This window comes from Monodelphis domestica, chromosome 4 (assembly GCF_027887165.1).
Source record: "Monodelphis domestica isolate mMonDom1 chromosome 4, mMonDom1.pri, whole genome shotgun sequence".
Taxonomy (NCBI): Eukaryota; Metazoa; Chordata; class Mammalia; order Didelphimorphia; family Didelphidae; genus Monodelphis; species Monodelphis domestica.
Genome location: NC_077230.1, coordinates 297179874 through 297468231, shown reverse-complemented (window position 1 = coordinate 297468231; position 288358 = coordinate 297179874). Strand labels below are relative to the sequence as shown.

Below are 288358 nucleotides of genomic sequence, written 5' to 3'. Positions count from 1 at the left end.
CAAGACAAGAATCCAGGACAACTTCAAGGGGCTCATGATGAAAAATGATATTCACCGCCATAGAAGAAATAGGAGGGTCCAAATACAGACTGAAGCATATCATTGTCACTATTTCCCCCATAAATTTTCCTTTAAGGTAAGCAATCTGTGTCTTGTTTTACAATATAATGAATATGAAAATATGTACTGTATGCTAATATATATATATACACAAGCCTCTCTCATATTATCTGCCTTCTTGGGGAGGGAAGAGGGATGGAAGGGAGGGAGAGAACATGGATTGCAAATTGTCAGAAAACAAATATTAAAAATTGTTATCGACAGAAAAAAAAATTGCAGGCCACAGTTTTGGGGCAAAATGAGCCGTCACTGGTGTGACTTTGCCCAGCTAAGCAGATCTCTAGAAAATGGGAATGGCGGGGCGGGGGAGGGAGAGTAGGCAGCTTCTAAGTCATTGGTGTTTACGGCAGCTCATTATGAAGTCCTTGTCCACACTGGAGCTCAGAACAAGGCTTTGGGGAACAGTCAATCATTATGTAGTATAACAAAAGAATAAAATGTAATTCTGGAGATTGAAGACAAAGCCATTTTAATCTGCCTAGTGTAAGATTTAAAAGAGTGGGAGCCATAAACTGTAAGAGTTAAAATGGTTGTTGGGGATAAACTAAATCCATTCCCATTAAGATCAGGAGTGAAACAAGGATGCCCATTATCACCTCTATTATTTGACATTGTATTAGAAACACTAGCAGTAGCAATTAGAGAAGAAAAAGAAATTGAAGGCATCAAAATAGGCAAGGAGGAGACCAAATTATTGCTCTTTGCAGATGACATGATGGTCTACTTAAAGAATCCTAGAGACTCAACCAAAAAGCTAATCGAAATAATCAACAACTTTAGCAAAGTTGCAGGATACAAAATAAACCCACATAAGTCATCAGCATTTCTATATAATTCCAACACAGCTCAGCAGCAAGAACTAGAAAGAGAAATCCCATTCAAAATTACCCAAGACAAAATAAAATACTTAGGAATCTATCTCCCGAGACAAACACAGGATCTATATGAACACAACTACAAAACACTTTCCACACAACTAAAACTAGACTTGAACAATTGGAAGAACATTAACTGCTCATGGGTAGGACGAGCCAATATAATAAAAATGACCATCCTACCCAAACTCATCTATCTATTTAGTGCCATACCCATGGAACTTCCAAAAACTTTTTTTACTGATTTAGAAAAAACCATAACAAAGTTCATTTGGAAGAACAAAAGATCAAGGATATCCAGGGAAATAATGAAAAAAAATACAAAGGAAGGGGGTCTTGCAGTCCCAGATCTCAGACTATATTACAAAGCAGCGGTCATCAAAACAATTTGGTACTGGCAAAGAGACAGAAAGGAGGATCAGTGGAATAGACTGGGGGCAAGCAACGTCAGCAAGACAGTATATGACAAACCCAAAGATCCCAGCTTTTGGGACAAAAATCCACTATTTCATAAAAACTGCTGGGAAAATTGGAGGACAGTATGGGAAAGATTAGGCTTAGATCAACACCTCACACCCTACACCAAGATAAATTCAAAATGGATGAATGACTTGAACATAAAGAAGGAAACTATAAGAAAATTAGGCGAACACAAAATAGTATACATGTCAGACCTTTGGGAAGGGAAATACTTCAAAACCAAGCAAGAATTAGAAAGAGTTACAAAATGCAAAATAAATAATCTGGATTACATCAAATTAAAAAGTTTTTGTACAAACAAAACCAATGTAACCAAAATCAGAAGGGTAGCAACAAATTGGGAAACAATCTTCATAAAAACCTCTGACAAAGGTTTAATTACTAAAATTTATAAAGAACTAAATCAATTGTACAAAAAATCAAGCCATTCTCCAATTGACAAATGGGCAAGGGACATGAACAGGCAATTCTCAGCCAAAGAAATCAAAACTATTAATAAGCACATGAAAAAGTGCTCTACATCTCTTATAATCAGAGAGATGCAAATCAAAACAACTCTGAGGTATCATCTCACACCTAGCAGATTGGCTAACATGACAGCTATGCAAAGTAATGAATGCTGGAGGGGATGTGGCAAAGTGGGGAAATTAATTCATTGCTGGTGGAGTTGTGAATTGATCCAACCATTCTGGAGGGAAATTTGGAACTATGTCCAAAGGGCGCTAAAAGACTGTCTGCCCTTTGATCCAGCCATAGCACTGCTGGGTTTGTACCCCAAAGAGATAATAAGGAAAAAGACTTGTACAAGAATATTCATAGCTGCGCTCTTTGTGGTGGCCAAAAATTGGAAAATGAGGGGATGCCCTTCAATTGGAGAATGGCTGAACAAATTGTGGTATATGTTGGTGATGGAATACTATTGTGCTAAAAGGAATAATAAAGTGGAAGAATTCCATGGAGACTGGAACAACCTCCAGGAAGTGATGCAGAGTGAAAGGAGCAGAACCAGGAAAACATTATACACAGAGACTGATACATTGTGGTACAATCGAAGGTGATGGACTTCTCCATTAGTATCAATGCAATTTCCCTGAACAACCTGCAGGGATCTAAAAAAAAATACTACCCACAAGCAGAGGATAAACTGTGGGAGTAAAAACACCGATGAAAAGCAACTGCTTGAATACAGGGTTGGAGGAGATAAGACTGAGGAGAGACTCTAAATGAACACTATAATGCAAATTCCAACAACAGGGAAATGGGTTCGAGTCAAGAACACATGTGATAACCAGTGGAATCATGCGTCGGCTATGGGAGAGGGAAAGGCGGGGGTGGGGGGTGGGGGGGAAAGGGGAGGGGTGGAAAAGAAAACGATCTTTGTTTCCAGTGAATAATGTACGAAAACGACCAAATAAAATAATGTTAAAAAAAAAGAGTTAAAATGGTTGGATGTATAAATTGTAGTGACTAAATTAGTGAAGACTTAAATTGTGATAGATATAAGAGTTGATGAGTAAATTGTGACCGCAGAAAATATGCTTTCACTACAGTGTCTTGTTTTTAAATTAAATATATAAGGTGGTCGCCAGGGAAATATTCCCAATTATTAAAATATACCCAAGATATCTGGGTTTTACAGATATTTTAATTAATTAATACAATGAGGAATTAAAGAAAAGGAGAGAAAGAGAGAAAAAGGAAATAATGAGAAAAGGATAAGCTGGCCCTGGCCAGTCCTGGCCAACCCAGGCCTAAGCCCTAAGAGAAAAGATCAGTCAGTCCTTAATCACTCAACACAAGATCTGTCCAAGCAAGGATTCTAGTGACACCAGGCCAGCATCATCTCAGCTGCCTTCACCAGCTCAATCCTCAATCTGAATCCGAATGAATCTGAGCTCCTATTTAAAGGGCATTTTCTCCTATGTCACCTCCCCTAAGTCCTTACATCTACCAATCACAGTAGACATTTTTCAAAGGACAGACCATTCTTAGTCCACACCTAAGAAGGTGTGGATTTTTCAGTAATTCACACCAGGAAACTGAGTAAGTTTCTCAGCTCTTTGTTCCTTGTAAATTCACATGTTGCTTGACCTTTATAGGTACTTATCTTAAGAACTTTTTGCCTTATTATAAGTATGGGTTTAAGTACTTTTCATTGTTCAGCAAAGAGTTTACAACTTTATCTTCCCCTAGGGCAGACTTAAGTAGGTGAAGTAGAGTTCTCACATTCCTGATCTAAGTAGAGTTCACTGACCAAATGGGGAATGGTCTTAATCCAATCTTACGAAGTAGGGTCTGGAAATTTTTAAGGTTCACACTAGAAAGTAGTGGTTATGGATTCCTTGAGTTGTCTCAAGGAACACCAAGCACTCCTGGGGTCCATTGTAAGATTGTTGTTCAGTCATTTCAGTTGTGTCAGGCTCTTTGTGACCTCATTTGGGGTTTTCTTGGCAGAGATACTGGAATGGTTTGCCATTTCCTTCTCCATCTCATTTTACAGATGAGGAAACTGAGACAAACAAGGCTAAGTAACTTGCCAGGGCCACATGGCTAATAAGTATCTGAGGCTAAATTTGAACTCTGGAAGATACATCTTTCTGAGTTCAGGCCTAACAGTATACCAACTGCTCTACCTATCTGCCCAGTGTTCTCTGTATTTATTCCAGAAATAGGACCTCATAGGGCCATAGCTTTAGTTCTGGAAAGGACCTCAGAGATCACTTAATCCACCTTCCTCATTTTAATAGTTCAGGAAACTGAGGCCCAGAAATAGAATGACTTGCTTTAAATTACACAAGTAATAAGAAACAGTGCCAAGATTCAAAATCAGATCTTCTGACCCAGTGTTCATTTTATACTATCCCACTGCCTTACTTTTGTCTATACAAAGAACTCCAATAGATATTATCCCACTTTAATCTCAAATATACTCATCTCAAAAGATCGGAAATAAATTAGAAATCACAGTTTTTACTTTGTTAACTGGGGGAAAAAACCCAGAACTATTAAATAGAAAAACCACTCTTCAGTTAAGGAAAGGGGTACAGTGCTGAAATAGTCCTCCACACAGAGCTGTGACCACATGCCTATGCAGAGTCTGAGGATTGAACTCTGTTTGCTCTGGTCACTGATCCCTGGGAATGTCAACCTTGCTAGATTGGATAATTCCAAGGAGCCATTAAAATTGGGAAGCTTAAATACCTTTCATGGGGAACATGGGAACTAAGAATGAGAGGAATAGTAGATAAAGCCAATCAACAGTGAGGGGTTGATGTTTTACAATGGACCCAAAAGTTCAGCAAAGGCTGGGCTACCTTAGTAAAGGACTTTGGCCAAAGGGGAGAAACCACTGGGACCAAAGAAATACTTAACACCTGATGGGATTAGCCATCCCCACTTTAAAGTCTATTGTCAGTCTGAGACTAAGTGAAGTTGGACTTTCCCTTAGGGAGGAACTCTCATGCGGCAAGGTCAAACCTGGGGCTTTCACCTTTAAGCTAAGTCAATTGGGGGTCATTAAATCTTTCTAGGCTACAAGTTTGGGGGATTCTAGATTCCATATTGACAACTCTAAAGTAGAAAGGGGAAGGAAAAATTCAGCCATAAAAGGTTTATGATTTGTCTAAAGTCATACGTTTAGTTAATTGAAGAGCCAAGACTACAACCCAGATCTCTTGAGAATTTGTCTTACTCTGCCATACTGTCAGAGACCATGTATGGGGCAAAAACTTATGACCAAGAATAAGATAATTGTCAGAGACTATGTGTGAGGACAAACTTATGACCAGGAACGAAATAAGGGTTTCTGAGAACAAATAGGCGTCGTTAAGACCAATGGCCACAAACCATAACAATTCTTCATGTTCCCTCCTGGTACAAACCGTCCTTAATCACCACCATCCCCCTGCTACCTTAAGTGTATATATTCTCACCCTGCGCCTGCAATAAACGAGCCTCGAGCCTTGCTGCAATCAGACAGACTCTCTGTCCTTCTTGCGTGCTCGGTCTCCTCTCTCTCCCCCTATGGTCTTTTAGGTGGCTGCTTCACGGACCCCACAGCTGTATCTGAGCTGGTCTCAGATACCATACTTCTTCTTTGGAGGGAAATGTCTCCCTTCAAACACAGGTGAGAAAGAAGTAGGATTGGCATTCTTTTTTGTGGCAGACCATCTGGGACAGGTAGAAGGGATGGCAGAAAAGGGCATCGAGAAGTAGGATCAATAGCCTTAGTTATTTTTTATACAGACCAAAATCTTGAGAGGCAGTATTTCTTAATGTTCATTTGGTTTATTAATCAAGAAAATGTAAACTTCCTCCATAATCCAAATGGCCACAAAGGAACTGAAGCAGGGCTAAAAAGAGATAGTTCTGGGGGCGGAGTCATGATGGCGGCTTAGGAAGCAGCAAAAGTTCAGACCTCGTGGAAGACCCTTCCTTACCGATACAGACTGAATGCTCCAAGGGCACCAAAATCCAAGCTGAACAACAGGACAGAAGCGGGGAACCCTCCTTCTGGACTCAAATCAAAAGGTACGCCCCCCAAAAGCTGGAATCTGAGAATACTCAGGGCTAAGGGGAAGGCAGAGGGTAGGTCCCAGGACCCCTCCCCCACAACCCAGAGCGCTGAGCCCACGGCAGCAGCGGGAACCTCTGAGCAGGCAAAGGTGCTGGTTTGGAGGGTCTACCTTGTGAGCAGTGGGGCACCGGGCTCGGAGCATCCAGCTTGGACAGTGGGGAGGAAGCCAGGGAGAGACTGGGCAGTGGCTGGGTCCCTCCATTGTACTCCAGCCTCACCTTTGCCTCGGGGCACAACCAGATCAATCCAGTTGAACCTAATTCAATCAGAACTCCCCAGAGTTTAGGGAGGCCGGTAAAGGCACTTGAGGACAGCAGAGAAGCAGCTGGAGAGAACTGGAGAGAGCCTGGGTGGCCCAGCCTTCCAGGAGTCTTCAGAGCCTCAAAGCTTCATACCACATACAGCCCAACCCACTTGAACTCAATCCAATCAAAAGCCTCCAGAGGACAGGGAAGCTAACATTCCTCCCCTAGAGACAGTACCAAGAGATCTGACAAAGCTCCAAGAGGGGAGACTGACAGCCCCAAAACCAAAACAAAATGAGAGGAGCAAGAACACAGCCAAATACGGGGAGCAAAGAAGGGGTAAACTCGAGCAAACAACAGAAAAAGAAGAAAGAAATTACAATAGACAGCTTCTGCACAGTTAATGAGCAAAGAGCAAATGAAACAGAGGGGGAGGGATCAGCAAAGGAAAAATCAGAAATCCCAGTGAATTGGATACAGGCTTTGAAAGAACTCAAAATGCAATTCAAAACACAATTAAGAGAGGCTGAAGACAATTGGGAAAAGAACTTAAAAACTAAGATAAGTCATCTAGAAACAGAAAATAGTGTCTTGAAAGCCAAAATCAACCAGCTGGAAAATGAGGCAAAGGAGATGAAAGATGAGGTGAAGAAGATGAAAGATGACCTCCAAAGAAAATCTGACCAAAAGGAAAAGGACGACCAAAAAACTAAGGATGAAATCCAGTCTTTAAGAACCAGAATACAACAATTAGAATCGAGCGACCTCCCAAGGCAGCAGGACTCTATAAAATAAAACCAAAAGAATGAAAAAATTGAGGAAAATATGAAGCATCTCATTCACAAAACAGAGGATTTAGAAAATCGTTCAAGGAGAGACAGTTTAAGAATTATTGGCCTACCAGAAGACCATGACAAAAGAAAAAGCCTGGACATTATATTACAGGAAATTATTAAAGAAAACTGCCCCGAAATCCTTGAACAAGAGGGAAAAGTGGAGATTGATAGAATCCACAGATCACCTCCTGTACTTAATCCCCAACTGACAACACCCAGGAATGTTATAGCCAAATTCAAGAACTATCAGACCAAAGAAAAGATATTACAAGCTGCCAAGAAGAAGTCATTCAGATACCAAGGAACCACAGTGAGGATAACTCAGGATCTGGCTGCATCCACACTGAAAAAAAGAAAGGCATGGAATACAATATTCCGGAAAGCAAGGGAACTAGGTCTACAACCAAGAATCAACTACCCAGCAAAACTGACTATGTTCTTACAGGGGAAAGTATGGTCATTCAACAAAATAGAAGAATTCCAAGAATTTATAAAGAAAAGACCAGACCTGAACAGAAAATTTGATGTCCAAGCACAGAACTCAAGAGAATCATCAAAAGGTAATTAAAAAAGAGGGGGAAAAAGAAAAACAAAAAAAAATTTTAAGAGACTCAATAAGTTAAAATGATATGTATCCCTATAAGAAAAAAGGTCATTGGTAACTCTTAAAAACTGTTGTTATTACCTGGGCAGCAAAAAGAAGTATACTTAGAGGGAACAGCAACAAACTGTATAGGATGAAAGGACAAGACATAAATAGGTATATAGATATATGCATGCAAAAATATATACTCATAAGTATGCATATATATATAACTAGAGCTTAAAAATAGGTTAATATTAAAAGAAATGGGAAAAGAAACAAATGGGGGTAAATTTATATGTCATAAAGAAGCTCATGGTGGGAGGGGGGAGAACATCAATACACTGGAAGGGTAAAGAGTCGGAGACAGGAAATACTCAAATTTTACGTGCTTTGAAAGTGACTCAAAGAGGGGAAAACAATCCAATACATTGGGGGCAGAGAATAGATTTGCACCCTATAGGGGAGTAGAAGGGTAACAAAAGGTCTGGTGGGGAGGGAAGCAGTACAAAAGAGGGAGGGAGCAGGGGTTTAATTTTAGAAAGACTATAGGGAAAATAAGAAAGGGGATAAATAGGGAGAGGGGTAGAAGGGGAAGTAAAATAAGGGTGGGAACAAGGGGGACTGTTCAAAAGCAAACATTGGTGTAGAAGGAAATAGTGAAAGAAGAAAAGGCAGGAAAAGGAACAGAAATCAAAATGCTGGGAAATACACAGCTAGTAATCATAACTCTGAATGTGAATGGAATGAACTCACCCATTAAACTCAAGTGAATAGCAGAGTGGATTTAGAGTCCAAAACTCTACCATATGCTGTCTACAAGAAACACATATGAGAAAGGTAGACACACATAGGGTGAAAGTAAGAGGGTGGAGCCAAATCTATTGGGTATCAACTGACAAAAAGAAGGCAGGAGTCGCAATCATGATATCCGACAAAGCCAAAGTAAAAATAAAAAAAATAGGGAAGGTAATTACATCCTGATAAAAGGCAGTATAGGCAGTGAGGAAATCTCTGTACTCAACATGTATGCACCAAATGGCATAGCATCCAAATTTCTAAAGGAGAAACTAGAGGAACTCAAGGATGAAATAGATAGAAAAACTATACTAGTGGGAGATCTGAACCTTCCTCTATCCGAACTAGATAAATCAAACCAAAAAATAAATAAGAAAGAGGTAAGAGAAGTGAATGAAATCTTAGAAAAATTAGAGTTAGTAGACATGTGGAGAAAAATAAATAGGGACAAAAAGGAATATACCTCCTTTTCTGCAGCACATGGTACATTCACAAAAATTGACCATGTATTAGGGCATAAAAACATTGCAAACAAGTGCAAAAGAGCAGAAATAATAAATGCAACTTTCTCAGATCACAATGAAATGAAAATAATAATTAGTAAGGGAACATGGAGAGGTAAATAAAAAATTAATTGGAAATTAAACAATATGATTCTCCAAAACCAGTTAGTTAAAGAACAAATCATAGAAACAATTAATAACTTCATTGAAGAAAATGACAATGATGAGACATCCTTTCAAAACCTATGGGATGCAGCCAAAGCAGTACTCAGGGGGAAATTTATATCCTTGAGTTCATATATTAACAAATTAAGAAGGGCAGAGATCAATGAATTGGGCATGCAAATTAAAAAATTAGAAAGTGAACAAATTTAAAATCCTCAGATGAAGACTAAATTAGAGATCCTAAAACTCAAAGGAGAAATTAATAAAATTGAAAGTCAAAGAACTATTGATTTAATAAATAAGACTAGAAGCTGGTACTTTGAAAAAACAAATAAAATAGACAAAGTACTAGTCAGTCTAATTAAAAAAAGGAAAGAAATAAACCAAATTGACAGTATCTAAGATGAAAAAGGAGACCTCACCTCTAATGAAGAGGAAATTAAGGCAATCATTAAAAACTACTATGCCCAATTATATGGCAACAAATATGGCAATATAGGTGATATGGATGAATACTTACAAAAATATAAATTGCCTAGACTAAAAGAGAAAGAAATAAATTACCTTAACAACCCCATTTCAGAAAAAGAAATTGAACAAGCCATCAAAGAACTCCCTAAGAAAAAATCCCCAGGTTCAGATGGATTCACAAATGAATTCTATCAAATATTCAAAGAACAGCTAACCCCAATACTTTACAAATTATTTGACAGAATAAGCAAAGAAGGAGTTCTACCAAATTCATTCTACAACAGAAACATAGTACTGATCCCAAAGCCAGGCAGGTCAAAAACAGAGAAAGAAAACTATAGACCAATCTCCCTAATGAATATAGACGCAAAAATCTTAATAGGATACTAGCAAAAAGACTCCAGCCAGACATCACAAGGGTCATCCACTATGATCAGGCAGGATTCATATCAGGAATACAAGGATAGTTCAATATTAGGAAAACCATCCACATAATTGACCATATTAATAAGCAAACCAACAAAAATCACATGATTATCTCAATAGATGCAGAAAAAGCCTTTGATAAAATACAACACCCATTCCTATTGAAAACACTAGAAAGTATAGGAATAGAAGGGCCTTTCCTAAAAATAATAAACAGTATATATCTAAAACCATCAGCAAACATCATCTGCAATGGGGATAAACTAGAAGCCTTTCCAATAAGATCAGGAGTAAAACCTGTGTGATCCTGGGCAAGTCACTTGACCCCCATTGCCTAGCCCTTACCACTCTTCTGCCTTGGAGCCAATACACAGTATTGATTCCAAGATGGAAGGTAAGGGTTTAAAAAAAAAAAGATCAGTAGTAAAACAAGGATGCTCATTATCACCTCTATTATTTAATATTGTACTAGAAACACTAACAGTAGCAATTAGAGAAGAAAAAGAAATTGAAGGTACTAAAATTGGCAACGAGGAGACCAAGCTATCACTCTTTGCAGACGATATGATGGTCTACTTAAAGAATCCTAGAGAATCAACTAAAAAGGTAGTGGAAATAATCAACAACTTTAGCAAAGTTGAAGGATACAAAATAAACCCTCATAAGTCATCAGCATTTCTATATATTTCCAACACATCTCAGCAGCAAGAAATGGAGAGAGAGATTCCATTTAAAATCACCCTAGACAATATAAAATACTTAGGAATCTATCTGCCGAGACAAACACAGGAACTATATGAACACAACTACAAAACACTTTCCACACAGCTAAAACTAGATCTAAACAATTGGAAAAACATTGATTGCTCATGGGTAGGACGAGCTAACATAATAAAAATGACAATCCTACCCAAATTAATTTACTTATTTAGTGCCATACCCATTGAACTACCAAAAAACTTCTTTACTGAGTTAGAAAAAAACATAACTAAGTTAATTTGGAAGAACAAAAGATCAAGGATATCCAGGGAAATCATGAAAAAAACCGCAAAGGAAGGAGGATTTGCAGTCCCAGATCTCAAACTATACTATAAAGCGGTGGTTATCAAAACAATTTGGTACTGGCTAAGAGACAGAAAGGAGGATCAGTGGAATAGACTTGACGTAAATGATCTCAGCAAGACAGTTTATGACAAACCCAAAGACCCCAGCTTTTGGGACAAAAAATCCAGTATTTGATAAAAACTGCTGGGAAAATTGGAAGACAGTGTGGGAGAGATTAGGTTTGGATCAACACCTCACACCCTACACCAAGATAAATTCTGAATGGGTGAATGACATGAACATAAAGAAGGAAACTATAAGTAAATTAGATGAGCACAGAATAGTATACATGTCAGACCTTTGGGAAGGGAAAGATTTTAAAACCAAGCAAGACTTAGAAAGAGTCACAAAATGAAAAATAAATAATTTTGACTACATCAAATTAAAAAGTTTTTGTACAAACAAAACCAATGTAATTAAAATCAGAAGGGTAGCAACAAATTGGGAAACAATCTTCATAAAAACCTCTGACAAAGGTTTAATTACTCAAATTTACAAAGAACTAAATCAATTGTACAAAAGATCAAGCCATTCTCCAATTGATAAATGGGCAAGGGACATGAACAAGCAGTTCTCAGACAAAGAAATCAAAACTATTAATAAGCACATGAAAAAGTGTTCTATATCTCTTATAACCAGATAGATGCAAATCAAAATAACTCTGAGGTATCACCTCACACCTAGCAGACTGGCTAACATAACAGCTATGGAAAGTAATGAATGCTAGAGGGGATGTGGCAAAGTTGGGACACTAATTCATTGCTGGTGGAGTTGTGAATTGATCCAACCATTCTGGAGGGCAATTTGGAACTATGCCCAAAGGGTGCTAAAAGACTGTCTGCCCTTTGATCCAGCCATAGCACTGCTGAGCGTGTACCTCAAAGAGATAATAAGGAAAAAGACTTGTACAAGAATATTCATAGCTGTGCTATTTGTGGTGGCCAAAAATTGGAAAATGAGGGGATGCCCTTCAATTGAGGAATGGCTGAACAAATTGGGGTATATGTTGGTGATGGAATACTATTGTGCTAAAAGGAATAATAAAGTGGAGGAATTCCATGGAGACTGGAACAACCTCCAGGAAGTGATGCAGAGCAAAAGGAGCAGAACCGGGAAATCATTGTACACAGAGAGTGATACATTGTGGTACAATCGAAGGTAATGGACTTCTCCATTAGTGGCGATGCAATGTCCCTGAACAATCTGCAGTGATCTAGAAAACACTATCCACAAGCAGAGGATAAACTGTGGGAGTAAAAACACCGATGAAAAGCAACTGCTTGAATACAGGGGTGGAGGGGATATGACTGAGGAGAGACTCTAAATGAACACTCTAATGCAAATGCCAACAACATGGAAATGGATTTGAATCAAGAACACATGTGATACCCATGGAATTTCGTGTGGACTATGGGAGAGGTGGTAGGAGGGGGGAGGGAAGAAAAGAAATGATCATTGTTTCCAATGAATAGTGTTTGGAAATGACCAAATAATAATTAAAAAATAAAAAAAAAATTTTTTTAAAGATATAGTTCCTATGGCACAGGCCAAGTCCTTCCCCCGAACAACTGAAGACATTTCTGATTGGTAGTCACTGAGGAGGTAGACTCAGAGACCTCAGAAACCTCAACCCCTCAACCCTGTATCACTTCATTAAAGAAGGGGAATCTCCTTGTTGAGACTCAGAAGACACCAACACATTCTGCCATATGGCCAGGTCATCGTGGTTGCCAAATGCACTTCTGTACCTTCTCTTAGAATCAATACAATTCCAAGGTAGAGAGCAGTAAGAACTAGGCAATGAGGTTTAAATAACTTGCCCAGGGTCAACCAACTAAGAAATGTCTGAGGCCACAAGACTTTCTGCCTCTAAGTCTGGCTTTCAATCCACTGATTCACTCAACTGCTTCCCTATTGCACTCCAGATATGAGTTCCCCAATCGTCCCAACATGGCAGCTAGAACTCTAGATTTAACCTTCCAAGTTGGTGAAGTGGCTGTGGCCCTGTCTCTAATCCTATTATTTTTCCAAGATCCAAACAAAAGAAGGGTGATTAGGATCAGTTTTTCCAGAGGGCTTTAACTCTTCTTGTGTGTGTATTTCACACACACAAATCTCAATTCATTGTTGATTTTCCACATTTTTAAGTGATCATTTCTGAACTTTTCATCCTAACTTCAACCATTATCAAGCTTGGCTGGACATTAAAAAAAATGTCTTGATCATGAGTGTAATCAACATTGTCATGGAATCCTTTGGTAGTCAGAGTAATTCTAGAGATTGCCCAAGAGAAAAAAATAGAATCATACCATTAAAGTTGAAAAGGATCTTGAAATCTATCAAATCTACACACACACACACATTTTACATATACAAATGAAGAAACAGACACAGAGAGATTAAGTGACTTGCCCAGAGTCAAACAGTCACTAAGTGTTTGAGATAGGGTTTGAAGCATCCTGGGGATGGTTCTCCCATCTGGAATTCTGGTGTGGGGCCCAGATATCATTCTTGATCCCACCCAGCTCTAAGATTCTGATTTTTCAAGAATGAATTTTTTGTCCAAAGCAACCACAGAAACCAGTATTGATCCTCTGCCCTCCACAGCAATCTATAGTTGGTTTTATTTCTATGCAAATGGAAGGAAGGTTTCCTATTCCACATATAGATTAGTTGCCATTCAGCTGCTCAGCGGTTATAGAAAGACTGATCAATTGTCCTCCTGGATTTGCTAGAATAAGTCTGATACCAGTAGAGAGGAGAAAAGGTAATAATATTAATAATAATAATAATTGACATTTATTTAGGCCAGTGATGGGCAACCTTTTGAGCCTGGTATGTCAAAATTCGCTAAAAAACCCAAGCATAACTCAGTTGGTGTGTCACTTCAAGAAGAAAAACCTTAATTTTGCAATATTTATAGTTTAAATAACAAAAATATATAAGTGTAATATATAACTATATTTAATAAACAAATTATTTCACTTACCTACTTAGTGACTTCTTTGTTCATCTGTGAGTTGGTTTCTTTTATTGGTCTTGATATTATTTAACTTGTGTGGAGTGCTGTGAACTAAGATAAGTGAGGGGGAGGGGGAATTCTTTAACCTGCCTATTAGAGATTTTTTTATTGCTGAATTTCATTAACTAAATCTTCAATTGAAGGTTGGTATTTTGTATACTTCAAGCCCAAGCAAATGCCACCAACTTCATCTGTCAATTCGTTTCTTTTGTTGGTTTTGATATTATTTAATGCTGAGAATAAGGTCTCACAAAAGTATGGAGAGGGAAAAATTGTGAGTAAAGCCATTGCTATATTTTTCAGGGTGCTAAAAGTGTCTGATAATCTGTTCTACGCACTCCTTTGCAAATAGGCCAGAGACTCTCCTACTCTTCCACAGGCCCAGCCCTGCCCTGCCCTTCCCCAGCTGGCTGACCTGGGGCGCCATGAGAGCAGCAGCTTCTGCCTGCCAGCCTGCCTGCCCACATGCACTCCTTCTGCATGCGTGCTCCTCCTCCCTGCCCCCATGGGACCCCCACACGCCCCATCCGCCTGGTATACACCACCTGTCCCCGCGACCAGTGTGGAGCAGCCCTCCCCACTGGGCTGGGCCGGGGCATGGCCATGGCCACAGCTGTGGGCGCACGGCTCCCCAGCCAGCTCCTGGGCCTGAGGTGCTCTGAGCCCACATGCGGCCACATGTCATCGAAAATGGCTATGAGTGTCAGGGCTGACACGCATGTCTTAGGTTCACCATCACAGATTTAGGCCCATAAGGCTTACAAAGCATTGTCTTCACAACTTGGGATGATAGGTGATAAAAGTCTAACTATTCTCCCCATTTTAAGGATAAGAAGCCCAGTTTCAGAGAAGGTTAAGTAATTTGTCCAAGGCCCCAAAGCTAATAAATGTCAGAGCTGAGATTAAATCTGGTGCTCTTTCTACTGTACTATCCTGCCTTGAGGGTTAGGGATATGGTTATATTAAGTATAATTTCCAAAATAAAATTGGAATACATAACCCAACAAAGATATTCTTTTTTTAGTACCTTTCTAAAAGTAACCAAGTGATTTAGAGGTTAAAAGTGTTGATCTTAGACACTTTACTAGATTTATAGACCTAGGCAAGTTGTTTAGGCTCTCTTGGTCTCAGTTTTCCCATGTGTAAAATGGGGATAATAATGCCACCTACCTCTCCGGAATGTTGTGAGAATAAAATTAGATAATATTTGTAAAGTACTTTGCAAATCTTAAAGTGTTAAATAAATATTAGTCATTATTATTAAATACACCCATTGGTGTACAACCATGGGAAATTAGGATTGCCTCAAAGATGCTTTCTCCTAAAAACATGACAGCATCCAAATGAAGGAAAAGGAATTTGGCACGCATGCATTTTGGGAGCATGGAACAATTTGCAGAAGGATAAAACCCCAAAGAGGTAATGAAGTAGGGGAATTTTGGACAGCCATGAGGGGTGTTCCAAAGTACTTGGGGAGCAACCAGGAAGGGGAGAAGAACATAGAGAAAGAAGTGGGATGGCACTTAAATCAAACTTTACTAACTGTAGTTTTTCTGCAATGGACTGTAAGTTCCAGGAGGGGAAGAACTTTGCCTTAGGTGACACAATAGGTAAGAGTGCTGAACTTGAAGCCAGGAAACCATGAGTCACATAGACAGTTGTGTGGCTCTGAGTAAGTCACTTAACCTCTCTCAGCCTCAGTTTCATCATTTGTAAAATGGAATAATAATAGCATCTTAGGTTGTGAGGATTAAATGAGATAGTATATGTACAGTGCTTTGCAAACCTTAAAGTGCTATGTAAATGCAAATTAGTATAATAATTGTTGTTATAATTACTATTAATTTCCTGGAATCTACCTAAGAATAGCTATGTGGCAGGGTGAATAGAGTCCCAGGCTTGGAATCAGGAAGACTCATCTTCATGAGTTCATATTTGGCCTTAGATACTTACTTGCTATATGACCCTAAGCAAGTCACTTAATCTTGTTTGCCTCAGTTTCCTCATCTGTAAAATGATCTGGAGAAGGAATTGGCAAACCACTGCAATTTCTGTACCAAGAAAACCTCAACTGGAGTCATGAAGAGTCAGATACAACTGAAAAATGATTGAAGGAGAGGAGGTGCAGCCCTGTGGCACAGTGGATAGAACACCAGCTAAATCACTGAAGGTTCTAACATTTAGCAACTTACTCCTTGACACTTCAAAAAATCATTTCATTCTAGATATGGCAGAAACTGATACCTAATCATAAACCTTTGTCTTTCAGAGCAATGATGTTCAGAAAAGAAGAGAGGGTACAGTGGAAAAATCCTTGGATTTGAGAATCAGAAGATTAGGGTTTGAATCCCAGTTCTGGAAGGGTGTATTTACTTCTCTGGCCTTTAGTTGCCTCATATGTAAAATGAGATGGTTGGGACTAAGTGATCTAAGAACTATCCAGCTCCAAATTCTAAGATCTTCCTGTGATTTAGGACTTGAGAATTTTGATACCCAGATTCTATTAGTCAGACCATATAGAATTATCTGGGCTACTCAGAGGTATGTTGCTGCCACCCTGTGGAAGTCTAGAAGTTTCCATTTCAATAACCCTTCAAAAAGCCATCTTAATAACAAAAAAGAACAATAATAATTTGCATCTATATAGATTTAAGATTTGCAAAGCCTTTTACTGATATTTATTCATTTCACACTTACAAAATTGGAAAGTAGGTGCAAATTAATATCTCCATTTTATAGATGAGGAAATAGGATATAAGCATTTATTAAGTACCTACCATGAGCTAAGTATCATGCTAAGCACTTAATGAGTATCACTCAATATCTGTAAGCAACCACCTTAGGAGGTAGATGCTATTATTAATACGATTTTATACTTAAGTAAACTGAGACAAACAGAAGTAACTGAAGCATGGTTATACAGTTAATAAGTGTCTGAGATCAAATTTGAACTCATGTCTTCATGACTTCAGGTCCGTCTCTCTATTTACTACACCAACCAGCTGCCACAATAACATGGAACCCTCTGAATAAAAGTTTGGGGAGGACAGCTAGGTGGCTCAGTGGATAGAGAGTCAGGCTTGGAGATGGGATGTTTTGAGTTCAAATCTGACCTCAGATATTTCCTAGCTGTGTGACCCTGGGCAAGTCATTTAGCTTAGCTCTTATCATTTTTCTGCCTTGGAACCAATACATAGTATTGGGTCTAAGACAGAAGGTAAGGGTTTTTAATATTTTAAAAATTGGGGAGCAGAAATTTCATTTCCTATCCTCACCATGATGGCACTAAGGACCACTGCAAAGAATGCACATTTTGGAGAGTGAGGTGTAAAAGGATTGAAAAGGTAGCAGAGGGTTAGGTGATCAAGGACTTTGAATGCCAATCAAAGCCTTTTTATTTGATCCTATAGGGACCCATTGGAGTTTTTTTGAATGGAGAAGGCGGGGAGGGAAAGTATGAAGTGTTCACACTTGTGTTTTAGGAAAATCACTTTAGTTGTTGAATGGAGACAATTAAATAAAGGCAGTTGAATGGAGGCATTAGTAGGTTATTGCTATAACCCAGGCATGAGGTGATAAAAGCCTGCACCAGAGCGGCAGCAGTGTCAGATGAGAGAAGGTAGGTGGGGATATTTGAGAGGTGCTGCAAAGGTAAAATCTACAGGCCTTAACAACAGCTTGGATATGGAAACAGGGAGAGAGTGAGGGATCCAGGGTGACTCCTAGGTATAGGCTGAAGGACTGGGAGGCTAGTATTTGAAAATGTGTGTGTGTGTGTGTGTGTGTGTCTGTGTCTGTGTCTGTGTGTGTGTGTGTGTGTGTGTGTGTGTGTGTGTGTGTCTGTGTGTGTAGTAGGGGTTGGGGAAAGATAAATTCTGTTTTGGACATATTGAGTTTAAGATGGCTACTGACATCCAATTCGAGATTTCTGTAGGGCAGTTGGAGATGGGAGCTTGAGGGTCGGCAGAAAGACTAGGACAGTAAAGGTAGATTTTGGAATCATTAACATAGAGATGATAATTAAATCCATGAGAGCCAACAAGAGCACTACATGGGAAGTATCACAGAGACAGAAAAGAAGAGGACACAGGTAAGAACTCTGAGGGACACTTAAAGCTATTGGGTCTAATCTGGAGGATCCAATAAATAAGACTGAGAATGAATGTTGAGATAGGTAATAGGAAAACTAGGAGTGAGTGGTATCCTGAAAACCTAAAGAAAAGAGAATATCAGAAAGTAAAGAATGATCAACATTGTCTAAGGTCAAGAAAGGGTCAAGGAAGATGAGGATTGAGAAAATGCCATCGGATTTGAGAACCATAAGATCATTAGTAACTTTGGAGAGAGCAGTTTTGGTGAAACAATAAAATCAGAAGCTAGATTGTAAGGAGTCAAGAAGAGAGTGAGGAGAGAGAAAGTGGAAGAACCTAGCCATTTCTCTTCTAGGTTAATTAGCAACAATGGAAGAATCAAGGGAGGATTTTTTTTTTTTCAAGATGGGAGGTGAGACCTAGATATGTTTGTTGGCAATAGGGAAAGAGCCAATAAAGAGGTAGAGACTGAAAATAAGTGAGACGTGTATAACTAATCTCAAATTTCTTGCCTTTTCTAAGGGCAAAGAAGGTTGGGAGAAAGAATTTAAATGGAATGGATCTCAAATTCTTAAAAAAAATGTTAAATATAAACAAATAATTTTTTAGAAAAGAAAAATTAGTGAGAGAATGGAGGTGACAGAGGGGGAAGTCTGTAGGAAGAGACAAGTTGGAATAGGATCACTTAAAGAGGTAGAAGGGTTAGCCTTGGTAAAGAGTAAACCACTTCATAATATGAAATGGGAGTGACCAAGGAAGAAGTGGGAGTGGGGGAGCATTTAAGAAGAAGGGAAATGGAATTCCTGGCCTCAAGTTTTTCTGTAAAATAGGAGGCAAGATTCTCAACTGAGAGAGAAGGGGTCAAGGAGACATGGAGCTTTGGGGAGGGATGAAAAGATTTGGAATAGCCTTTATAGAAAGTGAGATAGAGAGTGGATAAGGGAGGTATAAGAGGATTGCCTAGCAGCAGTAAGAGCCTAATTGAGGTTATATAACATAAATCTGTAGATCTGTAGTGGATGTAGTCAGAAGAGTCAAGTAACCACCTTCATTCAATACCAGTTGTTTTGTGTCAGTATTACTATATTTATATAGAAATATTTCTCTTAGTTCTGTTCACTTCACTATCAGTTCATACCACCCAAGATTTTCTAAAATAATCTTTTTAGACATTACTTTCTAAGTTTCTTTTGACTCTTGTTTGTATTTAGAACTACTCAGCTCTATTTTTTTTTATCAGAAATGACTAAAAGTCTTATATTTTATTGAACATTCTTTTTTCCTGAAAGATTATATTTAGTTTTATGAGTTAAGTTATTCTTAATTCTAAAGAATATTGTAACTTTGTGAAAAAACAAAGCCAAGATCTCCTCTTGATTTTAGTAGAAGCTACCAGGTTTTGTGTGATTCTCCCTGGGGTCTGTTGGTAGCTAAACTACTTATTTCTATATGCCTGGAATTTTTTTTCTTTGACATGACACCTCTGGATTTTAACTATGATGATTCTTGTGGGGTTTCTTTCATGAGGAGGTGATTCTATCTTCATTTTGCCCTTTTAAACTAATAGATCTGGGAAATTTTCATTTATAACTTCTTGAAATTGAATGTACAAGCTTTTAGAAAATTTTGGATTTGGGGACAGCTAGGTGTCTCAGTGGATAGAAAACCAGAGGATGTAGGATCAAATATGGTCTCAGACACTTCCTAGCTATTGTGAAGATTGGATTTGGCTCTCCCCTAATTGTAACAATGAAGGTACTTAGCTCTTCCCTGAGTGTGAAGATTTAAATTGTAACTCATGTCTGTTTTTAGATTTTAATCCCTATAAGTGTAAACACCCTACTTAAAAGTTAAGTATGGAGACCTGCCTATTTTTATATTCAATCACAAAGAGTGCAAACATAGTACTTAAAAGTTAAGTATGAAGATCTGACCAGTTAGATCTAATCACCAAAGGCGTAAACATGCCACTTAATAATTTAGTGGGAGGTCTGTGATCCATGTGTGAAACAGTGGATAGCTAATCAGAATCGACTAACTGCCTTCTGGGCAGTCCTAGAGCAGAGCGTCAACTGTGATTGGTAGATGTGGAATTAGAGGAAGTAACATAAGAAAAAAATGCCTTTAAAAGAGAGAGTGCTACACAGAGTTGGGGTTTCTTGGAGCAGAGTTCAACTTGGACTTCCACTTCTGCTGGAGTGGAATTCTTCATGCTTTTGAGTTAATGCTGGTGAAGAGGGGCATAAGAATCTGCTGACTGAACTGACACTTGGTGAGTGAAAAAGCTGACTCTAACTGATGGGTTTTCTGAAAAGACTTCCCAGATCCTCGGCTTTGCTGAGGCCAGTTGAAACTAATTCTCCCTGCCCAGAGGGGCTCAGAGTAAATTACTTAGCACTCAGGCTAGATATTTCTTGCTTCACTCTTTCTACATTTTGTAAATAAAATCGCTTTGGAATTAATTAAATTTCTGATGACCACACTTTTAAATAATCAAGTCCAACTCTTTAAAAATTAACCTCTTATCCCCCTTATACCATGTGACCCAAGAGAAGTTACTTAACCCCAATTGCCTCACCCTTACTACTCTTTAGCCTTAGAATGAATACTTTAAGACAGCAGGTAACAGTTTTTTTTTTTAATTATGGATTTCAGAGGGACCAGTGATTCTTAAATTAACTCTCTTCATGACATATTTTCCAGATCAACTTTTTAAAATATCAGTGACTGTAAGAATTTAAAATTTGGTTTTTATGCAAATATGAGAATTCTAAGGTAATATTGTGGTCATTGATTTAAAATATTATGGCTTAAGACAAAATGACTATTAGTAGCACTTATTTATAAAGAGGTGGAAAGAATGAAAGTAGAGAAATGTAAGAAGAGGGTAGAGAAAATGTCTAAATGTTACTCCAGTGTCTAGCTCAACCCTGGCAGGGCTTATTAACCTTCAGCCAGAGGACCTGATGGTGTCTTATGCAAAGGTTCCACCTACAAAGACTTCTCCAGGAAAAGAAGGCCTCTCCGGGAACTCATCTCTCCCAAAGTCAGAAAAGGAAGGCAAGCTACTCACTCGCCCAAGATGAAGTCCAAAGGAGAAGATCCAGGAGCAATCCTCTGTAAAAATTAAATCCCTAATCTCTAATATCAAAAATATTATAGTTTAGGAGGTTTATTAAAGATCATTAGAAATCAAGGAATAAAGAGGATACAAAATAAAACCCATATGCCCATGTCTGGTTAGTCATTTTTAGCCATTCCCACTCACCACGATCACTGTTGATTCTACACCAAAGAGAACAGGAACTGTAAAAAATAGACTCGAATACAGGACTACAATCCCCACAAGCCCTTGCTCCACTTCCCCAAAATGCTTTGTAATCTCACGGGAATTCTGAGGTGAGCCAAGATCGAGGAAGGATTTAAGCTGGTGGCAAAGGTTTTTGGGCCCTTCATTTGGACTTCCGTTTTGGAGCAGATGTGGCTCTTTTCATAATGTAGGTGAGGTCTTATCTAGGCCTCTGGTCTAGGCACCTTTTCCTTATCCTGTATTTTCTTTAATCCTTAATCCTTAATAAACCTCTAAAAAATATAATACTCTTGCAGAGAGAAACTAATTTCAACCTGCCTCAGTCTCCCCATATTCCTAAATTTTAACTGTTATAGAACCTCAACACCCACAATCCTCTGTCTACAGGAAGTACAAAATTACAGGAAGTTAGTGGGTTCTTGGGATATGTAGTTCTTTTTTTAGGCTAACAGATTTTTCAATTATACATTCCCCCTGAGACCTGCAGAAGACTAGTCTCTCTAGGGGGTCTTTTAAACATACCAACTTTGAAATTACAATAATTTGAGGATAAGAAGAAAAGAGAACAAAACCAATAATTGCTAGGCACATTGACAAAAAGCCAGTTAGGAGACAGTTCCCTTCAGCATAAGAGTATACATACAAAACAAATGCATTCAACCCTACACAGTTCACATCACCACATCCCAAAGTTCACTCTGGATCTTCTGGTGCAGCTTGTTTCTGTGGAGGCATCTTCATGGTGCCTTCTAAGAAGAGTTCATTTTCTGGATTTGGAGAAGTAGCATGTTTCTTAACCTAAAATTACTCTCAAAAAGAATTTAAACTTTGCAATTTAGAATAATTATACAGTCCCTCATGAAGAGGGTGTTGAAAAGAACAAGGATCACTTAAGAATGCATGGCTGAGTTATGAGGTATATGAATCAATTGGCAAGAGAAATAAAAAAAATTCAAATAGAAGAGGGTGGCATAGAGGAAGCAAAAGTTCAACCCTCTGAAAACCCTTACTGATTGCAAACTAAATGCTCTTGGGGGACTGAAAATCAAACCTAACAACAAGATAGAGCTAAGAAACCCTCCTGCTAGACTCAACTTAAAAGGTACGCTCCCAAAAGTCAGAATTTGAGAACACTCCAGTTTAAGGGGAAGGAAAAAGGCAGGTCCCGGGACTCCTCCCCTTCCTAGAACACTAAGCCTCCAATGGCAGCTGGAACCTCTGGGTGGACAAAGGTGCTGGTCTGGAGGGAGTACCTTGCGGGCAAAGCTGTGCCAGGCTCAGAATATCCAACACAGGCAGTGGAGAAGCAAATAGAGGAGAAGCGCAGAGTGCAGAGTGGGAGGCATAGTTTCAGCAGTGGAGATACTCCATATTCCACCCCCCTTCCCAAGGTTTTGACCCCAGGTCACATACAGCAACCCAGCCAGACTTAATCCCATCAAAGCAATATGGTACTGTCCAAGAAACAGAAAGGTGGATCAATAGAATAGACTAGGGGTAGATGACCTCAGCAAGCTAGTGTTTGATAAACCCAAAGATCCCAATTTTGCAGACAAGAATTAAGTGTTTGACAAAAACTGCTGGGAAAATTGGAAAACAGTATGGGAAAAATTAGACTTAGATCAATATCTTACACCCTATCTCAAAATAAATTCAAAATGGGTAGATGATTTAAATATAAAGAGTCAAATCATAAATAAGTTAGTTGAACATAGAATAGTATGCCTGTCAGATCTATGGGAAAGGAAAGGATTTAAGAACAAGTAAGAGATAAAAAATTTTACAAAATGTAAAATGAACGACTTTGACCAATTCAAATTAAAAAGGTTTTGTACAAACAAAACCAATGCAACCAAAATTAGAAGGAAAGCAACACACTAGGGGGGAAATATTATAACAAAATTCTCTGACAAAGGTTTAATTTCCTAAATATATAAGAAACTAAGTCAAATTTATAAAAAATCAAGCCATTCCCCAATAGAAAAATTTCAAGGGACATGAATAGGCAGTTTTCAGATGAAGAAATCAAAACTATTAATAAGCACATGAAAAGTATTCTACATCCCTTCTGATTAGAGAAATGCAAATAACACCCACCTCACACCCAGCAGATTGGCCAGTGTGGAAGCAAAAGAAAGTGAGAATGTTGGAGGGGATGTAGTGAAGTGGTACACTTCATAAAGTGAGTCCAGACACCTGGAAGTTCAAATTAATGGAACCAATATTTAGTTTACTGGCCAGGGTAAACCTTCAGAATGAAGCTGCCCCGGACTGAAGTTACAATGCAGTTTTTATAGGTTGCAACATACAAAGCAAACAATTTTTATTATGAGGCATAACCTTAATAGAGCAAGCAACACTTTTCTTCTAGAAGCTATATTGGTCAGTGGCGTGAGGTACAGGACCTTCCATTGTATATCTTATCCTAGCTGAGTGCACTAAAGGAGTTACATTCTCACGGATCCTGACTTTCATGTTGCTTTGGTTCTGAGCTGACTGACCTTCACAGGAAAGCTCAGTTCTACTTTCTCCAGGGAAAAACAGGTTTTCTGGTCAATGACTTAGTTTACCTCACTTCAATTCCTCCTTTTCTTGTGTGTGTGTCAAGCCCTTGACTCAACTTCGGTGGGCATGGGAGGGGAGTAAGAGGCCAAAAGTTTGACTGCCTTTAGGTGCCAGTGGACATGGGACACACAGCAATTTATTAAGCAGGGGCCAATACCAGGCCTCTGGGGGATCAGCGGGAGATTGGGAGCACAGGGTAAGGGGGAGAGGCATGGAGGTGGAGCAGTAGCTGCACTGGAAATGCAGTCCACTTTGGGACCGAGAAGTTCTGTCCTGTAAAACAAGCTTTATCAGGGTGCCCTGGTTCCCCGTATATTATTCCCTGGACCACATGAGCCACTGAAAGGTCTATGAAGGAAGACCCCAGACCCCCCCTTTCTCTGCAGTGTGACTTCAAGGTTTATCTGACTTCACGGGAAAGGGGTCTCCCGCCCCCAGGCTATACAGTGAAATTTACCAGGCACATTGCAGGGAGTCGGCCCTGCTTATAGACAAGCATATAAATGATCTTTAACCAACATCAGTTCCCTGTGTATGCCACCAACCAAAGCCCATAAGAGCCTGCAGGATCCCTCCAGCCCATTCCCAGGAGGTTTCATTGTCTCATCTCAGTAGCAAAATTGGGACACTAATAAACTGCTGGTGAAGTTGTGAATTCATCCAGTCATTCTGGAGGGCAATTTGGAACTATGCCCAAAGGGCACTAAAAGACTGTCTGCCCTTTGATCCAGCCATAGCACTGCTGGGCTTGTACCCCAAAGAGATAATAAGGAAAAAGACTTGCACAAAAATATTCATAGGTGCACTCTTTGTGGTGGCCAAAAATTGGAAAACGAGGGGATGCCCATCAATTGGGGAATGGCTGAACAAATTGTGGTATATGTTGGTGATGGAATACTATTATGCTCAAAGGAATAATAAAGTGGAGGAATTCCATGGGAACTGGAAATACTTCCAGTAATTGATGCAGAGTGAAAGGAGCAGAACCAGGAAAACATTGTACACAGAGACTGATACACTGTGGTACAATCAAATATAATGGATTTTGCTATTAGTAGCAATGCAGTGATCCAGGACAATGCAGAGGAATTTATGAGAAATAATGCTGCCTACATCCAGGGAAAGAACTGTAGGAACAGAAACACAGAAGAAAAACATATGATTGACCACACAGCTCAGTGGGGATATGATTGGAGTTTTGGTGTTAAAAGATTACTCTACTGCATATATGAATAACATGGAAATAGGTTTTGAGCAATGATACATATATATATATATAACCCAAGTGAAATTGCTTGTCACCTCTGGGAGGGGGGGAGAAAGGGGAAGGGCAAATCATGAATCCATGGGACCATGAAAAATATTGCAAATAAATGAATTTTAAAAAAATTTAAATTAATTTTTAAATTAAAAAATAAGGCAAGATCATCCACTTTCTCTTCTAATAAATTCTCTTTCCAATTCTTTCCCCTGGAACTTTTGCTTTATTTAAAAAATTTTTGGTTTCATTTCATTTCAGTATTGATATAGTTCTTGGGGCAATAATTTTTCCCTTAAAGTCACTGCTTTTAGTTATTATAGAATTACTCCTTCCTTTTGGCAGGGATCTCTAGATCTCCAATCATTTTAATACTAGTAGTTGAATTCTTTGAGTCACTCATCTCTACATCTTCTAGTTCTTTTTTGAATTGGGAATTTTCAACAGAGTCAGGATTTGCTTCCTGCTATGTTTTTGGGTTGAGCAGTAGGTCCTGTTTGGTCTCGTCTTGGGTTTCCTGGGTTTCTTTTTTTTTTTCCTTTTAAACATTATTTTATTTGGTCATTTTCAAACATTATTCGTTGGAAACAGAGATCATTTTCTTTTCCTCCCCCTCCCCTCCCACCACCTCTCCCATTGCTGACACGTAATTCCTCTGGGTATCACATCTGTCCTTGATCCGAACCCATTTCCATGTTTTTGGCATTTGCATTAGGGTGCTCATTTAGAGTCTCTCCTCAATCATATCCCCTGAACCCCTGTAGTCAAGCAGTTGCCTTTCCTCTGTGTTTTTACTCCCACAGTTTGTCCTCTGCTTGTGGATAGTGTTTTTTCTCCTAGATATCTGGAGATTGTTCAGGGACATTGCATTGACACCAATGGAGAAGTCCATTACATTCGATTGTACCACAGTGTACAATGTTCTCCTGGTTCTGCTCCTTTCACTCTGCATCACTTCCTGGAGGTTGTTCCAGTCTCCATGGAATTCCTCCACTTTATTATTCCTTTGGGCAGAGTAGTATTCTATCACCAACATATACCTCAATTTGTTCAGTCATTCCCCTGTTGAAGGGCATCCCCTCATTTTCCAATTTTTGGCCACCACAAAGAGTGCAGCTATGAATATTCTTGTACAAATCTTTTTCCTTATTATCTCTTTGGGGTACAAATCCAGCAGTGCTATGGCTGGATCAAAGGGCAGACAGTCTTTTATCACCCTTTGGGCATAGTTCCAAATTGCCCTCCAGAATGGTTAGATCAATTCACAATTCCACCAGCAATGAATTAATGTCCCCACTTTGTCACATCCCCTCCAGCATTCATTACTTTCCTTTGCTGTCATGTTAGCCAATTTGCTAGGTGTGAGGTGATACCTCAGAGTTGTTTTGATTTGCATCTCTCTGATTATCAGAGATTTAGAACGCTTTTTCATGTGCTTATTAATAGTTTTGATTTCTTTAACTGAAAACTGCCTATTCATGTCCCTTGCCCATTTATCAATTGGGGTTTTCTGGGTTTCTACACTGTTCTACATCCATGGGTAAATCCTCCTGGATCTTTAAGGTTCAGAACACTTTGTATTCAAAATACATTTTTTGGCATCTCAGGAAAGTATATTAAATAACTTGAAGCGCCTGGTGCTTTGATTGTCCCATTCTGAGAACTGTCATGCCCCTTTGGTTGCTGCCACTACCCAGGACATCCAAGAAACCCACCCTAGAGCTTTCTGATCTCCTTGGGGATTTCTTGCTGACTCTCATTCCTTGTTGCCTCCTAACACAGAAACTTCATTCATCTCTGGCTAGTTGCTGCTTGCGATAGTAAATGGGGATTGTTTTACTGTACTAGTTCGTATTGGTTTTTCTGACAGTCCCCTCTCCTGTTGCTCAAGAACTTTGATAAAATCATTGTTCAGTTCTGAGGTGGAAAAATTACTTAATATAGTTTATCACAACAATTATTGAATATTATTCTGGTGTGTGTCTTGGAGTACATGAGCACTAACCATCTATTCCATTTAAGCAGTCATCTTGTCCAGAAGTTCTCTCCTTTCTCTTTGAAAGCCTTTTATTGACCTACTTTCCCATTGGTGGAAACTGTTTTGTCTTTCTAGTAGTGGTGATGGGTTTATGCCCTGGCTCCCTCTTCCCCTCAGTGCTCTAGACAACTCTCTAAGCCTTTAGATTTCAGAGCAGGTGCCAACTTCCTATAGAAAAGGGAGTTTCCTGATTTGAGAATTCCTTCTCCCATAGAAGTCATAAGTCCAGTCTCTATGGCCTGTGCAATTGACATTAGAAAGGTTTCATGAGGGTTCTTTATCAGTGTATAAGGGTTTATTTGCAGCCTTTTCACAGTGAAGTGGGAGCTTTCCCCATATTTTCATATCCCCAGTGACTAAATGTAAAACTCAACCCTAAGGACATGCCTAATAAGATCAAAGTAACATAAATTTAGAGTGGGAAAGGACCTTAGAAATGATCAAGACCCACTGAATTCATTTGGTTTTAATATTTATATTGCACTTTAAGATTTGCAAAGCACTTTATATAAATAGTCTCATTCAATCCTCACAAAAGCTTTGTGGGATGTGCTATTATTATCCACATTTTGCAAATAAGGAAACTGAGGCTGAAAGAAGTTAAATGATTTGCCCAAGATCACACAGCTAGTAAGAGTCTGAGGCTGAATTTGAATTTAAGACTTCTTGGGGGGTAGGTTCTGTTCTGAGAGGTAAAGCACTAGCACTTGGTGGAACCAAGAAAGGCTTCATTTAGATGATGATGGTTTAACTGTGAGGCACAGAAGAAAAGAGAGTCCATTAGAGGAACAGGGAACAACAGATTTTGCATAGGCATATGTAAGGGTTAAAATAAAAAGGTTGGACTAAATGTATAAAAATGTGATGGCCAAAATTATATTACTCAAGTCAGGGTGACTTTATGGTAGTTTATTTACAAAAGGAAAAAGAGTGAAAGTAAGGAAATAAGAAAGAGTAGATAATTACTCAGCCTGATCCAAACCAGGCAGGCCTTCAGAGGCTGCAGCAAAGGGGGCCCAGAAGTAAATTAAACAAGGGTTCTAGCCACAAGGCCTCCTCCAAGAAGAAGGGCCTCTCTGGAGTTTAGTGCCTCCAGAAAAAGCCAGGAAAAGGAGTCAGCCTTTTCACTCACTCATGTGGTAGTTCTAAGGGGAAATCCAAGAGCAGTCCAAGGTCTATTCCTACCTAACTATTGTAATTTCCTCTTAGAAATTGAATATCGTATCCATCTGTAGTTGAAAGTGCTTTAGGACTACAAGATGATTATGCTAAATGATTAATGGGGAGACTAGTCTCCCAATGATCATCGGGGGGATTGTGAATTTTTAAAACTACTCCATCCTACTCAGACCGTACTTTAGAAGATTTGATTTAGCTATTTCCTGATTTGTAACAATGGACATACTTGGTCTAACAGAATCAGGTCTTGGGAACTCTACATTGCTCTACTCTACTTAGTTTAACAAGATCAGGAATGTCTGCACCCATACTCAAGGATTAAATATCTAAGGAAATGGCCTTCAACAGACATGTGCAGAAACAGCTGACAGACCCCTGGGCTGTCCTAAGTCAAGTTAAGATATCATTGGTACAGATGAGACGCAGAAAAGTGAAATAATCTATATTTCTATATAAGGCATGTCTATATAAGGCATGTCCCTTCCTCTCTTTGCCCTCTTTCCCCAGAGAGGCAGCTCTGGCTGGTAGCATGCTAAGTGTTCCCACATCTTGGCATGGTGGCAGCTATTTGTTTGGGTTTTGGCAGTGAGTTAGCCCTTGAGCTGATTCAAGTTCAGGCATCTTGGCTGAGCCCTCTTGGAGATCAGGGTGATTTCTTCCTTGTTTACTCTCCAAAACCTTACCTTCCTAGCGACTCTGGTCTTCCTCCTGGCACAAGCCAGGCTGAAGAGATCCTACACCCTTTCCTTCTTCCTTCTTCTTAATTTCTTTCCACTATATTAATTAAATCACCATAAATTTCCAGCTGACTTGAGTATTTTTAATATATATTTGGGATATCCATGGTGACCAAATAATTAATATAGTTTAGGTCACAATGCTAAAATTATCCTTTACACAAGCCAGAGCTCCTTCAAGGTCAAATTTGAAAATGAAGGAACTGGTCACAGAAAGTTTCTCCCACTTTTAAAGACCCTTCCTTTTGTCACTTCCTGTGTCTTCCTTCTACTTTATGTGGACCAATTGCAGTTATAGATTTGCTTAGGACTACCCAGGGGGCAATCAGTCAATTTTGATTTGTCACCTACTATAGCACAGGTGGGTCACAGACCTCCCCATCCTTAAGGATAAGTGGTGTGTATACACTTCTGGTGATTAAAATGGATGAGGGGAGAGTTAATCCCATCTTCACACTTAGTGACACAAGTTGAGGTGCTCTCTGTGAGGAACAGATTTTAGCTGGGCCACTGAGTACAGATAAAACTGTAAGGAAAAATTGGGGTCAAGTTTTAAAGAATTCTAAAAGTTGAACAGAAGAATTTGTAGTTTATTCTCAAGGCAATGAGGAGCTTATTAAGCTTATTGAGTAGAATCTGAACTGAATTTAAGACTGTCACTTTAGCAGCTAAGTAGAGGGTTGATAGAAAGAAGGAGACTTGAAGCAAGGAGACCAGTTAGGTTATTGGAATACTTTAGGTGAGAATTGATGAAGGTCTGAATTAAGGTAGCGGCTATGTGAATAGGGAGAAGGGAGAAGATTTGAGAGCTTTTATAGAGATAGAAATAGTAGATTTGACAGGGATGATGGATAATTCAGGATGATAGCAAGGTTACAAACCTGGGAGTTGGAAAGAATTGAGGTGTACACAATTTTTTTGTAGGATGTTGGTTGCAAAAGGGAAAAGGTATATAGAACCATCATTTTGGGAACATGGTACCATTGAGGATTTTGTGAAGATAGAGGAGATTTGGGCATGTATGAAGGCATGAGGGAAGGAATAAGTCAATATGTAGAAGTTAAAGATTAAAGAGAAAGGAAATAACTAAAAAGAAAATCTGTTATGGAAGACAGGAAGACAGTAGGGTAGGAGGCCAAGGACATATGTCTAAGTGTGAAAATATAGGCAATGATGATAAGTTTTGAGATGAAGAGAAAGGTAGAAGAAGGGAATAAAGGTAAATCATTTCAGTTTTCTCAGTTTCCAATGTTGACTTGTGCTTGAGAAGTCATACAAAAGACATCAAGGACATCTATGATTGGAAAATTATATTGGTTGTGAGAAATCAGAGATGGACAACCCAAGATTCCCATAGGTGTCCATGAGACATTCAAAGAACTATATATGTTGGGTGGGTCTTCCATGGAGAATTTACAGAAAGATGAGTTCCACATCACCTAGGATGAAAGGGCAAAGGTGGGTTGCAATCTTAGAGTACTAGAAGACATTCTATAGCTTTTCAGAATTGGAAAGGTCTTTAGTATCCACTTGGTCCAACTTGTACCTGAACAGGTATTCCATGCATAGTATCCTAGCTAAGTACTTATCAAGATTTTGCCTGTGGAACTCCAGTGACAAGAAACCTACTAACTCCCAAGACAATCTCTTCCACTCTAAGGATTCTCTAATTATTGAGAATTGTTTCCTTATATCAAGTGTAAATCTACTTTTTTTTTGCAAATTCTATCCACTGCTCCTAGTTCCACCTTTTCAGGTCAAACAATAAATCTAATCCCTCTTCCATATGATATCATTGTTATTCAATGTAATTGTTCTTCAGTCCTTTTAGCTGCATCTATCTCTTCGGGACCCCATTTGGGGTTTTATTGGCAAAGATACTGAAGTGGTTTGCCATTTCCTTCTCCAGCTCATTTTACAGATAAGGAAACTGAGACAAACAGGGTTAAGTGACTTGTCCAGGGTCACACAGCTAATAAGCTTCTGAGGCCAGATTCCTGAAACCAGGCCCAGTGTTCTATCAATCATGCTACATAAAAGCCTGTTGAATATTACCCCTTTGAAGGCTGCTATTCCATTCCCTTGGAGTCTTTCTTCTCTAGGCTAAATATATAGGCTCTGATTGCTCTCTTCTGGATGCTCCTTCCCAACTTATCTCTGCCTTTCCTAAAATGCAGTAGTTAGAACTGAACACAATACTCCAGATATACTATCCAGGCCATTCACTAAAGTAGGGCTCAAAGCTATTGTTGAAAACAAAGTACCTCTTGACCTAGTGAAAGCATTAATTGATCTAACCACTAGAGGTCAGGATTTTCCAAGGGAAAAGCCAGCCCTATGTGTTAACATTATTTTTACCTGCATGAAGATCAGGGTCAGATACTCTCCATCCTTTAGGCCTTTCCTAAAAACCATAGGTCTGGAAAGCTTTATAAGACTGAGAGAACATGGAGAGGAGGAAATGGAGTCTTCTGCTTTTCTTCCATTATTTCTTTTACTGTCTTCTCTGTTCCATTTATTTGGTGCATCTGCCTCTATTCTAGCCTCCTCCCTATGTATACATTCACACGCATTCTCCCTCTCCCACTCCTCTCTCTCTCTCTCTCTCTCTCTCTCTCTCTCTCTCTCTCTCTCTCTCTCTCTCTCTCTCTCTCTCTCTCTCTCTCTCTCTCTCTTATCTCTCTCTCTCTCTCTCTCTCTCTCCCTCCCTCTTTCTCTCTTTCTCCCTCTGCCTCCTCTCTCTCTCTCTCTTCCCCCTCTCCTTTCTCTCTCCCCCCTCCCTCCTCTTTCTCTCCCCTTCTCCCTCTCCTTCCTCCCTCTCCCTCTCTTCCCCCTCTCCCTCCTCTCTCTCCCTCTTTCGCCCCACCCCCCTCTCAGCCCATTATTGCCCCCCATAGGATTCTGGGCAGGAGTTTTACTAAGGCAGCTGTCTGAAGTATTTCATTTTTATGTTTACAAATGCTAACCTTGGACAAAGCCCCATCAGAATGCAAGATTTTGCCCTGGGGACAGGTTCTGAGATGAACTTCTCTCAGAGGGGCCTGTTTTCCATGACCTCCTCCTTGGGTATTTCCATTCCAATAACACTGCTCTAATTCCCTCTGCTCAGCCTCCCGGATTTCCCCTTCTTTATTATACTTGGTTCATTTCCTAGGATTAGTTCTAAAGCAGCTTGCCTCCAGATTGCTTTGCTTTACAATTCTCCCAAATGTCCAGTGTACAAACGAGTTCCTTTATTCATCATTAGAGCAATCAGATCAGCCCCCTTAGTAGCATCAGGCCCTGCAGCAACTTCCCAAGAGCCAGCCATTCTCCCTGCTCCTGGGGACTCTACGCTTCCCCTAGACACTGAAAAATTCAAAACAACTTGGACAACTGCAGAAGGGTCAACCATGCCAAATGCCCTGCAGAGCTTTTCCCTTCCTAAACCTTGTCTTTTGTCAGATCATCCCCATCTCCCTTACTCTGCTTGTCCCTTGGGTGAACTTTGCATCTGGAAGTCCCCCATGGGGTGCTCCAAGCTCCATACAAATGGAATTAGTCCCTGTCTCCCAGCAAGTCTTGTACTCTCCCTTCTCTGTATCTTGGCTTCCACTGTTCCTCAATGTCTGGACTATCTTCCCTGCCCTCTCCTTGGCTGGATTCCCACTCATCCTTTAAAGCTCATCTCAAGCGTGGGGGGCCTCTTTCAGGACGCTTTCCCTGATCTTATTGATAATGATCTTATCTCTCTGGATTTGGCAGAGTCCTACAAATGCATTTATATACTAGTGTGCACTGGGGTTACCAGTATAATTTCAGTTAGCCTGCAAGTCGATAAACATTTATTAACAGCCCACTATATACCAAATACTGTATGCAGCCCCAGGGATGCAAAAGAAGACAAAATACAGTCATTGTTCTTGAGGAGCTCCCAGTCTAATGTGTACCAGGCACTGTGCTAAGTACTTTACAGTGTATTTGATCCTTATTTGATCCTCATTTGATCCTTACAATAACACTGGGATTTAGGTGCTATTGTTATCCCCAATTTTATAGTTGAGGCAATAAAGTCACATAGCTAGACCATGTATTTGAGATCCTATTTGAACTCAGGTCTTCCTGATTCCATGCTGAGTCCTCTATTTACTACTTTTGTCATCATTCTGTCATTGCAGTCATGACCTCATTTGGAGTTTTCTTGGCAGATACTGCAGTGGTTTTTCATTTCCTTTTCCAGCTCATTTTACAGATGAAGAAACTGAGGATAGAAAAAGAGGGCAAGGAATAAATAACATTTATATAGTGAGTGCCTACTGTGTGCACTGTATTAGGTGTTTTACAAATATGATCTCATTAGAAAGGCAACGAAAGGCAATACACAATCCCTGCCTTCGAGAAACTCACAGTCTAATAGGGGAAATGAATGAACAACAATGTACAAATAAGATATATACAGGATAAATTGAGGATAATCAACAGGAAGAAGGCCCTAGAGCTGTGTCGGTAAACCTATGGCACATGTGCCAGAGTGTGCCAGAGGGGACTGATCCCTCCCCACTCTCCACATGAGCCTGAGGACATTTCTCACATGACATGCCTCTCTGCTCAGCAGCCCAATGGGAGTACTGCCTCCCTCTTCTGTCTGGCGTATGGTGGGGGGTTCAAGTGCAATATGAGGGTCGCAGTTTAGGCACTTAATTTCTAAAAGGTTTGCTATCACTGCACTAGAGAGAAATAGAAAAAAAGCTTCTCTTATTCTAAGTGACCTGGCCATGGTCACACATTTCTAAAACTGGATTTGAATTCATAAAATGAGCTTTCCTGACTCCAGACCTGGCACTCTAACCAATTTGCAACCCAACTAATCTAAGAGTGTCTTGTTTCCCTTCTAGACTTTAAACTTGCATAAAAGCAGGTATTATGCTTTCTTATCTAAACTGTGTACTTCTTTTAAGTCCTAGCAGAATCCTTTGCACACAGTAGACACTTAATAAGTATTTGTGTCTGGGTTGGACTAGATAACTGGGTTGAGGAGGACCCCTTATAATTGACATTCTGTGATAAATATCTCTTAAATTGATTTAAATTTAGTCCTCAGGATTAGTCTTGGGTCAATAGACTTGGGGAATCTCTACTTAACCCGTGGACAGTCTCCTTGATCATAAAATGTCCTCATTTCTCACCTGGCTGCACTTTCTCTTACTGACTTCACCTTCCTGCCCCAGGCAGCTCATTACTGGAATAACCTCATGATCCAGTAAAATCTCATCAGCATTGGTACTCTGCCTCACTGCTCTCTGCCCTTCTGAATGAAAGATGGGACCATGAATTCCAAACCTCCATTTTTAAAGAAAGAACTCAGCTCAGATGTCTCCTCATTTCTTATTTGGCTACACTACTTTGGGACTTCTGTGAAAGATTTCTCAACCATTCCCTTTTCTCCTCTTTCCTTCCTCTTCTACTTTTCAGCTCCCTTCTGTGTTTTGTCTTTCCCCATTAGATTTTAAACGCTTTAAGGGTAGGGACTGTCTTTTTTTTTTAACATGGTATCCCCAGAGTTTATCAGCATTTAACAAATGTTTGTTGACTTAAAAATAGGGAATTGCTCATTTTTTCAGTAATGTCCAACTATTCATTATCCCATTTGGGGTTTTCTTGGCAAAGGTGCTAGAGTGATTTGTTATTTCCTTTATCAGCTCATTTTACATATGAGGAAACTGAGGTAAATAGGGTGAAGAGACTTTTCCAGCTAGCATTGGAGCTAGTACACACACAACTAGTACCTGAAGCTGAATTTGAACTCAGGTCTTCCTGATTCCAGGCTAGGCAGTCTATTTACTGAACCACCTAGCTGCCCTATTGAAAATATGTACTTCTAGAATTATGAATCAAAAGCACCTAAGTTCAAGAAATCTTCTCTCTTTTCCCTTCTCCTTGGCATCTTTTGTGGAGTTAATGCCTTTGTGGCAAATGGCAATAATACTAGAATCAGGGAGAGGCATTTTTTTCAGTCTTATTGCATCTAGGCAGCAATAGGTCATAGAATTTGGAGCTGAAAGTAGTCTTGGACATGACCTTGTCCTCATTTCACAGATAAGAAAACTGAGACCCAAAGCCACACACAGAGAAGGAAACAAAGCTGAGATCTTGGCTGAATCCAAGAGTCTTTCTTCGCCACCAACCATTCCCCACTTATGGCAAGCCTGCCTTAGTGTGAATGTTTGTCATTCAGCCCATCACTCTCCCTTCTAGTTTCATTTTCAAAGCTTGCAGAGCAGAGCATCAAGTGAATGATAAATGAGCAATGACTGCTCCACCAATTCCTGAGCCCTGTCTAGCACACCTCCAATGTGCATGCACCACACGCCCATACCCACACATCCCTCCTGGCAAAAAGGCTCCAGAGAACAAGAATCAGTCAGTCCAGAGGTTAGATATTCAATCTGGGAAACTCAGACTATCAATCACAGACATGCTTTAATGCAGTCCTTGCCACTCAAGGCACTCAATTAAAACCAATTGTTGTTAACCCTAGCCTCCATAAAGCAGAACCTAGGGAGTATACGGCTGCCCTAAAAGGTCAGCAGAGCCTTGGGCATCAGAAGAATTCTTCTTTATGTAACACTTCTCAATTTACAAGCTCTGGGAAGTAGGTAGGTGATGTTTATTTTCCACCTTCTGCCTAGAGGACAATTTATGCTTCCCTTTATCTATAGATGGTGGTTTGGGGTGTGAAAGAATAGGAGAATTACAGGATCTTAGATACACAGTGGCTCAAAGGGGTCTTAGTGGTTAACTAATCTAACTTCTTTCTTTTGCAGATGAGGAAACTGAGGTCCATCCAGGTTACATGAGGCCATCAAAAACATTTATTCTCAACAGATGCAGAAAAAGCCTTTGACAAAATACAATACTCATTCCTACTGAAAACACTAGAAAGTAGAGGAATAGAAGGGCCTTTCCTCAAAATAATGAACAGTATTTATTTAAAACCATCAGCAAGTATCATCTGCAATGGGGACAAGTTAGAAGTCTTCCCAATAAAGTGAAGCAAGAATTCCCATTATTAACTCTGTTATTTAATATTGTACTAGAAATGCTAGTGGTAGCATTTCTAGTGGTAGCAATTAGAGCAATTAGAGAAGAAAAAGAAATTAAAGGTATCAAAATAGGCAATGAGGAAACCAAGCTATCTCTCTTTGCAGATGATATGATGGTCTACTTAAAGAATCCTAGAGAATCAACTAAAAAGCTAGTGGAAAAATTAACAACTTCAGCAAAGTTGCAGGGTACAAGATAAACACTTTACACATGATTAAAACTAGATCTAAATAATTGGAAAAACATTAATTGTTTATGGGTAGGATGAGCTAATATAATAAAAATGACAACCCTACCAAAATGAGTCTACTTATTCAGTGCCATACCTATCAAACTACCAAAAAACTTTTTTATAGAATTAGAAAAAAGCATAACAAAGTTCATCTGGGAGAACAAAAAATCAAAAATATCAAGGGAAATAATGAAAAAAAAATGTGAAGGACCAGGGTCTAGCAGTACCAGATCTTAAACTGTAGTATAAAGCAGTGGTCATCAAAACAATATGGTACTGGCTAAGAGACAGAAGGTAGGATCAGAGGAATAGACTTGGGGTAAATGGCCTAAGCAAGATAGTGTTGATAAACCCAAAGATCCCAGTTTTGGGGACAAGAATTCACTGTTTGACAGTGAAATAATAAATAAATAAATAAATTAGGTGAACATAGAATAGTATACCTGTCAGAGATAGAGAACATTATAAAATATAAAATGAATGAAAAAATCAAGCAATTTCCCAATAGACAAATTTCAAGGGACATGAATAGGCAGTTTTTAGATGAAGAAATCAAAACTATCAATAATCATATGAAAAAGTGTTTTAAATCTCTCTAGATTAGAGAAATGCAAATCAAAACAACTCTGAGGTACCACCTTAAATCTAGAAAATTGGCCAATATGGCAGTGAAGGAAAGTGATAAGTGTTGGAGCAGATGTGGCAAAGTTGGGACACTAATGCATTGCTGGTGGTGGTGTGAATTAATCCAACCATTCTGAAGGGCAATTTGGAACTATGTCCAAAGGGTGATAAAAGACTGTCTGCCCTTTGATCCAGCTATAGCACTGCTGGGTTTTTACCCCAAAGAGATCATAAGGAAAAAGACTTGTACAAGAATATTCATAGCTGCACTCTTTGTGGTGGCCAAAAATTGGAAAACAAGGGGATGCCCATCAATTGGGGAATGGCTGAACAAATTGTGGTATATGTTGGTGATGGAATACTGTTGTGCTCAAAGGAATAATAAAGAGGAGGAATTCCATGGAGACTGGAACAACCTCCAGGAAGTGATGCAGAGTGAAAGCAGCAGAACCAGGAGAACATTGTACAGAGATCGATACACTGTGGTACAATCAAATGTAATGGACTTCTCTACTAGCAGCAATGCAGTGATCCAAGACAATAACGCTGAGGAACTTGTGAGAAAGAATGCTATCCACACCCAGAGAAAGAACTGTGGGAGCAGAAACACAGAAGAAAAACATATGATTGATCTTATGATTCGGTGGGATATGATTGGGGTTTTCGCATTAAATGATCGCTCTATTACAAATATGAATAACATGGAAATATGCTTTGAACAATGAAACATGTATAACCCAGTGGAATTGTTTGTTAACTCCAGGAGGGAGGAAGGAAGAGGGAGGGAAATACTAAATGAAAATCATGAATCATATAACCATGGAAAAATATTCTAAATAAACAAATAAATAAATGAATAAACATTTATTAAGCACCCACTTAATACGAGGTACTGTACTAAGTGCCGAGGATAGAAAAGGCAGTAGGGAGAATAGAAAGAGAATTGATGTAGTGAGTACCTGCTGTGTGCCAAGCTTTACAAATAGGATCTCATTTGAAAGGCACTACACAATCCCTGTTTTCAAAGACTCAGAGTAATATGGGAAATGAGTGAACAACTATGTACAAATAAGGTATATACTGAATAGATGGAGACTAGTCAACAGGAAGAAGGCATTAGAATTAAGGGAGATAGAAAAAAGTCCTCTTATTCTTTTATGAAATAGATTCTCTTTTATTTTTATGAAGATTTTTTAATTTTACATTTACATTTAATAACTTTCTAAAGTTATAGGATCCAAATTGTCTCCCTCCCTCTCAGAGCTAGCAGCAACTGCAATTCAATCTGGGTCATATATGTATTATCATGCAAAACATATCTCCATATTGTTAATTTTTATGAGAATTATCATATAAAACCCACACCCCAAAATAGAAACCCAAAGAAACTAAAGTGAAAAATCATACGCTTTCATCTACATTCCAACTCCAACAGCTCTTTCTCTGGAGGTGAATGGCATTCTTTGTCATAAGTCCCTCAGAATTATACTAGATCATTGTGTTGCTGAGGGCTTCTCTTATTCCAAGTGACTTGGCCATGGTCATATATTCCTCTGACTTCAAGCACAATGGTCTTTTCAGGGTGGCAAGATGCCTCACAATCATAGCCAATAGGGGCAGCTAGGTGGCACAATGGCACACTCAGCTGCTAGAGTCAAGAAAGTTGTTTTTTAGTTGTTTCAGTTGAGTGACTCTTCACGACCCAATTTAGGGGTTTCTTGGCAGAGATATTGGAGTGGCTTGCCATTTCCTTCTGCATCTCATTTTTTACATATGAGGAAACTGAGGCAAATAGTGTTAAGTCATTTACCCAGGGTCATGTAGCTTGAACTCAAGAAAATTCTTCCTAACTCCCAACCAGGCATTGCATCCACTGTGCCACCCAGCTTCCCTCATGGAAAACCTGAGTTCAAATCTAGCCTTTGATGTTTCCTAGCTGTGTGACCCTGAGCAAGTTATTTAAAACCTCTCCCCAGTTTCCTCAACTATAATATGAGAATGATAATAGCGTCTCCATCCTAGGGTTGTCACGAGGATCAATTGAGACACTTGTAAAAGCACTAATCCTAGGAGCAGGTATATAGTAAGCACTAAATGAACTTAGCTATTAGTATTATTAATTATCATTCTTTCTATAGCAGTACCTAAAGATTGTTCAGGCAGCCCCATGAAGGATGGAAGGAAAGCAGGAAGACTGGTTAGGGGGTCATTATAAATCATCAAACCAGTGGCAGTGACAGTGGAAAAGAGAAAGCTCAGTGATGACAGTAAATAAGACAGAAAAGTCACAACCCGGAAGATTATAATGGTGGCTTCTAAAGTTTGGGGAATTTTCAGGCATTTTCACGTCCCTGAAAGCTCCGGCGCCAATCACTGCACCTGCTGAAATGGCTGGGGGGCTTCTTCACTATACTGTACTTAACATTTACAAAGAGCTTTGAACAAGGAATACTCCACAGATGCTGACTTTATTATAGCGAGAAAGACATTTCAGTTAACCTAATTTCAAAATCTCTTTCTTTCCAGAGCCTGCGAGAACAACCAGCCACTCTCAGCCTCCTTACAAGAAGGCAGCGATGAGCCCATAGAAGCATCTGGCTGGGGGATCAGCAGGGATCACAAAGTCTCCCTGGCTTACTCTGAGCACGCCCTTAACCTCCCTGTGCTTCCAAGTGGAAAATGGAAACTGGGCTCTCTATCGGTCTTAGGGGAGATTCTCAGAATATACAAAGCTCAAAATCAGGGTCTCAGATTCTCCACTTATGAAAAAAGTTGGGAAAAACGTATTTCATCAGCAGAAGGGGGACCCAGCAGGGGCATGGTAAGGGCACGATGCTTTTGTTTAATAGTCTAACCCTAGTAATTATTACAGGAAAACATGCGAGGGCTTAGCGCTCCATGGAAGCCTTTCTCTAGCATGAATGACATGTGCAGAGTTGCCCCCAAAGGGATCATATTTGTAACTTCCCATAGGAAAATCTGTCTTCTTTCTTTAACTCTTCCATTTAGACTTTATTAAGTCTAAAACAATCCTTTTTCTTTTCATACAATCTATTAAGGGTGAGAGTTCAAAGCTGAAAGCACTTTTAAAAATGGATTTAAATTCTGGAACCAGGTAGAAGTATTTTTTTAATGCCACATTTTAAGCTACCTGTATTTGGGAGGAACAAGAGCAGGATTTCTACCATTGTTCTCTTGATACTTTTCAACTGTCTAAGGAAGGACAAGACAGTGTAAACAGGCAGGAAGCTGGATAGGGAGCCCAGGGGAAAAAAAGGCAGGGAAAAAGAAAAGATGAGCTCAAATGTGGAAAATAAAAAGAATTCAGTAAAGGAATCATAGGGAGATTATTAGGAATTTACTCTGTATCTTTTATGTGGAAGGTACTCTGAGGGCACTGGAGATATAAAGAATAAATGGAAAACAGCCCTTCTCAAGGGTTCTGTGTTCTAGTGGAAGATACATGTTTACAGATAACTAATCACATGATAGTTTGAGAAAAGGGAAAGTACTAATACCTCAGAGACACGATGATCCTGATGTTAGAGCTAAGGGGACCTTAGAGATCATCTAGTCTAACTCCTTCATTTTATGAATTGAAACCCAGGAAAGGTTTCCTGGGAGAGGTAGTACTTGACATTAGTTTTGAAAGAACATGAGAAATCTAAGAGACAAAAGCAAAGACTCAATGCACTTCGAATGTGGAAAGAAACCTAGAAGGTTTGAGACTATCAGTTTCAAGAAACAGCAAGTATGCCATTTTGGCTTTAATGTAGAATAAAAGGCAGTATCATGAAACCAATCTGGAAAGTGAGGCTATAGATTGGTCAGGGCTTTAAATAAGAGTAACCTGAATAGTTTGCTTTTTTTTTTTTTTTTGAGAGCTAAAAGGGAGCCACTGAGGATCTCTGAGTAAGGGAGTAGCATAGACCTGTGCTTTCAGAGAATTATTTTGACAGCTGGATAATGTAAACAATGAAATGAAGAAAAAGGAGAATTGCAAGATTACTTCAATAGATTGGTCAATAAATGATGAGGGACTGAAGGAGGATACTGGCTTTGAGTGAATAAAAAGGTAAAGATATGAGGGATGTTGCCAAAACTTGGCAACTGACTACATCTGGACAGGAAATGAAAATGAAAAGTCAAGGAAGTCAAGTCCAGGACCCAGAAGGGACCTCTTTTGTTGTTATTTAGCCATTTCAGTCATGTATGACTCTTTGCAACCCCATTTGGGTATTCTTAGCAAAGATACTAGATGGTTTGCCATTTCCTTCTCCAATTCATTTTATAGATCAGGAACTGGGGCAAACAGGGTTAAGTGACTTTTCCAGGGTCACACAGTAAGTGTCTGAGGCCAGATTTGAACTCAGAAAGATGAGTCTTCCTGATTCCAGGCCAGGTACTCAACGCACTGCAACACCTAGCTAGGAGGGACCTCAGAAGCTATCTAGTCCCTCTCATAGTTTTATAGTTGAAGAAATTTGAGCCCAGGGAGTTTTACTTGTCCCAGATCTTATCAATAGTAAATGTAAGAAGCAGAATTTGAAACCTAATTTGAAACCTGCTTATAAGTGTTATAGTGGTTTCCTGAACATAAATAGAGAAGTTTAGAGGAAGGACAGGTTTAGGGGAGGACATAATGAATTTGATTTGAGATGTGTTGAGTTTGAGATGCCAGTGAGACATCTTGGTGGAGCTGTGCAGAAGAAAGTTGGTGATGTAGCAAGATGGGAGCAAATAAACACTACATATTTAGTTCTGAGATCAATGTTCAAAGAAATCATGACCCGATCCACAGTGCCTGATGAGAGCACTGAGAGGATCTAGAAAGAAAAGGAGGTCAAGGACAAAGCTTTAAGGGATACCACAATCAGGGAACAAAGAAGGATGAATGGTAAGACAGGAGAATCAAGAGAAAACAAAGTCACAAAGGCCAAGGGAGAAGATAGTGCCCAGGAGGAGGAGATGATCAATAGTGTCAAAAGCTGAAGAAGAGAAAAATGACCGTAATTGTTACATTTCATAATTAAAATATTCTTCTTATTAATTGTTTTTTTTTTTTTTTTAATATATTTTATTTGGTCATTTCCAAGCATTATTCGTTAAAGACATAGATCATTTTCTTTTCCTCCCCCCCCCCAACCCCCCATAGCCGACGCGTAAGTCCACTGGGCATTAGATGTTTTCTTGATTTGAACCCATTGCTTTGTTGATAGTATTTGCATTAGAGTGTTCATTTAGAGTCTATCCTCTGTCATGTCCCCTCAATCTTTGTATTCAGGCAGTTGCTTTTTCTCGGTGTTTCCACTCCCATAGTTTATACTTTGCTTATGAATGGTGTTTTTTTCTCCTGGGTCCCTGCAAGTTGTTCAGGGACATTACACCACCACTAATGGAGAAGTCCATTACGTTTGATGATACCACAGTGTGTTTGTCTCTGTGTACAATGTTCTCCTGGTTCTGCTCCTCTCGCTCTGCATCACTTCCTGGAGGTTGTTCCAGTCTCCATGGAACTTCTCCACTTTATTATTCCTTTTAGCGCAATAGTACTCCATCACCAACATATACCACAGTTTGTTCAGCCATTCCCCAATTGATGGGCATCCCCTCATTTTCCAGTTTTGGGCCACCACAAAGAGCGCAGCTATGAATATTTTTGTACAAGTCTTTGTGTCCATTATCTCTTTGGGGTACAGACCCAGCAGTGCTATGGCTGGGTCAAAGGGTAGATATTCTTTTGTCGCCCTTTGGGCATAGTTCCAAATTGCCCTCCAGAATGGTTGGATCAGTTCACAGCTCCACCAGCAATGAATTAATGTCCCTACTTTGCCACATCCCCTCCAGCATTCATTACTTTCCTTTGCTGTTATGTTAGCCAATCTGCTAGGTGTGAGGTGATACCTCAGAGTTGTTTTGATTTGCATCTCTCTGATTATAAGAGATGTAGAACACTTCTTCATGTGCTTGTTAATAGTTTTGATTTCTTTATCTGAGAACTGCCTATCCATTTCCCTTGCCCATTTATCAATTGGAGAATGGCTTGATTTTGTGTACAATTGATTTAGCTCTTTATAAATATGAGTAATTAAACCTTTGTCAGAGGTTTCTATGAAGATTTTTTCCCAATTTGTTGTTTCCCTTCTGATTTTAGTTATATTGGTTTTGTTTGTACAAAAGCTTTTTAGTTTAATGTAGTCAAAATTATTTATTTTACATTTTGTGATTCTTTCTATATCTTGCTTGGTTTTAAAGCCTTTCCCCTCCCAAAGGTCTGACATGTATACTATTCTGTGTTTACCCAATTTACTTATGGTTTCCTTCTTTATGTTTAAGTCACTCACCCATTTTGAATTTATCTTGGTGTAGGGTGTGAGGTGTTGATCTATTCCTAGTCTCTCCCACACTGTCTTCCAATTTTCCCAGCAGTTTTTATGAAATAGTGGATTTTTGTCCCAAAAGCTGGGATCTTTGGGTTTATCGTATACTGTCTTGCTGAGGTCGCTTTCCCCCAGTCTATTCCACTGATCTTCCTTTCTATTTCTTAGCCAGTACCAAATTGTTTTGATGACTGCTGCTTTGTAATATAGTTTTAGGTCAGGGACTGCAAGGCCCCCATCATATGTGTTTTTTTTCATTATTTCCCTGGATATCCTTGATCTTTTGTTCTTCCAAATGAACTTTGTTATGGTTTTTTCTAAATCAGTGAAGAAGTATTTTGGTAGTTCAATGGGTATGGCACTAAATAGATAAATAAGTTTGGGTAGGATGGTCATTTTTATTATATTGGCTCGTCCTATCCATGAGCAGTTAATGTTTTTCCATTTGTTCAAGTCTAGTTTTAGTTGTGTGGCGAGTGTTTTGTAGTTGTGTTCATATAGTTCCTCTGTTTGTCTTGGGAGGTAGATTCCTAGGTATTTTATTTTGTCTAAGGTGATTTTGAATGGGATTTCTCTTTCTAGTTCTTGCTGCTGAGCTGTGTTGGAGATATATAGAAAAGCTGATGATTTATGTGGGTTTATTTTGTATCCTGCAACTTTGCTAAAGTTGTTGATTATTTCAATTAGCTTTTTGGTTGAATCTCTAGGATTCTTTAAGTAGACCATCATGTCATCCGCAAAGAGTGATAACTTGGTCTCCTCCTTGCCTATTTTGATGCCTTCAATTCCTTTATCTTCTCTAATTGCTACTGCTAGTGTTTCTAGTACAATGTCAAATAGTAGAGGTGATAATGGGCATCCTTGTTTCACTCCTGATCTTATTGGGAAAGCATCTAGTTTATCCCCATTGCAGATGATATTAGCTGTTGGTTTTAGATATATACTGTTTATTATTTTTAGGAATGACCCTTCTATTCCTATGCTTTCTAGTGTTTTTAATAGGAATGGGTGTTGTATTTTATCAAAGGCTTTTTCTGCATCTATTGAAATAATCATGTGATTCTTGCTAGTTTGCTTGTTGATGTGGTCAATTATGTGGATGGTTTTCCTAATGTTGAACCAGCCCTGCATCCCTGGTATGAATCCTACTTGATCATGGTGAATGATCCTTCTGATCACTTGCTGGAGTCTTTTTGCTAGTATCCTATTTAAGATTTTTGCATCTATATTCATTAGGGAGATTGGCCTATAGTTTTCTTTCTCTGTTTTTGACCTGCCTGGTTTTGGAATCAGTACCATGTTTGTGTCGTAAAAGGAGTTTGGTAGAACTCCCTCTTTGCTTATTATGTCAAATAGTTTGTATAGTATTGGGATTAACTGTTCTCTGAATGTTTGATAGAATTCACAGGTGAATCCATCAGGCCCTGGGGACTTTTTCTTAGGAAGTTCTTTGATGGCTTGTTGGATTTCAATTTCTGATATGGGATTATTTAGGAATTCTATTTCCTCTTCTGTTAGTCTAGGCAGTTTGTATTTTTGTATATATTCATCCATTTCTCCTAAATTGGTGTATTTATTGCCATATAATTGGGCAAAGTAATTTCTAATGATTGCCTTAATTTCCTCCTCATTGGAGGTGCTGTCCCCCTTTTCATCTTTAATGCTGTGAATTTGCTTTTCTTCCTTCCTTTTTTTAACTAGATTGACCAGTACCTTGTCTATTTTGTTTGTTTTTTCAAAGTACCAGCTTCTTGTCTCATTTATTAAATCAATAGTTCTATCACTTTCGATTTTATTAATTTCTCCCTTAATTTTTAGGATTTCTAATTTGGTTTTCTGCTGGGGGATTTTAATTTGATCGCTTTCCAGTTTTTTCATTTGCATTTCCAATTGATTGATCTCTGCTCTCCCTTGTTTGTTAATATAAGCATTCAGGGATATGAATTTACCTCTGATTACCGCTTTGGCTGCATCCCAAAAGGTTTGGAAGGATGTTTCGCCATTGTCATTTTCCTCGATGAAATTATTAATTGTTTCTATGATTTCTTCTTTAACTAAACGGTTTTGGAGTATCATATTGTTTAATTTCCAATTGGTTTTAGATTTGGTTTTCCATGTACCATTACTAATCATTATTTTTATTGCCTTGTGATCTGAGAAGGCTGCATTCATTATTTCTGCTTTTCTGCATTTGTGTGCTATGTTTCTGTGACCTAATGTATGGTCAATTTTTGTGAATGTGCCATGTGGTGCTGAGAAGAAGGTGTATTCCTTTTTATCCCTATTTATTTTTCTCCATATGTCTATTAATTCTAATTTTTCTAAGATTTCATTCACTTCTTTTACCTCTTTCTTATTTATTTTTTGATTTGATTTATCTAAATTTGATAATGGTTGGTTTAAGTCTCCCACTAGTATGGTTTTATTGTCTATTTCTTCCTTCAATTCTCCTAGTTTCTCCATTAGAAATTTGGGTGCTATATTATTTGGTGCATACATATTGATTAATGATATTTCCTCATTGTCTATAGTCCCTTTTAACAAAATATAATTACCTTCCCTATCCCTTTTGATCAGGTCTATTTTTGCATTGGCTTTATCAGATATCATGATTACCACTCCTGCCTTCTTTCTATCAGTTGAAGCCCAGAAGGTCTTACTCCATCCTTTAATTCTGACCTTGTGGGTGTCAACCCGCCTCATGTGTGTTTCTTGAAGACAACATATGGTAGGGTTTTGGATTCTAATCCATTCTGCTATTCGTCTACGTTTTATGGGTGAGTTCATCCCATTCACGTTCAAAGTTATGATTGTCATTTGTGGATTCCCTGGCATTTTGATTGCCTTCCCTAATTCTAACCTTTTCTTCTTCGGCTCTACCTTTTAGTCCAGTGATTTACTTTGAAACAGTCCCCCTTGTCCCCTCCCTTGATGTTTCCCTTTTTAGTCCCTCCCTTTTTGTTCCCTCCCCCTCCCCCCTCTCTTACCCTCCCTTTTTGTTCTCCCTCTCCCCCTCCCCCCCTTGGTTTTCCCTTCTCCTTACCCTTGTTGGGTAAGATAGAATTCAAGATCCCAATGGATCTGGAGGTTTTTCCCTCTCAGAGCTGATTTCCCTGAGATTGAGGTTTAAGTAACCCCCCCCCTCTCTTCCTCTCCTTCTTATAGGAGTTTTCTTCCCCTCCCCTTCCCATGTGAATCTTTGTGTGAGAATGATTATTCTATTTGGTCTTTCTTTACCCCCTATTTATACATTACATTTTCCCCACATGTTAGTATACATAGGTTGATATAAATGTAGTCCTTATAGAAGAGAGTTTGAGTAAAAGAAGAAGATAACATTTTCCCCTTTCCTTAATATTTACCTTTTCAGGTATTCCTTGCTCTTTGATTTTCGGTATCAAACTTTCCACAGAGCTCTGGTCTTTTCTTTGCAAAAAGTTGGAAGTCTTCTATTTTGTTGAATGCCCATACTTTCCCTTGGAAGTATATAGTCAGTTTTGCTGGGTAGCTGATTCTTGGTTGGAGACCCAGCTCTCTTGCCTTTCTGAAGATCATGTTCCATGCCTTACGATCATTCAGAGTAGAACTTGCAAGGTCTTGGGTGACCCTGATTGGCATTCCTTTATATCTAAATTGTCTTTTTCTGGCTTCCTGTAGGATTTTTTCTTTTGTTTGATAGCTTTGGAATTTGGCAATTACATTCCTGGGAGTTGTCTTTTGGGGGTTTAGTGTAGAAGGTGTTCTGTGAGCTCTGTCAGTGGCTGTATTGCCCCCTTGTTCTAGAATCTCTGGGCAATTTTCTTTGATTATATCTTGTATCACCATGTCCAGTTTGGTGTTTATTTCTGGCTTATCTGGGTGTCCAATTATTCTTAAATTATCCCTTCTCCCCCTATTTTCCAGATCTATCACCTTGTCGGTGAGATATTTTATGTTCTCTTCTAATTTCTTGGTATTTTGGCTTTGCTTTATTGATTCTTGCTCTTTTACATGATCGTTGTCTTCCAGCTGCCTGATTCTGGCCTTTAAAGCCTGGTTTTCTTTTACAGTTTGGTCAAACTGGTTTTGTAGATGCGTGAATTTCTTTTGCATTATTTCCAACTTTTCCTCCCAGAAGGCTTCCATCTTTTTGGTCATTTCTGATTCAAATTCTTCATAGGTTTGTGGAGAGTTTCCATTTCCTTTGGAAGGTTTTGGAGCATTTTCTTTTATATTATCTTCTGTCTGCTCTGTATTTTGTATTTTGGCTCCATAGAATGTGTCCAAAGTCGCCCCTTTCTTCTTATTTTTCTTGGTATTTTGGGGCTTCTGTGGTTCTGTGGAGTTTGTCATCTCTGAATGTGGAGGATTAGTTTTTCTTGTCTCTTTCTGGTGTTCAGAGGCAGTCCTGGGCAGATAGTTCTATGGGCTTTCCCTGGGTTAAACTGAATATGCCTCACTGGAACTGGAATGGAAGGGTCGGACCACGAGGCCACACTCTCCCCCCGGCTCGCTTTCCGGAAGTTGCCTTCAGAATCGCTGGCCGTGAGGCTGTTTCGTCGGCCTGCGGGGGGATGGGCTGCCGCTTCCCCAAGCTCCGAGAGCACAGACTTTCACTGAGACTTGGATAGCAGGATCCAGCCCGTGAGGCTGTCTTGCCCGCCCTGAGGGTTGCTGTTGTTTTGACCAGCTCTCTGCGGCGGAAGCCCCAGGCAGTAACTTTCACCCGGACCGACAGGCTCTCTGCAGCGGAAGCCCCAGGCAGTAACTTTCACCCGGACTGGGACTTGGGTAGAAGACCCTGAGGGTTGTTGTTCCTCAGACCCTGCTCTCTGAGCCCGGCGCGGCTGCCGCTTCCGGGAGCCTTGGACTCTGCGCTCCTACCCCTGAGGTCCGAGTGATCTCGGGTTCTGGCTTTTAAGGGGAGCCGTACCTTTTGAACCGGGTCCAGGTCCAGGAGGAGGGTTCCCAGGGTCTGTGCTGTTGATCGTTTTGAATTTCGGCGCCTTAGGAGCTTATCCTTTGAGATTGGTCGGGAAGGGTTTTCCGGAGATCTGAGCTTTAGCTTTCTCTAAGCCGCCATCTTAACCGGAAGTCCTCTTCTTATTAATTGTTGTAGTAGACCTGGGGCAGTTTGAATTAAGCATCACTTCTTTCTCCATCCTATCATTGAAAGCTGTTGTGAGCTAAAACACTATGTGCAGCCCCTAGACCAGAACAATTTGAGTTAACTTAATCCCTAGGTGGATTGGCAGCTCTAGAGCCTTTGCTCAATGAGTATATAAAAGCCAATATATGTTCCACCAGAAAGCCTCAGAGACTTCTGGTCTATCATTGATTTACATGTAGTAAAAAAGGATCAATGATCTACTGTCCACTGATTGAACAATCTCTGGCCATGGAGCTCATCTCTTTCAAAATGTGACATTGGAAGGTTTCACAGTAAATTTTCTCATGAAATGCATCAACGTATCGCCAAAGTCACCTCTCGATGAGCTCATCCACAACTACAATGCCCAGGAAGGAGGAGGAAGGAGGAGGAGGGGAGGAAAAAAAGTGGGAAAATACACATGCTTTCAGGAATGATTTTGTTCAATTTGTGCAAGTGGAAACGATTTTCCTTAGATGTGACTGGTTAGAGGGTCTGAGTCTCTACTTCAATCTTCTCCTCTGTCTGCAGTGTGTCAGGGTCCATGGGGGCCACAGAGGAGGGGGTCCCAAAATTGCCTCTGGCCCTCTACCATATATGGATTGGAGGAAATGCCATGTTTCTTCAGAAATCTGCCCAAGTCTGCTCCTTGTTTGAGGAAGACATTACTGCCCTTGTTGATAGTGATCTTAGTGTTATCCATGCAGCTGGGGGTGGGGAGGATTAAATGAACTGTAGTCACGTGGCTGAAGTCATAGCAATAAAGACAAATGAACTGATGCCTCAATCCACTGTGTCCTTCTTCCTGAGCTCCCTGGCTGTGTGTGCAGGACAACCGGTGAGATGGGACGAAGACTTCTCATGGAAGCCCTTTCCTTGTGCACTTACATGACCCAACTTTTGGACAGTTTTTACCTAAAGGTCACTCAGTATTTTTTTTTCCTTAAAAACCCTTACCTTTCATCTTGGAATCAATTCTAAGTATTGATTCCAAGGCAGGAGAACAGTGAGAGTTAGATAACAGGAGTTAAGTGACTTACCTACTGTCACACAGCTAGGCAGTGTCTGAGGGAAGATTTGAACCCCAGATCTTCTGTCATCAGATCTGGCTCTCAATCCACTGAGCCACCTAGCTGCCCACCTTGGTATATCTTTATTCAACTAATTGCTTATCTGAATATTCAGGCTCTGAATGATGTGATGCACTGAAGTGGGAGAATAATCTTAGAGACAGCAGTGATGGGATTGGAAACCAGATTACAAGTCACTGAATGGGAAGGTCAGGACCTGGAAGCAATACATCCGGATGGCTTTTTAATAAGAGTTTAACTATAAATGAGAGGAGAGGTATAAAGTGTCAGTGAGAGGAAAGCTATAAGTACTATTCAATGTTTACTATACTATGATACCTATCACATCCACAAAGGAAAAATGTGTTAGCGATCTCAGAGAGTAACAATTAAGGTAAAGTGGAAAACTGTAAAAGATCGTCTAATTAAGCAACTTCAATTTATATCCACTTTCATGCCTCTGTATACTCTGTATAACTATATTCTCTGTATGTAATCCCATTACATAAGCAGTATTTTAGTGATAGTTTGTAAGAAATAATCTCAATTATTAATTTATTGAATAATTATGTATGAGAATCAGTAATCAATAATTATATTGTGACTAAAATAACAAAAAAAATCCTCTGAAATGCCCTGGCAAGATATTCTTGCCAAGGGGAGTTGTGTGCATGCTTCTAGTGTCCTGGAATGTGTCCAGACATTATATCTCAGTTGGCTTTGAAGCTACAAGAGTGACCTTGGCTTTTACCATATATGGAATAGATCATTACTTCATTGTTGTTGTCTCTCGGTAACCGAGGATGCTGATTGTCTTTGTGCGTTTTTGTGCACAAAGACACTTGTGCATGAAGATTTAAGTGGAAAAGTTGATGCACAGAGACAGTCCCACTCTCTCAGCGTTGGAAGCCTGGGTCCAGTGGCACGAAAAGTTGTTACACCTGGAGACTTCCTCAGCTGTATGGGATGGCCGTGTTGTCCTTTGTGCTCCAACATGCCCTAAGCACTCCACAGTGCCTTGCTGCATCGCCCTCTCAGCCGATGAACCTTCTTATTGGTTTCTTCCGTCTGTTCCGCCAAAACAGTCTTCACATGCTGGGTGAGCAAAGCCCTGGTTCACCAGGGGTCGACGACCGGATGGCTACCCTCATAAGGTTTAGCCGGCCTGTGGAAGCCGTTGCCCGGGGTGTGGCCGCTGCCACATGCTAGCAGCTACTGGGAGCCACAAGTGAGAGCTGGGTGTCAGGTGAGGGTCAGAGGCTGGAGAGCTGCCCTAAGAGGGCACGACAAACCTTCCATACCAGAGATACTACCCCTCCCTGAGCACCCCATACAATTATTAAACATAAATAAAAGAAAATCTGGTAGAGTAGCAGGTTCAAGTCCTTAGTTCCACTACTCACTATCAGTTATCTAGGAATAATAATAATTTATAAATAAAAATAGAATTAAATTTATGAATTAGAATAACAACAAAAATAGACATTCTGGGCCTCAGTTTCCTTATGTGTAAAATTAGTCAGTTAGTAGGGATAATTTCTATGATGTTATGATCGATCTGACTGAGAAGAAAATAAAATGCTGACCCAAAATATTGGAATGACTCTTTTGTGTCACAAAGAATTAATCAGAAATGAAGGTAGCTTCATTTAGTATAATCCTGTCTTTTTTATAAATAAGGGAATCAAGACTCAAGGAAGTTAAATGACTTGCCTAAGCTCATACAGATAAAAAGCTTGAAAAGAGCTATATACAGCTTTCTTCTTTCACACAGGACCCATAATTCAAGTCCTAGGAAAAAATATTCCTCAGAGTGTCTAAGATATAATACAACTATATTTCTTTTGGTCTGAAAACATTATTTCACTAGTATGGGAGATATCTAAGAGAAGAACTTAGAAAGGTAGTCAAAGTCAGGGTGGTTTAGGAGGGCAGGTTTGGTGGGAATCAAGAAAGGTTTGCTGATGGTGTTTGAAGAACTCCTCAAAGGAAGAGAGGGAATCCATGAAGTGGGGCTGAGGAGGGAGTGATATGGGCATGAGTGATGGCTAGTCAAAAGATCTGGAGGTCAGAGGTTCTGTTAGAGGTGAGAAACAGAAAGTTTGGTTCAACTGCAGAGTACAGGAAAGGAGGCAATGTAAATAAAGGCTGGAAAGATAGGCTAAAGATACAATGAGTTTTAAAAAATCTCATTACTTCATAGAGATAAGAAAAAGACATGACCTTCTTGAAGGAGACTTTCTAAAAGATGAAAATTCTGCCCCTTCTGAGAAGAAATATTCTGAAGACCATTCCCCTTTTTGAGGGTGGGATCCACGTAATACACAATTGACAGATGAGTTCTGTGTCTTTGGCTGATCTGGGACAGATCTGGATCCTGACATTTTGTAATTTACAACTTTCTACAATAAAGTGTGAGTATGGCTCACATAATTGCTTCCCAGTATTTAATTTTCAGTTTTAGAATACCACAGTAGAAAAAGGCCAGGACAAGATACTAAAAGGCTCTATTCCCTATTCCTTCTATCAACTAGTTCTATTGTCTGACCTTGGGTAAGGCATTTAATTATTCAGAACTTCCTCAGTCTCCTTTCCTGAAAAAGTAAATTGCTGAAATAAACAGTCTTGTGGACAGACAGTTTGGAAGAGACCTAAGTGTATATCTAGAGTAGGCTGCCCTCCTTGTTTTACAGATAAAGAGTCTCAGAGAGAGGAAGTGATTTTGCCCAATGCCACATAACTGGTAGAACACGGATTAGAACTAGGTCCGCTGAGTCTCAAGTCTGGTACTTTTTAAAAAACCTCATCTCTTTCCTGCCCACTCCAAATGAACAAAAACAAGGCATCCTTGGGATGTATGCGAACATCTTTGCATCCATTCCCTAGGTACTTAGTCTGCAGGGTGTCATTTATTTTATTTTATTTTTTATCTCTGAAGTCATAAGATGATACTATGTGAAGGAAATCGTTGAGTGGATTGGGTCACAAGGACAGAATGGCAGCTGGAAAAAGGCAGCAATAGAGTCAAGAGATCACTAGACAGGGGGCAGGTAGAATGTCCCCTGCACTACCCGCTATACTGCACCCTCTGGGCCACCCAGGCAAAATAAAAAGCCATAGTTAGCTCCCAAGACATGATGTGTGAGTTAATGAGTGGGTGGAGGAAAAGTTTGATAAACTGAGGCAAGGGCTGATATCACACTCTTCTCTTCCATACTTGTTGCTGGCTGGACTTCCCTGTGTTAGGACTAGGAGGCCCTAATGGCAGCCACAGAATAATTAAGCTAAATGGAGCAGCAAGGAAAGTAACCTATATATCCTTCCTATTTTTCCATCTTTTTCCCCTACTACTTTTGATTTAATAAAATTATTCATTATGGCCAGTCTCATAATTTTCCCTCTTATAATACTATAAGGGAGGTAGAATATTTCACAAGATTTATCCAGTGAGGCACTCACTCTGGCAAGGTAAATGCCACCTTGTTGGAGGTCATGGAGGGCTGAGTTAGATGTCCAATGGATTCAATCTCAATCAAAGCTCTTCGACCTTTTATTGCTATTCTGGCTTTGTGCCAGAGGGAACCAGTAAATCATCTTAATATGATTTAAACCAAATGCCTTCTCAACATCCACCAGACATAGTTTCCACCCATTTTCTTTTCTTTCCAATTTGGGTGGCTGAGAGCAGAGAAAAAGGTGAATAGTTGGGTTTTGAATAACTGATCTCCTACTTAAAAGATTTAAATCAATATATTATTTCTTACTGCAAAAATCTAGTCTGAGGTTCAAATCATATACTTGAAAAACAGTCAGATTCATTATCAAATCTGAGATATTCAAGCTGGCATTTCAAAAATACTTGAGAATTGATGTAAGAACTTGAAGCTAAAAATCTTAGTCTTGATTTCAGAATAGAGAAAGTATATTTCAATTGAGTGCCACAAAGAAGGCAACATCTTCTAAGCCTAAATGTCAAGCTATACTTAGATTTTTTCAGGAAGTCTAAGGCTATAAAATTCTTTCATTGCTTGAATTCTATCTAAATTACTTTTTAGGACAGAAAAGTCAAATCATAGCCTAAGATATTAAATGTTTTTGATGTAACTTACATGGTAAATACCACCTGGTATGTTTTTAGACTCCTCTCAAAATTCAGATTTTCATAACTTTTTTTTTCATGGTAATTCATTCAGTAATGCACCAACTCTCACTAATCATGATGATGCATTTGGAGCTAATTACCCAGTCACAAGTGCACTGGGTGAAGCAGAGCAGGATTCTTAGATATATCATATATGCAAATGCTCAACACAGACAGCTATTGTGTTTTTTGCAAACAGATGGCCAGGTGACAGCTCTGTGAAGAAGCTGTACTTTGCAGACAAATCTTTTCATAATCTAATTATCCACTGAGATGAGCCACACCGTCAAATATGTTCTCCAAGTCTTTGGATACACTGTAATATTGCAGAGACCAGACATGTCCTGAACCTTCAATAAGTAGTTAGGTTAGGATTGTCTGTTCTTAGAACACCGTGCATGGGGGAAATATCTGAACCTTGGTCTGAAGGTCAGTCTGGAGGTCCAAGTTCTCTGGTTAGCTTCCTCTTCATTCTTGGGCACATGCTTATATAATCAGAAAGATCCAGGAGTGACTGATTGTTCTTTCAAACTGAATACACATGAAGATGGCACAGATGAGGAGTCAGGTCAGTATTCAAACCCAGGTTAAAAGGATTTAAAACCAGAAGGGATTATTGAGGCCATGTAATCCAATTTCCACATTTTACACAAGTGGAAAATGAGGGGCAGGGAAGTAGAGCCACTTTCCTTGGGTTCCATAAATTTGAAGTGGCAGAACCAGGATTTGAACTTGGGTACTTAAGATATTAGATTGAAAGCTAGAAAGGATCTTAGAGGCTATCAGTCCAGTGAAGCCAAACTCAAGTAGAAACAGGGGGTTACTAAATAAAGATCCCTACAAGTTGCATATTGACTTAGAAAATAATATACTAATATTATCTGTGCTATAGTGTATTTTTTGCTTATTTTGTTAAATCTTTAAGTCATATTTTAACCTGGGGCTACAGACTTGGCCCATAGGCTGCATATTTGACATCACTGATTTAATCTAACTCCCTTAAAGATATGGAAAATAAGGCCCAGAAAAGTTAAGGGACCTGCCAGGTATCACATAGGTAGTAAGTGGTAGAGTCACGATTTGAACCAGATCTTCCTATTCCAAATTATTTATTTGTTCCTTTAGGAACAGGAAAAAAAAAAAAAAAACCAAGAATCTACAGTCATTGATAGAATAAAGCAGTTTGCATACCTGAAAGCTTGTAGACTTCCCAAAGTCTTTGTCCAAAAAGATGAACCTCTATTCTAATAGTTGTTCTGGGATCAAATAGAGCAGTCTGCTACCAACATTTCCCAACGAATGATGCATAAGCACCATCATTATACTAGATTAACCACAAAAGTGGTGTTTTTTTTCCTGTCTATGAGCTTGTAGCTATTCCATTTCAAGCTTTAATATTAGCCTCCTCTTGTTTCCTCTTTGAGAAGCTCTTTTTTGCCAACCCAATAAGCCCCTTGATCTTCTCCTACAACAGACAACTATATGCAATACAATATACGACTGAGTATACAATTACAATTCTTATCCCCATTTTACAATATACAATATAATTTTGAGAACTTCCCAAAATTTGTAAAAATGAAGGGCAACTACCCATTTCTCGTGATTCCTGGGGTACAAATAATACTACCAGAAGAATCCTAGGAAGTATTGCTGAAGATTACTAGGTTTTCAGCAGGAAAACCAATCTCCATTCTCACATCAGTAATGGACTTCAGACATCTAGAACTGGATGTCCAGTAAATACCTTAAACTTAGTATATCTAAAATAGAACTCAATATCTTCCCCTCCAAACCCTCACACCATTCCTATTTCCCCCTATTACTGTCAAGGCATCACTATCCTCTCACTCCCACAAGTTCACAACCTATGAATTAGCCTTGACTCCTCACTATCTCTCACCTCCTACATTTAATATGCTGCCAAGGCCTATTGATTTGAAACAAATCTTGACTATGCTCCCTTCTCTTTTCTGATACTTCCACCACCCTGGTAGAGGCTCTGATGGTGCAAGAATTTGCCTCATGTTTCTCCTACTGCAATCTGTCCTCCACAGTGATTTTTCTAAAGTGCACATCCATTCATGTCATCCCCCCTACTCAATAAACTCCACTTATTTCTTATCATCTCTAGGATAAAACGCATACAGTATATCCACCAAACTAGGTATCCTAGAAGAATAGAATGAGATAGCCAGAAGCATATAGGAAATTAAAATCCAAGAAAAAAATAAGTAGCAAATTAGTTAATTCTACACAGTTAAGTGGCACATTGGACAGAACGCTGAGTCTGGATTTAAGAAGACATGAGTTCAAATTAGTCAATAGATAAATGTTTATCAACCATCTGCAACTTGCCAGGCACTGTAGGAAGCACTGGGGATACATCTAAGAAGAGAAAGACAGTCTCTGCCCTCAAGAAGTTTCCATTCGAATGGAAGAAGGCAAGACACAGGAATCTGAAAACCAGATGGTTAAGGGATAGGTTTGATCTTCCATTAAGCAGATACCAACCAGAGTTGCCAATGGAAAACTGGACCCTTTGGGAGGATTTTATTGCAACATTCCATAGCTCTCCTATTAGAGGGGAAAGACAGATGATTCAGTGAAAGTGTATCATTAAAAAGATGGTTAGTGAACATATGGAAAAGGAAGTAATATTTCCTGAGAGCCAGCATAGCTTTCTCAAGAACAGTTCCTCCCTCCCTCCCTCTCTCCCTCCCTTCCTTCCTTTCTCTCTTTTGTCATTAAATTGCTATATGAGATGATTTTTCCCCCAGATTATAGTAAAGCATTCCATAAAATATCATCCTATTTTTTGTGGAAGAGATGGAGATGCATAGGCTAGATAATAATATAATGGAAAATATTCAGAAATGGTCAAATGGTCTGGATGAACTGCCAGGCTCAAAGAGTACTTGTTAACAGTTCAATGTTAACTTGGCAAGAGTCTTGAATAGAATTCCACAGGGAATGGTGCTTGACTGGGTATTGCTTCATATTTTTACAAATGATTTGGATAAAGGCAAAGGAGGAATGTTTATGACACAAAGCTGGTGGGGAAACGCATTGGGTGATGGTCAGGATCCAAATACATCATGGCAGGTGGGAGCAATGGGTTAAATCTAATATGATGAAATTGAAGAGGAAGGAGGAAGGGAATATACATCTATATAGTGTCTACTATGTGCAAGGGACTATACTAAGCATTTTCTACAAAATTATCTCATTTGATCCTCACAACAGCCTTCTAATGTTGGTGCTATTATCTCAATTTTACAGTGGAGGAAATTAAGGCAAACAGAGGTTAAGTAACTTGCCCAAGGTTACACAGTTAGTAAGTACCTGTGGCTGGATTTGAATGCATCCTCCTAAATCCATGCCCAGTTTTCTATCCATTGATACCACCAGCTGCTTCTATTTACTAAGGATAAATATAAAATCTTATACTTTACCTCATAAGTACAAAAGACAGAGGTGCGGTCACATATTTGGTTGATCTGAGAAAAATCTGGCAATTTTTGTGGACTGTAAGTTCAACAGGAATAACTAGATGATACAGTGGATACACTGAGCCTGGAGATAGTAAGTCCTGATTTCATATCTGGCCTTAGACCCTTTGTAAGAAATTACATTGATGGCTGGACTAAACATAAGAGAATGTGGTCGCCAATTTAAAAATGAATACAGCTCAAGTCAAAATGACTTTTTAGCAGCTTTATTTACAAAAATGAGGCAAAGAGTGAAAGTAGAGAAATGTAAAAGAAGGGTAAAGAAGATATCTAACCTAGCACACTAAATATTTGCTCCAGAGAGGACTTGGTGGTCAATTAAGCAAGGGTTTCACCCATGTGGCCTCCTCTGAGAGGGAGGCCTCTCAGGTGCTAATCTCTCCAGAAGCCAGGAAAGGAGGGTCAGCTTTTTTTCACTCACACAATCCGAAATCCAAAGAGAGAAGATTCAAGAGCAGCCTTACCAGAAGCAGTTCAGGCCTCCAGCCCCAGATCCTTCACACTGAAGATTCAGGCTGAAGACCAAAGACCTCTTAAACAGGAAGTTCATCAACTTTTATAGTCCCTTTTTATGTCACTTCCTGTCCCTTCTTCCAATTGGTCCTTATGGGGACCAATTGCAGTCTTTAAATTTGCTTAACACTGCCCCGAGGGCAGTCAAGTAATTTCTGAAAGTGTTACTCACTTTAGTAAGTGGTTTTTGAACCTCCCCAACTTAATGTTAAGTAGGGGTGTCTTTGCTTTTGATTGATTAAATTTAAAAGTAGGCAAGTCAATCCCATCTTCACACCTTACTGTGTGTCTATTTTGCCTCAGTTTCCTCATCTGTAAAATGGGAATAATAATAGCACAAACCTCCAAGGTTATTATGACAATGAAATGAGATATTTGTAAAGTGCTTACCTATAGCACAATGTCTGACACATAGTGCTATATAAATGTTAATTATTATTATTATTATTATTATATAGTGAGAAGTTAATGTGGCAGTCAATTAACTAATGAAACTGTGGAGTGAATAAGCACAGTATTTTCTAAAACTAAGATAAGAGTTCCTTATTCTTGACCCAGTCAAATCTGGGGTATTGTGTGCAGTTCTGGGCATCATAGTTAATAAATTGGAGAATGTCTAGAGGAGAGCAACTAGGATGGAGAAGGACCTCAAGTCCATGTCATTTGTAGATCAGTTGAAGGAACTGAAATAGCCTCTGAATGGCTGTCATATGCAAGGATTCTACTTTACTCTGACTGGCACCATAACTCAAAATCAGAAACAATGTGTGGAAACTACTGAGTGGCAGATTTAGATTTAATGTCAGGGAAAATTTTCTAAGAACTAAACTCTCCAAAGTAGAATAGACTACTTCATAAGTTAATGGCTTTCCCTCTCAATGGAGGTCTTGCAGTAGGCCACTTGTTGGGGAATCCCTTTCAAGTATACATAGGACTAGATGGGGAAGTTCCTTCAAATCACATTGATCTGACATATTTTCTTTCTTATATCATCATGTCCTCAAGTTAGGTAATTGCCTCTTATTCATTTTTCAGTTTCTTTTTTAGGTGCTGTCTTTCTTATTAGACTGTAAGCTCTTTGAGGGCAGAGATTGTCTTACATCTTTCTTGAAATCCTCAGTGCTAAGCCCAGTGCATGTCACATAGTAGGGACTTCATGTTTATTGACTCTGATGCTAATTAATAAATAGAATATAGACCAGACTTGATCAGAAGAGTAAAAATTATCCTGGAATACTTGAAATTCATTGCTCACAACTTTGATGACTTGTTTAAAAATTTTTTCCCATGATTCTTATTTCCTCCCTCCTCCTGGAATTGACAAGCAATCAACTTTGATGACTTCTATTCCAGAATGACAACTCTTGGATGAAGTTTGGGTAGAAGGCTTCTATGAATCAAGACTTTGTGAATATATGATATGTATGTAAATACAAACACATATGTGTGGATTTATGTATAATTGAATCTGAATTTAGTAGAAAAGGTATAGTCACTTGTATGACTCTAATATTCTCTTCCTAATTGGGTTTCCTTAATACCTCTATCTTCTATGGCCACACAATTGCCCAGATAACCAGTTGATTTGCCTGCCATTCTCATTTTGTCTTTGTCTTCATTGCTCTTTTTCCAGTCATGTCTGACTCTTTGTGACCCCATTTAGAGTTTTCTTGGCAGATATTGCAGTGGTTCACTGTTTCCTTCTCCAGATCATTTTGCAGATGAGGAAACTGAGATAAAGAGGGTTAAGTGACTTGCCCAGGGTCTAGGGTAAGATTTGCATTCACAAGAGTCGTCTTCTTGACTTGGGGACCAGCACCCTATTCACTGTGTCCTTAGTTGCCTCATTCTTATCTTGTGTTCTACTTTCTATGTACATTTATGTCATTCCTTTTTCCTGAATTGAACTGCCACAATCTTTAGCTGCTAAAATCTTTCCCTTTGAGGCTTAGTGTTGATGCCATCTCTTTTAAGAAACCATTCCTGGTCTTCTTCACTCCAAGTGATACATCTATGTCCTACTTTCAATTCCTTATAGCACTTTGCCTGGACCTCATACCTTTGTATTTATCTTCTTCCTTATATGGTAGTCATTGGTGCTTGCTCATTATTAGATTATAATCTCCTAGAAGGTATATTGCATGATATTTTTTAATTGTTATATCCTCAATGCCTAATAATGTCCTACACAAAGTAGGTGTTTAATATATTTGTGTTATATTTGAATATTTTTAGTCTTCCTATATCCCATGAGATTAAACTGAAACTCTTGACAGATTTTTAAAGGTTCTCTATAATCTAGCCTACTTTACTTATCTAAATTTATTTCCCTTGATTCCCAAATAAGTAATCTTCTTGGCAGGTTGGTTTTCTCACTGCTTCTGGGAACATGACGTATGCATTTTGACTTCTGTCTTTTCACCCAGGCTTCTTCCCTTGACCAAAATACCCTTTCCTTCCCATTCCTCCTTCACCTATGAAAATATTATTTCTCTTTCTTCAAGGCTAAGCCCAAGTATTATGGTAGAGTGTAAGTGGATTTGGAGTTAGATTCTGAGATTATATCCTGGAGTAAGTGACTTATCCTCTCTGAAGCTAGATCAGTTGACCTTTAAGATCCTTGCCAAATCTAAATCCTGTGACTTTATGATATACCAGTTCCTCCATAAAGATTTCCAAGACTTATTTGGATACTCAAATATTTTACAGAAATTAATTAAAAATTAAATTAAATTATTTTACAGAAATTTAAAATGTGATTCATGTAGAATCTCCTATTATCTAATAAAGCACAAGTTGAGTTACACTTTTATTTTTACCAAACCCAGGAAATAGCACTCTATCATGAAAAAAACAAGAGTCTAAAGGTTCAAAAGTGGAATTTTATTCAGATGTTTTTACTTGTACATAATCTATATTAAGATATACAAACAGATAAAAATGGTCTAATAAGAGTAAGTCTGTTTATACCACTTTAATTCAATTTACAATAACTGTGGCAAAATACTGAAAGGAGGTGACAAAATACTCCAATTTTAGGGAAGAAAAATTCTTGGTTACTCTGGTTTACATCCCACTAGTCATTAACGGGTTACAATATATAACTTATTTTCAGTTTATCATTAACAACGGATGCAAATAAGAACAAAACTTTCACAACACATCAGTGAGATGCTCATAAAAATTTCTGATGTTATAAATTCCACTGAAATAAAAAGTAACTATTAGAATATTTCACTTGAAAGTATGGGATTCTGTAGCACTATCTCTTCTTAAAAAATGATAATAATGTGTCAAGTCTTCCTATTCATGGGTTGCCTTGGGATGATACTGCCAAGTCAGTTGCTTTCTTCTACTTGACTTGTTTCACTAGACATTTGTGGTGACTTTACACACTAAATTACACAATAATTTCATCTCCTTTGTCTAAAACTAAAACTATCCAATATACAATTACAACAGGTTAACAACCTTGTTAACAGCTTAAGGGCAAATTAAAGTAAATGGTTTGAGATCCTGATGACAAACAAATTTTGTCCAGAGAGCCAAGTTACTTATCTATTGCTTTCCTTGAAAAAGTTAAAATGTTAGAAAAGAAAATTGCTTCTCTTGAGCTCCTCTATCCACTTCCTTTTTCTTTCTTTCTTTTTTTTTGATACTTTAATTTGGACAAAGGAAATGAAAAATTTGATCTTCCTTTTTCATGTATTAGCACAAAATCAAGACTGCAATCAGAAATGAGATTTTAGAATAAATCTTATTTGCATAGAAAACAGTCCAACACATCCTAGCCTTTAGAATTAAACCACCTAACAATATCCTTTTAAAGGCAGCACAAAAATATCTGAGCAAAACCTTTTTTTTTTAAAGCTACAGTAACAAATTCAAGAGGATGAAAATAACTTGTGGATTACAATGTAAGTAGACAGCTAATAATTAAGCATGTGGATAATTATGGGGGGACCAATTTTAATTTTTTTCTAGTGATAAGATATAAATAGAACGAGGGGGAAAAAAACCATGAATGGGCATGGAGGAGGGAGAGGTATTTTATTGTGCTCTTTCCCTCCTGAGAACAGAAGGGTTTTAGGAAACAAAGAAGTTTTACCAAATATTAGGCCTATAGTTATGTAAGTTTCTTCTGGTACAAAGATTATAATCCTAATCAGATAAGAAAGACTCCCTCTCCCACCCCATCCCATCCCTCTAAAATGTCCCATGAATTAATACAGCAGAAGAGACTTCAACAAAAAAAGAACTTTAAAGTTCATTAATAAACAACCAACACTATTCAGAAGGAGGGCAGGGGAAAGAAATAATTAAAAAATTCTCACTTTTTAGAATAAACTCTAAGTATAGAAAGCCAAGAAGTTAACATCTAGTCAAGTTTTGTTAAGGAGACCCAAATGGACAGGTGCAAGGGTCTACTACAATCTTACAAAAGGAAGACCCAGGCACCAGATTGCTCAGGGTCTGAATGTTTGTGCTAATCAAGAACCAATGCAATGGCATTATAAGACAATGCCCAAGAGCCCCAAAGTCACTATCTAGCTATCTATCTTCCTATCTATATCTATATGTACATACCTTGAGCCGGAGGGCTGATATCTCAAGTCAGAAAGATGATCAGATTCATTAATTAATGTCCTGATTTCCATTTTGATTGTGAGCTAAGTGTGTGTGTGTGTGTGAGTGTGTGTGTGTATTTTAAAAACTCCTTCCATTCCTTAGAATTATTAGTAGCAGTTCAAAGACTTGAGAGTTCATTTTCCATGTTATAAGTATTTTAGAGGCAGCATGGAATACTAGATAGAAAGATGGTCATGAAGACCTGGGCTCAAGTCCCACCTCAGACACAGACTGGTTTTGCAACCTCAGGGAAATCACTTAACTTCTATGTGTCCAAAACAACTCTCTGAAGTCATAGATTGCTGAATAGTGGGCTGATCTAATTTGGTAGAGGGAATTTCCTTCACAGAAGACCCCTATACTACTAAAAACACAGTTCTTGATCAAACAAAATATATTTAGAATTAGTCTGGTATGACACATTTTATATATACACAAAAATGTATATATATATATATATATATATGTGTATATATACATATATACACACACACATATGTATGTGTGTGTGAGTGTGAGTGTGCATGTATATCTTAAAATCTTCCAGCCTTATTTCTCTTCATATGAGCAGAGGGTGCATCAGTATTCTCACAAACTACAATCGGGGCATGGAGAATTTACTTGGGTTAAGTAAATGGTTATCTTTGACCCCAAATGAAAAAATTGAAGCTCTAATGAATTGATTTCCTAAGGAGCATTCCAAGGCGGAACATTGACCTCCCTGGATCTTAAGCCTAAACAAAATAAAACAATAGCCAGAGTGAGGAAAAAGTAAATGGGGTGATCAGGAGAAAAGGTTAGTGAGATGCTGTATATATGAAGATGATCAAGAAAAAGTAGTGAGATACATTTCTGCCCTATGTGCCCAAAGCTAATAATAGCATTCAAAATTATGTGCTTCCAGGATACCAACAGTGTAGCTTATCCCTGCCTCTCGACAAGACCACTAAAAGTGGGAATATATTCATTGCAATGTTTACAATTGCAATAAATTCTGGTTTCTTAGACCTTTTTTTTTTTTTGTGGTTCACTCACTGAAAACTTAAGACTCTCAAGTAATCTTAGGCAATCTATAAACAGTGACCATTAATTAAAAACTGTCAAAAATCAACAGACATCCCATTGGCAACCCTCCTCCTCCCCCCAACCCTGAGACAGAAATGCCTCCTCTTTCACAGTATGTCCAGTATTGAGCTCCTGGAGCCCTTTATGAAGATCATGAATGATATTTACTGAGTGCCCACAGTATGAGGGAAAATCATTGTAGAATCCCTCCTAATAATGGGCCCTTGAAATTTTATAGTTCCTGGTGATTTCTGAGGATAGCCAGAGAGTGTGCAAAGGAAATCATATTCTATGAGAAAACATTCAAGTTCACACACAGGCTACCAAACCAAGAAATAAAGCACGTGAGAGAAAGAGATTTTGATTCTGTTCTCTTGTTATTTTTCTTCCCCAGTGCCATATTCAGAAGCATATACTAAGAGCAAAGGAGCGAATCATCTAATTCCTCTGAAGACAATCACTCTGACAAGAAGCCATGAATTTGCAATAATCTCACAACCAGGCAGCTTCACAAATAGAATTCAAGTCAGCAGAGTTATATTGAGCAAAGAATGTGAAATAAAACTCCTTCCATGTCCAGAGGCTAACAAAAGCCTTGCTCCATAACAGTGCAATGACAACACAACATTTTCTTGTATGAAGCACATGACTTGCTATGTTGAGTGGCACTTAAGTATTACACAGTAAATACTGGGGGAAACAGAATTTTTGGATGTGCAAAAAATATAATTACATTATTAATACAAAAGTTGCTAAGCTACAGTGTTATAATAGCACTACATGAGCACTGAAGTCACTACACATTTTCAACACACTGCCTTCCTTGTTGCCCAACGGTGTCATCAATTTTTATTAGCTGCCCCATGGGGTATGCGAATGGAGGAAGCCTCAGTCTGACCAGTCGTTGTCATCAAACTCAGAGTCATCATCAGAATCACTGTATTCTACCGCTATACGTCTGGAGAGGATTGTTGCCACATCATTTCCAACAGGCTCTCGTTTTGCTTCTTGTTCTCGTTGTTCTTGAACTTTTTTCAGCTGAATTCCTGTAGGTAAAACAATTTTGAATGAGTTCCCTTATTCTGACCCAAATGAAAAACCAAAATTATTATTAGTGATACCAAAATTGGGAGGGGACAAAGCATCCCAAGAGACTTTCAGAGAACTATAGTGTGGAAAATGTTAAAATTTCCTTAGGGAGAAAAGTGAATGCACATCCATCCATTAAACAATCAGAAATTATCTTTTCCAACAAAAGGAATGAACCAGACTAGGAAGACCATATTTCATGGTCTAGAGTCAGGGAGGCTCATCTTCCTCACATCAAATTTGGCCTTAGACACTTACTACTAGAGAAGTTACTTAATTCTGTTTGCATCAGTTTCTCATCTGTAAAAGGAATTGGAGGAAAAAGTGACAAGTCATTCAAGTATCTTTGCCAAGAAAACCCCAAATAGGATCATGGAGAGTTGGACACATTAAGAACAACCAAAAAATTTGTGTCTTTATGTTCTGTTTTTTTTTTTTTTAAAGAATCACTAAGACCTGTTCTATCTAACTGTATTCTCTGATGAAGTGAAAAGTTGGTCAGAAAGTGCTGCCTGTTTCAGTACTTACTACTAGAAACACTTTTCAAGGGCATTCATCTATTTTTCTGCCTTAGTATGGTGTGGCACATATGAATTCTTCTGGGAGCAAATGGGTATTCCCTCTGGCTGCCAGTCAAAATCATAACTACTCAAAATCAATAAACAAGAGTCTAGTAAGAGCCTGCTCTGTACTAGGGATAGGGATAGGGATAGGTGCTGAGATACAAAGGGATAACAAATTGCACCATCCCTTTCTACAAAAAGCTTATAGTCTATCAGTAAAGACAATATGTATATATACAGCCACACACACCAAGTAAATACAATTACCAAGTAATTCAGGAGAGGAGAGGTCATCAGGAAAAGGTAGTAACTGAGTTGATAAGTGAAGTATTCTAGAAGGTAAGGAAATATTGAGGTGTGGGGGGTGCAGCAGCTATACAAAATCATGGGGCTAGATGCTGGACTGTCACTTACGAGGAGCAGAAAGAAAGACAAATAATTTGGCTGAACTAGAGAAAGCTCAAGGAGAGGAAAATGGTGCGTGCCTGGTAGGAGGGAAAAGATTGTAAAAGGATTTAACTGCCAAAGAGAAGTTGGTAATTGATACTAGAGGCAATTAGGAGCCACTAAAGTTTGCTAAGGAAGGAAGGAAAGAGGGAAAGAAAGAAGGAAGAAAAAAGGAGGGAGAAAAGAAAGGAAAAAGGAGGAAAGGAAGAAAGGAAGAAAAGAAAGGAGGGAAATAAAGGAAAAATGAAGGAGGGAAGGAAAGAAAGAAGTTACATCATGATGGAAAAGAGTGAAAGAAGAGAAGAAAGAAAGGAAGGAAGGAAGGAAACAAACAAGTTATTAAGCAGCAACTATGTGCCAAGTAAGTAAGCTCTTAACAATATTATCTCATTTAATCATTAAAACAGCCTTGAGAGATAAGTGCCATCACTGTTATTTTATAACTGAAAAAAACGGAGGCAGATAGAGGTTAAGTAATTGCCCATGGTCACCAAGCTAGTAAGTATCTTAGGCTGAATTTGAACTGAGGACTTCTGGGCCCCAAGCTCAGTACTCTTAGGCACTGTGTTTCTTATTTAGTTATAAACCTAAAACCAACAGGAAATTCATGTTGAGACCACTGTCCTAGAAATATTTTCTCCTATAGTTAAACCTAAGTTGGTGTTTTCTTATTATTAACATCTTTTTCCTAAAAGCATAATGGGGGTAGGTGGGAAAAGGAAAGAGCACCAGTTAACTAAGTTCTAACCAGAATCTAGTTAAAATATAAACAGGCAATGGTTATTCCAAACAATTATTATGGACTTTTAAAGTTATTCATTAATTATTAAGAGTTATTCTGAGAAGGTAAGAAATATAACTAAAAGAAAGTAATGAAAACTCTCTTTCTAAAAGGAAAATGTTTTGCACTTACCCATCCGAATAGCAGCAAGAAGATCACTCCGAGCATCACTGATTGCTGGTTGAGCTGGTTCTTGTCTCTTTGCTTCAGCCCCTGGTGGACCATGCATGGGAGAAGACGAAAGAGAAGGTCCTGCGACCGGAGGGCCAGGTGGTGGAGGTGGTGGCCCCGGAGGAGGAGGAGCTGTGACAACAAGCCCAGTAGAGGGTGGATGAGGAGTAGCAGTGTATGTGGAACTAGTTGCTAATGTGGGATAAGAAGACGGTGTAGGAATCTGGAGAGGGCTAACAAAAGCAGTTTGTGCTGAAGGAATCATGGGAGGTGGTGGAGGTGGTGGTGGTCCCGATGGGTTGTAATATTCAATGATTTGTGCTGGGAGCATCCTAACAAAAAGATGAAACACACCAAGTCACCAGAATGTCAGCAGAAGAGAAACTCTTCTGAGGCTCTGAAATAGATGTCAGGTTAGACATTCCTGGACACATCATATATTGTGGGTCTAATTAGAAACTCTGAAGTGCAAGCATATACACTTTCTCACAGTCATTTCAAAGGTCCTGCTCAATTCATTGCCATAGGATAGCATATCTTTGCTTAACTCCTCTCAGATATTGGAATGTTTCCAATAGTAAAAGGAATATTCATAGGAGAAAGGAATATCATTTCCCTGCTGATCACAGACTCTAGGAAGGCAGGAAGAACATAATTAATGCATACTCATGGTAGTTAGTAGCATGGAAACTCATAGTTAATCAAGTTGGATGGGAAATTGCTGTGAATAACTTTAAGGACAGAAATGGGAAAATTTAATTAACTAAAAAAGTAAGCGTATTAAAGAAGGCAGGAATTGTTATGTCCATTTCAATATTGGCTATAAGGCAATGTTTTAGAGAATATCTTTATGCCAAGAGAATAATAATAATAATAATGATAATAATGATAATAATAAAAATGGTATATTTGACCAAATAAAGTGGCATTCAAGAACTGTGGAATTCATTATAAGAAGAGGAATAAGGCTATTTATTTTCTCCCTGGATGAGAGAAAATTAGGAGTTCTAGTGAGATGACACCATGATGCTAGATGATGCTGGGCCAAGATATATGAGGTCAAGGAAGGGAGCAGATGATTATGTATAGGAACATCATGAATAAGATGCTGCCACCTCTATTTGTGTTAAATATGTCATTTTGTGCACTTATTTTCCATAAGAAAATTTGTGGATTGCCGTTAAGTTCTCTAGTCATTTCAACAAACATTTGTAAAAGCCTACCATGCATAATAATAATAATGTACGAAGTGCTGAGAGGGCCATAAACATGTGTCATGCCTTCCAGGAGCTTACAATTTATTCTGATTTTTAAAAATTACTTATCACCAGTTAGCTTATAGATTTGCCTCATAATGCGATCCATGCAAATCTGCTATAAAATATATTGTTTTTTAAAAAACCATAACCACAATTGAAGACTAAAAAGAAGGGTAGTCCTACTAGAAAGTTATTCACCCATAATTTATTTACCTGTAATTTAGCATTCATGATAGAAAAGTCAGGTTTTCTTTTGCAGACATTTTTGCCAATGAATTATTAAAAAACAAAATCAAAATAACTATTATATCTACTATACTTTCAAAGTCCAGGCAAGATGAATGTTTACCCATAATCCGATGGAACCAAAGGTGCAGAGGCCTGTGAGCCATCTGAAGTCTGTGGTGGAGGTGGCGGTGGCTGCTGAGGTCTGTTTAGGGTCATATGCCTGACAGTGGCAGAAGGAGGTCTGTTATACTCATGCTCAAGAGCTTGGTTTGAAGTCCCATACTGCTGGGCATCCCCTGCTACATAAGAAGGAGTCACTGGCTGCTGATGAAGGGAATGGTTGGGAGTAGCAGGATAAGAATAATCAGTAACATCAGATGCATGGGACCTACAATTCAAGGAGAAGAAATGGGAAGGGATAAAATGACTTTCAATTGTTTTCTTCTGATGGACATACAACACCTGCTTTTCTGTTATCAGTGCAGAAGTTCTAAATTCCCTTTCTCTCCCCACCCCTTCCCATATCATTACAAAAACTACAGAGCAATAAATGGATTACTATCTCAGTCAGAAAATGAAAGTATTACTTGAAATTAAATTCTCAACTCCAAAAGGAGAATATCAGATGAACTGACACACAGTAAATAACAGTACCTTCTTTTTTCAATATTTTAGGAGTCTTAGCCACAGAACAGTATAGAACAAATCAAATTAATATACAGTATTTAAGACAGATATAGCATTCTAGTGTAATGAAACATCAACAGCATATAATTAGAAATTGCATAACAGTAGGTAAATTGGATAAATATTAACAGTAAAAGAAATAAAGGAAATTAAGAATGCAATGCAGCAAATAATTTTTTTGCTTAAACAGAGGAAATGTATTTAACCAAAGCAGAGTGTAGTGATTTAATAAGTTTAATACTTAAAAGCCTTGTTTTCTTTGCATAAACAGCTGAGTGTAACAAGTTGGAAGAAATGCAAATATTTTATTAGTTGAGCATAGAGTTCACAAAGATGCGGAGATTGTTGTGGTCCAGGGTCAGCTAAGCCCAAGGGAGGGGAATGAGTAAAAGGACCTGTTTGTCCCACAGCTGTGGAGAACCAGGTGGCATTAGTAAGAGATAATCGTGCAGTTCTGGCACTCTGTTAAAGGACACATTGAGTCAGTAAACTGAATGCATATCATCGCATGAAGACTGAAGCAGGGCAGGCAACAAAAAGCCAGGACTCTGAATAAAGCAAAAAAGACCAACCCTCTGGGCATTCTGTCCTCTTTCATGCTCCCTGCCTGTTCCAGTTTCTTGGCGTCACTCATGAACTCAATACCCATTTTCCTTCGTTCCCACTCTTCTTTTCTTGTTCTGACTTTCCTCACATTTACTTGCTGGTTTCTGTTAGGATTCAGCTTGTGTTTCTCTCTCTGAAGCAAAACAGGCAAAGAGACATTGGTGGAGAAGCCACAAACTGGATGTCAAGATCTGGGATATCATGCAGTGTGGTCCTTTGAAGGCAATCAGTAGTTTTTCCAATGCTGAAGAATTGTCCTTATAGCATCCTCCACAGCTGTCCTTGTCCCTAACTGTGGCATAAACTTCAGAAGATGGTGAAGGCACAGATCTATCTTTGCATTGTGTAAGCTGCTAGCAAAGGAGTTAAAGGAAATTTTTAACATAGAAAAATATAGGGAGAATCCAGGCTGTCATGAGAAGTAGTTTATTTTCTAGATGTACCCATGTTCAGAACTAAACACCTCTATGGATGGTACCAATTAATGAAAACACCATGAAGGCAAAGAAGAAGGACCAAGAGAGAAGAGAGATACTAACTGCTACTGCTTTGAAAAGAACCTTAGCTGATGTGTGACCTTGGGCATATCACTTAACCTCAACTGTTTAGCCCTTATCACTCTCCTACCTTGGAACCAATACCTAGTATTGATTCTAATACAGAAGGTAAGGGTTTAAAAAACCTAGCCAAATGGCAAAAAATAAGGAGGTTTTTAAAATAAAATTATCAGCTTAAAAAACCAAGGACACAGGACTGGGCTGCTGTTATACTCATCTAAAATGGTATTATGATATAGAGATGAAAGAAGCTAACAGAGAGAAAATAAACAAGAGTGACTAGGGTAATAATGGTGAATGGAAGAAAGTGGGAAAATGGCATTTCAGAGACAGACATTCTCAAGTGGTAATAAGACAATGTAGAGCGCTGGACCTGAAATCAGAAAGAATGGAGTCCAAATCCATCCTCAAACACTTACTAAATGTATGATCCCGGATAAATCACTTAACCTCTACCAGACTTACTTTCTTCATCTATAAAATAGGGATGGATAATAATAGCACCTACCTCCCATGGCCATTGAGAGGACATAATGAGATATTAGTAAGTGCTTTTCCAACTTTATAACAAGCAAAGATATTTTCATTTTCTTGTTTCTTTTACCCTGACACATACTAATTGATTCATAGATATAGAAGTATAAAAGAATTTGGAGGCCATCAAATCCTATGCTTTAGTTTTCAGATAAAGAAACTAAAATCTCCATTCACTAAAATTTCATTTATATAAATGATAGCAATTATTATCAGTATTATCATTGTGGCTAAAAAGGAGTGGAAATCTAATCAGAATCCTACGAAGGACGGGCAAAAGATTAAAAAGGAGTAATAGGGAAGAGTAAGTTAGTTAAATAGTATATCATTACATTCCTCCACTTTTTCAAGGGAACAAAAGCATAGAGCAGGTAAATTAAGGGTTCCTAGAGAGATAAGAGGCTACTACAGAACAGGAAAAGGTCAGAGAGCAGGTTGGGAACCAATAACAAAAGAGATCATTACAGAGCAATTGTTCGAGGTAGGCAGTTAAGTGGCCTGGAGTCAGAAAGACCCAAGTCCAAATCCAGGCTCAGACACCAGTAGTTGAATGACCCTAGGCAAGTCATTTGATGCTGCTTACCTCAGTTTCCTCATCTGTATAATGAGCTGGAAAAGGAAATGGCAAATCACTCCAATATCTTTAAGGCAACTCCAAACAAGGTCATGAAAAGTCAGACAAGATGGAAAAAACTAAGCAGCATTAACCAGGGCAGGCTTTAGGAAGAGAGACCTATGGATTCAGTTCATCACTGAACTCAGTGGAGATCATACATATTAAAAATGCCTCAGAGTCCAGAATAGATGTAAATATTTATATAGTGGTTTAGACAGACTAACAATCTCCTATACCAGCTAGCAATATGATACAGGGGGAAGTGGATAGGATTTGGGGTCAGAGAACCTTGGTTTATGCCCTAAACCTGACACTTACTACCTGGGTGATCTTGGGGAAATGAGCTCATCTCTCTGGATCTTAGTTTCTTTATCTGAAAATTAAAGCATGGGATTAGATGGCCTCCAAATTCCTTTATACTTCTACATCTATGAATCAATTAAAAAACATTTATTAAGTGCTTACTATGTGTCAGGGTAATAGAAAAAAGAAAATGAAAATATCCTTACTTGTAAGAAGTTTAGATTAGCAAAGGAAATCAAATAAGTAGCAGGCAGCTAGGTGGCTCAATGAATTGAGATCCAGGCCTAGAGATAGTAGTGCTGGGTTCAAATCTATCCTCAGTCCTAATTGCATAATCCAGGGCACATCACTTAACCCCAATTACTTATCCTTTACACAGTATTGATTCTAAGACAGAAGGTAAGAGTTTTTTTTTTTTTAAGGGCACATATATTTATATACCAAAGAATAAATACCAAGGAGTTAAAAAAATGAATTAATTTAGGAGAAAGTATCCTAGAAGTTGGGGAAGGAAGTTGGAAAATCTTCATACTGAAGGAGATGCTTAAACTGCTTCTTGAAAGAAAAGAACAATTCTATGAAGTGATGGTGAGACATGAGCACAATCCAGGAATGAGAGCCTTCCAGCACAAAGGCACAGAGGTGACAGATAAATTGTCAGGGATAACAAATGGAAAGCAAGTTGTCTACATCACAGAGGAGAGGATGGGGAGTAATGTCCACTAAAGTGGGAAATATAGGGAAGAGTAGAGTTGTATGGGGCTTTAAAAGCTAAAAGGAGTAGTTTTTATTTGATTCTAGAGGCAATAGGGAGACGACTAGAGTTTATTGAATAGAGAAGGGATAGGACCAGATCTGTGTCTGAAGAAAACCATTTTGGGAGGAGTATACTGGATAGACTGGATCGAAGAGAGATTTGAAACATGTTAACAAATAATTAGGAGTCCATGCCATAATCTAGATGAAAGGTGATATGGACCTGAGCTAAGGTGTTAGCTGAGTAGAGGTATGAGGTCAGAGAAAGCAGAAATGGCAAGGTCTACAACTATGTAGATAAGTGGGGTAGAGGGAAAATTTAGGCAATGAGTGAAGATAATGCCAATGCTACAAATAAACTAAATTAAACTAGTAGGATGGTGGTGCTTACAATAGAAATAGAGAAGTTTAGAAGAGAGGGTTTAGGGTGAAAGAGGAAAAGTTCTGTTTGGACAAAACATCTAATAGAAAATGATGCTCAGGGGAGAGAGATAGGGCTGTATGAGTGTATATATACTTGGGTACATTTGAAGGCAGTAGAGAAGAAACTAAGAAATCAGAGAAGACTGAAAAATAAGAGGATGAGAAAGATGAATGAAGGAACAATTTTCAAGAGAAAATGGGAGGGGGTGGAATTAAGCAGACAGGTAGAGGGGTTAGTTTTGGCAAGAAGTTTCAGCTTATTATCAGAGAGTGAGACAAGAGTGTAATGAGTGAAGTCAAAGGGGAGATGATGATGAAATGGTGAGAACCAGGAGCTTCCATTGAATGGTCTCCGTTTTTTTTTTTTCAGTAACATAAAAGTTAAGGTCTTCAGCTGAAAAGAGGGAGATGAGGTTGTGTGTAGAAGTCTGAGAAAGGAAGAGGGAGTTTTGAATAGTTTCTGTAGGCAGCAAGAAAGGAAAGAATTAGGGAGAAGGAAAAGAACTGCCTTGCTGCGACAAGAAGTCATAAATCTATGACCCTATGTTTATAAATTTGATGATCCCAATGAATAGGGGTAGCATCACCTACTTATGAGCATTTCAACTTACATGTATACTCAAGATGTGATCATTGGTAAGTGAATTTATTTTCATAGGAAAACCTGATGAAAGGGAATCATCTAAAGACAATAATGAAGTATCATGTTTGATATGGTAGGAAAGGTTAGTTGAAGGACAATGAACAAAGTACCATAGGAATGACTTTTAGAAAATGAAAATAATAATGATGATGACAGTATTTATATAATATGCTCAACACGGCACTCTATATTTACAAGGAACTATAGTAAGTATAATATCTTATTTTACCTCATGATAACTTTATTATACTCATTATATAGTTGAGAAAACTGGGGCTGAGGGTTGAAGTGACTTGTCCAGGATCATATAGCTAATAAGTGTCTGAGGGCAGATTTAAACTAAGGTCTTCCTGGGTGCAGCTGGGTAGCTCAGTGGATTGAGAGCCAGGCCTAGAGATGGGAGGTCCTAGGTTCAAATCTTGCCTCAGATACTTCCTAGCTGTGAACCTGGGCAAGTCACTTAACCCTATTGCCTAGCCCTTACCACTCTTCTGCCTTGGATTCTAAGATGGAAGGGAAGGGTTTTTAAAAATAAACAAATAAACAAATAAACTAAGGTCTTCCTGACTCCAGGTCTAGTGCTCAATCCACTATGTCACCTGGCTGCCTAAGTTGGGTTTAGAAATGCAGAAAAAGTCGAGCTCATTCAACAAAATTAAGAAAGATAAAGAAATATTTAAAACAAAATTATGTAAAAAGGCTGGACAGTCTGAACAAGTATAAATTTTGTGGCTGACTGAGATCAATTTGATATTAAAATCAAGGATATATACAAAGACCTCTCACCATGTAAAAAAGAATATTCACCTCCTTCTGTTAAGCTTTCTGGAGAACATTACCTGGAATAAGAAGTTCTACTTAAAATAAAAAGTTCAGATCTATAACATTCATATCATTTTTGCATGAGTAGATTAATAATGACATTAAATGATTAATTCACCAGTGATAACAATGAGAATGATAAAAGGCTTTCTGAGCAGTCGCCTCCTCATGATGCACTGTTTCCTAATATCTATTTTGCAGAGAACTATGTTGTCATTTAAAAGCTGAAGGTAAAATTAACCAGAATATTTTTGTATTGCACTGATTGCAGATTAACAAGATTTAACTTAAGACTTTCTTCACATAGTGTTAGCAATGATCAAAATTTGAAGCTGGGGACAGAGAAATTAATAAAACTATAAGTAGAAACTCAAGACTATGCAGTGTTTTGTTTTATTTATTTTTAAATATAAAAACCACCACCAAGAGGAAACCTAGAGGAACCACCTTGAAACATAAATAAGCCTTAAGAGCTGTAAGAAAATTTTTTTCTTTTATATGCTAATAAAAGACTTTGTAGACAAAGTTTCATTTTTCCCACAGAAGACTTTAAGTTAAAAGGTAAAAAACAAACAAACAAACAAACAAAATGAAAAAGTTAAAAAGTTAATTCCATTGCAGTCATCCCATTCAATGAACTGCAACTGCCACTCAATGGCCATGACATTCAGACCTGCATGAAGAAACACTGTTATTGACCAAGTAACACTCTTTTAGAGAGCTGGGTGATCTTTTCCTGCAAATTAGAGTACATGAGATAAGTTATCTGAAGGGCAGAAACAGGCACATTTTTTGCTTCCATCACTCTTAGAGAGATTTTAAAACAGAAAAATGGAGTTATTCTATTAATTGTTCTATTAATAGTAGCTACCAATCATTCTCAGACACTGTATATCAAAGGCAATTCAACATGCCACACTTAAAATTAAAGTATCACTATAGCTAATTAAATTGAAATTTAAATATCTTCTAAATTAACAGAGCTAAATCTAACATCTGCATTTGAACACAGTATCTAGTTCAACTAAATAACAAATGCAAGTCAGAAGGGTTTTCAATCCTACAAAGAAAAACAACATACAAAAAAGCTTGTGACATCAACAAAACACTTTCAATGCATGTCTTAAAGTTCTAAGATACATTCCAGATCTTTTTGACAACTAAAGCTATTGCTGCATTACCAAATTGTAAAAAAACAAAACAACAACAACAACAAACAAGAAATACCTACTATATTATCTAGATTATTAAAAAAAAAACAAGAAATGCCTCATGCAGAACCATCCCATGGGGATAAGGGAGCTTTAGTGCACACAGACCTAGTATCTGGGGACAGGGATCCCTCGGAAGATGCTCCATGGTACACACTCTGAGACAACCTGTTGTCAGGTCTAAGCTCTTTGTCATATGCCATCATATTCCACTCCTGGCGCCTGTTTCTGGCTTTTCTAACCTTTTTCACCTCACGAGTTGTGCCATCTATACGCTTTTGCTCCTGATGTCCAGGAAAAGAAAGGAAGCATGCCAAGACAGAAGGGAGAGGAAAAACAGCAGGTTAAATGAATGCAGTTCAAATGAACAGAAATATAAACCTGATTTGCAAATGGAAGCTATACCTAATTGTAAATGAAAATTCTGCAGAAGTCTAATAATCATATTCTATGGACCCAAGAGAAAGTAGTCTGTATTTTTTAACTTACACAGCATATCTAGATAAGGAAAGTGCTCTGGCGCTGCTCTCTAATGCCTAGATAAAAACATCGGACAAGACATGTATGATAGAGAATTAGTTCTCCACCACTGCTCATTTTTTTAAAATGACTTGATATAGAATATCTGTATCACAAAATATTATTCTTCCAGAATTAAAAAAAAATTATCCTCTTTTTCCAAAAGGCATTCCAAATGGTATTTAAGCAAATTTTGCAAACAGTTAAATGGAAAAACAGAAAACTTACCTGTTGCCCCATCAGTGAAACATTTTTTGCTCTGGCCCTTTGGCCTCTCCACAAAAATTGAGAGAATGCCTCCACCACTGGCAAGTACAATCTAGTCAGTAAATACCCAGGACTTAAATGGCTCTCTCTTACTTACATATTTACATGGCTAAAGAATAGCAGTAATTTATTTTTGTTATATTCATTTGTCTTACATATTCCATAAAATGCTACGTCCCTTATAGGCAAACCCTGAATTTCTACTTCCTATGAAGTATCATTCTGCAAGTGAGCCACTCAACTCTTATTCAGCTCATTTAGATTAAACAACTCTAGGGACAACACGTGATAAGTACCTCAAGTAAGACCAAGCAATAATAATAACTCTCCATTTGCAAATTAAAGTTAAGATTTATAAAAAGCATTTCTCATAGCCCTATCAGAAAGGCACATGTATTCTATTGACATTCTTATCTCCATTTTGCAGATGAGGAAAGTTAGGTTTCAAGATATGAAGTGACAAAGCCAGTAGCAGAGACTGGATTTGATCTCAGATCTTCTGAGACCAATGATCTTTCCATTGTCATCATACCATCTCTCTCCACAAAATTACTGTGAGGATACAGGAAAACAGCTCCCCAAATCTATGGTTCCTAATCTTGGTTTTGAAATAGTTCTGAATGTCTCTAATTATCTCCCATAATATTTTAACTTCTAAAAAAAATCTACAATGCAGAATTAACTTTTATTTTCTTTATTTTGGAGCTAGATTTTTCCAAATGGCTGATGGATGATTATATATGATTGCATTAGATCATCATGAAATTACCAAACTATAGTATTACTGCCTGAAGCCTATTTCATTGGTGCATCTAATTTTTTTCATTTTCTGTTTCTTAAAGAATCTAAGTTTTTGAGTCATAGGCACTTCCTCCAAAATAAACTATGTCAGTGATGGAGAATCTTTTAGAGACTGAGTGCTCAAATTGCAACCCGCACACTGTAGGTGAGCCCCCTGCCTTATCCCAGATGGGGGGAGGGGAGGAAGGGAGGAAGCACTCCCACTGGTCTGTTGGACAGAGGGGCAAGTGATGGGAGAAAAGTCCTCAGGCACAGCTGGGGGAGGGGGGAGGGAGAGCAACTACCCACTCTCCCCACCATGGCACACATCAGTTTGTCAACATAGGAGTAAGGAATCTCTACAACTTGTTGATTGTCTTTGAAGGCCATTATGAGCCTCCATCAACTAAAGCTAGGCTGGAGAGATGCAAAGCCCACAATCAACACCTACCTAGCTAAGTGGATCTGCCCAAATGTAAACCATGCTATCTTTTGGGAGGCAGGTAGGTGACTCGATGGAGAGAATTCTAGGTCTGGAGTCAGGAAGACCTGAGTTCAAATCTGCCCTCAGACACTCACTAATTATGTGTCCCTAGACAAATCACTTAACCTCTGTTTGCCTTAATCCAGTGGAGAAGGAAATAGCAAACCACTCCAGTATCTTTGCCAAGAAAATATCCAATAAGGCCACAAAGAATCAGACTTGACTGAGCAACAACAACTTTGAGGAAAATGAAGAACATTCCCATGCCATAGAGAAGCCACTGGAGGAAGACTTCAATGGAGGCACTTTTGTTTCACAATGGAATGAAAGAATTTTATACATTAATATGTTATTCAGGATGAAAAGCCATGGATGGATAGAAATATATACAGATATACTTTTTACAAAGGAGAAAAAGAGATGGAAACAAAGTTACTATGTGTGTGGTTACCAGACACATTCAAATCCTAATTGACAATTGTAATCTATGTGACCTTAGGTAAATCCCTTTATTGCTTAGGTCTCAAGTTCCTCACCCAAAAACAAAGCAATTAGACTAAATAGACTCTAAAATTTCTTTCAGTTCTAAAGTCTAAGCTTTCTAAAAATAGGACAATCTTTATATTATTCTTACTCTCAGAAACAAACAATAATTGTGACTTTTAAAAAGCCTCTTTATTTGACCTAAAGACAATGTGATACCAGAATAAGGCAATCACCACTGTTACAAGCATTTGGGGAATTCAGGATGAATCTAAAGATCTAGAAGTAGCTACTAGTTTTGTAGACATGATAATTACAGATTTATAAATTTTCTGTGAAGGCACAGAAAAATAATTATGCCAAAAGCATCATGTTTGGATCATCCATAAGAGGCATCTGTAAGGTCATTGAAAGGTAAATTATATATTTAATGAAAAGCTCTCTTATAAATCTCAATGAGCTTTTACATTTCATAGGAATTGCATAGGGAGGTATCACTGGCATGTCAATCAAATTATTTCCTTGTCTTCCTTTCATATCAAGAGCATAATATTCATCTTTCCCTCATATAGACAATACCTACAGAGTCCTATAACTCTCCCATGATGTTCTTGATTTTAACAAATTCAATCAACACAATGGAGATAATTAAAACAACCTTTTCCTTTTGAACCTCTCTTTCCAGGGCCTTTGTAGCTTATGATATTTATGATTCAAATGACTGAAAAAATCCTGTTATCTTACCAAATGTCAAACATTTCTCTAAGTCAGAGACTCAATCTTTTTTGTTTCAAAATGTTTTTAAATGCATAAAATAAAAGACATATAAACACAAAGGAAATTGAGTGTTAGTGAAAAGAAAGAATTATTTTTTCCCATCCAAGTTCATCCTCCCCATCTCCTCCCTCCCACACCCCTGCCCTCTGTACCCCATGAAATCCACTCACAGATAGGTTAAGAGCTTCTTCTCTAAGCCAAAGCTTTCAGCTATTTGCCAAAAAGGGGTTGTCTTTCCTAGGACATCTGTACAACAAACTGTCTTCCAAAGGACAAATTAAACTTCTGGGAAGACTTTCAGGAAGTGTTCTGTAACTTTTCTTAATCACAAGTGAAACTTATCTCCAGCAGAGAAGGCAAGTCTTTGCAGAGACTGTTTAGGCAGTATTTGTATCAATTACAATCTCTCCTCCCTTCCCTTACACCAATCCTCCTAGGAAAGCGTCATTTCTGGCACAAAATATAAATATCAAGCTGACTTTTCATTATAAGGCATGCAATTTATCATTTTTAAAAGTAGGGCTTGAGGGCAAGAGTCTAACCATGAAAAACATTTAAAAAAAAATTAAAGTTGATCACCTTCCTCTGTAATGGGGTAATAGGATTCTTTCTGGAATATGAGTGAGACCAAAGGCAATTCCAAACTTGTGAACAAAAATCAAATTAAAAGTGTCTTCTCTTGCTAAAATGAAGCAGATTGGTTGAATGTGAGAAGAGGGAACAAAAAGGTTGAAAACGTTTTTGAAAATTATGCTCACAGGTGATTCTCAATTAGCTTCATATTAAAAAGTGTAATCTATGAAAAAATTTCAGCACCCTGTCTGACACACCCAGCATTTCAATGGAGTGGAATTCAGCAATTTGGTTTGGATATCACACCTAAATTAGCTCATGAATATACATGTTTTCTATCCTGGAATTATTTACCTTTTGTCTTCTTTTTTCTTTTCTTTTGTCTTCTGTATCCTGTAGCATTTTCTCTTTCCAAAGATCAAAGAAATAGGATGGATCAGTATAGAATTTCAATCCATCTTTCTTATCATCTCTAGAAAAATATGGAAGTAAAGAAAAGGGAGCTTATGTACATTTTTAAGCTTATGGGTTTCAACTCTGATTTTAATTCACTAAACCATAATATATAACAAATAGACAATTATACACATTGTTAAATGCCTTATACTTCAAGAAATCTGTGAAATTGTGACTTTTTATGTTGATTTTAGCAACATATGCTGAATTTATTTGGTAACAAAAGCATTTTAAATTCTCTTGGCTCCATAGTTCTATGCATAAAATTGTTGAAAAGAAGAGAAAAAAATTTCTCAAAACCCAGAAATGAAAAAAATTCAAATATTATTTGGGATGTTTGTGTTGGTATGTCTCATACTCTGTTTCTCTCTTCTAAACCTTACTCCCTACTCCCCAAACCTAGAATAGGGATAGTTAGGTAGAATGGAAACATATGCCTACTTTTATTTTTTGATTTCCAATTCATCTGAAATGAGATACCTCCTAGTGGTGTAAATTCAATTTAACAAGCATTTATTTAAAATCTGATATGTACTAGAATTTATGAAGACAAAAGAAGATAGTTCTTTCCCTTAAGAATTTTATATTCTAGTGGAGAAAGCAGAAAGGAAAATAACATGAACACAAATAAATATAGACAAAATTTATTCTAAGTAAACAGAAAGTGATTATGGCAAGAAAGGGAGAGGTGAGCAACTAATAACTGGGGATATTAGGAAAAACTTCTTTTAGGAAGTAGCATCTAAACTATATTCCAAAGGCAGAGATTATACAAAGAGAAAAAGGGAGAATATTCCAGGCTTGGAGGGTAGGCTATGAAAAGGTAAAGAGAAAAAAGGATGAAATATTTATGCAAAGGGAACAGCAAGTAGTCCAGTTTGTCTGGAATGCAGAATGCACAAGGATAGGTCCATGTGTGGTTTGTGATTAGTCTAGAAAAACAGATTGGACCTATATTGAAAGGTTTTAAAGACCAACTAGAGAAGTTAGTATTTCATCCTAATGACAAGAGGAAGACATCTTAAGGTTCTTGGGAAGGAAGTAACACAATCAGGTGTGAGTTTTAGGAACATCTATTTGTCAGCTATGTAGAAAATGCATAGGAAAAAGGAAAAACTAAAGTTAAGGAGACCAATTAACAAATGTTTGCAATAGCTGGGCAAAAAGCGAAGAAGAATGTAAGTGGAGAAAAGGGAAGGAGAAATATGACAGTAAAACCAACAGGATTTAGTAACTAATTAGAGATGAGCAATTAAGGAAAGTAAAAAATGGAGAATGGCTTTAAGATTATGAAATAAGGAAGGTTAAGAAGAGGGGAAAGTTTTACATGAAAGATGAGCTATGTTATAGAAACAGAGTTTGAATTTCTATTAGACATTATATATATTTTCATAAAATCCACAATTTAAAATTTTATTTGAGAAAAAATTTCAGGTAAAGAAGCTTGCTAACTCCTTGAATCCAGAAAACAAACTATTTGGAGAAAGATGTCTGCAAAAACCTACACTGCATAAGAAGATCCAGAATGAACTTTGGGGTTCAGTTGTTTGAACTGAAGGGGGTTGAACACAGTTATTTTGAATGTACATTCTTATGCCAAAGAGGACTGCCCCCCCTAATTGGCTTCTTGTCAATGTGCCTAGCAAACAATGGTTTTGCTTTCTCTCTGTTGTATTTCCCTCTTATCTCTAACTACTGTAGTTTCCTCTTAGAAGGTGCAATATTGTATGCACCAGTAGTTAGAAGATTTTTAGGGGTATAAGATGCCAGATGATCCATTGGGCAGACTAGTCTTCCAAAGGATCACAGAAGGAATTGTGAAGATGGAATTAAGTCCCCCCTCGCCCACTTTTAGATTTAATCACCAGAAGCAGATACACCTCACTTATCCCTAAGTATGGGGAGGTCTGTGACCCACATGTGCTATAGCAAATGACGAATCAGAAACAACTGATTGCCCTCTGGGCAGTCCTAAGCAAAGCTAAAGCTACAATTGGTACACATGAAGTGGAATAAATGCACAGGAAGTGATGCAATGATGCAAAGAAGTGTCTTTAAAAGCAGCAGCAACTTCCTGTGAAGTCAATTCTTCAAAGTACGGAGTTGGAGTCGGAGTTGGAGGTTGATGAAGAATCTGCCCTCTTGGAAAATAGAACACACGCTCCCACACATCCTTGGAGAGCTTACTGATGTTTTATTGTCACCTCTGCTACTATAAATAGTTCTCTTCCTTCAAAGCTCAAGATGTTACCTCCTCCATGAAGTCACCCTTCCCTAACCTTCCATTTCCTGCCTCCTTGATTTTCCTAGAGCACTTTGCCTAAATCTCTCCTCTGTCCCATAATATTTTCAATCTGTGTGCATGTCATCTTCAATCTGTATTTATTCCCTCTCTATAAAGCATAAGCTTCTTTTGAGACATGGACAGCATCCCTATTTACTTTTGTGTACCCACTGATTACAATAGATTTTGCACCCAGCAGGCATGTAATAGATGCTTGTAGCACAGAACTGGTAGTATCTTATTTGAACTTTGTAGCTCTCCTGGTGCCTAACTTCTCTGTACATGGTAGGAGCACAGAGCGTTATGCAGTAAAAGTCTAGCTCAGTAAACATGTAGTGTCCTTCTAAACAAAGGGTAAGCCTTATAGTAATTTAGTTGAGCAAATTGGAATAGATGGGTTAGACTAGATGGCTGTATTGTACATGGGAAAATAAGAAGAAAAAGAAAGAATGCAGTTGCTGTGGGTTGTTAGAGAATATTAACTCCCTCGGGGTTCATTTTGCATTTGGTCTAAATTGTATGCTGCACTGCTCTGTAATAACAGTGGGCTAACTTGTTGATCAAACTGTCTTTCTATAACCTGTAACAGTGCACAATATACTCTGCTGCATAAATGCCTCTGCACTGAAATGTGGAGACAGATCAATCTGTTTGCTGCATGTTGACTGAATCATGGAATTACTTTTACATGGTCTTGAAAAATAATGAGCACAAAGCCCCCACATCATCACTGACAAATGAACCATTTCTATTAAAGAAACCCAGGGCTCACTCTTTTGATAACATGCATAGTGATAACTACAAATAATGTGACAATAAGAATTCAAGGCTTTCCAATTTCATCATGTTTTTGTCCCTTTGCAACAATACATGAATTTAGAAGGATGTCAGATTGACAACTAAAAGAATTTATCCTCAAAGGAGAGTTTCTATATATAGTTAAATAAGTCTTCTTATAATATTGCCCATAACCTAAAATTAGATCTACAATGAAGAAGTAAAATTAAATCTTACCATTAAATTAGTCCATACCTGTAAGGTGTAAGTATATTCAGAGGAGGTGGCTTATCACTCTGATTGTAAATATCAGACACTGGATTGGGAATACTGTTCTTGGAAACCACCTGCTGGTCTTGTATTGTAGAACTTTTGAATGCTTTCTTCATATTGATATCCTGTAGCGATACTGTTGAAAGACCCAAGAAAGTTTGGTTATAAGAAAAGACATTTATTTTTACTGTTAAGAATCATTTAATTCTTACACATTTATTCCAGTCACAATGCTTTCCAGGATAACTTAACAGTCTTTGTCGGCATGCAAACAGAACCACGTGTAGTTATATCTTCTTTCCTCCTCTAGATAAGCAGAGCTGACTCCAAAGCACTTCTTTTTTATTTGACTGACACACTTCAGGTATGCTAAGTACCTTCTTCAAAGAAATGCTATTTCTCTTACAAATTAAATAAACTCTGAGGTACCACTCCACACCTATCAGATTGGCTACTATGACAGAAAAGGAAAACGTCAAAAACTTGGAGATTCTATGGAAAACTGAAACACAAATGTACTGTTGGGGGAGTTGTGATGAATCAGTCATTCTGGAGAGCAATTTGGACCTATGCCCAAAGGGATATAAAACAGTACATACCCTCTGACTCAGCAATACTAGGTTTTTATCCCAAAGAGATTTTTTAAAAAGAACTATGTGTACAAAAACATTGAAGGCTTCTCTTTTAGTGGAGGCAAAAAATTGGAAAGATCAAACATCATTTAGGAAATGGATGAGTATGTTATAGTATATGATTGTAATGGAATACTATCATACTATAAGGAATGGTGAGCAGGAGGACCTCAGAAAAACCTGGTGTTTTCCTAAACTGAACTAAAGCTTGAGTGATATAAGCAGAACCAGGAGAACACCAGAGTGACAAGAATATTGTACAATGAACAACTGTAAATAACTTAGCTATTCTTAGCAAAATGATGATCAAAAGCTGTTCCAAAGGACTCAATAAAAAATACCATCTGATTTGAGAGAAAAAGAAAGGAGTCTGATTCCAAGCCAAAGCAAACTTTTTTTTTTCATTTTCTCAATTTCCTTTGTTTCCTTCCACAAAAGTATTAATATGTAAAAATGTTTTACATGATAGCACATGTAAAATCTATATGAGATTGCTTACCATCTCAACATGGGTGGGGGGAGTGAAAGCAGGAAGTGAAGGAGAGAATTCCAGACTCAATATTCTTTGGAAAATGCTAGAAACTATTTTATATGTAATTGGGGGAAAATTAAATTTTAAAAAAATGCTATTTCTCAAAAACGACATATGGGCTGACCTGACCCTATAATTAATATATACATATGAAAGTTTGTGTTTTTTAAAATAGCAATATGTTTTTTAAAAATTAAGCATACATTTCTTATTAATGCCAATGAAGAGATATAAAATGTCTGTTCTATATATCATATAGAAATATAGAAATAACCAGAGATTCTATCCAGCAACACAGAAAGAAAAACCAATGTGAAGCTTTTAGTCCCAAGAACATTAGATGTACATGAACCAATGCAATATCCCACAAATAAGTCTATTCAGATAACTAATGCTAATCAACATATATACTTAAATAATTGGGTTATGGCTTTATTAGCACAGTACACAGGATTCTTAACTATAAGCACCAAGAATAGGAAAGATTGAAAGATGGTAGGAGGCTACATGAACCAATTCTGTTAAAAAGCTAACAGAGCAACTAGTTGGCTCAGTGAACAGAGAACCAGGGCTGGAAACAGGAAGACCTGGGTCCGAATATGGCCTCAGATACTTTCTAGCTATGTGACCTTAGGCAAATCACTTAACAACAATTGTCTAACCCTTCCCACACTTCTGCCTTGGAACTGAGACTTAGTATCTATTTCAAGACGGAAGGGAAGAGCTTAAACAAAAAAGAAAAGGCTACAAGAAATTATCAGAATCACAAAATGAGAGGGCAACCTAGTAGCTCAGTGGGTTGAGAACCAGGCCTATAGATGGGAGGTGCTGGATTAAAATCTAGTCTCTGATACTTCCTCGTTATGTGCCCTGGGCAAGTCACTTAACCCTCATTGCCTTGTCCTTACCTCTCTTCTGCCTTGGAACCAATACAAAGTATTGATTTTAAGATTAAAGGTAAGGATTTTAAAAAATCACAAAATGATAAATGAAAGGAATATGATAACAATTCATCCAGAAACTGATATAAAATAGAAATTGAGAGTTATTAAAATAAGGTTCAACTTCATATTTAATAAACTTAAATCTATACATTAATCTGTGTGTGGTTTCAAATCTACTCATCAAAAACATTTTAATTATAACAGCAACGGTCTTGAGACAAAAAAAAATGTGAAAATAGTTTGATTACCAACAATTTCAAATCAGTGATAAGATAATTTAAGATGAAATTTCTTAACTCACTGATATCTGAAGTTCATAAATTATTCTCCATATTTTATCTTCTAGAAGAAAATTTTGCCATTTTTAAATGCAGACAAAAGAATTCTATAACTTTCTAATACTGAAAAAAAGGCTGTATTTTTCTTATGGAGAAAAAATTACAACTTCAAGGTACTGATTGCTTTATATTTCTATTTCATTAACTTTATTTTGACTTCTAAAAACAAATTGAAAAATTGAGAGGAAATTTGTTTTTAGCATGTACCCGTAGTAACTTTGCCCCTCTTTTGAATTCTTTGTATTAGAGGACAATGCTTTGAGAAAAAGGGTCAAGAGGCATATGTTCGGAAATGAAGGTAACATAAAAGGAATATTAAAAAAAAGTAAAGTGCAAAAGCTGGAATTTCACAAAAAATATTTCTTTTAAATTAAGCCCTACTACTCTCCAGATAAAAATTCCTTTTTTTGTCTACCACTCTCCTATATGTCCAATCCCAATAGATTTTAAAATCCTGTAGAATATTGTCTGTTATACCTTTATGTTTATATTCCCAATGACTAATTCAATTTTGGGGATATAGCAGATGCTTTATAAATGCTGGTTAATTAAACAAATAGGTTTTTTAAATTAAAAAAAATTAAGCATTACTCTATGTTTCTTGATAAAAGGGTTAAAAACAAATCCAATAACAGGTAGAAGTTCTAGAATCTTTTATAAAGCAATGTGAATGGGGTAGCTAGGTATACACAGTGAATAGAGAGCCAGGCTTGGTTTTGAGTGGCTCAGGGTTCAAATCTGGCCCTAGACACTTCCTAGCTCTGTGATCCTGAAAAAGCCACTTAACTTCCTTTGCCTAGTCCTTAACATTCTATCTTAGAGCTGTTACCAGAACAGAAGGTTAGGGTTTAAAAAAATTTTTAAATAGTAATAATAAAACAATGTGAGCAAGTATTCCATCAAGTATATAGCCAGGATATGCCCAAGCACATCTAATGTCTTAAAAAAAAAACCTGTGCCCCATTTAAAAAATATTTCTTAAGTAAAGTTTAGTTATTTCTTTAAAATTAGCTATATAAGTTTCTTTCATGAATAAAATGTGCAGTACACACTATTGGTTAAGCAACATGAAAGTAAAAACAATTTAAGATAAACTTTTTTTTCATTATAAGTTATTTATTTAGTCAATTTAGAACATTATTCCTTGGTTGCAAGAATCATATTCTTTACCTTCCCTTCCCTCCCCCCCACCCTTCCCATAGCTGACGCGCAGTTTCACTGGGTATTACATGTGTCCTTGATCAAAATCTATTTCCATGCTGTTAGTGTTTGCATTAGGATGTTCATTTAGAGTCTTCATCCCCAATCATACCCCCCTGTCCCATGTAATCAAGCAGTTGTTTTTCTTCTGTGTTTTTATTCCCACAGTTTTTCCTCTGATTGTGGATAGTGTTCTTTCCCATAGATCCCTCCAAGTTGGTCAGGATCACTGCATTGCCACTAATGGAGAAGTCCATTACATTCAATTATACCACAGTGCATCAGTCTCTGTGTACAATGTTCTCCTGGTTCTGCTCCTTTCACTGTGCATCAATTCCTGGAGGTCATTCCAATTCCCATGGAATTCCTTCAGTTTATTATTCCTTTGAGCACAATAGTATTCCATCACCAACATATACCACAATTTGTTCAGCCATTCCCCAATTGGAGGGCAACCTCTCATTTTCCAATTTTTTGCCACCATAAAGAACATAGCTATGAATATTCTTGTACAAGTCTTTTTCCTTATTATCTCTTTGGGGTATAAACCCAGCAGTGCTATGGCTGGATCAAAGGGCAGACAGCCTTTTAGAGCCCTTTGGGCATAGTTCCAAATTGTCCTCCAAAATAGTTGAATCAATTCCCAACCCCACCTGCAATGAATTAATGTCCTGACTTTGCCACACCCCCTCCAGCATTCATTACTTTCCATTGCTGTCATTTTAGCCAATCTACTAGATGTGAAGTGATACCTCAGAGTTGTTTTGATTTGCATCTCTCTGATTATAAGAGATCTAGAAGACTTTTTCATGTGCTTATTAATAGTTTTGATTTCTTTGGCTGAAAACTGCCTGTTCATGTCCCTTGCCCATTTATCAATCAGAGAATGGCTTGATTTTTTTTGCCTAATTGATTTAGCTCTTTATAAATTTGAGTAATTAGACCTTTGTCAGAGGTTTTTGTTATGAAAATTGTTTTCCAATTTGTTGCTTCCCTTCTAATTTTGATCCCATTGGTTTTGTTTGTGCGAAACTTTTTAATTTGATGTAATCAAAATTATTTATTTTACATTCTGTGTTTTTTTTTTCTAGCTCTTACTTGGTTTTAAAATATTTCCTTTCCCAAAGATCTGACATGTATACTATTCTGTCTTCACCTAATTTGCTTATAGTTTCCTTCTTTATGTTCAATCATTCACCCATTCTGAGATTATCTTGATGTAGGGTGTGAGATGTTGATCCAAACTAATCTCTCCCATACTGTCTTCCAATTTTCCCAGCAGCTTTTATCAAATAGTGGATTTTGGTCCCAAAAGCTGGGATCTTTGGGCTTATCATAGACTGTCTTACTGAAGTCACTTACCCCTAGTCTATTCCACTGATCCTTCTTTCTGTCTCTTAGAAAGATAAACTTTTTAAAATTTAAGTTAAATTTAACGCAAGATAAACTTCTTTAACAAAAATAAATTCAATGAAATAATATGATTCTTTTCCTGATTTTTTTTCCAGCAAGGTCTCTTATAAAAAAAGATTCTGATGATGTAGCTTTGTTTTTAAAAACATAAAGGAATGCTGGTTGCTTTAAATTTTATGTCACTGTCCTATTTTGAATTTTGGAGTCACTGGGGCCAAACATAAAAATATCAGAAACAGCACAGGCCTTGCAAGAACTAACATTATTTAAAAACATGCAATCTAAAAGCTTCTAATATATGTCACTTTAAGAAGTTTGAAGGACCCTAAATGACCAAAACACTTACCTGAAAACACTTACAAGAATTAATGGCAAAAGAGGAACCAGTGGGAAGCCTTCAGTTTGCTGTACTATAAATGCACATAATTTCCTCTCTCAATCTGCTGTCATTCTTCTCAAAAGGACACCTACTTTCCCTACTGTTGAAATGACTAGATAATTTGGACAAGTTTTCAGGTACAATAGTGTTTGAGGCTATATTACTTATAGCCTAAAGAAGAAATCCTAGAAATGGACTAGGTGGTATGTATAAGCTCTCCCATTAAAAATCCTTTTAAAAAGTTTTTCTTTTAGGGAGAATTTTTTTTTTAATTGGGCTGGAGAATGAGGCAAAGGGAAGATATATATTTTCTAACTCCTTTCCTAATTAACCCAATGTTGTACATTTCTTTTCTAATCAGAATGTCCTAGGCAAAGACAAAATGAACGATCAACTTACTAACCCGAGGAAAAGCTGTAATTGTGCTGTAATTAATTACTACCGTCTTGTCAGCATCACTTCTGGCTCATTGCTTTCATGCAATTACCTACCCTCTTCCACTGTTGAATCCAGCTGGGTAACTTTGACAGCAAGGCGATCAATTCTGTCTTGAAGAGAATTTGCTCTGATGTAAAAGTTGTTGGCCTCATTAAACAACTCACCAAATATGTCTTCTGCATGTTTGCCTATAAGAAGAAAATGGATAGAGAAAGCCATCTGTTGAAGAGATCTTCACATGTTTTTAATATTGTTATATTACTGTCAATACACACACATATATGTATATACATTTTTTTTTGCAAAGAACTTCAAACATGTTCTATTCAAGAGCTTCCAAAACTCTAAAAATGTATCTATGTGAAGAGGATATAGAGTTCTAATGTTTTAAAAATACTTTAGGGATACCTTAGGACTTGCATTTCATTGCCTTTTGAAATATAATTGAAGTTTAATTTTCCTAAAATTTCAATCCTTCTTCCACTTTACTCTCATCAAATATATTTTACATTAAAGTCCATAAGAGAATGTCTGGTAATTGAAATGATGTAGAAAGATCCAATATCAGTATATTTCCACACATTACCTATATGAAAACCTGTGCCTATCTGACAAGATAAACCTTAAATATATTTACTACTATAATAAGTCCTCTACTCATAAAAATCATAACACTATAGCTTTCTCTAATATTGATCCTAAATGTAAATACTTTGTTAGGTCACTCATGTTATTTTTTAAACCTTTATCTTGTGTCCTAGAATTGATACTAAATGCCAATTCTTGGGCAGTAGGAAGCCATAAGGGCTAGGAAATTGGTGTTAGTGTCACACAAAAAGTGTCTGAAGTCAAATTTGAACTCAGCACCTGTCATCTATAGGCCTGGCACTCTATCCACTGAGCCATTTGGCTGCCCCAATCATGCTATTTCACAGTAACTTAAATATTGATGTTTTCTCCACAGACACTTTTACCTTTTAAACATTTAAAATATCTCCGAAAATAATTTTCCAAACTTGATCTTCAACATTTCTTTATAATCATTCTTTTTGTATTTTGTAATACTAACTCAGAATTCAAACCCAATATTCATGTTAAACAAGGAAAGACCTCCTGTTTTATGGTGTGAGTAATAATTCAGATAGCAATAAAACTGTAGTTTTGAATAGAGCTTTGTTTTTTAAAAAATTATATACATCCTCTCACTTGAGACTCACAGCTGCCCTGTGGAGTAAAAGCTTTCACAGTCCAAGGGAGTAAAAATTATGGGGATAAAGACTGGATCTATGATTCACTGAAGTGAAAGGCAGGAGAGATATTAATTCTCATTTTTTAAGATAAAGAAACTGAGGGAACCTGTAACCCAAGGTCATATGAGTAGTAAGAGGCAGACACAGAACTTGAACAAAGTCATCTGGTTTCTAATCCAAGCACTCTTTCAAAGGTTTAGTGCCATTCATATTTTCCATTGGATTATCATTTTAAAAATTGAGGTCTAACATACTGAATTCTAATGACTTCCAGCTTTGCTCAAGATTCCCATTTTGAATTCTCGTTTGAGCACAACTGTTTTCTACAGTTCTCATTCTCTCTCTCTCTCTCTCTCTCTCTCTCTCTCTCTCTCTCTCTCTCTCTCTCTCTCACACACACACACACACACACACACACACACACACAGACATACCACCTCCATATTCATCTGAGTACTAGGAACAACTCCAACTTAAAAATTAATTAATAATGTGTTAAATAAGGCAGGATAGGAAAATTACCCTCCTTTCTACAATTTCCCACCACTCCCCAAAGATAAATATCCTCATATCTGTTATGTGTGTGAATTTTCACTCATTTTATCAATCTGAGACAATCAAGAGTCAAAATCTTATAAAAGAGAAAGCTGTTGCCCTACTGGAAGTCAGGGACACACAAAGGTAGGTAATTAATTATCACAGAACAGTAGGCAGTTAGTAAATTACTATTACATTAACTAAATGGCCTGAAAATTCTTAAATATGAGGACCAGAACTATGATTTATTGATAAAAGAAATTCTTGGGTAAGGAAATTCTTTTTACCAATGAGAGTCAGCACCATCTCTACTTCTATTAAAGGCAGGAAGATGGTCTACTGGGTAGTGTTGGAACTAGAGTCAGAAAGACATGAATTCAAAACCCATTTCAAGCACTTACTAGCTGTGTTAACCTGGGCAAGTAATTTTAATTCTGCCTGACTCCATTTCCTATTTTGTAAATTGGAGATAATAAAAGTACCTATGTCCCAGGTTTGTTGTGAAGCTACAATGAGATAATATTTGCAAAGCAGTTAGCACAGTGCCTGGCACATAGTACATACTTAGTTAATGCTTGTTACCTTTCTATCCACCTATAATCAAGCAAAGGGTTTTTAATATTGGTATGTCATGAACTGCTTTGATAGACTGGTGAAACCCAGGTACTCCTTTTCAGAATGTTTTCAAATGCATGACATAAAATATGTAAGAGTACAAAATATTGAAATATAACACATGCACATATATAATATATAATATTGTATACATGACACATATACTAAAATACACACATCAAAGTTCTTAAGTCCTATGCAAAGAGAGGGAAGGAAAGAGAATAAGCATTTGTATAGCACCTACTATATGCCAAGCATGATGCTAAGTACTTTACAAATATCTCTCAAATGATCCTCACAAGTCAAGGAAATGGGCAGTATTATTACTCTCATTTTATAATTAAGAAATGGAGGCAAATAGAAGTTAAGTGACATGCCCAGATTTGGACAGGAAGTAAGTGTTCAAAGCTGGATTTGAATTCAAATCTTCCTGCCTCCAGGCCCCTTTAACCACTGCACCATTAGCTATTTTCTAAGAACATTTGTAGAATTTTGAAAGGATGACTAACTCGTTCAGCCAATGTGTCTGTAAAAATTATAGTTACTATACAATAACTTCAATATTATATTTTATAAGATTTATTAATAATCACTAGAAGTAACAAAATGAAAAGGTAACAAAATAAAACCACGTGCCCATGGCTAATCTACCTGTTCAAACAGCCTGCTCCACCAATGTCCCAACCCAGGAAGGAAAAAGCTAGCCATGGAAGATCAACCAATTTATCTCCTGTCGACATCAGCATGTAATGACAGGATGTCAGTGGGCTCCTGGGAAATGTAGTTCCAATTATTTCCAATTATACATGTTAGAAGCTGGACTTAAACTCAAGTCTTTCTGGCTCTGAGGACAGAACACAGCTTTCTTATGATATTGCTCATTATATAATTTGCTGTTTTTCAGTTGTATCCAACTCTCTGTGATCTCATTTTGGAGTTTTCTTGGCAAAGATACTAGAGTGGTTTGACATCCCTTCTCCAGTTCACTTTACAGATGAGGAAACTGTGGTAAACAGGGTTAAGTGTGACTTGCCCAGGGTCACATAGCTGGTAAGTGTCTGAGGCCAGATTTGAACTCAAGAAGATGAATTTTCCTGACTCCAGACTCAGCACTCAAACTATAGCACCACCTCACCATCTACTTTATAAACTTTACTTAAATTTTGCTCCCCTAAGGATCTGAGCTGGACAAATATGGCTCACTAATATCCTTAGAAGGGAATGTCTACTTGAGAGAAGGTTTTCCCAAGTAGGATCCTTTCCTGAAATTTATGAAAATTAGTCCAGGAACCATGACAACACCCAACAAAACAAAACAGCTAAAACCATTAAGATATTACTGTTTCATTGAAGAGATTTTTTTCTTTAAATATATATATATATATGTATATATATATATATATATATATTAGCAAAATTTTACATATTCCAGTATGATTTATTTTCTATGTTCTACATTCTATGTTCACAAATTTCTTGTTTTCTACATGAATTTGCTGAGGAAAATTCATGCACAGAGTCTATACAAATTACATGAAGACTAGCATGTGCACATTTTAAATACAAGTAAATTGTGGCTCAAGGCAGGTAATAAGTGGCAAAGATAAGATTCAAACATCTCTTAATTCCCAAAACACTATCTCCCAAACCACCACTTTGCCAATATCAATGAAGAGGGCATTTTAAAAATTTACCTGTAGATTGATTACTTGTTATAATACCTTCCCTCCATAGCCCACAAAGTATGAAAAAAGACAACTCCAAGACATTTTGAAGGAAGGTTGGAGAGTGGGAATGGTTTGTAAGAAATTGTCATCATTTTAGTTATTCACCATTGAACTTGAAAAACCACAAAATTTGAGCAGTTTAAAAGAATGATCTTTCCTCCAAGTTGGTCTCTGCCCAGAAAGGATAATTAAAACAATGCACCTAACGCTCCAAGTGGAAAGTAATTTGAAGACTATTAGATTGAGTCTCCAAGAACTTGTGTCTGATACTGTTTCTTTCTAGGAATATGTAGTCAAGAATTCCGGGAAACATGGGAAGACCATGTTCTGATGTGAAGTGAAATTAGCAGAACCAGGAAACAATCTATGATGTCTACAAAAACATACACTGAAAGAACAATAAAACAAAGTTGTACACTATGTAACAAGAATGATTCAGTTTGGTCTATGAAAAGAATTGGAAAAAAATGTGCCTCCTTGCTTTCACTGGAGAGCTCGGGTGAGTATGAGTATAGGATGTGACATATGCTGTCAGACATAATATATTGGCTGGTTTTACTGAACTGTTTTTCTTTTTAAAATAACAAGAGTTTCACTGAATAGGGGATAAATATATCAATATAATTTTTAAAACAAAAGGCAACAAGAAAGAAAACAAAAATAGAACATCAAGGGAAATTTTCTTAGAAAGAAAAAAAGAAAGGCAATTTGTACTCCTAGATTTCAAATTATTCAAGGTCAGTTCTGTACTTTAGGAAGATCATTTTGGCAGCAGAATGGAGAATGGATTGGGGTAGGGGAGAGATTCTTGGCAGGGAAACCAGTCAGCAAAGTTTGAGGTGAAGAGGGTCTGCACCAGAAAAGTGGTGGGAGAAATGGGGGAATATTCAAGAGATATTATGAAGGTAAAATTGACAGACCTTAGTATCAGATTGGACATGAGGATGAAATAGGGTGAAGAGACAAAGCTGACACTTAGATCTTAAGGCTGGATAACTGGGAAGATTACCTTTGATCTTAAGGCTGGATAACTGGGAAGATTACCTTTGATAGTAATAGGGAAGTCAGGAAGAGGTACTGATTTGAGAGAAAGGTAAAGATTTCAGTTTTCAAAATGGTGAGTTGAAGATATCTAAAAGATATACAGTTCCAGATGTCCTAAATATTTCAAGCATATTGTTGTACAGATTAGTGAATAGAGTTGGCACCTAAGCTTGGAAGACTTGGTTCAAATCTTCCCAGCAACACATTTTGCCCAAGGCTATGTTACTTTGTGATAGTATTTCAGTGCTCTGGGCCAGTAGGGTCAAATTCCAATAGAGGAGCAGGGTAAGTGGCTCAGTAGATTGAGAGCCAGTCCTAGAGTGGGGAGGTCCTGGGTTCAAATCTGACATCAGATACTTCCTAGCTGTATGACCCTGGACAAGTCACTTAACCCCAGTTACCTAGCTCGTACTGATCTTCTGCCTGGGAACCAATAGTTAGTATTGATTCTAAGATGAAAGATAAGGGTTTTTTTAATTAATTATTTTTAAAAGAATATTTTTTCATAGTTATATGATTCATGTTCTCTCCCGCACCCTTTCTCCCTCCCCACTCCTGGAGCAAACAAACAGTTCCACTGGTTTATACATGTCTTATAAGATAAGAGTTGTTTGTTGTTTGTTTGTTTGTTTGTTTTTTCATTCAAATAGAAGTGGGACAAAGATTTCCATATTCAGCCACATACTGTTGTTCAGTCAATTCCAGTCTTCTTGAAGACTCTTCATGACCCCACTTGAGGTTTTCTTGGAAACAAGATGAATGATTTGTCATTTCCTATTCAGCTCATTTTATAATGAGGAAATTAAGACAAACAGGGTTAAGTGACTTGCCCAGGGTCACATAGCTGCTAAGTGTCTGAGGCTAGATTTGAACTCAGGAAAATGAGTCCTTCTGTCTCTAGGTCCAGCACTCTTCCCATTGTACCACCAAGCTGCCCCTAAACACATTTTGACGTGGTTTTAAACTGTAATGTTATTTATATTTTATTATATTTCCTTCATTTTATAATGTATTTCCCAGTTACATCCTATATTCTATTCTATATTGAATCATACCTTACTTGAGAGGTATGTTTTTGGTACCTCTGCTCTAGGCAACTCTTTAAAACTAAAAATTGCTAAGTTTCCTCACCCGAAAATTCCCTATGCCACTGAAATCCCAGGGCCTGTCATTAACCTAATAGTCAAGTAGAACATGGACCAGAAGGCAGTTCTGTGTTTTCTGTGGAGGAGAGAGAGCCAGGGCCATATTGGTGACAAAGAGAAAACCCAAGGCTTCCTTCCTCCAGTCAGGTCCCATTTCAGAGCCAATCATCTGCTAAATCATAATACTAATTTTTTAATTCTACCCATAAATGATAAAAAGGTTTTTGAGGTTTTTTCCTGGTAAATTTCCATCTTTTCTGATATATAGGTAAGGAAGATGAAATGAAGTGGATTCAAAGGAACTGATCTTTGGTGATCAGGCTCAGGACTAGAAGGGGGCTGTTCTGGGTGGGAATAAAGGGCCTGTTTCAGGACAGATGGTTAAACAGCTAGATGTCCAGGAAGGCTCTGTTTTTCTGGCAATAGCTGCCCTTCATTTGTTTCACTGTTCTCTGAGAAGGAAGAGAGGGGAGAGAGATACTCGGAGCAAGGTTACTGATCTGAAGGAGTTCCTTAAATCCCTAAATCCCCTGGTAATAGCAGATTTTGGATCCTATTGTAGTTCCTCCTGGGCCTGACATTGATTCCTTTTTTTTTGGGGGGGGGGGGTGAAATTCTGAGGCAAGGGGGAGAGAAAAGACCAGATACAATAAGGAGTTTGTGGAGTTCTTGCCATGGGAACTGGAAAGAGAGGGTAGAATGCTGAGAGGGAAACAACTGCCTGTCAGCTTGCCTGCCCTTCAATAAGGGTACTGGTAGCTGACCTTCCAAGTCACAGTAGCCCATGCTTGATGCATTTGGGGAAGGGGAGAAGCAAAGGTAAGTGATAGCTGCAAATAGGCAGTAATGTAGTACTACTCTCCTAGTTCTAGAATTGTCTTCCTCCACACTAATGAATCATCTTGTGGAGCCCACGTTGGAGAACTCTGCTCTAAGAGGCAAATGGAGCTCATCAGTAATGTCCTCCTTTGTTGTATCACAATGTTTGAAGCAACCCAGTCTCTCTATAAGCAATCCAAGTCAAGTGCGCCTCAAAATTTAGTTTTATAGTACCTACAGTTGTTAATGATTAAGATACACTGTTTGCTTACTGAGTAAGTTTTGTTTATTTGGTGTGGAGTTGTTATTGTTCATCCTTTGTTTTTGAAGTGGACCAATGACATCATAGAGGGATATATTGACTTGCCCATGGATGGTCAACCAGAGTGACCAGGAGTCATCAAGTTCCTGGTATCACCACCAAAGCACATCAACTATGAATTATCATATGTCTGGTCCCATAACCTAGTGACCCTGCAGGCTGAGTAATTTGGTTCATTTGACTCCCACAATCATCAACGAGAGCATGAGAATCCTTCTTTTAGCTCCTCATAGCTAACTAGGGATCAACAAAGATCATCTGACATAGAGACAGCGAATGTCACTCAGCAGAAACATAATTAGGGTAGAGTAATCAGGATTCTTCTGTCTTGAAGTATTCAAATTCAAAGGGTAAAAAACAGTATACTTTTCCGTATTATACTACTACTATGAGCTATACCTCAAGTGAATCCCTCCCCACCTGGCCCAAGTAAAAAAGGCAGCCTTAATTAAGAATGCATCTTTTCCTCACACCAGAGCTAAGAGAATTCAAGTGTCATAAAATGTCTGAGGTCAGATTCCAAGTATTGTCTTCCTGGCTCTAAATCCAAAGATCTTATCTGCTGTTCCAACTAACTACTCAGCTATTAATAGATTATATTTAAATAAACTTGAATTCACTTTAAGGTATGTCTAGTATAAAAACAAAACAAAAAACCCTAAAACATCAAGAGATAAAATGCTACAAAAAGTAAGAGCAATTTGTTCATGTTCTAATGTCTTAGTCTTACTTTACTGACACCTTATTATAGTTTACCATCTATATGGACATTATGGTTATAAAAATGCCATTAAATATCCCCAGAAGTAAGGACTCTGTGCTTTTGACTATGGCAAGAGAAGATTTGTAGTTAACAAAATATCATTACTCTAGAACTTCACAATATAATGCTTTTCTGGGATACCATCCTGTGGAACCATGTCACAGAAAAATAGGTGATAACATGACATGGTTCTTCAAGTACTTCAATGATATCTCACCTTGGGTATTTTTTTTCAGGCTCACCTACACTGAATCAGCACCAGAATTGGTCACAATACTAGAGTATTTTCAGTGTTCCCCCATCTCCTTCACACTGTCAAACTTAGCATCAATTTATCAATGACCATCTTAGGGCCTTTTGTGATGTCTTATAACTAGTAAATGGGCAAGTATTAGCCAAGGAGTAGAACTATATCTTCATATATATCATATGGATCAAACATCTACATAAAATGGATCAAAAAGAAGTGGACTAAGTGGGTCATTTATTCAAATGGCCACAGGGTCTTGTTACAAAAGAAATCAGGCCTTAAAGAAGATAGGCTCAAAAAAAAAAAGAGAACTGAAATTGAAATTAAGACAAAGAATTCCTAATACACAACTGGCCATTAATGCTTGCTATTGCCTTCACATTGCCTTCAGCATTAGGGAAGAGAGAGCGAAAATTTAAGAAACTTTTAATATTTTAAAAGCTAGAAGGTTTTAAAAAAATTATTGAAACTACATTTTTTACTCCTGGCTCCCTTTCATAACATAAAAATAGATGAAAGAAAAGCCATAACTAATTCAACCATTCTGCCATGAGCTTATGAATTCCTCTAAGAAATGGACTTTGGAAAGAAGACAGCATTTAGCATTATAGTAGAAACCCAAAAGATAACCAATACATAGCTGATGGCAATGTTGAATAAATAATTTCCATATGTTGTTATACTGATATGCTTTCCAAGGCAGCATAAGTTATATGGAATCTCTTACCATCCAGATCTACTGATGATACTTAATATTTGCATAGATTTGATAAAGGCAGATGTCAGTCTCTATTTCTACTGTCTTAGAAATACAGGCAAATATAGTTAGCATCTATTACTTATTGTACTTGTTACTACAAAAATCCACATAGGAAAAGGAAAGGAAGGCACAAAACTTCCAACATTACTTGGGTTCTGCACAGGTTTCTTGGTGTTATGCTTTGATTCCCTATCAAATGAACAAATGGGAAAGAGCCAGAGTTGGTAAACAACACCTTTTGGTAACATTTACCCTCTCACACTCATCTCCAAAGTATTTCATTCCAAATCCCACTGCTTACTAGATTTCCATCTTCCATTACTCTAATTAAAAAGTTCTGCTCCAATGTCACATTAAGGTATGGAGGTGACCTGGGTTTGCAAAGGCTATAGCAACGGTATTAATGTTCTAGTAGATCCAACATCAAGCCTGAGTGGTTTCAAGTATAGCTCAACAACAAACTGTCTTTTTTCCCTGAGAAATAGCCTACTTAGTATACAAAAGACTTACACCATGGAAATAGTGGGGTTTTTCTGTCACAAGAACTCATGTAGACTGTCAAATCTATGCAAATACTCAGTATTATCAAAATAGATCTGGACTGAAAGAACATCCATGTAAATTATACTGCCTTGAAAAGTGTATCAGTTTAACAGCATTGGAGATTATTTCTTTATCACCATCATTCTTATCAGATATTTCTTATCTTTTGGGTTCCTAGTATGATACTAAATGTCATCATCTTTTTAAGGTCCAAGGGTGGAGAGGTAAAAAATCAGCAATAGTAAAAGCAGTACCCACACTAATGAACTGTCATAAATTCTTGAAGAATTGTTCTAATTATCCTTGTTGATTTCCCTCCTTAGGACTCTTTATCACATAAACAAAGTTGAAAGAAAAAAAACTTGAAGGGGTATTGTAACATTTCCATCAACTCTTCACTTCTGCATAATTTCCATCAACTCTTGTTCATTTACATAGCTATAGTTCATCTACTTGCTGCTCCCGGTAACATCCTTCACCCTCACAAAAATAATCTGGTTAAGTTTTCTTTGTATCATTTTTTTCAAAATGTTTCTTCACTACCTTCTCCTTTCTACACAAAAGCAACTTTCATTGTATCCTTTCAAAATAACCTTTAAAACTCCATATGAGACAATATATTTCCATAACCAACAAAAATACTCAGAATTCTAGCATTACCAAAAAAATAACAAAATTCATTTGAAAGAACAAAAGGTCAAGAATGTCAAGGGAATCATTAAATAAAATGTGAAGTAAGGTAGCCTAGATACACCAGATTTCAAAATGTATTATAAAGCAATAATCATCAAAATACTCTATCTAAGATTTAGAGTTGTGGATCAGTGGTATTGGGTACACAACACATTCTAATAAATGTCTATAGTAATTTAATATTTAAAAAAATCCAAAGATCTAAGCTTTTGGGAAAAGAACTCACTATCTGACAAAAATTGTGGAGGAAAGTGGAAAATGGTATAGCAAAGATTGAGTATAGATCACTATGCCTGATACCATCCATATACCAATATAAGATCAACATGGGTACATGATTAGATATAAGGTTTGATACTAAAAACAAATTGGGGAGCATGGAAGTTTACATGTCAGATCTATGGAAAAGGAAAGAATTTTTCACATAAATGCTATTGGTGTCTAATGTCTGAAAATGTCAGAGTACTCTAGTTTTATTGGCCAACATTTAGGAGATCCAGAATCTACTGACTCTACTAGTAACTAGGTTACTGAGCTCTCTAAACTTCAAGCTATTAATCTATAAAAGGAGAGAATTAAATCAAATGTTACCATAACTCCATCTGAATGATGATAAAGAAAATAAAGAAAAAATAAGAATCATGGTATAATTTGCCATTTTATATTCCATTATTTGAAATTGCATGCTATTTGTCATAACAAAGAATTGTAAATTGTGAAGATGTCCATCAATTGAGGAATGGCTGAACAAGGTGGGGTATATTACTGTAATGGGATACTACTGTGCCATAAGAAATGATGAGGAGAATGATTTCAAGAAAAGCCTGAGAAAACTTAAATGAATTGATGCAAAATAAAGTGAGAATAACCAGGAAAACACAGTACCCAGTTGCAGCAATATATATTATGAACAACTGTGAATGATTTAGGTATTTTTAGCAATATAGTAATCCAAAATAATCTGAAAGGATATATGATGAAAATAAAGAATGCAGACCAAAACATACTTACTCTTTATTCATGGGGGAAGGTGGCATGTTGAATTCTTTTTCACAAAATGACTAATATGGAAAACTATTTTATATGAATGCACATGTAAAATCTGAATCAGATTGCTTACTGTTGGGGTGGGGCAAGGAAGGAAAGGAAAGAGTCTGGGCCTCAAATTTGTTTTTAAATGCTTAAAAATGGTTTTTACATGTAATTGGGGAAATTTTTTAAAAAGAAAGAAATTACATGTTAGGAAGTATTGGCCAAAACAAAACAAAAAGTTAACTTTAGTCCCTCGAAAATCTAGAAGCTAATTGCTAGAAAGTATATAAGAATAGAGAAATGGAACACAATAAATATAATAGTTCTAATGTACGGTAATGCTTTATTTTACAATAAGATTTCATTTCAGTGAAATAATCTTCTAAATAAAACTTTTCTGTAGCTACATAACCATTCATGATTCAAATTAATTCCTTAACCTGTGAAACTCTCTCTATATGCCTATAATTTAAAATTGTTAGGCTACTTCTATTACTAGATTCTAAGTTATTTAATTAGGTTTAGAAGCTTATAAAAGCAATAGCCTAACAACTAATAATCTAATACCAAATGCTAAAGGTGTTTCTTGTGGAAAAATTGTGATTCCAGAGCAGGATATAAATTTTTATGAAAAAGAAAGCAAATCCATTGGTATTTCATTTAATCTCCAATATTCAACCCCACCAGTTTCCTTAGCTTTTCCTGTTCTAAAAGGTTAAAGAGAGGAATATAGAACTTTATATTTTTATACAGAAATATAACAAGTATACAAGGTAAGTTTGATATAAAGAACCAGATAATTTGTCTTTTATATGATTTCTATTTCCTCCTATTCCTACTAAGAATGATCTGGTAAAGTTAGGGCACATTTATAATCTAGAAATCAGACCCTTGGTTTCCAATCATTCTTTTGATGGCTTTGTTAAACAACCTACTCTAGTTCTTTGTCTCTCTTCCCTAAGAATTTCTTATCAAGAAGTTTAAAAAAAAAAAAAACCCTCCTACTTCCTGGACAGGTCTTCACTATTCAGTGCCTTAGAAAAAGTAAGAACTCTCATAAGGCTGGAATGTAGCAAATCTGCCCAACTCCTGATGGATTTATGATGCAGATTGGCCAATATGGGAATTTGTTTTCCATAACCTGGAAGAATTGTTATAAGGATTTTGTTTTTCTGTGGGAGGATTAGGAAAGGAACGAAGAGGGAGAGGAAATAAATGATTGCTCACTGAAAAAAAGTTAAATTTTAAAATATTAAATATTATATAGTCAATCTAATAGGTATTTCATCTGCTATGACCTCAAGGATAAGATATTCTCATCAAACGCTTCTGTCAGTACTCATTGGTAAAAGATATGTTACCTTATCCTGTAAAAACTCAAGGAAAAACAATCAGTTGTAAGCACCTCTTCTTTAATCTCAGGGGGAAAATGAGGTCATAGCCCAGATGTTTGTAGTTCCTGCTCCTGGAGGAGGCAGAGGCAGGTGCTGATAAATCTTAGCATTTGGGTTCATAATTCTATGCTGAAGGAAGACAGAAGCCAATCAAATGTTTGCACTAAAACTAACTTCAATATGGCAAGCCCCCCGGAGCAGAAGGTCCCCAGGTTGCCTAAGAGGGCACAAACCAGGCCAGGGCAAAAACAGTAGGGTAATGTTCCTGTGCTTATCAATATTGCAATCTAGGCCATACGTGGCCACTGTACTTCCAGCCTACACGAGACCAGAGAGGACTAGTCTCAAAATTAACAAACAAATAAGCAAGCAAGCAAGCAAACAAACAAACATGATGAGCAAGAGTGAGGCTGTGGTACTTAAATTCAGTGGGGCTGGGGGTGTTGTTTTGGCTTGAGATAAATCCAATCTACTAAATAATCATCCCAAATAATAGTCCACTCACTATTCCCCAAACTCAGCATCCTCCTTTATTTCCATTCTTCATTTCTGCACACTAAAGACCTTAGTTTCAAGTAGAAGGCCACCACCTATGGCAAATCTTTCTTGACCTCACTACTTATTGGTACTCTTTCCTTCCTCAAATTATTTTGTATTTATTGACTGTAAGCCCCTTGAGGTCAGGGGCATTTGCCCTTCCTTTTATCCACAAGCTGTTCCTGCTGCTGTTACTAATGGACTACACTATAAATTCATGCTTTTCAGTTATCACAGAGCCTTCACTACAGGAAAAAAATGCCTTCATTTCACTTTAATTAACTATCTCAATACCCACAAAAGTTATTCCAAACCTCTTATCTCCTCAAATCTAACACTTCCCTCTCTCCTATTTGGTCAGCTGTGGACCTCACCTATTGAGAAAATTGAAACTACTCAATTCTCCCTAGTCTGCATCACAAAACCCTTTGACTTCATCCTCCATATTCCCTCAAATCTTCCTCCCTCTTTCTTGAATCTTCAGCCTTTCCCTTTCTACAGGCTCCTTCCTTACTCCTTTCAATTATATCCAAGTCTCCCCATGCTTAAAGTAAATATCCTATACCTCTCCCCTTTTTTGTCAAATTCCTAGAGGGGTGGAGGAATTTATATTTTTCCCTCTCTCCATTCTCCTCTAGCTTTGGACCACATTACTTAAATGAAACTGTTTTCTCCTGTAAGATTAAATTAACTCTCCCCTGATTGTGAAAGTGAAATTAACTCTCCCCTGATTGTGAAAATTAAATAACCTCTCCCTTGATTGTGAAAATGAAATTTACTCTCCTCTGACTGTGAAGATTTAATTAACTCTCCTCTGATTGTGAAGATTAAATGAACTCCCCTGCCTTTTTTTAGATTTAATCACCAAAAGTGTAAATACCCCACTCACAACTGAGTGGGGGGAGGTCTGTGACCCATGTGTGCAATAGTGGGTGATGAATCAGAATCAACTGACTTACCCAGGCAGTCCTAAGCAAAGCTTTAGCTGTAATTGGTAGACGTAAAAGTGGAAGAAGGCACAGGAAGTGATGCAAAGAAGCGTCTTTAAAAGGAATTACAACTTCCTGTGAAGAAGGTTCTCTTATTCTTTGGAGTTCTGAGTTCGAGTTGGAGGCTGATGAAGAATCTGATTACTAGACCCAAAACCTTGGACTTGGTGAGACTGTTCTTAAATCTTTCCCTTTGGACTGACACATGGTGAGTAGAAGGCCTGATTCCTTTCCTGGATTTTCTGAAGGGACTAGCCTCAGAAGAGACTTACCCTCTTGAGAGAGGCTTCCTGAATCCCCAGGTCCTCAGCTAAAAGCTGAGGACCCTCCAGCTAAAGGTTAATTATCCCTGCCTGGATTGAGCCAGGGGTCGGAGCAAAATGCTTAGTACTTGGGCTAAATATCCTACCCTATGATCTCTCTGATTTTCTTACTTACACTCCTATATTTTATAAATAAATTATTAAATAAATCTCTTTGGAATTAATTAAATTTCTTGGTGACCCTACTCTTGAATAATTCAGCCCAACTTTTATAAAAACCCTTCACATTTCTACCACTTACAAATTACCAACAATCTCTTAACTACTAAATCTGATAATCTTTTCTCAATCTTCATCCCAAGTGAAACCTATCTGCTGCATTTGACACTGGTACTAACCTCTCTTCTTGGATACTTTCTTTTCTAGGTTTTCAAGACATTGTTAAAAAAAAGAAAAAAAAAGACACTGCTCCTTCCTATCTCTCTCAGGCAGGCATCTTTCCACTCCATCTTAGTCTTCTTTAGTCCATCATCCATCTTGAATTCCCTAATAATGAGTGTTTCCCAAAGCTCTTTCTTAATCTCTTGTCTATTCTTTCTACATTTTCCTGTTAGGCAATGTCAAGAGCTCCCAGAAAGTTTTCATTTCTATACAGATGATTCTCACATTTAACTATCCATTCTCAGTCACCCAATTCTCCCCCAACCCCAACTTTAGTCTCATTTAACCTACTGCTTAATGAATATTTTAAACTGGATGTCCTAGAGACATCTCAAACTGAGCAAGTCCAAAACACCTTATTATCTCTCCCCACCAAAAAAAAACAAAACAAAAAACCAGTCTCTTCCAAACTTCCTTATTATATCACTCTTCCAAGTCTCTTGAATTCTTAATCTTGAGAGTTAAGCTCAACTCTTCACTTTATCCCCCAACACATAATTAAACTATTGTTCCATGTTGCCATTTTTCCATAGTATCTCCCACCAACTCATATGTTAGTTTGTGCCCCCATCACCTTTTAACCAGATAATGAAATGGCCTCTTTAAGTTTTCATGACTCAAGTCTCTCCTAAGTCAAATATATTCTCCACATAGCTGTCAAAATTGTTTTCTTTTAGCATAGATCACCCCGCCCCCAAGAAATTCAAGAAACTTTAGTAGGCTATTGCCTCTAGGCTCAAATAAAAATTCTTATATTTGTTTTTTTTTTTTAATCCTTACAATTTGCCCCCAATCTATTTCTCTAGCTTCATTAAATATTACTACTCCACTTCCTGCACTGAGATCCAGTCAAGATAGATTTCTTCTGTTCTTCATATGCAATAATCTGTCTCCATTTCTGGGCAGTGACCATTTCCCATGCCTGGAATGTACTCTCTCCTCAATTCAATTCTATAGATCTTTGCTCAAGACTATAAATCTTGAAATTTCTCAGACTTGTGAATGTTAAAAATTTCCACATTGAGGAATCCTCCATTGGAACAAATTCCCTACTGGGAAACATTCCCCATTTTGATGTGAGAACTCGCCAGGATCAGAAATGGGAGGACCTCTACTCCACCGGTACTTAAGACTGCTTTAGGGGAGAAAACTCCTTGCTAAACAATGAAAGTACTTGGACCCATGCTTATAATAAGGCAAGGAGTTCTTTGAGCCATGCCTGTTTTTTAGAATTGATACAATGAGATGCTAGGTACCTAAAATGGTCGGGCAAGTTTTCTCTTAATGAGATTAGTTGACTCAGCTGTGTTTTCACTGGTTCAGACTTACTGAGGAGATTAATTGACAGCAGCATTTTTTCTGGTTCAGACTTACTGAGATTAGTCGACTTAGCAGGAATTCAGATGGGCAGTCCTTTGGAAAGCATCTACAGTGATTGGTAGATGTAAGGACTTAGGGGAGGTGACATAGGAGAAAAACCCCTATATAAGAAAAAGCAGAATCTCTTGAGATAAAAATCCTTTTGGAGAAATCTCTGATGAGGATCGCTTGGGAAGAATCTCTTGAGAAAGGCTCTGGAGAAGGGAAGCTCTTGGAGGACAATCTCTAAGGAGGTCTCGCTGGAGCTCCTCTGAGGGGACTCTGTCCCTCTGGAGGCTCTGGAGAGAGGCCCTTTGGAACAGTCTCTGGCTTGGAAGGATCTTTAAGGAGGACTCTGACTGGAACTCTCTCTGGTGAAGTCAGCTGAGATGGAGCTGGCCTGGTGTCACTAGAATCCTTGCTTAGACAGACCTTGTGGTGAGTATTAAAAGACTGAGTGACTGATCTCTCTCTTAAGACTCAGGTCTAGGCCATGTTGGCTTAAGGCCCTTCATACTTATTTCCTTTTTCTCTCTCTCTTTTCTTTAATTCCACATTTGTAGTAATTAAAATCTCTATAAAACCCAGTTGACTTGGGTATATTGAATAATTGGGAATATTTCCCTGGCGATCACCTTATATTTGATTTAAAAACCAAGACACTGTAGTGAAGCATATTTTCTGTGGTCAAATTTACTCACCCTCTCTTATATCTATCACAATTTATATCTTCCACCATTTTTAACTCGCTACAGTTTACAACAACACTCTTTTAACTGTTACAGTTTAAGGCCTTCAACCATTTTAAATCTAACAAGACCCAGTTCAAGTAACAATTTCTTGAAGCCTTTCCTGATGCTCCTCCCTATCTTGTACCTACATACTTTGTATTTATTTTTATTTATTCTCTTTATACTTAATCAGCACATATGTGTCGATATATTTGTACACATGCATACTTTTCATTTTTCCTATGCAAATAAAGTTCTTTGACATAGGTACCATTTCATTCCTTTTATCTGTATGACTAGAACCGAGAACAATACCATAAGCATCGCAGATACTTAATTAATCAATCATTACCACAACTTTTACTGCAAAGATCTCTAATTGTAACTATTCCAGAGAATGAACCCAGATTCCAGGAGCAGTTTGTATACTATATATAAAAAATATTTAAAATAAATCCTGTCTAAGTTTGCTTTTTAAAAACAAATGATTAGGGACAGTTATTGAGAAAACAAAATCAATGGCTCAAACATGATGACTTGGTGCATTTTTTTTAAACCACCCACTAGATAAATAAAAGCACTTGAAAGTTCAAAGAGGGGAAGATTTCTTCATGCTTGAGGCTACCAGTATGTGAAATCCCATGGAGAATTTTCAAGTTATTAAACAGTTTCTGAAAACTTAACTGTGAAAACCTGTCACCCAAGATGCAATGTAAAACCATTTAAACTGAAAAGGAGTGGGTTGAAGTGAGAATGCAAAAACAGAGTACAAATGTAAAAGTTAGAAAAATAAATCAACTTGAAAATCTTTTAAGAAAAAGACAGCAGAATTTGCATTTTTGCCTTACACTTCAAAAAAGCAATGTTCTTTTGGTCTTAAATTTAAAGTTGAGAATTTAAACAACAGAAGGGACTTCTCTCCTTCCTTATGTTTGGCTGTTAGACAAATCTCTGTGTACATATGTATATATAAGCAGAGTGCATATAGAGTACACACACACATAAATGACAATCTGTTTTCCTCAAATCTCTGAAGCTACCTATAAATGGCCAGATGGGCCTTATTCAAGTTTAGAGACCTATTTAGAGATATTTAAAACTAAACACATTCTCTACCTGTAAAATCACTGTGAAGGAGTATTACATAAAAGTATTCAAAATGAAGGAAGAGATAAATATCTACTCTTCCCTGGCCAGATGACATCCAGAATTTTATGTTTCTCTCTGAACCCCATTTTTGAAGAAAGGTAATGACAAACAGATATATGTTGAGAAGAGAACATGAAAGAATTCTGAGGATAGAAAACGATGCCCCAAGAGGAGACTGAATGAACTGAAAGGAAAGGAGATAAAGTAAAATTCATGAAATAATGATAATAAATTATTATTAGAGTAACTAGTATTCATATAGCACTTTTAAGATTTGCAAAGCACTTTACTGATATTTCATTTTATACTGAAAACAACCTGAGAGGCAGTTGCTAACATTATTCCCATCAGTGACTTGCCCAAAGTTACACACCAATTAAATGCCTAAGGCTGGAATTAGGTAGGTTCTCTTGATTGGAGGGCTCTTGTGCCATCCAGCTGCCTGATGCCTTCAAAGGGCTCCTGGTCTATCATTTGGAAAAGGGATTAATGGTATCCTACTTAGTCCCAAAAAAGCAGAATTGTCCACTAGCATGTGAGCTCCTTGAGGGCAGGGTCTGTGTTTTTTTATTTTCTTTGTATTCTCAAAGATTAGCACAGAGCCTGGTATGTAGAAAACAATAAATGCTTTGTGACTGGCAAAATGACTGACTAAGAACTGGGACTAAAAAGTAGAAATTGCAAAGAAGGCATAGCATCAAAAAGAACTTCCTGATTATTACTGCTGCCTAAAATTGCAATGGGCTGTCTCTGAAGGTGTTGAGTTCCCTATTACAAGATGTCTTAAAGGGAAGGTTAGATGATACCTATAAAGATATTGTATGGCAGGGGTGGGTGGGTCCATGATTCAAGCAGGGGTTGGACTAGGTGACCTTTAAAGGCTCACTCAATCCCAAGAATCAATCAGTCTAATAAAGACATCAAGTTATCTCTGGATGAGATAAACAGAAATAGGCATTTTTGCACCTTTGAGAGCCAGTCTTTTTTTTTTTTATTAAGTCAATCTCTCAAGGATGCAAACTTTGATAAGAGTTCTTTTTTTGCCCCGCCCCCCTTTTGGCTTACCTCCAATTAAAAGTTTGATATGTTTATTTTAACTTTTTATATCTTTACCGAATTGAAACAGTCTTAAAAAAAGAAAAACCTAAAAAGGATTATTTAATTTTCTTCAAATTAAAAGACTTTGAACCTACTGTTTTTCACAGCAATAAGTGTTTTCAAGTTAAAATTTCATTGTTTTAAAATCTTGTATAAACAGATAGAACCAGTCAATGCTGAAAATAGGTCAATTTTTTGCAAATAAACTTAACATAGTTACTTACAAAAAGTCAGTGAATAATGAGTAGATTTCACACTTTATGCAACAGATTAGTCCTATGGCTTACAGATAAAATTGCTTCTTATACAATTATAGCATCACTAGCATGTTAAAGATAGAAAAGATTCTAGAGATTACCTATTCCTAATTTTATATGTAAAAAATTAATATTACAAATTCAATCAGTGAGTCATGAATAAAATCATCCTTGTTGCAAAACTAATATTATTTCCAGAAAAATATATCCTTTCCTCCTACCACAGATATAAAAATATCTTTTCTCAAAGTAAATGAACATTATGATAATAAAAATTAATATTTATATAGCACTTTACATTTCTGCAAAGCTCTTTTATAGAGGACATCTTTTTTGATCCTCAAAACAATCTTGTGAGAAAGGTGCCATCTTTAACCCCATTTTATAGAAGAAACTGAAGCTAATATTAAATGACTTTCCTAGGTCACACAGCTAGTAAGTGGCTGGGGCAGGATTGGAATTCAGGCCTTCCTGATTCTAATTCCAGAGTTTAATCTCCTCTACCCTCTCTAGATTTCTCAATATTAAAGATATTAAGGCCTTCTTTCGACTTCTGGTCAAGATGGAAGCTGAGAAGCTGTGAAAGTTCAGACCTCAGAAACCCTTCCTTACCGATCTCAAACTGAGAGCTCCTAGGACACCGAAATTCAAGCTGAACAACAGGACAGACCCAGGAAACCCTCCTCCCAGGCCTGGATCAAAAGGCATGCCCCCCCCCCAAAAGCCAAAACCCTAGATCACTCGAATCTAAGGGGCAGGCAGAAGGAAGGTCCCAGGACCCATCCCCCCAACCCAGAGTGCTGAGATCACAGCAGCAGCGGGAATTTCACGGTCAGCAAAAGGGCCCCAGGGTTGGCTATTTTGAAGGACTCACCTTGAAAGCAACCTGAGCCAGTTTCCGGGACACCCAACACAGATGGCAGGGAAGCATAGAGAGAAGGGGGAAGCCTGTAGCCCCCTGGCTGGGTCCTTCCAACTGAGTCTCAAGGGAGGTTCCAGCTTTAGGGCACCAGTTGAACCCAATCCCATTAGGAGCCCTCAGAGCTACTGAAAGGAGAGAAACCATAGGGCCGGCAAAGGGGTTGCTCCGAAGACCTTACCTTGAAAGTAACCTGGGCCAGTCTCCAGGCATTCAACACAGATTGTGAAGGAGGAGGTTGGTTTTTTTTTCTTTTTCTTTTGGCTCGGGGATCATTTGGCCCACACCAGCTGAACCTAATCCTATCAAGAGCCCTCAAAGCTTCTGAAAGAACAGAAACAGGGCCGGTGAAGGGCTTACCTTGAAAGCAACCTGGGCCAATCTCCAGGCATTCAACACAGATTGTGGAGGAGGAGGTTTTTTGCTTTACGGCTCATTCAGTACAAACAAGCCGAACCTAATCCCATCAGGAGCCCTCAGAAACCATGGAGGCCATGACCCCTCCCCCCTTAGAGAGCAGAGTCTTCTGAAAGAACCAGCTGAATCCAATCCCATCAAAAGTCTCCAGAAAGCAGGGAAGCCCAGGTTCCCCACCCATCCTCATTGACTGCTGGACTTTAAGTCAATCAAAAGCCTCCAGAGGACAGGGAAGTTAAAACCCCCAACAACCCTCCCCCAGAGACTACACCAAGAGAACTTCTGTTAAAGCTCCAAGAGGGGAGACTGATAGAAGTCCTCAAAAAACAAAGAAAATGAGAGGAACAAGAGCACAGACAAATACGGGGAGTAAAGAAGGGGTAAATTTGAGCAAACAACAGAAAAAGAAGAAAGAAACTACAATACACAGCTACTACTCAGCAAATGGAACAGAGGGGGAGAGATCAGCAAACGATAAACCAGAAATCCCAGCGAATTGGATACAGGCTATGGAAGAACTCAAAACACAACTAAGAGAGGCTGAAGACAATTGGGAAAAGAACTTAAAAATTAAGATAAGTCATCTGGAAACAGAGGCACTTGAACTAAAACAAGAAAATAGTGTCTTGAAAACCAAAATCAACAAGCTGGAAAATGAGGCAAAGGAGAAGAAAGATGAGGCAAAGGAGATGAAAGATGAGGTAAAGAGGATGAAAGACGATCTTCAAAGAAAATCAGACCAGATGGAAAAAGACGACCAAAAAGCCAGAGATGAAATCCAATCTTTAAGAACCAGAATACAACAACTAGAATCAAGTGACCTCAGGACACTATAAAACAAAACAAAAAGAATGAAAAAATTGAGGAAAATGTGAAGCATCTCATTCACAAAACAGACGATTTAGAAAATCGTTCAAGAAGAGACAATTTAAGAATAATTGGACTACCAGAAGACCACAAAAAAAAAAAAAAGCCTGGACATAACACTAGAGGAAATTATCCAGGAAAACTGTCCCAAAATCCTAGAACAAGAGGGGAAAGTGGAGATTGAAAGAATCCACAGATCACCCCCTGTATTTAATCCCCAACTGACAACACCAAGAAATGTTATAGCCAAATTCAAAAACAATCAGATGAAAGAACAGGTATTACAAGCTGCCAAGAAGAAACCATTCCGATACCATGGAAACATGGTGAGGATAACACAGGATCTGTTTGCATCCACACTGAAGGACCGAAAGGCATGGAATATGATATTCCGGAAAGCAAGGGAACTAGGCCTACAGCCAAGAATAAAATACCCATCAAAACTGACTATATTCTTACAGGGGAAAGTATGGTCATTTAACACAACAGAAGAGTTCCAAGCATTCATAAATAAAAGACCAGACCTGAACAGAAAATTTGAAGTCCAACCACAGAACTCAAGAGAATCATCAAAAGGTAATTAAAAAAGAGGGGAAAAAAACAACAACAACAAAAAAAGGTTTTTTTTTTAAGAGACTCAATAAGTTAAAATGATATGTATCCCTATAAGAAAAGAGGTCATTGGTAACTCTTAAAAACTGTTGCTATCACCTGAGCAGCTAGAAGAATTACACTCAGAGGGAAAAGTGACAAACTGTATAGGATGAAAGGACAAGACATAAATAGGTATATAGATATATGCATGCATAAATACATATACATGTGTATATATATATATATATATAGATAGATATATATAGATAGATAGATAGATAGATATACATGACTAGAGCTAAAAAAGAAAAGAGGTTATGACTAAAAGAAATGGGAAAAGAAACAAATGGGGGTAAATTTATATGTCACAAAGAAGCTCATGGCGGGAGGGGGGAAAACATTGATACACTGGAAGGGTAAAGAGGTTGGAGATAAGAAATACTCAACTCTTATATACTTTGAAACTGACCCAAAAAGGGAAGAACAATCCAATCCATTGGGGAAGAGAATAGATTTGTGCCCTATAGGGGAGCAGAAGGGTAAAAAATGGACTGGTGAAGAGGGAAGCAGTACAAGGGAGGGAGAGGGAGGGGGGAATTTTAAAAAGACTACAGGGGAAAATAAGGGAGGGAATAAGAAGGGAGGGGGGTAGAAAGGGAAGTAAAATAAGGGGGTACGGGGGGACTGACTATAAACAAACATTGGTATAGAAGGAAATAGTGAAAGAAGAAAAGACAGGACCAGGAGTAGAAATCAAAACGCTGGGAAATACACAGCTAGTAATCATAACTCTGAATGTGAATGGAATGAACTTACCCATAAAATGCAAGCGAATAGCAGAGTGGATTAAAATCAAAAACCCTACCATATGCTGTCTGCAAGAAACACACATGAGGAAAGTAGATATGCATAGGGTGAAAGTAAGAGGATGGAGCCAAATCTATTGGGCATCAAATGATAAAAAGAAGGCAGGAGTAGCAATCATGATATCGGAGAAAGCCAAAGTAAAAATAAATCTAGTTAAAAGAGATAGGGAAGGTAATTACATCCTGATAAAAGGCAGTATAGACAATGAGGAAATATCAGTACTCAATATGTATGCACCAAATGGCAGAGCATCCAAATTTTTAAAGGAGAAACTAGAGGAACTCAAGGACGAAATAGATAGAAAAACTATACTAGTGGGAGATCTGAACCTTCCCCTATCTGAACTAGATAAATCAAATAAAAAAAAATAAGAAAGAGGTGAGAGAAGCAAATGAAATCTTAGAAAAATTAGAGTTAGTAGACATATGGAGAAAAATAAATAGGGACAAAAAGGAATACACCTTCTTTTCAGCAGTACATGGTACATTCACAAAAATTGGCCATGTACTAGGGCACAAAATCATTGCAAACAAGTGCAAAAGGGCAGAAATAATAAATGCAACCTTCTCAGACCACAATGCAATAAAAATAATAATTAGTAAGGGTACATGGATAGATAAGTAAAGATTCTCCAAAACCAGCTAGTTAAAGAACAAATCGTAGAAACAATAACTTCATTGAAGAAAATGACAATATTGAGACATCCTTTCAAAACCTATGGGATGCAGCCAAAGCAGTACTCAGGGGGGGGGGGGGGGGGAATTTATATGCTCGAGTTCATATATAAACAAATTAAGAAGGGCAGAGGTCAATGAATTGGGCATGCAAATTAAAAAACTAGAAAGTGAACAAATTAAAAACCCTAAGATGAAGACTAAATTAGAGATCCTAAAAATCAAAGGAGAAATTAATAAAATTGAAAGTCAAAGAACTATTGATTTAATAAGACTAGAAGCTGGTACTTTGAAAAAACAAATAAAATTGACAAAGTACTAGTCAGTCTAATTAAAAAAAGGGAAGAAATAAACCAAATTGACAGTATCCAAGATGAAAAGGGAGACCTCACCTCTAATGAAGAGGAAATCAAGGCAATCATTAAAAACTACTATGCCCAATTATATGGCAAAAAATATGGTAATCTAAGTGATATGGATGAATACTTACAAAAATATAAATTGCCTAGACTAAAAGAAGAAGAAATGAATTACCTAAACAACCCCATATCAGAAAAAGAAATTGAACAAGCCATCAAAGAACTCCCTAAGAAAAAATCCCCAGATCCAGAAGGATTCACAAATGAATTATATCAAACATTCAAAGAATACCTAACCCCAATACTATACAAACTATTTGACAGAATAAGCCAAGAAGGGGTTCTTACCAAATTCTTTTTACAACACAAACATGGTACTGATCCCAAAGCCAGGTAGGTTAAAAACAGAGAAAGAAAACTATAGGCCAATCTCCCTAATGAATATAGATGCAAAAATCTTAAACAGGATACTAGCAAAAAGACTCCAGCAAGTCATCACAAGGGTTATCCACTACGATCAGATAGGATTCATTCCAGGAATACAAGGATGGTTCAATATTAGGAAAACCATCCACATAATTGACCATATAAACAAGCAAACCGACAAAAATTACATGATTGTTTCAATAGATGCAGAAAAAGCCTTTGACAAAATACAACACCCATACCTATTGAAAACACTGGAAAGTATAGGAATAGAAGGGCCTTTCCTAAAAATAATAAACAGTATATACCTAAAACCATCAGCAAACATCATCTGCAATGGGGAAAAACTCAAAGCCTTCCCAATAAGATCAGGAGTCAAATAAGGATGCCCATTATCACCTTTATTATTTAATATTGCACTAAAAACACTAGCAGTAGCAATTAGAGAAGAAAAAGAAATTGAAGGTATTAAAATTGGCAATGAGGAGACCAAGCTGTCACTCTTTGCGGATGATATGATGATTTACTTAAAGAATCCCAGGGAATCAACCAAAAAGCTAATCGAAATAATCAACAACTTTAGCAAAGTTGTAGGATACAAAATAAACCCACATAAGTCATCAGCATTTCCATATATCTCCAACCCAGTTCAGCAGCAAGAATTAGAAAGAGAAATTCCATTTAAAGTCACCCGAGACAATATAAAATAGTTAGGAATCTATCTGCCCAGACAAAGACAGGAACTATATGAACACAACTACAAAACACTCTCCACACAATTAAAACTAGATCTAAACAATTGGAAAAACATTGATTGCTCATGGGTGGGACGAGCTAACATAATAAAAATGACCATCCTACCCAAACTTATCTATCTATTTAGTGCCATACCCATTGAACTAACAAAAAACTATTTTACTGAATTAGAGAAAACCATAACAAAGTTCATCAGGAAGAACAAAAGATCAAGGATATCCAGGGAAATAATGAAAAAAAAATACAAAGGAAGATGGCCTTGCAGGCCCAGATCTCAAACTATATTACAAAGCAGTGGTCATCAAAACAATTTGGTACTGGCTAAGAGACAGAAAGGAGGATCAGTGGAATAGACTTGGGGTAAATGACCTCAGTAAGACAGTCTTTGACAAACCCAAAGACCCCAGCTTTTGGGACAAAAATCCAGTATTTGATAAAAACTGCTGGGAAAATTGGAAGACAGTGTGGGAGAGATTAGGTTTAGATCAACACCTCACATCCTACACCAAGATAAACTCAGAATGGACCAATGACTTGAATATAAAGAAGGAAACTATAAGTAAATTAGGTGAACACAGAATAGTATACATGTCAGAACTTTGGGAAGGGAAAGATTTTAAAACCAAGCAAGACTTAGAAAGAGACACAAAATGCAAAATAAATAATTTTGACTACATCAAATTAAAAAGCTTTTGTACAAACAAAACCAATGTAACTAAAATTAGAAGGAAAGCAACAAATTGGGAAACAATCTTCATAACAAAAACCTCTGACAAAGGTCTAATTACTCAAATCTATAAAGAGCTAAATCAATTATGCAAAAAAAATCAAGCCATTCTCCAATTGATAAATGGGCAAGGGACATGAACAGGCAATTTTCAGTTAAAGAAATCAAGACTATTAATAAGCACATGAAAAAGTCTTCTAGATCTCTTATAATCAGAGAGATGCAGATCAAAACAACTTTGAGGTATCACCTCACACCTAGCAGATTGTTCAACATGACAGCAAAGGAAAGTAATGAATGCTGGAGAGGATGTGGCAAAGTAGGGACATTAATGCATTGCTGGTGGAGTTTTGAATTGATCCAACCATTCTGGAGGGCAATTTGGAACTATGCCCAAAGGGCGATAAAAGACTGTTTGCCCTTTGATCCAGCCATAGCACTGCTGGGTTTGTACCCCAAAGAGATAATAAGGAAAAAGATTTGTGCAAGAATATTCATAGCTGCATTCTTTGTGGTAGCCAAAAATTGGAAAATGAGGGGATGCCTTTCAATTGGAGAATGGCTGAACAAATTATGGTATATGTTGGTGATGGAATACTATTGTGCTAAAAGGAATAATAAAGTGGAGGAATTCCATGGAGACTGGAACAACCTCCAGGAAGTGATGCAGAGTAAGAGGAGCAGAACCAGGAGAACATTGTACACAGAGACTGACACATTGTGGTACAAGAGAACTTAATGGACTTCTCCAGTAATGGCTTTACAATGTCTCTGAACAACCTGCAGTGATCTACGAGAAAGAAAAAAAAAACTATCCTCAAGCAGAGGACAAACTGAGGGAGTAAAAACACCGAGGAAAAGCAACTGCTTGACTACAGAGGTTGAGGGGACATGATCGAGGAGAGATGCTAAATGAGCACCCTAATGCAAATACCAACAACAAGGAAATGGGTTCAGAGCAAGGACATATGTGATACCCAGACGAATCATGCATTGGCTAGGGAAGGGGTGGAGGTGGGGGGTTGGAGGGGAGGAAAAGAAAAGGATCTGTTTCCAATGAACAATGTTTGAAAATGACCAAATAAAATAATGTTTAAAAAAATATTAAAGATATTAACTAGGCAAATTCCCTGAGTTCATATATTAAAGGATTGTGAGATTAGAAGGAACTTCTAAATTCATCTTATACCTATACAAGAATTCCTTCCTCAATGAAGTCACAATTGGTCAGCCAACCTTGGAGTTCACACCTAAAGTGGTTCATTCTACTTTTGGATATCTCTAATTATTAAGATATTTTTACCACATGAAGCCTAACTTTGTTCCTCTGCATCTTCCACTCATTGATCTAGTATCAAAAAGAATGTAATCCCTATGTTAAGAGAGTTTTTATTAATTTCTCCTTTTCCTCTTAAATATATTATATTAGACCTATTATATATGATAGCCCTTCAAATACTTGAAAACTATCATGACCCCTACAGTCTCCTTTTCTCTAGTCTAAACACTTGAGATTAACCTCCTCTGGATATTCATTGGCTTATTATTTTTGCATAAATTTTTAATTGTTTTAACATTTTTCCCAATTACATGTAAAAACAATTTTTTTAACTTTTTAAAAATTTTGAGTTCCAATTTCTCTTCCTTCCTCCCTCTCTCCTTCCTACTTCCCTCGGGCGGCACAATATATGTTACACATGTGTGGCCATACAAAACATACTTCCATATTTATTATGGTGTGAAAGAAAACACAGAACAAACAAACAAGAAAAAAATTTTAAAGTATGCTCTGATATGCATTCAGACTCCTTCAGTCCTTTCTCTGGAAGCAGATAGTATTTTTCATCATGAGTCTTCTGGAGTCGACTTGAAACATTGTATTGCTGAGAAAAACTAAGTCATTTATAAATTGATCATTGTTCAGGATGGCTGTTACTATGTACAGTGTTCTTGTGGTTCTGCTCGTTTCATTTTGCATCAATTCATGTAAGTATTCCCAGATTTTTCTGAGAGCAAAATAGTATCCCATCACCAGAATATACCATAATTTGTTCAGTCATTCTCCAATTGATGGGTGTCCCCTCCATTTCCAATTCTTTACCATCACAAAAAGAAGTATATTAAATATTTTTATACAAATAGGTCCTCTTCCCTTTTGGTTTTTATTTCTTTGGGACACAGACCTAATAATAGTATTATCAGTGTATTATTATTACTATTATCAATTTCATATGTCATGATGCCCAGAACTGGATACTTCTCCAGATATCCAACCAAAGAAAAATAGATTGCTCTATTCTTTTGGAATAGCCTAAGAGACTATTAGCCTTCTTCAGCTACCATGTCACTTGGTGCTGTCATTAGCTCCCATAGATTCACATATCATCTGTATCTTGATGATTAGCAGATCTACTTATCCAGCCCTAATCTCTTTGCTGATCTCCAAACTCACACATACAACTTCCTATTGGAAGTCTCAAATTGGGTATCCTATAAACTTTTAAATTCAGTATATCTAAAAATAAATTCATTATCTTTCTCAAAAAAGCCTCCCCTCTTCCTAATTTCCTTATAACTGTAGAGATATCACCATCCTCCCAGTCATGCAGGCTAATAACTGAAATGTTGCCTTCAACTGACTCCTGACACTCTCTTACACCTTATTTTGAAGCTTTTGACAAGGTCTGTCAATTTTACCTTCCTAATATTTTTCATATATGCCCCTTTCTCTCTTCTGACACTGTTGCCATCCTAGAGCTTGTCCCTCTCCCTTCACATCTGGACAACTGCAATAGCCTGCTGGCTGGTCAGCCTGCCACAAGTCTTCACTTAGCTGTCAAGGTGATCTTATTAAAGTACAGTCCTACCCATGTTATCACCACTCCCTTCTCCCACAATAAAGTTCATTATTTCCATAGTATCTTCAGGATCAAATATAAAATCCTCTGTTTGGCATTCAAAGTTCATTATAAGTTGGCAAGCCCCAGAAACATATCTTTCTAGTTTTCTTCACTGTAAACCTTTTCCCAATTTCCTTCCTTCAAATACTTCTGATCTAATGAAACTACTGTCTTTGCTCTTCCTCAAACAAGACACTTCATCTACTGACTTCAGGGATTTGTACTAGCTGTCCTTTGTATCTCCATCTCATGGTTTCCTTCAAATTCCAGATAAAACTCAACATTCAAATGGAAGCCTTGCCCAATCCCCCTTAATTTTAGTGTCTTTAATGCTTATCTCCACTTTATCATGTTTATAGCTGGTGTGGAGAAGGCATGGAGAGAGAGAGGACTTGAAAGCCAGGTCATGCAAAAAACAAAGCTGGGGACCTGATCTGCAAAATCAAGGTGAAGATTCCAAACAGAATGTTCCCAGGAGTAGGAGGAAGTTGGAGCTGACCAGGGGGAGAGGAATTGATTCTGTCTCTCTCTCTGGGGGGTGACTGACCAAGAGAGTAACCTCTTCTCTGTTTTTCTGACCAAAGGAGGCAAGCCTGGCTGAAGGGGGAAGAAGCTGAGAACTAATATTATTAGTTTCTGCCCCAGGCTGAAGGATCCTTGAGGGAGGCTTCTGGAGTTAAGCTGAGAGACCTTGGTGATTTTGTGAATTGAAAGAAGAAAAGAAGATTTTAAACAGTTGTCCTCCATCTCTCTGGCTGTCTTGGAGTCACAGCTGTTTAATATATATTTGTTCTCATTGCCACCTTCAGTGTCCTGAGGTACATTCTCTGTTTGCTCATTGTCCTTGCCCATAACCAGATCTAGTCCTTTTTTCTTAATCAATTGTTCAAACACAGGCTTAATCATGCCTTCGCCTTCCAAGTTAGTATCAAAAGCCATAATCTTCTCTGCCTTAAGGGGAACCATAAATCTAAATACTTTCTTTTTCTTTTTTTTTTTAAACTTTCTTCACTTGGGTTAGAGTCTGCAACACAGCCATAAAGAGTACATACACTTGTGCCAGGATTTGCCAGAGAACCAGTTCATTTTGAAATGGCAACTGTAAAACAGACATTGTTATGTTGCCAACATAATCCAAAGTTTCCACTACCATATGGGTAAGTTTGCTATATAGTAAGTGGTATACCCCAAACAGGCAATGGTTGCAATGACCACCACACCAAAAACCACTTGTTTGAACATTTTGTCTGCCTTCAATAGGGATCTGTAGGGTACAGTCACACTTGAGGTGCCAAATGTAATAGAATAATGGTAAGCTGTGTAAACTATTTCTTGTTGTTGTAACTGGGTACTCTGGCTTACTAGATAGCTGCTGCTAGTATGGGGACACTTGAGGGCTGCTTAGTTACAATGGGGATAGATGTACTTTGAGAGACACTGAGAGGTACTGCTACAGGGGAATGCTCTGGGGTTTGCCTATTGATCCCTATTTGATGGCTAATGGATCAATCTATTTCCTACCCTCTTCCTCCCTCCCTCCCTTAACCACCCACTTCTTGAAGCCTTTTGGCTTCCTCCCCCACACTCCCAGTGGACTATAAAATACTCTTGTTTTCTTTTATTGGGAAACAACAGGATAGAGAACTGAGGTGAAAGGGATGAGGGTTTCCCTAATCTATAAAGAGAATTTGAGGGTTTGGGAAGTCAGTGCAGTCACAGCTGTGACTCTAAGACAGCCAGAGAGATGGAGGACAACTGTTTAAAATCTTTTCTTCTTTCAATTCACAAAACCACTAAGGTCTCTCAGCTTGACTCCAGAAGCCCCCCCTTCAAAGGTCCTTCAGCCTGGGATGAAAGCTAACAAGATGAGTTTCAGCTTCTTCCCTCTACAGCCAGGCTTGCCTCCCTTGGATAGAAAAATGCAAAGAGCCAAAGTCTTCTCTCTTGGTCAGTCACCCCCCAGAGAGAGAGAAAGAATCAGTTCCTCTCCCCCTGTCAGCTTCAACTGCCTCTTCCTCTTGGGAACATTCCGTTTGGAATCTTTACCTTGATTTTGCAGATCAGGTCCCCAGCTTTGTTTCTTGCATGACCTGGCTTGCAAGTCCTCTCTCTCTCTATGCCTTTTCCACACTGGTTTGTAAAAGGTTTTTTGCATGTTGTCTCTCCCATTAGACCGTGGGCTCCTTAGGAGCAGGAACTGGTTTTTGGTTGTCTTTCTATTTTCAGCTTTTAACCCAGTGCCCATCATATAGTAGGCACCTCATAAATATTTTTTAAATAATTGGTTTGTTACATTAAAAAACCTGTTAACTCCCTCCCTTCTTGCCCCATTATACCAATTACCTAATAAATGTTTAATGTCTAGACATATCTGTCCTACCATATCTGTGAAGTTGATTTTTTAATCTAAATGTAGGACTTTATACCTCTACTAAATTGCATCCTAATCAATTTACTATATCAGTCTTATTTGCTAAGATTTTTATTAATCTGAATTCTGGAATACTAAGTGTTGGCTATCCCTCCCATTATTCTGTCATCTATAGATCTGACAAATATATCAAGTATGTCTTCATATCATACTTCTACAAAGGTTAATCAATAGAGGGTCAGAGACAGGTGAATACCACATAGCACCGGAGAGCTGACTCCAAATCATCTGCTACATTCCATGTCTTTTAGTCCTACTAATGATAATGAGAGAACATTGATATTGAAAAGATTGGCCTTTGCATCTGACAATAGTTAAGAACCAGTAAAGGAGTTATGTAATTTTCTGAAGGCAACCCAGTCCTCTCTTCTCCTCCTGTTTATTTATGAGTCCAAGCTGCAGTCTATTTGTACTATGTATCCAGATAAATATACTAATGGACCATTTGGAGAGGTGGCCCATCCAATATTCTCTAGGAAATACACATTCTTCACCTTCTTGATTTTTCCTATGTGAGTGGTTTAGTTGGATTCTTTTAAGTGGTTACACATCTCTTCTAGGGGACTTGCAATGTTTCAGGGCTTGATGCAACCAGGAGTCGTATAGCAACAAGGAGGTCTGGAGAACCTCAGTGTTCTTCTAAGGAATTCCTCTTCCAAGTGGATTCTGCCCAGGACTTCCTTCACCACAGTAGCACCTAGGCAAGCATGTCTTCCTGTTTTATGCTTCACCTGGTATTTATGATTCAAGTTTGTTATACAAAGTTGTATTAGGATATATTTCAAAGACTTTGAATGATTTTGATGTATGGGTAAGAAAGTGTTTTACTCTACTGAATCTCATATTTTTATAATCCACAAACAACAAGCAGAGTAGGATTCTGTATTTTTTCCACTTTTCAGATAACTGTGCAATGGTAAAAATGTGATCTATTATGGAATCTCACTTGGGAATGCTTGCCCATTATCTACTGCTATCCTCATCAAGGATCCACTTAAAATCTGTATAGATGATTCTCATGAAATCTTTAAAGATTGGATCTGTTACCTTTTGCCTTTTTTTCCCTAAGAGAAAATCCTTTCTCAGACTTTCAGATCAGAATTCAGCTAGAGGTCAGGGAAGAGGAAAAGTTATTTCTCCTGCCTCCCAGGAGCAGGAGATAGTAATTTAGAGGGGAAATACATGATGAGGGCTATGATGAACCTAAGAGGGGAGTATCCAGATATATAGTTCTTGGATTCCTTCTTTTTCTTTTCTGAATAAGTAGTAGAGACTACTGATCCTGAAAATAGATGTTTCCATTTTTCAGGGATTACTTCATGTATAATCCTGAATAACTGAGTACCAGCCTCCCCAAGGGAGAAGATTTTCTTAACAGCGAACTTCTCAGAGGAAAAGAGTATCACCCCCAGGAAGTGCCTAGCAGTTGAAGGACTAAACTTCCTATTAAGACATGTGAACCTTTCTAACCTTCTAAGATGTTGAAGCCTAGAACTGGTATCTTAAAGTTGCAGGGGAGATCAAGTGATTATGTTTCTTTAAAGCCTTTTGGTTCCTTTGAGATTTATGCATTTTCTGTGACGGATATGATAAAAGATGTCCCATATCTGATATCTATATTGCATACTGAGTGCCTTTGTAGGAAGAGGAGATCCTATTATCCATATTTGGGGGGGGGGATCTAAGCCTAGGCCAAACTTAAGGAATATTCATACTACTCCAGAGTTTTATATTTAATGACAGAAAAAAAAAACAAAAGCAGAACCCCCCAAATCAAACGTGGTCCACATGATCTCTCAAACTCTTAGGATGGGTAGGCCACAGGTACTACTCAAATCAATGAGGGTTGGTTTCTTTTGAAAAATCAATCTCCATTTATTTCTATTTCTTTTTACAAGTTTTTTAAAAATCAATTTTTCCTATTTGCCACCTACATAAATCAGGGTGTAACTACTTAGAAAAAAGAGCCACATTTAATGGTATCTTGTTTCTCCTCACATTACCTAGCCAAATGTTTTCTTTTGTAGTTAAACACTTCATTCAAAATTTAATATAGAGCACTGATACAAAATTATATTACTTGTTAGCTATAATTAAATGAAATCATTTTAATGCTTAAAGAATTATAACTTTTCATTCTCTTTTTCTAAATCCTTATCAATATTACTGTTTGTCCATTGATTCTCATTCACATTTCTCCTTATACAGTTTTAATTAGTTTGCTTTCTTCCCTTCTGGTTTTTTCCCCTCTTCTGAATAGACATCTCAAAACTAAATATGCCTAAAAAAGAATTTGTCTCCTTTCCCCTAAAACCTGTAATATCTATTGGGAAAGGAAATGGAGAATTAGAAAACAGGGGGATAATGGGAGGTTTGTATGGGGTAAAAGAGGAGTTGAGGGGAGAGAGGGAATATTGCTTGGTGAGGCAAAGGAAAGAGATTCCCCCTGCTGAGAGGAAGCAGCAAGGGTCCTATGAGGACTCTTTGTCCTGAAATGACTGAAGTTCTGCTCCCTCTATGACCAGAAAAGATAGCCCACTTATCTGACTGCAAATTCAAATAATATAAAGTTTAATAAATAGTTGGGATTGGAGTTTTTTTTCTCAGCTTCAGAGTTGAGGCCAGGCTCCAGAGGCTGGCAGAGGGTTTCTCCCACTCCCGTCTACTCTCTATCAGTTCTGCTTAGTGTAATTCAGAATCTTAGCAGTAGACAGAAAGCAAACAAGAACAGTTCTGACCTTCAGAAATAAGTGGACCTGAATCTTCCGGTTGAACCAAGAAGAGGCACACCACACCAGACTGGGCTGAACAAGCTCCTCTCTCCTCCAACACCAGGAAGGAAGTCAAACCCCAGCAGGAAAGAAGTGCTAGTCACAAGACCCAACTGCTACTCCCAGCAGGAAGGAAGTGCTAGTCACAAGACCCAACTGCCACTCCCAGTTGCCCCTTCCCCCACCAACTGTTAGTCTAGTTTCCTTTGCACAAACCCAACTCTCTACCAAATTGTCCTTTTTCTTTTGAGTTTACCACCATCATTCCAGTGTCCTAAGTTTGGAACTTAAACCTTGCCCTCCCTCACCCTGATCCCATATATCTATTGGATCATAGCTGCCAAATCCCATAATTTCTACCTTCACATTTATCGCTTTCTATTCGCTGTCACAAAGCCCACACCTAAGTTTATACCTTTATCACTTTTACCCTGGACTTCTACAATCATCTCTTATTTGTTCTTGCTGCCTCCAGGCTCTCCCCTTTCCAATCCAATTATCCACAGAGCTGTCAAAAACTATTTTCCTTAATAAACATCAATAAATTTCAATGGTTACATATATATTGCCTCTAAAATAAACTACAAAGCCCTGTTTTGGTTTTTACTGTCCTTTATAATTTGACCGCCAAATATCCAAAAATGTAAGTTGCAAACTAGATTCAGATACTTACTAAGTATGTGTCCCTTCACTTATGTTTGCCTCAGTTTCCTCATCAGTACAATGAGGAGGTAGGACTCAAGGTTCTTACTAGTTCTAGATCTGTGATTCTGTAATAGGGGCAGTTAAGTGAGTAGAGAATACAAACTCCATGTGGAAGAGACTAGGGAATTTGCTTCTTCAAAGACACAATAATGTACAATGGAAACATTCTGCGTTACAATTTGGAGCATCCCCAGATATTCTAAAACTGTTCTTAGTTTGCTAACCATGAATGAGAAGAACTACTGTTTGGTTATATAGGTGGAACAGGGACTTTCAAATAGCAGTAGTCAACCATGGCCAGTCACTTTTTTCTGGCTCTTTCCAGACAAGTCAGCATTCTAGTAGGCAAAGGCTAAGCCCTTGGTGGGGAGAAAGGTCCAGGGCAATCCCTGCTGTTGTATCTACTTTGCTGTTTTAGATAAAAGAGATTCGAAATTGTTACAATATTGGGAACTCCAAAAGACCGGGGGAGAGAGCCATGAGAAGTCTTAAAACAGAGTATATGCCCAGATTCATCAGGAGTGAGTCAACAAATTACTGAGTGATTTGCCCTAAACAAGCCCTGCACCATTAGATATGAAGACCTCTGCCAATGTGGCTGTGCTATGTTTGTAAATGAACTTGGCGGGATGTACACTATGTATAGACTTCTTTAAGTTTGATCCCAGACTCCCTCGGGACCAAAGTGGTAGTGTAGGTCAGAATGTAATGCCAAGTCAGAGGAGAGTACCTAACTGTATTTCTGTTCTTGCTTTATCTTCAAAGTAAATGTTCCTTTATAAAAGCTAATTGATGTTAACTGGTTAAATAGGACTGGGATGTCAATCCTTGACAACTAAGCAATTAGGCTCTCACCAAAATGGGGGATTAAGTCAATAGTATTAGAGAATAATCAACCCAAATCTATACTCTCACTACAATCCTACCTTTCTAGTCTCATTATACATTATTGTTCTTTTCTAGTTCAGCCAAGTTGGATTTCTCTTTGAATTTCACACAGAGAACTCCATCTCCCATCACTTCATCTCTGCCTATGCCTGGAATGTGTCTTGTCACAGAATTCCTCCTAACCTTCAAGACTCAATTTAAGATCTATCTTCTACACACAGTTTTTGCTGATTCCCTCAACTCTTAATGCCTTCTCTCCTTAAATATCCTGTGACCCAAAAGCTCAGTGTACTTAAAAAAGAATGCTTACCTTTTGTCTTTGAATTGATACTAATTAAGTATTGGTTCTATGGCTTCAGAAGAGCAATAAGGGCTAGGTAATTGAGGTTAAGTGCCTTGCCCAGGGTCACACAGTTAGGAAGTATCTGAAGCCAGATTTTAACTCAGGTCTCCTGAGTCCAGGCCTGGTCTTCTCTCCACTGAGTCACCTAGCTGCCCCTCTCACTTTTAAATTTTAATAACTTCAGAGCTATAAATGCTACAACCTTAGCAAGAAAATCATTTGAAAGTTTATTACATTGCTTTTATACTTATTAAGTGTTGTGAATTTTTAAGAAAAAATGTTTAATTTTAATTTTAACTAGATGGGACATGTTGTCATTACAACAGTTTGAGAATGATACTTTCTTACAGAGGTGGCTCCGTTCAGAGAATCATCTTGCTTGGCCACTTCAGTCACCTTATTTAGTTCTACTACCCTTTTTCTTGTAGGGTAATATCAAAACTGTCATGTATGCATCAAAATCTCACTCTGGAAATGATCCTAAGGTTAAGATTGCAAATTTAATCCTTTCAGTCACTGAGTTGCAGCCAACAAAAGTTTTATAAAGTTGGAAAATTGATGAGTTTTGAACACAAGAAGACAGTGATGTGGAATTTTCATATTAGTATTAGAAAAATTTTAATTCTTTCAAATGATGTCTTTGTGAGACTATAGCATTTATATTTCTCAGGTATTCGGGCTTATAATTACACTAAGACTTTTGAGACACTTCATATTAAATACCTTTTACTTATTCTGTATAAAATTATATTTGCACACAGTGCCTTCCCCCAACTAAATGTAATTTCTTGGTGGAAGTGGGGTCTATTAGGACTTCTTTTTGTGTCCTTGTATCCCCAGTCTATAGTATAGTGCCTGTCATATGATAAGTGCTTAATGATCCATTATCATTCCATGATTATTTAACCATCCCACTACTGTTAAATATTTAGATTGCTTCCCTTTTAGTTTGTTTTTAGTTTGTTTTTGTTCTGGAGGTAAATTTTTGCAATTATATATAATGGCATTATGAAAACTTTAAACACAAATCATTTTCTTGTGGAGCCATGTCAAAATTCTCATATGTGCCTAAAAACTTTGTTCTTTGAATTGTCTTAAGGAAAAGCTTACAAATAAAATCCTTTATGTTTCCAGTAATGGAATTGATGATTGAAAAAGTATAATTATCTTAGTAACTTTTATTGCATATGGCATTGCTTCATGCTAAATAAATATTGATAATAAATTATATTAAACCATTATTTAAATAAATTATAGAATTAATAAAAATATTTAAATTATTAATAAAAATTAAATAAATATCTTTCTAACAAATCTGGGGAAAAGTTATATAAATGGAAAGTATACCTTTGAAAAATAGACTAACAACTGATGTTCTCTAAGTCTAAGATATTTTTCCAAGTCTCCTTTATATATCTTGTAAATCAATTCTCAACAATCCCACAACAAATGCAACATATATTAATAATATGAGATTTGGTATGATGACTATAGGAAGAATATGGAATCTGTATGTGAAATAAACTGGTATGAATGGGGTGGCAAAAGCCAAATATTCATAAAATGTACAGTTGGCTTAATCAAGTTGTTTTCCCCATCTTTCTACTTTTTAGTGCTATTTCTATCTAAGTTTGTATAACCCCTCTAGGAATATGATGTTACTGAGTCTAAGGGTGGTTGCTTTCCTATCTTTGATGGTGAAAAATTATTTATAAAAATATTTACAAATATTTTCCATTTTTGTTCTGTTTGTTGTCCTGTTTTCACTCTTGTATGCTTTCTGAATGCCTGTTCAATTGAGCCTCTCACCAAGTTTTCTTTACATTGCTTTTACCTCTCCTATTTTTCACTGTTTGATAGGGTTTTAAAAGGAAGTCCATACACTGATCTTATTCTTAAATAAACAATGGTTTGGGCACAATAGTGATTATGTGATATCCTAACCTACCTTTCAGTTTCTAGGACCCTCAAAAAAAAAAAAAGCACTAGGTCACCAAAGAAAAATTTTAAAGAGTAAGAGAATGTCTAATTTGTAACTACAAAACCATTTAGTTATAATAGAAATACACTGAGCTGAGTTAAGGAAGTTAGTGAATATTGTACCACTTCTCAATTACAGCATTGTTAAAACTCTCTGCTTCTCACAGGGGTTTAAATTACATTATGGGGTTTGTTTACTTGTTTGAAAGGAACTGAAACCTTAAAAACAAAACCTCAAAGAAACACAAGATTATAAACCTTGTGCTTTTCTGACTACCATAAATATGATCTCAAATTGACTCAGAGACTACATCTAAGTACTTGGCATCTAAAGCATTCCCAAACTATTAAAAGCACCTAAAAGACTGAATTCAAATTGTTTGACAATTCTGAAAGGAATTAAGAGCATATGTATGTGTGTGTGTGTGTGTGTGTGTTTATATATGTTTATATATATATATATATATATATATATATATATATATATATAACCCTTTGAAAAGTCAGTTTAAAGTGGCTCAGCCAACATAGCTGGAAGCTCATTAAAATACTGTCAACCATAAAGAATTCATATTTAAATTATATTCACAAGTATTAGTGCTGGAGGCATAAGAAGTGAAGTCCAAGTCAAGTAAAAACATCCCCAAGAGAACTTAAGAGGAGTTTTAAATACAAAGAATATTTTATGAAGTGCTTTGAAAAATCCTTGATTTAAATTTAAGTTGCATTATTAATCCTTATATGTGAAATGGGATATTCATCATCTATTGGCTAAAGAACTTATCACAGCTCCTGTCTCTTTTTAACAATTTGCTGCAGAAGCCATCTGTTATCTACTTTAAAATAACTAATAAAATTCTAAACATATCTTTTCAAACACTCAGAATTATATACTGCTAAATACAAAGTGGATCTCAAGTGATTATGTGACTCAACTAATTCATTTTACAGATGTTGAAAAAGAGAACTGGAAAAAAGAAATAATTTGTTCAAGTTCACCCAGCAAATTATGGCAAGATCACGATTTGGCTTATTTCACTTGAATATAGTTGGGAAATGCCAACAAAAGGTAATATCCCTTGATGAAGATATTAATATTGATAGAAATTCTTGAATGCCTCCATCCAAAGTACTGGTTCCACTTCAACAATTTGATAGTACGCCATGTCTGGAATGATTTACTGATCCTCCTACCTGATGCTAGGAAGATGGGATTTTGAAAAAGGAAGTGAGTCATGTCTGTATCTGAGGTAAGTAAATTCCTACAGTCTCAGAGATTTCTAGCAGTCTCACTAATAGCAGAGGACACTCCTCTTCAAAATATGTCATCCCAGTTTCAAAATAGCTTATTAATATTAAAATGAATAGATTGTTATTGGCCATCAGAAAACCCATTTTCAGAAGGGAAACTTACTTAGACTGCTTAACTGTCGTATAATAGCTGCCAGAGTGCTATTGGTCACACATTCCAGTTCACTGGAAATCCCTTCTGGTAGTGCTCCTCGGCAGAGATGCCTTGGTTCAATGTTCCGCTTGACTAAAGGCATGGCTTACGATCTGTAATTTTAAAAGACATTTATGAAAAACACATACATTCACATCTTAACAATCTAGAAATTCTGATATACAGGAAGATGATTAACTTCCTAGAGATAAATGTTACTGTATCTAGCCCATAGTGCTAGCCCAGGTCTACATCAACAATCTGATGGCATTTAGATTAAAAAAAAAAAATGCTTACATAGTGAATTACATTCAACAAGTGCCATAAATTAGCAAAAGCTGATACTCACAAAAATTTTGTGAGGAAATAAGTTGATTGATATATGTGGAGAAAGATGAGAAAGGGGAGAAAAAAAGGAAAGGAAAAAAGAGGGGCAAACAAAAAAAGGAGAGATGGAAAGACAGAGAGATAGAAAGACAAAGAAAAAAAAGAAAGAGACAAAAAGAGAACAACAGACAGAGAAAGAAAGATCTATAGTGGGTGAGTCAGAATACAAAATTAAGATTTCTCATTTAAAATCCAATGCTCTTTGTCCAAGATCATATTGGTGATGACTATATTGTCATTGGCATTCCTAGGAAGAAGGCAAAGATCAAAGTGCACAAACAGAAGTGGTCAAGTAATTTTAAGATGTAAAAGAATGAGGTAAATAATTTATCTTCAGTGAATGAACTTCAACAGTATAAGTTTACCTAGCCACATCCTAAAAGGGACTAGAAGGGTAGAAGAGAACAAGCATTTATTAAGTGATTACTATGCACTATGCTAAGCAGGAAACAAATATTACCTCATTTGATCCTCACAACAACTTTATGCTTCCATTGCTTTCATTATTATTCACATTTTAAAGTTAAGGAAAATGGGGTAGATAAAAGATAAATGGCTTACCAAAGGTCATACAATTAGGAAGAATCTGAGGTCATATATGCACTCAGGTCTACCTGACTCCAGGGCCATGCTCTCTACCCATTGCACCACCTACTTGACTATCTCAAAAACTATTTGCAGTTTTGTGTCTCATTTGTTAAGGCTGAATTTTGTTCATTTTTTTTACATTAAATTTAGTTGAATCTTATTTTGATAAATAAAAATGTTATTTATGATTAAGTGATAAATGTTTACCTTAAAAAAACAATAAGTAGTCTTTGGGCACCTACTCTGATGAAGTATTCTTAACTTTTCTTGGGTTAAGGACCTCTTGGACAATCTGGTGAAATCTATGGATGCCGTCTTAGAGCAATATTTTAAAATCAAGGAAAAAAATAAAATACATGGTTTTACAAAGAAAATCCAAGATTAGTGAAAATAAAGATGTAATTTTTTTCTCATCCAAGTTTATAAACTCCCTGAAATCTTTCCATCCATCTGAAATCTAACTGTCCCTAGCCTAAGAAATGTGCTGCCCACACAGAGATGTCTTGCAGATGCTGAATTTCTAGTCCTAGAGCCACAGTTAACAGTTTTTGTGACCTTCAGCTACTTCCAAGATCCAAAATAGTTACAGCATTAGCCCATATCCAACAAATATTTTGGCTATGAGGATGAAAGAACAGGAACAAAAAGCTGGTTTGAAAAAATATTACATTTATTGTTAAAAATGTGGCTAATTCAAAATTATTTGTACAAGTGGAAGGGCAAACAGTCAGGTAGATAATCTATTACAGAGCTTCATGAGTTAAAAGTGCTACAGGATAATCTAAAACTTACATACACATGTGTAAACACTTATATGTAGTATTTTTTTCAGCAGCCTTACCTTTCTAAATTATATTGAATTTAATCAATTAATAAATCAATAAACATCTAATAAGAACCTACACTCTCTGGCAGGCCCTATGCTCTGTACTGGGCATGAAAATAATGGGAAGGGAAGAAGTTTTTATTAAATATTTCTCATGTGCCAGGCACGTGCTAATTGGTTTACAAACATTATCTCATTTTTTCAGATACAACAAATGAAGCCATCCCTTCAGTAAGGAAATGGACCTAGTAACAAGATTGTACCCTTCCTTAGGTTAGCTTCTTGAATATTAGCCCTGCTAAGTTTGAAGTTTCTCATCAGTAAGGAACACAGTGGTTACTGGATTCTCTAGCTATGGCAATTCATGTAAAAAAATACCAAATGACCCTGAGCCTAGAGTTATTCCCATTTTCTTTTGCAGTTCCAATGACAGAGTAGCATAAAAAAAATCAGAGATGTCCAAGAAACACAAAATTCAGTCAGTCTATAAACATTAACTATTGGTTCTCTGAATATTAATTCCTTGACCAATGCTTACATCTTACCAGAGGAGCTAAATGCTATTAATCTTCACAGTTTCACTGTAAATGAAAACAGAACACAAAAGGTAATTATTACTAAATGCAAGGATTCACATACAGCTTTATCATGGGGAGTAAATAAATAAAGGAGATGGCAGAGAGTATTTTAGCTTTCATCCAAATGTAATAAAAACCACCATTTGATGGGACATACATTTGTGTGATATTATAGCACTCAGGACAGGCATTTTCAAAAACATCATCATGAAGATAATTACAGGCCATACCTATATCTGTTGTAGAGGGTGAGGAGGCAGAGAAATTCTGTAAAAAATCTGATATTCCTCAAATGTTCCTGTGATCTCATCAATTTGAATATTTCTTTCAATGATGCAGATTGCAAACTTATTTGTGCTTGCCCATATCTTGGTTATTGTCCATTAGTTCACTTCCTAGAGGTCACTCAACATACCAGTAAAACTTCCCTTCTTTCTCTGATTCTCTGTCTTATCACTCTTTATCCTTGCCATCTCCCACTAACATATATTTTCCTAATGACATCATTTATTCCTTTTCTTCTTTGAAGGTCATATATGGTAGTATGCATACTAGATGACCTCTGAGGTTCCCTCTAGCTCTGAATCTATGATATTGTTATCCTATTGCACCACCATCTTTACACTCAACCAAATTTATAACCTTGGAGTCAGCCCTCACTCTTCATAATCCCCCATTCTCCTTGTCCAAGCCATTGCCCTTATTCAATTCTGTCATTTCCATCTCCACACAATCCCTTTCTCTCTACACATAAAGCCAACTCTCTTAGTACCCATCATCTTTTCCTGGAACCATTACATGAGCTCCCTAATTGCTCTCCTGGTTTCTAATCTCTCTATTTTCCAAAAGATCTTTCACTTAGCTGTCAAAATAATTTTTTAAACCATGGCTGAACATGGTATTCAAATGTCCAATAATCTATAATGGTTCATTGTTGTATCAAAGATAAATTTCACACTTCCCAGCTTTTCATTTAAAAGTTTTCTCAATTTGTCTCTACTTTACCATTACAGAATTATTTCACACAATTTCTCTTCATATACTCTATATTACTGACAAACTGACCTATTTGCTATTCTAAAGTTGGCATTTCTTTGTATAATCTGTCTTCCATGCCTGAAATATATTCTCTTCTCTACTCAGCTTCTTAAAGTTTTGTTTTGTTTTGGTTTGGTTTTTTCCCAAAACTTAGGTCTGGTGTCATCTCCCAAGTAAGGTTCTTCTAATATGTTCTGTATTTAGTTATCTGTAGGAATAAAAATTGTTCCTCTGCTCTCAGTAGAATTCAAGTTTATTTTTTGCTTGTTTTTTTTTAATGTAATTAATTTAGAATATTTTCCTACGGTTACATGATTCATGTTCTTTCCCTCCCCTCTTCCTTCCCCCCGCCCTCAGAATTCAAGTTTACTGAAGGGAAGAACTTTTTAAAAAATCTATAACCCTATGTTTTTTAATAAATGTTCCTTAATTTTTTAATAACTTAATTAATGCTCATTGTAATAAACTAAATAATAACATGGTTAAAGTCAATTAAGTATCTATTTTATAAGAGCATTGTTTTTCCTTTTAGAATTTGTAGAGGTTTTGTTTTTTTATGATTCATAAGATCAAGTATGAAAAGCTGTCTTCTCTTTTTCTCAATAAATTACTCTAGTAGGCACAGAATTTTAGACTGTGAACCCTTGTGGGTATGTTTTTTGTTAATAATTATGCCACTTTCTCAAAGAAAAGCATTTTTCAAAAGGAAAAGCTGATCCAACATATCTCTGCTTTAGTTTTTTCCCTGAGTTTATTCAAAATTCTATACAATATCAGAAAAAAAATCAATCTACTGGGAAACAATAAGTAACAGCTCTCAAAGCATTTGACACTTAATTGGGAAGCTGAGAAAGCAATTAACAGGTTAACTAGGGACCTTTAAGAAGGAACTAGGATAGCTCTTTCACAAAACTAAGAAAGGCAGGCATAAAAATATGCCCTGACCGAACACTTATTTTTATCTTCCCTGTGCTTGGACATTGTTAGGAACCTTTCAAGGTATAGAGAAGATGGCAAGATTCTGGGAATTAGGTCCTGGGGTAAAGGAGGGGAAGAGAGATAGCCAAGGTGGCAAGAGAGTGGATATATATTTACATATTCTTGAAACATTTAATTTTAGTTCTTCAAGGACTTTCTCATTATGAATACACCCCTCTCCCTTTCAATGCAGCTTACAAACAACTACTTTATTAAGTCTTTTATAAATTATCTTCATGAGTTGTGCTCTTAAAAAAAAAAAGTTTTAAAAAAAACACCTTGTAACTAACCTCCTGGAAAGGAGCCTTTAATACTAACCTTTACTTTCTAGCATAACCTGCACTATCAGTAGCCTCTATTCAGAGCCTTTCCTAATTGGTAGAGACTGGTGAACTTTTGCTGTACTCACATAGCTTTGATTACATCCAGAGTCACTTCTGTGCCAGGTGAAGGCATTTTAGTGAGACTCTAAGATAACCATTATGTCCCTATCCCAGTAACCTGGATGAAATCTAGGAGCTCATTGATATACACACTAGCCTCATTAATGCAGATTACAACCCAACCATGTCTTAATTTCCTTTGTCTCTTAGCTATGTCCATAGGCAACCTGCCATAGGCTGGGTAGCTTTCTCTACTAAGGGGGCATTTGGGCCATTCATTAGTTATCTCTTGCTCTTACTGCATGACAAACCATCTCATTTTTAAGTCATTCCTTTCTCCGATTAGATATCTATTACTTTTCTGGCTGAAGTCTATAGACAAACACATGCAAACATGTATACACGTACACACACACACGCACACACACACACTCTAAAAGCTCATCTTCTTAGCCTCAGATTTCTTCCAGTAATGTTGTATGGCTGTGAAAAAATACAATATCATAGTCTATGAAGAATTGCAAATTTATTAAAAGTGTAATGGAGAAGTTCATAGTGGATGAGAATGGGCAGCTACATATTACCGAGGAACAAATGATCAAAAAATGACTTGATACTTAATATAGTTATAGACACAAATATGAGCAGGTAAATGGACAGGTAGGCTGTGGAGTGGGATGAGGAGGGTGGATTCTAGTAAGTTTACAGACAAATGTTTTGGGACACTAAATGCAGAAAACTGTAGTTATGATCATAGAGGAAAAGACTGTACTAAATAATCCATATCCAGCTTTCCTTTCTCTCTAAAAACTTTTATTTCAGTGCCATAATATCAAGAGCCCTGTTGATGATGATGATGATGATGATGATGGCAAAGTGGTGTAGTAGATGGAAAGCTGGCTTGTGAAGTATGAAGATCTGAATTCAGTCTTGTCTCTAGAACATACTAAGCACATTGGTCACCCTCCCAGAGTTCTGGGCAACTCTCTCAAACTATAAAATTCAGAGAAGATTCTGCTTCCCTGTTAGTTAGTAGATTGATTAGTTAGTTAGTTAGTTAGTTAGTTAGTAGAAGTTTTCTCATCTAGGAGTTTCCTTATTCCAGTGGTATCATGAGTCTGGTCTCTGTCTCAAATGATAACATTTAGCATTTATATCATAACATGTTTACAAATTTGCAAAGTACATTGGCTCATTTGAAGAACTCTAAAAGACATTTCATAGGAAACCCATCTTGAGAGACTTCTATGAGATATTGATTGCTGATGAATTCAGCCATTTGTTCTTTGTAATAATTGCTAGTATTTCTATAGAGCCTACTAGGCATCAGGCACTATGGTAAGCACTTTATAATTATTCTCATTTGATCCTTACAACAACCCTGCAAAGGAGATAATGTTATCCCCACTTTACAGATGAGGGAACGGAGGTTGATATGCTCAGTATCACAAAGCTAGTGTCTGAGGTTAGATTTGAACACAGGTGTTCTTGATTCCTGGCTCAGAGCTCTATCCAATGAGACTCTCTTCTTTAACCATAGAAATTTTTTGCTCTGCTTTTCTACTCTGCTCATAAACCTTTAGCATTTACTTTATGCCCTTTTCTACAATTATTCTCATTTGCTGTCCTCAGGTTTTTAAAATCCCACTTAACACTTTTTCTGGTTGTCATAGAGTTGATCCTTGTGGGTTTTCAATATTTTTCTCACCTGTATTTCCCAGTTTGTCACATATTTTAACAGTGGCTTGTTTTCTCCATTTTCAAATATGGAATTCTTACTGTTTTGTTAGCACACCATTCTACCCTACATCATCTCATCAAGAAAAAAAAATATGAGGTTGCAATTCTGTAAGTCTTTCCAGTGATCTTTATAAATTATATATTTTACTGCTTCCTTAGTTTTTTGTCTGCTTTTGCTCCCTTCTTTTCATATACATTAATTAAGAAATGTCTTCACCATTTCTTGGTATTGGATGAGGCATTTCCTTTTACCATTTTAAAGATTCATCTGAGGTTAGAAGAGTGGTCAGAAGTATTCCGCTTCTTTAATTATTCTCACATGCCTATGGTTGGGTTTTAAGTGCATTAGGAAGAGAGCAAGGCAACATGAGGTAAAGTTTGTTTTAGAAACACAAGACAAAATGGAACTGAATATTTGTACATATACAGATACTAGTTATTATGACTTTAGGTCTTATAAACATTTAATCCTATGGAAACTATATTTTAAGAACAGGATACCAAAAAAATTATTTAAAAGACAAGAATGTAGTACTAATTAAAGATTTGGGGCTGATAATCTTGGAATTGTTTAATTCTTTGCAGAATAAAATTTTGGTACACCAATATATGCTCCATGCTTGCCCTTTCACCAATATGTTTCCTCAAAGAGCAATGTTGCAAAATATCTACCTTACTGTTCCCTTCCACTTGTACAAATAATTTGGAATTAACCATACTTTTGACAATAAATACGATTTTGTGAATCCATGGGGCTGTTTCAAACCACCTTTATACACCTTTACAGTCACAATATTTAAGGGATATGGGCTGATGATATAGCTGTTTTAGATCTGAGGAAATTTAGGTAAAAAGGAGGGAAAGAAGTAGCTGAAGGTCCTGAAAATTGTTACTTGTGACTTCAGGACTAGAAACTTAATATCCTAAAGATACCTCTAGCCAATATTTCAGTATCTTGAATTCATTTAGTATGCAGTTTCTGTCTACTTTGTATTTTCCCTAGATATAAAGAGACCCAAAAATGATCTTGATGATAAGCCATTTGATAAGTTTTCCCAGAGGATAGCACTTTATCCTCAAAACCCCATTACAGTATAGCCTTCCAGATAATTGCACAATATGTATAAACTATCTTTCCCTAAATTATTGGTGAGAATGTCATATGAAGAAAAAAAATCAAAAATGTAATGAAATCCAGATAGATTATGGCTACTGTGAGCGATTTATTTACATGGTCTGTCTATTCTGATAAAGGTACTAATTTGCTCCATTTGTTCTTCAAAAAGGTAGTACTTTTCACTTTAACACTGTTTAATCACAGTCCCATGATTTGTTTTACTATAATATCCAAGTAAGCTAACTAGCCTACAGTTTCAAAAGTGATCATGTTAATTACTTTTCTCTACTGAAGAAAAACTAAGATAGAGGCAGATTATCTTCTTTTAAAAAATCTTCTATATACTTCTTGAAGTTCTAAAAAAAAACACAATTCTATTCAACAAGTATTTTCAGAGTGCTCTTTGAGTCATCAACAAATATTTATTATGTACTTAATATGTGCCAAGCAGTATGTGAGGTGCTAAAATAATAGTAATTATGATAACTAGGATTTATAGAGTGCTTTAAGGTTTGCAAAGAACTTTACAAATATTATGATCATTTGATCATCCAATAACCCTAGGAGGTAGGTATTATCATTATTATTATCTCCATTTCACAGATGAGGAAACTAAGACATAGAGAAGTGACTTGCGCAGGGTTCCACAACTAATAAATGTCTGAAATGGATTTGAACTTGTCTTCCTGATGCCAGACTCATTGTTTATTCACTTTCCCATCCATCTAGCTGATTCTGAAGTAATGGAGATAAAATGAAAACCAATAACCAATAACTATTCTCAAGGAAATTATATTCTAATGGCGAGAGAAACATGAAAATAATTAGGCATTTACAAGATACATACAAAGTTAATGGAAGCTCATCTCAAAGGGGAAGGCACTAGTCGCTGATGGGGAAAGGGAAGATAGGAAATAATTCCGGTACAAGATGGGATTTTAGCTAAGTCTTAAAAGAAGTTAGGAACCAACAATTCCCAATAGGTCAAAGGCTATGAACCAGCAGCTTTCAAAGAAAGAAATCCATACTATCAATAATCTTATGAGAAAAATGCTCAAAATGACTAGTAATTAGTGAATATTTTAAAGCCATTTTGAAGATCCACCTTGGACTATAAGCCTGGGCAAGAAGACAAATGTTAGGATTGTGGGAAAATAGATACACCACAACACTGTTGAAGGACCTGTGAATATTTAGTGGATATGGGCTGTTATAATTATTTTAGATCTGGGGAAATTTAGGAAAGCAATTTGGAATTATACCTAAAACGTTAGAACATTATACCTATCTTTTAACCTGTCTAGACTATTAATAAGCCTGTACTCCACTATTGTGCTCAAAAGAATAATAAACTGGAGGAATTCCATGCAAACTGGAATGACCTCCAGGAATTGATGCAGAATGAAAGAATCAGAACCAGGAGAACATTGTACAGAGAGACTGATATATTATGTCACAATCTAATGTAATGGACTTCTCTACTAGCAGTAATGCAATGATCCAGAACAATTCTGAGGGGCTGACAAGAAAGAAGGTTATCCTCATCCAAAGGAAGAACTATGGGAGTAGAAACACAGAAGAAAAACAACTGCTAGATCACATGGGAGGATGGGGATATGATTGGGGATGTAGACTAAATGATCACCCTAATGCAAATATTAATAATATGGAAATTGTTCTTGATCAATAACACATGTAAAACCCAGTGGAATTGTGTGTCAGCTATGGGGGGGGGGGGAGAAAAGGGAAAGAACAGGAATCTTGTAACCATGGAAAAATATTCTAAATTAATTAAGTAAAATTTTTCAAAAATTAGCCTGTACTCCAAAGAAATAAAAGAAATAGGATAAGGAACTATACTAACAAAATTTATTTATAGCAGCTTTTTCTGTGGTGACCAAAAATTGGAAAATAAAGGAATCTCCTATTGAGGAAGGGTTAAACAAAGTTGGCATACATGTGTTATCATAATACATGATAAAAGGAAACTGAGAAGACCTTTATGAACTGATGCAGAATGAAGTGAGGAGAACTAGAACAATTTATACACAAAGGAAAAACCTTTAGAGGTTTTTAGTAATTTGTTCAATTCAGTGGGTCCAAAAGAATGAAGATGAAATATGGCACTCACTTGGCAGATAAAAATAATAAACTAAGAATACAAAAAGAGACATACATTTCAGATGAGGCTAATGTGGGGATTTTTGTTGAACCATGCAACTATGTATGAAAGGATTTTGTGTGTATGTGTGTGTGTGTTTAATGTTTTCTGGTGATGAGGGAAGTGGCAGAGACTAATAAAAATGTTATTAATTAAAAAAAGAAAGGAATGTACATGAGAGATATTGTAAAGATAGATACAAGATTTGGCAACAGATTGGAAATGTAGGGTGAATGGAAAGAATTAAGGGTGACACCAAAGTTGCAAACCTAGATTCCTAGGATGATAATGACCCATCAATAACTGATTGACTAAATAAGAGATTTGTTTCAGAAGACTAAAGGGTTTAGGAAGAAGTCTGTAAATCTTGAAATTTCTCAGACTTATGAATGTTAAAAATTTCCCCATCGGGGAATTCTCAATTGGAACAATTCCCTACTAGGAACATTCCCCATTTTGACTGTAAGAACTCGCCAGGATCAGAAATGGGAGGACCTCTACTCCACCCGTACTTAAGACTGCTTTAGGGGAGAAAACTCCTTGCTAAACAATGAAAATACTTGGACCCATGCTTATGATGAGGCAGGGAGTTCTTTGAGCCATGCCTGTTTTTAAAATTGATACAATGGGATGCTAGGTACCTATAAAGGTCACGCAACTTGTAAACTTGCCAGGAGCAATGAGGTGAAAACTTACTTAGAGGTTTTCTCTTGAGGGGATTAGTCGACTCAGCTGTGTTTTCTCTGGTTCAGACTTACTGGGGGGATTAGTCGACCCAGCAGTGTTTTTGCTGATTCAAACTTACTAAAGGGATTAAGTCGACCCAGCAGTGTTTTTAGAATGGGTTGTCCTTTGGAAAACGTCTACAGTGATTGGTAGATGTAAGGACTTAGGGAAAGTGACATAGGAGAAAAACCCCTATATAAGAAAAAGCAGAATCTCTTGAGATAAAAATCCTTTTGGAGAAATCTCTGATGAGGATCGCTTGAGAAGAATCTCTTGAGAGAGGCTCTGGAGAAGGGAAGCTCTTGGAGGACAATCTCTAAGGAGGTCTTGCTGGAGATCCTCTGAGGGGACTCTGTCCCTCTGGAGGCTCTGGAGAGAGGCCCTTTGAAACAGTCTCTGGCTGGATCTCTCTTTGAGGAGGACTCTGGCTGGAACTCTCTCTGGTGAAGTCAGCTGAGATGGAGCTGGCCTGGTATCACTAGAATCCTTGCTTAGACAGACCTTGTGGTGAGTGATAAAAGACTGACTAACTGATCTCTCTCTCTTAAGACTCAGGTCTAGGCCATGTTGGCTTAAGGCCCTTCATACTTATTCCTTTCTTACTCTTTCTCTCTTTTCTTTAATTCCTCATTGTATTTTTAATTAAATTCTCTTTAAAACCCAGTTGACTTGGGCATATTCATAATTGGGAATATATTCCCTGGTGACCACCTTATATTTAATTTAAAACCAAGACACTATAGTGAAACATATTTTCTGCAATTAAATTTACTCAACCACTCTTATATCTACTATAATTTACAACTTCCACTCTTTTACTCACTACAGTTTATAGACCCTAACCATTTTAACTGCCACAGTTTATGGCAGACAACAATTTTAACTCTTACAGTTTAAGGGCTTCAACTATTTTAAATGTTACAAGTCCCAATTTGGACATGTCAAGTTTTAGATACTTCTCCCAGTAAAATGTAAACTCTTTGAAGGCAGGGACTACATTTCCATCTTGCATTCACAGTTCTGGAAAACTCCTACAAGATACTTGTTGTTGTCATTCTCATTCCCTGTCTGTAAAGTCTTACAAGAGGAAGTCTAGAAATTGTCTACTACAAGTGTATGCATCAACTCAATTTCCAAGGCTGTGGAGCAATCTCTTTATTAATCTACTAATTCAAACTTTTCTTAAAAGCTATTCAAAACCTCCTTTCAAGCTTCATCTCATCAATCCCTCAACAAATGACCATGCTTCCTATTTGGCTGAAGAAACAGCTTAGCCAGAGGGGAATTCACAATTCTTCTACTCCATATTTTCAAGTGTGTCATTAACCACATTTTGTCCTTTTCTTTGGTGTCAGATGAGGCAGTGTAATTCTTTGCTGACACTACCAGTCAACCTATGCCCTGAAGTCCATCACTTCAGAAACTTTATAAAATAATAACAATAGCATTTATATAATGCATTAAGGTTTGCCAAATTCTTTATATAAATTATTTTGTTCTATCCTCACAACAACCCTGGGAAGAAGGTGCTATTATTATTCCCATTTTATAGATAATGAGGTAGACAAGAGGTTAAGTGACTTGCCCAGGGTCTCTAAGCTAATAATTACCTAAGGCTGAATTCTGACTTCAAATAAAGCACCTTTTATCATTTAACTTCTCCCTCTCTACAGATTTCTTTTTTTTCCTGTCTAAAAACATATTCCTATTTCCCCTATGTTAAAGATTTTTTCCTTGAACCTGCTGCTGTTCAAATCTTCTTTCTCTTCCCCTTTACTGCTAATCCACAAGAAAGAACAGTCTACAAAATATGCCTCTATTCCATTATTACCTATTCACTCTCAAATCTGGTTTCTGTTCCTACCATTTTACTCAAATTGTTTTCTCCATAGTTACCAGTGACCTCCTAATTGACAAATTTAATGGCTTTTTTCTTAGTCCCTATTTTCCTGGATCTTTTTAAAACATTTGGTATTAACCTCTCTGCATTTCCTGAGTATTCTCTCTCCCCTTAGCTTTTGTGACACTGTTCTTTCCTGTTCCTCCCACCTCTCTGACCATTCTTTGTCAGTTTCCTTGTCTGGCTTCCTTAAGTGTGGTCATTAGCCAAACCTCTTTCCCTGACCTTCTTCTTTCCTCTATATTTTCTCTTTGGCAATCTCATCTACACCCACACTTTCAATTATCAGCTAAGCAGATGACTCACAGATCTGTTTCTGCAGCTCTGACCTCTTGTTCCACATTTCCAACTGCCTACCTGATATGTCTACTGGGATATCACACAGGACACCTCAAACCCAATTTTCAAAACAGAATCCATCATTATTGTGCCTCCATTATCTTCCCCTCTTCCTAACTTCTTTTCTGCTGAATATCACTATTCTACAGGTTCTTCAAGTTCAAAATGACAGTGATTTTTGTCATTATTCTTCATTGTTCCCCCTTGCCAATATCTCATCAATTATCAAGTCCCATTCATTCTCCAAAATATCTCTCATTATCATCAGTTTCCTCGTTATCTCTTTCCTGGAATTTATAATAGTTTGATAACAGGTTTACCTGTCTATAGTGTCTCTTTGCCAAAGACAATGCCTCCTACCTTTAACTATTGAAATTTCTAATAATAACAATAATTTATATAGTGCTTTAATTTTTGTGAAGTACTAAACATGTTCTACATCCTTTAAGATTTCTTTATAAAGAAAATATAGACTCTTTCAGCTTGGTCTTCAATAACTTGTCCATAGTGGCTTCAATTTACCTTTGAAACAGCATATTTCACAGTGATCCCTTTTTGTATACTCTACACTCTGGCCAAAGTTATTCTAATCATTGTTCCCCAAACTCATGCCATATTCCAACCTACCTTCATGCCTTTACATAATCTAGCCTTCAACCTGGAACAGATTTCCCCATTCTTCTATTCCCACTCCCCAGCATCCTTCTCTTGCTTCCAGAACTAGCTCAGATATTGCTGACTCCTCCAAGAAGCCTTCCCTGAACACTATAGCTAGCAATGATTCTCTCTTGCTCCTTGAATCTTTCAGATTACTTGGTTTGGCCTCTATTACACACATCTCTTTCTGAACTGTATGATAGTTATTTCTGCATTTGTCTCTCCTCTGTTGAAAGAAGGGGCTGCTTTTTTTTTTCATTTTTGTATTCCCAGCATTTAGCACATAGCAGGTGCTTAACAAACATTCCATCTCATTAGTTGTTCAGTTGTAAACATTTGTGCCAGTGTCTTTTTAGAACTCTGCCCATTTGGTATTGCAGTTATTCCATTTCAGCTCATCATACAGCAGCTGCTTGCACAGATTGCTTTTAGTCATTCAGTGTTATTCTCTTCTAGTCAAAAAGACTGGAATTTCAATGATAACAGACATGATACATTCCTGGAAATGTTTAAGAAGACTTTTCTAGATCCCTCCTTATGTAGAGTTGGTAATATAGTCCCAAACTTCTGTTAAACGTGTATAGATAAAATATAATGTGGAATAACCACAGCATTTAACATTGTAATAATATACATTAAACTTGTCAGAAATCCCTGCTAAGTCAAGCCACAGAGGCTACCACAATTTTCATTCCAGAACTCCTGGAAACCAAGATGAGATTAGTTGAACAGACAAAGCCTAACCAGATATTCTAATGAAGCAACCCTAAGGATGTCCTCCCTAGGAGCATTTGGTGCTGAAATGTAAACAAAGTCCTTAATTCCCTATCCAGTTAGGATATCCTGCCCTCCACAGGAACATAATTAGTTTCTTCTTATTCTCTTGCTTGTACATTCTGCCCTCTAGTTCATTTCCTGTTCAAGAGTCCATCCTCCTCTTTTCCAGCTTGGACATCCCCTGTTCCTAAGCTGATCATGAGCCACATCCCCTTTTCTCTCTTAGAATCAATATGAAGTATCTGTTCCAAGGCAGAAGAGTGGTAAGGGCTAGACAACTGGAGATAAGTGACTTGACCAGGGTCAGGGTCACAAAAATAAGAACTATCTGAAGCCATATTTGAACCCAGGCCATACTACCTCTATCTTTTCAGACATCTAGCTAACATAAGTGGGAAAAGGGGGTTAATTTATATAAAGGTTGGACTGGATTTTTAAGACTGTGATCGCCAGGAATTTAATTTATTCCAAAGCGGTTTATTTATAATTTATTCACAAATATATAGAAAGAGTGAAGTAAGAAAATCAGAGAGAGGATAAGGTAAGATATCTAAGACTCTCTCAAAAGGTAAATCTCTCCTGAGGTTAGTTTGTTTTTGTTTTTTCCAGGAAATCCAGCAGTTAAGAGTCAGCTGTTCATGCACCAGTTGTCATTTCAAAGGAAGAGATTTTAAAACAGTCTCACCAGGAACAGGGTCGCAGGTCCAATCTCCACTCCAAAGAATGAAGAACTATATGCTCATAGGAAATGACAGCTCCTTTTAAAGATGCTTCTTTTGCATCACTTCCTGTGTCTTCCCCAAATTTTAAGTCTACCAATCACAGTTGAAGTTTTGCTTTAAGAATGCCCAGGGGCAATTAGTTTAATTCTGATTCATCAACCACTATTAAGTGGGATGTTTACACTTTTGGTGATTAGAGATAAAAATGGGAAGATCTCCTTACTCAACTTTTAAGCAGGGTATTTACACTTTTGGTGATTAGAATCTTAAAAAAAAAAGGCAGGAGTTATAATTTTAATCTTCATAATCAGGGGAGAGTTCATTTTAATCTTCACACTACCCAGTGCTAAATTTTAAAAGCCCTGGTCACAACCTCATTAGCCTGCAGTCTTCTCTGATGATAGGTCCTACAAGCATGCTTAATATTTCTTTTTCAATAAACCCCTCTTATTTTAAGACAGATTTATCTCCAAAAATTATCTCCCAAGTTAATATTTCAGATATGAAGATGTTAACTGAGATGAAACAGCCACTGAGTGTCAGATTCCTAATTTAAAGCCAAGGCTCCTATCCTAAATCTAGAACTTTTTTCACTCATTTTGGTGTCTCTCAAATACAAATATTCTATACAATGATAAAATAAATTTTAAAGTTTGGGTTTTTTCCCCGTAGGAAAAAAAATGTTACCCCAATCTATCTATCATTAAGATCTCTATGACCTACACACATTACGGAATGACTTATTGGGTAGTAGTATATAGACAGAGGTCGTAGAAATCTCTCCTCAATAGCAATAGCTATGTACTTTTTTGATTCCTATAACACTGCTGAAGGATATCATCCAATTTAGAGTATATAGCTTACAGTATTAGGTCATGGACATTGCCAGTGCCCTGGATATTAGAAGTGATTGAATTTGAGAAAGGTTATAACTATAAGGTCCAACTTCACCAAATATGGTGGTGGTTGTTTTCTCACAATTTAATCTAATTTAATTTCAGTATATAATCTACTAATTCCATTTTAAGTATTGGTTTTTATTTATTTTGTTTTCAGTTCCAAATTCTCTCCTTCCCTTCACTCCCTCCCTTACCCATTGAGATGGTAAGAAATATAATATTCATTACATATATGAAGTTATGTAAAACATATGGCCATGTCCTGAGGGGAAAGAAAGAAAAGAAAAATATGCTTCAATCTGAACTCTAAGCTCTCCAGTTCTGTATCTGGAGATGGATTACATTTTTTATCACAAGTCTTCTGGAATTGTCATGAATCACTGTACTGATCAGTTACTAAGCCTAAGTCTTTCATGGCTTATTATTTTTTACAATATTGTTATTGCTGTGCAAATTGTTCTCTTGGTTCTGCTCATATTTTTGTTATTTGTGTTCAATCATTTCAGTCCTGTGCTAATCTTCATGACCCCATTTGGGGTTTTCTTGGCAAATATAGTGAACTGGTTTGTCATTTTTTTTCCCTCCAGATCACATGCCAGATGAAGAAACTGAGGCAAAAAATTAAGTGATTTGTCCAGGGTCAGTCACACAGCTAGTAAGAGATATGAATTTAGGAAAATGAGTCTTCATGATGCCAGGCCTGGCATTCTTTCCACTATACCACCTTTACTTTGCATCAGTTCATGTAAGTGTTTCAGGTTTTTCTGAAACCATTTTCTTTATCATTTCTTACAGTATGTGAATCTTGAAATTTCTCAGACTTGTGAATGTTAAAAAATTCCCCATTGGGGAATTCTCCATTGGGACAATTCCCCATTGGGACCATTCCCCATTTGGACAGTGAGAACTCCACTTAGATCAAAAATGTGAAGACCTCTACTCCACCCATACTTAATCCTGCTTTAGGGGAGAAAACTCCTTGCTGAACAATGAAAAATACTTAAACCCATACTTAAGCCATGCCAATTTTTAGAACTAATACAAAGGGGTGCTAAGTACCTATAAAGATCAGGCAACTTGTGAACTTACAAGGAGCAAAGAGAAAAAAAATTACACAAAGATTCTAGCCTACTCAAGTGTGGATTAATAAAAGGATTAGTCTACTCAGGTGTGAATTCAGAATGGGCTGTCCTTTGGAAAACGTCTACTGTGATTGGTAGATGGAAGAACTTTGGGGAGGTGACATAGGAGAAAACCCCCTATATAAGAAAAGGATAGTCTGTTGAAACAAACAGTCTCTTAGGAGGCTGTTAGAAGGAGAGTGCTCTAAGGAGGAGGCTCTGAAAGAACAGTCTCTAAGGAGTCTCTTGGGAGAGACTCTTGAGGACAGTCAGAAGAATCTCTCTCTAGAGAAGGATGGCTGGCTGAACTGGTGTCTATATTCTTGCTTGTACAGGTCTTGTGGTGAATGATTAAGGACTGACTGATCTCTCTCTAAAGACTCAGGTCTAGGCCATGTTGGCTTAAGGCCCTTCAAACTTATTCCTTTCTTATTCTTTCTCTCTCTCTCTTAATTCCTCATTGTATTATTAATTAAAATCTCTATAAAACCCAGCTGACTTGGGTATATTTGAATAATTGGGACTATTTCCCTGGTAACCACCTTATATATTGATTTAAAAACAAAACACTGTAGTGAAAACACATTTCCTGCGGTCACAACTTACTCATCCACACTTTATATCTATTACAATTTATATCTTCCACCATTTTAATCACTACAGTTTATTACTCCAACAATTTTAACTGCCACAAGTACAACAGTATATCCTCACATTTATATACCATAATTTGCTTAGCCATTCCCTAATTGATAGGTGGGATCCTCAGCTTACAATTCTTTGCTACCAAAAAAAAAAAAACTGCTAGAAATACTTTTGTATATATGTTCCTTTTCCATTTTTTTGATGTATAGATCAAGTAGTGGTATTACTAGGCCAAAGGACACACACAGTTTTATAGCTTTAGGGGAACAGTTCCAAACTGCTCTCCAGAATAACTGGATTATCTCACAGTTCTACCAATAGTGCATCATTACCATTTCCCCACATCTCCAGCATTTGTCATTTTTCTTTTTTGTCCTCTTCATCAATCTGTTACATATAAGATGGTACCTCCTAGTTGTTATAATTTGCATTTTTTCATATTGAAATGTTGATTTCTTCCTCTGAAAAGCTGTCATATCCCCTTCACATTTTATCAATTGAATAATGGCTCTTTTTCTCATAAATTTGGTTCAACTCCCCTTATGTTTGGGAAATAAGACTTTTATCAGAGAAAATTGTTACAAAGATCACCCCACCCCACCCCAGCTTTCTCTTTCTTCTAATTAGGCTGTTTTACATGTACAAATTTTTTAATTTTATTTATCAAATTTATGTTACCTCCCATGAATCTCTCTATCTCTCATTTAGTCATTAACTCTTCTCCTATCTGTAAGTCTGACAGTAATTTTTTCCACATTTCATTAATTTGCTCATGTTACCACCTTTTAAGTCTTAATCAAGTGCTCATTTGATCTTGCTTTGGTATATGATGTGAGATGTTGGTCTATGCCTAATTTCAGCCAGAATGTTTCCAGTTTCCCAGCAGTTTTTGTCATTAGGTTTTCTATAAGAGAGGATACCAAAGATGAAATATATTCTCCAGTCCTAAAGACTGAGTACTAGTTTGGAGTAGGGAGACATATTCAGAATCTATCTTTGATTCTTAGTAGTTATATGACCATGTTAAATACTTAACATCTTGGTCAATCAATTCCTTCATCTGTAAAATAGGAATAATACCTATAGTACCTACTTTAACCAGGCTGTTTTGAGGTTAAAATACAAAAATGTATATAATGTACTTTAAAACTTTGAAATAATCATTGCTGTTGTTATACCCATGATTATTATACTTTTGGGAAAGACATTCTAATAAAATCTTCTAATAGTAGAAAAGGTTTGCAAATTCATTGGGGAATGAGCCTATTCCATTAGTTTCTAAAGGGTATTAGACAGAAAAAGAATTAGCAATGGACGACATGATCAGGGCTTTGTCTTAAACAACATCTGGATTGAGGGAAGACATACTTCCTCTCCTCCTTCACCCATAAGCGAAGCCATAATGGCAAGTTGTAGATCTGTTCTTGGCCCCCACTTGATTGCTTGACCCTCAAAATATCTGCTTAAGTCAAGCAGGTCTTATGGTCAGACCTCTCTCCTCTGATCTGTCTTTCCATAAGGGGACATACATCCCCATAATGAATGAGGAGAAATGTAGCTCTGAGGTTGACCATTTTCATGAATGGTTGAAATAAACAAGAGACAAGTCACAGAAATTAAGTGTCATAAGGACTTCAAAGACCAAATTATTTGGGGTGTGGGAGAGTAATGTTTGGGATGGAGAAGAATATGAACCAGGTCTCATACTTACTGAGAAGGCAGGAGGTCCCAGAGGTCTAGAAATGTCAGCAATAAGAATTTGTAAAAGATGGAGAGATGATTGGAGAATGATGATGGCAGCAATGAAAAATCTGAAAGTGGCAATAGGGTGCAGGGAGTAGACCAACATGTATGCCAACTCTACATGGTCCTACATGACAATGGTATATAGAATGTTAGTTGGCCTTGGAATGGGGGTCAACTGAGAGTGGATGTAAAGGTTAAAATTATGGTTGAGACTGAAAATCTAAATTTAAGTGGTCGCCAGGGGAAAATCCCAAATAAAATACCCAAGTCAACTGGAATTTTTTATGGTGATTTACTTGATAGTGGAGATTAAGGAGAAGAAGTAGGGTTTTTCTCTCCCTCTCCCCCCACCTGGCTAGTATCAGGAGATAAGGAATATCAGGAGATAAGGAAGTAAAGGTTTGGAGTATGAAGGAGGAAGGAGTCAGCTGGAACTCCAGAAAAAGAAGGGCTAAACCCAGATGCCTGAACCTGAATCAGCTCAAGGCAAACTTAACACCACCACTCCAAGATGTCGAAATGCCTAGCACACTGCTAGCTAGAGTCGCCTCTCCAGGGAAAGAGGAAGAGAGAGGAAGCGACGTGCCTTATATGGTCGGTTTTATGTCACTTTTCTGCATCTCATCTATACCAATCATAGCTTAGCTTGACTTAGGACAGCCCAAGGGTCTTTCTGTTTTTCTGCACATATCTGTTGAAGGCCATTTCCGCAGATAATTAAATCGTGAGTTTGATGCAGACCTTCCTAATATTGTTAAACTAAGAAGGGTGGAGAAATGTAGGGTTTCCAAGACCTGATTCTGTTATTCCAAGTATCTCCCCAATGTTACTGATCAGGAAATGGCTAAATCAGATCTTCTAAAGTACAGTCTGATTAAGATGGAATAGTTTTAAAATTCACATGGATTCATAGGATCACAGATCACAAGAGTCACAGGATTATAGATGCAGGGCCACCTAGTCCAATGATCTCATTATCCCAATGAAGGAACTGAAGTCCACCTTGGAGGATGAAGTGTTTTGTTCAAGTTCACACAAGTAGTAAGTGGCTGGACAAGGATCCAAAGTTAAGTCCCATGACAATACATTTATCAATTTTTCTCTTTGCCATGCTTACTCTGAGAAATAAGATGAATTTCAGTGAGCACCAGGAGATGCAAGGAATGTGAAAGGAAAAATGAAGAGGAGCCAAGCAAGAAAGAATGATTCCAGATGACAAAGTTAAAAAGGAAAGGCTGAGGAAAACTAGGCTAATTTTGAAGCCTGGGTAGAGACAGCAAGCAGTCAGTATGTTCTACCTTTACCTTTGTTCTTAGACATAGGTCGTTTTATGAGAAATCAAGTCACAGGGAAAAGCTAGTCAATATGTAGGCAAGCAATTGCTAAGAGAGCAGTGGAGAAGCATATTTTCCATCACTACATATGTTGGTGCCAAGGACAAAGTCCCAGTCATATTGCCCACTGCTAATTCTAACTTTAACTCTATTGTCCTTCAGATACTAATGGAATAAGCCTATTCATCCCTGTGCTTGTAATCTTTTTACCATTGGATGATTTCATTTAAATTCATTAGTCCTTTCCTATATTCCAAGAAGTTATAGTGTTCATTGGTATAACAATAATAATTAATAATAAAATGAATTTACTACACATTCTGGAATTCCTAGTTATTTGCCTATTTGCATTAATGAATTGAACTTTTGAAGTTAAATTCTCATAATTCAAAATTCTTAATGCAGAACACAATTCAGGCACCATCCTCTCTGTGAAGCTGTCTCTGAAACTCCAAACTTTTTGTTTTTAAACAATCCGAATATTTCAGTCATTTGATCATGGGAAATTTCCAATGTGAAATTAAAAGCATTTTCCATTTTTGCTTAATGATTTAGCCAAGTGCAAAATGTTTATTACACTGTAATATTCGTGTCTGAAGGTCCTACTTGAATAAAGTGATGGCAAAGGAGCTTAATGGCAGATTTTTTTCTATTCCACAACTTTCCAACTGAATATTGTTTGTGTGAAGAGTTTAACAGTTTCATTAGTTACTCCAACCACACCCCACAGGCAAAACAAACCCAACTAAATGCTAATCAAGGGAGGGAGTCTAAGCCAAATTCATTAGACTTTCCATTCCTAAGGGTATCAGGAATCAATTTGGTTTGTGAGAGCCTGAACAAAAACAATGGCATCTGAATTAAATGAATATTAACATTTTCCATGCACAAATTACAAAGAAGGAAGAACTGTTGAAGATGGTGTTTTAATGATTTTGGTTAAGGAAAGTATGCCTCTTTAGAAAATTTATCCAAAGGATAAATTCAAATGCAATACATTAGATTCTAGTTGGCAGGAAATGTGGTACAATGGAAAGACTGCTGAATCTGGAGTCAGAGGATCAGGGTTCAAATCCTGACCACCAGTTTACCAGCTGTATGATGCTGGCAAATTACTTATTATCTCTCAGCTTCAGTTTCTTTAACTGTAAAAAGAGGGAGCTGGTTTAGGATTCTGATTCTTAGCTGCCAATCTAATCCAAAGTATTCTATATTCTAAACAGTATGAATATTAGAGCACCCATTGCTATATTGACTTAATTTTCACATTTTGCAGGTCAGAGAAATTAATTGACTAGTTAGTACTGGATCCCATAATACCAGAGCTGGGAAATGATTCTTGGATTTCTGGCTGAGAATCCAGGGCCACTAGATCATAATGTCTTTCAGGATATTGGCATTTATATGGCCCTTTAAGGTTTGCCAGTCACTGCACATATGTCATCTCATTTGGAACTCCCAACCAACCTGGGAGGTAGGTGTTATTATTACCCCCATTTTACAGATGAGGAAAAGAAATACAGAGATTAAAGGTCTAAACCAAGATCAGCAATTTAGTAAATGTATGAGATAGGATTTGAACTGAAGTCTTCCTGGTTTCAAATCCAGTAATCTATTCATTGTGCCAGTCCCAACTTCCTTTTACTGAGATTCTTTATTACCAGAATAATTGTTAACATTTTAAAGAAAAAAACAACAAAAATGGCCAGCTAAAGAAAATTCAAAGTTCACAAGAAAAAATATTTTAAAACTTGGGATGGGGGCCAGTAGCTAAGTGACTCAGTGGAATGAGAACCAGGCATAGAGATGGGGAGTCATGGGTTCAAATCAGCCTCAGATACTTCCTCACTGGAAGTGACCTTGGACAGATCATTTAACCCCCATTGCCTAGCCCTTTCTGCTCTTCTGCCTTGGAATCAACACATAGTATTGATTCTAAAACAGAAGGTAAGAATTAAAAAAAAAAAAAAAACCTTTGGGATTGTATTTGGTGTTTCCAATCTATGATGATCTTATCTATATAGGGACTTCCCAAATTACAGCTTCCAGGGACACCAAGAAGTTTACAAGTTTTCCATGGTCACAAAGCTGGGTCAGAAATGGAGCTTGAATCCAGTCTTTCCTGTCTCCAAGGCTGGACCTCTACGGATTAGGCCATGATGCTCCACTGCCTAATGCTATCACAAGGAAATGCCTCTATAAAATTCAACAACACAGCTTCATAGGCTCTGAGATTTAGAGCTGAAGGACCCTTAGAAGCCACCTGATAAAATTTCCCCATTTTACAGATGAGAAAACTAAGGCCACAGAGGTCAAGTGACTTGTCCAAGGTCACACAAATCATAAGGACAGGGTTAGGATGTAAATCCAGGTCCCTCTGACTCCAAATCCATAGTTCTTTCCATTCTACATTGCTCCAACACAGGTGATACCTCTGGGGGGCATTCAGATTCAAGCCCTTTCCTCAGGCTACATTTCCATCTGGCCATTCTCATTATTTATATTCCTCTCATTTAGTAAACAATCCCATAAGCACTTATCAACACCTATTTTGCTAAGTGCTGGAAAATCAAAGAAAGGAAAAAACAGTTCCTACTCTCTAGCATCTCCTTCTACTAAGAGGTACAACATGCCAATGACTAGGTATATACAGGATATATGGAGGATAAACTGGAGACAATAAAAGTAAATTTTGTGACTCTTTCTTACTTCTACATCAATTTTTTAAAGTACAGAATGAACAAACAATTAAATCTGTATTTTATTTATGTAAGGAATAAATAGGTTTAAAAATCTGTAGATTTCTGGTTTTGAACTTTAAAAAAGAATAGGAAGATGTCATTGCACTCTATAAAACCATTAAAGAACTCATTCTTTAAAGGTAACCCTCTCTATCAAAATACTTTAGTGTGAAGAGTAATTCTCTCACACAGACAGCATTTTAATACATCACTTTATCATCAAATAACATGAATGCCCATGGTATCAAGCAATTGTGAGAATTTTTAAGACACTATATAATTTAATATGGATTTTGTAGACAACATAGAGCTTGAGTATTTCATCAAAATGATAATGAGGTGGTAGCTTTAAACATGGCAGCCATTAGACATTCTACAACTATGTGGGTTTAGTTTTTTTTAGTCTTCATACTGTGATGTGATTATCTAGAAAAAGGTCCTTGTTAACTTAAAAACTCCAGTGAGACAAAAAATGTCAACTTAATTAATATTAAGAATTATCAAGCACCAGAATGCGCTAAGTATAGAACAGAATAATCAATGAGACCAAAAGGCCAAATCAAAAAGACCATATTTTTGCTTTTGTTCATTTCTCTACACATACAGAAGAGCATTTTGCTATTCATTCTGCAATATATCTTTTTCTTTTGTACACTTCCAATGTTAGTTATCTTAGAAAATATCAAGTTGAACAGCAACACCTAGGTCATAATTAGCAGTGGGTCATTTAGAATTAGGATTTCTGGGAACACAAAAAAATGTCAGTATTAAAGCAGAGGCTGAGTTGCTAGTAAAAACTGAAATTATGCAAATACCCAAATCAGGGTTTTAAGACAGGAGCTAAGATGATTTCAGAGTCATAAAGTAATAACTAGATGGAAACATAAAGTTAATCTAATCTAAAACTCTCATTTTACACAAGGGGAAGCTGAAACCCAGAAGTGCAAGTAATTTGCCCAAAAGCACACAGGTAGTAAGTGGCATTGTGCAAAGATTTAGAAAATCCAAGCTCAATTTTTAAAATTTCTTCCAACTCCAAGATTTTATAATTCAATTGGAAATACTCTTCTATCAGATATTTCAATATAAATATATCAATGGCGAGGTTGCAATCTTCAATTTTCACTTAACAAACTGCTCATTTTAAAATAAAGCTGCACATAAAAACTGTTCTATATGCCAGTATTGCATTTTTATCCTTTAGAAAAACAGCCTCCTTGATCCAGGTCCTGCAAACACAACACTAATAATTGTAGTGCACAAAAACATTCACACCCAGGGGATTTCAGTTTACTTTGTCTTCTCTAGGGCAAATAGTTACCAGATTACAGTATTAACAAAAGAAGATGCTGACATATTATTCCTGCTCTTATGGTGATGGTTGCTCATCCCAGAGTACCTTCTAGATGGCTCCATGTAAATGAGAATGGCAATGGAAAAATGAGGCTCTGCATTTTTCATACAATTTTAAAATCTGTACAAAGGTCCTTGTGTACATTTTTAAAAATAAAATTCAATTTTTTAAATTATCTTTCCATCTCTCTCTATGCCTCATCACTCCTACATTTATTCTTCTTCCTCACCAGTATTTATAATTCCTGTATCCCTGAGTACTTTCCCAGGATATCATCTCTGCTCTTACTTCATTTCCTTCATTTCCCAACCTCACTTATTACATTGTCCTTTAATTTCAAATCTGTTGTCTCAGTTTCTCATTGCTACTCATGATTTACCAAACTCCAAACCTAGGTTACTGCCATTACATGCTTCCTCCACTCTATCTCACGTATAACTGAATAAAGCTAGGAATAATATAACACAACTGAGTTCTAAATTTATGTCATGGAATCTAAATTATACAATAGGTAAAGGTTAAAGTTCTGGTTGAAACTAAATGTAATAATTATTTTGGAAAGGGCTAAGCCAAGATGCCTGAACCTGAAATAAGCTCCAGGGCAAACTCACTGACAAACCCAGACAAAATAACTGCCACCACCCCAAGATTGTCAGAACGCCTAGTATGCTGCCAGCCAGAATCGCCTCTCCAGGGAAAGCGGAAGAAAGAGGAAGTGGCACGCCTTATATGGACGGTTTTATGTCACTTTTCTGCATCTTATTTGCACCAATAATTCCTTATCTTGACTTAGGACAGCCCAGAAGTCTGTCCATTTTTCTGCACAAGGCTGTTGAAGGCCATTTCCTCAGATAATTGAATCTTGAGTTTGGTGCAGACCTTCTTAATCTTGTTAAACTAAGGAGTTCCCAAGACCTGATTCTGTTAGTCCAAGTGTCTCTATTGTTATTGATTAGGAAATAGCTAAATCAGATCTTCTAAAGAATGGTCTGATTAGGGTGGAGTAGTTTTAAAATACACACATCAAAATAGCAAGTTAGTCTTTTCACATCTCCTTAATTGAATCTATTTCATTTACCAGTCTGTTTCAAACTTCTCTTATTAAACCTCTCTAACTTATTCCATCCCCCAATCCTCTTAGATAAGGCTGTTATCTTATATTTTACTGAGAAATTACAGGCTATTTACCTGTATTATTTACCTGTATTATGTAAAAATAATATTTTTAACATGCTTAGTAAAGCATATAAAGTAGGTCCTAAATAAAAGTTTATTCCCTTCCCTTCCATTTTATTCCCTTCCCTTCCCTCTCAAAATGCTTCATCAAAAGTCTTCTATTCATTCCACCTTTATCCTACTCTCTAAAAAAGAAGTGTTCTTTCTCACCAAGGTTAAGAATTTATTCTCTTAAAAAAGAAAGAGGAAAAAACTCTCACCTTCCATCTTAGAATCAATACTGACTACGACTAGTTCCAAGGCAGAAGAGTAATAAAAGCAGTGGTAAAAGCAGAATGGGGGTTAAATGACTTACCCAGCATCACACAGCTAGCAAGTGTTTGAGGCTATACTCTTTTAGTATATTCTAAATCCTATCTCTACCCTGTCTTCTTTAGCTGATTGCCCCCTCTAATTTCTAATCTCTTCCTATCTAGTGGTCCTTTTCCTTGCTTCATACACACATTGCATCCTTAGACTCTCCCATGTCCTCAAGCTATCTGATCACCTTCCATTCACAGCCAAACCCTAAAAAGTTCTCTGCTCTTGTGGCTTCCATTTTCTCTATATTCACTCACTTCTTAACACTTTGCAATCTGATGTCTGACTCCAACACAACTGAAATTGCTCTCTCCAATGCTATTTGCTGCTAAATCTGATGACCTTTTTTTGGTTCTTGTCTCTCTTGATTTCTCTATAGTGTGTGAAACTATTGAACTCTTTTTCCTCCTAGATACTCCATCTCCTCTCCTATCTTCATGACAATGTTTCTTTTTTGGTTTTCTTCCTCTCTAGCAGCCCCTTTGCTGATTCATCATCCATCTCACACCCCATACCCATTAGTGTACTCTAAGGGTCTCTCCACTCCATTCTCTTCTCCCACTTGGTGACCTTCGTTGTTAGTCTGGATTCAATGATCATTTCTATAGAGATGACTCACAGGGCTATATATCCAGCCCTAGTCTTATCCCTGAGCTCAGTAGCACACCAATTATATATTTGTCATTTCAAACTGTATGTCCCCTAGCCATCTCAAATTCAACAAATCCAAAACAAGATTCTTTATCTTTTCCCAAAAGTGCATCCCTCTTCTGAATTTTCCTCCTACCATCTTCCTCTGAGGTTCATAATCTCAGCCTTATCAATTAATACTCAGCTCTCTCTAGCCCTACATATCTATTTATTTGGAAAATCTTTTTTTCTACTTTGGAAATAGCTGATCCTTTCTCTCCATTAATTCTAGTTCAGGCAAGTCCCTTGCCTAAAACATTAGTCACTTTATTATCTGACTCTCTTTCTCTAGTTTTTCCTTACTTCAATTCATTCTCCACTCAGCTGCTAAAGTGATTTCTGGGAAGGACAGGCAATAATCAATAAACATTTATTAAAGGCCTATGATGTGTCAGGAATTATGCTATGTGACAGGGACACAAAAAGAGGCAAAAGACAGTCCCTGCCCTCAAAGATCTCACAATATAATCATGGAGACAACAAGCAAACAAATATGCAAAAATAAACTTTATGTAGAAAAAAAGAAATAATTAATAGAGGGAAGGCACTAGAATTAAGAGGAACTATGAAAGGCTTCTTGTAGAAAATGGTGTTTTAATTGGAACACAAAGAAAGCCAGGAAATACAGCAGACAAGAATGAGAAGGGAAAGCATTCCAGGAATGAGAGACAACCATGTCCTGAATGCTAATGCAGGTTTAACCATGTCACTCCTCTAATTAGTTAACTACTGTATTTGTCCTCAAGTATCAAATGTAAGCTCTTCTTCTTGATGTATAAAGCCCTTTAGAAGCTGGCTTCAACCTGTTTCAACCTGGCATAATATACATTGTCCCCCTCCCTATACTCTAAGTTCCAGCCAAATTGGCCACCTTGCTGCTCCCTATCCAGCACAGTTCATATGCCATCTTGGTGTTTTACCACTAGCTGTGCCCCCATGAATAGAAAGTATTCCTTCTCTCTTTATCTCTTCTTTTAGAATCCTTTATTTTTTTCAGCACTCAAACTCAGCTCAGGCACTACCTTTAAAACCAAGTCTTTCCAAACTGTCCCACTATCCAGCTTTTAGTTTCACTCCAACAAAATTACCTTATACTTATTTTGCATATATTCTGTAGATAATTAGATAGATATATAGATATATACATACACAGAATGTGTGTGGATATTGTCATTTAACAAAGAGAAAAATGGAAATTCCTCAAGGGATGGGATTATTGGTTTTTATCTTTGAGTCCTTTATGTATTCCCCAATATTTGGCACAAGGACAGCAATCAGTATATGATGATTAAATGATGGGAGTTTATGTAGCATTTCTCAATCTGTGCATGTAAAGATCACTGAACCAATAGTCAGAAACTATACTAAGTCTTGTATAATTTCCATTTCACCTCCCCAGACCCTACTTTTTGGACATGAAGACTCATGAAAGCCTTTATAGCATAGGTCCCTACATCTGTAGTTTGAAAAACCCTCAGAGAGCACCTAGTCCAAATCTCTCAAGAAAAGCAGGATATAGGACAGCAGGTGATCACCGAACAGTGTTCCCTACTTAATAATATCTCTGCCATTGTCTTTAACAATACATGAAGTTCCCCCAGTACTGATTCATTCCCTCTTATAATGAAAACTTTGAACTCTTTAAGAATGTCCTAAAAATGAAAATACCCCTACAACTATTATGCCTGATTGGTCATCATGCTAGAATATACAGAGAGAAGCAGTGAGGCACATGAGAGGCCAGGTTGCTATAAGATTATTTCAATTATGTAAAATCTTAAATCTTGCATAAATAAAATCAATGCAAAAAGTAAAAAAATGTGGATGAAGGAAAAATCTTTTCATAATAAATCATTAATAAAAATCTAAGATACAAATCCTATGGTGAACTGTCATAAATCTAAAGAGCTTTCATCAGAGATTCAAGTAATCTAAAGATATGAAGTTTTCATAAAAATATAAAGTGTCAACGACTATCTAAAAATTGTTCAAAATCGGTAATAATTAGAAAGAACAATTAAGACATTCCTAAAGTTTTATCTCACATCCATCAAATTAGCTAAGGTAATAAAAGACAGGAAAATTCAGTGTTGGAAAGGGTCTGGGAGGACAAACTAATCTAATAGAAACATGAATTGGTTCAGCCATGCCAGAAATTAATTTTGAATTCTGAAAGAAAATTTACTGTTGTTCATTTCTCCTAATCCAGTGATTTTAATGACAGAAATAATGGCTCCATGTGCAGCAGAATATACATAGTAGCACTATTTGCTATAGTTAGAAGCCAGAAACAAGCCATTTGCACAACCACAGGGGAAAGGCTGCACAAACTGTGTTTGGAATGGAATATTATTGTACCACAAAGAATAATAAACTCAAGAATTCAAAGATACTATGGGAAATTGTAAGAAAGGATACATCCTGAAAAATGTAGAATCACAAATACATACAATGGCTATAAATATAAATGGAAAAAAAAACACAAAAAACTCAAATAAAATACAACAGTTGATGTTGGTTCCATAGCAGTAAAGTTAATATATATTTTTGTGTTAACCAACTGTAAACTATACAGTTGATCATACTTACTATTAAGTTATTAACTATTTTTATAGGAAGCTCTTATTTGGTGAGGGAAGGATAAAGAGTCACTGGAGACTGAATAATGAGTCAAAACAAAATGAACACATTTTTTAAAATTAACAAAATTCAAAATTGGGTCTTCCTAGATTATTTTTTAGGTAGCCTTTTGTTTTAAAGGTCTATGAATCTCAGTCGTAATAAATCTTGTTTCAGTTAAACATAAGAAATAACATTCTAACAATTAGAGCTATCCAAAAATGGAATTGTCTGACCCAAAAGGAGCTCATTAAGAGTTCCTTGTCAAAGAAATTGTTCAAGCAGAGCTACATCACTTGTCTAAGATATTGAATTCATGCTTTAGGTTAGAATTGGATTAAACAGATTCTATTTTTTTCAGATTCTATGATTCTAATAAATATGCAACCAAAGATTAGCATATAGGTAGTTGAAAATGAGGCTTCTTAAGAAAAGGGCCTTGGGAGTGATGATGGGATGCCAAAAAAGAAGATAACAGAGGTCACCAGAGATTCAGAATTTTGTTTATTAGAAGTAGGCCTAATGATAAAGCCCAAGTTGATTTCAATATAATTTTAAAAGTTTCTTATCAAAATGTGGAAAATAAAACAAGAAAGGATAAGGGGGGGGGGCATGAATGAGTGACTTAAAAGGTAAAACAAGAAGGTAACTTAAGTTATGCTAAATAGTAAATGCTTCCTTCATACTCCCTGGCAATTCAGCAATACAAGATTAAAACAGAAAATACTTAACTGAAAAAATGTTAGAATATTGATTTTCTTTTTCACTTTAATTGGATCGAAGGGGGAGGGAACAAGCCTGAGCTACAAGAATACTGAAAACATATTATGTGATGAACATATATTAAGTCCATAAGCTGTTTACCACAAGTTTATTACTATTTATAATTGACACTAAAACATTTTTTATATTGATGTCTTTGTAAATCATGATTTTTCTTTAAAAACTTCTTATTTATAATGCAATAAAGACAAAGATATACACCAATTTTTCAAACATCTTTAAATTCCTTTAAAGCTGAATTATTTCTCAGCATAAAGATCAGCAATAAATACTTCAGAATCTAAAACTACCAGTTTCTTTTAATAGATGAATTCTGCAGAGATACATGCCTTGCTGGCTAATATTGATTCCACTTAACAAGCACTTATTGGATTATAAGATACTCAAAGTATCTGTCTAGGTCACAGAATAACTATAAAACCCTCATGCTCTGACTTGCTGTAAAAATACGCTATGTAAATTCTCAGACATTTTAAATCAAATCTTCAGGATATAAGACTTGTGATTCTCATTATCAAATTGACATTTGATTAAAAGTCTGAAGGAAAAATAAATTTTATGCCTCTACAATAACCTTATATTTTTCCTTCCATACAATTTTATTTTATTCTTTATTCTAAATTTTTCCCTCCCTATATTCTGAAGCCAAGAGAAACAAAACCAGATAACTTTAAATAAATAATTTAAGCTCCAAAATAAAAGAATTTTAGAACTAAAAGATTTAAAAGATTTTCTTTGTAATCATCATTTTACCAATGAGGTAAGGAAGGCCCAAAATGACCATTTGTCCAAAGACACATCCAGGAGGAGGCAGAGTCAGAACTCTCAGACTATATACTATCCATAAATATAATATATGCATTACTTAAAGAACCCTAATATATGACTATTTATTTTGAAAAGCAGCTAGATGGCACAGTGGCTTGAATGCAAGCCTGGAGTCATGAAGTCTCATTTTCCTGAGTTAAAATCTAGCCTCAGACCCTTATTAGCTGTGTCACCCTGGGCAAATCCCTTAACTGTTAGCCTCAGTTTCCTTATTTTTAAAATTACTTTAAGAAGGAAATAGCAAATTACTACATATTTCTGTCAAGAGAACCCAAAACAAGTCATGAAAAGTCAGACATGAGTAAAACAATGGAATAATAATAATATATTTTCAATCATTTTAAACTAGATCTGGGATTCCATAGGGAACTCCCCAATGAAGAAATATCCTTTACCAGTTTTAGTTCTATATATATACCCTGCAACTTACAGAAGGTGAAATATAAGACTTGGTCTTCTTGACTCCAAGGCCAGCTTAAAAAATTAAAAAAGAAAAGAAAAGAAAAGAAAAAAATACCTAACCTTTTATCTTAGAATCAATACTAGTTCAAGTCAGAAGAGCATTAAGGGCTAGGCAATGGGGGTTAAATGACTTGCTCGGGATCCCACTGTTAAGATGTCCCCAAGCCCAGATATAAACTCAGGTCCTCTCATCTCCAGACCTGGCTCCTATCCACTAAGCCACCTTCATTCCCCCTCCAAGGCCAATTTTAATCAGTATGCCACATTGTTTCTCATAAAGTATATATAGTATATAAAAATGTAACTCAAATATGTTACAATTATAATTTTGCCCCACTGATAACTATTTTGCTTGATCTAATTAATAATCAATAATTGGACATTTAAGTAATAATCTGTTTGGTGCTTTAGAATTTAGAACAACTTGGGAGGAAGGGAATTTAGAAAGTTCAAATTCCTTTTAAAAATTGTCTGAAAATGTTGGAACTTAAATGTATTTTTCCTCTTCATTCAAATTTTCCCACAGCAAAGGAGGGCAATACAAATCATTTGACAATCAATTTTTTCCCCAAAAACTGCTGCTGAAGTCAACAAAAACTATGTCAGGCATTGTGTTAACTATGCCCTGAAGATATTGATACAAAAATGAAATGGTACTTATTTACCTTTGAGGGGCTCACATTTAAATAAAAGCATGTATGTACACAATACAAGGTGACTTAGGAAAGGGAGTCATCAGCAAATGGAATGCACTTCCTCCTCACCTCTGACTCATAGAAAGTCTAGTATCCTTAAAGACTGGGCTCAAGAATGCCATTGTTTCTAAGAATATTCCAGGATATCCAAGGCAAAGGCAGTTCAATATGGCTGCAACTCAGAAAGTAAAAAATGGAATATAGGCTGGAAAGGTAATAAGAGATAAGGTTTCAAAGAGAATTAAATGTGAAATGGAAAAGGTTATATTTGATTCTAAAGATAAAAAGGAGAGTGTAGAGTTTGATTATCTGGCAGGGGGATGGAGAGGATGGGAAGAGGTGACAAGATCACACTTAGATTTAAGGAAAAGCCCTTTAGAATCTGTATGGAAGATGGATTGGAGTAGGGAAAGGTTTTTGGCAGGCAGATCAACAAGGAGGCTATCTTAGGAGAAAGATGATGAAGGACAGAACTAGTGGCTGTGTGAGTGAAGACAAGAGGTCCATGGTGTCAAAAGCAGCAGTGAGGTCAAGGAGGATAAGAAATGAGAAAAAATCATTAGATTTGGGGGTCAGATCTTTGGTAACTTTAGAGAAAGCAGTTTTAATTGAGGGATGAAGTCAGAAACTAGGTTGCAAGAAATAAAGAGAAAAAGTGTAAAGTCATCATGGATGGCTTTTTAAAGTTTGGACATGTAGAGAAGGAGAGCTGGAGAACAATAGTTATCAGTTAAGTGGATAAACTTGAATTTTTTCAGTAAAGTCTGAATTGAGGACCTCAAAGAGGAGAGGTTCAGTAGAAGTAATGTTGTTGGAGGCTTAAAAAGAGAATAAAAAAAGATTAGAAAAACTATTGTGGATAGGAGGATAGAGAACATCTAAAAATCAGAAGACATTATTAAAGACTTTAGTTATAAATGTTTCAAAAGCAGAAATGTTGTCCTGAATCTGTTTCTCTTGTGAAATTCATCTTTGTTTTTCTGTTCCTGTTCCACCCACAGGAACTGTAAAGGTTAAAAAGAAGTTGGGGGCAAAAGAAAGCCATAAAACATGCCCTTTCCTTCATAAAGGTAGAGGCATTTGTGGACTAAATGGATGTGACTCCCACACAGACACATTTGCCTTGGTTTGTTCTGTTTTTTTCTTTTTAAAACACATAAATTTAGCACAGTGCCCAGCACTTAACATTGTCATTGGCATGTAGGTGCTTAATAAATGGTGGACAAAAGCCAGGTTCTTCTACTCCTTCCTTGCATGCTGAATAGTGACCACAACTCTATCTTCCAAAATCCTGCTTTTAGTTATCCAAGCTCTTTAGCACATGGCAAATTAATGAGGATGTAATCAGCTATTCAGTCTTAATGATGAGTTTTCTACAAAACTGTGGGCTGCAAAATAATCTATAAAACTGAAAAAAAAAATTTTTGGAAGTTCTCATCAACTGTACTTAATGTAGTTTTAAAAGTTCTTCTTCACATTCAATTCATTACAATTTAGAATCATGGACTTTTAGAGATGTTATATATGGTTTGTATAGGAGATTGGACTAAATAAGAATGATTTGGTAGGAAAGAAAAAAAGAGAAAAATCTAGACATAGTAATTGTCAGAATAGCAATAATAAAACATTGACATTAAAATCATCAGAAAACAGATGGTGCAATCTATATTAATATATGTAAAAACAAAGTCATCTCCTAGTTCATATAACTGTAACCACTTTTTTTTCCCACATAACTGGATGTCATTCTTGGAAAAATCTAATGCAATTCAAAGCAATAAAAAACATTCTTCTAAAAATCTTATTACCAACCCAGTGGAATTGCTCATTGGCCATGGGAGAGTGTAGGGAAGAGGGGAGGGAAAGAACATGAATCACGTATCCATGGAAAAATATTTGAAATTAATTAATTAAATAAATAGATTTTACAATAAAAAAATCTCATTACTTTAACTCTCATAAAAGAATCATCTATCATTACCACATTCTCAGTATTTTCTTTAATAAAAAAGATAACCATATTATATACAGCTGTCCTGACCTTAGTTGAAGTATGAATAAGTGCCAACAAGTAAGGCAACAGAGAAGAGATTGTATTACAGGAAAAGTAGAGGGAGAGAGGAAAGAATGGAAGGGGATGGGAATAAAAAAGGTCAGTTATCTACTAATAGAAAATTCTCATTTCTTGTATAGGATCATAAGCACTAGTAAGTATAAAGACATCTTCCTATGGAGTCACTGAGTATAATTTCCCTTTTTAAACTAAGCCAATAAGAAAATAATATTTGATTTAAAAAATTACAATAAAATTCAATAAAATTTCCAAGAATCAATCAACACACATTTATTAAGAGACTATTATGTGGAAGGGAGTAACATGCACAAAATTATAAAGATAAAATGAGCTTGACTTGTGAAGAATTTTAAATGTGAAACAGAAAAGTTTGCATTTGATCCAGAAGGTAGTAGGGAGTCACTGGAGTTTATTAGGTATAAAAGAATCTAACAAGTCAGATTTGCACTATAGGAAAATCAGTTTGTTAGCTGCTCGAAGAATAGATTGGAAGGGGAAGGTTTGAGACAGAGAGGCTACTGCTCTAGCCTTAGATACTTACAAGGTGTATGACCCTGGGCAAGTCATTTACCTGTTTGCAACTCTTCTGTCTTAGAAATGCTACTAAGGCAAAAAGTAATGGTTTTCAAAGAAGAAAAAATAGTTAAGGAAAGAAATGATGAGGGTCTGTGGATGTGGATATATGAATAGATAAGGCAATTATGGATATGAAATATATTACAAAGCAATGGTTTTAATAGTAAATAGAAATGGATTTCTATTGGTTGCATACTGACTTCAAAAACCACAAATTAACAATATCTATGTGGTATTATATTTTTATTTATTTTGTTAAAAACTTAACAGGTTGTATTTTAATCTAGTTCTAGATGACTGTTTTTTTTTCCCCAGAGGAAAAAAATGACAATATTGGCAACTGATTTGATGTGTGAGGTGAAGGAGAATGTGGAGTCAAGAGTGACATGTTGGTTGGGAACCTGCATAGAAGATTATAAATTCATTCTTATTATATACCATTATTTTATATTTGTCCAGGACTCAAATGTTTTCAAGTAGCACTTACATAAATTATCACATTTTATTTTTACAACAACATTAAAATAGTCAAGAAAGATATTACTATTTCTTTTTATACCTGAGAAAATGAGATTAAGAAGTTAAGTGATTTGTCCAAGGTCAATGTCAGTGCTAAAACTAAGATCTTCTGCCTCTCGATTTAGTGTTCTTCTGCAGCTCTATATCATACAATGCTTCCAGATCTTAGGCTTAATGTGGATAATTTAAATCAAAATGTAATCCAAATCTTCATTGTAGTTACTCATCTTCAGTTGAGTTAATAATTTTGAAGCTTTCAATCAAAATAACAGTAGAATTGACTGGTTAGTTTTTCATATGTTGTTGGGGGATTTTTTCCCTACCCAGACATAAAATAGAGATATGGATGAAAAGTAAAAAAAAATGGTCAAAAATCTAGGCTAACCAAAATTTAAGGGGGTGAAAACACTCCTTAATAGGATGAGAAAAAAAAAGAAGTCACAAACTCAGGACTTAAAAGTCTGATAATTATCTCTTGAATATGAAGTGCTAATAACATTTAGTCCTCAAAAAAGGATTTGGCTAAAATGAAAATGTTAAGGTAAATACTTATTACTTAAATTCTTATTTGGTAATGAAGATCTATGTTCTAAGGTATCAACTCTTCTGTCAGTGTGGGCCTTTGTAGAAAAAAAATGATTTATAGGGCAAAATTTTAAAAAGACAAAGAAACTTACCTTACAAGGAAGTTATATGTGGGCCGTAGAAATATTCTTCAGCTAACATCAACACCGCCTTTTCTCAGGTCTTAGCAGTGACAGCAATTACTGTAAAAACTACAAAAAAAAAGACAAAATTAAACATTGGTAAGGAAAAATCCAATTAAAACATTTTAAGAAACCAAGTTTTAGATTATACACTTGAACAACTCAGCAGGGGCAGTTCTAATCCCAAAACTAGTTCACTTTCATGTTAATGAGTGCTTGAGGTATGCAGAAGGTTATTAGAGACCTGGAAAATAGTATAATTCTCATTCACTGTCTCAGAAGAGCTATAATACTCTCTTTAAATGCCTATAGTGAATGTGAAGAGAATAAGTAAGCAGAAGAAAAGAAATCTAAGGGAAATTATAGGTAAGTGGCTAAAATTCTTAAAATACTGACCCAGTATATTTTTTGTTAAACATTCATTTATGAATTCAATATGCAAATCAGAGTATATGTTAAGAAAGAGGCAGTGAAGTACATGTGTTTTGGTTACCATTTCTGGACAGACAACTGAATGAGCAGATAATAGACCCCAAAAAGTAAAACTCTGGAGATTCATTTTAGCCATATCCATACAGTGTTGACTTAAAAAAAATTCTTATCTTCCATCTTGGAATCATTACTGTGTATTGGTTCCAAGGTAGAAAAATGTAAGGGCTAGGCAATGGAGGTTAAGTGACTGGCCCAGGGTCACACAGCTGGGAAGTGTCTGAGGCCAGATTTGAACCCAGGACCTTCTGTCTCTAGGTCTGGCTCTCAATCCACTGAGCCACCTAGTAGCCTCTATTAAGGACTTTTAAGGACAGGTCAATGGCATATATATAACACCAATGGCCTGTAACAGTCTATGCTGTTAATCTGATACTGTACTCAAAAAGGCACTAAACTCTGATTATCCTTTGACTCAGCAATATCACTTCTAATGGGCTTATATCCCCCAAAGAGATCAAATAAAGGGGGAAAGGATGTATATGTGCAAAAAATAGTTATAGCTTCTCTTTTTTGCAGCAGCAAAGAACTAGAAACTATGGTGAGCATCCATTGATTGGTGGTATGATTGAATGGATTATGGAATATTAATGGAATGGAATACTTCTGCATATTAAGAAACCACAAAAGGGCAAGATTCAGAGAAACCTAGAAAGATTCACATTAACTGATGCAAAGTGAAGGGAGTAGAACCAGAAGAAAAATGCACTAAAACACATTTAAAAGACTTAAGAATTCTGATCAAGATAATGACCAAATGATTTCAAAGTACCTATGTTGAAACAAATATTGACTTATACTCAGAGATACAATAGACTCATGATAGAGAATGAGACTTTTTTTTTGGGGTCACAGACAACTGTTTTGTTTGACTCTGCAATTTTGTTACAAGAGTTCAATTTGCTTCCTTTTCCCTTCAACAGAGGTCATACATAGTGGAAAGAGGGATAGTTTCCCTCCCTCCAAAAGAGAAAAGAATAGAAGGAAGGTCAGAAGGAATCCTAGAAAAACAAGACATTTTTAAATTACAAATTGAATTAATATACAATTAAAGTAGAAAAGTGAACTCTATGTAGAATAAATCTGTGGTTTCAGAAATAATCCTCTCTTATTCTATAATGTATATGGAAACGTTTGGTTAATCTGATGTTTCTCAAGTTCCAAATAAAATAAATAAAATGAAATACACACACAAACAATTGAGGAATGGTCCACAACAAAACAAATAACTAGTGGTCATTCAACAATGACAGACAATAATGGGAAGTTAGTAGCTGGTCACTTTGCATACAAGATGAACAATAAATGAACCCCCTTAACAACAAAACAAATCATTACAGTCCTCTGTGAAATAATCAAGAAGCTGAGAATGCAAATGGTATGAGCCAATAATTTTACTCTTTGGACAAAGATGAAAAGAGTTAAGTGTAGAATCACTGGTTCTAGAGTGGCTAATTCAGTATAGACTCTGCCCCTAACTATTTATTTGCTTGAGGTAGTCCTGCCTTGTCTTTAAGATCCATTGAGCTCCTTTGCTACACAGCTACCTCTGCTCTGGACACATTATCACATCATCTTTCATAGCACATCTTTCCTTTCCTGGAATTTTCCATGCTCGATATTTCTGAAGTAGAATCACTTAATATTTCCCCACCTATGAAATCAGAGGTATGAAACCAGTTATGTCTGAGTAAGTAGTCCCCACTTTCAATAAAATCCATGGCCCTTCTCTATCGCCCTGCTCCAATGTGTGGGCTGTGCCCTCTTGTGCAGTGGGATGGGTCTAGGGCAGTGATGGCAAACCCTTTAGAGACCAAATGCCCAAACTGCAACCCTCACACAGCATGTGAACCAACACTCATCCCGCTTTACCCCAGACAGGGGAGGGAGGAAGTACTCCCATTGGGCTGCTGGGCAGAGGGGCAGCTGATGTGAAAAATGTCCTCAAGTGCCATGGGGAAAGGGAGGTAAGCAGCCTTCTCTAGCATGCATGTCATAGGTTTGCCAACAAGGGTCTAGGGTGTCCCACTCATAGAAAATAGGAATCACTAGAGAAAACAACATCTAGATGTTCCAGGTCTGGAGGGCAGACTCACACAGGACCACTGCTGATCCTTTTTTTTCCTACTGTGATCTTATAATCATCCTTGCCAAAGATTTTAATGATCTCTCTGGTTGTATCCTTGATGACCCTTCCTCTTCCTCAGCCCCATCCTTTATTGCCTTTACCCTTTATTGTTCCTTCCAACCCTAGTGTCTCATTTTGGAATTGATGTCTTCCTTTGTGTGAATTAAAATATATTTATAATAAAGGCTTCCTACTCTTAGCAACGCTGTCTGATATGACTTTTGTGAAAGTCTCTAAGTCCCAAAGCAGTTTTAATAGACTGGGATGGTGACCTTAAACAATTTCTTAATCTTTCAAGTCTCCATTCGCTCATATGTAAAATGAGGGGACTAAATGAGAAGGTCTATAAGAGTTCAACCATATACGCAGTAATAGGCACTAACATATTTGTTGAATTGAACTCAACCTATTAAACTGTGATACTGAGTAGTTGGCCTGAGAAAGCAAAAGAAGGAAATGTTGGGTCAGCTTTTACTTTTTAAAAAATGCTTTGCAGTAGGAAAAAAAAAACTCCTAGCATTAATATCTACAAATTGAACACCTAAAATTTTAAGCAAAGTTCTGAGGTTAATGAGTGTTTCTGAAAGCTTTTGCTTCCTAAAGGGAAATTGAGCAAGAGAAAAAGAAAGCATCAGCTTGAACTTCTACAGTTTGACCTTTAAAAAAAGAGAGACAGAGAACTGAATCATCTCTGAAAAATCTTTCTAAATTCTAGGGAAGGCAATATTTAAGTATTTCATGTTTATTAATAAGAAAGTATACCTAAGAATAGCTAGGTAGTATAGTGGAAAGAGCACCAGGTCTGGAGTCAGCAAGTCCTGAGTTCAAATCCTGTCTCAGACACTTATTAGATGTGTGAGTATGGGCAAGCACTTGACCTTGTTTACTTTGGGAACACCTTCTATAAAATGAGATGGAGAAGGAAATAATAAACTAGTATCTTTACCAAGAAAAACCCAAAAGGAGCCTCAAAGAATGAAACTGCTAAAAAAGGACTGAAAACAACAAAGTATATATAAATACATGAACATATTATCTACTGTATAATATATGTGTTTGTATGACTGTGTGTATATATATGCATATGTGTGTATATATAGCTATGTGTCCTATTTCTATATTTGGGGAATAGGCTAGGAACTGTAATTTCACTGGGGTAATGAGCTCCCAGTGAAGACCTTTCTCAAAGCTGCCTATAAGAACCTATAAGGAAAAATGGATAGAAAATTAACCATAGAGTCAGAAAGACCAAGGTTCAGGTCTTGTTTTTGTCACATACATCCTGGCTGTGTGACCTTGGGCAAGTCACTTCACAGTGCCCAAGTCAACTCTCTAAGACTCCAAGTAGCAGAGAAGATGCCAGTCTGCATTAGTAAAGAAAACTCTAGTCCCCAATCATTCCTTAAAATATATAGGTGATAGAGAGATGGACAGATAGGTAGATAGATTAGACAGACTATCAACAGACAATAGACAGAAAGACAGATAATTAGATAGAATGTTAGTTGGATGCCATAAAAGTTATATTTTTACATTCTTTTTATATACTTTATAGTAAGTTAGAACCTTTCCCAAAAGCAATGTATACAGCATATCTATGTCCATTATAGAGGACTGAAAATAATTTTGAATGACTAGTATTATTTAAAATTTTAACTTTGGCTTTGTGACAATAATACCTATGATTTGAGAATCCATTCCTCAATAATGACATTGTTAGATTAAAATGTGATCATTACACAATAGTACCTTATGATATTCATATTCCAAAACAAAATTTAATGGCTGCTTGCACTCTGTTGGCATTGCCAATATCTCCTCAGTTTCCAAGTGCCAGGAAAAATCCCCAAGTCGAGTACCTCAAAGATACTTGTGACCAGATAACCTTTAATGTTGTCTTCTAATTCTAAGTTTTTGTGATTTCGTGAAGATTTAAAAAAAAAACATACTTTCAATCAATAATGGTTAGGCAGGAAAGCATAACACCATTATACTTGTTTGTAGAATTCTAGAAGTCTGCTATTTGCTGCAAAGGTTTCCGTTCCTTTTATGTGGGAATTCTATTATTTAAAAGTTAGGCTCACATTGGTCTTTTCATCAGTTTTAGATTGTGTAATCTTCCATGACATTCCAACTGTTTGATTTTGATTTACTTGATTTACATAGAATAAAAGCATGTTAAGATGAATAAGTAACAATAGCAACAAAAGTCTGACTCGATAGACAGACAAGTCAATCACAGTGAAAGGGGTCCTGAGTGAAACACATGGAGGATGGAGTGCTCAGTACAAGAAACTCTATACTAGCAGTACTGCAATCTGGTCATCTATTGTCTTTGTGCAAGTATAACAGAAATCCTCAAACTCTTGATGATGAGCAGTCTCATCTGTTTCTCACCTGAAACTACGCCATCAATCCAGAGGATACAGATGAACAACTATTAGAGGAATTAGTCAAGAGAGGAAGGAGGAAAGGGAAGCCATCCCTGACATACCCCTTATCTAACCAAACTTGCACAATTGCTGTTCTTGCATTTGGATGCTTTAGGTACTAGCCAATGAGATCATCTTTGCAAAATGTCTTGAAATCATCAAAATGCTAAAAAGAAAAAAAAAGGCATCATCTTCATCATCATCATCATCAAATGTTGAAGAAGTGAATTGGATTTGGTATCAGTTATAGGTCTTGATTGTATGGGCAGTGACCCCTTAAGTTGAATTATAACATTCTAGTTATCTTTGACAGAAAGCCCCCCATGGAGTAATGCTGTAATGCTATAGAGCCATGAATTCAAAATTCAACTCTAACTTACTATCTTTGTAACCTTAGATAAGTAAGTCATTTCATTTCTTGAGGTCTCAGTTTGCCTATCTTTAAAATGAGATGATTGAACTAGATGATCTCTAAGGCTTTTTTCATCTAAATTTATGATCCTTTGATCTATTCCAGCAACATGACTAAGGTGGCCCCTCATCCAAATCATGTAAGACAGAGAAGCTCCCTCTTTTAAAAAACATTGACTCAGGCAATGAAAGGAATTTACTCTAATAAATGTTTATTGATACCTTTTGTTTTACATTGCCTAAATACTGTTCCCCTTATCCTTCCTTCTATAACCTTCCAAAAATTAATTCCATATAATAAAGAATATTTGAGAGAAAAAATGGGAGAAGAAAAAAGCAATTCATAAAATGGATTAACACCTCAAAAAATTTAGATGTTTTCCTCTATAGCCTCCGTCTCTGCAAAGGAAGAGAGGAGATGTCTTCTCATATTCTTTCTTTGGAGCCATTCTTGCTCTTAGTAATTTTGTCAAATTGATTTTTTTTAATTGTGTAGTTATTTCATTTACATTATATGGTTGTCATTGTGAATACTGTTTTCTTGGTTCTGCTTACTCCATTCTGCATCAATTTAAATAAATCTTTCCATGGTTCTTTATATTCATCATATTCATTTTTCTTATAGCACAGTAGAATTTCATTACAATCAGGTACCAAAAATTTGTTTAGCCATTCCATTCCCCAAATAATGAGAATCTACTTTGTTTCTAATTCCTTGATGCCACAAAACTATCACTATAAATATTTTTATGTTTATAGTTCTTTTTTTTTACATTGAAATTCTTGAGGTGTAAACCTAGCAGTGGAATATCAAGGGCCAAAGGGTATGGACATTAGTCACTTTGTTTCACTAATTCCAAATAGCTTTCCAAAATAATGTACAAATTCACAACTTCACCTGTATCAGTATGTCTACTTTTTTACAATCTTTCTGATAAAGGTGATATACAAAAGAGACAGGTCATAAACCCTCTATAGATAAAGAAAGAAGATATATTCTTAACTAAAGGATATATACAATTACAAATTATACAAATCATTTTATTAGATGAAATTGAAAATCTTCTGCCTAAACAAAATTCATGCATCTAGGTTAAGAAGGAAAGCAATCAAATGGGAAAATTATGTATCAAATTTCTTGTATAATAGTTTGGAATCCAAGATATAGTGACATATATGTGTATATATATATATATATATATCCATATGTATTATATATAATATGTATATGTGCATATAAAAAATATATGAAGGGCAACTTAATACACATTGTGGATATTCAACCCACCATCTTACTAGGTCTGATAGGGTTTAATGAGCTCACATAGTCAAGAAAAAAATTCATAATGTAGTAAGCAGCCCTTTTGTTATAAGCCTCTTGGAATTTAGATTAATCTTTGAAAAACAGCTCATCATCTTCTCTATACTTATAATCTTTCCAGTTTGGTAGGACCTGTAGGGAATCATGTTTCTTTAAAGAATCTCTGAGAACCCAGCATCACCTACTTCAATAGGAAATTTAGAGTACTTTTATTCTGACACATGTAATTATAAAATTAGCCTGAAACCAGTGAATTTATCACTTCAGTCATTTGTATACCCCAGCAACTAAGAATGTACCTATGACACAGCAGACAATAAATGCTTTTGATCAACTGATAAAATAAACTGTACTAAATTCCTTCATATTAAGTAACTACCCAATATTAATATTAATATTAATAAATTCTTATCTTCCATACAGAAACAACCCTGGAGAGAAATAGAACTATAATATGTGGCATTCTGGTATTCTCTGTCTTCTGGAAACTATTCCAGTATGATTGAATCCATGACCTGTAAAGATTGCACGAAAGACCTAGCAGTGTTTAAGACTCCAGGGACCATATAGTACTTTATCTTCAGGTTTTTAAAGAACTATCATGTACAAGAAGGTCTAGGATCATTCTATTTGGACTCAGACAAGAGTACCAGTAGCAAAAAGACACCAATTTGGGCTTAGTGTCAGGGAAAATTTTCTAATATTTAAAATTGTTAAAAGTAAAATAGAGGAGGCAGCTTGGTGGTTCAGTGGATTGAGAGCCAGACCTAGAGACGGCCCTAGATTCCAATCTAGTCTCAGACACTTCCCAGCTGTGTGATCCTGAGCAAGTCACTTAATCACCACCACCACATCCCCCATTGCCTAGCCTTTACTGCTCTCTACTGCCTTGGAATCAATACACAGTACTGATTCTAAGACAGAAGGTAAAGGTTTTTTAAAAAATGGTGAGTTCCCTTTCAAAATCTTTCTTGCAGGAAATAAGATGACCACTGGTTAGGTATGTAACAATGAAGATTCCAGTTGAGTCTGGGTTGGACTAAATGATCCCTTCCAACTTTGAAATTCTCAGGTTCAGTGATTCTGAACTGTTACCTATGAAAAGTGAGAATCTGCAGCACCTGCAATATTTTCCAGAAGACAGAGAATACCAGGATACCACATATTATAGTTCTATTTCTCTCCAGGGACACCTGGAGCTGTATCCCATTTATTGCTTCTGTTCAGAGTTCCCCTGGCCACATCCAAGAAATAATCATCACTGATTCTTGTCTATCATTCTTATCCAATCACTCAACACTATGGTTATATCAGCATGGATAAAGCAGGAGGGGAATAGAAAGGAAGGGGTATAAGAGCACAGAAACTAACGTAGACAATAGTTCATCTGTATATAGACCTTTGAGGTTTTCATTGTATTATCCTCATAAGAACTTTGTGAGGTGAGTGAAATAAATATTATCTTCATATTACAAATGAGGAAACTGACAATCCCAGAAGATAAATGACTCACTAATGATCACACAGTTAATTTCCAGGGTCAGAACTAGCACCCCCATTTACTGGTTGCAGAGTCCAGTACCCTTCCCCTAAACTTTCAACTACACATCCCTCAACATTTCCCTCCATGAGTCTCCCTCACTTTAAAGTGATTCTATGCCATAAAAATATTTTTAATACATAAGCTATTTACAGAATCTAACCTTATTAAAAAAAACTGAAGATGAATTCTGGCACTGCACATATGTGTTTAGTTATGCTTGCCAAGATGTCATCTATTAATAGTGTTTCATGTCCTTAACCTTTAGATTAAAATTCTATGGAGGTTTTTATACTCATGTGTATTAGGCTATAAAACAACATTTTTTATAACCTAAAGACTTTATTATTCATTTAAATTTCTACAGTGTAGAAACTACAAGTATGTTTAAAATGCTATTTTAAAGCATTATATAAAAAGGGCAAAATTATAAATGACATTCCACAAACAAGTTTCTGAAACAAAATGACTATAAAAAAGCATGATTGATAATGAGTATTGGACTAAGCTTTATTAGTAGCATGAAATCACTGCTGAGGAGAACTGTGGTAATACAAATATCGACTTGTCAGCTACTTCATGCACTATTGAGTGCTGCCTCTCTATTAATAATGCTTTAGGAGAAATGGGTTCAAAACTCTGCTTTGGATACTTACTAGCTGTATAATTACAATATGATTAATCTCTAAGAACCTCAATTTCCTGTATATCAAATGAGGATGTATATAAAAGCACTTTGCAAATCTTGAAGCATCACGAATATTATGCTGTTATAGAGAAAAGAAGCAGCACTGGCATAGCTGGGAGGAAGGGAGGGAGGGAGGGAGGGAGGAAGGAAGGAAGGAAGGAAGGAAGGAAGGAAGGAAGGAAGGAAGGAAGGAAGGAAGGAAGGAACGAAGGAAGGAAGGAAGGAAGGAAGGAAGGAAGGAAGGAAGGAAGGAAGGAAGGAAAAAGAGAAGGGAGGGAGGAAGGATCAACAGCAGAGGAGGCAGGAAAAGGAAGAGGAAAGGAGACAGACAGACCTGGGTTCAAATCTCCCCTCTGATACACATTGGCTATGTGACACTGGTCAAGTCACTGAACCTATGAATAACTTTTCTGAAGATTTAATTCCTCCTTCCATTGCTTCACACTTTACAAAATCATACTAGTCCCAATCTTCCATCATCCTCTTCCATAAGGTTTTACAAATGAGTTTATATGCAAAATTCACATTCTTGGTTGCCATGTTTCTTCATGTATCAGGGAGATAAAGTGTTTGTTGGCTAAAGCAAATGAAATGCCCATTTGGCTTCCACACCTTTAAACACTGAATTAAACTTCCATCATCTGAGACAATCAATGCCTTTTCCTTATACTAGTTGTCACTTTTGAGTATCACCAGTTTTTCTGAACTGGTCAGATTTGCACCTCTTATAATGGCATGGTATATGTTGTCATATTTATCCATTTTTCTATTTTGGTTTTGATTTTTATCTTTTCTCTAATGACTCAAAGGTCTGCCCATTTAAATAACTGATTCTCATATGACTCCCACAACAGCTGTTTCATGTACAGAAAGGCTTAGTTCCTCTTGTAATATGCTGCCTCACTGGATAATGAACTCATGCCTAGAGTATCAACAGTTAAAATAATGATTGTAGCTAGTTTCCTGCCATCCTCATCTTCCAGCATTCCATAAATATGGGTGCAAAAGTGGGTTGAATAGATCTAAGGACTATTCTTAATTTTATTTGTTTGCTTCATGGTCTACCATGGCTGAAAACTTCTTCAGGCTGTAACCATCTTACTAACTTGTAATAGGCCTCTCACTACTTAGTAGGGGCTAATCCTCTAGCATATTTAATATGAAAATACATTAGTATCAAAACTACTTATTACCTCTGGCAATTTTTAGTATAAAAATAGGCCCAATTTTGCTCCAAAATTCTACCCACACATAATTTATTCTAGGAGTTTTTCAGTACTTAACATCCCCCCAGATTAGCACTGGATTATATCAATAGATTTAAAACCTAAAATTATCCTATGGGCCAATTAATTTTGGGAATATTAATAAGGTCCAATGTCTTAATTTCAAAGGAGAGATAGAAAATAAATGAAAAAGCCTAATAAAAAAGGTCAAATTATTATTGGTGAATTCAAAAATAAACCAAGACTGAACATTTTATCAGACCACTACCATACATCAGGATAGAAGATTTCATAAGAAACTCACAAATCCTATTCTGGGTTTTATACAGTTACTCAAAATCTGTAGGCAACAAAATCCACTTAAAGATTAGGCTGGAAAACCTTGGGCTAGCTTAGCAGTTCAAAAGAACAGCTTGCTAAATTAAATCCTTTACCTCCACAGATTCTCCTGCCTTTCAGTAAAAAGGAGAAATAATCACATCATGAAAACATAACAATCTACAACTTGGGGGAATCATCATAAAACTGAGCTGACCAAGAAAGCTGCCTTCATAAAAAAAAAAAAGAAATGATTGCTTAGTAAAATATGCCCACTATAAAAGAAAGACCCAGAGAGCTTTACTACACAAGAGCCCAGCTGTGCTCATCAAGAGAGGTTTGCTTTTAAAATATAGCCCTAGATACACAATCACTCCCCAGACTTTCAAGTTTGGATTAATTTGTATTCTGAAAAAGATTTCTCAGCTTGTTTGATATATCATTTTTGTCCCATATTTGTGCTAGAGATAGCAAAGTTTGTGTTCCAGTAAGGCACATTTTTTTCTAGTCAAAACCAAGGCCAGGCTATTGACTTCCACCAATTTCATGATATGTTTATATTTTTTCCACAATAATAAACTTTCCATAATGTAAGTTTATCAAAACATCATGAAAGGCCCTCATTTGTTATTACAACATTTAATTATGATTGACATTCAATTATAATTTCTAATTTAATCATACATTGTGTCCCTTAGCTTTCAAGAAAAAAAATCTATCTTGGGCATTTTATTGTTGTTGAATCATTTTAGTGATGTTTGACTTTTTGTAACCCCATTTAGAGTTTTCTTGGCCAAGATATTTGGCAAAGGAGTAGTTTGCCATTTCCTTCTCCAGCTCATTTTACAGATAAGGAAACTGAGGCCGAAACAAAATGACTTGCCCAGACAGTTAATAAGTGTCTAAAGCCAGATTTGAACTTAGGGAAATGAGTCTTTCTGACCCCAAGCACAGATATAACTATCCAATGGGTCACCTAGCTGCTCCCAAATTCTTAATATGACATTTATAAATACTTAATGTAAAGCTCTCAAATACAGTAAGGTCCCTTAGTCACAAGGAATACTTTCCAAGCTCTACTATAGATAGCTGGAACCACAGATATAAGCAAATACCTGCTGATTGTATATATACATATATATATATATACATACATAACATGATTTCCCTTATTATATATATATAATTAAGTTTAACTGAAAAAATTAACATTACCAAAACTAAATACATTAATAATAAAGCACCCTGTACATTATTATACAGTCCTTGTACTCTCTCCCTCAGGGTATATGGGGAATTCAAGGACAACTAGTACTTCTGGGGTGAGGGTCCCCCTTAAGTTTTTTTAGGGCTACTCATCCACCTTTAATGTCCACTTGGTACTCAACTCTCACCGGTAACTCCAAGAAGCCATAGTGTGCACAGTGGCCACATCCTGATACTGTGATAGAGGTTTCAAACCCTAGAACTGGAGTTACAGTCTGGGAAATGGACGGAGTCTCAGCCACAGTGGGGGAGGGGCCCCAGGAGATGTTCTGGAAGCTTGGGAGAGTAAGAGTTTCTATAAGAGAGAGGCAGTTGTCTCTCAATCCGGAGACAGCCTATGGAGAGGTCAGGTCAAGACTTTGCTCCTGAGGAAAGATTTACCTCTTCTCCTGGTGATTGGACACCCTTCCCTCCCCCCCCTCCCCAGTTCCCAACTGAAGGGTCAGTTGGAGAAGAAAGTCAAGCAGCTGACAAGATCACCTCACAGCTCCTGGTGCCCTGGGTCTGAACTGTGGCTGTGGACCAAGACCAGGGCTATCCAAGCCTGAATCTCTCAGGGGCCCAAGGCTGCCAAAGCCTGGATTCCCCAACTTGAGGAAGGAGGTAAGGGTAGCTAGAATAGAGATGCCTTTTTCCCTCTTTCCTCACAAAAACCCTTCCCACAGCCATTACCCTGTGTTATTCCCAAATTGATTCAGTTAGAATAAAGTTTGTGGTTTTCCCCAACTGATGAGTGTGAGTGGGAAACACTTCCAACTTGAGGAGGGAGGGTAACTCTATCATAGAGGAAGGAACCTCTATACATTAGTAGTAGAGGGAAGTCAAGAGGCAATTTGGGGTGGAGCAGCCATAGCTGAGGGGAGGCTGAAGGAGGGAACTTCTCACTCCCCCTCTCCTCTCCCTTGGCCAAGCTAAACAGAAGCTGTCTCCCCCTGAACCCCAATTTGAGAGGGGAGGTCTCCACTCTTTCTCCCTCTCTCTATACTGACAGACTAACCCTCTATTACACCATCTCAGCAGAAGATACCTCATCAGCCACAAATCAGTCAGTGAGATGGGGGGATGTCTATCCCAAGCATGTGAAGACTTCCCTCAGTGGAAAGAATAGATGAGAATAATTTGTTTCAATAGCCATGAAGGCAGCTAAAGCAAGTGCTATGGAAAGCTTAGAGCCTGGTCAAACACCACCAGTCATCTTGTTTTGACTTTTGTCTTGCCACTGGATTTCAGAGACTGGAAGAAAGTGGGGCTGATGACTTTGTACAACACTGCCTCACTTAAATCCAATGCAGGCACATGTCTAGGTATCGTGATGTCACTGATTCTCTTCAAAAACAAAGGACAAATAACAATATTATCAGTAATATAATGGTGTTTTAAAATCTCTTACTAGCCTCCTAAAAAAAGCAAAGATATGGATAAAGTACAAACCAAATGCATAATATAATAAAGTTCAATTCAGTCAGGGATAAACCAATAAAGAAAATCTCCCAGAGCATGTAAAAATTTAGGTGCTACAAAGGTTTTTGCTTTTTATATTCAGATTTTAATGGTCTTTTCCCCATTTGGAAAGTTTGGTGACCTTTATCACTCTAATTACACCTTCAGGATCTTGTATTCACAATAATGAATAAATTAGAAGCACAGTTATGTAACAGATTCACTGTTCCCTATACATGACAAATTGTCCAATGATATCCCTCCCTGTTCTACTTTATCTCATTATAATTGTCATAAAATCATATTATATATATGTATATATATGAAAAAACAGCATAATGAGTAGTGTATGCAAAATAGCAGCTGTAGGGTAGATAATCAATGCTATAGCCTTCAAAGGAAGGAGCAATCACTGATCAATAGAGGACTCCAGGTAAGGTTTTGAGGAAAAGGGTTAATGCTTAATCTGAACCTTAAGGGAAGGTTAGGATTAGACAGATGTTATAATAATGACTATTAGGGTAAATAGCAGCCTGACCACCACAGATATTATTTAATATCAATCTCAGAGCATTAGACTTTCCTTATGAATATTTTGAACTTTATATTCCCTATCATCTAGAAATAGCCTTTTATTTCACAGAAATATTCTGCATTTGCTGAATATCTCAGACAAAATTCAACCAACTGCTTTATCTCCCACTTCACACAGAAAAAGGATCTCCTTTTTCAGATTATAAATCTAAGCAGTTGTCTTCATTTCTATCTAGAAACTCATGACATTTATTTTCTTAAGTATCTTATTGGCAATGTCTAATTATAGGAATTTTACATGCCTTAGCATCTTTTGGAGCAATGACCTTTTAAAAAATTATAAAATTTGTAAAGTTGGATGTAAGGCACATCGTATATCTCAATAAATTAGATATTATATTTCTCTCTCCTTGCTTTCTTAACATCTGGGATTAATTTTACATTTCCAAGCAATTTAATTTTATTTCTTTCTATTTCAGCTTTTAGCTTCTATGAATTCTTTTCCAAAATATGTAATTTTTCAATAATTCTCAAAATCACAATGCCAAAGTTCTCTTACAAAAATATCTTTTCTTTGTACCTATATTTGAAGAAGCCTCAATCTGAAGACAAAGGACCTGGGCTTGAATTTTATTTCAACTATTTAACTACTTGTGTGGCCCTGGGCAAGATAAATGACCTCTTTTCACCTTTTTTGTTTTTTAAATCTTTATTGTCAGTCTTAGTGGATCCTAAGAATCCATACCAGCAAGAGACTAAGTATCCATTCTAAAACAGAAGAGTGGTAAAGGGCAGGCAACTGGGATTAAGTGACTTGTCCAGGGTCATACAGCTAGGACCTTTCTAAGGCAACACTTGAACCCAGATCCTTGGAACTCTAGAACTGACTGGTGGTCTATACACTGTGCTACCTGGCTGCCCCTCTGGGGTTTAATCAAAAAGCAAAGGAGGCAGAACAAATGACTTGAAGACCCATTCCAATTCTTAATCCTTCAAAGATCCTCTCTTCTGCAATTCAAACATAGAATCAAGGAATCTCAAGTTACTATATGGTTGAGCATAAAGCATGTGGATCATTCAAGGCTGACTAAAGAATACAAACTACATCTCAGCCAGAATATTCTAATATAAAAACTAAGCCAGATGCTTCCCAGTCCAAACATCTGGTTTTTAATGAAGACATTCAACTCTTTTCAATATGGAAGAAAAATAGGAAATATCAGATTAGTAAAATGGGATAGGGAAGAGGAAGCTAAAATATCAGATATGTGTAAAAGTGCAAATTCATTATCATAATTACAGAAGAGCTGGAAAGAACTTTAAATATCATCAGGTTCAAATGTTCATGTTATTAATAAACCTCCAACAATCAATAACATTTCTATGTTTTCTGATATTTCTTCATGCCCCTCTATCTTTGCAGCCCCTTCCACTACCTGACTAGTTTTTCCCAGATCTTCCATTATAAGGAGGATGCCCAAGGTCACTTTTTCTCTTCCTTCTTCTCCTACTACTTTTTGTACTAATGACTCTTCTCCTGAACTTTCTCTACAACATCCCCAACTAGGTTCCTTGTCCCCTAAATGCTCTCCAACTTCCTTTATGTGTAGTCTACCCTCATTACAAAGTAATGAGCATTAGGCTTTATGCATGGGGACTATCATTCTTTCTTTTCCTTTGTATTCCAGAGCTTAGCATATAGTATTTAAGAGATGCTTTCTGACTTGACTTGCTGACTAATAATGATAACTGATATATTACTGGCAAGGCTGTGAATTAGTACAATCATTGTGGAAAGCAATTTGGAATCATGTAAATAAAGTGATTAAAAATGTCCATATCCACTTACTCAGAGATTCTGTTTCTATGTCCAAACCTCAGAGGCATAATAAAAAAAAAATAAAGTCCTCAGATACCAAAATATTTATGGCAAAATGTTTCATGTTTCATGAATGCATTTGTAATGGCAAAGAGCTGGAAATTACTAAGTAGATAACTAAGAATTTGGAAATGGCTTAACAAATTGTGGTATATGAATATAATGAAATTATATATATATATATATATATATATATGCATTTATATATATAGTATTACTAAACTATAAAAATTAACAAAAAAGGCTATCCCCTACCATGGAAGGAATAGATGGAGTATGAATGAAGATTAAAATAGAACATTCTTCATTTTATTTCCTTCATGAATTTTTGTTTAGTATAAGCAATATGTGTCTTGTTTCATAACATGAGGAACAGAGAAATATGTATTATATAATATAGGTACAACCTATATCATATTACCTGCCTTCTTAGGAAGGGGGGAGGAGAGAGGGTGGGAAAGAACAAGAGATTATTGGACATAGCTAACAAGAGAATTTGTTTCTCTTGGATTAGCATATTCACTATAATTTATTAAATATTCATAACAAGTCATATGAATTATATTGTTACATATTACATTATGTTATATATAAAATAAGCAAACATTAATGGTAACAAAAAGAAAAAGAACAAAGATCATGGATACCAAAGAACCATATTAAGATCTCCATGGTGTAAAAATGGAGACTTGAATCCAGGACTTCAATCCCCAGAAGTCCTTGCTCAACTTCCCCAGAATGCTTTGTAATCTCACTGAATTCTCACCTGGACCGAGAGCAAATTATGATTTAAAGGGTCTTCACCATAGGCGGGGTCTCTTCTCTTCCTGTCTCCACTGGCAAGCAGACCTGTCTCATGATGTGAGTGAAATTGAATTGGGCCTCTTGGCCCACCAGGCACGTGCCTTTCTTACTTGTATTTTTCTTAAATTCTCAACCTTTAATAAACCTCTAAAAATATCATACTCCTTGCATAGAGAAACTAATTTCTACCCTGCCTCAGTTTCCCTAAATTTTAACTCTAACAATGTATTGATGAAAAGTGAAGCAAATATAGCCAAGGATATTATATACACAGGGACTTCACCAATGTAAATAAACAACCACTAAAAATGATTTTTAAAATGAATGTTGCAAAGTGACAAAGAACAAACATGGCTCAAAAAAAGAAGAAAAAAGTATAAGAAGACACTTCCAAAGCCACCTTGTATTGATCAGTTATGCTAATTTTCCCCTCTTTCTTTAAAAATACTATTTGTTATATGGGATGATATTCTGAAAAGAGAGCTGAGATGCAAGGGAAAATTACAGTGATGTTAAAAAAATACCATCAATAAAAATTTATTTTTAAAATAAAAATCAAAACAAAGGTTCTACTTTGAATGTCATATAGAAGAAATGAGACCGTTCCGCATATTTTCTGCTACTTAGCCTGTCTTTCTCTATTTATGCACATCATCTTTCACCTTATACATTAAAGTTGTCCTTGCAATCATGGCTAGTAAATATACTCATAATTCTAAATGCACCATTAATTGCAGAAAACAACATGTTCCTGAAAAGAAAAATCAAGATTATACTTATATTAAAGAGGTCAATTGCTAACTTTCTTATTATCTTCAGTTTAGGGAGATACTTTGGAGGAAAAAGATGATTCTAGTCCTAACCCAAGGATAGTGTCAAAGACTTGTTCTCTCCAGGGGATAAATGGAATTCTATTATAGGTTATAGTGAAGATTCCTTTGTTGCACGAGACAGACTATATTGTCACATTCTGGGATTCTATAAAGTGCATTTGAGAATGCAAAACATCCTGTCAATGTTTTTGCAGAAAATAAACAGCAAATACAGCCACCTTGGGACTGCTTAAAGACTGGACCTTATGGTGATAATGAAAAGATTCTATGACTTAAAAAAAATGAAATTCAGTTATTTGAGCTGCTTTTTCACTCCCAACATCATCTGCCTCTGATCCCTTTAAGAAATAAGGAATATGGTAATAAAACCTTTGGCATGATCAGGGTTACTAATATAAATGTTGTGTTGAGCTGGGATTAAGATATAAGGGAGGATTGCTATATGGTTCTTTCAAGATCTTAAAAAAATCCAGATGAAGGCATTCCCTGTTTTACATATTTGTCTTTTCTCCATGTTTTACAGCATATTAAAAATGTTATATCATATTACTAATCTGCCTTTAAAATATTTTAAAATTCAGTACATATGTAGCATTGAATTCAAAAATTGATATTGAATTTATCCTTGCCACTTACATGTCATCCCAAAAATGATTAGCATCCTAGTGATCAGTCAGCAGCAAATAGTCACTACCTACCCTGCACAGCATTCTCATATAACAGATGTAATTTCCAAATTAGGCAAATGTCATCTTTAAGAGTCTTCAAAATTGAATCTTAAGTCTGTGACAAGGAAATCACTTTAAAAGACTGATATATATTAATTTAAGGTTGCCAAGGAATTCAGCTATGTAATTTCTAAATGAAAACTCAAGTCAGCAGTCAACCTTTTATGGAGTTTTTAATTACAAACAGGAGGAAGAAAGGTATTAGAGAGAGAGAGAGAGAGAGAGAGAGAGAGAGAGAGAGAGAGAAAGAGAGAGAGAGAGAGAGAGAAAGAGAGAAAGGGAAGAGAAGGGAATAGGGCTTAAATACCCCCTCTGCTTAGGCTGGGCCAAAGGCCCAAGCCCTTAGATAGCTGAGGCAAAAAAAAAGAGATCAGTCCCTATCACTCATGTGACCAAAATGGAGAAACAGTCTCAGGGGCCTCCACCTCCAGCTTCCTTCAGAGCAAGCCTTCTCAGAGCACAACCTGTCAGAGCAAAACCTCTCCACTTCCAGTCCTCAGACCCCGCTATCTTTAAGGAAACCATCTAAGTTCCCTCCCCTCAGTTCTCACATCTACCAATCACTGTCCATGTCTTCCCTGTGCCAATGGTGGCTCTAGCTTAACCCAGGACCGCCCAGAAGTCTGCCCCTTTGCACATGTCTGTTGAAGGTCATATTCTCAAATAATTAAATCTTGATCCTTGCTGCAGCCCTTCCTAAATCCTTTTACTCTGAGTAGGGTGGAGATTGTAGTTTCAAGACCTGATTCTGTCATTCCAAGTATCTCTATTGTATCAATTCTAAAATCAATCATGACTCAAAGAACTTCCTGTTCTATTCTTAAGCATAGGTCAAAGCCCTCTCCATTGTTCAGCAAAAGGTTTCTGTCCTAAAGCAGTCCCAAGTAGGGAGGAGAAGGATCCTCCCATGCCAAGGGGGTTCACATTCCAATAGAGTTCTTACTATCAGTAGGAAATTTTTTCCAAGTATGAAACTTTCCAATGGTGAAATTTCCAACATTCACAAGTCTAAGAAATTTCAAGGTTTACAAGTCAGAGAGCATCTCTACCAAAATCTTATTATTCTTTATCATTTGGGATATAAAGTGATCATTAATTTTTTTCAGAAATGCATTTCAAGGCAACAGAATGTACAACTACATCTGGAAATATTCAAAAGAATCATAGATTTTAGAGCCAAGTGAATCTTAAGAGATAAGCCTCCTTTTGGAGACAAGAAAGCAGAATTTTATAATTGAACTCATTTTGAATTAGGAGACAATTATATTATCACTTAAAAATTAAAAGATGGTTATACATCCAAAACAACAACAACAACAAAGCTTAACCTATGTTAGAATTAAAATTGTCTGCAGATTATATGTTAACTTATAATTACTAGATAGTAAAAGTTGTAGTGGAAAAGAGATAGTCTCATAATCATCTGGCTGTGCATAGCTAATCTGAGTTTGCCACACTGAGATTGTGTTACCTAGCTAAGGTAACAGGGTAGCACACTACTTTCTAGCCCTACCAAGCAGGTCTCCAGGTCAAGAGAGCCAAGAGATGAAAAGCCAAAAAGAGAGCCTATAACTTCCTCAATTATCTCTTATAAAATGTCAGAAATGTAACTCCTTCATGATTCCCCTGGCTAGACAGATTTGACCTCAGTCCAGGTCAGAGGCAGTCTTCCCAATTCCAGGATTCACAGGGCAGAAGAAGCAATCATCTTCCTCTTCAGCCCAGGGAGCCATAAGGCCTCCAGCATCCTCCCATAGTATGCAAGCACACCTAATCAACAAGTGGGGCCATTTCAAAACATTCCTAAATATGAAAAAGGGATATAATTTATGTTAATTTCATATCATTCCCCCTCTGATTCTTTAGGAGACTAATCAATGAATCATCACATAAATAATATCTATACATTTCAGGGCTGTCTCACCAGGATGCACAAAGGAACAAAGATACACATTTCATGGAGGGTTCAAGTACATTTGAGTGTTTTTTAACATATTAAAAAATGACTGAAAAGGGCACTGACGAGGAGACACTAAGGAGCATTCCCCTTTTTTGGCACAAGGGTTTTACAATAAAGACAAAATAAATGTAAACAGGAAGGACTAAAGTAGATGGAGGGGTCAATCCCCCACAGTTTAATTCATTATATCCAAAGGCTCACTCAGAGCCTCATGATATAGTGTTTTGTTTCTTAAGGCATTTTGCTGTTGTCTTTTTAGTCCATCTGGAATCAAAATGGTCCTTACAGCACCTTCTCCAGGAGATCTACTTTCCTAGCCCAGTTATTTGTAATATCTTTCTCCAAAATTGCTTTAAAAATATCTTAACCTATGAAATTTTAGGATAAGTTCACAACCCCCTCTCAGGAGAATGAGATACTGCACAGGATCTAATCCCAACATAGTTTGAGAGTAACACAAAATAATGTTCCAATATGATGAATATTCATTTACTACAACAACAAAAGAAATAGTAAGGGATGTATGGCCAGGTTACTAACTTCAGAATGACTTAAATAACATAAGAATCATCAGAGTTATAGATATCATTTTTCATTTAGGAATATAAATAATTAGATCTTAAATTTCTTTCTTTCTCATTTACCTTTTTATGCTTTTCTTTAATTTTGTATTTGTATTTGAACATCATATTTTCTGTTTAATTCTAATCTTTTCTTCAGTAAAATATGGAAATCTTCTATTTTATTAAAAGACCATACATTCCCCTGATAGAATATAGGCAGTTTTGATGGATAGGTGATTCTTGGTGGTAAGCCCATTTCCCTTGACTTCCAGAATATCATATTCTTAGCCTTCTGATCCTTCAATATGGAAATTGCCATATTGGTATAATCTTACATGGGGCTCTATGATATTTGAATTGTTTCTTTTCGGGTATTTGCAATATTTTCTCCCCAGCCTGGAGCTCTCGAACCTGACTCTTAATATTCCTGGTAGTTGTCATTTGGAGATTTATTGCAGGAGGTGATATGTGGATTCTTTCAATTTCTGTTTTACTCTATTGTTCAAATATCCAGATCAGTTTTCTTGGACAATTTATTTTAATATGATATGTAGTTTTTTATTTCTTTGTATTTTTTGGTCATGATTTTCAGGTAGTCCAATAATTCTTTTTTTTAAAACATTATTTTATTTGGTCATTTCCAAACATTATTCATTGGAAACAAAGATCATTTTCTTTTCCTTCCCCCGCCCTCCCACCACCTCTCCCATAGCCAACTCATGATTCCAGTGAGTATCACATGTGTTCTTGATTCAAACCCATTTCCTTGTTGTTGGTATTTGCATGAGTGTTTATTTAGAGTCTCTCCTCAGTCATATCCCCTCCATCCCTATAGTCAAGCAGTGGCTTTTCCTTGGTGTTTTTACTCCCACAGTTTATCCTCTGCTTGTGGATAGTGTTTGTAGATCCCTGCAGATTGTTCAGGGATATCGCATTGACCTGTCCATTACCTTCAATTGTACCACAGTGTACCACTGTGTATAATGATTTCCTGGTTCTGCTCCTTTCGCTCTACATCACTTCCTGGAGGTTGTTCCAGACTCCATGGAATTCCTCCACTTTATTATTCCTTTGAGCACAATAGTATTCCATCACCAACATATACCACAATTTGTTCATCCATCCTCCAATTGAAGGGCATCCCCTCATTTTCCAATTTTTGGTCACCACAAAGAGTGCAGCTATGAATATTCTTGTACAAGTTTTTTTTCCTTATTATCTCTTTGGGTTACAAACCCAGTAGTGCTATGGCTGGATCAAAGGGCAGACAGTCTTTTATCACCCTTTGGGTATAGTTCCAAATTGCCCTCCAGAATGACTGAATCAATTCACAACTCCACCAGCAATGAATTGGTGTCCCTACTTTGCCACATTCCCCTCCAGTATTCATTACTTTTCATAGCTGTCATGTTAGCCAATCTGCTAGGTGTGAGGTGATACCTCAGAGTTGTTTTGATTTGCATCGCTCTGATTATAAGAGATGTAGAGCACTTTTTCATGTGCTTATTAATAGTAGTCCAATAATTCTTAAATTGTCTGCCCTGGATCTCTTTTTCAGGTCAATTGTTTTTTATTGAGATATTTCATATTTTCTTCTTTTTTTTCTTTTGATTTTGTTTTGTTGTTTCTTGATGTCTACTGAAGTCATTAGCTTTTATTTTCTCAGTTTTAATTTTTAAAGATTAAATTTCTTCCATGATCTTCTGATCCTTCTTTTCCATTTGGTCCATTCTACTTTTCATGACAGTCTTTTCTTCATTGGATTTCCTCCACATCTTTTTCCAGTATTTCCATTCTGTTTTTTTTTTTTTAAGAAAAATTTCTTCATTGGATTTTTGTGCCTGGGGGGTGGGGGGGGAGGAAGCACTGTCACTGGATTGCTGGGCAGGAGGGCAGGTGATGCAGTTAGCCTTGGGGAGAAGGAGAGGCAAGGGGTTCAAACAGTGTACTCTACTGTACTCTAGTTATGTGAGCTATAATCCCCTCAAACCTAGCTCCTCTCCAAAGTGGAATTAAGGGGACCTTAAAAATTTCAAAGTATGCACTCTTTAGCCACTATTCAAAGAAACAGAAGCCATTTCAAATGCAACACTTAATTGAGAGAGAAAGAGAGATGTCTAGGGAAAAAAAAAAGCAAAAAGGCCCCAGGTTACAGGAAAACCCCTTACTTATAGGAAAATATAACACTCAAGTCAAATTACATCATCTAGACACATTCAACCCAAGTTAGATCATAATGCAATAAAAATGTAATCAATAAGGGTGCACAGAAAGGCAAATTAAAATTTATTCGGAAACCAAATAATCTAATTCTTTAAAATAGGTAAGTCAAGGAATAAATCATAGAAACAATCACTGATTTCACTGAAGAGAATGACAATGAAGAGACAAAATATCAAAATTTATGGAATACAGCCAAAGCAGTAGTCAGGGGAAAATTAATTTCTCCCCCGAGTGCTTATATCAATAAAAGAGAGAAAAAGTAGATCAATGTATTGGGCCTGCAACTAAAAAACTAGAAAAAGAACAAATTACAAATCCCCATAAAAAGATTAAATTGGAAATTTTAAAAATCAAAAAATAGAAAGGAAAAGAATTATTCAACTAATAAATAAATCTAGGGGCTGATTCTATTAAAAAAACAAAGTGTTGGTTAATTTGATTTTTAAAAATAAAAAGAGAATCAAATTACCAATATCAAAAATGAAAAAGGTGATTTCAGCTCTAATGAAGAGAAAATTAAAGCAATAATTAGGAGTTATTTTGCCCTATAATGTGACAATAAATCTGATAACCTAGGTGAAATGGATGAATATTTACAAAAATATAAATTGTCTACACTAACAAAAGAAGAAAAAGAATACTTAAATAATCCCATCTCAAAAAGAGAAATTGAAGAAGCCATCAATAAACTCTCCAAGAAAACCCCCCCAAGGCTAGATGCATTCATAACTGAATTCTATCAAACATTTAAAGACCAATTAATCCTAGTACTATATAAACTATTTGGCAAAATAAGCAATGGAATCCTACCAAATTCTTTTTATGACACAAATATGGTGCAAATACCTAACCCAAGAAGACCAAAAACAGAGGAAAAAAATTACAGACCAATTTCCTTAATGAACATTGATGCAAAAATGTTAAATAAAATACCAGCAAAGAAACTACAACAAGTTATCAAAAAGAATTATTCACTTGGACAAGGTGGAATTTATACCAAGAACACAAGGCTGGATAAATATTAGAAAAACTATCTACATATTTGACCATATCCATAATAAAACTAACAGAAATCACATGATTACCTCAATAGATGCTGAAAAAATCTTTGACAATATACAACATCCATTCCTATTAAAAACAAAACCCACAGGAATAAAAGAGCCTTTCCTTAAAATAATAAGTAGTATTAAAACATCAGCAAGTATCATCTACAATGAGGCTGTTAGAATCCTTACCAGTATGATCCAGAGTGAAGCATGGATGCTCAATATTACCACTATTATTTAATATTGTGCTAGAAATGCTAGCTTTAGCAATTAGAGAAGAAAAAGAAATTAAAGGAATTAAAGTAAGCAGTGAGGAAACTAAATTATCACTCTGCAGATGACATAATGGTATACTTAGAGAATTCTAGAAAATCAACTAAAATTTGTTGAAATAATAACATTAGTAAAAATTGCAGGATACAAAATAAATCCACATAAATCATGTGCATTTCTATATATTTCTGATAAAGCCGAGGAGCAAGAATTAGAAAGAGAAACTCCATTTCAAATCAGTGGATAACATAAAATACTTGGGAGCTAAACAACTAGCAAAAATTAATTGCTCATGGGTAGGACAAACTAATATAATAAAAATGACATTCTACCTGCATTATTTTACTTATTCAGTGCCATACCAATCAAACCACCAAAAAACTATTTATTAGAACTAGAAAAAAAAAAACACTATAAAAATTCATCTGGAAGAATAAAAGATAAAGAATTTCAAAGGAACTAATGAAAAAAAATGTAAAGAATGATGGTCTAGTGGTACCAGATCTTAAACTGTACTATAAAGCAGGAGTCATGAAGACAATCTGGTACTGGCTAAGAGATAAAATGGTAGATCATTGGAATAGATACAGAGTAAACAACCTTACCAATTTAGTGTTTGATAAGTCCAAAGATCCCAGCTTTGGGGATAAGAACTCTCTATTAGACAAAAACTGCTGGGAAAATTGGAAAACAGTATGGCAAAAATTAGATTTAAATCAATACCTCGCAACCAATACGAAGATACGGTCAAAATGGATATATGATTTAAACATAAAGAGTGATATTACAGTTAATTAGGGGAACCTAAAATAATTTACCTGTCAGATCAATGGAGTAGGGAAGAATTTATGTCCAAATAAGATAGAGGACATTATAATATGTAAGACGAATAATTTTTATTATATTAGATTAAAAATTTTATACAAACAAAACAATGCAACCAAGATTAGAAGAGAAACAATGAACTGGGGTAAAAATTATGACAAATTTCTCTGATAAAGGACTCATTTATCAAATATATAAAGAACTAAGTCAAAGTCATTCCCCAATTGATAAATGGTCAAAGAATATGAATAAGCAAATTTCAGATGAAGAAATAAAACTATCAATAATCACATAAAAAATGTTCTAAATCCCTCTTGAATAGAGAAATGCAAATTAAAACAATTCCCAACCCCAAAGCTATCAAATTAGTCAATATGACAGTAATGGAAAAGGATAAATGTTGGAGGGGATGTGGCAAAATTGGGACACTAATGCATTGCTGGTGGAGTTGTGAACTGATCTAACCATTCTGGAGGACAATTTGAAATTATGCCCAAAGGGCTATAAAACAATGTAATATTGGAATTGTATCCCAAGGAGATTTATAAAAAACTGTAAAAGACCTGTTTGTACAAAAATATTTATAGCTACTCATTTTGTGGTGGCAAAGAATTAGAAACTAAAGGAATGTCCTTCAATGGGGAATGGCTGAACAAATTGTGATATATGATGGTAATGGAATACTATTGTGCTTAGGAATGATGGACAGGATGATTTCAGAAAGAGCTGAAAAGCCTTAAATGAACTGATGCATAGTGAAATAAACAGAACCAGGAGAACATTGTACATAGTAACAGCAATTTTGTGGAATGATCAAATATGAGAGACTTTGCTACTAACAGCAATGCAATGATCCAGAACAATTTTGAGGGACTTATGACAAAGAATGTTGTCCACCTCCAGAGAAAGAACTGTTGGAATCAGAATGTAGATGAAGGTATATGATTTATCACTTGTTTATTTGAGTATATACTTTGGGGTTTTCATTTTATGATTAATCACTTACAAAAATGAATAATATGGAAATACATTTTAATGTGATAATTCATGTATAACCCAGAAAAAAACCTAAAAGGGTGATCCCACAAATTAGAGAATGGTTAAACAAATTATATTGTATGTATATATAATTGAGTATTATTAAGCCATAAAAAATAACAAGTGAACAGTTTCAGAAGACACTAGGTAGGTCCTTAGGAAGTTATGCAGTAAAGTGAGCAGAACTAGGAAAACAGTTTATGCAACAAAACCATTATCATTATTATTATTTTAAACACTTACTAATGTTCTTTGGGCTCCTTCACACCTTTCACATTCAAGGATCAAAGTTTGAGTTATCCAGTAATATATGTACTTCCTTGGAAACATGCCTTTGTCTCAGCACCTTCCTTTGCACCCAGGACAACTAATCCTCAATTATATTAAGGAGACACAATATTGACATAGAAGAATAAAGGAAAAATACACACCAAAATCAGAACAACATGTTTTTTTAAATAATATCCAAATAGGGAGGTGAAGATCCCCAGAAACAAGCACATTTAAAACAAAAAACAACTCTTACCTTCCATTTTAGAATCAATATTTTATATTGGTTCCAAGGCAGAAGAGTGGTAAGGGATAGGCAATGTGGGTTAAATGACTTGCCCAGGGTCACATAGGTAGGAAGTATCTGAGGTCAAATTGAACCCAGGACCTCCTATCCCTGGGTCTGGCTTTCAATCTACTGAGCCACCTACCTTCCCCAACAAGTACATTTTTTTAAGATGCTATTTCATGTTCACACTCAAGTTCATGAGCTTGACACAACTCCACTCCTCTGAAGGAGCTTAGTGTAGCTCACAGCTAAAATGCTCTAAGTTTTCTTCTTAAGTCTTCAGTACCAAAAATCCTTAGAAGGATTGAAATGAAGAAAAAATGATATCTTGGGAATACGGATGTCTGTGGAAAGGGCTTTGTGGAAAAATTACTTCATTTCAAGAACAGATTTCAAAAATATTTCTTGATGATTTAGTCCCTAATCTAATATGTAGAGATACTTATCTAAAGAAGGATCAGTCCTAGAATCCTGGTTCCCAGAATGCTATTTTGATACCTGCACTTACAAAAGACATTAATTTGGGATTAAATTGCAAACATGTTATAGAATCAACTTGTTCCCTTTTTAATGCAACAACCTTCCTATCATTTTATGCAGTCTAGAAGTGCACCTTTCCATTCTCAGAGCCAATCAGAGCAAACAGAGAATCTAGAGTAAAAGAAGCTACCAATAGATGAATACTGCCATCACTCTAACCTTCAAATACATGGATAATTTGTATAACATTGATTAAGTGCAAGTAGTTAATACCAGGATTCAAACCTAGATTGACTCCAAAAGAATGTTCTTTTCACCATTATACTCCAGACAACACTATTTGTTTTGTTTTCTCTGCAAGGGTATCATAAAATTTAAATGGGGTAATATTAAGGTAAGTATTTGGTAAACTGTAGAGCATGAAATAAAGTCAAGTCCTCTTAATAAAGGAACAGGAATTGTAGAAGTGAACCATGGCAAAAGATGTTGGGGGAGGAAAAAAAGGAAAATTGAAATAGAAGATTTACTTCAAAATGGACTGAAGCACAATCAAAACAATCAAAGGAAAAGCCACAGAGCTGACCTAAATCACAATTCACTCCTTCACTTAATAACAGACAAGATTTTATCTCTGATGAACCACAAATGCTTCTTGCTAAGACCACACCTGGATTAGCTTCCAGTCTTCAGCTCAACGATAACAAACAGCTCCAAAACTCTGTCTCTGCATGAGATTGCACTTGAGTTCATTTTCATCTTTTCGAGTCTATTGCATGCATATGTAAGATTAGCACTGATGGAGTTCGTTCTGACAGTGTGATTTAATAAGGTCTCTAATATGTTTTAAAAGTAAGTCCTTAAAAGCAAATTAGGGTTTTATTGTAATTTCTATAATTCCTGCTGCCAGGAATCAAGAAGACCTCAGTCCAAATCTTGCCTCAGACACTTACTAACTCTGTGATCTTTTATAAGTTATTTGCGGTTGCTTCCTTGGGTTTCTGAGTGTGTAAAATGAGTCTAATGATAGCACTACCCCTCCAGGGTAGAGGCAGCTAGGTGGCTAGTGGACAGAGCTCTGGGCTTGGAGTGAGGAAGCCCTGAATTAAAGTCTGGCATCAGAAACTTACTAGTTGTATGACCTTGATCATGTTAGTTAACTTCCTTTTGCCTTCATCCAATGGAGAAGGAACTGGACAACCACCCCACTACTTTTGCTAACAAAAATCCATGGACATCATTGGCATACAGAATCCTGAAGGCTCAGATATGACTGAACAACAACCACCACCACCTTTCAGGGTTATTGTGAGGATCAAAGAAGTTAATAAATGTAAAGCACTTTGAAAACTTTAAAGGGCTATATAAATAGTAGCCTTTAGGGGACAGATAAGGAATATATAAAGAAATGAATGTGTTATGAAAACAAAAGGCATCCATAAAAAATAAAGTTAATTTTTAAAAAACCAATCACATGTTCTTACAAATTTTTTAAAACCCTTTTACATAATCTCCTCCTCTAAATTTTGTTGTGTGCTAAGTTTTGGCAGTTCTCCAGGGGAAGGACATAGCCAGCTGAGGAAGAACCTGGGAAATGAAGTGACCTCCAGGGAGGGTTCTGTGAATGGGAATAGCTTTCTGACAGAATCAGCTGATGCTATTCACTTTATTTGAAGTTGAAGGGACTCCAGAGACTGCTGAGTTGGAGTCCCTCATTTTATAGGCACAGAGAAGACTAGGGCCACACAGCTCATAGGAGATGGCAGTGATGGGATTTGAACCTGAGGCTTTCCTGATGCCCTGGTGAGTGTCCTGTTCACTGTCTCTCACATGTCTCCCAATGAGGGGATGTGTAAGCTGATTCCTGGGAAAAGAAAAGGAGGAGACCATGTTTGACAGGTTGTTTTTGTTGATGATTAATCCTTCTCCCAATCTCCCCCTTCCCTACTCCCTTTTCCCTCCTATTTTCTGTTGAGTTGAATATATTTCCTCACTAAACTTTCTGATTATGTGTGTGGGTCTTCTTTCCTTCTTTGACCAGTTTGGATTAAAGTGAGGTGTTAGGAATGCTTACTCCTGGTTCTTTTAGAAATTCTAATTGATTTTGTGGCCAAGATATATTTTAATTTGAGACTTTGCTTATAAATATTTTGGAGTTATTCTCTTCTTCTGGTTTATATCTTGGGCATCTCTGGCATAATAATAGCTCTTCATAAATAAATATATATGTACACATATATGACTCAAACTACATTATTATATTGCATAATATATTATAAACTATATTGTTATATAGAATATAACTTTTGCAGGTACTACTCACTCTTCCAGTCTTATTTCACCAACATGGACTCTTTCTTAGAATCAGGCTCTGCACACTTCTGTTGGAATTGTTGTCATGGAACTATTGTGGTTCTGGTCTCTCTTGTCTGAGTCCTGTCCCTATATTCCTTGGGTATGAGTGTTGGTTGTTCCAAAATCACATAAACTCATATTTGGTGACTAAAGCCTGGGAGCTGCAAACTTTCAGTAGTCTCTGTATGGTCAGATTAAAGGTAAGGTCCAATAACTACCTTCCTCCACTTTCCATGCTCAAGGTGCTAATTTGAATGTAGACAATACCATTAATGATATGGAAATAGGTTTTGAACAATGATACATGTAAAACCCAGTGGAATTGCTTGTTGGCTCCTGGGGGGGGGGGACATAAATCACATAACCATGGAAAAATATTCTAAATTAATTAATCAAAACTATTTAAAAATTGAATGTAGGCAATACAGCTACAATCTTGTCCTTGGGTGGCAGCAGTTTTGCTCTAATTCCTGTGAGCAAGAGTAGCCTCAACAGGTTCAGAGTTACTGTGTTGTTGTTACCTAGCCCTGGTCTGGACCTGGAGTTAAACCTCCTCTCTACTGAGAGCCTTGGGGGATGAGTTCTAACCCACTCCTATTCTATGGTTACAGCGCTGATAATTATCCTCTGGGTTAATCTTGGGATAATAACGTGTTATACTATGTTTTCAATCTGGTGCTCTTCTTGGATCTTTGTTGGGTCATTGCTAACTATGTGACTATCCTATGTTCCTCCCCATTTTGTTTTGACAATATAGTGTAATGAAAAGAATAGAGGCTTGGAATCCAGTGACTTGGATTTGAGTTGGCTAGTGCCCTCTGCCTGGGCATATCATTTTATAATCTCTGAATTTCAGCTTTGTCCTCTATAAATTAAATATAATACTTATGCTATCTACTTCACAGGTTTGTAGGGAGGAAGATGCTTTACACATTATAAAATACTCTGTAAATAAAATCTATAATCATGTCAGTTTTGGACAGTGTTGATTGGTGGTGGTAATTATAAAGAACTCCCCCCCCCCACACACACACACACACACACGATATAGAGCTCAGGTTTGAGTTTGGCTGGTTGTAGGGTTTACTAGTAGGAGCATGACTTGTAATGGGCAGCAGATCAACTAAATGCTGAAAAGCTTCTCTCAGCCCATCTTCATTTCTCAGTGCCCTCCAACCTCAACAAATGCCAGATAGTCACAGTTCTCGAGAAAGATCAATACTAGAAATAATACCAGTATCATGAGGATAAGATAAATTTTAATAGGATAATTGCTTTTAATCTATTTCTTAGGTTGGTTTAAGTCAATGGGATTTTGAGAGCTTGAAAAGCAATATTTTTTCTTATTAAAGCAAAAGAAAATTATTCTTATGGGTGAGTCTTCTTCATAGTTTGGTGAAAGATGTTGACTATAAGACTGTGTGTACAGTGTTAAATTCTTATCAAATGGTTAGACCTTTAGTCTTCGTGAGTACTTATAAAAGAGGCCAGTTTTTATCAACTGTTGGGGAGATATAAGCTAAACCCAGCATTTAAAATTATAGGGTCTTAATGGAGATTTTTAAAGTGTTTTAAAATCTTATCCAGCCTAGGTTGCTAAGATAATAAAGAAATATAAGAAATGCTTGCCAAATATCCTCTAAACAACAAAAAAAGCAAAAACATTTCAAAATTAATCTGGGAGTGGCAGAATCAACATATGACAAGGTAAAGCAGTGCTCTGTCCCAGAATAGCATGTAGAGACAGCAAGGAGGGCCAATATCACTTGGGCAGAAGGGGAGAAGAGGACAACTAGGCTCATCCAGCCTCAGCAAGGGAAGAGCAGAAACCTAAATTAAACAGTACAAGCAACAGTGAGGGAAATGTGGTTCAATATGACTTAGCCTTTGCAGTTACTCGGTACAACCCAGGGTGGGCAGCAGTGGTTCGAACTCAGCCCAACAAGGTCCACCTTTGGTGAGAGTGGGCAGAATCCAACATGACCCAGCATAAATGGCATCTATGAATGGAACAATAGTAAATCTCTCCATAGGAGGCCAACCACACTGTATCTGTGGAGTACTCAATATGAGATTGGAGACAACTAAGATGACTGCATGAAGTAGACTCATAGGACAAACTCAAAACAGTATTCTTTCCACCACAGGAAAGGAGCTAAACTTCAGCATATAGGCAAGTTAGGAAAAAAGCCCCTTCAAATGAACAAGAGAGAGAGAGAGAGAGAGCCTACCCTGGAAAATTATTTCAGGGGGCAGCTGGGTAACTCAGTAGATTGAGTCAGGCCTAAAGATTGGAGGTCCTAAGTTCAAATCTGGCCTCAGACAGTTCCTAGCTGTGTGTCCCTGGGTAAGTCACTTAACCCCTGTTGCCTAGCCCTTATCACTCTTCTGCCTTAGAACCAATACCCAGTATTGATTCTACGATGAAAGGAGAAGGGTTTAAAAAAAAAGACATCAGGAAACAAAACAATTTTAAAAGCATGGAGAAAAAAAGAAAATCAGAAATATCACACTGGAAAAATAAGTGATCTTGAAAATAGATCCATGAGGGATAACCTAATAATCCTTGAACTATTTAAAGTCATTATCAAAAAAAAGAACTTGGACTATGGCAAGAATTTATCAAGGAGATAGCCTTCCAACAAAAAAGGAAATAGAAATGGAAAGAATCCATTGGTCAACTGAAAGAGAACCCAAATTTAACAATCCCAGGACTATCATAGCCAAATGCCAGAACTCAAGAGGCCAAGGAAAAATACTGAAAGCAGTCAGGGAAAAAAATTAATATCATGGAGCCACAGTCATTATTACACAGTACCTAACAGCTTCTACATTAAAGATCCAGAAAGCATGAAATACGAAATTCTGTAAAGAAAGGATCTAGGACTACAATCAAGAATCACCTACCCAGCAAAACTGAGGACAATGGGGGGGGAAGGGGGGAGATGCCTATTTAATGAAATGGAAGGCTTCCAGTCATTCCTGCTGAAACAACCAGAGCTGAAAAGAAAATGGTATAATCAAATTTTACACTAAAAAGAAATGAAAAAAGATAAAAATGAAAGAAAAATCTCAGGGGGTACAATGGGGTTAAATAATCACATTCCTACACTGGAGAGTGACAAGTAGGATACTTAAGATATCTGTGGCATAGATCCCTAAGGGACTTAAGATAATCAAGGGAAACAATGGGGCTAAACTGATTAAGTTACTACAATAGAAGGTAATAACTAAGATGCTTAAAATATCTGTGAGACCTGAAGTACCTAAGGTCCCTAAAGAACTTAGGATACTTAAGGTACTGAAGATACTTAAGAACCATATCACTATTAGAGCAGTGAACTGAAGCACATATAGACAGAGAGCACTTGAATATGATGGGATGATATAAAAAAAATCAAGGAATAAGAAAGAGGAACACACTTGGAAAAGAAAAAAGGAGAGCAGTTTGGGGGTAAAGTATCTCACATGAAGATGCCCATGAGAATTAAAACAGTGGGGGGGCAGGGGGGGAATAAGGAAGGTGAGTAGGCAATGTTTGACCTCTACTCTCCTCAGAATTGGCACAAAGCAGGAATAGCATTCACACTCAATTAGCTATAGAAACCCATCTTACCATATAAGGAAGTAAGAAGGGGAGAAGAAATCCAAAAAAGGGGTTGAAAAAAAAGAGAAGGTAAATTTAGGGAAGTGGTAATCAGAAGCAAAAACATTTGGGAAAAAGGAAAGGCTGAAAGGAATGGAAGAGAAGGATAAACAGGTGTTGCAGTTAAAAGAGTGGTTGCCTTAAACTGTGACAGCGAAAATATGGTTTCAAGACTTTGAATAGCCAAAAGCATAAAGATAATTTTTAGTGTCTTGATTTTATATCAAAATAAAGTGGTCACCATGGGAAAAATTCCCAAATATGAAATACCCAAGTCAGCTGGGTTTTATGGAGATTTAACTAATACAAATAAAGGAATTTTAAAAAAGGAGAGAGAGAGAGAGAGAGAGAGAGAGAGAGAGAGAGAGAGAGAGAGTGAGTGAGAGAGAGAGACCCAGCAGCATCCTCTGACTCCTGACCTCCAATTCAGCTTTGGCAAGCTGAACTTTTTTCAGAGGCCTTTCTGACCTCCTTTTAAAGAGAATTTTCTCCTATGTCTCCTCCTCTAAGTTCTCACATCTACCAATCACAGTAGACATTTTCACAGGACTGACCATTCTTAATTCACATCTTCTTTAGTTCTCAACTTCTCTGGGTAGACTAAAACTTCTGAGTAAGTTCACACCTCTTTGCCCCTTGCAAGTTTGCAAGTTGCCTGACCTTTGAGTGATGAATTTGACCTTCATAGGTACTTAGCACCCTTTTGTATTAGATCTAAAAATAGACCTAGCTTAAGGGCTTTTGCCTCACTATAAGTATGGGTTAAGTACTTTTTCATTGTTCAGTAAGGAGTTTACAACTTTATCTTCCCCTAAAGTATGCCTAAGTATGGGTGGATTAATGTAAAGTTCTCAATACATTCCTGATCAAGAATCTCCATTGTTTAAATGGGGAATAGCCTTAACCATAACCTTAAGATAATGTTCCAAAGTAGAGTTGAGAATTTTTTAAGATTCACAAGTCTGAGAAATTTTAAGATTCACACAGGGTGGGGGGAGGAATAAGATGGGAAGAAATACACAGTTCATAATAACTGTAAATATAAATAGAATAAACTCAGCCATAAAATAGAAGAGGATAGCAAAGTGGATTAAAAGACAGAATGTCACGATACGTAGTCTATAAGAAACCCACTTAAAGCAGGAAGACATATACTGAGTAAAGCTAAAAGGTTAGAACAGAATCCATTATGCTTTAGCTAAAGTTAAAAAAATAGGGGTAACAATTTAAATCTTAGACAAAAACAAAAGTAAAAACTGATATAATTAAAAGAGATGAGGAAGAAAATGATATCTTGATAAAAGGAACTATAGACAATAAAGTATTATCAATATTAAACATATATACACCAAATGGCAAAATATCCATATTCCTAAAGGAGAAATTACTTGAGTTACAAGAGGAAATAGACAATAAAACTATATTAGATGGAGACATTAACTTTCCTCTCTCAGAATTAGATAAATGAAACCCCCCAAAAAATAAGAAAGAAATTGAGAAGATAAATAGAATTTATAAAAGTTAAGAGTTGCTAGACCTCTAGGGAAAATTTAAACATGGGAATAAACCTTTTTTTCTCAATAATATATGACACCTTCACAAAAACTGATCATATAATAGGCCATAAATACCTCACAACTAATTGCAGAAAAGCATAAATATTAAACACTTCCTTTTTGGACTATAATGTTATAAAAATTGTACTAAGGGCTGGAGAAAAATTAATACTAACTGCAAATTAAATAACCTTAAGGACACAAAGAAAGAATGAATCATAGAAACAATCAACAATTTCATTAAAAAAATGGCAGCAAGGAGACAACATACCAAAATTTTAGAGATATTGCCAAGGCAGTACTTTGAGGAACATTTCTATCTCTAAATGTAATCAGTAAAATGGATAAAGAACAGATCAATGAATTCTACTTGCTATTAAAAAAAAACTAGAAAAACAACAAATGAAAAATCCCCACCAGGACTTTTGCTGGTAAAGAATCAGGCTGCCCTGCTGGCAATATTTCACGACACCCAGGGTGACTCCCTCTGGGATTGGACTGGGTGGGAAGTACCTCAGATATTTATTTCACACACACATTCACAAGGTAAAGAAAGAAGAAACTTTTAACTCAGAAAACTGTCTATCCTATAAATAGTGGAAATACTTGGGTTTTCTGGAAATATCTCCTGGTTGTATGTATATATATGTATGGTGGGGTACTTTAATCTCATTTCATATCTAGTAAGGACAACAGAAAGATAGAAATTTTTGGAAGAAAAATGCTAAAAGAAAATCAATAAGGTTTCAACTTTTTATCCCTTTTCTTGGATCTTGTTCTCAAGAAAAAAAGAAGTGTCAAAATAAAAAATATTACTCAAATAAATGCAAATAATTACTGCTAGCTGCAGATAATGAACTGGTTAGAAGTGTTTAGTATTAAAAAAGTGGTGGCATAAGAAAGTACCATTTTCCTTCAGGCAGTGAATAAGCAAGAATTAACAAACTTCCCTTCAGATGCCCCAGAGAGGAAATTTAAGACAATCAAAGAAGATAGGCCTAAAACCAAGAGATTCTTGACAATGCCTGACAAACCACAAGGATCAAAAAGGATGAGGGAAATAGTTAGGTAAGATATTTATATGTGCATTTTCAGAGACAGCTTTGCCTTCAAAAACAAAGGGAAAAGGCCACTATGCAGGAAAAAGAACATTTAGACTTTACATTCATTACAGATAAAAGCCAAAAAGACTTCTCTATGGTTATAGAAGGAGTTTTCACCTGAAAGTCTAGACCCAAAGAATAAAGGATGTCCATATAAACTAATACAAATATTGAATTCCTTTAGGAAAATTATAGTATCACCATCACCTCAAGTTCAGTGTAAACCTCAGTACTATGAAATCTACTTGTTCTACATTCTCTAGTGACATCTATCTAAACTAAATATATCTAGCAATAATGATGATTACAATCAACTGGCACTTATTCAATAGTTATTAAATTGTGCCAGGCACATTCCTAGTTGCTAGGGATGCAAATCAAAAGAATGAATCATTACTCTCAAGAATCTTTCTTACATTCTATTAAGACAAGTAGCTATGTGAGAATATGGATAAAATAAATGCAAGGTGGAAGGGTGGGGTGGATCAGAAAAGGCTTCATGCATGAAGGCAGAGAAGGATCATATGAGTTAGGTAAGAAAAGAGCTCAGTCCAAGAATGGGGGTTAGTGAGTGTAAAGTGACAGAGACAGTTCATGGGACATCCAGAGGCCAGACTCTCTCAGACATAGAGAATATGAAGGGAAATAAGATACAATAAAGGTGATAAGAGAGGTTGAAGCCAGCAGTATATATTTGATCCTGGAACTACTGGAGTTTAATGAGTGTCATGGCCAGATCTAAGTTTAGGGGAAATCACTATGGCAGGCATATGGAAGAAGTACCATAATTCAGTTAGACTTAAAGCACCTGGAATAACCAATTAAGAAGCCATTACATGAAGCCAGGTGAACAATGACAACAGCTTAAACTAAAATGGTGGAACAGAGAGAAGGACTGGGCTGCTAGAAATTGCAGAAGTAGAAATAGTAAGATTTGGCAATGATTGAATTGGCTAAGTAGAATGAGAAAAAAATGCAGAATCACAAGTAATGTCAAAATCCTAAACCTAGGAGACTGGAAGAATGGTGATGACCTCAATAGAAATAAGAAAGTGTTATAGAGGAAGGATGTTTAGAGGAGGAGGAGAAGGAGGAGGAAGAGGAAGAAGAGAAAAAAGAAGAGGAAGAAGAATGTATATAGCAACTATATATTTTGTATATATGTGAGTATACATATTATTTATTAATGTATACACACACACATAAATATGAGGTACATAGGTGATAAAATTGTCTGGATCTCAGAAAGACCCAAGTTCGAATCTTGTCTGAGAATTTGCTAGCTGTATTAACTTGGGTAAGCCAATTAACTTTTTCTAACTTCTCTGTCCTCATCTTCAAAACCGTGGTAATAATAGCACTTATCTCACGGGGTTGTTAATTAGGATAAAATGAGATATTTATAAGACCCTTCTCAAACCTCAAACTACTTTATAAAATGTTAGTTGTGTGTGTGTGTGTGTGATTAATTAGGGGAGAAAATAATGCTTGTGTGTGTGTGTGTGTGTGTGTGTGTGTGTGTGTGTGTGTATGAGAGAGAGAAAGAAGGGGGAGAGAGACAGAGAGAGATTAACTAACAGAATATAATGCATACAATTTTTAAAAACTAAAAATATCAATACCACAGTGTCTAAAGTGTCCTTAATGTTCAACAAATGTTAAAACAGCATGCCTACTCCTGTAAATGTGTTTGCTGGCTATGCCACGCCAGGTTAAAAATCTCCTTGCTTTAGCAGAATTTAACAGCTTGCTGATATAAGTAACCTTTCTGAACCCTAGTCATTCAGTTCCTGCTGAGTTAAGTTTATAGTAATGGTTTGTAGTCCACTCATCACAAGTCCCCACCATGACATCTAGTACAGAGATAATCTCAAAGTGAGCTTTTTATTCCTTCTTTGATGCTTTTTAGATACTCTTCTACTCTACCTAACTCAGGTCCTAAGATAAATCATTTTTTAGTGCAAAATTTGATAGAAAATAAGAGGAAAAGTCAGACTTTATCCAAAGTAATACTCTCATAAAATGGGAAACTCACTATAGCCAACTGGTATGCCTGAATAAAAAACAGCAGGGAACCAAGTGTTCCCACCTAGTGATTATTAGCAAAGTGGGCAATGTTACAGATTTGTTGGACTTTTAAAAGAACTACTTGTACCATGCATTGGCTATTTCTTTACCACTACATGACAAGAATGCTAAAAAAATTTTTTTCACAAAATACTGCTCTGATGGAAAATGACAAAAAACATGCCAGGTAATCTTTTTATGACCTATTATATAACCAAACATGACTAAAGTTTGAGAACTGAGATGAAATGAACATACTTATTTTATACTTTGTTTTCTTAATTTCTTTTAAGTCAAATTAGTATCCAAAAGCAAAGCTCTATTTTAGCATTCATGTTAGCCACAGGCAACACACTTAGCATACTTTTTGTCAATTTTTGCTTATTTGCTTATTGAATTATAGACCAGATTAGGGGTAATCCCATATTGACCTATTTCCTTTGTATACCATTAGGCATACTAGAATAGCAACCAAAGTTGGATAATCAAATGTCCACAAGAATTCCCCTACCCTCTCCCCTCTGGAACTTTTACTACTGACTTCTTTTTCTTTACCACCCCATTCATGCCAGGATATTATGCCCCAAGGCCACTCCATGGGATAGAGAATTGAAGGGAATAGAAGAATCCTTAAAGATTCTATTCTAGCGTTATTCTCCCCAATTTTTTCCCCCAGGTTCCAAGATACAAGTGATGGGGAGAGATGTGGATTTTCCTCCCAAGTAATTGTAATAACACTATAACTAAAGGCAGTATATTGGAGGGCAGATCTTGATTCAGAGCCTCAAAAACACAGGTTCAACTCTAGCCTCTGACACATGATTTTGTGAGTTTGGGCAAATCACTGAACTTAAATGCCCCAGGAAATTTTCTAAGACTATAAGTTGTGGAAAAGACACTGGACTTCCTCACCAAGAGCTCTCTATCCTAAAGAAAAATAAGTGTAGTTTTTAAAATAGTACAAGTAACTCAATTATTTATAGTAACAAGTATGCTGATGATTACCTGCATTTATATTTATATAGCTCTCCCAATTTGCCATTTGCCCTCTTCAATCTGGCTTTGTCCCTTAGGGTTGTAGGGTAACCCTGAGCAACTGGGTTTCTAATATAATCATTCAAGAATCCTTAATGATGTGCTCCTCAGCATCATTCAACCAGTTAATTTTCTCCACAATATCAAATAACCAATTAGCATAGATTAGCTTTTCAAAAAGAAACTTGCAGCACAGAAAGAGACTGAAATACAACATTTCATCAAACAGGGAGTCTGGTCTCCCTTCTACACTCCCACGAAGTCTTTGGGGAGAGTGGGCTCAAACCTAAAGTCAATGCTTCAAAATATTTGTCCCACACTTGAAGAGATTTCATTGCCATGGAAGTCCTTTTCTCCTTTTCGGGGGTCCCCACTGTGAATATTAAAAACTACTCAGACTCTACTTTAGAAGATTTGATTAAGCTATTCCCTTATTGTAACAATGGAGATACTTGGTCTAACAAGAATCAAGAATGTATTGGGAACTTTTAAAATTACTCCATTCTACTCAGACAGTGCCTTAGGGGAAGATAAAGTTGTAAACTCCTTATTGAACAATGAAAGTCCCTAACTCATACCTTATAGTAAAGCCAGAACCTTAAGCTAGGTCTATTTTTAGATTTAATACAAAAAAAGGTGTTAAGTACCTGTAAAGGTTAAATTAATCACAAAAAGGTCACAAAACTTACAAAAGGCAAGCTTAACAAAGAGGTGTGAAATACTCAAAAGATATCATCTAATCAGAGAAGGTGAGAACCAAAGAAGATGAGAACTAAGAATGGGCAGTCCTGGAAAAAAGCATCTACTGTGATTGGTAGACATGAAAATATAGGGGAGGTGACATAAGAGAAAATTTCTTTAAAGGGAAGGGGTAAAAAGTCAGTTGAGGTAATTCAGTTTGAAGAGCAATTCAGTTCAGAGTGGAGGGAGATTCATAATTGGAGTTCAGGAGATTCAGTTGAGGACTGGAGCTTGCTTGGAGAGGGTCTTGTGGTGAGTAATAAGACTGATTAGCTCTCCCTTAGGCTCAGGGAGGTGATTTTGCCCAAGGCCTTTAACTACTGCTTGGCTTAGCCTGAGCCAGAGCAGTTTAAATTAATTCTCTCTCTCTCTCTCTCTCTCTCTCTCTCTCTCTCTCTCTCTCTCTCTCTCTCTCTCTCTCTCTCTCTCTCTCCTTCCCTTAATTCCTTCTTTCTTTATTAATTAAAATCCCCATAAATCCCAGCTGACTTGGGCTTTTTCATATTTGGGAATTTCCCATGGCGACCACTTATTTTAGATTTTAAGTCAAAACACTAAAAAAATTATCCTTACAATTTTGGCATTTACACCACTAACTTGTTTATTTGTATATGTACCATAGCCAAGGGACAAGCTGTTCTGTGGATCAGATGGACTGGATCCTTGCAACATATTTTGATATGCAACACTTATCAGAAGTACTCAATATGAGATTATCAAAAATCCCTAGAAATGATACCATTTGTTACCTGCTGACATGATAAAGCTAAGACCAGCTCCTTTATTTGCTTCTCCTAGGAGAACATAGGAGCCATCATTCTATTTGGTTTCAATTTCTTTCTGTCTTCTGGTTTCATTTAGAGAGAGAATGTCAGGACTGATATGATTCAGCTACTCCAGAAGAACTGATTTTTTTAAATCAAATAATATGCCACAAATAAAACCACAAACAAAGCAAGCTCATTAGAGTGGTTTGAAGCTGGGGGACTCTTTTCAATGGACAGCCCTACCTTGTCTTTAGGCTATGAAAAAGGAAGGAAGGAAAATAAACCAGCTAAGGTCTCTGATGCCTCTGCTTTGAAGCTGACTAAAGACTACTTTGGGTTTATACATAATATGAAGAATAAGAAGAATCTCTTCAGCTCTACCTCTGGATTTTCAAAAGCTTCCCTAGAAATCAGAGATTGAAGATCTTCAACTGCTCATCAAGGTACATCCCCAAAATGCTATCCTCCCCATCAATATTTGGGGCAGTCATCTAAGATCACCTTCACCACTTCACTTGTTCTTGGTAGGAGTGATGGGCTCAAGGTGTTCACCATGGATGCCAATTACCTTTTCATTGCCTTTTGGATATAGAGAGCACAAACCTTCCAGGACCTTTTAGATGATTCCTGTCTGACCAACCACCTGTCTATGCAGGTGTCTTTCATCTTCTCCTGGATGTCTGTGATCACCCGGTCACTGGAGTTCTGGTAAATACCAGAGCCTAGTGTATGAGGGTTTGTAGCCTATAGCTTGTTGTCTTCTCTCACTTTTTCTACATATTCCCTGTCTGAATAGATCAGAACAAAGTTCACCAGCCCTGGGTTTCAGAGGTAGTGTTATGACTGCTCAGGAATCATTAATAGCAATCTTGAGGCAGAAGCACACATTAGTTACCAGTTATCACCTACAGTTTTCTGGACATGAATCAGAGACCAGAGGCTTAAGAGGACTTTCCTAGCCCAAGCCATGGTAATTTCTGGGTCAGTGGTAACATTAAAGAAGATTTCCTGCTTAAGACCATAACAACTGTAGATATTTTTCTCATGGTAGAGGAAAGGGATGGAAGGCAAGGGGCAGAAATCTAAATCTAGGCAGTCAGTATTCCAGAATCTGCAAAGCCTGATACTACTGTTACCTTATCAGAAGGCTGATTAAGCAAGCAGGGTCAAGGGCATGGAAGGCAACAGAAACTGAAGGAAGAGTTGAGTTCCCAAGCCAAAAAACAAAAACAACAAAAACCTAACAGGGAATCATTCATTAAGACTTGGGCTCTTCAGAAAAAGGTCATGCAATTAAAAATAAAAACCTTCAACTAAACTAAAAAAAAAACAGAGAGGGGAAGGAAGTAGTGTGCATAATTTATGACTGAACTAACAAATAAATAGAGCAGAAGAGAGAACAAGGTTTTCTTTCAAGAAGCTATACCTTCAATAAACCACAAAGAAAAAAATCTACATGTATATATAACATGTGAATGGAAAATTAGATTTTAGAATAGTCTATAGGAGAAAGAAATGAGATGGAGAAAAAGTAAATTAACATCATATTCTAAAAGAATGATAAAAATGAATATTAATCAAATTAAGTGAAGGGGAAGAGCAGAATTCTGTAGGGAAGGACTAGGAGAGGGCAGGATAAAAAAAGTCTTCATTTAAAAAGAAGAGAAATAACAATTTGAGTAAAATTTTAAAACTTGAAATGAGATTTGGAAAAGGTAGAATCAAAGAGAGTAGATTAGGATCAAATTAATATAAGGAAAGCTAAGTGGAGAAACAAAGACTGATTTTTAAAAAGAGAAAGGGAACAACAATTAAAAAGATATCAAGAGAATAAAACCCCAACCTAAGAATGATAGTGTTAAATGTGATTGATTAGATCCTCAATGAAAGGAAAGAGAATGGTGGATTGTATAAGAAAATAAAATCCAACAGCTTCTATATGTCAGAAATGCATTTTAAAAACAAACACCCAGAATGAAAATCAATGGATAGATACTTTTTATAGTAATAAAGAAATGAGAAAAAAAAGATACCCATCAAATGGGAAATGTATAAACAAATTGTGGTATATGCATATAGTAAAATACTGCTAAGTAATGAAAAATTATGAATATGATACAAGAAAAGATTTATATAAATATAGGGTGAAGTAAACAGAGATAAGGGAGCATTATATATAAGCACTACAACAAAATGAAAAAAAAAATATCACCAGAGGTAAACTTTGCAAAATTAAAAAAAGATTGTACCTCCAAAAAAGTGACATGAAAAGATGCTTCCTTCTCCATGCTGTCCCAGGTCCATTGTTATAAAACACTGAATACTCTGTATTTTCATATATTTTTGATGTATTAGTTTGTGGATTGTTTTTCCTGTTCTTCCTCTTTTTGTTTACTTTCTTTTTTAAAATTTTTGTTATAAGGGCTATATCTCTTAAATTTGTTTCTCAGTGTGATTTATTCAAAGCATAGCTTCTTAAAGGACAGAAATTATTCCCTCCTCTGCTTAATTTATCTGTTACCTCAGTCACAGATTATACTCCCTACTTTCCATAAAATGTTTTCTGAGAGCAGAAAAAGTAGGAAATGTTTAAAAAAAGGATTACAAAAACTTACTTGAAAAGAAAATGAAAAAAGTTTTTAAAAATGACTACATCAGGTCATGGACAGCACATCTGAATCTCAACTTTGTGTCTGTGTGTGCACATATGTACATGTGTATATGTACGTGTAAGGAAAGAAGGTGAGGACTAGGAATCAAAATTTCCTAAGCAATGAGAATGGCATGAGCAATGAGTGAAAATACATTATAAAAGGCACAACTGACAATGAAACAGCATAATTATTAAATATATATGAACTAAATCTCATAGCATTTAAATTCACAAAAGAAAAGCTAATCAAAATGAAAAAATACATACAAGTAAAATCAGCAAGAAATTCTTAAGCACCTACTATGTTTCAGTACTTGAGAGTTCTAGAAATGCTGTTTTAATAAAGTAAATAATTATTACAAATAACCATGAATCTAAATGAATGAACTAACCTATAAAACATAAAACAATTTCATAATGGATTAGGAAGAAGAATCCAACAATATGTTATTTATAAGGAACCTATTTGAAACATAAAGGCAATGAAAATAAGGGAATAAATCAGAAGTGATTATATGTCATGAGATCTCAAAAATCAGGAATAATAATCACGACCATAGATAAAGTAAAGCTAAAACCAGACATGATTAAAAAAGAGGAACTATAATTTGCTGAAAGGCACAATACCCAACAACAAATCTGTACTTAATATATCTTAATATATGCAAAGGACATAGTCTTTAAATACTTAAGGGAAACTTTAAACAATTTATAAGAACAAATAAGTTGTAAAATCATGATTGAGGGACTTCAAAGCATCTCTTTCAGACAGATTCAACAACAATAAAAAAGTTTAGGACAGGAACAGATTTTAGGAATAAGATATTTTAGATTGCTAGCAATTACTATATGAGAATATCAAGACATGTACATATTTATAAAATATGTACTGCATCATTACAAAAAGGATAATTTATTAGGGCAAAATAATCTCAAAAACAAATGCAAAATAATAGAAATATTAAACACATAATTTATTGATCACTGTTTAATAAAAATTACTTTTAGTAAATATCCTTTGAGGAAAGGATTAAAATGAGTTAATGATAATTTAGTATGAAAAAAACTGGTGGGTCAAAGATCAAATCATAGAAGACATAGAAAATTTCACTAAAGAAAATAGCCAATAATAAGACAATATACCAAAACTTTAGGGCCATGGCCAAAGCACTAATAAGATGAAAATTTATATAGCTAAAAACTTTATCAACAAACCGAGAAAAAAGAGCATATCAGTGAAATGGTTAGACAACCAATCCAACTAAAATAGCTCCAACTAAACACTAAAACAAAATTTGAAAATCTTTTAAGAGGTTAACAAAATTGAAAGCAAAACCAAAAGTGATTTCATAAATAAAACTAGGAGTTAAAAAACAAAACAAAACAAAACAAAACAAAAGTCAATCAGCAAATCTTTAATATATATGTTTTAAACCCTTACCTTCTGGTTGGTTCTAAGTCAAAAGAGCAGTAAGGGCTAGGTAACTGGAGTTAAGTGACTTATCCGGGATCACCCATTTAGGGAGTTGTCTGAGAACTGAACCCAAGACCTGAAGTACCTACACTTGGCTCTCAATCCCCTGAATCACCTAACTGCCCACTAATCTTTTATTTTTAATGATAATAAATTTTCAATTTTCAATAAAATATACTTTATATTTTTAGTGGAAAGAAAATCAAATCACCATGATCAAAAATGAAAAGAATGTACAACAAATGAAGATGACATAAAATTATTTTGCATCATTATATCTACAAACTCAGAGTAACACAACAGAGAATTTCAATAACCCAATTATCAGAAAAAGAAATTGAATACACCATTAATGAAATTTTAAAGAAAAAATCCCAGGGATAATATTGTTACAAATTAATTGAAATTAGGTAACAAAAATCACTAGCTTTAAAACAGCAATCTCATTCCTTGACATATATCCCAAGGAGGTCAGTAACAGAAAATCCTCTAAGTTGCCTATGCAATATAATATTATTGTTCCATAGGGAAAAATCAATAAGGAGAGCTTGAAAAAGTATAGGAAACATATAATGTAAAATGAAGAAAGCAGAACCCAATATATTCAACTACAAAGGAGAATAATAATGACATAAAGGAGTTCAAATCTATTAAATTATATTAAACTATTTCAGTGTTGGAGAATTGTTACAATCCTTAGAAAAGCACAAATTGTCCATGTAAAAAATATATCATATACAATCAAATACAAACATGGCTGCTATGGTTGATTGGCTTTGCTTAGCTACTTACCTTGTTACAAAGGATTCAGTATTGGATCTAGACAGGAGGAGTTGGCTACACTGGGGAGGCAAAGTAGTACAGTGGATAGTTTTGGACTTAGACATCAGACAGACCTTGGTTCAAATGTGCTGCGGACAATTTCTACCTGTGTGATCCTGAACAAGTCACTTAACCTTGTTGCCTCAGTTTCCTCAGTTGTAAAATGAGCTGGAGAAGGAAATGGTAACACAGTATCTTTGCCAAGAAAACCCCAAATGGAGACAGTCAGATACAGCTGAACAACAACAATTACGATATGGAATCAAAAGGCAAGAATACAATTTCAATTGGTTTTTAGTATCATCTACAACTGAACATAATACTGCAGAAATAGTACTAGGGGCTTAGCTGACACCTCAACAACAAATATTTATCATCTTTTATGTGCCAAATACTAGGGATATAGGGGCAATGCTCTCAAAAGGCTCATAGTCTAATGAGGAAGACAAGATGCAAACATCTATTTGCAAAGATATATAAAGAACAAACTGGAGCCAAATTCAGAAGAGAGATATTAACATTAAGGAAGATTAGGAAATGCTTCTTGCAGATGGTATTTTACCTGGAACTTCAAGGAAGACAAGGATGACAGGAAGCAGAGCTCAGGAGGAGGGAAGAGTATTCCAAGCATGAGGGACAGCCAGAAAAAAATGCCTGAAAGTACAAATTGTCTTGTTGCAAGGAACAGCAAAGTGGTTGGTGTTATTGAATCACAAAATATGTGAGAGGGAACAAATTCCCAAAGGCAACTGACCAGGTTTTGAACGGTTTGAAAAGCCAAATAGAAAATTTTATATTTTATTCTAGAGGTGATTCTGACTCCAGGGAAGTTTATTCAGTAGGAATGTGACAAGGTCGGACCTGTACTTTAGAAAGATTAACTTGATAGTCGAGTGGAAAAAGGACTGGCTTGGAGAAAGACTAACCAGCAGGCTACTTCAATAGTCCAGGCATGAGGTAATGAGAGCCTGTATCAGGTAGCATCAGCATCAAAGGAGAGAAGGTGGTGTATGTTATACCTTACCTGTTACAAAAGTAAATAAAAAGGACTTGGTAGGGGGCAGCTGGGTAGCTCAGTGGATTGAGAGCCAGACCTAGAGATGGGAGGTCCTGGGTTCACATCTGGCCTCAGGTACTTCCCAGCTGTGTGACCCTGGGCAAGTCACTTCACCTTCATTGCCTAGCCCTTATTGCTTTTCTGCCTTGGAACCAATACATAGTATTGATTCTAAGACTGAAGGTAAGGGTTTAAAAAAAAAGGACTTGGTAACAGATTGAATATGGAAGGGTATGAGAAAATGAAGAGTCAAGGATGACCCTAAGGTTTAGAAACAGTGAACCAACACAGGTTGCTTCTAAGAGTTCCTTTTTAAATGATCATGGACCATTAGTATAGAAAATTGTCCTGTGTTTCTAACTGTGATGGATATCAGAGTTGATGAAGAAGTTTCCCAAAAATCACCTTCTTCCATTTGAAAATTATAACAACCTGCTCTCCAGTATTCTAATATCATTTCTATTTTCCATGGCTTCTCAAATAGGGAATCAAGAATCAATTCTACAAATGCTTTCACTACTTCTAAGTATCACTTGACCATACTAAGAAGTACAAAGCTTGCTGTTTCACATAATCTCCCTACTGATTTGAGGTCTCAGTTTCCTCTTGGTCACACTGGTTCTATATTTTCAAGTCTAAAGACAATTTTCTCAGGAAAGACAAAATGGAACCTTAAGAGTTCTAACTTCTCTTTGTCATTTCTAACATGATGCCATGTGGCCTAAGCAGCTGGTCCTGACACTTCTTTCTTCTTTCTTTAATAGTCCTTTTGTTGTCCACAGCATTTATTTCAGTCCTTACTTCATTCTGAGCATTGGCCCTCCTGACACTATTCTTCCAGATATATACCCCATCTTTTGTATTCTTTCTGAGCTCTAAAAACCAAAAAGAAAGAAAAAAATATCCCACTTGGCAAATATTTTGTATCCTCTTCATCAGTGGGAACCATCAAGTATCTCTTCTCAACCATGATAGTGGAGTTCTTTAGTGTATTGTTTCCTTGTCTGTCAACATTCCCCATGTGGCCAGGTTTCCCAAATAAATAACCTATGGATTTTGCTCTACCCTTGAGCTGTGAGGCAAGAATCTTGACACTGCTTTCAGACTTATTCCATGATACCCCAGAACTCTCTCCTCTTAGGAAGCTTCCTCTGGCCCTGAACTTTACACATTGAAAGTAGGAGATCTGCCACTACAGCTGCTCTCTCTGATTGACTAGTTCCTCGACAAAACTATTTTAAGCAGGATGCCCAAGGTTCTTATGACTATGAATTCTTCTCTACATTGCACTCGACTCTTTCTCAGGACTTGCAGGGTACTTTCAATCATAACCCCCATCCCTCTCTAGTTTCCTTTTATGAGTTGTCTTCCCCCATTAAAATGTAAGCTCCTAGCTGGTGAGGACAGTCTTTTTTTTCCAGGCACAGTACCTGCCATACCATAAAAAATAAATGCTCATTTATTTGCCTTGACCAGATTGACTAAGGAGGGACAAAATGGCCCAGATTGGAAATAGAACAAGTCAGGGAAAGAAAGGTAGCAAGAAAGTCAAGGGTTACTGTTACATTGATAAAAATTTTCCTTCAACAGGATTATTAAGCAGCAATCCAGAAAAAAGAGAATCAGAAACAAAATTAATTTCACATATTTACATCTGTTTCATGAAATTAAGATCAATTTGTTTTCCTTTTATCATACAATATTAGTGTAATGGGGGGTCTGGCACATACATAGATCCAACAGCTCATTTGGCTAATACAACCATTCTGGATGGAGAAGCTGAGGAGCTTGCTTCTGGGAGAGACATAATGATATGTAAGAGAAGTGCTTTGGAGACTGTGAAGCATCCCTAGACATTCTGTAACTGGCTGCAGAGGCTAAGCTGCAATGGGGACCCATTTGGACAGGCAGCCTAGCTTTTCATATTGTCCCCTTGCCTCGGTTCTTTTTATTGTTCTGCTCTTTGTAGAATGAATCTCCTATACCATCTGTTGAGATCTGACCATTCTCTAAGAAGAGAGGCTTTAGGGTGTTATTCCCCTGAAGTTATATATATATATATATATATATATATATATATATATATATATATATATATATATATATATATATCCAAGAAACAGATCCTGGCCCTTTGCCTCTATATTTATTCTTTTCCCTTCTGGGCGAAGAGTGTGAAGCCTTTGCAACCTTCTCAGCATCCCAAAGCAGGTTTTACAGCCAAGTCCAGAACTGATGCCCCAAGAAGCAAGGAATGAACTCTGGGATGCCAGGAGAGTAAGATGCTAAGACTGGTTTGTATAAATGGAGATTTAGAACCTTTGACTTCATTACCCAGAAGTCCTTAGTATTTCCCAAAATTCCCTATAATCTCTCTTGCATCTCCATGTTGACAAGATCAAGTTAGTGGTATTTAACTGGCAGTAACGCCTCTCGGACTTTTTTGGGGGGCATGATCAGCAATCAGCAGTGATGGTGGTGAGTGGGGATGGCTGAAAATGGCTAACTAGCCATAGGCATGTGTTTTTTATTTTGTATCCTCTTTATTGCTTGATTTCTAATGATCTTTAATAAACCTCATAAAATATAATATTTTTATTATTAGAGAGATATAATTTTAGATTTTACAGGTGTATAAATTATTATTATTTTAAATTGCAAAGTTTAAATTCCTTTCGAGAATAATTTTAGGTTAAGAAACATGCTACCTCTGAATCCAGAAAGTGAACTGTTTGGAGAAGACACCATGAAGATGGCTCCACACACAACACACTGCACCAGAAGATCCAGAGTAAACTTTGGGATGTGGTGATTTGAACTGTGTGGGGTTGAATGCATTTGTTTTGTATGCATACTCTTATGCCAAAGGGGGCTGCCCCCTAATTGGCTTTTTGTCAATATGCCTAGTAATTATTGGTTTTGTTCTTTTTTCCTCTTATCCTCAAATTATTGTAATTTCAAAGTTGGTATATTTACAAGACCCATCAGAGAGACTAGTCTTCCTCAGTCCTCAGGGGAAAGAATGTAAAAATGGAGATTTTGAACCCTAGACTTCAATCCCCAGAAGTCTTTGGTATTTAACTGGCAGTAATGCCTCCCACGCTCTCTTCTCTGCCATTGCAATGATGTAGCAAGTGTTGCAAGTAAGCTAAGTGCAGGGATTTTGAATGGGCTAATCAGTCATGGGCACATGGTTATTATTTTGTATCTTCTTTATTCCTTGATATCTAATAATCCTTAATAAATCTCATAAAATATAATATTTTTATTACTAGATACTAATTTAATTTTTACACAGGTGACTTATCTAGCAGTCATGCAATATCTGAACATGAATTTGGCAGTACCAGTGCCATGTAGAAACTGAACTAAGTGTTGAGTCTACTCTGCAGAGACTAACATGATGTAGGAGAGAGAGAATGCTTCAGAGATGTTGGAGGAGAAGGGGAGGGCTGAGAAAAAATATTTGTAAGTTTGCTCTTGCTACTACTTCAAAGTAAATATCCCTTTGTGAAAGCTATCATATTAAGTGGTTAAATGCAAGTGAGATCTCTAATAAGGGGAAAATACAACCAATGGGGGCTCAAGTCAGTGGAATTGGAGAGCAAATACCCCAATTTCTCAAGGTGTCCCTTGAACCCTGAGGATCAATGTAGCAGACCTGGTTCTGGGAGAGTCAAAATTCTAGCAATAACTTCTCCCCATCCAAAAGATAAAAGGCATATTTTCATTTCTCCCAGGTCCTATAGAATGATTATTGATAATATATATATTTCTTTAGTCAAATAACATTGATAGTTTTAGTTTGACCCTAGGATTTACCCTTCCCATCCTTTCTGGCCAGGCCCATCCTTTATTCTCTCCTCCTAGTAGGGCTCTGTGCCAATTTTGAGGGGGGAAAAATCGTGTAAAACTGAATCCTCAAAACCAGAAAAACAATACAAAAGGGAGAAAACAGATTTTTAAAGCTTTCTCTTATCATATTTTTCCTCTTATTTTAGAGCAGGGTCAGTTGGCAGAGTAGCCGAGTTATAGAGTATTACTTAGCAAGAGGTCTATAGCTTCATAAATGTATCAAAAAACCAGAGCAGAGAATTAAGTTCTACATTTTTAGAATATAATTACTTGAACATTTCTGATGTTTATACATTATTTAAATTGATAGGATTATTATAGGTTAAAATGATTTCTAATTCAATCTTCAAGTGGTTTGTACTTAAGTAATTGAAAGGATTGACTTTCTATTTGGCATTTCATCCATTAAGCACCTCATCAGGAAAGATTCTTCTTTGAGAGATGGATCTTCAGACATTATATTATATTATATTTACAAGAGTCAATGTGATAAAATGAAAAGAGAAATTGGCTGAGTAAGGAAAAAAAACTGGGCTTGAATACCACTACTTGGCTGTGAGTCCACAACCAAGGCATATTATTTCTACAAACTCAGCTAGGTGGCACAGTGAACAGTGTCAGGACTAGAGTCAGGAAGACTTCTCTTTCTGAATTCAAATCTTGCCCTAGACACTTACTAGCTATGTGATCCTGGACAAGTCACTTAACCTTGAATGTCTGTTTCCTCATCTATAAAATGGGCAGGAAAAGGAAATGACAAACTATTCCATTATCTTTGGGGTCAAAAAGACTGTGACATCAATAAAACAACTGAACAATGGCAAATGCCTCAGCTTCTTCCTCTACAAAATGGGGGAAATAATGTAAAGAACCATCATCATAGTGTTGTTATGTGAAAGGTACTTTGCAAAATTTAAAGCACTATAGAAATGTAAGATACTATTGTACCTTCTTGGGATTTTAAAGCTAAAAGGAGCCTTGAAACTTCTAACCAAAATCCTTTTTACAGATGAAGAAATTAAAACAAATCACTCAAGATAGCATGTATCCCTAGTAAATTTTATTTTTCTCCATTAAAAACCTACTCTGATACTTCATAGTGATGTAGAAAGGATCATGATCTTCAAAAAATTTGCTGATACTGTATAGACTCTAGCACATATTATCACTAAGTTGGAAAGCCTCCAAATATAGACCAAAGATGTTTGTCCTCCAATGAGAGTTTGAAAAGGCTCACCAGCAGAAGGTTGGCCATTGAATCACAAATTGTTTGGCCCCTATCAAATCAAAATTATTTACTAAGACATGTGAGGAGGAGGAGTGGTGGTGGTGATGGTAGTAGTAATAATAGTAGAAGTAATCGTATATATTAGTAAGAGTATAGAGGAGGTGGATGCTATTATTATCTCCATTTCACAAATGAGGAAACTAATGCAGACTCTCGGAGTCACACAACTAACTGAGGTTGGATTTGAACTCAGTTTTTTTTGACTCTAGGTCCTACACTATGGATATATAGATATTAGGCCATGAAGCTACAGAACTAAAATCTGCCAGGAATGAAGGGCATATCCAAATGAATAAAATCATGGCTCTTTGAATGTAATCAAACTAGAAAGTGCATCTTATTGGTTTCAGCCCTTTAATACTGCTTTTGGAGATAATTCTGAATTTATTCACTCATTTATCATATAAGTTATTCCTCCCAACTGTGTGTCATCTGCACATTTGAAATAATATGCCTTTTACATCTTTATCTGAGGCACTGATTTTTTTAAGTATTTTTCTATTTTGCATATTTAAAACAGAAATGAAAGTTTTAAATGGGACTGCAATTTAATTCCTGTATTAAATTGCTACCAAGATCAAGTTTAAAAGAATATTACTCTTCACATCCAAATGTCATAAAAAAAATCAAAATTTTGCAAAACTATTTCAAATAACTTCAAGAAATAACAAATAGAAATTGTAGCAGAAAATCCATAAACTTCTGAAATGCTTATAACAAATATACAAATATTCTTTTCCTAACTGAATATGATTTCTTCCGCAAATAGACACCAAAACACATTGTAAATTGGGTGAGCAGAAAATCTTCTCATATGAAGGCCAAATTACACCTGGTTTTTAGCCACTGAAAATAATTTTGCAATCAGCATAAGGAAACTAAAAAGTTATTTTGTTTTGCTTTTTAAGTAAATAAGGTCCTTAGTGACACCTGACAAGGTCTTACCAGGTTCTAATAGAAATATATATTTCCTAGAGTTCCAACTTCTAACTATTAATAATTGAAAACTTAAAGCATAATACTAAATGACTCATTAATGCAATTTAGAGGAAGAAACAAATATCCATAGTGAATTGATGGGGATACACGTAAACAACAAGTCAAAAGGAACATGACTTAGAATACAATCAAGTATCTATTACATACCTACTGTGTGCTAAATCCTCTCCTAAGTTTTGGGAATACAAACATTTTAAAAACCAAGTGAGAGCCCTCAGAAGATGCATACTACCAGGGGAAATATCACAGAGTAGTGTAGCCAATGAAACTTATGAGAATGCTTACCCCAAATTTCAGTCTCATGGCTTAATCTCCAGTATAACCAAAGGTTAATCAAGAAAAAAAAAATGATGAGATATAAACTATGCAAAAACTATTTCTAACTATAAAAACCAGAGACCAATTTGAAAAGTCATTAATTTAAGTCAGAAAATTCCTACTCAGCTTAAGCATGATAATAGTTCTTCAAAAGAAACTAGATATCTTAAAGTCTATTCTTACACAAGCCAAAGAAACTCAGAAGAAACCCCCAGACAATTTCTCATCTATGCTCCTTCTTTAAATAACAAAATGTTGCCAATCTAAATTTTATCATTCTCTAACTAAATGGAATATTATGTTTCAAAGCTCAGCAGGCAGCCCCAGGACCTTACCTGCTGAACAAATGAGTAAGCCCTCAATAAACAATAGTAACTCATATTTCTGCTGCATTTTAAAGCTTACAAAGGGCTTTCCTCCCAGCAGTCATGTGAGGGAGATGATGTAAGTACTGTTATCCCCATTTTAAAGACAAGTAAACCTAAGATAAGAAAATTTCCAGGGGGGAACAAGGGAGTTAACACAGCAAAAGGGAAAGGGCACTAGTTTCCTTAATTGTAAAATATGGAGATTGGACCAGATGGTTTCAACAGTCCCTTCCAGCTCTAAACTTAAATCAAAATCTCATTACCAAATATAAGAGATTTCTAGGCAAGATGGCTAACCTCCTATCAGACTGAATAGAAATCCAATGAGAACAACAAGGGACTAGTTATTCCAAGAGGCTCCCCCCAGAAGCACCTTAGTGAAGGAAGGCAGTAATTCTGACCACACTTCTGGCTCCTTATTGGTACCTATCTGGAAGGTATAAGGCGAAAGTATACAACCCCTGGGTATTTCCAGGTGAAATCGATGCTGAACACGTGACTAGATATCTTAGTCCTTCTCCAGCCACTCTGATGTCCTGATGCGACCTGGGTAGGTGTCTGGTCACTGATGTGGCACTGCTGTCCCTGGAGATGGGGTATTCCTGGAAGCCAAGTCAGGGGAAACAGCTTGGGACCTGGAAGATCTCCAACTCCTCTGCCTTTCTCATCTTTCCCCACTGAGACACAACTAACTAACTAACAACTCTCCCCTACCTAACCTGAGCAAAACACACATCTGGCCTCTATTAATACATTTCTGTTTCTCTAGATCAGGAAATCTGTTGCATTTTGTCCTCCACTTCTATAATGACCATATTTTCTAAACCAAAAAATTAGGATATAGAGTCTGAAAATGGCCTTTTACAAAGAAAAAGTGTACCCTCTTTTCCTAAAATCGGGTCTTTCTAGGAAAATTCAATATACATACATACATATATGTATATATACATATGTATATATGTATACACACACACACACACACACACATATATATATACTCAATATGCCCATTTTAATGCAATGTCACCTCCTCTCCTCTCCCCATCCCCACCCCATGTTGTGGACACACAATTCCATAGAAACAAGTAGAAAATGACAAAGGAACTGAGCTACTAAAACTTAGAAAAAGAAGGAAACACAAAATTACAAGTAAGAAAGTGTTGTGGGGGAACACACCCAGGTTTGTGGCAGGGTCGTGCCCCCTCTCCCATGGGAGATTCAAACTCCATTCAATCCAGAAGTAAGGAAAGAATTGTATTTGAAAAAGAGGTTTCAGATGATATAAATAGCCTAATAGCTGGTGGAATAGTCTAGGGGCTGATTGGACAGTCTTGGGGCTGATGGATTAGCCCAACTGGTAATGGAGTAGTAGCCCCAGGTGTGGAGTAGCAGCTCCAGTAGAGTAGCAGCTGCTGCGCCCTATAGATCAGTCTCTCCTGATATATCATGTCCACTACTTTTTTCACCATGCCACACTTTACTCCTGGCATTTATGTAGAGGTTTACAAAATTCTTTACAAACATTATCTCAATTAATACTGATAACCTCATGATACAGGTAATGCAAGTACTATTATTCTAGTATCAAAGAGGAAGAAACCAAGGGAGAGAGGGGTGATAGAATTGGCCCATGGCCACACAAGCTAGGCAAGTGGTACAGCCACAATATGAACAAAGCCAGTGTCTATGCTACTACAACCTGGAGTGACCTTGCCAGAATTACAATAAAATTGTAGCAAAAATTTTTACATAAAGCAAGCAGGCAAAAAAATACCAGGAAAGCTAGAGGGAAGGATGGGTCAGGGGAGGTAATGGAAAAGAATTTGCTCTATTTCAAAATATAAATTTACCAAATTCAATGTAATACAAATTTAGGCAAAAAATATGTGCAAAGTACTGTGCTAAATGAAAGATAAGTATTTGAGTTTTTTTAATGGCAGTATCCCTACCCTTAAAAAACTTACATTTTACTAGGGCAGATATGACAAGAATAAACAAGTTACCAGATAGAATATGATGGAACAAAGAGAAGGTCCAGTCAAAATGTCCTAGATTTTAAAAAAAAAAAAAACCTTACATTCCATCTAAGAACCTATACTATGTATTGGTTCTAAGGTAGAAGAGTGATAAGAGCTGGGCAATGGGGGTAAAGTGACTTGCCCAGGGTCACACAACTAGAAAATGTCTGAGGCCTGATTTGAACCTAGGACCTCCAGTCTCTAAACCCAGCTCTCAATTCACTGAGCTACCCAACTCCCCTCCTCTCCACCCCCCCACTCCCCGAGCCAGCCACTTTTGAGGACAATTTGGAACTATACCCAAGGGGCTATAAAACTGCATACACTTTGACCCAGTGATATTGCTACTAAATCTGTATCTCACACAGAGATTTTTTTAAAAGTAAAAAAGATTTATCTTTACAAAAATATTTACAGCATCTCTCTTTGTGGTGATAATGGCATTTTGAGAAAGAAGAGCACATTTTCAGGTGTAAGGGAAAAAGTGGGAAAGAATGAGAAAGTAACACTTGAGCAATGCCTTGAAGAAAAAAAAGGACTGAAATTCAAAAGTGACATGTTAAAGTATATTCAAAGTATAAAACCTAGCCTAACACAAATGCAAAGAGGCAGGAGATATGTCCAATTGGGAAAACAGATAATCATGCATTTTGACTATGATATAATGTGCATAAAGAAACTCAATGTGATATTAGCCTGGAAAGGTAGAATGAAACAAGACCATGGAGGGTCTTAAATGCCAGGCTAAGAAATTGTATTTTATCCTCTGCAACAGAGCCACTCAAGATTTTGAAGCAGAAGAAAGACTTTGCCAATGCCTCTGAATTAGAATTACTTTGTCAGCTGTGATAAGGATGAATTGGAAAGGAAATAAAATGGATGTCAGTAAACCATTTAGGGATTCTAATTAGTTATCCAGGCAAGAGATGACAAAGGTCTGAAGTAGGACTGTAGGAATTTAAGAACCAATTGGTACTAAAAACTTCTAAGCATTTATGATCTCCTCTGTGTGAGTGCTCCTTCCTCACACTGATACAAAACATGACCTCTTGGCATCTTCTCATCCCTGGGCAAGTTTTATTCATGTCTTTATGAAAAACTCCAAAGAAGGTCCAACCAATAAAGGAGAAGGCATTCTTCTTTTTCATTTCACATCGCAGAAGTACCATAGGACTTCAGCTATCTGTCTGTTACTATCTGTTATTTTTCTTTCTTTCCATAAAACCTCCCACCTCATTCTCTATTTCTCCTACATGTCCTCTTCTCCTGTATGCACAAGTTATAATTGGTAAATATGCTACAGCCAGTTTTCAACTGTCGTTCATCTCTCTTGTGTTCTTTGGGCTACTCTGAATTTCTTTTGCTCTGAGATCATGTTATCCAGGATATACAAGTACAAGGAATCACTGAGAAAAATGTTGGTGTTAAAGAAATAGGGCTTTGTAGTAGCAAGCAGCTTGAAATTATTCAAATCATCAAATGTGATACAAACACAATGGGCTCCTATTCAACTCTGAGAAATATGAGAATTGTCTGCTTATAGTATGAGTTTTCTATGTGTTTGCACACATTTGTGTAATATGAACATTATGGGTTCATTTATGTATGTGCACATGTGTATGCTTTGTGCTACAGACAATAAATTCACATTTCTCAGTTGAATAAGAGATCATATTTGAAACGTATTTAAGAATTTGCATAGTGCTTTAAATAATTCTCAAATGTGATATAGACCAACCTTTTCCTCCTATTCATCCAAGGCAACAGCTGTCCATTCAGCTGCATGTGATAGTATCATAGGACCTAGAAGGCAGAAGAGTTCTTAGTTCAACTTATTCACTTTCCAGACCAGAAACAATTGAGCCAATGTATGATTTTTTTTCCTGTCTGCAACAGGTTTTTTTCAAGCAAGTATTGATAGAGTGGTCTCTACGATGATGGATTGTTTTACAGTGTTTTGGAGCTCCATGAAGTGAGTACATCTTCACCTTCAACTAGGAGCATTTAGAAAAATTTATTACCAATAGAGAATTCCATTTGAACTCTGTATAGGACATCAATTAGACAAGTGAGCCTTTTAGTTAAAATGTGTAGCCCTGTCCTGTGTCCTGTTTGATATGACTATTCAACAAACTATCAAAGAAGCTACTCCCACAGTTCCATCTGTTATAAATGCTAACCATGTAATGTAGATAATTTTAAAAGTCTTTAAAGGTGAAATTTGTTCTATGGAATAAAATGTCTTTTTTTTTAACCCAGCAATAATAAAGAAATGGAATTGTATATTCCCTGTGATTTTCAGTCAGCTGCATGACCATAAAAATAGTGAGTTACAGAAAAACATCTGATAAAACCTGCCTGTTCACTCATCCTGTTTCCATTGAGGATATCCTCAGCATGAGCATGTACCATTCAAATGTCAGTCAACAGCTTATTTAGACAGATCACACAATGGTTTCTTCTCATTTTGACCAGTATTAGTAACTAGTCATTCCAAAATGTTAATATCTAGTCAATTAAGTTTTTTCAGTACAGTTTGGTACTCACCAAATCTAATGACTTCCAAGTCTCACCTCCATAAAAGTATTAATGGTCAACAGGTGTGAAGCTTTTGAATCATACTGAAAACCTTTGGTCTTCCATGTATTGATTCAGAACTGTATTTTCCAACACTTTTTCTCTGCCTACCTTCATAATGAAGTCCTATCAAGCATCAAAGAATATGTTGATTTAACTTGGAGGTCTCCTTGTTGACTTCTTAATAGAATGTCTCTTCTTCTTCACCCTCTTCAATAGATCAGAGATCTAGTGTTAGGCGGGACCCTACAAGTCAGCATTCCAACCCTTTATTTTTACAGATAAGGAAATCGATGCCCAAAGAGATTAAGCAAGTTGCCCAAGGTTCCAAAAGTTCTAAGTGTCAAAGCTAGGATTTGAACTCTCATAACTGATGCCAAGTTCAGCATTCCAAATTGAGCACTCTTTCCACTACATCTTGATTATGTTGGCAAGAAGCAACAATTAATTTTATTGGAGTCTTTTAGTTTATATTCATCATGAGCACTACAAGGTAAGATAGCTAAATGTCCCTCTATATGTTTCTTGCTATCTCTTAATTAAATGACCTCCAATCTACTCCTTTTTCCTTTACTCTGAGGAAAGTTTTGAGTTTCAGTATATTAAGAGTTGTTAGTCAAATTTAGGTAAACTGAGGCACAAATTTCTAAGTATGATCAATTTATTAGTAAAGCATGAATTTGCCAACAAATAGGATCTCAGCTTCCCCAGATAAGCTAAGACTCTGAATTAGAGGGGCATCTTTCTTTTATAGTTTTGGGGGAGTATAGAACAAAGATCAGGACTTTAAAGGCAAGGAACAAGTTATAAACCGTGACTAAGAGACATTCATTGAATCTACTTACAAAAGAGATAATGACCACACTGCAGCAAACTAGGCATCCTTGAAGAATAGCTTGGTGGTATACAAATACTAAAAAATGCTCCCTGGTGTCCATCCACATCCCTCAAGCATAACAGGTTTTTTTAAGACAAGAATATACTATTCATTATCAAGAGAAATGGATTTCTAAACTTAACTCATTGCAATCAGGCTAACTTTCTAAACTAAGTTCAAAGACTAAGAAGCATTCAAAGAGGCAGTAACAGGACAAAAATTTATTAAAATCAATCAAAATCAATTAACTATAAAAATATAACTATAAATAACTATAAATTAACTATAACTATAAATAAATAATTTTAAAAGGCACAGAATCTGATCAATTCACAGTTCAGTATAATAGGAATGACATGTATGACTTGGTTTTTCTAGAAACATGTCAAATAGTCATTGAACAATGACTATATAATAAAAGTACCTTTCTTGTTCATAGGCAATAGCGGGCCCCACTCCCCTATCCTCAAGAAACTATGTCCAAATGCATCCAAGAGTAGTCATCTTCCGAAGATTAGGGGAGACCTGAGGATGGAGGAGAAAGCCCTTCTTAGGAAGAACTTACTCCTAACCTTCTTCCTTGATGTCATTAGATTCTTTAGCTTTACTACTCCATATCTGCAAATGCCTTCATTCTCCATTCAGCTGTTGTTTCTTCTCTCTTCTGATTCCCTGCCCCTATCTCAAACTGCTACACAAATAAAATAAAATCTCATAGTTATGGGGGGAAACACTCAGTTTAGGTAGACCACATTTGAACAGGAATACCCTGTGCAACATCCCCAATTTGTCATCTAGCTTCTTCTTGAAGATATCCATTGAAAAGGAATCCAGAACCTTCTGCATTCAACCCCACTTCCCCACCACAAGGCAGCTCTCCCATTTTAGAAGACTATAGATTTTTCTTCAAAATAAACCAAAAGATGCCTCCCTGCATCTTCTATTTCTCATTCTTTGTTCTACTCTGTAAGGCCCAGAAGAAAAAGTCTAATTTCTGTTTCATAAAATAGCCCTTCCAAATCTTAGAAACATCTATCATTGTCTCTCAAGTCTCCTGTAAGCTAAATAAGTATCCACAATTCCTTTCTTACAACATTCTGAATGGAATTTTCCAGATATAGTCCAATCTGATTAAAGTACAAGAGAACTGCCACCTCTCTGGTTCTGGACATTAGGCTTCAGTTAACACAGCCTGAGATCATATACCTCAAGATGAGACAATGGTGTAACCTGATATGTTTCTTCAATCTCTTGATTTTATTCACAAAAAATATAAAACTGATTATGCTTTCCCAACATCCTGTATTTATGCAGTTGATTTTTTCAAATATAAGTTTACAGCTCTACATTTATTCCTCCTCAATTTTATCTTATTTGATTCAGTCCATCTGCCTGGTGCTTCAAGATAGTCTTGGATGTTGTATCCTCCAGAATATTAGCTATTCTTAGATTTGTGCCAACCACAAATCTGAGAAGCATATCACCTGTGCCTTCATCCAAATCATAAATAAAAACTACTGCATAGTATAAAGCTGTGCAAAACTATATCCCCCTGCAAGGTAATTGCATCTACAAGGGACATTGATGAAAACTTATACTTGAGTTCAAATGCAGTAAACTCTATCATCGCGTAATCAATTCAACAAACATTCATTAGGCACCTACTATTTGCTAAGCATCCTGCTATGCTATGGGGATGCAAAAACTAAACTTGACAATATCTGCCCTAAAATTCTGTTGAAACAACTAATTCATATCTCTCTTCCTTTCCGGTAAGGATAGCAGGAGGAGGTCCCACATACTTTCTTCTAGCTGCAAATCTTAGTGCTCCCTCTGATGACTTTGGATTTTAGGTTTCCATACCTTGAATCTGTCCACCTATTTAAGTAGTCCTATAAAGCCTGGGCATCTACAAGAATCAACTTTGAGATTTTAGACTATCTTTTGGCTGCCCAGAAATGTATTTTTCATATATAATGTTGTTGCTAGGGAAATAAATGCCTCCTATAATATGCCATTTCACCTCAAGTTGTGTTTTCATAGAAACTGTATTTCTATTTTCTTGGTTAATAATGATGTCTTTGAACCTGGAACCTCTCTATAGATGGCTATTTTATTTTATAAGAACCTATGCAACTCCATTTGGAATCTAAGGGAATACTATTATCAGGTTCAATTGTTTTTCTTATGAACCCCAGTGGTCTAAGTGCCTTCTATTTCTGATTAGTTCAGTATCAAGCACTCTTCAAGTGGCTGATAAATGCTAATTAAGTTGTGTGAATCTCTCTGATTACATTCTAAGGTTATTTTTTGCTTATGCTCCAATCTCTGGCAAATTCCCTTCTATGATCTTTCCCTTTTCAATAATGTTCACAACATAGCAACCACTATTTATATCAGCTAATTCAACTATACCACTGTTTGCTCCCTCTTCAGAGCATTAATCAAAGTTTAAAATTAGACAGAGACTGATACCATTCCCTAGTTTAATTAGACCCACCTACTCAAATATGGCACAATATCTCATTATCTTTTAGGCTTTTTAAAAGTCTTATCAAAAGCTTGAACATAATATCTTTACGCTATTACCAGATTAATCTTATTAGCAGGGGCCAAAACAATCCTTTTTGATTCAGCCCTCTCCCTTCCTTGATATATGTAATCAATTACCAAATACTGTCAATTCCACCTCCACAACCTCTTTCAGATAGATATGTTCCCTTTTCTCTATTCCCACTACCAATACTCAATTCTGGGTACACATTTCCACCCACTTGGTCTGCTGCAATAGCCTTCTATAAAAGGTCTTCTTCAGTCCAATCTTCTCCCCTATTTATCCCAGCTACCACAATTCTATCTTACCTAATATTGTCAGAATAATCCTCCTATATATAAACTTACATAAGCAAAAATCTGGTCCCATTATTTCTGTATTAATTTTTAATATTTCCACTTCTCTACTCAAAATCTCCTAATCTGCCAAATTAAGGTTCAAACCCCTCTACTTGTCATTCAAGCCCCTCCAGAATCAGGAACTAGTCAACCTATCTATTATTCCCCTCTACACTATACAGTGTAGGAACAAGTAGGTGACACAGTGGATAGATAGAGTGCTGAGCCTGGAATCAGGAAGATTCCTTTTCATGACTTCAAACATGGTCTCAGATACTTAACCTGGACAAGTCACTTAACTCTGTTTGCCTCAGTTTCCTCATCCATTAAATGAGCTGAAGAAAGAAGCCAAGAAAACTCCAAATGAGGTCACAAAACATTGAACACAATTGAAACTGGACAACATACTCTAGAGTCCAGCTAAACTGGACTACTTTCTTTTCCCAAAAATATTCACTCTGCTCTTTCTTACTACCGCGTCTTTGCTCATGCTGTTCCCTATTTCTGGAATGCTTTCACCTAATGAATTCCTATCTGTCCTTCAAAGTCAGCAGACCATGTTCTCCAAAAAAACTTTTCCCAATTCTCTGGGGAAGTAATAATCATTTTCCTCTCGATACACATGTCTCTGAAATTCTAAGATGTACTTACACTGTAATGTTTTGTACTAGAGGTAAGTGTACTTGTGTCTTATAGTCCTACTCTACTAAAAACACTTCATGGGAGCAGAGACAGAATCTCCCCACACCCTGTGTGCTTTACACATAGCAGACCCTTAATACTGAATGAATGAAAGAATGTGTGAATGAACAGAAAGAGATTAAAAACTAGGATTGGCATTTTTGAAAACTTAGTCTTTACTCTTACGATGCTACTCACCTACAGATGATTAGCAATCTTTCCTATCATTTGCTTCATTATTTTAAAGGTTAGTATCTTTATATAATGTGTTTTCCAATCAGTAACATACTTCCAATTATATTATGCAAATTCAAGCTTAATTTAGATTGACCTTCAAAATTTATACTTCATCTTTGAAATTACTACAAAGTGATTACGCCTTACTCCACGAGCCAATAATGTTCAAGTAACTGTAACTACATAAAAGTGAAGACTTAGAAAGTATAAAAGATACATATGTACATATATACGCATAAAATATATGTAATATCTCATAACAATTAACTGATAGCAAATAGCGGTTTTCTAAACAATGAATTCTGCTGAAGGCATATGCTTCAAAAATAAAGCACTCTGCCATCTCATTTTTTTGGCAGTACTTTGAAAATCTGGACAATATGTTTCCTTTCAAAACACCAAATGTTTATAAGGGAAAAGAAAAAACACACAGATGATGTTGCCAAGAATCATTTTCTGCAGTTTTTTTACAGAGATGACCTTTGAATGACTGACATCAGCAAGAAGTTATGTTTAGTGCAATCCTGAGTAGATGCTACTTCCAAGTTACTTAAATACAATAGAATCAATTACCCCCTCCCCAAAAAAAGAATGCCACTCAATGGATTCAATTTTAAAAGAATCCCCAAAATTACCCCCTAAAAAAGGAGAAATCAAGGGACTATAATATATTCAGATTTCATCAAAATTTTTGGATTATAGGTAGGATTATTTAATCCAACTCCCTTATTCTGTAGATGAGATCCAGGATAGTTAAGTGACTTTCCTACAGTCCCAAAAATAAATGGACTACAAACTCAAGGATTCACCAGAGTGATGGTTGAACAATGAAAAACTAATACAATTTTTATCTGAATTAACAGAAGCAGATCATACAGAGATGAGGCAGGTGATAGTGGAACTATACTCTGCTTTTATATAACCACATTTGAAATATGCATTCTGTTAATTCTGAGCAAATAATTTTGGAAAAGCAATGATAAGCAGAGTACATCTGTCTTGGCTGTCTTTGTCATGATCTCAACAGTATGGATCAACTGAGGAAACTAGATACATTTGGGCTAGAAAGGAGAGGACTTAAGAAAGCTATCATCAGAACTAGGAATCATGGCCAAAATCTACTACACAGCAGTAGATTATGTCTTAAGACAAGGCAAATTCTTTTAGTAACTAAAGCCAAAGCAAAGTAGAATTAGTCCATTCCTTGGAGTTGTCTCAGATTGCCTCCTCTATCACTGGAAGTCAAGTTAGAGGACTACTTTCAGAAACTGGTAAAATGGTTTTCTGTTCAAGGATGAGGTGACTATGTAATCTCTGAAGTTCCCTTCTGTCTCCCAGAGTTTGTAGTTCCAAGTCTCTCTATATGTCCTTAGATAAATATGTACAAATGTGAGTTGGATGATAATGCAGTTAAAAACATTAATCTCTATGTAGACTGCTTTCACCCAAGAGTATTGAGCAGGCAAGTAAGGGAATGGAAGGAGAGAAGAAAAAAGAATTGATACGTATTGATAGTGAAGTAGAAAAAGAAGAAAATTAATAAAAGAGCATCAATGAATTGTTTAAAGAGATAAATAGAAGAAAGGAGAAGGAAGCTCAGAATAGGACATAGACCCACAGGATAATTTTTTACTATTACATTAAATTTAACATATATCTTAAAAATAAACATTATGTAACAAAAGATCTAAGTTTCAAAGACAATCTTAGTTCTTTATAAAATTAAATATTCCTGCCTGCTAATGATTAAGATCAAAAGGAAGAAAAAAATTAATTTGTTGATCAACCACTAATGGTCATTGTTCTTAGTTCTGTCCTGTTTACCATTTTTACAAGGTTTCAAGAAAAAAGAAAACTTATCACATTTATAAGTAGGACAAAGCTAGAGGAAGTGGGGGGTGGGGGTGGGGAGATAATACACTGAATGCCACAATCAGGATTCAAAAAGATCTTAATAAGCTAGAAGACAGGCTGAAATTAACAAGAGATGTTTATATGGGAGGCATATAAATTCCTTCACTTAGGTTCAAAAAAAATTAACTACACAATTACAAGCCAGGGGAGATGTGGCTTAATATTACTTCATATGAAAAAGACCTAAGGGATTTAGTTGATTACAAGCTCAATAAAAACCAGCAGTATGTGTTTGCCACAAAAGCTTATTCAATTTTAGGTCTGCACTAAAAAAAGTATATTGTATAAGAAAAGAGACACAATAGCCTCATTATACTCTCTGCTGGTCATACAACTTCTGGAGTGTTCAGTTCTAGGTGTCACATTTTTTTTAAACCCTTACCTTCTATCTTGGAATCAATACTGTGTTTTGATTCCAAGGCAGAAGAGCAGTAAGGATTAGGCAATTGGGGTCAAGTGACTTGCCCAGGGTCACACAGCTGGAAATGTCTGAGGCCACATTTGAACCTAAGACCTCCCATCTCTAGGCCTGGTTCTCAATCCACTGAGCTACCCAGCTGCCCCCTTAGATGTCACATTTTAAAAGAGGCATTGGCCCTCATATGATGAAGGATGAAAGGTACTACTAAAGTAATATAGCCTATGGGGAAGGGGGATAAGTGCAATCTTCAAATATTTGACAGGGTATCATATGACAGAATAAACTAATTTGTGTAGTTTCAGAAGCCAAATCCAGGGCCAATGAGAACAAGGTTCTCTTGAGACAGATTGTGTCATAATATAAAGAAGATAGCTGCACCCTCAAGGTTCAATGATTGGTAAACAAACCCAGTAGAATTTGTCAGCTCTGGGAGGGGGGAGCAAAGAAGGGTCGAAAAAATCATGTATCATGTGATCATGGAAAAATATTCTAAATAAATAAAAAAATTTTTAAAAAACACAATCTTCCCACTTCCCCAGAATTCTCACTCCCATCAAATTGGGGGGAAAAGGATAAAAACTCGTGTCAAAATATGCATAGTCTAATAAAACAAATTATCAAAATATCGCTGTTTCCAAAAATTTATGCCACTTTCTACAACTTGAGCTCATGAAAATTCTAACAGGAGTCAGGCAGATTACTTCATTATTATTACTGGAATTATAGCTTATAATTATATTAAAATAAGTTTTTAAGAATTACAAAGTTGTTTTTCGGTACTATGTTATTGTTTTGATATTAATTGTTCTGGTTATACTCACTTAACTTAACTCAGTTCTTATAATCTTCCTAGCTTTCTCTGAAACTACTTCATCATTTTCTACAATGGAATACTGTTCTCTGATATTATCGTGCCATAATTTGTTTAGTCCAAGACCAATTCTCTGTCCATTATGCCACACTGCAAGATAAGGATATACAAATGTTTGTGTATGTGACTGTATATTGCAAAACTAAAGCTTAGTAATTAAATAATTTTTTAAAAGATTGGTAAACAGGACTATGATTAATGTTGCTGGGTTGTGAGATTTGAGACTAAAGGATGTATATCTCATAAAAGATATAATATGTGTACATATTCATATATACCTATATCTGCAAATACATATATATGTATGCTCATATACATATATATATATATACATACATATATATATGTATGTATATATATATATATATATATATATATATATACACACACACAAAGAGAGAAGGAACATAGACCTAGGCAAGAAGAAACCTTAGAGGTCATCTTAGTCCAACCCACTTTACAGGTGAAAAAACTAAGGCAAAAGAGAGGTGAAATGATTACTTTGGTCCTGTGACATCAAGTTCAGCATTCTTGTTACTGTTACACAGTCAAGAGAAAAATTCCTAGGGTTTAGCTTCAGCTTTGTCACAGTCCACTTTAAGCAAGTCACTTCTATGTCTTACTTTCCTCCATCATAAAAGGCACGATGCTTTTATGACATTTTCTCATTCACATGGTTTGAGAAAGAAACACTGTGGCAGAGTGCTTTCTGAATTGGATTGTTCCACAAGGAAAGGCAGCAAATACCAGCCCCACAAAGCGATGCTGTAAAAGAAGGGAAAGGACTTTAGGAATGCAAGGTGGGAAAGGTACTATGATTAAGATCAAAAGGGCTCTGGCAGTCAAACAAAAGTGATTTCCTGTAAATGACCAAAATCACAAAGATTATAGTGTATATTGATACTTGAAGGTGCTGAGCCGAATTGCAAATCTAAGAGGATGTTGATCATTAATAAATTTATTCATTTTGAACTTAAAAGGAGGCAAAAAAAGAAATGAAGAAATTCTGTTCTGAGTCATTTTTGTTGTAGTTACGACATTAATATGTTGACAACTATGATATTTACATTTCTGGGTGTCAAATTTGTTGTTTGGCAAAAGAAAAAGGTCAAGTAATCCAAGTTATACCAAATGAAGCCTTTCTCACATAGGATTCTGAAACCATCACTTGAAGTTGACTGAGTATACAACTTTGATGAGCTACGAAATCAGATTTCATGTGGTTCATACAGATGTGTTCCAATGAATCTTCATCCAAAATATTTTTGTCATTCATTGGGATTTGGGGGGGCTCTTGGCTACTAGTACTATTATTCAAATCAACTATCTACTTACTGATTACCTATACAAAGTAATAAAGATAGATGATTTATCTTCTAGTTTTAATGCATAATATCATTCAGAAAAATCTCAAATTCATCACTTCCAGAGGTTGTCTACTTCAAAAAATTATTTTGATGAAGGTACTTGGGTCAAGTAAGCCTCAGTGGAGAACTACTTATTAGTGACTGAAATGCCTTGTAGTGGGTCATTGAAGAGATAGCCTGTTAATTAAAAGAATTGCTAATGGCGTTGATTATGTGATAAAAGGCTGTGGGAATGACAACTGTTTTAATAACTGCAACAGAGAAGACATGTTTGTGAGGTCACTGAACCTATAATATCACCATATTTTTATATAGTATCTTTTATAGTATTTATATAGTATATTTGTACTGTACTGCTCATACTAGGTTATAAGCTTCATGAGAACAGGATAATCTCTCTTAAGTTTTGTATCTTTCCCCAAGAGCCTGGCACAGTACTGTTCAGAGAGAAAGTATTTATTAAAAGATTGAATTCAGGAAAACATTGTACATACTAACAGCAATAGAACGATCAAATGTGATAGATAGGTTTAGCTACTATCTGCAATACGATGATCCAGGACAATTCTGAGGGACTTAAGAAAAAGAATGCTCTTTATCTCCAGAGAAAGAACTACTGGAGCAAGAATACAGAAGAAAGCATACAATTTTCAGTTGGTTTTTTTTTTTTTTGGATTTCTGTTTGGGGGTTTTGAGTTTTATAAGATTATGCATTTACAAAAATGAAAAACATGGAAATAGGTTTTGTGTGATAATACATAATTAATACCCAGACTGAATTGCTTACCAGTTCCAGGAGGGGGAAGGAAAGAAGAAGGGAGACAATTTGGAACATTATAACTTTGGAAATCTTATGTGGAAATTTATTACATGCAAATTTTTGGTAAAATGAAGTAAGATAAGTTTTTAAAATAAATGCTTGAATTGAACTTTTAAGTAAGTATACTAAGATTCAGAAAGCCTGGTTTCTACCTCCCATTCTACTCTCCTACAGATGTTATAAAATAGAATCAAGGAGAGTTGGCAACTGTTTGGATATGAAGAGTCAAGTAGAGAAAAGAATTGAAGATAACCCTAAGGTCATCAACTTGGGTGACAAGGAAATATTGATATTATAAGGGGGTCTGAATGAGAAGCAAGTTCAAGGGAAAAGACAATCAACTCTGTTTTAGACATGTTTCACATCCTAACTGGACATCTATGTAGAGATAAACAGTAGAAAACTAAAGATGCAGGAATGAAGTTCAAGACAAAAATTAAGCCTTGTTATATAGTTACATAGCTCTGGAAGTCATCTGTAAAGAGATGCGTGTGAACTAATGAAATCACCAAGGAAGAAAGTATAGACAGAGAAGGGAAAGAGGCCCAGGATAAAACCTTGAAAGGCACTGATAGTGTAGAAAGCTACAAGTGGAATCAAAAAGGACAAACACTCAGAATAGACCACTGGATTTAAAGGTTAGAAGATCACTGATAAACTTGGACACAGCAGTTTCTGGAAAACAGTAGACAGAATATAAAGGGCTGAGAAGTGAGAGACAATGGAAACAGAGACTACCAGGGGAAAGGACACTTGAAACAGAAGAGACAAAAATTATAGCTTAAAAAGATTATGATGTCTGTGGATCATTTTTACAGTAGGGGAATGAGGAAGATGTTAAATTTCAAGGCTAGAATATTTAAAGGGATGAATACTGAAGTTCCCAGCTGGGTAAATACCAACTCATCAGTATCCTGTCTTGCAGAAGCATATTCAAGTCTCCTTTTGAATTCAACCAAAAATTTTTTTAAAAAATATTTTGTTGGTCTAAAAACCTCTTTCCAGATTTTTTCCTTCTTTGAAAATTTGTAAAAGAAAAAGGAAAAAAGCCAAGGTCCCACAAAATGGATTAGAAGTAGAAATTAAACTAAACTTAAAATCATTGCCACCCAAATAATTGGCATTTTAACCCATCTAAGACCAGGGTCCTTGAACTTTCTTTTCATGGAGTAAGATGTTCATGACAAAAAGGAAGCTATTTCAGTCCAAAAGATGAACAATCAAGGTAAGAATCCAGTAGATCAATTAGTCTTAGTAGATTTTATATTTAGTAGATTAATTAGTGATTAAGTGAATATAGTTTTGGAACATAAACCCAAAATTGTATTTCAGCATATTATGACTATTTTCTTGTTCAAGATTCTGATAAATATTACCTCAAACTGTCTTGAACAGAACTAAGTCTGAAGGCTTAAGGGAGATTGGGTAGACAGATAACTATGCCAATTTATATATGGCTTGGATCTTAACTACTAAATTAAATAAAATTGTTTCTGGCAGATCTATGCTTAAAGCACAAAGTACAACATTAATATTTTTCCTCACTACTCTAAAATACAGCCTGTGGAATCATACACAATCCTCTTGAAGTAGTCTGATCAGAGCAAAGCAGGGGGATGAATGAACATCTCTCTTATTCTGGTTATTCTTTCTTATTGGGGTATAAGAATATATTAATTCCTTTGGGTTCCACATCACACTGCTTATTCACTGATCATATTTTCAACCAGAATTTTTCAGTTCTTTTTACATGACTCCTTTCTAGCTATATATATATATATTTTAACTTTACCTTATTGAGATTAAGTAATTTGGCCATGGTCACATAGCTAGGAAGTGTCTGAAGCCAAATTTGAATCCAGTACCTACCATCTATAGGCTTGACTAGGTATACACTGAGCCACCTAGCAGCCCCTAGTTATTTCTTTAACAAATGACTTTTGGAACCCAAATGCTGGACTTTTACATTTATCCTTTTATCCAGTTTAGTAACTGGTTTAAGAAACTAAATGAGTGAAATGATTAGTTAATTTGAATATTTTCTAATATGGTTTTAATATGTTTTTCTGACATGTATCTAATATGTTTTTAAAGGATTTTAATCATTGTACTTCTGCTTTGGTAAGAATATCTGACTAGTGGCCTGGAATTTGTGCTTTGCTATATAGTGACTTCTTATGGTGTCTCTTGAGATTTATCTGAAAACTTACACTTGCTTCTTTTTTTTTCCCTTTTGAATAAGTTTATTTAGTCAATTTAGAACATTATTCCTTGGTTACAATAATCACATTATTTCCCTCCCTCCCCTCCACCCACTCTTCCCCCACAGCCAACCCACAATTTCATGGGGTATTACTTGTGTCCTTGATCAGGACCTATTTCCATGTTGTTGTTTACGCTAGGATGTTCATTTAGAGTCTACATCTCCAGCCATATCCCCTCAACCCATGTAGCCAAGCAGTTGTTTTTCTTCTGTGTTTTTACTCCCACAGTTTTTCCTCTGAATATGGATAGTGTTTTTTCTCACAGATCCCTACAAGTCATTCTGGATCACTGCATTGCCACTAATGGAGAAGTCCATTACATTCGATCATACCACAGTGTATCAGTCTCTGTGTACAATGTTCTCCTGGTTCTGCTCCTCTCGCTCTGCATCACTTCCTGGAGATTGTTCCAGTCTCCATGGAACTCCTCCACTTTATTATTCCTTTTAGCACAATAGTATTCCATCACCAACATATATCACAGTTTGTTCAGTCAATCCCAAATCGAAGGGCATCCCCTCATTTTCCAATTTTTGGCCACCACAAAGAGTGCAGCTGTGAATATTCTTGTACAAGTCTTTTTCCTTATTATCTCTTTGGGGTACAAACCAAGCAGGGCTATGACTGGATCAAAGGGCAGACAGTCTTTTAGCACCCTTTGGGCATAGTTCCAAATTGCCCTCCAGAATGGTTGGATCAATTCACAACTCCACCAGCAATGAATTAATGTCCCTACTTTGCTGCATCCCCTCCGGCATTCGTTACTTTCTGTTGCTGTCATGTTAGCCAATCTGCTAGGTGTGAGGTGATACCTCAGAGTTGTTTTGATTTGCATTTCTCTGATTATAAAAGATTTAGAACACTACACTTGTGTCTTTTTTTTTTAACCCTTACCTTCTGTCTTGGAGTCAATACTGTGTATTGGTTCCAAGGCAGAAGAGTGGTAAGGGTTAGGCAATGGGGGTCAAGTGACTTGCCCAGGGTCACACAGCTGGGAAGTGTCTGAGTTCATATTTGAACCCAGGACCTCCCGTCTCTAGACCTGGTTCTCAATACACCGAGCCACCCAGCTGCCCCCTACACTTACTTCTTGATAAGTTAAAACCTAAAATTATGTGTAACTGGCATCTTGAAAATTAGAATTTGTAGACTCTTGTCTTCTTTACTCAGTGATAGTGGACCCAGGTATATCTCCATAATGATAAGGTTTAAATCTTAATTTAAAAAAATGTCTTTTTTAACAGTATGAATTTTCAGAGACGAAATCCCCTCTAAATTATTACTTTGCTAGCATAAGCTAAATTTGGACCGTGTGATGTATGTTATTTCCAATCCAAACTTGGCCACAATCTGATAAAATATTTAAATTCTTCCCCCTTATCACTAATTAAGCAATTAGAACCTAGTTAAATGCCTACAACTTATAAGGCACTTGGGATAACAACAGGAAAGTGAGATAATTCCTGCCCTCCTAGAGATTACATTCTACTGTTCAATTCCATTTAAACTAAACCAACTCAGCAAAACTAAATGATATATTAACCAGACACAACACTATTCCCATCATATTGCATCTCAACCCCACCAGAACTTTGGACTCAGTCCTTGAAAACTTGGGCTCTGAGTTTTCATCTTATCTTTCCCAGAAGCAAATCTCCATTCTACCTCTTGCCCATCTCCACACCATGCTACCTACCCTTCAACCACCATCTCCTTCTATACCAGAGGCTGAAAGTCAGCCCCTGGGACACCAGGTTCCTAGAGTTGCGCTTTCTTTATCCTCTTCATCCTCCACCTCATTATTATCATATTTATACAGTGTTTTAAGGTTTATAAAGAATGTCATAAATATTATCTCATTTTATCCTCACAACTGTTGGAGGTAAATGCCATTGTTGCCATTTTATAGATGAGAAAACTGAGATGGCAGTGGTTAAATGAGTTGTCTAGGGACACAGAGCTGGTAAAGCTGAGGCAAAAATTGAACTCAAGTCTTCTTGATTTCAGGTACAGGTTTTCTTGCCTAGAACAAAGTTTCCCCGGCCATGTCCATATCATACCATTTCTCGCCACTCCTCAACCTCCCCATACTTTTCTTACTCCCCTTTATATATTATCTTCTCCCATTATAATGTAACAGAATAAAGTAACGTGGGCTGGGAAGGCACTTGCAGCTGGTGGGATTAGGACATATCTCCTGTAGAAGGCAGCCCTTAAACAGAGTCTTCAAGGAGACTAGGGATTCTAAGAGAAGGTCTGGCATGGGGGATGGCCGATACAAAGGCAAGAGAGAGCAAATGCCATGGAATGTATATGATACAATAGAAGACTAGTCTGGCTGATCTAGAAGGAGGCTGGAAGTGTAGGAAGGGGTCAGATTGTGAAAGATTTTAAATGCCAAACACAGGCCATTTATAAGTGATCCTAGAAGTAACAGGAAGCTTTGATAGTCAGGCATGATCAGATAAAACTAGCCTTTAAGAGATTCAGAGTGAATTCATTCCATTTCACAATTCTAATACTTCTAATATAGTTTCTCCAAGACCCCCAGGCTTCAAATTCTGTTAGATTCCAGGTTTTCCTTCTGGTTCAATGTTAGTATCCACTGCAGTTCCTTACCACAATCTTTCCTATTTCCTTAATATTTACTAGTTGGCCAATGTCGCTATCTCTTTGTCAATATTCTAAGGTTTAATTTTTAAAAAGCAAACCATAGCTCTACAAATTGCTTAATATTATAGTTTACAGATTCAAAACTAGGACAGTACCAACCAGGGTAAGCCTAGACATCTTCTCTAAGAACTTCTCCAATTCACTTTACAGATGAGGAATTGAGGCAAATGGGGTTAAGTAGTTTGCCCAAGGTCCCATAGCTAGTAAATATCTGAGGCTGGATTTTAATTCAAGTCCTCCTTAGTCCAAGGCTGGTACTCTATCCACTACACCACCTAGCTGTCCCATAAAACTTCTACCCACTGCCTAATTTTCTCTCCAGGTTTCCTATTTTTCAGCACTCTCAAAAGAGTAGAGTTTATAATTAGAGTTTATAAATTATTAATTAATTAAATTATATATAATATAATTTATATTTATAATGTAGAGTTTATAATTTTACCATGACCAAGTTTATATGAAATAGCTCTCAAGGAGAAGGCTTCTGGTATGCAATTAAAATTCATACACGAAAACCTCTGCCTTCTGATCACCTCCAATCAAGAATAATCTGCCTCTACAAACAACTGAGGCTATTTTGGGCCCTCTTCTCCCCTCCCTCTATAATCTTCTTATGGAAGATCTCATCTGCTTTTATAGCTTTGACATAAACTTTAAGCAGGTGATTTCCAATTGTATCTTTATATTAATCTCTCTCTTTCTATTGCCATATTTTGGTTTTTATAAGTCTAATAAACAGGTAGCTACTCACTTTTGCCCAATGTCTCTGGAAAGTATAAAGCTTTAGGATGCTCTCTAATTATTTATTCTCCTTGTATTCCCAAAATCATCACTTTCGCTATAACGTGTACTTCTAAAAGTCACCCTTTGGGGGAATGGATGGTATAATCAAAAGGGCCCTGGAGTTATGATTGGAAGGGTTCAGTTCTATTCACCTGTACCACTATCTGTAAGATTTTGACAAGTTACTTATTTTCCCTGTGTCTCTGTTTCCTTGCCTGCATTATTTTAAAGTAAAATTTCCCCCAACTGCATGTAAAAACAATTTTTTAACATTTTTTTTAAATTTTGAGTTTCTCTCTCACTCTTTTCCCTTCTCCCTGAAACAGTAAGCTATTTGATAAAGATTTATACATGAGCAGTCATGTAAAACACATTTCCATATTGGTCATTTTGTCCTCACCTTTTTAAAAAATGTATTTAAAAGTAGGTTTTCTTGAGAGTCTTTTCTAATTCTAAATTTTTGACTCATATTCTTCATTCATAGGAGAGAAAGTAGAAACTTTAGTTAAGGTAGAAAGGCTAATAAATACAAGAGGGGGAAAAATCATTCAAATAGGAAGCCACTGGGAAAGAGGTAATGACAAATTAAAATAAATGAATTTAAACAGAAATTAATTTATATTACAAAGCTGGAAAAATATTAGTGTTTAGAGGAAAAACAATTCAATCATGCTGAAATTGATTTCAATAATATGAATTGCCTATACTAGCAAGAAAGCAAATTAAAACTCAGTTGTCAAATAATCAAATTTAATATCTATATATCTTTGGGATGGGGCTTAAAGGGCTTGTGATTTTATTGGCATAACAAATCTCTAGGCAAGCAAACTCTCTATCAATGAGAGTTCCCACCTACTCTGTAATTTATAGTCTCATAGAGGTGCTTAGAGCCCTGAATGGTTGAGACTTGCCCAGAGTCAAACAATTAGAATATATCTGAGAGACAGGACTTGACCACAGTTCCTCCTGGCTTCAAGGCCAGCTCTAAGCATTATGTAAAACTTCCTCTCTAAATACTAAGGTATATAATTAATCATAATTAATAATCATTTGGAAACTTCAATGAGATCACAAGCCAATCTAGGTATTCCCCTTGCATCAGAAAAGTTCACAGATTTGAGTTCTTAGATCATTTTCTCCTCCCATGCAATTCTTGAGTTTGTAACCCTAGTCCCAAAGCCCATTGGTATGGGATTCTCTCTCCTTATTGGTGAAGATCCATTTTCTGTGCCTTCAGGAGGGGTAAGGTTAGAAGAAAGAAGAACTCTTCAGTTTCTCTCCAACTCTTTGGACATGTTTTGAGTTTCTTTTAATGGCTTTCAGGTATTTCTGGCTTCTGGTTTCCAGGTTCAAGAGAAGAGATGGAAGATGGCAATTCCAACTTAAGATTGTGAAAATAACTTCAGAGAAGTTGGCAGTTTCTATCATGTCTCTATGACAAGTAGGAAGCAAATAGATAAAGTATCAGGCCTTAAATCAAGAAGACTTATCTTCCTGAATTCGAATTTGATTTCAGACACTTATTATCTGTGTGACACCAGGCAAATCACTTAATTCTGTTTGCCTCATTTTCTCATCTGTAAAATGAGCTGGAGAAGAAAATGGCAAACCACTCCAGTATCTTTACCAAGAAAAACTGAATGACTAAATGACAAATCTCCCTATCACACTTGTTATGCAAATAAGTCAGTGAATTCCCCTTTGGGTAAGATCTAGGATACTCTCAGGGTTGAGAGTTACCTCATTCCCAATGGGAGAGCTCCTTCTCTCTGTGTGATCTGGGGAACACACCTGTCCTCAGCATACCACCAAATATCCAGTAGAGCTTCGCCTCTTTTTTTTTAATTCCAAATTTTACAAAACAAAACAAGCATTTTGATATGAAAAGAAAAAGATAGTACACAAATGAAATCACAAATCTCCTATATATTTAGTTTACTTTTCTTCATATCTACATAATAAATCTTATCTACTAATGTGCCACCACCTTCCCATCCTCCCTGCATTATAAAAGATATCATCAAAGTGGCCAATATGTTAATATAAATTAAGTCTTATATTTCACCTTTCTGTCCAATTTCTGGAGGCAACATTCACAGTGTATTCTAGCTTTAATTCTGTGGCTGTGTATAATGTTCTGGTTTTACTCATTTCACTGTTCATTATATTGTGTAGTTTGTTCCAAGTTTGTTTTTTAAAATTAGTCTGTTCATCATTTCTTATGGCATAGTAGTATTCCATCACAATCATATGCCACAATTTGTTTAGCTATTCCCAAATTGATGGTCATTCCCTCAGTTTTCAATTCTTTTTCATCACAAAGAGAGCTGTTGCATTTTGGAATATAATGGGTTTTTTTCCTCTTTCCCCATTAATATATAATAATAATATATACATATAATATATAATAATAATATATACATATAATATATAATAATAATATATACATATGATATATAACATAATATATATAAATATATAAATTAAGAAACCTCTAAGAGAGTATCTATAAAATGTTTCCCCAATTTTCAGCTTTCTTTCTAATACTGACAGCATTAATTTGCATTAAAACTTTGCAATTTAATGTACTCAAAATTATCCATTTTACATTTCACAATGTTCACCATCTCTTGTGGATTCAAATTCCTCTTCTATCCATAAATCTGATAGGTAGTATGTTCCCTATTCTAATTTACTTATCTTATCTCCTTTTATGCCTAGATTATACATACATTTTGATCTTATCTTAATGATTGGTGTAAGATATTGGTGTATGCCTAGTTTCTGCCAAACTAGTTTCCTATTATCCAAGCAATTTTTACAAAATAGTAACTTCTTATCCCCTGTGCACAAAAGCCTGTGATTTTGTCAAATACAAGATTATCATTGTCTTTTGCTCCTATCTATCTCTATCTGCTCTGTTTCACTGATGTACCTTTCTATTTCTTAGCCATTACTAGATAGTTTTGATAATTGTAAAGATTAAAAATTAGGGGAGACTGAGGCAGGTAGAAATTCGTTTCTCTCTGCAAGGAGTATTATATTTTTATGAGGTTTATTAAAGGTTAAGGATTAAAGAAAATACAGAATAAAAAGCACATGCCTAGGCCAGAGAGGCCTAGACAAGATAACCTCACATCATGAAAGAGACGTGTCTGCTCCAAAATGGAAGTCCAAAAGAGAGCACACAAGCCTTTGCAATCAGGTTAAATACCTTCTCCATCTCCGCCCACATGAAAATTCAAAGCATTCTGGGGAAGTGGAGCAAGGGCTTCTGGGGATTGAAGTCCAGAGTTCGAGTCTATTTTTACATAATTATACTCCTTTATAATACATTTTAAAATCTAGTACTGCTACACCTTCCTTTATGGGTTTTTTTCTTGATAATTCCTTTGATAGTCTTGATCTTTTATTCTTCCAAATGAATTTTGATAATATTTCTTTCTAACTTTATAAAATAATCTTTTGGTAATTTTATTGGGATGTCAATAAATAGGTAGATTAGGTAGGGTTGTTATTTTCATTATATTGTCTCTGTTTATCCATAAACAACTAATATTTCTCCAATCATTTAAAACTAACTTTATTTGTGTATTCCTCTCTTCCTCTTCATACCTAATAAGTACCAAGACAGTAAAATGGTTCATCTATCAGCCTCACTATCTTCCCTGATCATTTTCTCAATGGTTCTCTCAATATATGGCAAAAATACTAAATTTTTCTTCTATGTAAACTCATGAAGTTTTGTCCAAAGCAATGCTTAGAAAACTGAACTGAGAGAATCCAGGAAAAGAAATAATGTTTTAACATGACATTAGCCATTTGACCCTTCAGGTATCAATCAATATTAAGAGTATTTACAAGAGCATCTAAACAACCATGTAAATAACACTTACCATCTAAAGTTTCCATAAAACTATACTGATTCTTTGAGTCTTATTTATTTAGCATGTTATAAATTAGGAGAAAAATCAAACAGAAATTTATTCTTAAGTTTGGCAAAAATTAAATTCTAAGTATGAGAATATAGGCTTCACATACTATTAAAAAGAAACATCACAAAATTCAAAAAATTCCTTCATATGATTGTCTGCATGCTTTCCCTTTCAATAATTAGCAACTAGTTTAGACAGTATCATGAATCACAGAATAAAAAATCTATAAAACTAAACCCAATACCTTTAAAAAGACTATGTGGTAATTGAGTCTAAAAGAGAACATGGAGCAAATGCATGGGCAATTTAGCGCAAAATATATACACTGAAAGTAGGACCTAATTTATTTTAGTTCTTTCAGATGATTCTGAAGAGGAACTGAACATTTTGGATGAACAAAAATCTGGATCTATTTATAAGCAAAGTTATTCTGCACACAATCATTAAATCTAAAAAGATTTTTAAAAAACAGACCATGAAATCCATCATTTGGGGAATAGTTATATGATTGAAAAGGAAGAAAAAAGTTTTATGCCAAAATTCTTGAACCAGTTACGTTATTGAATGCTATTTTGTTAGTGCATTATCTCTTGCTTTCTTTTATATTTGCCCTTTATTTGTGTGTGTAGGAATACATGATCTGTCCCTTATCTGATTCATATTGTAAACAGTGAGAACCTTCTAATTTGGGGTAATTAAAGTGGTCCCCTGAGAATCTGTCTTAATGATCCAAGAAGTATGAGAACAAGGTACCCAAAGGCTCTGATTGGAAGAAGACTCCCAAAAGACTGAATCCCAGCCAAAACTACATGCCTAGGTACAAAATAAGTAGTGGTATAATACCCCAAATCCCCATGGGCCCAACAGCAGATCCTTGAGACTATATTGGAAGCACACAAGAGACCTGATTTTAACAAAAGGGAAAAGAATGGAATTTTCTAATGGGCTGAGAAATTTAAATTCAGTTTCTGGAAAATTTTTAGAACAAATACTCACTAAAACTTGTCTTCTCAATGCTTAAAATAGGGAGTTGGACTACAAGATCTCAAAGGTTCCTTCCTACACTAAAATTATGTGGAATGTCTTTCTTCTTTCTTATATAGCCAGTTTATTTGCTAAAAAGGGAAGAAAAAAATGAGTATGAGAAACAAACATTGATAATTCTGAAGACCTTAGAGAAAGCAAAACCCTTCAGATAAAAGCAGTGAGGAGGCATGTACTCTTTGAGGCACAAATACCAGCTTATGACTGAATGAATTATTTCCTCAGAAACTAATTTACATACTACATTTATATGGTTTTTAGTACTTAGTATTTTATTACTAGGAAATTTTGAATCAAGGAACAATGATAAAAGTATCATACATGGTTATGTGTATTATATGTGACATCTAAACTTTTTTTGTTTTTCAACCTAAGTTAGAGATGGGCCATAACACATAAGGAGGCCAATTTAAGACATTAGAAGTCACATCAGAAGATTAAGAAGTCATCTTGAGAAGACAAAGAAAAATCAATTTAAAAAACTGTCCAAAAGGCAAGATACATAAGTCAATGTATCTGAAAAGCTGCACACAGCTATCAGGCAAGTTCTGAAGCTGATGAAGGGAGTAGATTTAATTATAGGAGAGTTGTGATGCTGAGAGCTGATTGGGAAAAGAAGTATCCTGTGCTTTATTCAGCACTGGCTGGTAAAGGCTGCCTTGATCCAGGGATTATTAACCTAGATGGACTTTATAAAATATTTTTATAACTATATTTCAATATAATTGATTTCCTTCACAATCTTTTATATTTTGTTTGATGCATTTCAAAACATTATTCTGAAAAGGGGTTAATAAGCTTCACTAGATTTCCAAAGTGGTATATGATGCACAAAAAAAAGATTAAAAACTCCTGCTAAATAGCCCTCTAGAGCTCAAGAAAAGAGTAACCTCTCAAAGACTATAAAGGATCTACATGCATGGCTTTAAAGGTCTCAGGACTAAAAGGAACTGCTTTTCACTAAAAGAGTTGTCAAGCTGCCTCACTTCTTAGACAAGGAATCAAGGCTGAGAAGTTCTGAAGAAGACTATTTTTACCTAAAAAAAAAAAAGCTTAACACCATCCCAATTATCCAAGGATTGCAAATTAGTGACTTTTTTTTTCCTAAAAGGAATGGAGAGGCTCACATGAATAGCAAATGACATTTGGTATAAATCATTCTTTAGAAATCACAGACCTTCAGTACAGAAGATTAAGGAACCTAAGGCGCATGGGTTTCTTAATTCCTATGCTTCACTGTTGGGTTGCTCCAAATTTGTGCCTATTTGCAATCCTTCCCCCAATGTATGCATTGGTGGGATAACATGACCCAGATTTATGAGCAGATAATTATGTTTTGATTATTCTTGCTTTTGCATTCTGGTTAGTAAATGTTTCACAATTGAGAGTTAATGATATCATTGTGACTGATTTGTATAAATGAAAAGCAGAATAGTTGGAGCTCAGAAGCTACAATCATTAATACAAATGTATATTTAAATAAACAAGGAAAACTCACTAAGAGCATAGTTCATGAAGAACAGGTAGCACCAGATTAGTCTTTCTATTTTTTTTTTAATTCTTACCTTCTGTCTTGGAATCAATACTTTGTGTTGTTTCCGAGTCAAAGATCAATAAGGGCTACACAATGGGGTTAAATGACTTTCCCAGGGTCATTAGAGGTAGGAAGTTTCTGAGGTCACATTTGAGTCCAGGACCTCCTATTTCTTGATCTGTCTCTCAATCTACTGAACCATCTAGCTGCCCCCCTCCACTCCCTAATCCCCTAACCTGACTAGTCTTTCATAAATCTAGGAAATGAAATACACATGGTATATCTAAATTTATAGCAAAGCATTTGACAAATTATCTGCTCTCCTTGCAGACTTTATGTGAGCTATATGATAGTAGAGTTAGGTGATGCATGACTAGTCCTAAAGAGCAATCATTAGTGGATCAAAGTTCAACTGGTACCTAGTAGTACCTATTCAAGGATCTATCTTTGGACCTGTGTTGAACATTTTAACACTAACACAGATTAAGGTATAGATAGCACATTTGTCAAAACTGAAGATGACATAAAGCTGAGAGGAATAGCTATCATTTTGAATGACAAGTCAAGAGATCAATAGATCTCAACAGTTTATAACAATGAGCCAAATCTAGCCGTATTACATTTTGAACTTTATATTTGGATTCAAAACAAGCAATGCCCAAGAACAAGATCGAAAAGATATGGCTAAGTAACAGTTCAAGTAGGAAAAAGTGGATTATCTGGGGGACTATAAGTCAGTAGTTTGACAAAGGTACCCCCCCCAAGCTAACATTATCTTAGGCTATATTCATAGAAGTAGAGGGTTCAGAAGGAGAGGTTATGCTACACTCTGCCCTAGTCACACTACATCTAGATAATTATGCTCCAGCCTAGACATATTCTAAGAATAATATTTTAAAAGTGGAACATGTCCAGAAGAGGAAAAAGAAGAGTCAAAGGAAGGAGATTGGAGTCTTGGGCCACAGGAGAACTGACTGAAGAAATTAAAGATAAGAAAAGAGAAAACTTGGGGATAAGAGAAAAGCTGTTTTTACTCTCTGAAAGGTTGTTCTGAAGAAAGAATATTCTACTACCAGGAAGACAAGATTGTCACAGAGGGCAGAGTTAGAAGCAATATGTGGAAGTAGCAAAAAATGGCTCAATGTTAGGAAGAACTTTATAATCACTAGAGCTGTCCAAAAGTAAAATGAACATCCTTTCTAAGAACAAGGTTCTCTACTAGTAGAAATCTTCACACGCTGCTTGGAAATATTATAGATCAGATTCTTGGTTAGGCTCAAGTACAGAGGACCAAAGGTTTAACACTAGAATCTATCTAGTCCAAGAAGTGCTCTCCAGATAAAGAATACAATGTCCTTGAGATTTAACCAAGGTCATACATGTAATATATGGTAAAGATGTATATTTAGTCTCAGGTCCTCTAGCTCCAAATCATTCTCTCCACTGCTGCATGTAGCCAACCAATGGGTTCAGGCTTTACCGGTCTGTTCATTCCATACTTTGCCTTAAAGCAATCTATATTTTCAAAGATTTGTTCTACTTGTTTGGTCCACTTCAACTGAAAATTTGGACTTATCTGTTCCAGTCCCTCATAAACTTTATCAGCATTTCTTTTTACCAATGTAGGGTACCATACTATGACTGCAATGGCAATAATGTACATAAGGAAAAGTACATAAGAGATACAAGGTATGTAAGAGAAGAATTTTTCTTTACCACTTTCCATCTGCAGCTCGACTTGGTTTAAATTCCAAGGAACATAATGCCTCTACACTAGATATCCTCTGGTAAAGCTTCAGCAAAAGCTTCCATTTGTGTGTCATCTTCCCCCATCAGATTATAAACTCCTTTAGGACAGGGATTATCTTGCTTTTTCTTATTTGTACATAAGGCTAAGTTTATAGCAGGCAGTCATAAATGTTTATTGTGTTGTACCTTTCTGAGACAACTTTGAAGGACTGTTCAGTTGTATCCAAGTCTTCATGACCCCATTTGGGTTTTTTGTTTTTGTTTTTTGGCAAAGATACTGGAATAGTTTGCCATTGCCTTCTCCAGCTCACTTACAGATGAGGAAACTGAAGCAAACAGTGTTAAGTGACTTCCCCATGGTCAAAGAGCTAGTAAGTAGCTGAGGTCAGGATTGAACTCAGAACTTCCTTCACTCCAGACCTGGCACAATATTAACTGTGATGCCTAGCTGGATAGATTACAACAAAAAACAAAACCATAAATCTGAAAAGATGTCATGTTGCACTTCAAGTCAACTACATGTGCACAGAACAACCCTAAATATCAAAAGTACTAGAGGTAATATCTATATCTTCAACTTTATTCCCTTCAAGAGGGGTGGCCAAACCAGAGCCTAACCAGGAAGTTTTTGGTTACCTTTGACCTTAATGTACACTTTCTAAACAAATATTAATTGAGATGCATTTTAAAAATATGGTGATCAGAGCCATACCAATGATCAAAAAGTTCTTTCTTGCTTAGGACCATATCTGGAGTTATGATGCATTTACACAAAGTTTAAAACACTGCACCATTCTTTTAAAGCCCATCTTTGTGGGAAATAAAGCCATGAAAATCGGCATTTTCACCAGCTACTTGACTGAAAACCTTCCCTAATGACAGCTGCTCACTTGGAAGGCCAAATGAAACAGAACACAATGGTGTCAGAGCAAAACATCAAATGTTTACTTCAAAAAGAGTAAATGTCAATAAGTCATTAAAACAGTATTTTCTTTTGTGCATTTAAGGGTTGTTGTTTTTTTTTTGAGATGTGTGAAGGAATGCATTGTGCTCTTTACTTTAGCTTTGATACATTGTTATGAAAAAATCTAGTCTTATTCTTTTAAATGAATATAACATCCTCTCCTTACCTGAGATCTAATGGGGATGAGGACAGAATGGGAAATTTCTTAGAATTGCTTTTGGCCTAATGAGAAGAGGTTCTTCACTTCAGTTTTTTGGAGTACTATTTTAGTATTTTCTATATTTGCCTGGGACAGGTTTTCCCATAAATGCTTAATGGCATAATTTTTCATGCAAATTTAGGTAACAATCTAACTTTTATGGTTAATTAGCAACTATCCCAAAGAGCCATAAATATAATCATTGCCTAAAATTAAATAATGTTTGAATACTCCCTAACCATTTTCTCTTGTTTCTTTTTAAAACCAAAAAAAGAGGAAAATGCAGTTGAAAAAGAAATCATTAACAGAACAAGAATGTAAAATGTAATCTAGTGTTTTTTTCTGATTCATCATTGTTATTACAAAATAGCAACACATTTGTGTGATGTTTTAAGGTTTACCAGGCACTCTTCCTCACAAGAAACTGTGAGGTAGAAGTTTAAGGAGTAGTATTCACATTTTACAGGTATGGAAAATTGAGATTCAAAAGGGGACAAAGCTAAGATTAAAATTGTAGTCTCCTGACTACAGAAGAGCAAAAAAAGAGCAAGGGCTCTTTCCACTCCATCAAGCTATCAGTATTTCTTCAGGGAATTAACAAGGCAGTCAATTTCACAGTCTGCATTTTCAGGCTCTTCTAGTACAGCAAACAGTTATCCAAAAACAATTATCAGTATTTAATACCCTTGAAGTTAAGTACCTAGAACTCAAAAATGGGGAATGTAGTGATCCAAGAAAGTTGAGAGAATGATGAGATTCAACTAAGGAGTGTCTGCCCCACAAGAATGGCAATCCCACCACCACCACCCTTCCAATTCTCATTAGGAGAAGCTTTACATTACAATTCAAACACAAGCAAAGGGTTGACAACCATTAGTGAGAAATAACAATGTACAACACTTTACAGTTACACAGACAGCACTTCCTATTATAAAGCTCATTTATATAATCACCAATTATATTTTACATACTTTTTTGTTAGGTACCTACTTATTCTCAACCTCATGTTAAGACAAGAGGGAAATATAAAGTTTAACCTTCATGGAATTTATAATCTAAGTAGGGCAGTACACAAATACAGATAATCACAAAATGCATTGAAATTTAAGTGCCTTAGAGAGTTGTAAATTAAGTGCTATGTGACTTCCAAGAAGAAAGGATTTTATCAGTGGGGATGAGAAAAGGTTTCATGATAGAGATGGCATCTGAGTTGAGCTTTGAGGAAAGAATAGGAACTCAATAACCCAAGAAGTCTTAAAGGGAGGGTACTATAAACATAGGAAACAGTTTGTGAGCAATTAGTGTATCAAAGAGAGAAAGAAGAACATTCATAGAGTACAAACATGAGATTAATGCTGAAAAGGGAGACTGTGAATAGATTGAAGAGAGCCTCAAATTCCAGGCAAAGAAATCTAAACTTTGCAAAAAGGGACTTTTTTTTAACCCTCATCTTTTGTCTTAAAAATGACACAAGTATCAATTGATAGTAATTGATCACAAATAATTAATTAATAATAAATTTGATATGTGGTAAGAGCTAGGTCATTGGGTTTAAGTGACTTCCCCAGGGACACATACCTAGGAAGTGTCTGAAGTCAGGTTTGAACCCAGGAACTCCTAACCCCAGAACTGGTGCTCTCTCCTGTATGCTAACTAGCTGCCCCACAAATGGGGAGTCATTTTTCAGTTATGTCCAATTCTTTGTTACCCCATTTTAGGGTTTTCTTGGCAGAGAAACTAGAGTGGTTTGCCATTTCCTTCTCCAGCTCATTTTACAGATGAGGAAACAGGATTAAGTGACTTGCCCAGAGTGTATAAATGGAGATTTTGAACCTTTGACTTCATTCCCCAGAAGTCCTTACTACTTCCCAAAATTCCCTATAATCTCTCCTGTATTTCCATGTTGGCAGCATCATGTAATTGGTATTTAACTGGTGGTAACTCCACCCATGTGCTCTTTTTTGGGCTGATGCAGCAAGTATGGTGGTAAGTTAAGTGTGGGGATTTTAAATGGGCTAATCAGGCATGGACATGTGGTTTTTATTTTGTATATTCTTTATTCCTTGATTTCTAATGATCCTTAATAAACCTCATAAAATATAATATTTTATTATTAAAGATTATAATTTAATTTTTATGAGTCACACAGCTGGTAATTGCTAGAAGTCAGATTTGAACACAGGGAGATTAGGCTCAGTACTCTATCTCCTGAACTACCTAGCTGGAGGAGTTACTTAAGATTTCTGAGCAGAAATGATATGACAAGCTACATGTGGAAGAAAGATTATTTCAGATATAGGGAGAAAGGTGAAATGGAGAGAGCTTTTATGAAGTTAAATTTATACAGGCAAGTGTTAAGAATGGTCAGTATTAGGATGTGAAATTGAAAACAGAGAAGAGAGATATGTGAAGTGGATCTGATTACCAACAGAAATAAGAAGATTTAAACTGCACTTTAAACATAGCACAGTGGATACAGCTTCAGAACTAAATTCGAAAGACCTGAGTTCAAATCCGACCTCAGATACCTGTGTGACTGTAGACAAATTACAACCCTGTTTGTCTCAGTTTCCTCATCTGTAAAATGAGATGGAGGAGACATAAAGCAAACCATTTTAGTATCTTTGCCTAGAAAACCCCAAATGGGGTCAGGAAGTGTTGGACATGGCTGAACAACAACATAAAAGGAAGAATTGAATTGCTAAGACAGAGAATACTTGAAGTCAACCAATGATACACTAAGAAACAACCATCTAGAAAAGTCAGGAAGAGGGCACAAAGCCAGCAAAGGAGAGATTATCAAATTACAGAGAGGAAGAAGGAAGTGTTCTATCTCTTAAGCTTTGGGAATAGATAGTATTGAGGAGACTGTGTCAACACAGTCAAAAGTAAAAGAAAGATCAAGGGGGTCAAAATAGAGGCAGGAAGAGAGGAGAGCCAGTGGATCTGGAAATTAGAAGATGATCCATGATTTTTGAGTAAACAGTTTCAGTAAAGAGGTAAGGGTAAAAGTCAGATTACAAGACTTCCAGAAGGCTATATATAATATGGAAGAAACAGAGATATACATAACCAAGGTCACAAAGTCACCCACATAGATAACATATCAGCTTTATTTTATTACTTGACTATTATCTTAGGAAAAGAAACTTGGCAATAACAATAGACAATCTTCAACAGGAATAGCTTATAAATTTAGATACTCTATCTCTAATATCAGTCATATGGACCAAATTTAAAATCTGGTATTTATTCTTGCTCAGGAGATATTGAATGATTGGCAGTGCTATTAAACAAAATAGCAGGTAGTTGGTGAGAATTCTTAGCATGTTTGGCTGGTACAAAGCCCTGTTATAGAGGATGACAAGACTGATTCTGGAAAGGCACTAACACGTGCTGATATTCTGTAACCAGAATTCTGATTTGCTGACCATGTTGAAAAAAAGGACCCTTTTTAACTCCAGCTGCTGAGCTGGAGATGAACATGCTTTCACAAAGCACTAACCTGTTAAAGCAGAATCACATTCTCTTTTCTCTTTCCTTCTAGAAAGTAATAATCAAAACCTCTAAAGGTGCCTTTATGTCCCCAACCAAGAGCAGGATGAAGCCACGGGAATATGGCCCTGCTATTGCTTCTGGCTCTGTTAGGTCCACCCTTTCCTGCTTTTTAGGTAAAGGAATACTGGACATGGCTATGATCTTGTGCGTTTAAAAAGGTCATTAGAACAAGCCACTAGGGTCTAGGAGCCAAACTCCAATGCCAAGATTTACCAGGTGCCAGATGGTAAAGAGTAAAGTTCCAGCTTAACACAGCAGAAATCAAAGGTAGCCAAGAGAAAGTTATAGTCATTCATCATCCATTGGCTATGATGGTTTGGATGTGAACTTGATGGAATAAATGTTATGTGTAAATTGCTTTTAAGCTTGAGCCCACTCTCACCAAGAACCAAAGTAGTAGTATAAAGGGAGGAGTATTTGGGAGAAACATTTGTATTTCTGCTCTTGCTATAACTTCACACTAAATGATCCTTTGTAAAAACTAATGGAGGTTAGAGAGTATATGGAAACTGGAGTGCTAATCATTGGTGGTTACCAGTGGAGAAAATATACTGAAATGGGAACTCAAGTGGATAGAATTTGAAAAGGCTCCACTGTATCTCCAGGACAACCTGACCTGCTAGGATGCATATGGGTTGAGATAATAAGTCCAATGTCACTACAATAATTAACAAGACCAAGGCAGCATGTTAGATGATTTACAAAAACAAAAGAAAAAAAGTCTTCACTATCAGTGGAAAGATGAGATTGCTATAAATTTTAGTGACCCAGGGCAAGTTACTTAATCTCTCTCAGCCTTTTTTTCCTTACCTATAAAATAAGAACAATATAATAGCACCTACATTCTTATAAGCATCTTATAAGTTCTTATAAGCATCAAATGAGATATTGTATTCAAAGTGTTTTGTAAAACTTAAAGGGCTATAGAAATGCTAATTGATGTTATTGTTATTGTTATGAAATGACAGCCAAATGCAGCCTGGTTATATCCCTCATATTGTCATATTCATGCCACTGTTTTATCTCCCTGCCTTCTGTCCCCCACTCCAATCTATCCCCCACTTAGCTGCCAAAGTGATTTTCCCAAAGTGCAAGCCTGATCAAGTCACCTCACTACATCAATTCCCCCAACTCAACAAACTCCAGTGGCTCCCTAGTACCACTAGAATCAAATATAAATCTCTTTGTTTGGTATTTAAGTCTTCTTATTCTTTATGCCCCTCTACATATTCTATGATCCAATTCCTTTGACTTATTTGCTGTACTTCTTCTCTTGCTGTGTCTTGCTGTCCCCAAATTATCATCAACTCTGCCTTCTGGTTTACCTAATGTCCTTCAAAATTCATTTCAAATCCCACCTAAATGCCACTTTCCAGCCTTACATTACTATTTATGGTCTTTTTTTTCTTTCCCTAATACACTAACTGCTCACAAACTATTTCCCATAATTATTATTTTTTTAAACCATTCTCTTCTGTCTTAGAACCAAGGCAGAAGGGCAGAGGAGGGTGGTAAGTGATTTGCCCAGAGTTAGCCAGCTAAGAAGTGTCTGAGATCAAATTTGAACCCAGGACTTCCTGACTCCAGGCTTGGCTCTCTATCCACTATGCTATTTGGCTGCCCTTTATCTCCTGTGATTATTGCTGAGTTCCTACTCATTCCTTCAAGGCTCAACTCAGACTCTGCCTCAGTATGCAGCAGCCACTCTCTTCCCTCCAAATATTACTGCTTATCTACTATGTACTTGGGAATCTTCACGTTGTTTTCTCCTTTAGATTGTGAATGCCTTGAAGACAGGAAGGAAATAAGTTTTTACTAAGTACTACTATGTATCAGGCACTTTAATAAATATTGTTTCATTTTATCCTCACAACAGCTCTGAGAGGTAGATGTTATTTTTTATCTTCGTTTTATGATGAGGAAATTGGGGGAGATAGAGGTTAAAAAGACTTCCCAGGGTCACACCATTATTAAGTGTCCAAGGTAAAATTTGAACTCAGGTCTTCCTAACTCTAAGCCCTAACAGCCTCTTGGGTTGAGACTAAAAGGTTTTGCATTTTGTATCCCTAGCACACAGTATAGTGCTTGATACATAGCAAGCACTTAATAAATTTATAAATTATATATAGTATATAAAATAAATTAATAAACTTAATAAAGTTTTTTTTTTCCTGATAAGACATGATATGTTTAAGTACAACACAAAATTGTTTAATATAGTCTATGAGAGCTATGGGAATTCTCAGTGGATAGAGAGCCAAACCTGGAGACAAGAGGGTCCTAGGTTCAAATCTAGCCTCAGCCACTTCCTAGCTATGTGACCTTGAGCAAGGTCCTTGTAGGCCTTACCCCTGTTCTGCATTGGAACCAATACTTAGCACTGATTCTAAGATAGAAAATAAGGGTTTGAAAAGAAAAAAAAAGCTATAGGAGATTAAAGAAAGTTAAGGAAAAGTAGTAAGGAAAAAGTTCATGAAATAGGAAGGACTTTATCTAGGCCTTGGAACAGTTAATATCTCCCCCCCAAAAAAAAATTTTTTTAATTTAGCAAACTGATGAATAAGAGTTGCAGATATTTCGATCTATCTTACTAGTAAAAGTAACTCAACAAACTTATTTATACATAGCTTGAAAGAGATTCTACTCTAAACCTTAACCCCTACACAGCTTTTCCAAAAGTCACAATGAAATTTCTCAGATGCAAAAATATAATTTTTCCCCTGAGAACAAAATATAGGGATATAAATGAAAGAACATTCTTTAGGAGCAACACTATATGATTCAATAGAACAATAGTCCAAAAACTCAACGACAATTTTGATCTTGGTTCTGCAACCAACTTCATTATCAATGAAAAGTCACTTATTCTCTGAGTACTGACATTCTCTTAAAAAGCAGAAATAATTATTTAAAGCAATCTTATACACAAGGTCATTAAAAAGAATGATTAAATAATGCAAAATTGTTTCTTAAAGATTTCTAATTAGAATTCTCCAGTGAATTAAGCTGTAGGTTTTTTATTTATTGAGGGGAGGTATTTTTTTTTCCAATCAAATAAAGTAGAGTCTTGGTAAATGCCAAAAGGAACAATAAGTATTATGGATTATCCAAAACAGTGTTTATTTTTAAGTTACTTGTTATTGGTTTTTGAAATGTGCATTTATGCATATCTGTTATAAGATATACATGAAGTTTATAATACTTCAACAAAAGAGAGAGGTCCTGATTAGCAGTTATGTGTCTCAGAATAACTCATAGCATTAGCATAAGCAAAACTGTCCTTTCTCTGTATGCTCTCTTTGTGGATTATCTCTTCCTCTGTGTAGAAGAGGCTTTGTCATAAGAATAAACTAAAATGGTAATGATGTCAAATGAATTAACTATGTAGAGGAAGTGATTATCTCTCTAAGCATTTTCTCTGGCTGCCCCCCATGCCTGGAATACTCTCCTTCCTCTGGCTCCTGCCTTCCCTATCTTTCTTCAAATCCCAACTAAAATTTTTGCCTTCTAGAGGAAGTCTGCAAGAATCCTCTCTATTCAATATTAGGCATAGCAAATGACTAGTACATTGGTCAGCACCATGCAGTTACTCAAACACTTGTTAAATGTCTAATACACTTTTCAAAAACCCTCCTATTCAAGGCTCAAGTGGTCTACTCTAGAGCTCAAAGACATCATGTGCCTGCCATGAGTAATTGAATGCTTTACAGAAAACAAATCTGGCACAGTGAGCCTCTGGATGAATATTAAACCCAAATTTATTTGAAAAGAAAAAAGCATTGCCAAGATTTACAGCTCCAGTACAGCTCAAGTCTGCTACCTAAGCATCTTCTTCCATGCTGCACTAATTGAGAAAAAAGAAAAAGAAAAACAAAGCAAATGCATATTTTGTTTAAAAATATGTGCTTCATCAACCAATGGACCAAATTAAAGGGTGGCAGTAGCATCCAATTTCATAGAAGGGTACAAGGTAAATTAATCAGTATACAAGTACTTATTGAGCATCTACTATGTGTCTAGAACAAAGTTCCATTGCTATTAACTGAAGCTGATACATATGTGATATAGCAAGATAGTTTTTCCATCCCAGTCAATCAATCTGAACAGAAATCTATTCCTTGTGACACAATTCCACATGGCTCTGTTTGAGCTGTAAAGAGGTGCTCTAGGATGAACTGAAACAGAATAAATACAAGATGGAAAAAAGGCAATAACTTCCAGGAAGCAATACTTTAAACACAGTAAAGCATAATTTTCTTAAAATGCAACAGAGCCAGGAAATAACAGAATCAGGAAAGCTTGTGTAGTTCTCAATAATGTTCCTAAAAACTCAAGTTCATGAAGCACTGGATAAGCCTCAAAAGTACTTTCCTCCTAAAAACCCTAGAAAGAAAGTACCAAAGCTAATTATCAAAGTAATAGCTTAATTACCTAACCAGGACATTAACCCAAGTCATCTGACTCTAAGTGGAGTATTTTTTCCACCAAACTGTGCTAAGACTACCAAAATCTTTGGAGGAAATAGTGAGTCTGACAAAGGTGTACATGGCACTGGAAGGCCAATAGTGCCTCCAAGCACAATCTAGATCCTTTTGTATCTAAATAAATGGGGGGAGGGGGGGTTAAAGACAATTCCCTTAGAGAGACAGCATTTGCTTTAGGATAGGGCAGAAGTTCAGAGAAATAGAGACAGAAAGGTAGAGAGATCAGAGACATGTGGGGTGGAGAGAAGGAAAGACAGAGAGAGAGAGAGACAGACAGACACACACACACACACAGAGAGAGAGAGAGAGAGAGAGAGAGAGAGAGAGAGAGAGAGAGAGAGAGAGAATGAAAAAAAATTAGGGTATGACTCTTGATTCTGCCACTTTTTAGCCTTGACCTTGAATAAGCTATTTAACTTAATTGAGCCTCTGTTTCTTTGTCTGTAAAAAAAGGGGGTGATACCTTAAAGAACCATATAGGGAAAGAACTTAACAGTGAGAATCCCACCTTCCACAGGAACTTTTCCTTATCATTAATTCTAGTGCCTTCTCTGTTCCTTATCTACAATTTAACCTGTATAAAGCTTATTTGTACATAGTCATTTGCATGTTGTCTTTCCCACTAGGATAGAGACTATTGCCTCTCTTTGTATCCCCAGTATTTGACACATAGGAATCTAGCACATAGCAGATCCTTAAAAAATGTTTATTAACTTAGTTACTATTATGTGACAAAATTAAACATATTTAAGGGCTTACTATATGCACAGCACTGTGCTAAATGATTTGGGAAATAGGACATGAAATATAACATAAGACTGCTTCCCTCAAAGAATTTACAATCTGGTTAAGGTTCTGAGACATACACATGCAAAAAACAATAAGATTTAAAGATCTGTTGAAGACAAAGAAAGACTACACAAGGCAGAGCATGATTAATTGCCAGATGAATCTTTCAGACATTAATTGCCACAGAAGCTCATATGAAGAAAGTGGAGGCTCTAAAAGAGATGAACAAGAACCTAAGAGCAGAACAACAGGATCTGAGAAGAACATGAAGTAAGGCCTTGGGAAAGAAATCTAAGATAGAAACCCTTAAGAGGAAAAAAAACAAGGAAGAAAGAAAAGACACTAAGAAAAAAAGAACTGGAACATGAGAAAGGAGTCCAAACCCAAGATAGAGAGAGGAGTCCCAAGAGAGAAAAACAGGTTATAGAAGAATAAAAGTACAAATTCTAAAGAAGAAAAGATACTAAGAAAAGAGACCTGGCTATGAATAAGGGAAAACTGCTCTTCTATGAAGACATTTTTTCTTGACAGAGAATAAGGCCCCTGAGACCAAATCCTGAGAAAAGGACTAGGTCATGAGGCATCAGAGGCAGGCATTAAGAGAATACAACACACTGGGGGAAAGAGAACTGGACCTAAGAGACAAGAACACACTGAGAATAAAATTACCATTCTCCCAGGGAGAGCCTACCCTGGGAAAGAATAGGTTCTGGGACAAAGGTCAAACTCTGAAGGAGAGTCAGCTTTAAAGGATATGAACAGGACCTTGGAGAAGAGAGCATTTCCAGGAGAGGAAAACAAGACCTGGAAAAGAAGAGATTTGGCACTGAATTAAGTGTAGGCCAGGAGAAAAGAAAAATAGAATTTCTAGGAGATTAGGTCTTCAAAAACAAAGGCAGGCCTTGGTAGAAGACAATGATCCTAAGGAAAGCCCTTGAAGAAGGGAGCAAGGCATTTTTAAAAGGGGGGAAGTGCTAACAAGACAATATAAGTATTTTTGAGCCTCATCTACACAGCAATCATCTGTGAAAATGAAGGACAATGACTAAAAGAAGAAAGCTTTTGAATTGTTGCCCTATTTTGTTAGAGTACTTCAAACAAAAATAAAACCCTCTTAGACCTGGAAACTGGGGCAAATCTGAAAAAAAAAAGGACCACCATAATTACCATATCACTTTTTCTGAAATTCTTTTCATGCTCATTATGAAATCATTTTAACTAAAATGTCCCTATGACTTCTAATAGGGCTTATTTGCAACAGACAGCATCACTTAAATGCTGCAGGAGCACTATAAACATGTAAATACAAAAATGTCACCAACAATGGATTTTGATATTGACAATGATTTTCTTTTAAAGTTGTGTTTTTTTCATTACTTAAAAATGTCTGTACTATATAACAAATTGTTTAATGCTAAAAATTCACTTCAAGAAAATAAGTGGAAGGATACTATAACTTTCAAATTATCAATGGAAAACTCTCTAAGGAGTTTTTTATATCTCTATAGCATCTCTTTTCTATGGTCACCAATGTTTTAAATCAATATGAAATTTCTGAATATAAGTACACTAAGTTGGAAATAAACTTTCAACTTACTCTTATTTGAGTACATGTAAACACAAAGCTTTAAGCATATAAATGCTACATGACAAGTCTCAAGAGCATCATTACTTGCTTAAAAAGGAAGTCTTTAAAAGTAGAGGAAAATACTATCCTGATGCTGAAACTATTAACATCCTAGTAGGGAGAGGGAGGGGTTACATTGGGGAGACAGAATGCAGCCAACTGAAAGGTCTATGGGAAAGGCCAGGGAAAGCTTTCTTTTGCCTAACCTCTCAAGAAGATAAAAGAATTGGTTTGCAAGAATTGCTGCATTGTTATACTGTGAAAGAGGCAAAGATAATAACTTGTGTGTACAGAAACAGAAACTAATATTCAATAACAACTGCTTCAGAGGCATACTGAAAAATAATCTCTATCACACTTAAAAGCTGTATGTTATGAAGATCATAAAATAACATTTTTAAAATGCACATTTTAGCTCATGAAACCACAGCACCTCAAGATAAGTAATTTTAAATGCTCCACCTCATAACAAATATGAATTCTGTATGAGTTAAGCATCAATGCCCTTTTAAATATATTTTGCTCATCTCTTGACGAACTTCTATATAGATCAAATAAAATGATTCTTTAATTTTCAGCACTAAAAAATGTTAAGGATAAGGCAACTTTAACATAAAGCCTAAATAGAACAACTTCCCCCACTCCATAACAGCTAACACAATGAGTTGTTCAAAAAGGAAAAAATCCAAACCTAAACGATCTACTACTCCTTGGTGATAATGAATAACTTTGTTCTTTTGACAGCTTTGCAACTAACCCTAGCAGTTTCTGAACCCAAGGAAAAATCGTCATAGCCGGTAGTTTAGTACGCGAGGTAGGGAGGGAAAGTCAGTCCTCCAGGAGGAAAAAGATTTTTCCACTCTCGGAAGCCTCAATGCGGTGGCGGAAGATTCAGGATCCCCACCCCCACCCCGAGCCCCCGCAGAGAAAGTCTCCTGGGGATTATCAATCAAGGCAACACAGCTCTCGGGCTAGCCAGGCTCTCTTTCGCTCCTTCATTTGGAAGCTTGCAGGCTTCCCCCAAAAGCCTTCCCACCGTGACCGAGAACTGAGCATTGTTACTGCTAAGAGTTCCTTGGCGACCCAGACCAGGGCTCTCTCTGAGGCCGGGGATGGGGGCGGGGTGGCTGTGGGGGAGCCACAGGAGAGCTGGCACCCGGGCTAAAGCCTCAGCAGTCCGCACAGTAGGTTGGAGGGAGCAAAGTACCCGGGCTCATGAACCGAGGAGTGAAGCCAGGACAGAGGGCAGCGACCTGAAAAGGACAAGAACGGGACAAGGGAGCAGGGAGAGGAGGAAGACCGCGGAGGGCTGGGGATGAGGAGATACCCCTTAGACAAACGCCGGGTGCGATGGAGGACGCAGGGATTTGCCCTGCAGACACTAAGGGGAGGGAAGCAGATGGTGGGCAGGCTAGAGGATGAAGATAAACACCTGGAGGGAGGTGTGGAGAGAGCCAAACAGTAGGACTAGAAAGGAAGGGAAAGATGGGGAGGATGGGGGAAGTGCCCTGGAGACGCTCCGGAGGTGGGAGAAAAAGCAGAACACTGGCGAAGTCCTAGAAAAGGGAAACTGGAAGGGGAAAAAGCTTATAGACACCACGGAGTAAAACAGGTTCAAGTGGAAGAGAGCAGACGCCTATCTTCTGAGGATGTGACTCGAAGAGAGGAACGGATTGAGGTGGACGACCCCTTCACAGACAAGAGATGTAGAGGATGGGGTCCCATTGGAAGGGAGCAGAAAGAGCCTGACTATAGGAAAGGTGGGCGGAGGAGAGGAACGGGTCCAATGTTAAAGATCAAGAACTTAGAGGCAGAAGATGGAGAGAAGCGGGTCCCAGTGAAAGAGAATAAGAGTCTGGCTATAAGTAGCAAGAGTAGAGGAATGGGTCCAGGGGAAGAGTGCGGGAGCCCGGCTGCAGGGAGGATAGGAAAGGGATCTTAGACAAGAAAAGTGAATCCAATGGAAGGAGAAGAAACCTGAAGCAAAGAATAGAGAGAACGAGTCCAGGGGAAGAGAGCAAGAACCTGGGGACGGAGGGGGAGAAGTCGGAAGGAATAGATCTAGGAAGAGAGGAGCCTGAGAGCAGGGTTAGAAAGCAGTGGGTCCAACCGAAAAGAGAAGAACCTGAGGACAGGGGATGAGGGGGAGAAGTCGGAGGGAAGGTTAGAGGGGAGGAATGGATCTAGGAAGAGGAGACTGGGGGAAGGGGATGGAAGCAGAGGGTCCGGCAGAACAGAGCAAGAAGCTGTGGACAGGGGTCGAGGGAGGAGAAGTTAAGAGGTGGAGTAGGTACAGGAAAAAGGGAGAAAGGGCCTGGCTGCAGGGTAAGGCGAAAGAGGGTGTTGCGTCTGGGGGCGTTGATTAGAAGAGTATTGAGTCCCGTGTAAAGGGCCCAAGACAAGGAATGGAAAAGAGTAGGTCCAGGGGAAGAGAACAGGAAGGTGTCGAGGGGGAGGGGAGGTTGGAAGAGAAAAGTGGGCCGAGGAGAAGAGAGCTGGAGCCTTTGAGGCAGGAGATGGAGAGCAGTCGGTCCAGGGTAAGGGAGCAGGAACCTGACTGCAAAAGGGGCGGCGAGAGGAAAGGACCTGGTCGAGGAGCTGGGCTGCAGGCAGGGGTGTGGGCTCCCCTCCAGGTAGGCGGTCAGAGGAGCGGGCAGCCCAGGGCCCTGGCCCGTGCACAGCATACGGAGGCGCCCCAGGATAGTCAGGGCAAAGGATAGGGCTGCAGCGGCTTCGGGCAGCGGGGAGCACCGAGGTCCCTAGGGGGACTGCAGACAGACCGTAGGCGCCGAGGCCCGAGCTAGGTTCCCCCGCCAGCCAGCCCGGGCCCCGGAGCATGGCCGACCCAAGCAACCAAAGCCGGCCTCGAGGAGGAGGAGGAGGAGGAAGGAAGAGGAGGAAGGCGCATGGGTTCAAGGGCCCAGCTCCAGCTCCCATTCCAGCCCCTGTCCCCATCCCGGAGGAGCCGCACAGCTCGGGAAGGAAGGGAAGGGGAGAAAGGACTCCAGCCCGCACTCACCGGCCCCACCACGGCTTTTTCATCCCCTTCTATCGTCGCCGCCAAACCCGCGGCCGCTGGGAGCCCCCCGCATCCACACGGCACACAGCAGCAACAGCAGCAGCGGCAGCCACCAACACCGCCACCAGCCCGGCCACGGCCACGCCCCCTTCTGTCCCTCCCCGTGAGGAGGGGGATCTGGCCCGAGGAGGAGGAGGCGGGGAAAGTAGGGGGTGAAGGGGACAGCGACGCCCCTCTGCCAACCAAAGACCACTTGCTGGCCTGCCCCACTCTGATTGGCGATGCCCTTGGCCAATCGTCGACTGAGGAGAAGCACAGAGGGTCGACTAGAGGGAGCTGCTGCGGGGGTGTAGGTCACAGAACCCCTTCCACCCCCATATGTGGGTATAGCTAAAGCTGTATCTGCCCTTGGCAGGAGGGAAGGCGAGGGTCAGTTTGGGAGAGGGAGGGAGAGAAAGACGGTGGAGAGAGAGAGAGTGCTCATGTCTTGGTAAATATGTACCTACTGCAATCGCTTGAATGTCTACCTAATCACTTCCACTTATTGTGGGGAGGGGCGTTCTAAGAATTTACACCCACCTGTAGTTTGAGATTGAAGGTATCTAGAGGCAGATTTGGCATTCTGGGTGTCCTTTTAGTTTCATGTTATTTTTAAATCATTTTAAATTCTGCCTACAAAAATCTTTTCAACTTCAACCCATTCAGATTATTGCCTTTTTAAAATTAACACTTTTCTACTTTTATTTCACATTCACTACTTCAGATATGGTCAAGCCATACAATACCATTTTAAATCTGAGATAGCTCCTAAATTATCCAAACCAAGTTCTATTGCAATCAGACTCACTGAATGTTTGATTACCCCAGTTTCAACAAACAACTGAAAAAGGCCATAAAAACCCTACAGATCCTGTGTTTATATAAAATTCAAACCTGCCCATTTGTACTCCTTTAAGTTCTACATTTTTATTGTTCTTTTTCTGATTATATAAAGCCAATCACTTGGTTATTGTTTGTCCATTTAAAGAACTTCTGAAAAAAATTCTGAATAAAATGCCTGGAGGTATTGAACTTTAAGCCCTTTTGCAAAACTTTAAGCCCTTTTGTAAATAGTCACTGAGAAAAGTAAATTATTACTGAAAATTAGCACAAACCTGTGTTTCCTTAGTCATATACTTGGAGATAATCTAGATTGAATGAGTTAAATTATCAAGGCAGCTCAGTATCAGGAACCTGAACTATCTTCAGTGTTTTGTTAAATCTGGGCAGGATTTTTTCTCCTCTGTAAAATTAATTACAATCATTCAATGGAATGCTCTGTCTGCCATTTCTTGTTTTCAATTCAACAAACATTCAATAAATGACACAGTGTTGGGCACTCATTGTACAAAGAAGAAAAATAATAGATGCCTAACCTTCAAGGAATTTACAATACAAATTAAAATATGCTATGTTAGTGTTTTGGAGATGTCAAAGTGGTATAAAAGATTTAACCTTGAAGAAAAAGAATCATGGTGGGGTAGTCAGGTGAGGAAATCCAAAAATCCATTCAAGGCACAGCAAACAGCTTGGGAAAATACAAGGAATTTGGCTTATCTTCATTTTTTAAAAATATTTTATTTGATCTTTCCAAGCATTATTCATTAAAGACATAGATCATTTTCTTTTCCTCCCTCCCACCCCCCATAGCCGACCAGTAAATCCACTGGGCATTACTTGTTTTCTTGATTTGAACCCATTGCTATGTTGATAATATTTGCATTAGAGTGTTCATTTAGAGTCTCTCCTCTGTTGTATCCCCTCAACCGCTGTATTCAGGCAGTTGCTTTTCCTCCGTGTTTCTACTCCCACAGTTTATCCTCTGCTTATGAATGGTGTTTTTTTCTCCTGGATCCCTGCAAATTGTTCAGGGACATTACACCACCACTAATGGAGAAGTCCATTACGTTCCATTATACCACAGTGTATTAGTCTCTGTGTACAATGTTCTCCTGGTTCTGCTCCTTTCGCTCTGCATCACTTCCTGGAGGTTGTTCCAGTCTCCATGGAACTCCTCCACTTTATTATTCCTTTTAGCACAATAGTATTCCATCACCAACATATACCACAATTTGCTCAGCCATTCCCCAATTGATGGGCATCCCCTCATTTTTCAGTTTTTGGCCACCACAAAGAGCGCAGCTATGAATATTTTTGTACAAGTCTTTTTGTCCATTATCTCTTTGGGGTACAGACCCAGCAGTGCTATGGCTGGATCAAAGGGTAGATATTCTTTTGTTGCCCTTTGGGCATAGTTCCAAATTGCCCTCCAGAATGGTTGGATCAGTTCACAACTCCACCAGCAATGAATTAATGTCCCTACTTTACCACATCCCCTCCAGCATTCATTCCTTTCCTTTGCTGTTATGTTAGCCAATCTGCTAGGTGTGAGGTGATACCTCAGAGTTGTTTTGATTTGCATCTCTCTGATTATAAGAGATTTAGAACACTTCTTCATGTGCTTATTAATAGTTTTGATTTCTTTATCTGAGAACTGCCTATCCATGTCCCTTGCCCATTTATCAATTGGAGAATGGCTTGATTTTTTGTACAGTTGATTTAGCTCTTTATAAATTTGAGTAATTAAACCTTTGTCAGAGGTTTCTATGAAAATTTTTTCCCAGTTTGTTGTTTCCTTTCTGATTTTAGTTACATTGGTTTTGTTTGTACAAAAGCTTTTTAATTTGATGTAGTCAAAATTATTTATTTTACATTTTGTGATTCTTTCTATGTCTTGCTTGGTTTTAAAGTCTTTCCCCTCCCAAAGGTCTGACATGTATACTATTCTGTGTTTACCCAATTTACTTATGGTTTCCTTCTTTATGTTTAAGTCATTCACCCATTTTGAATTTATCTTGGTGTAGGGTGTGAAGTGTTGATCTAATCCTAATCTCTCCCACACTGTCTTCCAATTTTCCCAGCAGTTTTTATTGAATAGTGGATTTTTGTCCCCAAAGCTGGGATCTTTGGGTTTATCGTATACTGTCTTGCTGAGGTCCCTTTCCCCCAGTCTATTCCACTGATCTTTCTTTCTATTTCTTAGCCAGTACCAAATTGTTTTAATGACTGCTGCTTTGTAATATAGTTTAAGATCAGGGACTGCAAGGCCCCCATCATATGTTTTTTTTTCATTATTTCCCTGGATATCCTTGATCTTTTGTTGTTCCAAATGAATTTTGTTATGTTTTTTTCTAAATCAGTGCAGAAGTATTTTGGTAGTTCAATGGGTATGGCACTAAATAGATAAATAAGTTTGGGTAGGATGGTCATTTTTATTATATTGGCTCGTCCTATCCATGAGCAGTTAATGTTTTTCCAATTGCTCAAGTCTAGTTTTAGTTGTGTGGAGAGTGTTTTGTAGTTGTGTTCATATAGTTCCTGTGTTTGTCTCGGGAGGTAGATTCCTAGGTATTTTATTTTGTCTAAGGTGATTTTGAATGGGATTTCTCTTTCTAGTTTTTGCTGCTGAGCTGTGTTGGAGATATATAGAAAAGCTGATGATTTATGTGGGTTTATTTTGTATCCTGCAACTTTGCTAAAGTTGTTGATTATGGCTTATCTTCATTTTTGTTTTGTTTTGTTTTGAGGGAGGGTTGGAGGCAAGGGAGGAAAAAATATTTTATTTTGGACATGTTGACTTTGAGCTGTCTGAAGGACACCCAAATATCATTCACACCTGACTATATCTCAACTCTAATAAAGGAGTCTACCAATATGTTGTTAATCCTCATTTATCTAGGCTAATACTGTCATATTACAAGTACCTTAATCCAGTTTGGTAGGATAGAGACTCCTAAAAGTTAATGAAATTTTTAGAAAACAAACCCTTCCAAAAGCGTAGTCAAATTTTTTATCTCACCCATGTACCCGTTACAAGACTTACAGGTAATTTTGAAAAATGCAGTGTTTTAACCCAAGCTTTTTTTTTCTTTTTTATTTAACTTTTTCTTCAGGTACTTTCATTAGGATTCTTCAGATCTGTTTGGGGTAAGTTTTTTTATTCTTTAAAACTTAAATCTATAACAAGGATATTTTTTATTAAGAAATTTTAGTTCACAAGTTACATATTAGATAAGTTTTGTGATGCAGCAGGACACTGTGGATAGACTCCTGGGTTTGGAATCTAGAAGAGTTCAGAAGGAAGAGTCTCTAAAACTAATTGCATGATTTCCAGGCACATAACTCTTAGGCAGCTCCCTAGGACCTACTTCACTAGTCATGGATGGGTTTTAATCTACAAAGATTGAGGGAGTTTCTTTAAAAAGTTCCCTACCTTGGGGGCAGCTGGGTGGCTTAGTGGATTGAGAGCCAGGCCTAGAGACAGGAGATCCTAGGTTCAAATCTGGCCTCAGACACTTCCCAGCTGTGTGATCCTGGGTGAGTCACTTGACCCCCATTGCCTAGCCCTTACCACTCTTCTGCCTTGGAGCCAATACACAGTATTGACTCCAAGACGGAAGGTAAGGGTTTTTAAAAAAAAAAAGTTCCTTACCTTGATAAAATTACAAATGCTTCAAGTATTCTTTTTTTAAACAAATTTTATTGATATCTTTAGTTTTAATGATACTTTCCCAACGTACCTCTTCCTTCACCTCCTCTACAAGATCATCTCTTATAATAAAGAATTAAGAAAGTTCAGAATACTAACAAGGCATAGAAAAAGTTTGACATATATAGAATTCCATACTCATAGTTCCCTATCTCTGCAAAGAATGAGAGAGGTAATGTCTCATATTTCTTACTGGGTACAAACTTTACCAATAGAATTCAGCAGTATTCAGTTTTGGTACAGTAATGGAGTTACTTTTTCTATTTATAGTCTTACTTTCATTCTATATATTGTTTTCCAGCTTCTACATACCTCATTCATTTTGTATCAGCTCCTATAAGATTTCCTAAGTCTGTTTTCGTCATCTTAATTATTTCTTACAGCATAGTACTCTTTCATTATATTTATATATCATAACCTATTTAGCCATTCCCCAAATGATGGCCATGTTCTTTGCTTTCCTATTCATTACTATAAAAAAGTACCATTATAATTGTGGGTGGGGGTGGGGGTTAAATTCTTTTTTTAAAGCCCTTACCTTCCACATTAGAATCAATACTATGTATTGGTTCTAAGGCAGAAGAGCAGTAACAGCTAGGCAATGAGAATTAAATGAGTCGTCCAGGTTCACCCAGCTAGGAAGTATAAAAGGTCATATTTGAACCCATGACTTTCCATCCCTGGGCCTGACTTTCAATACACTGAACCACCTAGCTTCCTCCTTTTTAAAATTCTCAATCTCTTTGGGGTTTATGCCTATCAGTGAATAAAAAGATATAGGCATTTTTGTCACTTTCTTCACAGAATTCTTTTATAATATGTTTTAACAATAAGGGAGACAGTATTCTGGGTGATTAGTAGCAGAGGTAGTAAGTATATGGTAGCAGTGGAAATGGAAAGAGAGAGAACTGATATAAATATATAAGAACAATAACTATTCCCCAATAGATAAAGGGTAAAAGTTATCTAAAACAAGTTCTTTAAAGAATCAACACAAGCTATCAACAATCATTGAGAAAAAATTATCCAAATCACCAACAATAAAAGAAATAAAAAACATTTGTAATTCCTTATCCAAGTACTTTTATTTCTTAACATTAGAAAAATCTAAAAATATATACAATGTTCGACACTTGTAGAGCTCCCATGCAAATGAGGAAAGGAGGTATCTTCTCATAACTTTTTATTACAGTCATAATTGGTTGAAATTTTGCCATATTCATTTTTTATTGTTTTGCTGTGATTTTTCCATTTATATTGTAAATGTAGTCATGTATTTTTTCATCTTTTCTTGTGTCATAAATAAAATTAATTGGGAGGCATCAGATTTATAAGCATTTATTAGTAAAGAGAGAAAAACAGATAGAAGTAGAGAGATAGGTCTCAGCCTTTCTAACTTTAGGGATAGACCTGATTATTCATTTAGCTGGTTCAGGATAAAACTTTCCAGAGATTACTAGATAATATAAGGAGCAGAAACAGAGCAAAACTACAGAGACCATTTGTTCAAAATCAGAATAAAAAACCTACTCTCTTTCCCTCACTTGCTTTTTAAACTCTAATCACTCCTCCCTCTGTGATAACATTGTGTTGGCTCTGGCACATTGATGCTCAGGACACCCATGCTGATAGGGAACACAGGCATCCAGCCATCAAACACTCTATTTGACTCTGTGACTCCTATATCTCCACACCTTCCAAAGTTGTTTTGAGCATCAGATGATATTTGTATATCACTGTGCAAACCTCAAGGCATTATGCATATATATATACATATATATATATATTTATTTGGGGGGAAATATAAAAATATAATGAAGTTAGGTAGGTAATAATATTGAAACAAAAAAGGAAAAGAAAATCGTTGAAACATTTTTTAATGCACAGAAGAGAGCAGAAAAAAGTTGAAATAGGGACTCAGGTAATTTTGTTACTATCATGTTGAATATAATATACACTTTTTAAAACTGTTATATAGTTTTCAGTTTTATCTATAATTCTCTTTATACATTATTTATATAGTGAAATGTTCATGTTTGTCAAGTATATAAAGTAAAAAAAATGGATAATGTGAAAAATATTGAGGCAATAGAATCAATCAGCTGTATGAACTATATAATATATGTATGTACAGCAAAAAGCACAGAGTGATTCTCTAAACTTTCATTCGGGGAAATAATTTACAAATTTACAAAACAGTAAAAGTGAACATTAACCAAGAAAGGATAGTTGTCTTTGTTTTTATAGTGTGGCAGGTGAAATCTGAAATAACTGAAGAAATAAAGTTTAAGCTTCTAAGCATATCAATTTATTAAGCAATGCATGCCAATTGCATAATCAATCAGGACCAGGCTTCTTCAGTTTGTCATTGGACTCCAAATATAGTGAGAAACAGATTTGTATACATTAAAAGAAAACAATTAACAGATTATAAACCAGGGCACAAATTTAGGTAATTTGATTTCTAATTAGAAAAAAAATGATTAATTTTCCAAGTTGGAAGGGGTGCAGAATGCATTTCAATTGAGTTGGGAGGGGGGCAAGTGGATTTTGAGATCTTTCCTTTTCCAGAATTGAGAGATACTGATTAAATTAAATCACATGCATTTTACTAAACAATAGATGGCTTCTACCATCAATTTAGTATAACATATGCGGCCATACTAGATAGAGTCAATGTTCATTAGCTACAATCTGATTGGTTCTTTTGATTCCTACACCAAATCAACCCCATTTTGTAATTGGCCTTCACTCCATCTAATCATTAGGCACCTCACAAATACTAGCTCATATGGCAATTTTGTAGCCACCACTGGAAAAAATAGATGTGATAATGCAAAAGCAAAAAAAAAAAGTAGGTAAAACAGTATGATTTTGGGCAAGACTATTTAAACACACACACATACACATACACACACATACACACACAGAGAGAAAAGATGTCCAGAAGGAGCAAACATGCTATGTAGCTCTAAGTATATAATTTGCAGCCACATAATTTGGGAAAGACAATATTTCAAATGCCTTACTTTATAATTTCAAATATTCATTTTCTATATTTGTCAACATAAACCATTCTGAAGACTGATAGATAAGTGAACTCAAAATTTTAATGAATGATTTATAATGTCCTAGTCTCTAGACTATTGATGGCAAAATGATTTCTGCTATTTTCAAGGTTGAAACAGTTTTCAGAATAAAATTACTTTCCCTTCATCCCGACTTCACTTACACTGGAGAATAACTTCCACTTCTATATATAGGACATTGATTTAGGAGAACTTGAGCATATATAAGTAGAGGATACCTGAAGTATATTTCCAAAAGAAGTTTAACTTCCAAAGTTACTAATCACATTTTCTCCAGATAAATTGGTACTGGGCATCCCACTGAGGAAATTTGTCTTTATTTTAACAACATAGAAATTCAGCCCCATAACCAGGATGGAAAAGGGAATGGTTTATCCCTTCTTTTTATCCTCCAGTTCTTAGTGTGGTCCCTGGCATATAAGTGTGTAATAAATATATGTTGCACTGACTTAATAGAGAGCAACAGAATGATATGGGAGTAAGAGGATCAGATGGGGAGCCAAATGCTCTGGGCTCAAATATCTACTCTACTTTTTACTACCTTTGTGAATTGAGTACACATCTTTTATCCTTTTGGGCCTCAAATATTAATCAGCAAAATGAGGGGTCAGTACCAAGATGATTACTAGAGTCCTTCCAGTTCTAAATCTATGATCTAGTTTTTATTGATTTGTCCCATCTCTGAACTTTTCCATCATCCTTTCTACCACTCAATTAAATTCTTAAATATTGTTTTATATTGTCTGCTATGGTTTTCTGCATGTTAGCCTTATCTTAAAGGATAACTAAGGGGTTTCCTGTGCACAAAAAGCAATGTCACCCCCCCCATAATTCCCATAGTATCTAACACAAGACAGAACTATAGAAATTGATTGATAAACACACGTTAAGTAAATACAACACTGTCATTATAGTCATATCTGTGCTACAATTTGTTTCCTCTCAGTAGTTTTCAGTAGGGTCCAAGATAGCCTCTCATTAGACTTAACACCAGTCCCGTTGAAGCTAGAGCCATGAATAGTTTTATCTCACAGGTATGATTATCTAGGTAACCAAGAACAAATATTTCCTGAGGCTTCTGATATTATTGCTGCTCACTTTTCTTTTATTTAAGATTACTATATGCAAATACATTTATAAGGGGATATAGAGACTTCTGAAAATGACTGAGGATGATGTCATGTCCCTAAATTCTCAAGCCTTCCTGCCCTCCTATGTATGTGGGATGTATCTTTTAAAAAATATGTACTTGAAAAGATTGACATTCTAATTTTTAAGTTGTACAAATGGTTTACCAAACCACATATTCCTTTCTTCCCTGGAACTAGGTTGATATGGCAACATGCAAAGAGAAAGCTAGAGCTAGTGACTTTTAGTAACTGCCTCATTTGTAGTTTTATGAAGACAGCTGAGCAGTCTCTCACATGAAAAGAAACTATACTTTTCCAAATGCAAACATCCTTGAATATGTAATCTATTAAAAAGTTTTCAAAAATAATTTTAGTACCAACATTTCTTCCTTTTCCCTCTAATTGGTCACATTTAAGTTGGTTTCCAAAAGATTTCCCAAGTATAAAATGAGGAAATTTTATTCTCTTTTCTCCACATTGAGTCCTCAAAGGGAGATGGTCTTAACATAAAGACTTTTTTCTAAGAGAGTTAAAAAAGTTTGGATATTTACTTTTGACTTTGTTTATAGAATAACAGGATGTTATATCTAGAGAGAAAAAGAATGTTAGAGGTTACCTAGTCCAATCTCCCTATTTTCTAGAGAAGGTCACATAGTTCAAGTGACTTGCCCAGGATCATATAGGTATCAAATGAGAAAGCAAGAATTCAAACTCAGGTCTTCTGGTTCCAAATCCAGGATCCTTTCAGTCCAAAAAATGCTATATCTTTCATATTCTCCTTTGACATTGCAAAGTCTTGAATGCAAAGCCAAGTGACATCTTTTCCAGTTTAATATCATGTCATCATAAAAATTATGAAGTGTTTTACATTATGAATCAAATTTTGCTTCATTTGGGGAAAACTAAGGAACAAAGAGTGATTACTAATTAAAAGAATATAATTAGAGTATATAAGAAATCAAATTATAAGAGTACAATAATTGTCATTATTCTTGACATGTTCATTTGTACTTGTTTTCAATATGAAGTGAAACAATAACTATAAATTTCTCAGTACCCATGAACTAATTTAGCTCCAGAGATAAATCTTCATAAACACACTTCATTTACTCCTGTATTATTTTGAAGGAAAGGCTCTATTTTTATCTCAGAGAAAAATTTTCCTTGGCGTTCAAGAGTGATAGGTACATGCAAATACATACATATCCAAAGGCATGAGGAAGGAATCAATATAGCCATGAGAAGTACTAAATATGCTAAGTGAGCTTCAGAATACATAGCCAGGAGGGAATAGTTACATACAGGATAAACCCAAGACAGATAAAGAAATCCTTGCCCGATCACAACAAATTTACTCTATTCAAGGTCTTTGAGCCATGTATGCAAATAGTCCTGCCAAGAGGATGTAATACTATTACTTCTATTACATTCAGAAAACCATAGTCATGAATGATAATTGTACAGGATCAAATTTAAGAGTATGAAGCAAGGGTTTGGAACTTAATAGAATAGAGTGAATTTAATATATAAGGAAACCAAGACATCCAGAAGTTGGATTACTGGCCTACTACATAAGAAACAAAGTAAGTAGTTCCCAGGTCAGAAAGTCAATTAACAAATATTTTAAGCACTTATTATGTGCCAGGACCTGTGCAATGCACTGGAAATACAATTTACTTTTGTAAGTAAAAAAGAAAAATTGTCACAGCAATCAAGAAGCTTATGTTCTAATAGAGGAATATCAAAGGAAGGAATCTGAAAGGGGGAAAGAAGGTAGATTGTACACTGGTAAAGAATGAAGGCATGGCTGGCTTGGGTGACCTGCTTAAATGGAAATTCTTAGAGGAGCTATCCAAAGTATATATGTTGGAGGTGGGGGGGGGACTATTATTATCTGAATTTTTAGGAATGAAATTATCTTACAGAATGGTGAATTTGGGAAGTAGAGCATGATAGAAAAGTCCAGGTATAAGTCTAATGAGAAATCATGAAATGTATTGATTCCTTGCTATCCTTGAATGTACTACCTATAAAATATATTAAGGAGTATTCAGAAAAATTGGAGCACCTACAGTCCACAATACATAAATGGGGAAAGAATAGGAATAATTTTCAAATAAGGTAATATGAGATGCTAATAATATTCAAAAGATGTTCCACTTTATTAATAAAGAAGTAAGTTGTAAGAAATGATGAACTAGAGGATTTCTATATGAAGTGGAAGAACTTCCAGGAACTAATGCAGAGTGAAATGAGCAGAACCAAGAGAACATTATGCACAGAAAGTGAAACATTGTGGAACCATCCAATGTAATAGACTTTGCTACTATAAGGCAATCCCAAAGGACTTATGAGAAAGAATGCTATCCACATTGAGAAAAAGAACTGAGGGAGTAAAACACAAAAGAAAAACAAATGACTTATCATTTGTTTACATGGATATACGATTGGGTGTTTGGGCTTTAAAAGATTGTTTTATTGCAAAAAGGAATAATATGGAAATAGGTATGTCATAACATTTGTATAACCCAGTGGAAGTGCTTATTGTATCTGGGAGGGGGAAGGGAAGAGGTGAGGGAAATAAAATGAATTATGTATACATGGGAAAATATTTTTAAAATAAAATAAAATAAAAAATAAAGAAGCAAGTTAAAAGCTATGGTAATTAAAGCAACATTCATTGAACTGGCAAAAATAATTGAAAGCTTAGAAAACTCAGTCTTGGCAGAGTTTCAGAACAATAGGGGCACTCATTCATTGATGGTGGAATTGCAAACTCCCATAATATTTTTGGAAATCAGTAAGACATTACTTAGAAATGTAAATGTCATACCTTTTGACTGAATGGTTCCATTTTGGGGAATTTACCTTGGTACTTTTATCAAAAATAATTTTAAGAGATATCCAAAGATTGTTTTAGCAGTTTTATTTGTAATAAAAAAAACAATAGGGGGAAAACCATAAATGTCCTAGCAATAAGAGAATGGCTAAAAAAATTATAATACATGAATGCAATGGAATTCAATTTAGGTCAGTATAAGGGATATAAAGAAATCCCAAAAGACTTTTATGAAATGACAGACACCAAAAATAAAAGTAGAAAATTGAAGAAAAGAGCACCAACAGATTATGGTCCTATAAGTGGAAAGGTGAATGAGAATGAACGAACAAATAAAAATACCAATAGAGAAAATTTAGAGATTAAAAAATTGCATAGATATTTATGTATTGAAACTTATGTGATCAGATTATAAATCTAGGGCTAAGAGGGATCCCAGTCTAGCCCCCTCAATTTATAAATAAGTAAAATGAGAGCCAGAAAGGTTAAGCAACTTACCTAATCATGATACAGGCAATAGATGGTAGAGGCAGGATTTGAACTCAATCTAGAGCTAGTGATTATCTTCATTGTGTGATATGGCCTCATTTCAGTTGTAAAATAAGTTTAATTGGTTGTGTTTATATTTGATGTTAAGTTTACAATAAATTATTAAAATAGAGAGACAAAACAAATAATAATAATTTTGCATATCTTTTTTCTAGTTTGCAAAATGCTTTTTATATGACATTTCCTAGATTATGAATACATGCAAGGATTCTGTCCCTTGTGATCCTTTGTCCCCAGAGTCCAAAAATCTTGCATATTACAGGAGTTTAATGTTTGTGGACTTGAATACATTATATCATTTGCCCTACTCCATTGAGTTGTATGTAAATACACAACTAGATATGCCAATTGTCAAATAATAATTACACTGAAAGGTAGATTCATGGGAGTAGGAAAAAACCCAAACAACATTTTCCCCAATTCATATATGTCCCATATTGTCTGCACTATAGAAACAATTAGTAAACTTTTATCAAATATCTTATATATGTCAGGTCCTTTGCTAAGTGCTGGGGATACAAACATAAAAGTGAGCCAGTTTCTGCTTTCATAAAGCTTTCATTTGATTGGTGGTAGGAAAAGAAAGAGGAGAGGAAACATCCTTAGATCTAAACTTGAGAAGCTATTTCCAGGCTTACGGGAGCTGGGGTACTACACTATTCCTTATTCTATTTAATTCTGAAGATATGTTAAGTTATATAAAAGTTATATCTATATATATAAGTTATATAAAAGATAAGTTATTTGTTTTCACATTCATGATTTTATTAAAATCTCCACTCTGGAACCCTGAGGATAGCTTAAAGCACATGTGAAGGTTTCCACAAAAAAGGGGGAGAAGCCAAAGGTACTTATGTACCCTTTTCTCAAAAGTACTCAATGTACCTAATATGAATCAGGCATGAGACATATATAGATAGACAGATATCATGAGATGGATATCTACATATACACAGAAACATATAAAACATAAAAGTTTCACAGATGGGCATTAAAAGAACCAGATTTGGTAACTTAATGACAGTTACAAACTCTTGGGTAGTTGATGAAATGAATGAGAACTTGAAGCAGTTTACAGGACTGCTAAGTAGGCATTTATATTTCACCTCAGCTCAGCACTATCCAAACAACTCTGGTATAAGTCCAGTGGTAAAATGGCCATGTTTGGGCCAACATTCTTGTAAGTGGCTCTTCTCTCTGAGTCAGAAGCTTGTTCCTATAATCGCCACAACCAATCGTTCTTCTCCCAGAGCCCAGGACCTCTCAGATTCCTGAGGTTGCCTTTAAGCCAAGATACTTGTTCACCCAAGATCAGGAAAAAAGGCAGCCCAAACCCAGGCTCAGGATTGCCCAGGTGGGACATGTGCTTTAGATGCCACTGTGCTCATAGATTCATAGAAGTCCCCGTGGGAAAATTTAACTTGAAAGCATCCTCCACAATTTTATGTCAAAAAAGGCAGAGAAGAATACTAAGCCATGAGTGATGCAGCCAATAAGAGGATCCTTCAGCCTCTTGAAGTTCCTGTTCCTCAAGAATAATGTCACATTTCACAGAAAACTGGACCTCCCCCCACCAGAGTCTGCATGTGATTAGCCATATTAAGAATGGAAACTAATCATACTTGTTGGAGTGGGATGGAGGGAAACAGAGGGAATTCTCTATATACAAAATAAAACCAGTAATTGAAAGGGGCTCTAATAATAGAAAAATTGGGAAATACCCCTATAGAAGCTAGCCTGATAGTTAAATTCTGAAGGAAGTCAGGATTTCCAAGAGGTAGAGTTGAAGAGGGAGAACATTCAAACATGAGGAATAATAATAAATTGCATGTGTATTAGGGAAGAGTTAGAATGTGATGAATAGACAATAGCAAACAGATCAGTTTAGCATGAGCATAGAACATAATACAAGGACTAATATGTAATCAGCCTGGATATGCTGTTTATATATTTCTTTTTGGAGGCAAGAGACAGCTATCAAAGCTCTATGAGTGAGAGCATTTTAGGGATTTAATTTGGCAACTGTATGGATGATAGATTAGAAAAGATAGAGACTGGATGCAAAGAGAACAATGGAAAGACTTGTAATCATTCAAATGAGAGCTGATAGCTTGAAGCAGGATGCTTGTGCTATTGAGTAAAAAGAAGGGAACAAATTCAAAAGATGTTAAAGAGGTGGAATCAACAAGACTTGGCCACTGAATGTATATGGGGAGGTGGAGAGTTAAAGTGAAAAATCAAGATCAAAATCTTTTGGAACCTAGATGACTAGAAGAATGGTAGTACCCTAGTCAGAAATAAAGAAGTTGGGAGGAGGAGGAAGTAGGGATAGAAGGAAAAATAATGAGCTTTGTTTAAAGTATGTTGAGTTTTTCCAAGTGGAAATGTTGAGTAGACAGGTAGAAATGTGGAACCAGAACTTGGGAAAAAGATGAGAGCTGCTTTGGGAGTCTTCTGCATAGAGCTGATGAAATCACCTAGAAAAGATAGAATGAAAGAGAGCCAAGAACTTAGCTCTGGGGTAAAGTTGCCAGTGAGGGGTGGGGGTGAGAAGAACCCCTCTCCCAGGTAGTAAGGGAACAATAAAAAAAAATAAAAAAGAGAAAGGGAGAAAAAATCTTTCAAGACACATATCAATACAATGTTCATTCTCTAGGAGACAAGTATTTAGTATTCAATGCCATCTGCTAGATATAGATGCCTTAACTTATGTTGCTATTATCTTTTATGGCTTTGGTTTATTAGCATGTATTGGAGATATTTGTGTACATATGTCCACAAACACATGTGCATACTTCCAAATGGAATTTCATTGGTTTCTGTCCATCCATTATTATTCACAATTAAGTTAGTCTTATTTGCTGTGGTAAATATCTGCCAAGCATTTTACTTGTTCATAATGAAGGTATCAGTCCTGGGAATACTCAATTTCAAACATTATTTCAAGTTACAAAGTCTTTCCTCAAGTTACAAAGTCTTTCCTTATACATGAAGTTAGTCCAACACTTGGTGAAAAATTTAAAATATACTTCTATCTAGTTTTCTAGTTCAAAGATGCAAACAGAAGAACTCAATTTCATCTCAGTTCATTCAGGGGTGATTAGTCTCTGGAGGATTTAAAACTCATAAGAGACTTACCAAAATTATAATTTTTAAATAGTGTATGTGTTAAAATATAACTGAAAAATGAACCAGAGGACTCACTTGACTGATCAATACACTTTCTTCCTTGTGTAAAGGAATACTGGGGGAAATAAATGAACAGCAGAAGGCTGCTAGATGATTCTAAATAAAAATAGTAATAGTTTGGATTTTAAAAGCATTTTAAGGTTTGCAAAGCACTTTTATAAATATTATCTCATTTTATTCTTGCAACAATCATGGGAGGTAGGTGCTAGTTATTATTTCCATTTTATGTATGAGGAAACTGAGGCAAACAGAAGTTAACGTACTTGGCCAAGGTCACATAGCTAGTGTCTGAGGCAAAGGAATCAAAAAAATCTCAGCATTGGAAGAGACCTTTGAGACTAGCCTAGACTATATTAGATCAAGTATTTTAGGTTAAACCTAAATTAGGCTTAATTCAGCAGGTCCAAGTTTAAAATACAATGCCCACTGGTGTGGTCTGTAATATTCCATTAAAAACCACTTTGCTGTTTCAGAATGGAAAGAACACAAGCTATAATAAGTGGGGGGATGTCCCTTAATTGGGAAATGGTTGAACAAATTGTGCTATGTATTATAGTAATGGAATACTATTGTGATATAAGAAATGATGTGATTATAAGAAATAAGAAAAGATGATGTCAGAAAAAGCTGGAAAGACCTATGCAAACTGATGCAAAATGAAGTAAGCAAAACTGGGAGAACATCATTCATAGTTAACAGTAATATTGTACAATGATCAACTGTGAAAGATAGTTATTCTCAGCAAAACAATGATCCACACAATTCTGAAGGACGTATAAAAAAGAATGCCATATATATCCCCAGAGAAATAATTGTTGGAGTGAGGATGCAGATCAAAAATATACTATGTTCACCTTAGTTTATTTGGGTTTTTATTTGGGAGTTTATATGAGTATTTTTTACAATAATGGCCAATGTGAAAATATTTTGCATGATCATACGTGTTTAACCCAGGTCAAATTGCTTACCATCCTAGGGAATGGGGAGAGAAAAGAAGGAGGGAGATAATTTGGATGTTATGATTTCAGAAAGTGTCTGTTGAAAATTGTTATTACATAAAATTGGGAAAATAAAATATTTTTAAAGGATACACAAATAAAAGAAAGTACTGCTCAGTTTCTCCTTATAGTCAACATGGTAAACAACCTACAAGCACTTCTGAACTATTTTGCCCTAGGACTAGGCTTCTTTCTACTCCAAGCAGCAGAAGTGTTCTTCCAGTTCCCAACCTTCCCAAGGTCCCAACCTATTTCATCTAGCTCTAATGAGGGCATCAAGTTGAAAGGAGGGAAATGGAATAGGAATAAAGGGAAAAAGTGGGGAAAGAAACACCAATTCGAAGCCAGCTGTTGCACAAACACAACTCTCTCCTCAGAAATTGGGAAGCATCAATTGTTCTTCCCTAATCATCACCATCCAGTACCATATCCACTTTCCACATAAAATCAATACAGCTCATACCACACCACACTGAGAATTTCATCTTCAGTATCCCCATGTCATCATTTAGTCCCTACCTAAATCTCACTAGTGAGGAAGTACCAACTCACTTCCAAGGTAGAATCCCTTCTGCTTAAGTGTGTCCTTTCATAGAGCCTAAGTCTACCACTCTGCAACTTACACCCACTATTCTTTGAACCAAGCAGATCAAGGTTATCCATCTTTCACATAATAGTCCTTTAAATAAATAAAAGAGCTGTCATGTAATCCTCCTCCCCCAAGGCTTCACTTTTCCAAGCTAAACATCCCTACTTCCTTCAACCAGTCATCATAGGGCATGGTCTTCCCCAATATTAGTTGTCCTCTGAAGGCTCTCCAGCTTTTCAATGGCCTTTTTAATACTAAACACCCAGAACTGAGCACAATATCCCAGATGTGGGCTGACCAAGATGGAGTAAAGGAGAGAAGTCCTCTCTTCTTGTGTGGACCATCTGCCTCTCAATACAAGCTAAAATCACATTAACTCTGTTGGTTACATTGCAACACTGTTGACTCATATTAAGCTTGAAGACCGAGCTCATGATAGTTTAATGACCTGGAGGGATATTATCACTAAGCTTAACAAACCTTCTATCACTATAGGTATATACATGCCGAGCAGACTAGAAACCCTGCTGGCCATACATAGTTAGGAGTAACCATTGATAAATTAGTTTTTTTTTAAATTTGGTTCTTTTTTTTAAACTTCATGTAGCACACACCCTTCAATGATATAAACATTGTCAGACCTATGACAAGTAATTAGATAACAATCTAGTTGCATATTTCAAACATATTTAATCTCATACAATTTCAAAGAAACTCTAGCCTTCTTTCTGTTGACCTTCTTTCTGAGGGTTAAGATTAGCATCTTATGCTGGTAAATGTTTTACTACCAGCTGTCTGGGAGGGAAAATGTACTAAGACAAATTTTTATGTTTAATCTGTTTTATTAACATTTTATCCTTCACTTTATTAAGTCTAGACAAATAATAAAACAAATAAATCAAGCTCTAATTTGAAACATTTGACAGTTTCTGAAGTATAAATGGTCACAGTGAAAATTTAACAATCAGTTCTCCAAACCCAGTACTCCCTTGGTTAGGAAATACCCCAGCTATTTATATGTCAGAAACACAATCTATATTTTTAACCTTTTCTAGGCTCTTTTATGGCTGAGTAAATATATTCTAATTTTAGGAAACTATATTCTCATGAGACATTGGGTAGCTCCTATGAAGCAGGCAAGGTATAAATGAGAAACAAAAGCAAGTAATAAAAACCAGTTAACTAGATCGTTTATTTTAGTGTATATTATTTTTTATTTTAATAATGCCTTGTGTTTTGACAACACTCATTTGTTAATATATCCCTCCAAGCCCCAGAACTGGAGGAAGACCAGAGTTCAAATCTAGCCTCAGACACTAGTTGCATGACCCTGGACACATTATTTAACTTCTGTCTGATTCAATTTTCTTAACTATAAAATGGGAATAATAATATCACCTCCTAAGGTTGATAATAGTTGTAAAGTACTTAGCATAGTGTCTCACACATATTAGGCACTTAATACATTTTTGTCTCTTTTCTTTTTCTAAGCAGTAAGTCTTTTTTTTTTTTAAGAATGAATGAGGCCAGTTGTCTCTTTTAAAAATGTTAAAGATATTTCATTTTCCCTTGTAATAATAATTTTCAACTGTGTAATTAGAACTTGCTTCTCAAAACTTCAATTTCCAGCATTCCATGTTCCTTCTCACATTTTGTGCTAATGTAGGGAGGATATAAGTTTTGTGTAGCCCCACCTCACTCTCTTTTCCTGTAATTGCAGCTGCTGCTTGGTGGACTTTTTGAGCAGACAGGAGAATTTACTCACGTGGTCTTACTTTTGTTAGATAATTACATTTTTATATATCTATTTCCTTTTTTATTCATCTTATTTTTGTTAGATAATTAGGTTTTAACTTCTATTACTTTCAGTTTGTTTTCTTTCTACTTCAAGTTATTATTAATAAACTTTACAAAATATAATACCGGGAGTTTGGGACATTAATTTAAATCTTACACAACATATATTTTCCAAAATTATAAGAACCAAATTGTTCCTCTTCCTCCCTTCCCTCCCTCTACTTGGAGATGGTAAACAATTCCAAATTGGTGATTGTTACAAGAGCACCCTCATATAAAGCCAAAAACCCCAAATAAAACCATAAATACCATGATGTAAAAGATAGTGTGCTTTGAAACACATCCATTTGGCTCTAACAGTTCTTCCTCTTGTGGTGCATAGCATTCCCTGGAGTTTTTCAGAATTGTCCCATATTGCGGCATTACTGAGAGTAGCCAAGTTTTCACAGTTGATCATTCCATAATATTGCTGTTACAGTGAACAATGTTCTCCTGGTTCTGTTTATATCATTCTGCATCAATTCATGTGCATCTTTTCAGTTTTTCTGGATTCATCCAGCTTATTATTTATTATAGCACAATAGTATTCCATCACCACCATATACCACGATTTGTTCAGCCATTCCATAATTGAAAGACGTTCTCTCAGTTTCCAATTCTTTGCCACCACAAAAAGAGCTGCTATAAATATTTCTGTATAAGAAGGTCCTTTCTCCATTTTTATTATCTCTTTTAGATGCAGATCTAGTAGTAATATTATAGGATCAAGGAGTATGTACAACTTTATGGCCCTTTGGGCAATTCAAATTGCCCTCCCTAATGGTTGGATCAGTTCACAACTCCATCAACAATGCACTTGTGTCCCAATTCAAAGAATAAGGAAAAGGGGGAAAGAAGTAGCTCAGGAAAACCAACCAATATATCAGTAACATCTAAGAATGAAGACAATATTCCAGATACCTAATAACACATTTGCAATAAAGGGAAGATTTATTTTTCTTTATTAATCTTCAAGGCCCAGTTTGTCCATTATAAGTCTACATCATTAATTTTCATTAATTGTTCTGTTTACATTGTTGTAGTCATTGTTTATATTGTTTTCTTTGTTATATTTGCCTCATTCTGCTTCAGTGCATATAAATATCCCCACATTTCTCTGAATTTCTCATATATTTTTCATTTTTATGATACAATAAATATTCTTTATTTATATGTACTTTGATTTATCCATTTCCAAATCCAATGGGCATGCATCTTGTTGCCACTCCTTTCCTACCTTAAAAATGCTACAATTTGTATTTTTATATGCATGGAAATTATCCTTCTATGTTTGACTTCCTTGAGGTATATCCTTACTAATAGGGCTAAAGAGCAAAGACATTTTAGTTACTTTTTAAAATTATTTTTATGTATTCTACAATGGTTGGACTAATTCTCAGTTCCATCAATCATGTATTAGTTCATTTGGGGAGCCAATTTTCTGATTGTGAAGTGAACTCTTATAGATACTTTATTTTTCAATTATCTTACTATTAATTGGAATCTTTCATCCAGTTACTTATAGTTCACAATTAGTCTCTTTAGACTCATTTGTTTATATTTTAGCCACTTATCCATTGGAAAATGCTAATATTCTTTTAAAATATTCAGCTAATAATGTTTTATATCATGTTTCTCAACATAAAAGATTCCCAAAAGTTAGAAATTCACTCTCTTCCCACATCGAAGTTGTATATTACTTCTTTCTCTCTGTTGTCTCTGTCTCTGTCTCATTCCTCCTCTCCTTTTTCTTTCCTCCTTCATTCAGTCTTGGCCATAGCAACCAATTCTCAAATCCCTCTGCATGGGGTGAAGTAACATTCTGTGAATCTGTGGAAGGAGAAGAGGAGCCAGACTGTAAACAGAAGCCAGCAGCCAGGACACCAGAAGGCAATTAGGAATGAATGAAATTCAGGCAGTCATGAGGAAGAAAAGCTGCCCTGTGACAAAAGATCACCTATCCATGACTTCCTTTTGTGGAAAACAACAAACAGGGTTTTTATACAGCCCCTGCTTTCCTTTGCATCAGGGAGGAACTCCCTGGGCCCCCAGAACCATTTATTAGCATCGATCCCAAACTGCCTCCATAAGGTGATACTCTCATATCAACATCGCCCCAGCTAAAACTTCTTAATTTCAGATTCATCACAAATGCCTCTGAAACCAGAATGACATGTTAGGCCACTGAAAAAGAGCTGAGTCTAGAGAACACTGCTTTCTCCATTAGGAATCCTTGCCTGCAATTTAGCTTTTATCTACTCAATCCTTTCCTCTCTTTTAATCTCCTTTTCCCTGCTGTAAACCTTCTTCTTATCTATATTCTCATCTTTAATTCAAATCATAGTCCTACTAATGCTATTTCCTAGTTGAATCTCCTTGGTAGTCATTTAATATTTTTAGCCTCAGATGCCTCATCTTTTAAAATACAAATGGTAATACTTACACTGTTGTCTTCATTAGTTTGTTGTAAGAAAATGGTCTTGTAATTTTATAGTGAGGAAGACCAAACCAAAGTTTCGTCTCATAGGTATAAAGATAGAAACTATGGTTTTACTGATATCAGGAACTCCCAGATGAGCTCCCAAACCAGGTTAGCATCTTCTCAGCTGCTAAAAGGTTTAGACAATTGTAAAGAACTGGGACAGTAGTGTCAAACTCAAATAAAAACAGGGGTCACTACTCTGTATATAAAGATCCCTGTGGGCTGTATATTGCCTTAGTTGTTAACTATAATGCTGTTTTTAAATTTAAAAAATTTTAAATAAATTTTTATTTATTTTGTTAAATGTTTCCCAATATTTTTGTTAAACATCTCAATTCAAAAATGTTTTCCAAATTTTTAAAAAAATATTTCAGTTTTGCTAAATATTTCCCAGTTTAACCTGGTTCAGCTGTACAAGAATGCACGTTTGAAACCATTGCAATGGGACATTAGTCAACTAGTCCAGAGACACATAGCTAGTACATATCAAAGACAAGACTTGCAAACAGGACTTCTGACATCAAAAAATGTTCTGGGTCCATTGATGACTACATCATATTCCTTTGTAAACCTGGAGTCAGAAAGACCTGAGTTCAAATCCAGCCTTAGACACTTACTACTTGGGTGCCTGTTGACAAATCATTTAACCCTGTTTCCCTCAGTTTCCTTATCTGTAAAATGAGCTAGAGAAGGAAATGCTAAACCATTAAAGTATCTGTGCCAAGGAAACCCCAAATGAGGTCACAAAGAATTGGATATGACTAAAACAACTGAACAACAAAAGAAATATATATGAAGGAAGAAAGAAAAGGATATAGAAACTGACAAAAATTCAAGATAAAAGAAAGAAGGAAAATGACAAAGAAGAGAGCTAAAGTAGTAAGAGATAGGAAAGGAAGGAAAGGTAGAGGGAATCATATTGTGTATTAGATGTATTCTGATATTTTAAATGGGCAAGATAAGTCTAATAAGGGAGCTACACCCAGAATCTCTCTCAAACAAGTCAGAAATGCCATTTTCCTAATGCCACAAAACTTTTATACTTTTGGCATTACTATAAGGCAGTACTATTGAGGAGATAAGAAAACAAGATCCCCCAAAATACTAGCCTCAAATGCTAGACAATCTACCCACCTACTTTCTGTTTAGCCTTCCTCTTTATTTCTCTCTCTTGGCTCCCCAGTCTTCATTCAAGACTCAGTAAAGGGGTGGAGCCAAGATGGTGGAGAAGGTACACAGATTCATCTGATCTCTACCAAATTACTCTCCAAATGACTATGATATAATGCCTCAAAATGAATTCTAGAGCAGCATAACCCACAAAAAATGGGATAAAATAATTCTTCAAGCCAAAACAACTCATAAAGCTGGCATAAAAGATTTACTGCACTGGGGTGGAAGTGGAGCATAAAGCAGCATGCCAAGGCAAGACCCACTGAGGCCACAGGCCTTGGGGGTGGCTGAATCAGCAGCAAAAATTTCCTGAGCTTTCAGCCACAGATGATAAGAAGAAGGGTCAGAGAACTGCTCAGGAGATTACAGAGGTATCTTTGCTTGCTCTAGTGCAAGACTCTTGCCACATTGCCCATACAATGATATAGGTTGCAATCCTGGGTTGTGGTCTCAGAGTGAGTAGGAGTACTAACACACACCAGTGCTTGTAACCACAGAGGATCAGGGGACCCTAGTCCCAGTTTCAAGGCTGAAAAGAGATCAGAGCACAGGTAGGGAGAATATTAAATACACCTCTCCTTAGATCATATCACACTGGAAGCACTGAAAACTTATACATCTCCAGAGCTAGCTCTGAAGGCAGCTGCATAAAGAATCCAAAGCTTGGAATCAAGTGCCTTTCACCACAGAAACAGATCCCAAGTTAAATAGTTGTTTTTTCTTTAATTAAAAGAGAAAGGAGAAAATGGAAAAAGAGCAGCAAAAAAGAACAACAAAGAAAGTTATTTTGGAGACAGGGAGGATGACAAAGTCAGTACTACTGCATCTAAGCATCTAAGACCTCCAAGAAAAATATAAAGTGCTCTCAAGCCCCAAAATAATTAATAAAGGAGTTCAAAAAATTGTAGAAATGAACTAAGAGAAGTGAAAAATTGGTAAAAGAAATGAGAGTAATACAGGAAAATCATGAAAATAAAAAATAGTCAACAGTTTGGTAGGGAACCAAAAATACTAAAGAAAATAATATCTTAAAAAACAGAATTGGCAAAAGAGGCACAAAAAAACCACTTAAGAGTAGAATTTATTTAAAAGCAGAATTGGCCAGATGGGAAAAGATATACAAAAATTCATTGAAGAGAAAAAAATTCCTAAAAGGTAGAATTGGCCAAATGAAAAAGAAGGGATAAAAAACTCATTGAAGAAAATAATGTTTTTTAAATAAGAATTGGGCAAGTAGAAGCTAATGACTCCACAAGACATCAAGAAACAAAGTTTAAAATATAAAAAATATAAAGACAATGTGAAATGTCTCATTAAAAAAAACTGGCCTGGAAAATAAATCCAGGAGAGATCATTTAAGAATTATTGAACCAGCTGAAAGTCATGATAAAAAAAAAAAACTTAGACATCATCTTTCAAGAAATTATCAAGGAAAACTATCCGAATGTTCTAGAACCAAAAGATAAACTAGAAATTGAAAGAATCAACTGATTACCTCCTAAAAGATAACAATCAGGAATATTATAGCCAAATTCCAGAACTCCTACTTCAAGGAGGAAATAATTCAAGCAGCCAAAAAGAAAACAAAACAATTCAAATATTGTAGAGCCACAGTCAGAATAACACAAGATTTAGTATCTTCTACATTAAAGGGTTGGGGGCCTGGAATATGATATTTCAGAGGGCAAAAGAGCTAACACTTCAACGAAAAATTACTTACCCAGCAAAACTGAGCATAATTTTTTCAGGGAAAAAAGGGTATTCAATGAAATAGAGGATTTTCAAGCATTCCTAATGGAATATGTGACTCAAGAGGAACATAAAAAGGTTAATAGGAAAGAGAAATCAAAATACAATCAATAAGGTTAAACTGTTTGTAAGTCTTAAGAATTTTAACATTATTTGGGCAGTTAAGAGTATACATAGACAGAGGGCAAGGGTATGAGTTGAATATGATAGGGTGAAATTCTTCAGGAAAGGAATAAATAGAATGCAGTAAATGCTCTCACATAAAAGAGGCATGAATAAGCTTTTAGAGTGGAGGGGGATATGGAGGACATAGGAAGGGGAACAATTAAACCTTGCCTCCATCAGATTTAGCTCAAAGAGAGAACATACCCAAGCAATTGTATATAGAAATATTTCTTACCCTACAGGAAAGTAGAAGGGAACAAGGATAAGAGAAGGGGGTGATAGGAAACTAATAGGAAAGAAGGAAAATTAGGGGATGTGGTGGTCAGAAGCTAAACTATTTTGTAGATGGAAAGAATGGAGGAAGAAAAGGATAAATGGAGAAGTGGGGAGAATAGGATGTTGAGTAATACATAGTAATCATAATGGTGAAAATTTGTTTTTACAAGTCATCTCTCTAAAAGTCTCATTTCTCAAATATATGGAGAAATGAGTCAAATATATAAGAATACAAGTCATTCCCTAATTGATAAATGGTCAAAGGATATAAACAGGCAGTCCTCATAAAATAATTATAAACAATTAAAGTTTTATTTAGTCATGCAAACACAAAAATTAGTATAAATTAGAAAAATTAAAATTAAAACAGCTGATGTATCTCCTCCCATCTATCAGATTGGATATTGTGACAGAAAAGGAAAATGACAAAACTTAGAGGAATGTGGGGAAAATGAGACACTAATGCAATGTTGAGGGAGTTGTGAACTGATTCTACAACTCTTTGTAGCAATTTGGATCTATGCCCAAAGGGCTATAAAACAGTACATATCCTTTGACCCACCAATACCATTACTGGTTTTGTACCCCAATGAGACAAAAAACAAAAAGAGGAAGGACCTATATGTAAAAAAATATTTAAATCAGCTCTTTTTGTGGGGGCAAAGAATTGGAAAGGTATCTAAGATTACATCCTATTTATATATAGTTGTTTGCATGTTGTCTATCCCATTAGAATATGAGCTATTTGAGGGCAGGGAACTAGAGTTTTCTTTTTTGTTTGTTTTCACTATTCACATTGAAAACAGTACACATATATTAAAAGGTGTCTAAGTATATTATAGCTAAAATTTTGTGAATTTAAACTTAATATTTTTAATTAAAGCTGCAAATTTTTCATCACAAAATAGATATTTGGAGGTTTCCGTGTTCAAATATAAATGTTATTGGAGAAAGGATTCCTGTTCTGGCATAGGTTGAAGTAGGTTAGCAGTATAATGCAATGGAAATACCAGTGAATGAGTTCAGAGTCAGAGAGTCTTAGGTCCTATTGCAGCCACCAAGAAGATAGGCAAGGAGAGGTCCTGATAAACAGAGATCCCCCAGTCAACAAAGTTAGTCTCAGGAACTGTCTGCCTACCTCCACCTTCCATAGATATTTTTGGCTCAGAAATTGCATGGAAAGTTGGCCATAAATCCTACATGGCTCATTATGACTTTTCTATTTTCTTCAGATCCACTTCCATATAAAATTTTCTATTTCATCCTCACTGCCCATAAAAATAAACTTTGAAACTGCAAACCTTCTGAAGGCAAAAATTACTCTGCCAGTTATTTTCATTGCTTTTAATGGGGGCAAAATTAAATAAATGAAATCAATATTAGCAATATATCAAATAGTTATAAAAATAAATTAAATTCTACATCTCTCTCCATTTCGGTCCATCCTTCACTTAGTCACCAAAGTGATATTACTAAAGCTCAGATCTGACCATGTTATCCTCTACTCAGCTCTGGTGGCTTCCTGTCACCTCTAGGATCAAATATTAAATCCTCTGTCATACCATGTTTTTCTTTTTTATTACAATATTTTAAAAGGAAGAAAAATAGAGTACATTCTTCTCACAGCTATGTATGAGAGAATTATTTCTTAAACAATCAAGAGATAGAGGCAACTTCAAAATATTAAACAGATAATTTTGATTACTTGACACAGAAAAGATTTTGTGCAGACATTAATGAATCTAGGATAAAAAAGGAAATGGTTAAAGGAGAAAAATCTTTGTGTAAAATTTCTTTGATAAAGGTTTGTTATGCAAAAATATAAACTGTATGTATACACACATATGTGTGCATTGTACACACATATACATGTGTATGTATACATACATGTGTACTGTGTCATTGTAAAATCGGGACTCTGGTCCTTAGAATTTAATAAAGTTTATTAAGATTACTTAGATAGGTAAAAGATGAGAACTAGATTGAAAGTTAGAGATTAAGTGGTCTAATCTAGCTCTTATGTGGGTGCTTCCAACAGCAAGTTCCTTCGCAGGAAACCAGAGACAGAGAGAGTGAGCACTTCCTTGTTCAAACTTTTACCCCTTTTTCATGTCTAGTTTAAATTCAGAGTTATGTCAGGATCAAGTTTACACTCATATACATAAATGTTCGCAGGGATACAGGCATGATAATGTTATATGTGTGACCTCCCAGAAGGAGAAGGGGTGTAGAGTAAATTTCCTTTACACGGCTGTTTATTCATTT

General features: G+C 36.5%; 1 protein-coding gene across 2 annotated transcripts; it reads right to left on the bottom strand.

The window, feature by feature from the left end:
- Window positions 1-60927: 60927 nt before the first annotated feature.
- On the bottom strand, window positions 60928-261849 carry WASF3 (WASP family member 3). Of its 2 annotated transcripts, none has more exons than XM_001366878.4 (10): window positions 261442-261849; window positions 165007-165105; window positions 128761-128903; window positions 89058-89192; window positions 83111-83264; window positions 79693-79810; window positions 75564-75739; window positions 68419-68685; window positions 66772-67142; window positions 60928-64805 (listed from the first exon to the last, which is right to left on the bottom strand). In XM_001366878.4, the coding sequence occupies exons 3-10, from the start codon at window positions 128891-128893 to the stop codon at window positions 64648-64650; spliced, it is 1512 nt and encodes a 503-aa protein (XP_001366915.2). In that variant the 5' UTR covers window positions 128894-128903; window positions 165007-165105; window positions 261442-261849; the 3' UTR covers window positions 60928-64647. The 2 variants fall into 2 exon arrangements, with proteins under 2 accessions (XP_001366915.2, XP_007495313.2); XM_007495251.3 differs by lacking the exon at window positions 75564-75739 and adding an exon at window positions 69557-69723.
- Between the last annotated feature and the right edge of the window lie 26509 nt (window positions 261850-288358).

Coding starts and splice junctions, on each gene's coding strand:
- WASF3 (XM_001366878.4), bottom strand. CDS start 128,893: ATGCCTTTAGTCAAGCGGAACATTGAACCAAGGCATCTCTGCCGAGGA. Junction 89,193..128,760: donor ACGACAGTTAAGCAGTCTAA/GTAAGTTTCCCT, acceptor TTCTTCTTATAG/GCAAACATGCAGAAGACATA. Junction 64,806..66,771: donor TCTTGCTGCTATTCGGATGG/GTAAGTGCAAAA, acceptor TTTTACCTACAG/GAATTCAGCTGAAAAAAGTT.